Raw genomic sequence first — 280,567 nt, 5'->3', positions numbered from 1 at the left:
TGTTCAATAGGGTACTATTGTAATAATCAGGTTCAGGCTTTGGTCAAACAATGAGTGAGCCAGAATTGGGTATCCCCATATGCATGAAGGCCATGCTACTACTAGTGAAGATGATTTTAGGGAGGGGTGGTTAAACCAAGGAGAGAATGTTCAAGAATCAGTGGCTCACACAGACTGGTATTTTATGGGAGGAGCTATATCAAAAAGGTGTGTTTGGCCAAGGGTGAGGAGGGGATGCTGAACTCTGCTGAATCCTCCCCAGTAAGACCCAGTGGGAAAGTTCTGACATGGTGCTGTAGGCAGGTATTGCCTCCATGGCTGCTGCTCAGGCATGCTGCAGTGAGGTGAGGGAAGGAAGAATGCTTAAGGGGCCAGATTCTCAGCCCTGCTCCTTTCCTTTTCTATCACTCAGGCAATGCAAAGGCAGCAGCAATCTCCTGTGAGTGCCGTGCTGAGGATACCCCTAATGTGGAGGAGCCCCCAGCATGATTAGAGCTAGCAGAGCAGATTACTGCAGCTTCCTCCCTGAAGCCCCCATGCATGGGGTGTTCTGGGGGCATGTCAGAGATGGCAGAAGGAGTGAATAGTGTGTGACTTGCTCCAGCAATTGCCATCTGGTAAATGTTCCCTTGGAGGAATATTGCCAGCTGGCACAAGTTAAAGAAACCCCTACGCTGCGTCTAGGGAACAGGGCTGGGTAGAGAATCAGAATGTTGTGAGCATTGCCACCTGCCTTTGCTGCATTCAGCAAAAAAAATTGGCTTAAGTTAGTTAGCATCTTTTCCTGGGAACACAACAGAAGCAATTTGGAAGGCTCTTCCTGCCCAAACAAAAAAGGAGACCCTTCTCCCTCTTCTTGCCCTTTATCTCTGTCTTTTCCGTTTTTTATCTGTGCTCAGGTCCTCTCTGTCTATTTTATGGAAGCAACATTTGCTGCCAGTAACTGATCAGGATGTTCCGTTTCCAGCTCCTCTCCAGAAAGATGCTCTGCCACACTCTCAATAATCACTAGAAGCATCCACACACTGGGCAGCGATTTCAGGGATGCTGATATGATAGGGATATTTTGAATGGAAATAAGGGATTGAAGTAGCTTTCGTAAGCTGTTTCATACCAACAAGGAGCTTGTGAGTATGCTGAACCCACAGCACTGAACCAATGCCACTGCAGGCTTGCAACATATAACTTTTGCTGCTGTAACAATATTAGAATAAATAACTTTTCCCTTTATTGGACCCCCTGGCCTAAGATGGAGTTGATCTAAGATTCTTGCTCTCCACAGATGTCCTGGCAAAGGTACAATTATCTTGGCCTTTTTACAGCATATTTCATGGATCATTTGCCATTGAAGGGAAATTGTTTTAAATTAATACAGTAGGTAAATATTAACTCCACTTTTTATCATATACAGAGGAAATGCTTTTATGGTCCAGATTCACCCATGCCTTACTGGAGATTAGCTGGCATAAAACTGGAGTAATGAATAAATCACAGCCCATACCCTTTTCTAGACTCTTGTTAATGACACACACATGCTGATACTTACTGAAAAACTGAGGGAATTACTACCATCCATCTCCAATTGCTTTGGACCACAGTACTTAAGGTCAGCACTTGAACTCATATCATTCAATTGTGCTGAAGGGTGGTCCTATAAGTGCTGCAGCAAAGCAAGATTTAAGCAATAAAGTAGCTTGTAACTTGTGTCATTATGGAAATAGTTAGCATGCTGATAGGATTCTCACTGGAAACCTGCTGGCATCCCAGTTAATCTCGGATTAGAAAAAGTGTGGCTTTTTTAAATGAAAATATCACCATAAAACACTGAGTTTATCCAGTCCTCTATTGGATAATGAAGTTTACTTTAATAACAATGTAAAGTTAGCCAAGACAGAGTGAGATTTGCTTTTGGTCTCATTCCTATGAGTGTAAACCATAAACATAAATTTGGCCAAATTGAACTGGCAATGTCTTTAGGGTAAGTGGTTGTTACATTATTTTTTATATAGCTAGTCACATTCTAGTTTACCAGTAGGTCACAAGTACAAAATGGGTAAAATTAATTGCTGGTATAATTCCAATGAATTCAGGGAATTTACACCAAAGATTAATTTGGCCCATTCAATTTGAGTCTGATCATAGTCACTAGTCCGTGGTATAAAACCATTTCACTTAAAGGTGACCTGCAAAGTGGAAAAAAGTAAGGTTGTGTCCTTGTTTATTTCTTTGTGACGTATGAAGAAGGAAGATTTTATTTTATGTTTTTAAATTTAAAAAAAAAAAGGTTCGAGTTCTTGTTTTTTTGCCTTGGAACATCAGAAATCTAAAATTCTACCCACTCAGATTTTGCCATAGGGTTTGCTGAATCAGTGACAAGAATTGGGAAACTTTGTTAACCCTTAACTGGAAGGCTCCTGTCAATGGTCTCAGGTCCTCACTTCCATAAAGAACAAATTCACACAGTATTTTTTTAAAGAATTTTTTAAATAATGTCTGCATATAGTAAAAATTACATTGCTGGCTAGCGCTGGCATTTGCACGAAAACACTGACAGATCTCAATAGGCTGTAGGCAGAGCTGTGTGAATAATGGATTTTCAGTTCACTGGCAGTTCCGAAAAAAAATCATTACAAATTTTTCCTTTCAGGTCAACCCAAAACTAATTTTTTTTTTCAGAATTTTTGGTGAAGCACAAAAATAACCCAACATTTTGGATCAAACAAAACATTTTGTTTGCCCCAAAACAAAAATTTTTCATTTAGATTTTGAGTGTTTGATATTTTATAAAATTAAAGGAAATTTTGAAAGGAAAAGTTGAAACATTATACGTCAAAATGAAATGTTTGACTTTTTCAACATTTTTAGGGTTTTTTTGTTTGGTGTTTTTTTTTTTTACCAAAGTTGATATGAATTCGCAAAATGTGTTGGTCGACCCAAATCAGTATTTATTTTGCTGAAAGATGTTTCAGTTGAAAATTTCCCAACTCTAGTAGCATCTCCCTAAACTACTCACACAGGAACCAGTTTCATGAGGACGCTGGTGCCTGTTGAGCATATTTTAGCTAGAAGGTTCTATTTAAACCTTCTTTATAAGAAAGACAGAGTACGCAACAAGGCCGCGCTTCATTCAGCATGTGTAAGAGTCATGTGCTGAAATCAGACTCTCTTTTTATTTTGCACAAATGTTTCTAGCTCTTATGGATGCGAAGAATTTTAGTAGCATGGCCTGTCTGCAACTGACTCCTGAGTTGGCATACAGCCTGAAAAAACAGCTCCATCAATCGCGACCTATTCATCTTGACTGAAAACTGCTGCCGTGCTAATGCCTGGTTAACCATGCAAAGGCAGGCCCTGATCCTGATTGCCTGTATTTATGGTGCCATGTTATTGTTGTAGCCCTGTTGGTCCCAGGATATGAGAGAAACTAGATAGGTGAGGTAATATATTTTATTGGACCAACTTCTGTTGGTAAATGAGACAAGCTTTTGAGCTCCACAGAGCTTTTCTTCTTATATTTATGGTGCTCTGTGCCATATTGTGTGCTGAAGCTGAGCACAATGGGCTACATCATATAGTTCTAACACAGCCAACATTGTCATCGGTTTAAGTGGGAATTTTGTCTGGGGAAGACTGTAGGATTTGGCCTAGAGGATCCATCAATGCAAGGTACTAAACTCAGGAACAAAGGCTAAAGCAACCTTATAAATCAGATGTGTAGTTTTAAACACTGCAGATAGGTGAATAAATAACCACAAATAAGGAATTCACTTGATGATTATCTATTCTGTTCACTCTCTCTGGCATTGACCACTGTCAGAAGACAGTATATTGGGCTAGATGGACCATTGGTTTGATCCAGTATGACCATGTTCTTCTGTTCTTAAGCTCTTCCCTCCACAGAGGAACCCATCATTAACCAAGAGTCCTCCTTATTCCAAAGATAAGGAATCCATTAATCATTCCCATTTCCCCTAGAGAAGAATACCAGCAGCAGTGGAGAAGTAAAGGTGTCAATGGCATACCATACCAACCTTACTTCGCTGCTGCTGACAGTGGTGCTGCCTTCAGAGCTGGGTGCCCAGCCAGCCACCACTCCCTGATCTGCCTTTGGAGGTGGGCAGAGGTATATGTACTTGTATGGCAGAAGTGTGGGGGTGGGGTGGAGGGGGTAAATGACTACAGACACAAAGAAGGCTGGCATAATCAAAAACAAGTTTCAGAACCAGTGCGTGCACGTATCTTTAATAATGGTCTGACACACAGGTCTGCTGGTAGGAAACAGTTCTTCATTTCCTGGCTCCAGTCAGGGTTCCAGAAGGATCTGGTAAGCAAGAATGGAGGACTGCAAAGACCAACAAACTGTGTGGATCTGCATCTCCCATTACCCCATGTTTTGCAGAGCCTTCTGTGGGGTGCAGAGGTATATGGATGAATATCAGGACTCATTAGAGTCAAAACTTAAATTCCATATGAGCAAAGGATAAACTGCTTTGTATACAGTGAAGTCTATGTGAGCAGCTTGCTTTCCATCCCTTAAATAACATTGCATTCTTGGCACCAGAATTTCCTGTAATGATGACGCCAATACCTGCCTTGTTATCAAAAGCATTTTTACAGACTGCCATTAAAATGTGTGACACAACTTTGCTATTTAGAAATATTTGGGGGGGGGGATTAGGTGAGAGGAAGATTCAGTGCAAATATGAAAGGATGGCAATGAGAAAAGATGCTTAGATCTCGAATATAAACTTAGAATGTGTTAAATTCAAACATGGTGATGTGGTGTGTGTGTATATATATATTAAATGACAACTCATTTTTCCACCCTCTTAGAGGGAGGCAAGCACTTGATCCATGGACTCTGCTTCTCCAATGTAGACAAGCATTTAAGCCCACAGCTCAATGTACATATGAGTCCTGTAACTCATTTCCTTCCCTTTCTACATGCCATTCTGTAGGCTTCCACACAGCCATGGATGGATGAACAGGACTTACTTTGGGATCTATCACTATCTCTCACTAATGGGGCCAGAGGAGTCACTGTGGAATGCCAAAAGGCACTGAGCATATTGCCTCTGCATAACTCTGTCTCTGTGCTTGTCTTGGGACATCAAACCCAGATCTCCCAGATGGCCAACCAAGCTGTACACTGACCAGCCCTTACTAGGCATTTTCTGCACTTTCATGGAGTTCCTTTACTGCCAGTTGTATAAAAAGGAGAATCTGAAACCTTACAAACCTACTTACGATTACATGTAGAACACTGGCAGAATAATGACAATATCCTTCATTTTATACTCATCAATAAATTCAGTCAAATAAACTAATGTGTTACTGACTTGTGCAATGTCTCAATGCTTTAGACCATATTCTAGGGTCATTAATTTTGTATTTACTCACACTTTTAAGACTAAAATAATTTGCCAGAATAAAGGACTGATGAAGGATTTCAGAATTTTTCATCTGTCTTGAAAATGATCTCTTATAGTTTGTTGGTAATATTGAAGGTATTCAAGTGGGAATCTCTTGGATGTACTTAGTTGAGCATTAAGCCAAACCAGGTTGTGCATGATGAGTAGGTTAAGCAGATGTTACACAAACATAGCTGGGAGATGATAGCCAGTTCTGATGTTGCACAAACAGGCAATGCTGCCTTTTTCTAACTCCTCACCCCCGATTAAATCAATGCAAAGACTCCTGCTGACTTCAGTGGGAGTTGGATTGATCCTTACGGAGGCTTGTTGTATGCAGTGTTAGGCCTAGTCTACACTACGCTGTTAAACCAATTTTAACAGGGTTAAATCGATTTAACGCTGCACCCGTCCACACTACACTGCTCTTTATATCGATTTAAAGGGCTCTTTAAATCGATTTCTGTACTCCTACAAAACAAGAGGAGTAACGCTAAAATCGATATTACTATATCGGATTAGGGTTAGTGTGGATGCAAATCGACATTATTGGCCTCATTATTTTACAGTAGCTACCCACAGTGCACCAGAAATCGACGCTAGCCTTGGACCATGGACGCACACCACCAAATTAATGTGCCTAGTGTGGACGCGCACAATCGACTTTATAATATCTGTTTTATAAAATCAGTTTAAGCTAATTCGAATTTATCCTGTAGTGTAGATGTAGCCTTATTGTAGCTCTGTTGGTCCCAGGATATTAGACGGACAAGGTGGATGAGGTAATATCTTTTATTGGACCAACTTCTGTTTCTGAGAGACAAGCTTTCTGGCTACACAGAGTTCTTCCTCAGGTCTGGGGAAAGCACTCAGAATGTCACAGCTAGATGCAAACTGGGACAAATTGTTTAGAATAAGTAGTTAACAAATATTTCAAGGAACCATTCAAGGTGAAGTGGCCAGTTAACACTGTCGGCATGTTGACATTTCTATCATATCAGGGTTAATCTCTTGACTCCTGATACCCACTGCAGTGTTCTTTTGTAGCCCATCAATGTTCCATTTAAATGTCTGGTCCTAAATGTATAACAAAGTAAAGAAGGGGGGTTTACCCCCATATATTGGGTGCCTAAGTAGATATGAAGTGGATAATGATATCTTGGCCACATGACATCATATCTGGAATGCCACAAAGTTTAATATACTTATTGTCAGTCTAGATGCAAAACCTTTAATTGCATACATTATTTAAATCATTTTTATGCCTAAAACAGTGGAAAGAGATCACCAGCTCTATGTCTTGACATAACTTGAGGTGCCTCTTTTTATAATAGCTATCCCAGAAAATTTCTGATCTGGTGTAGAATGGTAAGAGAAAGCAGTGTGGGTAGGAATGGTGGACATGCATTTTTACTCCATATAATACTTTGAATGTCATGGTATGAGACCCAAGAGATGATTATTTTAACTCTCAATGGTTAACAGGTGCCAGTGGCCTGCCGTAGAGTAGAATCTGTCACTTAAACTCTTCTGATGATACAAAGCTTCTGTCTTGTGTCTCACTTATTATATTGTGTATCCTTGGGATGAATGCCTACTTAGATGGCATGCCTTTAGCAGGCCAAAAGATTGGTGGAATGGATGATACATAATAGGAAGTAAGCTAACTTTTAGCATACAGTACACCATAATTACAGAGGCTGACTTCTGTGTCATTAACTCTTCTGCCTTATTTGGCATGGATGCATGTATTTAAACTATACCGGTGGCTGGTATGCACATACAGATTTATTCCAAATTGCTAAGTTGGTAGACTACAACTTCCACTTACCAATGAGAGTGCAAATATTGCCACAGATTTCTGCTATATGAACTTTTCACACACAGTGTAACTACTGGACCTCAATTTTCAATTTCTGTGAGTAAGTGCAGCTATTTTTATTTGATGATGAGTGGTCTACTGGATCATCATTAACAGGAAGCAGCTCTTCAGGCATTTCTAATGCATAGAGAACAAAGTTGAAAACAGAGAGGCCCTGATAATGGGCTACAGAGAATATGTCTTAAAATAACCCCCAATCTTCTCAAAATGGCTGCTTTCTAGTAAATTAAACTGGATATTTCCCATGTTTTGTTTTAGCAGACATAGCATCATAATGCTGATATAAAAGAGTCTTGCCTGTTGGGACCCAGAATCTAGACCTCTGTAGATTCTAGCACTTAGAGAGCCAAAATAGTTATTCAACTGACATAGAAAATCTGGCACTTTACTACTTAGGCCTGGGACAGATCTCCCTTCCCTTTAAAGGTCTGAAGGCTCAAGAGCGCTGGTGAATAAACACAAAGAGTTTTCATGTCTGAAATGAAATTTTAATCATTTAAAGCAAAAGAAACTAACTTAAAACTAAACAAAAGAGACTCTCTCTTTTGTATACAAATAAATAGAGCACAATTACAAATAGTCAGAGAGGGTACAGAAGAGGAGGAAGTGAAAAAAGGCAAAGCATTGAATCACTCTTGGAAGATTAGACTGGTGCATAGACCCTCCTTGTACTTTTTTCTGTGCGCCATTACTTTTCTCCCCTTCATTTCAATATTTTCTGAATGGCCCGCTTGACACGTTCGATTGAACTCTGTTCTTCACTTTCCTTTGACTCTCCTGAGGAGCTGGGTTCTGTGCATTCAGTGTCAAGACATTCACAACGGTCCACGTGCAGGTACTTGTGCACCACAGATTTCCCGTTGGGGCATTGCAGTAGAACTTGCTTCTCGCTAGTCGCTGCCTCCCTGCAGCAGGAACACTTGTGCTCCATGGAGTTGGCCTCAGCAGAGTATCTGTTTGTTGGTGTGGGAAAAGATACCATTACACTTTGCCATAAATGCCAGAGAGAAAGAGAGAGAGTGAAATGAAATACGATGAGGAATTCTGGTGAATAAGCTGCTGTAAGGAATTGGGACTAATATGTGAAAGGGGCCCTCTGATGGTGTGAGTTAGGGGAACTGCTCCTTTACCTCAACTGGTGGAATGTTAGGCATCCAGGTTCAAGCATAATGTAGTCTGCTGTTTCAAAAACCAAGCCATCAAGGGCAGACTTTCAAAGGAGCTTAAGGGAATTAGGCACCCAACTCCTATTGAAAGTCACTGGGAGTTGGGTGCCCAATTTCCTTAGGTCCCTTTGAAATCCTTGCCCAAAACCATTGAAGTTAGATACTTTTTGTTTGCAGCAGATCAGATGTAGTGTAGCCTGCTGCAATATAAGCCTCCCTGCATCATCCTTCCTGTGAAACCAGCCCTAAGCATCCTGTAAGGATCAGCCTAACTTAGACTGCAAAGTCTTTGTGTCACGGGCCATCTTTTTTATGTTTATATTCAGTGGTTACCCCATCAGGATCCTAATTGGGGCCTGTCAGTACTGTAGCAGTACAAATAAATAATTCCCATGAGGAATTTGTAATTCATTTTCCACATTGACTAAAAACAGGTTTCCTCCAGATAAGGGCTGCCAATTGTATTCAGTGATAGGCTGCAAAGGATCATTCCAGTGGGAAATTAAGGTTATAGACTTAATTTGTCAAATGGTGTTCAGCAGCTGTATTCTAGGTTTCTTGCTAGATTTTAGCAGCTGTACCTCTGGTTTCTTCAAAGTTCTCTCATTCCAGAACAATGATACTGACTCCATTATCTCAGGAGTCACGTACAGCCCCTGAGCACACATTTTTTCAGTTCTTTACTCAACAAATGTCTCCTTCTGACTTCTTACAAAGTGTATTTAAATAAAGTGTCTCTCTCTTTTCCCTCCTCTCATTATATGTTCATCATTGGAAAGTAGCTTCTCTGCTGTTGAAGTTCAGACATGGCTACCATTAGGATATTTCCTGCAATGGGAATGAACTCAATGCCACATATCCAAGTTACCCTAACACAAATGGCAAGTGAGCTGGCTAGGGTCACCAGACAGCAAGTGTGAAAAATTGGGACGGGGTGGGGGGTAATAGGCATCCATAGAAGAAAATGCCCCAAATATCGGGACTGTCCCTATAAAATCGGGACAGCTGGTCACCCTAGCTGGCTCTCGCTTTGTAGGCAATAAGGAATCAACACAACTCTCTGGAAGCAAAGATGCAGCCCCATGTGTCCCTTGGCTTTGGACTTCATTACTATGGTGAATCAACCCTTCACCTAGTTTCACCAAACCAGTTACAAATTTCAGTACTCATGAGACTGGAAGTTGAGCCAGTTCTAGGTCTTCTACCATTCTTCAGCCTGGCTATGTATTGTCCATTTTATAGAAACAGTCTCCTTGTCTGATTCACTTTACTTACAATGAGAAGGTTCCGCATGATCCTTCACATTGAGTCAGGTAGACTTTATCCACAGAACGGCAGCCCTTATGGGTGATATGGTCCACGATTTGGGTGACAGAACATGGTGATGGGCTGTCGCGAGGGATGCCTGTGGGAGAAAAGAGTGATAATGCCCTTCAATCAAATGGCTCCAAAAACACCTTGGTGCTTCATCACAGGTTGTGAGTCACTGATGCTTTGAAATAACTGCATTTAAAACCCAAAGTAGCCAGAAAGGCCAAACACCTTAGCACCCAGCTTTACCCCTTAAACTGCAGCTCTCTATTGATTGCCTGGGGGACAAACTGTCTATTGAACACGTCCCTTATAGGAGCTGCTGAATGGCAAAGGAAATGATGAAACAAGCGAGGAAGAGAGAGAATGGCTCATTTATCATATATTACTTAGGTTTATACAAAATCAAATTTTGTGAGAGTATTTGGGTGCCTGTGGAGGGAAAAGTGAAGGCTGATTAAATCAAAACAATGATTTCAGAATGATTATTGTTTGGCGCTATCCATGTTACTAGTGTCCAAATCAATGCTGAAGTGCATGTTTTGCCAAGCCACATGCAGTAGCCAATTATAAGAGATGTGTCAAATAAACTGCTGGAGGGAATTGTAACATACCAGCTTACAGGGCAGAGTTTCAAACCCAAGGCCAAAAAGAAAACTCTTATAATTCTTATCTAGATACTACTATGGCCTACTTCACTGCATTAGGCAATGAACTCAGCAATTCAGAAGGGAAAGTGCAGAAACCCTCCCAAACATATAAATACAGTAGGTGAGCTACATTAGGAATGTCTTCTGATGCCATTGAGTTAGGTCCTTTCCTTCACCTCCTTTTCCTGTCTCAAAAGACACTTCTGCTGCAAAGCCCCCTCTATGGAAGCACCGATTTATTAATAACAACAAAATCTGCTATGTGAACCCATACTCAGCCAAGGTTTTTTCTGCCAGCCTACAGTAATAAAGTAATAATTTACTTTTCTCAGCTTAGACTGAAAGCTGCTTGAGGCAGAGTCAGTGTCTGACTCTGTTCTGAGCACACTTTATGTGCTCCACAAAATAACTAGCATGAATGTACTTGCATCTATTTAAATTAATATGTATTAGCAATAGCTTTTAGATAGGAAAAATCGGTCCCCATTTTGTTTTGCAATGACTATATGAATACTGGGTAATTATACTCACATGTTTTACAGCAACCATTAGGCAGCAGTGTAACTGTGCCCTGAAAACAAATCAGAAAAAAAATCCGTATTATCAAAATTATCTGCATTTTAAATTGTCTGCATGCACAGTGGGAAAAAATAATTTGGTCCATGGCAGGAATTACTGGTTAAAATTGTGTGGCCTGTACTATGCGAAGGTCAGATTAGATTATCAGGATGGTCTTTTCTGGCCTTAATATCTATGAATTCACAATGGAATCTTTTGCAATATATAATTCTCTGAAGGAAAGGCTTGTGACATATAATGGTCGCCACTTACAAATTACTGTTTACCATGAATTCCATGCTGTTTAATCTGACACACGACAGTATTTCCTAATATTGTCAATAGGAAATAAGTGTGGGATAACCCTTATTTCTTGCAACCACTGTGCCTACAGGGCACTCATGTAAATATGAAGTCTCATACAAAGAGGATCCTGCAAACTATAGTGTGATAGGACATTATAGCCCACTACTAGTCAATTTCTAAGCCATGAGACGCTAATTACCTATTATAAACCTCAGAACCCATCAATAAATATGTAGCATATACACCATATGTCCCTTTTTCAGATGGAAGCGTGCTTCAAGTAAATTAATGCAACAAAAAAATCATAACCCCTCTGGGCTTAAATTCTTATCTACTATTTCCTGGAGCCACTCCACGCCCCTCCCAATTTGGGGCTTGGGGCTTCAGCCCTGCAGGAGGTGCTGGGGCTTTGAGCTTTGGCCATGGGGCATGCCCCATAGGTTTGAAAATATTTACCTATGCTCCTCTCCAGACGGTGCCGGCTGAATTTGAGCCCTGATAATAACAATTATGGCAGCTCCTCAGCCCAATCGTGTCTTTTGATAGTAAGGTGGCTGGATCAAACTAAAATGCATTGTCATAAAGGATAAGGGTAAATGTCCCAAATTTACTTACAGCTTTACAATTCTCCTCATTGAACGATGGGCAGGTAATCTCTGAGGTGGAGGAGATGAGCTGACCTTTGATCGATACACAGCTATAAACGGTGCAGTTGTCTTTTGGATCATTTTCCATTTCACCAGGCTGTGTACAAAAAGGAAATTCTGCATGCACGAAGGGATTCATAATGGGCTTAAACAGAAATCTTCCTAGCCTCTGAAAAAGATTCTCCTCATTTCTCAGCATAAAAATACTAGATAAAAAACTGCCATGGTTAGCAGGGTAGTGACTGTATTGTGGAGTCCCATGGATGGAGGGAATTTTGAATTCCATAAGGAATTTTCCTTGGGAAAGAAAAAATCCCTGTGTGGGACCTAGGGTATTCTGGAGCTAAGGAAAAATAAGTGGGTGAGATTTTGATTAGGGATGATGGGTAAACTGGTAGCTATTAAATAGGAATAGCCCTTTACTCAAAAAAGGGCAACACAATTGAATCATGTTCAAGCTTTTCTGGCACCTTTCCACTTCTTGGTCCAAAAACTGCAAGAAAGGCTTTTCTCATAGTATTTCTGAGAAAGCCTCATCTGATAAGATCTCCAACCTATCTTCCAGATCAGAGAATTTCAGATGACTTTCTTTCAGATGAGCAGCTGAACTTTCAAATGCACATCTGAACTTAACCAGTGAACTTTTCCTTTCCCCCGTCAATAATTGCCATGTCTTTCCTCCCAGTTAACACTTTGAGGAATACAATAGGAATGCTACACGTTTGGTAGACTCCTAAGAAGAGCAGCACACTTACACTCAAGATGAGGACGGTGCTGTCACCCTTATTTACAACACACTTGGTCTGCACGCATTTTGGACAGCATTCCCCTTTCACATCTTTAAGTTCATATCCCTAGGAATTAAAAAAGCACTAGGTTAAAAGTGTCCTGGAGAAACAAACAAAAATGTAATAGTCTGAGCACCAGATTAAGGCTCTCTGTAAAACCCAGCTAAATAGCAGCACTGATTATGGTTTTAAAGATAATCTAGATCTGTTGTGGTTTGTAACAGACAGAGATCACCAGGTGAAGAGAAAAGGGATAATGAAAGTAGAAAATAAAAGGAAGCAACAAAGGCATTATAATAACTACACTGTGCTTAGATGTCACTTTATCTTCAAAGCATTTTTAAAAACACGGTTAGCTAATCATCACAACATGACTATGATGCTCATTAGTATTATTATTGCTATCTTTAAGATGCAGAAAACTGAGTGCCCAAGGTGAGCCAATGTCAGAGCTGGAATTAGGACCTAGAAATTCCTTTGCTTAGAATATACCTCTCTCAATCATGGTTATTTTTCAAGAAAATATACATGATTTTTTTTTTAAAGTTTGTTACTTACTGGCTGGCACCCTTCATTGCATGGAATGTGCTTGCATGAAATGACATTCAGACCACTACTGTTCGATTTCTCAGTGCAGACACAATCGTGGCACTTATCAGCAAAGACTGGGGAACCAGGCTAGATTTTTTTTTTAAAAAAAGCAAGAGTTCTGGTATCAGCAAGGCATGATGTATAGGAGAGACATATCTCTAATATCCAATACTTCCCCCCACAAACATCCACTAGGGAAACATATCATAGACACAGAGGACAAATATTCATCTCATGCATTATGGTACATACAAAGTGAGTAACTTAATACCTGTCTGTATTAATAAATAAAATAATTACTGGAGCCAACAGAATTATACGGGTGTAAGTCAGTACAGAATGTGACCCTTGCTCAACTCTTTTTATATGTGACAGCGAGTCTTTAGCATAGTGCAGCAAAGTGCTGGTGTTAAATGTACATTGATTTTTTAGGGATACGTACATTGTGTATTAAAAACAAATCTTTACATCCGTGCTGCTTAGAACCAGTGCTTCATTTTCTCTTACATGCAGCAACTTTCTCTGAAAAGTGTTAGGCTCTGTGTAACAGATAAGTCCCTGACTGCAGTTAGGGGGGAGGGGGGAATCTCTAAAAATGAATCGTACCAAATGCAAACTGCCTCAAAGCACTTCAATTAAAGGATGCTCTTGGGACTCAACTGTTTCATCCAAGAGTCCTTCTCATGAAGAAATGGAAACTTACCATGTACTCAGCATTCTGAAGCACACAGACCTTCTTGGGAACTGTGAAATAAAGCAGAAGTTATATGGTTATACATGCAAGGAAAGTGCCAAATTTTATTATCCCAGTCATACAAATTTCCTCCACAAATAATCACAACACAAATGTTCAAAGATTCCCTCTTTGCAGTGCAAATTGTGCAATACATGGACACAAATATTGTAAGATACAATTTGCACCTACAAAAGAGAAAGGCTGTCTAGTCTGAATATCTATATCCCAGGTTTTACATCCCAGGATGTCCATTGGATAGTTGCAAAACGTTTCCTGATATGTTTAGTTAGAACGATCCATGAATGATCATCTGCCTTTCCTATCGCTAAAGCTCATAGGGACAATTTCTTATGGGAGGACTGAAGTCCTAGTCAACAATCCCACAATTCTTACATAGGTGTATAACGAGAAATATTTGACCTGACCAGGGTGAGCTCTCTCTCATCCACCTTGCACCACCATTTTCTCACCTATTACTTGGGCTCGCCCATGGTGGCAACCTAGAATCTAAGCCTGGTTTTGTCACCTCCTCCAAAAGAGAAGCATACAGTGTTGGCTACCAACCTTAATGCTCAAGCATGTAAAGTGCAATACTGACTGTTCTCATATATTTAAAAGCAACTTACCGCACTTATACGTAGGACAGCACTTGCCAGTGGCAATATCGGAAACAGGTTCATAACCAATTTTACATTTAGGAGGTTTGGTTGTGCAAAAGCTCGCGTTGCATCCTGCAAAGGGAAAAAGCCAAGAGAAATGTAAAATAACAGCTGCAGAGAGAGAAATATGCCACTTGGCTGGACTCAGTCCAAGCATTTAGCTGGCCTGGGCTTCACAGACTAATCTCAATTAAATTAACACAAATGAATAATGCAACTGTTATTGCAAAAGAAAGTTTGAGGGGCAGTGGAGTGCTGTAAATGAAGCAAAAGAGGAACTTACTGCAGGAAGTTATGCTGCAGCAGATGTTGTCAGGATTGACTTCAATGACCTCGTAAAAGCCTTCATCACTGCAGCTTGGTTTATCCTTTTGCTCTGGACATTGGAGGGGCAGACAGCTAATGCCACTTCCACCCTCCAGGCAAATGCATCTCTTACAGTCAAACTCAAAAATTTCCCCAAACTGCCATTAAAGAAAGAGAAGAAAGCAACTAAATGAATAGTTAGTGAATAGAAAAAACATAAATCTGTTGTTTTCAATAGGCTGTGCTGGGTGTTTAAGTGTAAGCATGTGTACATGTACGTGTTAGGAGGGAGCAGAGAGGAATTATAAATTAACTATTTTGTAGTCTGGAAACTGATTATCAGAGCTGTCTAAAGGACAATATCTCCCACTAATGTATAACTCAAGCTGAGATAAATATAAATCAAGGATTTTCAAAATTCCACTCACCTACCAAATAAGTGCATGGATGAAAACCTGGAAGTCTATATAAAACAAGTCTGATATGGAGGAGACATAAAATACTTGCAACGAGGGTGACCAGATGTCCCAATTTTATAGGGACAGTCCTGATATTTGGGCCTTTTTCTTATATAGGCTCCTATTACCCCCCACCCTCTGTCCCAGTTTTTCACACTTGCTGTCTGGTCACCTTACTTGCAATAGAAAAGCAAATGTGTAACATACCTTTCTTGGTTTATTATCTGGTCCAACACACCCTGCAAATAGAGCAAAATAAATCTCCATTACCACTGATATGATGACAGGTAGCCAGATTCAGAACTATATTGTGTACATGACCTGGCAACAACAAAAAGGAAATGCACATCCATTTAAATATGGTAACACAACCTACCGCAGGTTTTTACACAGACATCCACACCATCACCATAAAGCATTGTTCCAGCAGGACAGAAGCAGCCTTCCACATGACTGATTTGGTTTTGTGCAACTTGGCTGCACAAGACAAAAAAGACCACCATTATCATCAATGACACACAGTGGCAGGTTGGCCAAACATAATTTATCCAGAAATGTATGGGCAAAAGAAACTGCATATGTGAAATTTACAGATTTTAAATCATCCTGATTCTAATCTTAGCTTATTCCACTACACAGTGTTTGATTCAGCTGTATGAGAGGATACCAGGGCAGATATAATGATAACCAGTTAAAGGATGTCTCAATGATTTCTATTTTAAATCAAGATTGTTAAACGGGATATTCCTCACTTCTCTGTGGATTATCTATCACTGGGTAGCTGCATGGGACCTGACTGGCAGGAAAGTAACTATTTACCTTGACTTGCAGGTCACCTCTTCAATAGGACCACATGCTTTGTATACTTTGTCTGATGGGCACTTAAGCGCTTGAATGGAAGAAATACAGAGAAAGAAATATTTCAGCAAGACCATCATAAGCAGGCTCAGCAAATGTATACCTTTTGCAATCTTCAAACAAACATTGGAAACAAATAGATTTAAAAATATATCAGACTCATTCAATAACATTGAAGGTCTGACTGAGAACCATAAAAACCAAGAAACTCAGACTTAAGAGGGAAAAATCCATCCACGACCCCTCCTGCAAGTAGACAGGTATTGCAGGGTCTCTGAGTGGTAGGTGATTTTACACTAAGTAACATATGCAAAGCAACATCTCATCCTGTTGTGCCAGGGCAAGGACAGGATTTGATCTTCTGAATACAAATACATTTGTTTGCTAGGGTTTCTTAGAGTAACATTTTTGAAGACGGGAATGCTCCCAGACTGCACCAGCAAAAAAAAGTTTGTCTCCCATTAAATATATAGATTCACCCATTGTGCCTGCAAAATCCACATACTGGGCACACAGGCATTTGCTCAAACAGAAGTAGAGCATTTCACACACACTGAGCAAACTAGCATTTTTACAGGCTCATTTATTTCCCCCACCTTTGAAATCTGGCCTGTAAAATTATTTCAGTAAAGCTTTGGGGGTTTATTACAGTCATTAGCGACTTGGAGAGCCATGTAACCCATTAACGGAAGGGGAATTGAAATAGACTCTACAACTAATAATTCAAGTTAAATGGCAGAAAAATGTCTCTACTTACGGCAGATATCACGAGTATGGCCTCTCCAATCAACACAGACCCCCTGATCAGCGCAGAGAGCAGCATAGTTTTGCAAACTTGCACACTCCAATTTAGAGTTGGGAAGAGCGCAGCTGTCGAAAACGCAGGCTGCATAGTAGTGGTCAGGGTTGACAAAGGGATGGCATGCTGTGAACGGGCTAGAAGCAGAAACATGTATCATTATTAGTTACTGAATGATCTGTGCTCACTTTAATATGCTGTATGCCATATTTTAGCATGATGCTATACAGGAAGATTTGAACAGGACTCATCAATGATAGATAAACATTTTGCTGGATTGCAGCCTTCCAACACACTTAGACCTTAACCTTTAGACTATACACCCACTACTCTCTCTCCAAAATACTGCTTCCCACCTAGTAGCTGGAGGAATATAATTGAACATAGCCATGAATTAGAGTTGTGGATAAGACTTGGTTGGACATTTCCTCTTTTTAAAGTCACTTCCTGAAACTCAAGCACAAGATCCCTTTGGGATCTTCAGGGGACCTACATCTACTGCTGAGATAGCATGGAGGAGGAGCAAAGTGGAAAGGTCTGGAGAAGGCCAAGAGAGCCCAGAAGAGTATGAGAGGGCTAAAGAATCATTAAAGAGGGCTGAAAGGCAGTGAGCAAGTTGCAAAGATTAAAACAGACTAGGAGGGAAGCTAAAGAGAATGGAAAAGAGGGAATGGAAGAGAGAGAAGGAGCAGAAGCAGCTGCAAGAGACGATGAAGCAACACCAAAACTTTGCATTTCAGATTGTCACTGAATTCCAAAATTAGAGGTCTGCACACACATCTAGTATATTTACCCTTCTTTAATGAGCTTGCAGAGATTGGATGGTATGCAGGTTGGTGGAATGACAGGAGGTGCCTCTGTAGAAGTTATTGATGGATAGCAGTGTGGCTTTTCAGGGTCTTCAATCACCCAATGATCTGCCATGGTTTCACAGTTACCTATGATCTCTCCACCAGGTAACATGCAGTCATCTGCTGTGTTGTTGGTACAAGTGCCTACAATTGACAAGAGGAGAAAGAATTCACACACAAATCTTCACTATCAAATAATCATTGTATTTCCATCCATCACAGAGAACCAGCATCACATCTCTCTTACTGCCAGAGTTTATATTTAACTTTTTGTATTTCATTCTAAAAGTAGAAAAATAGATCCTCACCGCACTGTCCTTGGGTGTTGTTGCCAAACCTCTGGTAGGGCAATCTAATTGAGAAAGCCAATCCATTGTAGGTTACATTTACCCCAAGTCTAGAAATTTCCACTACGTGATTTATGCCTGACTTAAAGACTCTCACACCGTATTTTTCATAAGGTGTAGCCACTTCCCGATTGTTTACCGTCACCTATTGTTTAAAGGAAAACAGAGAAGATATATATATATATCGTATGATGTTAATAAAAACAATCTATCCATCATTAACTTACAGTGGAGATACAATGTGAAGGAAAGTAATGTTGTGTTTATGTCTCAAAACTTCCTTTCTTTTTATTTCTAATGAGCTGTATGTTTTTGCGTATGTGACTGAAATGTTGAACTCTTTCTCTAAGACCCACTGAAGGGGTACATCAACCTGGGGATACATTTGCAGAATTTTGGAGAAATGAGGATAGAATTTAGAATGCAGCCCCTGTTAAATGTAATAGGAGATGCATGTTAAATTTTCAGTGCACCTGAGCTGAAATTTTCTTTCTCTCCTCAAAATGCTTCAAATAAAGTGAAGCCTTTGATCTACATTTGTATAAAAATGGGATTGAATGAAATGTGGGGAGAAAAAAAATTGTATTTACTAGTTCAGAACCAGGTGGTGGGCCTAGTGCATCAGTTCTCAAACTATGGGGTGGGCCTCCTAAGGGAGATGCAGGAATGTCAAGGGAGGTCTGTGGTTTGTTTTTTAAAAGCTTGGGCTGTCAAACCTGGGCGGCTATGGCTTGTGCAGAAGGGCCATGCACACCTGGGAGGTGGGGATAAAGGGGACAGCCAAAGCCCGACTGCCCAGGCTTAGGCTCCCCCTCTACCAATCCCTCATTGGGAAGGAGTCCATGCTCCGTCTTTCCCCCCCATCCCATCCCTTATATGGAAGCAGTGTCGCTCAGGTTCTCAGCCCAGGGCTGTGCCTGTCAGCCTCCTGGGTGGCAGCAGCAGCTCAGAAGTAAGGCTGGCAATGGGGCACTAAGTCTGCAGTGAAAAGTGATAACAAATATCACTTTTTGCATTGTCTCCCTTACTTCTGCACTGCTGCACCTTTACTTCTAAGTCTGCTGTGAAAAGTGATATTGACGAAAATCACTTTTCACATTGCCACCCTGATGTCTATGCCGGTGCAGCGTTGTCTTCCAAGCTGCGTACCTGGCCAGCAGCTGCTGCTGTCCCCGCTACCTTCAGAGCAGGGTGGCAGTACATGTACTTGCGGGGAGGATGCGTAAATGACCACAGACACAAAGAAGCTAAGCCCGGTCAAATAAGTGTGAGAACCACTGGCCTAGTGCATCCCCCTTAAATTCATCTAGGACTGATAAGTTTTGCTCAATCTCAGAAGGCAATGAGGAATTTAACCATATGTTGGAGCCTTGCAACACTGTAGTTGCACCTCAAAAATTCCCCACCTAATTAGTCCAAAAGTCAGCAGAGAGCTGCTAATGGAAAATAAGGAAGTGAAGAATCCTAAAAGTAAGTACTTCCAACATATTTTGAAGAAAACAGATTCTATTACATGCCACAGCCTAATCCTTGGAACATGGGGGCTAAAAAATGACATAAAACTGATGATAGCCCTTCACTTGAAAAATCAAAAATGGAAGCATCTTAACCCATCTCAAGGTCTGACTACTATCACTATGGCCTGTTGAGGGTGTCTTTTAGAAATATTTTGGTTAACTACTTTGATTCCCATCTCTAATTCAAATGTGCCCTCTTGTTCAAACCCCAAAATGATCCAATGCCCTCCCTCAATCCTTCTTTACAAGGACAATGGGATGATCCTTGGTCATTGGAAACCCTTTGATATACTATAACATTTATTCCTTTGGGCTGTTATCTACATTAGAATCCTTAAAAGTCATAATACAGTATTCCATGTTATGTTGTGAGCTAAAATGAATTCTTCCTATAATCCATGTTTTGAAGGATCAGAGGATTGTAAAGATCTGAGTTTAGAAATGGGATGAGGGGGATGATCTCTTTCTATATGCAGATCAAGTAGTGTCCCTATAAAATTCCTTCAAAGCAATCCACAGAACAATTATCCCATTTTCCTAACATTGTTGCCACCAAAGTTATCAGGTTTGAGTGCCCCTAGCAAATAAAGATGTGAATCTCATTAAGTGAGGGCAAGTGTAGCTGAGCATGTACATTTGGTTTATTAGTCACTTTCCAATACCTGTACTTTGAGAGGAATCATTGTGATAGTCTTTATGCGCACTTCCTGGGTCTCGTATCTCACGATGAGTGTGCGTGGACAGGACACTCTGTCCTGTGCAATGCAGTGATAGTTGTCAATGTAGACCCCAAAGTCGTCAATCTTTTTGTTAATCTCTTCCACCAAGACATACGTACAATTCCCTTGGTAGCTATAATAATGTCCATCAAACGTCACATAATGTGGGTCTCCCCAGCCAGTGCAATAGCCTACCAAGAGATTCAGCGTTAGTTTAGCTGTGTATGGTAACATATAGAAGCAGAGCTGGACTATGACTAAAGTCTTTAGTAAATGGAAGACCAATTTACCCTACTAGCACTGGAGTCAAATAGGAATGAGAGAACCTGAATGAAGTGAATTATAGATAAAGTAAAGAGAATTAATCTAAGACCTCAGTTGGACCCAAACTGGAAGTTTTTTCATATTTAAAGAAGCTGAACTCTTTCTTTCTTCCTTTCTTTCTTCCCTCCTTTCCATTCTCTATTTTCTGGATCTCCAGATTTCAGACAGGATGTCAAAACATTCTCTGAAAAAGACTGTTCTGCTATTTCCTATCTAGTTGAAATCAGTAATTGCCATTAATCTTACAGGTAGGCCTGTGCCTGTGAGAGCTCCAGCCCACTTCATGGTCAAAGAGTTCAAGATAATTTCAAGCAGCTGGCCCAGGATCCAAACTTAGCAACTTGTACTCATCTTTAATGTAATCATATAGGGCCACATTCCACCACTTTTCTCCTGCCATTAGTACCTGACACCAAATTATTTCGATGAGACTACTTGTATAGTGAGCTACCAGTCGACATGAGTAACCAAGTGACAGAATCAGGTCTGTGTAGATTATATCATAACGAAAAAATTGCCAGAGCCAAACAATTTGAAGAATAAAATATGAATAAGTTTTCATTGTTAACCTTAATTTATATCAAGGGTTCACACATATTAATTTGTAATTGAATAATTCAAATAATTTAATAGACTAAAAAGGTAAAATGAAAGATTAAGGAATATAGCATTTCATGAACCATTGTTAAAAGCAAGTGCTGTGGCAGAGCTGGGGGGAAACCCAGGACTAAGCTAGCAAGTGGTACTACAGGTAAGACTGAACTGCATTGCTAGGATCATGAGGGGCTAAACTTGCACAGCACTTGCCCCCGCTACAAATATTGTAGCTCTTAAAACTATTATTGGTCCAGCAGTGATAAAAAATCTCCCTCCAGCTATATACTCACAGTCACACTCCCAGTGCCAACAGCATTCACCCTGCACCAGCACAGGAGCGAGCCCATTGATACAAGTGGGCTTAGGAGGAAGGTCACATTCAATCGAAACCAGCGTCCATGTGTCGTTGTTAATGCATATTGCCTTGGTGCAGTTACATGGCCAGTAGCTTTCACCTGGCTGGATTTAAGACAGAAGTTGGGGGTAAAGGAGCAACAGTGAGATCTATAATGAAGCAATCAGACTAATGATGGAAAAATGGATTTGTGGATATTTTACACAGTTTTATATTGCCAACATGTTTATCCCAAACAAATACTGAAAGTGAGAATAAAGTGCCACATTCAGTACCATCATCAAGGTCTGTAAAATGAGATTGCTGCATTGTTAATTATTAACTGTAAAGGATTTATTATGAGCCCAATGCCAGTCATGAAGGTTTTATTCTGATTTCCGTTCCCTGGGTCGCAGTGTAAAACAGCAGCTGCACCCGAGTTATTAACTACTAGTAGTCTTTTTGGAAACAGTATCATCAGTCAGCCAACAGATGGATTCAAATGTATTTTGTATGTCGCATTTAACAAGCAAAAAGTAAAGCAGGTGAATATGCCGAGCCTGTAAAAACTTTGTACACTTGAATAAGTCATTAATGCAGTGATTCCAACCTTGTGCTGCTAGAGGCAAATACACCCCTTCAGAGCTCTTCACAAGGCACTACCTAGATTTGTTTGATTTGAGCTCCTCTTGCTATCCCTGGCTTCAGAGGCCCGCTGATCAGAGGAGAGGAAGCCATGCAACCTGATGTATGCAAGGCAGAGCACAGTGACAAAAAAGAAAATGGACTGGCATTGCCAAGACCCCTCTTTAGCCTTACAAGAAGTGCCTCAAGTTTCTTTCCAGATGGAATTAGAAATGGAAAAAGATTGGAGTAACATGCACCTTCCCAGAACAAAGAGCCAAAATGGAGGGGAGATCTGATCATGTAAAACGGAATTACAGTGAGACACAAAGTAATTCTGGTGCAATGTCCTGAGATGTTCACATCCATGCATCATGACAATACTGGTTGATGTTACATTGTCAGTATGTCAAAGCATGGTTATTTTTGTCTCCCTGCAACTGCATTTGGTGATGAAGAGGATCTTTGCCTCTACAAGGCTGAGTACCATTGTTTTATACTCAGACATTTTCAACTGATTAGGAGAGAGCAGCCACGTTCTACAGATTGAGAAGGTATTGGGCCAATCCAAAAAGGGGTTGGGCTATTGACCTCAGTGGGAGTTCCAGGTTTTCAGCACATTCTCTGTGCCATTCAGGATGTGGCCCATTAAATCTAATCCAGGATACAGTTCATAACTGATTTGGGTTGGTAAATGAGTTAATACTTTGGCATAATCATTCTGACAAACACTAGAAAGATAAAGAGGAAGGTATGGAAGGTGGAATGGTCAGAGACCTTGTTGTCACTCTTTCACCAAAGCTCCTTCACAGCTCTGCACTGCGATATAATCCTTTGAAGAAATGCCACTTGAGAGCTTAAATTAAAAGAATGCCGTGAGTGTCTAGGATACCATAATGAGGGAAAAGGTCACTGAGCGCCATAACAATAGCCAAGAAATTAATATGACATAGATGGAAAAATCTTTATATACCCAACATAACAGAGGATCAGTATGTTAATGAATGAAGTAAAATATCACACGACTGCATCCTCCAAATTGCAAATATAGTAGTACAACATGGTCTTCTTTCATAAACGTATAATAAAAATGTGAAAGATACTTACTTCAATGATAGTACCATTAGGTAACCAACATCCAGGTGGGGGGGTAGTTGTTACCGTGGTGGTGGTGGTAGGTGTCGTTGTCTCCGTGGTAGTTGTTTCCGTAGTGGTGGTGGTGGTAGGTGTCGTTGTCTCTGTGGTAGTTGTTTCCGTGGTGGTGGTGGTAGGAGTCGTTGGCTCTGGGGTAGTTGTTTCCGTGGTGGTGGTGGTGGTGGTAGGTGTCGTTGTCTCTGTGGTAGTTGTTTCTGTGGTGGTGGTGGTGGTAGGTGTCGTTGTCTCTGTGGTAGTTGTTTCCGTGGTGGTAGGTGTCGTTGTCTCTGTGGTAGTTGTTTCCGTGGTGGTGGTGGTGGTAGGTGTCGTTGTCTCTGTGGTAGTTGTTTCCGTGGTGGTGGTGGTGGTAGGTGTCGTTGTCTCTGTGGTAGTTGTTTCCGTGGTGGTGGTGGTGGTAGGTGTCGTTGTCTCTGTGGTAGTTGTTTCCGTGGTGGTGGTGGTGGTGGTGGTAGGTGTCGTTGTCTCTGTGGTAGTTGTTTCTGTGGTGGTGGTGGTGGTAGGTGTCGTTGGCTCTGGGGTACTTGTTTCCGTGGTGGTGGTGGTGGTAGGTGTCGTTGTCTCTGTGGTAGTTGTTTCCGTGGTGGTGGTGGTGGTGGTAGGTGTCGTTGTCTCTGTGGTAGTTGTTTCCGTGGTGGTAGGTGTCGTTGTCTCTGTGGTAGTTGTTTCCGTGGTGGTGGTGGTGGTAGGTGTCGTTGTCTCTGTGGTAGTTGTTTCCGTGGTGGTGGTGGTGGTGGTAGGTGTCGTTGTCTCTGTGGTAGTTGTTTCTGTGGTGGTGGTGGTAGGTGTCGTTGTCTCTGTGGTAGTTGTTTCCGTGGTGGTGGTGGTGGTAGGTGTCGTTGTCTCTGTGGTAGTTGTTTCCGTGGTGGTGGTGGTGGTGGTGGTAGGTGTCGTTGTCTCTGTGGTAGTTGTTTCTGTGGTGGTGGTGGTGGTAGGTGTCGTTGTCTCTGGGGTACTTGTTTCCGTGGTGGTGGTGGTGGTAGGTGTCGTTGTCTCTGTGGTAGTTGTTTCCGTGGTGGTGGTGGTGGTGGTAGGTGTCGTTGTCTCTGTGGTAGTTGTTTCCGTGGTGGTGGTGGTGGTAGGTGTCGTTGTCTCTGTGGTAGTTGTTTCCGTGGTGGTGGTGGTGGTAGGTGTCGTTGTCTCTGTGGTAGTTGTTTCCGTGGTGGTAGGTGTCGTTGTCTCTGTGGTAGTTGTTTCCGTGGTGGTGGTGGTGGTAGGTGTCGTTGGCTCTGGGGTAGTTGTTTCCGTGGTGGTGGTGGTAGGTGTCGTTGTCTCTGTGGTAGTTGTTTCTGTGGTGGTGGTGGAAGGTGTCGTTGTCTCTGTGGTAGTTGTTTCCGTGGTGGTGGTGGTGGTAGGTGTCGTTGGCTCTGGGGTAGTTGTTTCCGTGGTGGTGGTGGTAGGTGTCGTTGTCTCTGTGGTAGTTGTTACCGTGGTGGTGGTGGTGGTGGTGGTAGGTGTCGTTGTCTCTGTGGTAGTGGTGGTGGTAGTGGTAGGTGTAGGTGTAGGTGTAGATGTGGGGCAAAATGATGAGCAGCAGTAAACACTGATCTCATAATTGAGGCACTTAGGCTTCGGAATCATGCCTCCTGGGACTTGGTCTCTATTATTACAGATAAGCCCATAGGAAACATCACATGTCAGTTTTTGTCCTAAATCTTCAATGGGGATGCCAGGGTATTTCAGAGCTCTGCACGAAATATTTAGTGGATTCTCACATATCGCAGAGGAGTTCCACTCTCTAATTTTGTCATAGGTTTCATAATCACCATATTTTGGGCCATATTTTGGCTCAGTCACACTAATCCAGTCAGACCACCAACAATATTGAGATAGAGGTGTACATGGTGCTGCAAGACAACAACGGAACATATATCTCAGAAAGAAGAGAAACATGCATGACATAGTAGTGAAGTAAGCAGTGCTGAGGGTGACTCATTGGATGTGCATTGGTCCAAAACAAATAATTAGTGCAAACACGAAGATCTGACATGAGAGCAGGATTATGATCTCATCTACACCAGTTTTAGTCACAAGTGCTTCAGTTCAAGTCCATGGGGGTAAACTAGCCTAAAAATAGTGCAAGATCAGAATCAGGCTGTGAATGTGCTAAATTGGTGTTTCTTTTGCACAGAAAATCATGTAGCATGAACAGTTATATGTCAGAGTAGAATGGAAGAGGGAACAAGATCAAGTAGGCACTTCCTACTTTATCTCACATTCTCCTGTTAGTTGTTTTCCCAGCCACTTGCATCTGATAGAAATGATACAGGGGCAGGGCAGGAGAGCAGATATAAGCATTCAAATTATTTATAAAACAAATTTAACTGTATTAAATACATACGCCTTCCCTCTCACACACACAATTTTCTGAGATAATAAACTGTCTGAAAGAATCCAAAATTTGCTAAGTTGTATAAAATAGAGACTGTAGAGAACATCCTCATTATAACACAAGGGATTCTATCCTAATCACTGAAGCCAGAGCAATTGCAGCAGTGGAGTGAGGGTGCAAACTGGCTGGACTCCGCAGATGCACTCTGGCTGACTCAACTGGAAAGCCCTCTGGGCTTTTCAAGGAGAACATGGCAGACTGGAGGTCACAAAACCCTTAAAAAGGCTGCAGCATCAGTTCCTTATGTGCAGCCCTGCTCCAATTTACTGTGCGAGGGATGCAGAACAGCAAAGCCATGTTCTCCTCCACTTTGGGATATGTGCAGCGTCATTGCTAGTAATAGACACTCTGGTCTTTGTGACCTGGTTCTCTTTTTGCCCAGATGTATAAGGGGTGAGGGATCTCAGTCCCACCACCCCTCCTCCCACCTTTGTGCACTTTAGAAGAGGTAATCACAATCTAGGGTGAAAGGAAATTCTTTGACACACACCCCCCAAATCGTGAGCCAGAGACTGCAGCAGCATACAAAGTAAATAAGAGCACAAGAAGCCTTACCTGACCTTGCCCCCTTTAACTTCCTACAAAATTCCTGCACTGGTTAGTCACAATCATGGACGGCTCCAGGCCCTAGCACGCCAAGCGTGTGTCTGGGGCGGCAAGCCATGGGGGACGCTCTACCAGGTCGCCGCAAGGGTGGAAAGGCAGGTTGCCTTCGGCGGCATGCCTGTGGAAGGTCCACTGGTCCCACAGCTTAGGTGGACCTCCTGCAGGCGTGCCACCGAATCCGTGGGACTGGGGACCTCCCACAGGCAAGCTGCCGAAGACAGCCTGCCTGCCGTGCTTGGGGCGGCAAAATACCTAGAGCCGCCCTGGTCACAATAACAATCCCTGCCCTCCTCTCAGTGAGCAATATGAACTCATTCTCACTCTGCATGCACTATATTCTAGATTCTTAAAGTTCCACCTTTTCTATCTGGAAGATGTGTCTTTTTTATAGGAACATCAATAGTATTCAGTAGAATTGACACCATAGGACAAAAAATCCCCTCCAGGACTGGTGGAATCGAGGGCTGCATATATCGAGGAATATATGCAAATGTGATAAATATTATGCATATCCAGGGGTGCAGTAATCACTCATCCCACCCAAGTCTTACATGTGGGAGAGACATAGTAAAAATAGTCTGATCACCAGTCTTGGATAGGAACACGGAGTGCATACTTATATTAACTCCTTAGCCCATGAGTAGCTCAGCATTACCTGCCTACAAAGCAGCCCTAGGGAAACTTTGCACATTCTTTAATATCAGTTTCAGCCTCCTGAGGTTTGGTGGGACAGATGTGGAACCAGTTTACACAGGAGTAAGTGTCTTACTATGCCCATTACTCCCATGTAAAACAGTGGTGGGATTTGTTCCAATTGAAAATACAAGTCGCTATTATTTTATTCTGAAGTCTCAAAAAATATCTTGTTCAAAATCAATTGGTAATACATATTTTTAAATTATCAATTACATTTAAATTAGTAGGGGAAAGGGTATCTTGGCCAAAATGTATATTGTTGAAATAAAAGAAGGTGGGGGAGTTTTTTCCAGTTGATGCTATATTTCATATCATTTTTTGTTACAAATTCTGGAAGGCTAAACAGGTTAAATAAATATCTGCTGTTAGGACACTTTAGTTTATACCTTCCATGTCCATCTTACTGTATCCTAATTTTTACTGATGGTTACCTTTGGTTAATGAGAATCATGTGTACACGTAAATATTGTTATTGTTATCATTAACTATGGGAAGTTATTCTTCAATTCATACCTATTGAAGTACTGTTTGTGGTTCCTGTTGTAGCACTTGATGGTGGCCTGGTGGTAGTTGCAGTGGTTGAAGGCTTAGTGGTGTTAGTTGTAGTAGTTGTTGGTGTTGGGGTTGAAGTGAGTGTTGGATGTTTAGTGGTGCTGGTTGTCAGGGCGGTCACTGGAATGGGTGTTGGGGGCTCAGTGCTAGTAGTGGTTGTTGGTGTGATGGTAGGAGTGGTTGCTATGGGGAGTGGAGGCTTAGTATTAGTTGTAGGTGTGGGGGGTTGGGGTTCATTGGTAGTTGTGGTAGTGGGTGTGGAGCTTTGATGAAAGTGTGATTGTGGCTGTGGGGTTGGAGACTCAGTGGTAATTGTGTTGGTGAGTGTGTGGGTTGGTGGTTTGGTGGTAGCTGTGGATGTGGGGTTGGGGCTCTTTGGTTGCTGTACTTGGGACTGTGGGGTTGGAGGCTGAGTGGTAGTTTTGAGGGAAGGGTTGGGGGCCAGTGGTAGGTGTACTGGTTAGCGCTGGGGGCTTGCTGGTCATTGCAGTGATAGTTGTAATTGTGGTGCATTCTGGCCAGCATCACTATTTGCTGATCTCATAACTGAGGCAGACAGGTACTGGAATCAGGCCTCCTGTGACTTGGCCTTTATTATTACAGATAATCTCAGTGAAAACAACACATTGCAAGTTGTGTCCTAAATCTACACTGGAGATGAGAGGGAATTCCTGAGTTCTCCATGAAATATTCAGTGTATTCTCATATATCATTGAGCAGTTCCACACTGTGATTTTTTCATAGGTTTCTAATAATCATTTTCTGGGCCATGTAAACACTTCAAAGAGTCGCCATTCAAGGAGATCCCGACTCTCTTACACCAGCCTTTACATCATCACTGATTAAGGTCTAGAGACTTTTATGTGTGTCACAGCTGGTTACACCAGATCTAAAGTTGCCTGACTGTTTAAAAGCAAGCTTTTTGTTTTGCCACTTAATTCGAAAAATGCAAGGAGGAAATACACACACACACACACACACACACACACACACGCATGCACTCTTTTACATTCTAAAATGAAAATATATTTCTTTGCTGCCTTCCTATGTCTTTTTCTTCCTTGTCCTTTGTTGTCTACCTACCATGTTTCACAATGAAGAGCTTCCTAATAAATAAACTTACTTGTAGAGGTCGAAGGGGTCGTGGTGGAAACTGCAATGGAAAAATAATAAGTATTACTACAAGAGTCCAGAGGAAAGAAAACAGTAGCTAAAATCCCACCAACATTCAGTTCAGGATTTGTGTCAAAGACACTAGGAGCACCTTTCATCAGTGGACCAGGCCCAAAGATTTACAGCACTTGCTTCAGACTCCCAGCTGTGACCTTGTGATTCTGGAACATTTTCATCATGGTGAGAGCATCAGTCACACCAATATCTGAGGTTCTCCGCATTGCAAGATAGAATAACTTCTACTATTTCAAAGTTTTCTTAGTTCAACATGATAAAGCCATGCAAAAGCATAGTTAAAAACAGTTGTAAGAAGCCAAATTTCTATGCAATCTATCTGTAAAATCCTTACCTGGGGTAGTTGTTGTTGTGGTGGTGGTGGTAGGTGTCGTTGTTTCTGTGGTAGTTGTTTCTGTGGTGGTGGTAGTGGTAGGTGTAGGTGTAGATGTGGGGCAAAATGATGAGCAGCAGTAAACACTGATCTCATAATTGAGGCACTTAGGCTTCGGAATCATGCCTCCTGGGACTTGGTCTCTATTATTACAGATAAGCCCAGTGGAAACATCACATGTCAGTTTTTGTCCTAAATCTTCAATGGGGATGCCAGGGTATTTCAGAGCTCTGCACGAAATATTTAGTGGATTCTCACATATGGCTGAGGCATTCCATGCTCTAATTTTGTCATAGGTTTCATAATCACCATATTTTGGGCCATATTTTGGCTCAGTCACACTAATCCAGTCAGACCACCAACAATATTGATATAGAGGTGTACATGGTGCTGCAAGACAACAACGGAACATATATTTTAGAAAGAAGAGAAACATGCATGACATAGTAGTGAAGTAAGCAGTGCTGAGGGTGACTCATTGGATGTGCATTGGTCCAAAACAAATAATTAGTGCAAACACGAAGATCTGACATGAGAGCAGGATTATGATCTCATCTACACCAGTTTTAGTCACAAGTGCTTCAGTTCAAGTCCATGGGGGTAAACTAGCCTAAAAATAGTGCAAGATCAGAATCAGGCTGTGAATGTGCTAAATTGGTGTTTCTTTTGCACAGAAAATCATGTAGCATGAACAGTTATATGTCAGAGTAGAATGGAAGAGGGAACAAGATCAAGTAGGCACTTCCTACTTTATCTGACATTCTCCTGTTAGTTGTTTTCCCAGCCACTTGCATCTGATAGAAATGATACAGGGGCAGGGCAGGAGAGCAGATATAAGCATTCAAATTATTTATAAAACAAATTTAACTGTATTAAATACATACGCCTTCCCTCTCACACACACAATTTTCTGAGATAATAAACTGTCTGAAAGAAACCAAAATTTGCTAAGTTGTATAAAATATAGACTGTAGAGAACATCCTCATTATAACACAAGGGATTCTATCCTAATCACTGAAGCCAGAGCAATTGCAGCAGTGGAGTGAGGGTGCAAACTGGCTGGACTCCGCAGATGCACTCTGGCTGACTCAACTGGAAAGCCCTCTGGGCTTTCCAAGGAGAACATGGCAGACTGGCGGACACAAAACCCTTAAAAAGGATGCAGCATCTGTTCCTTATGTGCAGCCCTTCTCCAATTTACTGTGCGAGGGATGCAGAACAGCAAAGTCATGTTCTCCTCCACTTTGGGATATGTGCAGCGTCATTGCTAGTAATAGACACTCTAGTCTTTGTGACCTGGTTCTCTTTTTGCCCAGATGTATAAGGGGTGAGGGATCTCAGTCCCACCACCCCTCCTCCCACCTTTGTGCACTTTAGAAGAGGTAATCACAATCTAGGGTGAAAGGAAATTCTTTGACACACCCCCCAAATCGTGAGCCAGAGACTGCAGCAGCATACAAAGTAAATAAGAGCACAAGAAGCCTTACCTCACCTTGCCCCCTTTAACTTCCTACAAAATTCCTGCACTGGTTAGTCACAATCATGGACGGCTCCAGGCCCTAGCACGCCAAGCGTGTGTCTGGGGCGGCAAGCCATGGGGGACGCTCTGCCGGTCGCCGCAAGGGTGGAAAGCAGGTTGCCTTCGGCGGCATGCCTGTGGAAGGTCCACTGGTCCCACAGCTTAGGTGGACCTCCTGCAGGCGTGCCACCGAATCCGTGGGACTGGGGACCTCCCACAGGCAAGCTGCCGAAGACAGCCTGCCTGCCAGTGCTTGGGGCGGCAAAATACCTAGAGCCGCCCCTGGTCACAATAACAATCCCTGACACTCCTCTCAGTGAGCAATATGAACTCATTCTCACTCTGCATGCACTATATTCTAGATTCTTAAAGTTCCACCTTTTCTATCTGGAAGATTGTGTCTTTTTTATAGGAACATCAATAGTATTCAGTAGAATTGACACCATAGGACAAAAAATCCCCTCCAGGACTGGTGGATCGAGGGCTGCATATATCGAGGAATATATGCAAATGTGATAAATATTATGCATATCCAGGGATGCAGTAATCACTCATCCCACCCAAGTCCTTACATGTGGGAGAGACATAGTAAAAATAGTCTGATCACCAGTCTTGGATAGGAACACGGAGTGCATACTTATATTAACTCCTTAGCCCATGAGTAGCTCAGCATTACCTGCCTACAAAGCAGCCCTAGGGAAACTTTGCACACTTCTTTAATATCAGTTTCAGCCTCCTGAGGTTTGGTCGGACAGATGTGGAACCAGTTTACACAGGAGTAAGTGTCTTACTATGCCCCCTTACTCCCATGTAAAACAGTGGTGGGATTTGTTCCAATTGAAAATACAAGTCGCTATTATTTTATTCTGAAGTCTCAAAAAATATCCTTGTTCAAAATCAATTGGTAATACATATTTTTAAATTATCAATTACATTTAAATTAGTAGGGGAAAGGGTATCTTGGCCAAAATGTATATTGTTGAAATAAAAGAAGGTGGGGGAGTTTTTTCCAGTTGATGCTATATTTCATATCATTTTTTGTTACAAATTCTGGAAGGCTAAACAGGTTAAATAAATATCTGCTGTTAGGACACTTTGGTTTATACCTTCCATGTCTATCTTACTGTATCCTAATTTTACTGATGGTTACCTTTGGTTAATGAGAATCATGTGTACACGTAAATATTGTTATTGTTATCATTAACTATGGGAAGTTATTCTTCAATTCATACCCATTGAAGTACTGTTTGTGGTTCCTGTTGTAGCACTTGATGGTGGCCTGGTGGTAGTTGCAGTGGTTGAAGGCTTAGTGGTGTTAGTTGTAGTAGTTGTTGGTGTTGGGGTTGAAGTGAGTGTTGGATGTTTAGTGGTGCTGGTTGTCAGGGCGGTCACTGGAATGGGTGTTGGGGGCTCAGTGCTAGTAGTGGTTGTTGGTGTGATGGTAGGAGTGGTTGCTATGGGGAGTGGAGGCTTAGTATTAGTTGTAGGATGTGGGGGGGTTGGGGTTCATTGGTAGTTGTGGTAGTGGGTGTGGAGCTTTGATGAAAGTGTGATTGTGGCTGTGGGGTTGGAGACTCAAGTGGTAATTGTGTTGGTGAGTGTGTGGGTTGGTGGTTTGGTGGTAGCTGTGGATGTGGGGTTGGGGCTCTTTGGTTGCTGTACTTGGGACTGTGGGGTTGGAGGCTGAGTGGTAGTTTTGAGGGAAGGGTTGGGGGGCCAGTGGTAGGTGTACTGGTTAGCGCTGGGTGCTTGCTGGTCATTGCAGTGATAGTTGTAATTGTGGTGCATTCTGGCCAGCATCACTATTTGCTGATCTCATAACTGAGGCACACAGGTACTGGAATCAGGCCTCCTGTGACCTGGTCTTTATTATTACAGATAATCTCAGTGAAAACAACACATTGCAAGTTTTGTCCTAAATCTACACTGGAGATGAGAGGGAATTCCTGAGTTCTCCATGAAATATTCAGTGTATTCTCATATATCATTGAGCAGTTCCACACTGTGATTTTTTCATAGGTTTCTAATAATCATTTTCTGGGCCATGTAAACACTTCAAAGAGTCGCCATTCAAGGAGATCCCGACTCTCTTACACCAGCCTTTACATCATCACTGATTAAGGTCTAGAGACTTTTATGTGTGTCACAGCTGGTTACACCAGATCAAAAGTTGCCTGACTGTTTAAAAGCAAGCTTTTTGTTTTGCCACTTAATTCGAAAAATGCAAGGAGGAAATACACACACACACACACACACACACACACACACACACACACACACACACACACACACACACACACACGCATGCATGCACTCTTTTACATTCTAAAATGAAAATATATTTCTTTGCTGCCTTCCTATGTCTTTTTCTTCCTTGTCCTTTGTTGTCTACCTACCATGTTTCACAATGAAGAGCTTCCTAATAAATAAACTTACTTGTAGAGGTCGAAGGGGTCGTGGTGGAAACTGCAATGGAAAAATAATAAGTATTACTACAAGAGTCCAGAGGAAAGAAAACAGTAGCTAAAATCCCACCAACATTCAGTTCAGGATTTGTGTCCAAGACACTAGGGGCACCTTCCATCAGTGGACCAGGCCCAAAGATTTACAGCACTTGCTTCAGACTCCCAGCTGTGACTTTGTGATTCTGGAACATTTTCATCATGGTGAGAGCATCAGTCACACCAATATCTGAGGTTCTCCGCATTGCAAGATAGAATAACTTCTAGTATTTCAAGTTTTCTTAGTTCAACATGATAAAGCCATGCAAAAGCATAGTTAAAAACAGTTGTAAGAAGCCAAATTTCTATGCAATCCATCTGTAAAACCCTTACCTGGGGTAGTTGTTGCTGTGGTGGTGGTGGTAGGTGTAGGAGGAGATGTGGGGCAAAATGATGAGCAGCAGTAAACACTGATCTCATAATTGAGGCACATAGGCATCGGATTCATGCTCCCTGGGACTTGGTCTCTATTATTACAGATAAGCCCAGTGGAAACGTCACATGTCAGTTTTTGTCCTAAATCTTCAATGGGGATGCCAGGGAATTTCAGAGCTCTGCACGAAATATTTAGTGGATTCTCACATATGGCTGAGGCATTCCATGCTCTAATTTTGTCATAGGTTTCATAATCACCATATTTTGGGCCATATTTTGGCTCAGTCACACTAATCCAGTCAGACCACCAACAATATTGAGATAGAGGTGTACATGGTGCTGCAAGACAACAACGGAACATATATTTTAGAAAGAAGAGAAACAGGCATGACATAGTAGTGAAGTAAGCAGTGCTGAGGGTGACTCATTGGATGTACATTGGTCCAAAACAAATAATTAGTGCAAAAACAAAGATCTGACATGAGAGCAGGATGATGATCTCATCTACACCAGTTTAAGTCACAAGTGCTTCAATTCAAGTCCATGGAGGTAAACTGCCTAAAAATAGTGCAAGATCAGAATCACACTGTGAATGTGCTAAAATAGTGTTTTTTATGCACAGAAAACCACGTAGCATGAACAGTTACATGTCAGAGTGGAATGGAAGTGGGAAGAAGATCAAGTAGGCACTTCCTACTTTATCTCACACCCTCCTGTTAGTTGCTTTTCCAGCAACTCGCATCTAAATTCTGTATTGCTACAATGAATTAACTGGTATAGTATAAAGATCCAGAACAAAGTAGCCATAAAGCAGTGTTTCATCGCCTAAAGTAGACTTGCAGTGGCTCATCGGGCAATGAGACAGTATCCTGAGGTAGTATGTCACCAGGATAGAGAAGTACTCATGGGGCATAATCAGATATTGTAATACCAAGCCTCAGTCTGCAATCACTGTCCTGTGCATATACTGAAAATATAGTCAGTAAGTCCTTCTGCAGAGAGTTAAACAAATACACATACATGCTTTTGTGGAATCAATACTTCTTATAATGGAACCTGTGGTTATTACTGATGGATATGATACAAGTGGGGAAAAAGGAGAGCAGATGTAAATATCCAAATTATTTATAAAACAAATTTAACTGTATTAAATATATATACCTCCTCTCTCTCACACACAGTTTTCAGAGATAATAACTCTCTGAGAAAATCCAAAATATGCTAAGCTATATAAAATATAAACTGTAGAGAACATCCCTCATTACAACACAAAGTAATCTATCCTAAATCCAGAGCAATTGCAGCAGTGGCGTGAGGGTGTAAACCGGCTGGACTCCGCAGATGCATTCTGCCTGACTCAGCTGGAAAGCCTCTGGGCTTCTCAAGGAGAACATGGCACACTGGAGGACACAAAACCCTTAAAAAGGGTGCAGCATCTCCTCCTTATGTGCAGCCTTGCTCCAATTAACTGTGCTAGGGATGCAGAACAGCAGAGCCATGTTCTCCTCCACTTTGGGATATGTGCAGTGTCATTGCTAGTAACAGACACTCTGGTCTTTGTGACCTGGTGCTCTTTTTGCCCAGATGTATAAGTGGCGAGGGATCTCTGTCCCACCACCCCTCCTCCCACCTTTGTGCACTTTAGAAGGGCTAATCACAATCTAGGGGGAAAGGAAATTCTTTGACACCCCCCCCAAATCGTGAGCCAGAGACTGTAGCAGCATACAAAGTAAATAAGAGCACAAGAAGCCTTACCTCACCTTGCCCCCTTTAACTTCCTACAAAATTCCTGCACTGGTTAGTCACAATCAGGGACGGCTCCAGGCCCTAGCACGCCAAGCGTGTGTCTGGGGCAGCAAGCCATTGGGGGCGCTCTGCCAGTCGCTGCAAGGGCGGTAGGCAGGTTGCCTTCGGTGGCATGCCTGTGGAAGGTCCGCTGGTCCCACGGCTTAGGTGGACCTCCTGCAGGCAGGCCACGAAATCCGTGGGACTGGGGACCTCCCACAGGCAAGCTGCCGAAGACAGCCTGCCTGCCGTGCTTGGGGCGGCAAAATACCTAGAGCCGCCCCAGGTCACAATAACAATCCTTACACTCCTCTCAATGAGCAATATGAACTCATTCTCACTCTGCATGCACTATATTCTAGATTCTTAAAGTTCCACCTTTTCTATCTGGAAGTTGTGTCTTTTTTATAGGAACATCAATAGTATTCAGTAGAATTGACACCATAGGACAAAAAATCCCCTCCACGACTTTTGGGATCGAGGGCTGCATACATCGAGGAATATATGCAAATGTGATAAATATTATGCAAATCCAGGGATGCAGTAATCTCTCATCTCACCCAAGCCTTACATGTGGGAGAGACATAGTAAAAATAGTCTGATCACCAGTCTTGGATAGGAACATGGAATTCATACTAATATAAACTCCTTAGCCCATGAGTAGCTCAGCATCACCTGCCTACAAAGCAGCCCTAGGGAAACTTTGCACACTCTTTAATATCAGTTTCAGCCTCCTGAGGTTTGGTCGGGCAGACGTGGAACCAGTTTACACAGGAGTAAGGGTCTTAATATGCCCCCTACTCCCATTTAAAACAGTGGTGGGATTTGTTCCAATTGAAAATACAAGTCGCTGTTATTTTATTCTGAAGTCTCAAAAAATATCTTGTTCAAAATCAATTGGTAATACATATTTTTAAATTATCAATTACATTTAAATTAGTAGGGGAAAGGGTATCTTGGCCAAAATGTATATTGTTGAAATAAAAGAAGGTGGGGGAGTTTTTTCCAGTTGATGCTATATTTCATATCATTTTTTGTTACAAATTCTGGAAGGCTAAACAGGTTAAATAAATATCTGCTGTTAGGACACTTTGGTTTATACCTTCCATGTCTATCTTACTGTATCCTAATTTTTACTGATGGTTACCTTTGGTTAATGAGAATCATGTGTACACGTAAATATTGTTATTGTTATCATTAACTATGGGAAGTTATTCTTCAATTCATACCCATTGAAGTACTGTTTGTGGTTCCTGTTGTAGCACTTAATGGTGGCCTGGTGGTAGTTGCAGTGGTTGAAGGCTTAGTGGTGTTAGTTGTAGTAGTTGTTGGTGTTGGGGTTGAAGTGAGTGTTGGATGTTTAGTGGTGCTGGTTGTCAGGGCGGTCACTGGAATGGTGTTGGGGGCTCAGTGCTAGTAGTGGTTGTTGGTGTGATGGTAGGAGTGGGTTGCTATGGGGAGTGGAGGCTTAGTATTAGTTGTAGGTGTGGGGGGTTGGGGTTCATTGGTAGTTGTGGTAGTGGGTGTGGAGCTTTGATGAAAGTGTGATTGTGGCTGTGGGGTTGGAGACTCAGTGGTAATTGTGTTGGTGAGTGTGTGGGTTGGTGGTTTGGTGGTAGCTGTGGATGTGGGGTTGGGGCTCTTTGGTTGCTGTACTTGGGACTGTGGGGTTGGAGGCTGAGTGGTAGTTTTGAGGGAAGGGTTGGGGGGCCAGTGGTAGGTGTACTGGTTAGCGCTGGGGGCTTGCTGGTCATTGCAGTGATAGTTGTAATTGTGGTGCATTCTGGCCAGCATCACTATTTGCTGATCTCATAACTGAGGCACACAGGTACTGGAATCAGGCCTCCTGTGACCTGGTCTTTATTATTACAGATAATCTCAGTGAAAACAACACATTGCAAGTTTTGTCCTAAATCTACACTGGAGATGAGAGGGAATTCCTGAGTTCTCCATGAAATATTCAGTGTATTCTCATATATCATTGAGCAGTTCCACACTGTGATTTTTTCATAGGTTTCTAATAATCATTTCCTGGGCCATGTAAACACTTCAAAGAGTCGCCATTCAAGGAGATCCCGACTCTCTTACACCAGCCTTTACATCATCACTGATTAAGGTCTAGAGACTTTTATGTGTGTCACAGCTGGTTACACCAGATCTAAAGTTGCCTGACTGTTTAAAAGCAAGCTTTTTGTTTTGCCACTTAATTCGAAAAATGCAAGGAGGAAATACACACACACACACACACACACACACACACACACACACACGCATGCACTCTTTTACATTCTAAAATGAAAATATATTTCTTTGCTGCCTTCCTATGTCTTTTTCTTCCTTGTCCTTTGTTGTCTACCTACCATGTTTCACAATGAAGAGCTTCCTAATAAATAAACTTACTTGTAGAGGTCGAAGGGGTCGTGGTGGAAACTGCAATGGAAAAAATAATAAGTATTACTACAAGAGTCCAGAGGAAAGAAAACAGTAGCTAAAATCCCACCAACATTCAGTTCAGGATTTGTGTCCAAGACACTAGGGGCACCTTTCATCAGTGGACCAGGCCCAAAGATTTACAGCACTTGCTTCAGACTCCCAGCTGTGACCTTGTGATTCTGGAACATTTTCATCATGGTGAGAGCATCAGTCACACCAATATCTGAGGTTCTCCGCATTGCAAGATAGAATAACTTCTAGTATTTCAAAGTTTTCTTAGTTCAACATGATAAAGCCATGCAAAAGCATAGTTAAAAACAGTTGTAAGAAGCCAAATTTCTATGCAATCCATCTGTAAAACCCTTACCTGGGGTAGTTGTTGTTGTGGTGGTGGTGGTAGGTGTCGTTGTTTCTGTGGTAGTTGTTTCTGTGGTGGTGGTGGTGGTAGGTGTAGGTGTAGATGTGGGGCAAAATGATGAGCAGCAGTAAACACTGATCTCATAATTGAGGCACATAGGCATCGGATTCATGCTCCCTGGGACTTGGTCTCTATTATTACAGATAAGCCCAGTGGAAACGTCACATGTCAGTTTTTGTCCTAAATCTTCAATGGGGATGCCAGGGAATTTTAGAGCTCTGCACGAAATATTTAGTGGATTCTCACATATGGCTGAGGCATTCCATGCTCTAATTTTGTCATAGGTTTCATAATCACCATATTTTGGGCCATATTTTGGCTCAGTCACACTAATCCAGTCAGACCACCAACAATATTGAGATAGAGGTGTACATGGTGCTGCAAGACAACAACGGAACATATATTTTAGAAAGAAGAGAAACAGGCATGACATAGTAGTGAAGTAAGCAGTGCTGAGGGTGACTCATTGGATGTACATTGGTCCAAAACAAATAATTAGTGCAAAAACAAAGATCTGACATGAGAGCAGGATGATGATCTCATCTACACCAGTTTAAGTCACAAGTGCTTCAATTCAAGTCCATGGAGGTAAACTGCCTAAAAATAGTGCAAGATCAGAATCACACTGTGAATGTGCTAAAATAGTGTTTTTTATGCACAGAAAACCACGTAGCATGAACAGTTACATGTCAGAGTGGAATGGAAGTGGGAAGAAGATCAAGTAGGCACTTCCTACTTTATCTCACACCCTCCTGTTAGTTGCTTTTCCAGCAACTCGCATCTAAATTCTGTTATTGCTACAATGAATTAACTGGTATAGTATAAAGATCCAGAACAAAGTAGCCATAAAGCAGTGTTTCATCGCCTAAAGTAGACTTGCAGTGGCTCATCGGGCAATGAGACAGTATCCTGAGGTAGTATGTCATCAGGATAGAGAAGTACTCATGGGGCATAATCAGATATTGTAATACCAAGCCTCAGTCTGCAATCACTGTCCTGTGCATATACTGAAAATATAGTCAGTAAGTCCTTCTGCAGAGAGTTAAACAAATACACATACATGCTTTTGTGGAATCAATACTTCTTATAATGGAACCTGTGGTTATTACTGATGGATATGATACAAGTGGGGAAAAAGGAGAGCAGATGTAAATATCCAAATTATTTATAAAACAAATTTAACTGTATTAAATATATATACCTCCTCTCTCTCACACACAGTTTTCAGAGATAATAACTCTCTGAGAAAATCCAAAATATGCTAAGCTATATAAAATATAAACTGTAGAGAACATCCTCATTACAACACAAAGTAATCTATCCTAAATCCAGAGCAATTGCAGCAGTGGAGTGAGGGTGCAAACTGGCTGGACTCCGCAGATGCACTCTGGCTGACTCAACTGGAAAGCCTCTGGGCTTCTCAAGGAGAACATGGCACACTGGAGGTCACAAAACCCTTAAAAAGGCTGCAGCATCTTCTCCTTATGTGCAGCCTTGCTCCAATTAACTGTGCTAGGGATGCAGAACAGCAGAGCCATGTTCTCCTCCACTTTGGGATATGTGCAGCGTCATTGCTAGTAATAGACACTCTGGTCTTTGTGACCTGGTGCTCTTTTTGCCCAGATGTATAAGTGGCGAGGGATCTCTGTCCCACCACCCCTCCTCCCACCTTTGTGCACTTTAGAAGGGCTAATCACAATCTAGGGTGAAAGGAAATTCTTTGACACACCCCCCAAATCGTGAGCCAGAGACTGCAGCAGCATACAAAGTAAATAAGAGCACAAGAAGCCTTACCTCACCTTGCCCCCTTTAACTTCCTACAAAATTCCTGCACTGGTTAGTCACAATCATGGACGGCTCCAGGCCCTAGCACGCCAAGCGTGTGTCTGGGGCGGCAAGCCATGGGGGACGCTCTACCGGTCGCCGCAAGGGTGGAAAGCAGGTTGCCTTCGGCGGCATGCCTGTGGAAGGTCCACTGGTCCCACAGCTTAGGTGGACCTCCTGCAGGCGTGCCACCGAATCCGTGGGACTGGGGACCTCCCACAGGCAAGCTGCCGAAGACAGCCTGCCTGCCGTGCTTGGGGCGGCAAAATACCTAGAGCCGCCCTGGTCATAATAACAATCCCTGCACTCCTCTCAGTGAGCAATATGAACTCATTCTCACTCTGCATGCACTATATTCTAGATTCTTAAAGTTCCACCTTTTCTATCTGGAAGATGTGTCTTTTTTATAGGAACATCAATAGTATTCAGTAGAATTGACACCATAGGACAAAAAATCCCCTCCAGGACTGGTGGAATCGAGGGCTGCATATATCGAGGAATATATGCAAATGTGATAAATATTATGCATATCCAGGGATGCAGTAATCACTCATCCCACCCAAGTCTTACATGTGGGAGAGACATAGTAAAAATAGTCTGATCACCAGTCTTGGATAGGAACACGGAGTGCATACTTATATTAACTCCTTAGCCCATGAGTAGCTCAGCATTACCTGCCTACAAAGCAGCCCTAGGGAAACTTTGCACATTCTTTAATATCAGTTTCAGCCTCCTGAGGTTTGGTGGGACAGATGTGGAACCAGTTTACACAGGAGTAAGTGTCTTCCTATGCCCATTACTCCCATGTAAAACAGTGGTGGGATTTGTTCCAATTGAAAATACAAGTCGCTATTATTTTATTCTGAAGTCTCAAAAAATATCTTGTTCAAAATCAATTGGTAATACATATTTTTAAATTATCAATTACATTTAAATTAGTAGGGGAAAGGGTATCTTGGCCAAAATGTATATTGTTGAAATAAAAGAAGGTGGGGGAGTTTTTTCCAGTTGATGCTATATTTCATATCATTTTTTGTTACAAATTCTGGAAGGCTAAACAGGTTAAATAAATATCTGCTGTTAGGACACTTTGGTTTATACCTTCCATGTCTATCTTACTGTATCCTAATTTTTACTGATGGTTACCTTTGGTTAATGAGAATCATGTGTACACGTAAATATTGTTATTGTTATCATTAACTATGGGAAGTTATTCTTCAATTCATACCCATTGAAGTACTGTTTGTGGTTCTGTTGTAGCACTTGATGGTGGCCTGGTGGTAGTTGCAGTGGTTGAAGGCTTAGTGGTGTTAGTTGTAGTAGTTGTTGGTGTTGGGGTTGAAGTGAGTGTTGGATGTTTAGTGGTGCTGGTTGTCAGGGCGGTCACTGGAATGGGTGTTGGGGGCTCAGTGCTAGTAGTGGTTGTTGGTGTGATGGTAGGAGTGGTTGCTATGGGGAGTGGAGGCTTAGTATTAGTTGTAGGTGTGGGGGGTTGGGGTTCATTGGTAGTTGTGGTAGTGGGTGTGGAGCTTTGATGAAAGTGTGATTGTGGCTGTGGGGTTGGAGACTCAGTGGTAATTGTGTTGGTGAGTGTGTGGGTTGGTGGTTTGGTGGTAGCTGTGGATGTGGGGTTGGGGCTCTTTGGTTGCTGTACTTGGGACTGTGGGGTTGGAGGCTGAGTGGTAGTTTTGAGGGAAGGGTTGGGGGGCCAGTGGTAGGTGTACTGGTTAGCGCTGGGTGCTTGCTGATCATTGCAGTGATAGTTGTAATTGTGGTGCATTCTGGCCAGCATCACTATTTGCTGATCTCATAACTGAGGCACACAGGTACTGGAATCAGGCCTCCTGTGACCTGGTCTTTATTATTACAGATAATCTCAGTGAAAACAACACATTGCAAGTTTTGTCCTAAATCTACACTGGAGATGAGAGGGAATTCCTGAGTTCTCCATGAAATATTCAGTGTATTCTCATATATCATTGAGCAGTTCCACACTGTGATTTTTTCATAGGTTTCTAATAATCATTTTCTGGGCCATGTAAACACTTCAAAGAGTCGCCATTCAAGGAGATCCCGACTCTCTTACACCAGCCTTTACATCATCACTGATTAAGGTCTAGAGACTTTTATGTGTGTCACAGCTGGTTACACCAGATCTAAAGTTGCCTGACTGTTTAAAAGCAAGCTTTTTGTTTTGCCACTTAATTCGAAAAATGCAAGGAGGAAATACACACACACACACACACACACACACACACACACATGCATGCACTCTTTTACATTCTAAAATGAAAATATATTTCTTTGCTGCCTTCCTATGTCTTTTTCTTCCTTGTCCTTTGTTGTCTACCTACCATGTTTCACAATGAAGAGCTTCCTAATAAATAAACTTACTTGTAGAGGTCGAAGGGGTCGTGGTTGGAAACTGCAATGGAAAAATAATAAGTATTACTACAAGAGTCCAGAGGAAAGAAAACAGTAGCTAAAATCCCACCAACATTCAGTTCAGGATTTGTGTCCAAGACACTAGGGGCACCTTCCATCAGTGGACCAGGCCCAAAGATTTACAGCACTTGCTTCAGACTCCCAGCTGTGACTTTGTGATTCTGGAACATTTTCATCATGGTGAGAGCATCAGTCACACCAATATCTGAGGTTCTCCGCATTGCAAGATAGAATAACTTCTAGTATTTCAAAGTTTTCTTAGTTCAACATGATAAAGCCATGCAAAAGCATAGTTAAAAACAGTTGTAAGAAGCCAAATTTCTATGCAATCCATCTGTAAAACCCTTACCTGGGGTAGTTGTTGCTGTGGTGGTGGTGGTAGGTGTAGGAGGAGATGTGGGGCAAAATGATGAGCAGCAGTAAACACTGATCTCATAATTGAGGCACATAGGCATCGGATTCATGCTCCCTGGGACTTGGTCTCTATTATTACAGATAAGCCCAGTGGAAACGTCACATGTCAGTTTTTGTCCTAAATCTTCAATGGGGATGCCAGGGAATTTCAGAGCTCTGCACGAAATATTTAGTGGATTCTCACATATGGCTGAGGCATTCCATGCTCTAATTTTGTCATAGGTTTCATAATCACCATATTTTGGGCCATATTTTGGCTCAGTCACACTAATCCAGTCAGACCACCAACAATATTGAGGATAGAGGTGTACATGGTGCTGCAAGACAACAACGGAACATATATTTTAGAAAGAAGAGAAACAGGCATGACATAGTAGTGAAGTAAGCAGTGCTGAGGGTGACTCATTGGATGTACATTGGTCCAAAACAAATAATTAGTGCAAACACAAAGATCTGACATGAGAGCAGGATGATGATCTCATCTACACCAGTTTAAGTCACAAGTGCTTCAATTCAAGTCCATGGAGGTAAACTGCCTAAAAATAGTGCAAGATCAGAATCACACTGTGAATGTGCTAAAATAGTGTTTTTTATGCACAGAAAACCATGTAGCATGAACAGTTACATGTCAGAGTGGAATGGAAGTGGGAAAGAAGATCAAGTAGGCACTTCCTACTTTATCTCACACCCTCCTGTTAGTTGCTTTTCCAGCAACTCGCATCTAAATTCTGTTATTGCTACAATGAATTAACTGGTATAGTATAAAGATCCAGAACAAAGTAGCCATAAAGCAGTGTTTCATCGCCTAAAGTAGACTTGCAGTGGCTCATCGGGCAATGAGACAGTATCCTGAGGTAGTATGTCACCAGGATAGAGAAGTACTCATGGGGCATAATCAGATATTGTAATACCAAGCCTCAGTCTGCAATCACTGTCCTGTGCATATACTGAAAATATAGTCAGTAAGTCCTTCTGCAGAGAGTTAAACAAATACACATACATGCTTTTGTGGAATCAATACTTCTTATAATGGAACCTGTGGTTATTACTGATGGATATGATACAAGTGGGGGAAAAAGGAGAGCAGATGTAAATATCCAAATTATTTATAAAACAAATTTAACTGTATTAAATATATATACCTCCTCTCTCTCACACACAGTTTTTCAGAGATAATAACTCTCTGAGAAAATCCAAAATATGCTAAGCTATATAAAATATAAACTGTAGAGAACATCCCTCATTACAACACAAAGTAATCTATCCTAAATCCAGAGCAATTGCAGCAGTGGCGTGAGGGTGTAAAACCGGCTGGACTCCGCAGATGCATTCTGCCTGACTCAGCTGGAAAGCCTCTGGGCTTCTCAAGGAGAACATGGCACACTGGAGGACACAAAACCCTTAAAAAGGGTGCAGCATCTCCTCCTTATGTGCAGCCTTGCTCCAATTAACTGTGCTAGGGATGCAGAACAGCAGAGCCATGTTTCTCCTCCACTTTGGGATATGTGCAGTCGTCATTGCTAGTAATAGACACTCTAGGTCTTTGTGACCTGGTGCTCTTTTTGCCCAGATGTATAAGGGGTGAGGGATCTCAGTCCCACCACCCCTCCTCCCACCTTTGTGCACTTTAGAAGAGCTAATCACAATCTAGGGTGAAAGGAAATTCTTTGACACACCCCCCAAATCGTGAGCCAGAGACTGCAGCAGCATACAAAGTAAATAAGAGCACAAGAAGCCTTACCTCACCTTGCCCCCTTTAACTTCCTACAAAATTCCTGCACTGGTTAGTCACAATCAGGGACGGCTCCAGGCCCTAGCATGCCAAGCATGTGCCTGGGGCGGCAAGCCATGGGGGACGCTCTGCCGGTCGCCGCAAGGGTGGAAAGCAGGTTGCCTTCGGTGGCATGCCTGTGGAAGGTCCGCTGGTCCCACGGCTTAGGTGGATCTCCTGCAGGCGAGCCACCGAATCCATGGGACTGGGGACCTCCCACAGGCAAGCTGCTGAAGACAGCCTGCCTGCCATGCTTGGGGCGGCAAAATACCTAGAGCCGCCCCTGGTCACAATAACAATCCTTACACTCCTCTCAATGAGCAATATGAACTCATTCTCACTCTGCATGCACTATATTCTAGATTCTTAAAGTTCCACCTTTTCTATCTGGAAGTTGTGTCTTTTTTATAGGAACATCAATAGTATTCAGTAGAATTGACACCATAGGACAAAAAATCCCCTCCAGGACTTTTGGGATCGAGGGCTGCATACATCTAGGAATATATGCAAATGTGATAAATATTATGCATATCCAGGGATGCAGTAATCACTCATCCCATCCAAGCCTTACATGTGGGAGAGACATAGTAAAAATAGTCTGAGCACCAGTCTTGGATAGGAACACGGAGTGCATACTTATATTAACTCCTTAGCCCATGAGTAGCTCAGCATCACCTGCCTACAAAGCAGCCCTAGGGAAACTTTGCACACTCTTTAATATCAGTTTCAGCCTCCTGAGGTTTGGTCGGACAGATGTGGAACCAGTTTACACAGGAGTAAGGGTCTTAATATGCCCCCTACTCCCATTTAAAACAGTGGTGGGATTTGTTCCAACTGAAAATACAAGTCGCTATTATTTTATTCTGAAGTCTCAAAAAATACCTTGTTCAAAATCAATTGGTAATACATATTTTTAAATTATCAATTACATTTAAATTAGTAAGGGAAAGGGTATCTTGGCCTAAATGCATATTGTTGAAATAAAAGAAGGTGGGGGAGTTTTTTCCAGTTGATGCTATATTTCATATCATTTTTTGTTACAAATTCTGGAAGGCTAAACAGGTTAAATAAATATCTGCTGTTAGGACACTTTGGTTTATACCTTCCATGTCCATCTTACTGTATCCTAATTTTTACTGATGGTTACCTTTGGTTAATGAGAATCATGTGTACACGTAAATATTGTTATTGTTATCATTAACTATGGGAAGTTATTCTTCAATTCATACCCATTGAAGTACTGTTTGTGGTTCCTGTTGTAGCACTTAATGGTGGCCTGGTGGTAGCTGCAGTGGTTGAAGGCTTAGTGGTGTTAGTTGTAGTAGTTGTTGGTGTTGGGGTTGAAGTGAGTGTTGGATGTTTAGTGGTGCTGGTTGTCGGGGCGGTCACTGGAATGGGTGTTGGGGGCTCAGTGCTAGTAGTGGTTGTTGGTGTGATGGTGGGAGTGGTTGGTATGGGGAGTGGAGGCTTAGTATTAGTTGTGGATGTGGGGGGTTGGGGTTCATTGGTAGTTGTGGTAGTGGGTGTGGAGCTTTGATGAAAGTGTGATTGCGGCTGTGGGGTTGGAGACTCAATGGTAATTGTGTTGGTGAGTGTGTGGGTTGGTGGTTTGGTGGTAGCTGTGGATGTGGGGTTGGGGCTCTTTGGTTGCTGTACTTGGGACTGTGGGGTTGGAGGCTGAGTGGTAGTTTTGAGGGAAGGGTTGGCGGGCCAGTGGTAGGTGTACTGGTTAGCGCTGGGGGCTTGGTGGTCATTGCAGTGATAGTTGTAATTGTGGTGCATTCTGGCCAGCATCACTATTTGCTGATCTCATAACTGAGGCAGACAGGTACTGGAATCAGGCCTCCTGTGACTTGGTCTTTATTATTACAGATAATCTCAGTGAAAACAACACATTGCAAGTTTTGTCCTAAATCTACACTGGAGATGAGAGGGAATTCCTGAGTTCTCCATGAAATATTCAGTGTATTCTCATATATCATTGAGCAGTTCCACACTGTGATTTTTTCATAGGTTTCTAATAATCATTTCCTGGGCCATGTAAACACTTCAAAGAGTCGCCATTCAAGGAGATCCCGACTCTCTTACACCAGCCTTTACATCATTACTGATTAAGGTCTAGAGACTTTTATGTGTGTCACAGCTGGTTACACCAGATCTAAAGTTGCCTGACTGTTTAAAAGCAAGCTTTTTGTTTTGCCACTTAATTCGAAAAATGCAAGGAGGAAATACACACACACACACACACACGCACTCTTTTACATTCTAAAATGAAAATATATTTCTTTGCTGCCTTCCTATGTCTTTTTCTTCCTTGTCCTTTGTTGTCTACCTACCATGTTTCACAATGAAGAGCTTCCTAATAAATAAACTTACTTGTAGAGGTCGAAGGGGTCGTGGTGGAAACTGCAATGGAAAAATAATAAGTATTACTACAAGAGTCCAGAGGAAAGAAAACAGTAGCTAAAATCCCACCAACATTCAGTTCAGGATTTGTGTCCAAGACACTAGGGGCACCTTCCATCAGTGGACCAGGCCCAAAGATTTACAGCACTTGCTTCAGACTCCCAGCTGTGACCTTGTGATTCTGGAACATTTTCATCATGGTGAGAGCATCAGTCACACCAATATCTGAGGTTCTCCGCATTGCAAGATAGAATAACTTCTAGTATTTCAAAGTTTTCTTAGTTCAACATGATAAAGCCATGCAAAAGCATAGTTAAAAACAGTTGTAAGAAGCCAAATTTCTATGCAATCCATCTGTAAAACCCTTACCTGGGGTAGTTGTTGCTGTGGTGGTGGTGGTAGGTGTCGTTGTTTCTGTGGTAGTTGTTTCTGTGGTGGTGGTAGGTGTAGGTGTAGATGTGTGGCAAAATGATGAGCAGCAGTAAACACTGATCTCATAATTGAGGCACTTAGGTATCGGAATCATGCCTCCTGGGATTTGGTCTCTATTATTACAGATAAGCCCAGTGGAAACGTCACATGTCAGTTTTTGTCCTAAATCTTCAATGGGGATGCCAGGGAATTTCAGAGCTCTGCACGAAATATTTAGTGGATTCTCACATATGGCTGAGGCATTCCATGCTCTAATTTTGTCATAGGTTTCATAATCACCATATTTTGGGCCATATTTTGGCTCAGTCACACTAATCCAGTCAGACCACCAACAATATTGATATAGAGGTGTACATGGTGCTGCAAGACAACAACGGAACATATATTTTAGAAAGAAGAGAAACAGGCATGACATAGTAGTGAAGTAAGCAGTGCTGAGGGTGACTCATTGGATGTACATTGGTCCAAAACAAATAATTAGTGCAAACACAAAGATCTGACATGAGAGCAGGATGATGATCTCATCTACACCAGTTTAAGTCACAAGTGCTTCAATTCAAGTCCATGGAGGTAAACTGCCTAAAAATAGTGCAAGATCAGAATCACACTGTGAATGTGCTAAAATAGTGTTTTTTATGCACAGAAAACCATGTAGCATGAACAGTTACATGTCAGAGTGGAATGGAAGTGGGAAGAAGATCAAGTAGACACTTCCTACTTTATCTCACACCCTCCTGTTAGTTGCTTTTCCAGCAACTCGCATCTAAATTCTGTTATTGCTACAATGAATTAACTGGTATAGTATAAAGATCCAGAACAAAGTAGCCATAAAGCAGTGTTTCATCGCCTAAAGTAGACTTGCAGTGGCTCATCGGGCAAAGAGACAGTATCCTGAGGTAGTATGTCACCAGGATAGAGAAGTACTCATGGGGCATAATCAGATATTGTAATACCAAGCCTCAGTCTGCAATCACTGTCCTGTGCATATACTGAAAATATAGTCAGTAAGTCCTTCTGCAGAGAGTTAAACAAATACACATACATGCTTTTGTGGAATCAATACTTCTTATAATGGAACCTTTGGTTATTACTGATGGATATGATACAAGTGGGGAAAAAGGAGAGCAGATGTAAATATCCAAATTATTTATAAAACAAATTTAACTGTATTAAATATATATACCTCCTCTCTCTCACACACAGTTTTCAGAGATAATAACTCTCTGAGAAAATCCAAAATATGCTAAGTTATATAAAATATAGACTGTAGAGAACATCCCTCATTACAACACAAAGTAATCTATCCTAAATCCAGAGCAATTGCAGCAGTGGCGTGAGGGTGTAAACCAGCTGGACTCCGCAGATGCATTCTGCCTGACTCAGCTGGAAAGCCTCTGGGCTTCTCAAGGAGAACATGGCACACTGGAGGACACAAAACCCTTAAAAAGGGTGCAGCATCTCCTCCTTATGTGCAGCCTTGCTCCAATTAACTGTGCTAGGGATGCAGAACAGCAGAGCCATGTTCTCCTCCACTTTGGGATATGTGCAGTGTCATTGCTAGTAACAGACACCCTGGTCTTTGTGACCTGGTTCTCTTTTTGCCCAGATGTATGAGGGAATCTCATTCTCACCACCTCTCCTCCCATCTTTGTGCACTTTTGAAGGGTTAATCATAATCTAGGGAGAAAGGAAGCCCTTTAGTCTCCACAATTGTGAGCCAGAGACTGTAGCATCATACACAGTAAGTAAGAGCACAAAAAGCCTTACCCCACCTTGTCCCCTCTAACCTCCTCCAAAATCCCTACATTGCTTACGCACAAGAACAACCCTTTCACTCCTCTCAGTGAGCAATATCAACTCATCCTCACAATGATGTGGACTTTTTAAATTCCACCTTTTCTACCTGGAGATGGTGTCTTTTTTACAGGAACATCAGTACTATTCAGTGGAATTCACACCATAGGACAAAAAATCCCCTCCAGGACTGGTGGAATCAAGGGCTGCATACATCGAGGAATACATGCAAATGTGATAAATATTATGCATATCCAGAGATGCAGTAATCACTCATCTCACCCAAGCCTTACATGTGGGAGAGACATAGTAACAACAGTCAGATGACCAGGAACATGGACTGTATACTTATATTAACTTCTTAGCCCATGAGTAGCTCAGTATCACCTGCCTACAAAGCAGTCCCAGAGAAGCTCTGCACACTCTTTAATACCAGTTTCAGCCTCCTGAGGTTTGGTGGGACAGATGTGGATCCAGCTTATACAGGAATAAGGAACTTAATATGCCTCTTATCCCCACATAAACCAGGAGCAGGATTTGTTCCAAGTGAAAATATAAGTAGCTATTATTTTATTCTTAAGTCTCAAAAAATACCTTGTTAAAAATCTGTTCGCAATACATTTTTTTAAATATCAATTACATTAAATTAGCATGTGAGAGGGTATCTAGGCCAAAGCATACGATGTTCAAATAAATAAAAAAGATGCTATATTTCTTTTTTGTTGTGGTTGTTGTTGTTAGAAATTCTGGAAGGCTAAACAGAGATTAACAGATTAAATACATCTCTGCTGTTAGGACACTTCCGTCTGTAGCTGTCACCTTACTTTGTCTGAATTTTTACTGTTGGTTAACTAAGGTTAATGAGAATCACATCAACACTTACAGAATTTTATTCTTATCAGTAAGTGTGGGCAATTATCATTCAAAGCTTACCTGCTGAAATGCTTATTATGGTTCCGCTTTTAATATTTGATGATGGCATGGTGGTAGTTTTAGTGGCTGGAGGCTAGTTATAGTCAGGGGCGGCTCCAGGCCCCAGCACGTCAAGTGCGTGCTTGGGGCGGCAAGCCACTAGGGACGCTCTGCCGGTCACCGCAAGGGCAGCAGGCAGGCTGCCGTGCTTGGGGCAGCAAAATGCCTAGAGCCACCCCTGGTAATAATGTTTTTTGGTGTTGGCATTGGAGTGTGTGTTGGATGCTAAATGGTGCTAGTTGGCAGTGTGATGGTTGGAGTGGGTTTTGGGGGTGGCGCAGTGCTGATAGTGGTTGCTGGTGTGGTGGGGGGTGGTTAGTGTAGGGAGTTGGGGGCCTGGTAGTAGTTATGGTGGTGAGTATGGGGGTTTGGTGGAAGTTGTGCTTGTGGGTGTGGGGGCTGGAGGCTCAATGGTCATTGTATTGGTATGCAGAAGCATAGTTTTGAACAGTTATGAGAAGCCAAATGTCTATGCAATCTATCTGTAAAACATCTTCAAGGAGAAAAGTATTAGATGTGCATCCACGTTGGAACTTTACCGGTACAGAATACATACAAATATGATAATATTATGCATATTCAGTGAGGCAGCAATCACTCCTCCCACTGAAGTCTTACATGTGGGAGAGACCTAGGAACGATAGCTACGTGGGCAGGGATGCTGAGAGTATCATTACATTAACTCTTAATCCATGAGTGGCTTGGTATCACCTGCCTAAAAAGCAGCCATAGAGATGCTCTGTGCACTCTTTAATAACAGTTTCAGCCTTCTGAGGCTTGGTAGGGCAGGTGTGGAACCAGCTTACACAGGAATAAGGGACTTAATATGCCCCTTCCTCCCATGTAAATGACAGTCAGGATTTGTTCCTATTAATAATATATGTATCTATTATTTTATTGTTAAATCTAAAAGAAATCAAGTTCAGAATCTATTGGCATTCAGTATAGCCAGTACTTTTAAAATGTTAACTGAATTTAAATTAGAAGGCAGAAATGTATCTGGACAAAATGTATAATGTTTCAAAAAAGAGTGATTTTATTCACGTAGTACAATAGTTGATAGAATTTTGTCACAAATTCTGGAAGGCTAAAGAACGTTGAAACTAATAATTGAATCTCTGCTGTTAAGGCAATTCCAGCTATAGTTTATAATTATTGTTAAATTCTTACTTGTTGTGGTCTGTGTTGTAGTAGTTGACGGTGGCACAGTGGTAGTTGTAGTAGTTGTTGGCGTGGTGGTGGGGGTGGCTGTGGTAGTAGAGGGTGGAGTGGTTGTGGTACAGCCTGCAAGAAAGAGCTTCATTGTGAAGTTGTTCTTCTATGATATGATCAAGAGCAACAACATGCTGAGACATTTCTGAAAGAGCTTAAGGTAAATCTGATATTTTTGAGTGTGTGAGAGGTGCACTTCTAAGAGCTATATCTAAAGCTAAACAATGCAAACCTCATTAATTTATATTTGCATTTAAGAGGAAGCTAAGACATATCTAATAAAGCCCTATGTAAGTGAGGCACATAAACTAATTAGCAAGAATAGAAATTTCGTTTAGAAGCAGGGTTACTAAAATACTTCCTAATACGGTAATAGATCTAAATAATAATGAACCTGTTATAAAATACGACATGTTCTTGCGGGTTAAGTGGCTTGAGCTGAAAATTAATAGTTAGGATATTGTGGAAGAGGCATTGTTTTAACAACACCAAAAGAAAGGGGCAGTTGTTACACTTTGATCTTAAATCAGCCTAATTCATTTTCTTGTCATATCCTTGGATGTGTGAGTGATGACTATGAGGTTACAAAGTGCTACCCAATTTTTCTTTTTGTGCAATCCTGGCTAGAACTGCAAAGAATCATTCAAAATCATTACTAAATCTCCTGTGGAGACAGATGGAAGAGATACGTGGCATTCCTTTTCTTTCCCTTTCCAGTTTGCAGAAAGAATAAAATGCAATTTACCTGGTACTGGTAAGCACGTCACGATTCCTGGTGAGATGCAGGTACTAAAAGAAAAATAATTCAGTCAAAATGAACATTCTAGCAAACCAACAGCAGCCCCTGCAGTCATTTCTCATGAATCCTTGCAATTAATTTATAGCAAGGGTTAGGAGTCTAAAAACTTAAAAACAATTTTAGCACTTAAACTTCACCTCATGAGACTGGATATTTCTTTGGCAGTTGTTTACTCCAACATTGACAATTGCTATTTCCTCCCAACACAAGTACCAGCTTTCCTTCCTCCAAACACTTCTCCTTGAGATAATTAATTACCCTCTATCAGGAGCAGGGAAAATATAATATGACTAACAGCCACTGCTCTCTTAAACCATTTTGCTCCATCTCTACTGCACAGCATCCTCATATCTCAACAAATTACTGATCAGAGATATACTGAAGAGGGCTGAGGATGTGATGGAACATGGCCAGAGACATTTGTGCTCCAGTGGTCCCCTAGCTGATTCTATCTGGCAAAACTTAGAACAGCATAAGGGCTGCTCTAACTGTAATTTCCAGATACGACATATTTAAAGTAATATTTAATGCCATTATTAAAAGATTTATTAATGGGCCATCATCAATGTGAAATACAGTCAATTTCAAAAGATGAGTTAAAAATAGTTTCAGGTACTACATCTGCTCTTGAGTTTTCCTGTCAATTTTTGCAGTTTTACAGCTACATGTTCCTATTAAAAAAAAAAATCTCTCCTCTGCTGTTGCATGAAAGACATACATGAACAGGTGCAACTGACTTTAGTGAATAATTGAAAATGACTATACACCATGTCCTGTTAAATTCACAATGTGTATAAGTTGGAAAAAATATATAGACACTTTTATTTCTCTAGTCTCTCCCAGTTATAGCAATCTACGGAATTATTTCCAACAATTGCAGGTTAAAAAAAATGCACAGAGAAAAATGTGAGTAGAAATAGATGGCATTCCTTTGAAATCCAACTGTATTATAACTATGGTGTTCCCCGCACCCACTATTTTTGTAAGGCAAGATCTTCATCTGTGGTAAATCAGCATTTATATGGAGAAGGGCCAATTCATACCAAGGTTCTTGCAGATAATCTGTAATATTACAGCCTTCATTCAGGAAAATATGACAGCATGGTCTGTTCACAACAGCAGTTAAGTATGTGCTGAAGTCCCATTGAGGTCAATGAGATTTAAGCATGTACTTACGTGATTTCCTGAATCAAGGTCTAAATATGCATTGCTCCATCACTTTTGTATTTCCACCTACCAGTTCAGACAATCATCTTCTGTGGGTACTCTTGAGCCAGTTTCATAACGAATGCCATTTACATAACAGCCACATTCAACTTCAGTTACACATTCTTTGAGGTCTTCATCAAAAATGGGCTTTTCTTTAGGGCATCTGGGGTAGCAACCTGTTGACCACAAGTGGTCCATTTTGTTATACTAATAAAAACTGTTAACTTAGTGATTACATTTTCACTGGGGGCCTGATCTAAGGCCCACTGAAGTATGAAAAAACTCCTTCTGATTCTAGATGATGATTCTAGATGATGATGAGCACTTCCAAAAGTGGTGACTTATTCATTGTAAATCCTGAATATTTCCCATTGATCCATCCATTAAAAAGCCAATATTTATGAGCACTACAATGTCTGAGATATCAGTTATTTCTTTTTGCAAGGATACAGAAATGCTACAGCATCTCAGTTACAGCAATTTATACCTGACATAACAAAAATAAATAAAAAGTTTAAAAGAAATAAGCAATAAAATTCTAGTTTTTCTTTACCACAGTAAGAATCTTTTCTCCCACTTGAGGTACTCTTAAAATGGCATTGGTCAATGGAGATGGTGGATCAATCTTATACCACAAGTCAGGAAAATACTCAGGCATATGCTTAACATGTATCATCCCCATTGATGTCAATAAACAGTATGTTACAACACACCAAATATTTGTGCAAGATTATAGATTTAGGAATGGCCAGGCAATCAATAGGTCTCATTAGCTAATAGCTCCAATTCCATCAAGTAACATTTTAACTAAATCTTCATGATATGCAATACAAAAACAATCAGGAGTTTCTTACCTTCCAGATATGGCAATGAGAAGTTGGAGCTGACATTGTTAATGATCCTGCAGGTCACAACGTGACGGCCACAAGGCTCATAGTGCCATTCACACTCATTCCGAGGGTTGTAGTAATCACAAAATATTGCTGATAGAAAATAGAAGCTGATCAAACAAACAGATGACAGAACAGAATCCCATTCCCACCTCTGACCATGCCAGCCAAATGACCCTACACAGTGCACTGGCAGCAATATTTCCCTTGACACATGGGACCTGGGTTTTTTCTTCCTCCTGAACCTGAATACAGAATACATGAAACTCGGATTTCAGCACCTTCACATTTAACACCACTGTTGCAGAAAACAAATGTTTGATTAAAATCACACAACTACTCAGAACCAATTTTGAATTCAAGCTATCTGTCGGAGTGTTGTGGTTTTTATTTTTTTTAACTTCTCTGGACATCTGAGGTTAGTAACCTGTCCTTTAAATCGGCTTCGGTACCCAATGACTGGAAGTTAGCTAATGTAATGCCAATATATAAAAAGGGCTCTAGAGGTGATCCCAGCAATTACAGATCGGTAAGTTTAACGTTGGTACAGGGAAAATTAGTCGAAACAATAGTTAAGAATAAAATTATCAGACACATAGAAAAACATAAACTGTTGAGCAATAGTCAACATGGTTTCTGTAAAGGGATATCGTGTCTTACTAATCTATTAGAGTTCTTTGAAGGGGTCAACAAACATGTGGACAAGGGGGATCCAGTGGACATAGTGTACTTCGATTTCCAGAAAGCCTTTGACAAGGTTCTTCACCAAAGGCTCTTACGTAAATTAAGCTGTCATGGGATAAAAGGGAAGGTCCTTTCATGGATTGAGAACTGGCTAAAAGACAGGGAACAAAGGGTAGAAATTAATGGTAAATTCTCAGAATGGAGAGGGGTAACTAGTGGTGTTCTCGAAGGGTCAGTCCTAGGACCAATCCTATTCAATTTATTCATATATGATCTGGAGAAAGGGGTAAACAGTGAGGTGGCAAAGTTTGCAGATGATACTAAACTACTCAAGATAGTTAAGACTAAAGCAAATTGTGAAGAAATTCAAAACGATCTCACAAAACTAAGTGATTGGGCAACAAAATGGCAAATGAAATTTAATGTGGATAAATGTAAAGTAATGCACATTGGAAAAAATAACCCCAACTATACATACAAATGATGGGGGCTAATTTAGCTACAGCGAGTCAGGAAAAAGATCTTGGCGTCATCATGGATAGTTCTCTGGAGATGTCCACGCAGTGTGCAGAGGCAGTCAAAAAAGCAAACAAGATGATAGGAATCATTAAAAAGGGGATAGAAAACAAGACTGAGAATATATTATTGCCCTTATATAAATCCATGGTACGCCCACATCTCGAATACTGTGTACAGATGTGGTCTCCTCACCTCAAAGAAGATATTCTAGCACTAGAAAAGGTTCAGAAAAGGGCAACTGAAATGATTAGGGGTTTGGAGAGGGTCCCATACGAGGAAAGATTAAAGAGGCTAGGCCTTTTCAGCTTGGAAAAGAGGAGACTAAGGGGGGATATGATAGAGGTATATAAAATCATGAGTGATGTTGAGAAAGTGGATAAGGAAAAGTTGTTTACTAATTCCCATAATACAAGAACTAGGGGTCACCAAATGAAATTAATAGGCAGCAGGTTTAAAACAAATAAAAGGAAGTTCTTCACACAGCGCACAGTCAACTTGTGGAACTCCTTACCTGGGGAGGTTGTGAAGGCTGGGACTATAACAATGTTTAAAAGGGAACTGGATAAATTCATGGTGGCTAAGTCCATAAATGGCTATTAGCCAGGAAGGGTAAAGAATGGTGTCCCTAGCCTCTGTTCATCAGAGGATGGAGATGGATGGCAGGAGAGAGATCATTTGATCATTGCCTGTTAGCTTCACTCCCTCTGGGGCACCTGGCATTGGCCACTGTAGGTAGACAGATACTGGGCTAGATGGACCTTTGGTCTGACCCGATACGGCCGTTCTTATGTTCTTATGTTATGTTCTTATCTGCAAACTCTTAGGGCTAATGGTGCGTATAGGCTGAAATCAGTTTCACCCAGATATATCATATGGAATAGTCACATGGTGTTCCTCCCAGTAAAACCACATGGACACGCACAAACTCTTCAAACCTGAACCTTGTTCATGGGTGCATAACAAGATGTGAATGGGGGAAAGCTTAACACATTCAAAACCAAATTCCTCAAACCATATATGAGCTAGTGTGAATTGCCACATGGCTACAGAATAAAATTGGCAAGATTTCTGAGATGGGAAGTGATATACTGTGTGTAAGAACAAGTCCTCACTGTGAAAAGCTTAGTTACTGCTCCTACTGGTTGGAAGCGTTTACCGTAACTCATTTAGTACACCCATTGTTATGATCACCATCCCAGCTTGACTTTTGGTGTCAGTAGCTATATGCAAGAGGCACATACAATAGCCTAAAATGAAGTCAATGGGGTTTTATGAGTATAACCTAAACATAGTTTGACCTAGTAGGACTAATCACAGGCTACTGTGCTATACACAAAATGGGGAAAAAAAAAAAAAAGAGTAACAATTCTGGGTGGGAGATTTTGCTGACTAGATAAATATGCTGGGAATGTCAGTACACCAGTAGGCACACACAATGGGAAGGATCATTTGAAATGTCATTTAAGGGTCAACCCATAGTGACAATTTGAATACACTGAAGTCATTAATACAATAATGGGCATCTGCTTATACTGTGATGGTGAATCCTTTCCACTGTGTGCCATAGCATACAACCCTGTGTCAACAAACAGCTGCAGTGATTAAAGGCTTTGTGACATTATTCTGATAGGTCCTGTTGTACTCAGCAGGGAATATTTAAAGGTTACTCACGGCATATATCAGGAGTTCTCCAAAAGACGCAAGCTTCAGCCTTAATGCACTCTTGGGCATAAGCAGCAACTGCAGAACAGAAGCACTCACAGTCTCCACCACTGTCACAGGAGCAGGCATCATGAACACAATTTTCATAGAATGGAGTTGGGTCCACCTGTTGGGGAAACACATGGGGCAGCTGTTAACACCAGAGCTCTGTTTCCAATTTGGAATCTCAGATGGAAATCCTTTAGACCAGAAGTTGCTTACTGTCTGTCAGGTAGCAGATCTGAGCTAGGTTAATTTCCATTAATTTATCTTAATTTGTTCAAATGTGGTTATGGAAAAAAGGTAACTTGTGCACTGACCATATCTTCTGATGTGCATCATTTTAGCTTAATGACAAAAAATTATTACTCTCAGCACAGGACCACTGTACCAATGTCAAAGAAAAATTTTATTCTACTCTGCATCCTGCATTATCAACACAATTGCCAGCTGAGTTCTGAAGCCAGACTCTTTATCAATAAATATGATGCACAAAGTAGAAACAAACACTTTATTGAATTTACAAAGCTGGTGATTAGAAAAAATGTGGTTTGACCGGCAAATTGAATTATTTGGACATGGAAGTTGCTGATGAAGAATAAAAATAAGACAATTAGATGTCATTTTTACAACTGCTCTTCTAACCATAAACACAGTCTGAAAACAATTTTGTTAAGCCTCCCTTCTAAACATATCTGTTAGTAGGATAGCATACTTCAGCTTTCAAAAAAAAATCCCTTCACTTAAATTATCCTCCTTTTACAAGCAACTAGCTTGGACACTCTTCAGGGTGTCTTCTTCTTCTTTAAAGTGAATTAATCTGCTGACTCTATCACCTTCTCCAATCTACTGTACTTTATGGCTGCTAATACTACTGCTGATCTAAAAGAAAATTTGACTGAAATCAATGAAATTTTTTCTCTTCAGTTAGTTAATCAGCCAAGTGGTGTACATCTGCCAGACACACCATCTGGTAGCAGAGAAGAAGCAGAGACAGTTCTATATCTGCCTAGTGTTGGTGCATCTTGTCATACATTAGCAAATGCTATTTTTCCACTTTGGATGATCAGCAGGAGAACCCAGACTGGGTTTTATGCCCCCACTGAAAGAAGCATAAAAGCATATGCAAGAACAGAAGGAATCATGACTCTTTGTGATTCTTCCTATACCTATAATGTGTGTGAAGTGCTTTGAAAAACTCTAAGTGCAAACTGTTATTATTATTAAATTATTATTACACTTCAGTTGAGGGACAAGGCTTAGATAAATTACATAACACTATGCATACCTTGAGCCTAGAACACTGTTTTGTTATTATGATTTGGATTCATTTTAATATGAGATAGAGTGATGTAAGCATGCTTAAACTACGAGCTGATTGATACCAATTATCACTTAAAACAAGGAGAATGCAATGCAACAGATGGAAACATCTAAAGTCTGTCCACAATCAGAACCATTATCTGCGATTGGAGAGGGGGAGGATCCATAAATACCCAGTGACGTATTGGATAGGGATCCCAGTCTGCATGCTAGAAAGGAACCTCCATTCTGTATGTAAACAGAGTACTACTTCTGTGTGGCTCACAAACAATACCATGGCAGGGAATTTCTTCCAGACTAGAACAAATGGATGCTTCAGTCCAGTCTATGAAAACATATCAAATCCCTGGTTTGAGTATCCCAAGGAATAGCAGGTGCTTGAACATCTAACTTTCAAGTGTAGTACCTGTTCTTATCAGGGGGATGGACCTGATGATTTCAAAGGTCTTTTCCAGTTTCTAACTTCTGAGGCTACTACGATTAACTATTCCCTCACTCAGATGTGCAAATTCAGCCTTCCTCTGTGTCCTTGCACAGAGGTTCACCTGTAGGTAGTAGCCACTAGCCTCTCTACTAACCTTGTCGCGACAAACTTTAAAGACTTCACTCCAGATGATGCTGCACTCCCTCTCTGCCCAGGACTTGCGGTGAGGTTTTAGACTGCAGGGCAGGATCTCATCCACCACATCAGGGCAGGAGCCAGACTGTTTCCAAGAATTACCAAACTCCAGAGGATTGGTCACCAGCAGCCCGTTCCTTGTTGTGAAGTCATTGTTGGACTTGTCATCAAAGTTGCCACACAAACCACAGATTTTGCCCTGAAAAAGCAAAAGTTGCTTGATTTCAGAACATGTCATCAGATTTTCAGCTTGCCCAGTAAGTGAGCACCAGTAGAGTTAGAACCAATTTCTCTCTGTAACTTACTTATTTTCATCTTTACTTCAAAGTCATGTGTATAAGTTAAACTTATTTTATGTGTTTATCTCCCTGGTTAGCAAGCTACCGGTAGCCCAGGCAAGAAACCTGTGTCTTCCCTTCCTGCTACATACAGTATCTAGTAACTATATCTATATTTCTTTGCAGCCTCCAGTTCATCTTATAGGGATCCAAACAGTGGCTACACTTCTCTCACCTGACAACAAGCCATCTCTTTACAGTGCATTGTGGTATGCAGCAACTTAGCTGCATGAGTCCTATTAATATAAATAGGAGTCACATGACTAAATTTTCCAGTACACAATGCACTGAAATTTTAGCCCTAAGTCTATTAAATGTTAACTTTGAAGAGCTGGCTGATCATCTTTAAGGCAGATTTCCATTATTTGCGAAGAGTAAGATGGAATAAGGAAAAAATGAAGCATCCCTGAATAAAACTTAAAAGCCAGTACAGTAGCTTCAGTGGGTTTTGATTGGCTGGCATCCTTCTAGTTAAGGATGTGGCTGCAATAAAAACTAGGAATCTTTTGCCTCATTTTTTTCTCCTCCCTCCATTTTTTTTAAACTCTACTCAAGCTACTTTGAGGTTTCCAGCAAAGTGTCATGAAAACATTTACTGCTTAGGAAAACAAACTAAGCAGTGTCATAAATGGGCACAAGTATGGGGTCCTAAAATGTGTGCACAGCCCCCAACATTACAAAGGCCTGGTTGAGTCTCTTGCTAAACAAATCAAATGTTGTATAAGGGAAGATGTCCAAGTTGGAAGAGTTTCATCAATAGAGAACTTGAAGTTTCTTTTCAGACAGGTCCCTTACACAAAGGCTGTGAGATGTTGCCACACTTTGCACTACTTGAACCACAACTGCATTTACCCAAGGTAAAATATGTAAAATATGTTGCATTATTATTTGAGAGCTGGGGTTAGTCTGTGGCAATCTTGTGAATTTTTGTTCTGTCTTCTATTGGCGATTACAATGTTTTAGCCATTTCTTTGGTATTAAGGGTCATATATAATGAATAAATTGTGATTTAATAGTGAAATGCCTCTAAATACAAGTTGGCCTATACCACTGCTTGAGAGATCAAGCCTAGCAATATAGCTTACTGTATGGAAGATAGGGTCTGTTTTGTTTTTCATTTACTTTACAATACAGAGCAAAGTTTTGGTCTATAATGATGAGAAAATGATGTCTGGGGTCCCAAGAGTTTATTCTTTTGGGGTCTGATCCAAGTCAAAAAGAATATTTTAATGAACTTCAGTGGGATTTGTATTAGAGCATTAATGTTTACAACTACTGGAAAACCACATGGGACTGCTCATCCATATTGCACTATTACACAATACACCTACTGGTATTGTTGCACTGGATCATACCATAAGAAGCAACATACAATGGCACCCACCATCATTGGTAATGCAAGACACATATGAATCATCAACATACACAAGATTTAGGGACACTGTTAAGAGTAACAATAAAGCACCATCCATATTTACCTGCATTCAACTATTCATAATCATATCAGCAGATTCCATAATATTTTAGAAAAAAGGCCCGGAGTTGTTCACCTTATAATTAGGAGTCAGCTTTATGAAAATAGTAGTCTTCTTATCCCAGATGAGCATCATGCCATTGCTGGCCTCAATAACAAGATAGAGCCCCACTGTACGATTCCAATACTGTATATGGTCGCCAACATCTCGCTGAATTTCTACATATTGCTTGTCCTCAAACTTCAGTTCGGTTCTCTGAAGGACAGAAAGAGAAGAGATATAACAGCACTGGCTTCATAGTGAGGAAAGCTATTGGAGTGATGATGCTGATGGACTTCATTGTGAAGCTAAGACTGCCAAACCACTGCCTAAATCCTTAGCAAGTGGAAATCACATAGTTCCATTTACTTTAGTGGAGCTATGCCAACTTTCAATTTCAAGGAACATGACTACAAGCAAAGGGCAGGTTTGATCAGCTGCATTCTAGGGCTGAACCCATCCAGGGGCACCACTCACCCCTAGAAATATTTTAATAGCCTTTGAACAGGTGACTCCGGTGGTTCCACATGGCACATTCACTGTGACGATACTAAACGAACCATTGCGATCCTCGCCACAATAATCCTGTTGAGAGTGGGAATAAAGAAACATAAGTCAATGAAAGGAATCATATTATTCATTTTGATTTCAATCTAAAATAATTTAAATTCATTCTTCAAATTCCATTACACACACACACATACATGCACCATTTAACTGAGAAAGAAGTGGGACAACTTAATTAAACAATAGTTTATGTCCCAAAATATATGGATATTTGTTTTCCAATTTCAGAATCAGCCACTTGTTTTGGAGTAGCGTTAATGAGCTGACAACTTTCATTGTTGAGCTAGCCCAGTTGCGTACAATCTGCAACAACATCAGCAGAAGAAATGTTCACTCAAGTGCCATTAATTTCCTTACACAGCTGGGATTTGTTGAAAACATGGAATTTAACTTGGCAGAAGCTGCAGTTGCCACAGAAACAGTGATCTTAAAGAAAAAGGGTCTAAGAGAGATGGTCCAAGAACCAAACTGATAGCTACGTTGTTGTAGAACTTTTCATTCATTTTAGATCTGTCTGCTCACGGATCCCATTGGACATTACCTGGACAGCCACATATTCACAGTGTCCATCAAAGTCATAGTGTTTTCCATCAAAGCTGATATAATGGCCACTTCCATATACAGTACAAGTCCCATAGCACACATTATCGGTGCAGGCCCATCTTCCTTTTCGGCAGGTACTAGGGAAAGAATAAAAGAGTTGGATGAAATCTTGAAAAGTCAAGCCTAATGCTGATGTATGCTGCTTTGGAAGCTGCAGGATAAATCACATAGCTGGCTGACACAACATGGAATCCAACACATGCATAATAATATGGAACAGGGTATTATAAATCACCATCTCATCAACAGTTCCCACATGGAATTGTCCCACTGACGAATCTATAGCATGGTTGTTAGCTCTGCACAGCTCCCTTTTTTGTTCCTGCATCAACACTACCCAAAAATTACACTATTACCCAATCAGAGATGCCGCTGGCAGAGAGATGGATTCTGAACTCAGTTAAGTGATCACTCTAAACACTTGTCCATTTTGCCTGAGATAAACAGGGATAATTACCTTAATATTTGTAGAATTACCTAAATTTACATGAAGGGAGTCATCCAGGTCACAAAGAAGCCGGAGTGGAGCTGAGAATCCCTATACCCTGCTCATCACAGTGGTATTTAAACCTTTTCATTACCATTCATTTACTACGAGAAGCATACATCAAAAGGAAAGAGGAGAACTCTCAGCATCTTACCATTTGTTGCAGTCCACTTTTACGGACTGTCCAGGAGCATAAAACTGCTTGTTATGAATACATGGACAGTCCTTCTTCTTGACACAGCCCCCTCTGCCATCATCAATCAGTCCACGAGGACACACGCACCGTGAGACACACTCTGTCTGGAACTAAAGAAAATAAGATAAAAAATTATATTATTTTATAAGAAAACACGACTTCTCTGTTATCCCACTTCTTCTACAAACATTCATCCCATGTGCTTCATTCCCTGGTTTATACCTAGCCATTTTTATTTATTTAATTCTATCGGTCTCAACTCTCTAGTATCTGAGTGCCTGAGAATTTCCTTCCTATTTTACAGAGATTTTAAGTTCAGACTATCTTACTTTTGTTCTACACAGAAAGCTACAGCACTGTATTGTAAACAAAATATTTGTCTATCTGACCCATGGTTTTCCTACTGAAAAAAGAGAAGACAAATCAGTGAAAAGAGAAAGGATGGCAAAAAGTAGTGGAGAACTAGAATAAAAATGATGAAAGAAAAGAAAGGATGGAAATAAAAGGAAAGAAGAGAGAAAAGACTAAAAGATTGTGTTGGCACTGTTTCATTTAGGGACTAAGAGAAAGAAAGAGCCATGCCATAGTCAGAGGTAAAATGAAAACGTACATAGTCAGTATCCAGCGTATGGCAGCTTAGTTGCAGAGGGGTTTGTGAAGACCAAGACTTGACACTGCTGCAATCAAAGTGAATCTTGGGGGACAGACACTCTGTAAAAAAAGATACCATGTTAGATGGGTGAACTTTGAAGATCAAGGGAACAGAAAATAAATGGGGCGTTATTAGATACTGAGACAGAAACAGCAGTGTATACCCCTTAAAAATAATAAATGAAAATATCCTTTCTAATACATGGTAAAATCCTCAGCCAAAAGCAAAGTGAAAGGTGGTGACTATTTCACAGAAGGGAAAAAGAAACAAGTTGAGAATTCAAATGAGAAACTGAGATGTTTCTCTGTAAAGCATTTCACTTACTGTCATCTATTATCTTCACTGGAGTGCAATGGAGAATTCCATTTCGGCAAACACTAAAAAGGATGAGAAGATAGAAATTCATAGGATGTAAGCTTAATATTTTCAATTGATAAACATCTGAGAACAATTTGCAAAGGCATAAATGAACAAATGAGATTATTATTTCTGCCAGACAATTATTCTTTTGGACTGTCAAAAATTCCCTGTTGCTGTGATATGTTCTTAGGTGTTAAAGTAATAATGAACCCAACTGATCTATTAGTGGAATAATATTTAGTAGTGGCCTTTGTGAAATATGCACCTTGCAGAGGAAGTCCCACATGATTTCAACAGAGATTTCATAGTGAGTTTGAGGGAAAATCTCGCAGAACTTTTGAATGTTACATTATAAACAGATGGTAAATTCATGATTTTCAAAGAATGGCCACAAATTATGCTGCAAATCCTCAAAATTGTCCTTTTAACAATCAAGGGAATACATGGTCGTACCCTTTCAAAGCATCTCCTTAGCCTCCAATAAATACATATCACCATTTTATGCCAACTCCAGTCAAATGCAATAACCTCACTGGCTTGTACTCTTATCTTCTAGTTCTCTCCTCCTTGAAAGGCAAGGAAATATTTTACCATTCACAGCATGAGTCACCGGAGCTCATGCAAAAGACTATTGCTTCTGGGAGCCCGCATGTTGGTTTTGGAACTCCACAATCTTAATTAAATGGGTATCAATTAGTAACTGTTTTAACTGTTAGAATAATCTGTTTTCAGTGAGAAATCCGCTAATTGCTCATGTAGCTTCTTTTCCCCATTGCCTAGCAAAACCCCCATTGACTTTAGTGGCGCAGGATCAGGTCCATGGTTACCACAAGAGGCCACCCCACACCTCATAAATAACGAGATATGCCATACATATTAATAAGTTAACTCAATGCAGTATGACATTTTGTTCCGTTAGGGTGGTGGTGGGTAATATATACCTTTTATCTATATGGTATCACCATCAATATCTATATATGGTATATTTAATAAGCAAAGACAAGAAGTAGGGGCTTTCACCTTCACAATCCACAAGTGACAAGCCATAAAATAACCTACCAGCGTTCTTCTTGTTTCATGATGACATCCCCAGGTTCCAGGTACGACCCTCTATAGTAGCATGTACAATAGGAGATGGGCACACAGTTACCCTTCTCATTCATATAGGTGTTTTCAGGGCAGCCACAGCCATCAATGGGAATAAAGCCCTCCAAGCAGTGCTTTTCACCATCAGCAAGGGAGCGACAAGTATGTTGACATGTGGTCAGATTGTAACGGAAGACCTGGGATGCTGGGCAAGAGGACACTTCTTTGTCTGGAGAGGGGGGAAAAGACCAATGGTTGCTATACTGGCGAATAAAAAAACCCTGACCAGGCATTATAGAATTTAAATCTTTCTTTCTGATCACTCTGCCCAGGCAGTATGTAACAGTAAAAATAAAGGACTCCCTCTCATTGTATTATGGAATAAATTATTGTAATTAATAAATATTTTTGCCTTAACTTTGTCCTACCTTTTAAATTATCATCTAGGAAGTAATACTATTCCTATTCTAAAGGGTATACACTTCCTTTAATGAACATGCATAATTTCTTTTATTATAAATAGGAGTTGAGTATATAGAGGAAGTAATGAAAAGATTCATTAAATATATATGTAGCATTGTCTCTTTTTCTTTTCCCTTTAATTAACTGATCTTTTGCTATTGGAATTTGCTTTCTAATAATATCTTTTCTCTGTTGCTTCATATCCCTATAATTCTCCAACAGAAGCACAATTTAACAAAGCCCAGTTCCCAGTGTTGATGATACCATTGATAATGCTGGTACACAACCAAGAAAATAAATAAAATGGAAGAGCCATGATGGCTTATAGTCCACTGGACAAAGAGAAGACAAATCAGTGTCTGTGAAGTGGTAGAGGAGATGACGAAAGGGAAAATAATTACTCCCCAGTTTATGACGTTGTCCTATAAACGAAGGACATGTAAAGAATACAGCTTTAACTATTCAAAATTATTGACACTGTCTCCTTAAATTGTATTGGACACCTCCAAGGCACTTCTAAACTCTTAACACTGAGGTTAATGGAACTGTAGTCAGGTGCACTCTGTCCATTCCAGTGACTGATTTCAAGGGAATTACAGTGTCATCACTTACTGCAGACAGTTTGTCTCCAGCGCCCCAACATGATTCCTTTGAAGGCACAGGCTCTTGCGTAAGAGGACAGAGCCCCACACAAGCATTCTTCACTGTTCTTACAGTTGCAGGTGTCGTATTTACATCTCTAAGACAAATAAGAAGCAAATTGTTAACAAGCCTGCAGGAGGAGGATTAGAACTATAAAATGAAGACTGTGAAAACTGGGGCTCCAGTACAGTAACTGTAGAACACCCAGTACCTGCTTTCCCATGTGGCTTTCATTCACTCCCATAATCAGAGAGCACAGTAGATGAGCAGAGAGCTACCCATTAGTGAGGGCCAAACCCAAAAAGGCTCAGGGTGCATCTGATTAAGCATGAAAAATGTGGCTAGTTCGCCAAACCTTATCTGAACAGCCAAACCTTTTGAAAGTCCAAAGTTTAGCCAGCTTCCTAACAGCAGCCTTTTTTAAGAGAACTTTGATACTTTTAATTCCTGATCAGTCACAACCTGGAAATGTATAAGCCCACAGAAATGAAACATAATAAAAGCAAAAAAATAAGTTAGCTGAAGGGGTTAAGATCTTCACAAAGGTTCAGCTCAGACTGAATTATAGAAATGAGTAAAAGTTAAGGGGTTCTTTCTTTTCTCCCCAGATTGGTTTGTTTATCCCTCCTCAACAGAACTCAAAGCAGAGGGAAACAGACCAGGAATAAAATGACACATAAATGGGTTGTTGTTTATCTCTGGATCAAATAAACTCAATTTACTGTTTATTAAGCCACAGAATAGATCACATTAATGGTTACGGGCTGGCTTAACATGTGACTGCCAAGGCTTGGTATTCCTGCCTCTCTTGAATTCTCATATGAAAATGAGACTCTATAGTGCCCTTTTACCACTCACAAGCCCCACCTCCAAAAAAGCATAATGATTTCCATCTTCTAAATTAGCATTCTATGAGAAAGCCTGTTGTAGAAGATCAGGGATGCACACAATGCCATTGGATACTATAACATTTGAACCAATGTTTCTGGCCAAATTAAAATAATCACTTGAAAATATGTATATAGTAAAACAGGTATTAGACCAGTGCCAGAAGATGTCAGTATAGTATAAAATCCACACCTTATAATATTCCACAGGATCAATGGCTGAGTGACATCTGGCAAAAGGAGATTCTAAATTTTTCAGTAAGGAACACCAATATTCAGCATAATTTTCTGTAACAAAAGGAGAAAGAATGCATTATTTTCCTTGCATCATACTCTCTTGCACCATATTATCACATTACATTATGCAAAATATTCTGACCCAAGCAACAAAATGATAAAAATGAGAACGCTAAACTTTTCTGGGAGTGGAGAGATTGCACAGAATTGCTATACATTTGGCCCACAGTCTTTGATTCAAATACCTACTGGCAAACACATAGTGAAAATCATATCCTATTAATGCAGTCTGCCTGCACAGAATTGTCTTCCTCTAGCTTCCAACTGTCTGAGAACGCAAGATCAGAGGATCACAAATCCAAGCTAAACATAAAAAGAAGCAATAATGCTAAGGGAAGTGCACCACTACTCCAGACATATATTAATGACTTTTCTTCTGTGTCTTTCGACACATGGGTTGCCCCTGCAATTTCCCTCTGAACTTTCCATCTCTTTTATAGAGTCACAGATTCAAAAGCCAAAAGGGGCCATTATGATCATCTAATCTGACCTCCTATATAACACATACCATAAAACATCCCCAAAATAATTCCTAGAGCAGATCTTTTAGAAAAGCATCCAATATTGCTTTTAAAATCATCAGTGACAGAGAATCTACCAGCCCTGATAAACTGTTCCAATGGTTAATTACTCTCACTGTTAAAAAAATATCCTTATTTCCAGTATGAATTTGTCTAGCTTCAACTTCCAGCCATTGGATCAAAACCTACTGCCTGAACAGAAAGCTGAAAACTGGACCCTCAGATTATGAATCTGACACATTACCAAGTAAATTCTCCAGGGTCCCGTAGAAGACTAATGGCATTTTGAAATAATATCCTTATTGTGTATTTATTACCATCTGAACCAGGCAGATCAAGGACTTGAACTTGGGTCTTCCACAGCCCAGTTGCATGCCTTACCACAGGACAATGAATTACTCCCAAAGGGAAGCACCTGTTAGCTGATGTGTGCAAGCCCACAGTACATCAGACAAGCACACATATTATTAATTTATCAGCTTTCCAAATAAAGATGATTATTTTGAAACTGCTATTTGACTGACTGTGTATGAGATATAGAATTTGGAGGAAAGAGGCTCTATGAAAATGTAGTATTCTTACCGCTTTCAAAGCTGAGAGCACAAGGGTCTTCCAAATTATCCACTTGGTCTTTACAGGTGGCTTGTGCTTTCCAAGTGTTAGCAAAGGCAGATCCTGTAGCTTCTACCAGCCCACCAGCTGTTTTAAAATCATCATATTCTATGCCATTGAAATTCCCACAAAGACCTGTTGAGAAAAAAATGTGGTGTTTATAAATAATTGTTATTCATTCTTCTTCTAAAAGAGCAACAAAAGAGGAAAAGGATGATTTGCCACATGACTAGCAGTCAGATTGTCAAACGGAGGGCTCCTCCAACTCAGTATTAAAACTGCAATCACAAAAGTAGGTATTTGCGGGGGTCTCACTTTAAAAATCCAAGATCTGGGGCAGATGATCCTCAACTGGTATTTGGAGTTTGGGGGGATTCTCCCTATCATCCTTTTATGGATTAGTTTCCCAAGACTGGCCATTTAAGTAATTTGAAACTAAACTGAACAAAGCAGTGGGGAATATAGTCCAGCGATCAATCCTGCACTGACGTGGGGATGACGGATTTATTTAATGTGTAATATCAATAATTCATCTTGTAAAATGTGAGAGCTGTGGGGCCATTCTCTCATGAAATTTTGGATTCTGCTCTCATTCTTCCTATATTCAACTAGATAAGCGTTTCTGTCTCTTTTAAAAAATATATATCACTAAATATGAAAAAAGTGTTCATTTGTTAAGTCTATATTAGTATCTTACAGGCACACAGTTTCCTTAGTATCTTAATTAGTATGGAACAATTCATTAGCTAGAAATTTCATGCTATGCCAATCACAGACACATCTCATCATCAATGTTAAGAACACACAGCACTTCAGTTGCAAATATTTTTGCTGCATCGTTTCTCCTTTAGAAGTAGACATAATTGTGCACTTACCTTGCAGTTTTCCTTGGGCAGATTGATCCACAATCACAAACAGCTGCATGATTGGAACCAATTGGATTTGTAGCTTGAGACTAAAATAGGTATGCACAATGATATGGTATGAAGTTGGCTGGAAAATTGAGAAGCTTGCTGGAAAATAAAAGGAAAGAAAAGTCATGTTTCCCTGATTTTTTATTTGTTTTTATCACCCCTTTCTGTTATCATCCAGAAATGTCACAGACAGGAAAACACTAGCCTGCTGAAAGCAACACTTTACATGAGCAGCCCAAGTCACCATCTGCCCTGAAAACTGCAACAGGACCAAACATCAGATTCTGACAGATCCAATGCTATGAAAACATGGAATATTCAAAGACTATTGTATCAACTTTATAAACGTTACATGTATCATTATGCGCTAGTTAGTGATTGTATTCCTTGCTCTATGGGTGAGCTAAAGGATGTTTCCCCACAGGAACTAAAGACACTGGATAATAATTAATGCAAATCCCCAATACCAAAACCATGCAGGTAACAAATCTTGTAAATTTTTGCCCCCTCTTGGCAATAACATTTATTGGTTTGACCTAGTTCAAAAAGTCTTAACAGGCAGAGGACTTTAAACTGTACAAAATAACAGCCCTGACCTGGGAGATAGTCTCTCACACTTGATCCAAGAACTCACATGAGTCTGTGTCCAGAGACAGGCTTTGTGAGAGGGCCCAAAGTACTTTAAACCCTACCCGAGATTCCACATGGAAGACGGCTGATTGTTTGGTGAGCCAGACATGCAAGAAAACTGTTCAGAGTTTTAAAGATATGTTTTTTTCTGAAATGCCTTTGTTCTGAATAACTAGTACTTGGCTTTATAAGAGTTGGCTGGTCACTGTTAACCCTATCCTCACTGTCGCTGAGAGAACAGCCGGTGCTGGACTGAAGTCAGATCTGCTGAGGTGATCACAGTGCATTGGAGGAATCTGCAGCCTAAGCCTCCATCTGAAGGGAGATGATCGTGGGGGATCCTGCCCCAGGAAAGGTGAAGGCTAGATGCCTGAGACGTAAGTGGGGTGCCCTCCCAGAGAGGGAGAGGGCATGAGAGGCACAGTTAACTCAGGACCGGTGACACAAACCTCTCTTATTTTGCTCTGGAGAACACTGACCACTTAGCTATAGTGCCAGCCCCTGCTATATTAATAACCCAGCTACTTATGATGACTGTGTGGGATCAGGAATCAAAAAAATCTCCGCTCTCTGGCATGACAGCTCACAGTGCTGAGTTATATGCTTCTGTATTAAAAGCTTTTTTGAAAAATCACAATAAGTAACTTATAACAATAAGTAAGTGTCTCCCTCCCTATGCCCTCCACTTAACTACCATTTGTTCCTGTTTCTATTTGAAGATCATCTTGTTCTACCCACTTCCTCCATGGGCTGGTCTATTTACTTAAGGGTTTGGTACCTCAGGTGTCACAGTGAATGCAGGGTACAATGAAAGGGACAGCAGTGACAGTGACTCAGAGGGGCAATTCCCACTATCCTTCTGAGAGGAGAATGATGGTGACTCATAAATTCCTGCCACTGTAATGATGACATATTCCAGTCATATTCCTGTTTTAAAAACAGTTCAATCTAACATAAAATATTGGGAGCAACTAATGGTAAGACCCTGGACATCCCCCAAATAAGGAGAGGAATTGCCATTCCAGAATAGACCAATGGTCCATCTAGTTCAGTGTCCTCTCTCTGATATTAGCCAGTGCTGGATAGCTCAGGGGAAGATGTTAAATCTACACTGCAGGGAACATTTCTTCTGGACCTCACCCAGTGATCAATGTATGCCCTTAAGTATGGAGACTGAGATCTGCTTTCCCCCTTTTATGTTACATCCATAAATCATTGTAAGGATGGATGGTATGTCATATTATATCAAAGGGAAGCACTACTCAATTGTAAATATTAAAAAGTAGCTCTTCAATAAAAGAAGCATCCCAAAATTGAACTCCCTATTAAACATTCCTTGCTTCTAATCAGGGGTGGCTCTAGGTATTTTGCTGCCCCAAGCATGGCAAGCAGGCTGCCTTCGGCGGCTTGCCTGCGGGAGGTCCCCAGTCCCATGGATTCAGCGGTGCGCCTGCGGGAGGTCCAACGAAGCCATGGGACCAGCAGACCCTCCGCAGGCATGCCGCCAAAGGCAACCAGCCTGCTGCCCTTGCGGCGACCAGCAGAGGACCCCTAGTGGCTTGCCACCCCAGGCACGACCTTGGCGTGCTGGTGCCTGGAGCCGCCCCTGCTTCTAATATATAAGTGCTGAACTTAATTGATGCTTGACTTGAAGTCGTATCCAAAGAACAAAAAGCAGAGTTGTTTTTGAAGCTATCCATATATTTTTTGAAATAGGGTTTTCCAGTCACCTGTATTACCCAGAACTGGGATTCTCAACCTGAGTCACAAACAGGTGTCAGGGGTCGTAACTACCCTGCCCTTCCCATATTGCTAAATGGAAGAGGGGTCCCACTATGGAAAAGAGTGTCACCATATGGAAAGGTTTGAAAACCATAGCTGTTACTGATTGGGGCTGTGGATATTTATTCTCAGGAACTGAACTGGGTGAATGTTAAACCAGCTCTCAGTATGTGCCAGCTGCTCATAAAACACTCAAAAACAGCTGAGCTCTGACACACTTGGAGGTATTATATATAGGCAATACAGCATTATCAAGCCTGAGTAGAAAAATCAACAGAACAACCCTACAAAATAAATAAACTGGAAGAGCCATGCATACTAGTGTCTCTGTGATGTTGCCCAGAAGGAATCATATGCTAAGGTGAGGCTATTTAATATGTGGCCTGTATATTGCTCATTCTGTAGAGTACTTTGATCTGGATCCTTTCTACCAGGCAAATTACAAACTTCTCCTTCCATATGTGTCTGTCCCCACTCCTCTCTATCTATGCAACTGAAAAGTTTTTGGTAGAGGTGGCATTGACTGAGAAGTGGTGCTGATCATGGAGCTGGTGACTCTGCAGCATAAACATTCACAATAAGCAGCACTAAAAGGATTTACAAATTTTGGGGGAGGTTACTTCAGGATCCTCTGTTTACTGATCTCCCACAACAATCCTCATGGATTCTGCATCACTGCAAACTTCTTTTTAGCAGAAGAAGGCTAAATGTGACTCTTTTTAGGCACCATCAGCACTGCTCTGTGCTTCACCGCAGGGTATTGTTTGACACTAATATAAAGTAACTGCCCCATTAAAACTCCATACGCCAAATGTAAGCTGATACCTCCATTGAACTTTCTGCCCATGTCAGTTCAGCCACAGAGAGACCTAAGGTCAGTCCCCAACACCACCAGCCTTGAAAGGAGTACTTAAAGGGGAAAAGGCAACAAGAAGGAAAAGATCCTCTTGTTGGAATTTAAGTGATAGATATAAGTCAAAAAACTTTTTCTCTCTCCTCACCAGAGCATATGGGTTAAATATGACATTCCTCGTCCCAGACAGAATATATATGCTGGCAGTGAAGTTCATTTCTATCTATTAATGTGAGGCACACGCAGATTAAGCTATTTGCCCAACATCATACGGGAAGCCTGTGCAGTACTGCGGCACAGGCCAGTGCCTTAACCACAAAGCCATCCTTCCTGATTAGCCTCTGTACACAGAACCACCCTCTGGTGGTTAGGTCATAAATTCCACAATGTATTTTCTCAAATCCCCTTCCTCTCAAGCTCTTTACATTGCAATCCAGTTCATTCCATCACAAACATTCAAGAAATGCCTCTCTGCTTTTCTTTTATCAAAGGCTCTAACACATAAAGAGCTTGTTTTTCCCTTAACATCGGATGTGCATTGGAGAGGTGGCCACATTCCTTACCTGTCACATGAGGCAAGTGCACTTCCAGTTCATTCAGCAGCACAGTGCCATCTGATCTGAATACCAAGATCTGCGTGCAAGCAAAGAGAACATGTTTAAATTACTGCAACTTCATGTACACAGAGGGAAGCACAACACGAACATTAACCTTAAAACTTGGGAGATAAGAAGGGATCATGCTACTTTGTGCAGACGAACTCAACATTCTAGTCATAGTTTAAAAAAGGAGCAATCTAATTAGCTAATAAAGATTCTGTTTACCCTAGCATTCAGTACATGTACAAAGCCTTGGGCTTGTTAGACAATTTTTTTAATGTGCACTAAAACAATTTCTACTAGAGAAAAAATGCTTCAAAAAAGTCACTTATTCTGGATACCAACTTTGCCAGGTGGCTGAAAACATTTGGCACTTGACACCAGTCATGTGTGGGGATTAGCTATAGGTACACATCTTGTCATGTGTTGTTGGGTTTTTACATAATTGTACAGCACTGATAGAATGATAAGGAAGTGCTTCAGGAAAAACTTACGACAAATTTTAGTATGTACTTTTGGGAACATAACTAGTTTCACAAATGTTACTGTCAAGAGCCAAGAAGACTAGAACTATATGGAAGGAAAGGAGGAGAAAAAACTCACAGAGGTCTAGATACTATGGTGATGGGAGCATTAGAGATAAATTAGAAAGACAGAACAGAAAAAAATAGATTAGACAAGTGGGCAGATTGAATACGAGTGAGAATTTCTAATGTCTCCCCTCACTATTAATCTTGAGTGAAATTCAGACAGTTGAGAAGCTTGGCTTGATCAGTATTCAAGTGTTTGAATCCTAACCAGAACATCTTAGCTCTGCAAAACTGGACTTAAAGCTCAATAAAATAAAATATCAAGGACTTCTTATTCGCAGTCATACTGGACATCCCATGAGAGCAGACTCACAATGTTTCCAACACAAGGCAGAAGCAGAAAGAGGAAAAAGAAAGAAAGAAGGAAGAAAAAGTCAAGCAAAAACTTTTAACTCTGAACTTGTTCAGACTGTGCAGTGCCAATTTGATCTGGGATTTGTACAAACATTTTGACTATTTTTTAATTTTTTCTGTATTCAACCATCCTTACTCAGGATCTTCAGAGAAATATTATCAAAAGTAAGTAGGGAAAAAGAAATCGGGGAATACATTGAGAGAATCCACACATCCAGCAGACCCCCACACATCACTTACATTTTTTTTGTTGTCTATTAACAGCACAACAGTCTTCAAACAGGTCTGTTTGTCTGTAGAGCCACAGGGAGACAGCTCTGCCAGGAGAGCGTGAGTGTCATTTATACCTCCCTGCAATCCAAGTGGAAAAAAACATAAATTAGTATAGTATGGCAGGTTGTATAAACCCCACACTGGCTGAGAAGGGGTTAATTGGAGCCTGAACGCTCTATTACCCCCACATTATTAAACCTAGAGTCTGTGTCAGGCTCAGGGATGAACAGGGCTGGATTTAGGGGCAGGCTACCTGGGTGAGAGCCTGGGATTCCAGGCTTGGGGTGCTGGGTCATGAAATGGGCTACAAATGCAATAAAAATAAGGTATTCAATAGTTTAACAAATGGAAGGGGGGAACCAAAGATGCTCCTCACCTGGGGCGCCATTTGGTCTAGGCCAGGGTAAAAGGAAGGAGTTCAGTGTAGCTGAAAGGAGAGAGATGGTCTGGACTTCCATCTCGGTGGGAAGGGCCAGATGGGATCCAGGCAGAAAGAGAACCAGGCAAAGGCTACAAGCATACAATTAACTTCTTGGTTGAGCCTTGAAAAAGGAGCAGGACTCCAAGGAGACTGCCATGTGGATAACGGTTCCGCAGAAGAGCGGAGAACCCGGGGAAGCCTAAGATAGACTAAAGTCTGAGATGGGCAGAAGTTGCTTAGTTTGCGTTTTGTCTGTTTTTAGGGTTTTATTGGACGATTCCAGGGAGAAGCCCTGAGACCTTCTGCTCTGGAAATAAACTGAGACTGAAGAAGAGCCCAGGTGAGGTGAAAGGCATTATATTTGCTACTATTATTTTGTCAGACATTGTTTGGGACTTTCATACTTCAAAAGGGATGGAACTGTTGTGTGACCTGTCTGGAAGGACAAGTCACCACCAGACCAGACCACTAACATCCCAAGGAAGAGAGCTAGATGGAGTTCTGAAATGTTGTTTCATGCCACACAGGAGCACTCTGGAACAGTGAGTCTATGACACAGAGGCAGCCCTTTCATACCCTGAGCTCATTTCTATCACAGAGGACTGAAATGGTCTGTTAAACTAGCAAACACTGTAAAGCTTTGCTTTTGAGAAATTTCTTTCTAGCACTACCACCAGAACTAGGACTTCCTTTCAAAGCTCCAGTGGCAAGCATTCAAGTGTTGGTAAGTCAGATCCTTGTTCTCGGGAGCAATGGGGACCAGGTACTTCAGGGACAAAGGGATGACATAACTCGCTGTGCTCTCTCCCATCCCCCAATTGACTCGATATCACCCGAACACAAGCATAGGTGTATTACAGTTTAGGTAGGACACTTCCAACCCTCACTTCAGATATATTTGGCGGAGCTGAGTCCTTCAAGTTGCAGGTCCAGCCATCTGTTCACTAGCACCAGTGTACTCCTCTGGACTCTTACAAGTGAGACTGGGTTGCGTACCATAAACCTGTTCCATAATCGTCATGAAATTGGAAATGACTAAGGCAGTCATTGTGTACCAGGTGAGCACAAACCCTCGCTACCACATCCGTGGACACTGGGGATCATGACTCACTTTGAATTCTCTAGTATAGACTCTACAGTATCCTCCATCCTAGCCTCAAAAAGTATAATGAAACAGTGATCTACAGCCACGAAATCCGAAGGCAGTTGCATCTATTTTTGCTATCTGAGAGAAGAGACCTTTAATACATGATACCTTGGACAGCACATAGTAGCAGTCTCCGTGGAAGGTGTATTTCTTCCCATCAAAGGTGGTGATGTGAGCACCTCCTTCCACTAAGCATGAGCCTGGACAGGGTAAGTGCTTGCACACCCACCTGCCTGAATCACAGATGCTATAAACACAAATAAATAAGGAATCAAAAATGGGGTTGGGTGTCAGAGGGACTGAAAGCACTGAAAAAATCTGTATACAGAGCACTATTGGGTCAGGACAAAGTACCCCTAGGTGCTTTGAAAATTTGTCATTGGCTGCTTATTTAAAACTCTCCTCTTCCACATATCACAGACTCAAGATGCCATAAAATTGGCTCACTGTAGCGTCTTGATATTGCGACACATGGAAAGGCACCATGACTTTTGCAGCAGGACATATACAAATAGGTAGCAACTCTGCTGACAGATCCATGCACAGTGATTCTGAGAGTGGTTTCGAGTGAATTGTAACCCTTACCATTCTTCACATTCATTGGTGATATTTTGCCCAGGTGAATACAGGGATCCATGCTGTTTGCAGTGACATTGGTTAACAGAGACACAGCCTCTCCCACTGACATCATCATACACAGTTCCTACAAAACACAACCGTAGGCTCTCATAGTTCATGTCAAAATACCAGCACCAACCAACCTAGGAGAAACTCTTGCAGTAGGCACACTCTAAACCAGACCCAAAATTAATGATAACTGAGGATATCAAAAGGAGATTAGGCCACAGAGCTTCCATTGTTTTTAATGCTTAATTTAATATTTTTAATGGAAGTTGTGTGGCTAAATCCCCTGTGTCACTCTGAAAATCTCAACTTAAATCTGTACATTCTAAATGATTGGATTTAAAATTCACTTAAACTATTGTTGTTGTGCTATCACTGTGAAGATATTTTCCAAGGTTGGCAACAGGGTCTTGAATTTTACATTTGAGCTCCTTGTCACATAATATTAATAATATCTCCATGTAGATAATATATATGTAATTATGCCCCTTCTCAGGGTTACCGACAGGGTCTGAAACTCTACATCTAAAAACATGCATGTCTACTGCTTAATCCAAAGGACCAACTCTCAGTTCAGAGGTGGTAATAGTCTCATACACCACATGCCTAGCCACAGACAGAAATAAAGAGCCTAACTGAGTTAGTGTGAGTTAACTAAAGCCAAGCTCATGCATTACTTTTGTAAACATGCTAGAATTTTATTAATTTACAAGGACAAATTTACTCCACTGGTAAAATGTATTCATTTCTAAAATGTAACTTGCTTTATACTGAATATTTAAATCTTAACTCCTTGTGGGTTCTTTTTAGTGAAGGTAAAGTGTAGATAATACAGCCTTTTTCAGATATATTCTGCAGTATATGAAGAGACTTGAATCCAAACCTATTGCCTCATATAGAACTGAGATACCTACCTTCAGGGCAGAAGCAACCATCCATGAAGTGTTCCTCACAAAGGCTGCTGATCTCCAAATGGGAACAAGTGCTTATGCATGGTGAGCTGCTTTCCTGGTAGATCATGTTTCCAGGGCACGTCTTAGCTAAAATAATGAAAGAAAAAGATCAGTGACTTGTATATAAACTCTGCGTTCCACAGAAACCACAGAGCATATATTGGCTCCAACTAAATCAATGGAATTGACTCAATTGGCAGCAATTTTGCCAAATGTATTTAATGTGTTTAATTTCTAGACCACTTTTTTTCTTCTCTACATTCTTTTCTTGCTTCTTGAACAGAAGACAGTGATTCGAATCATGCTTCCACTGTAATTAATGGCAAAAAATCCCATTACTTTCACAGGAAGCAGGATCAAACCATATGGCTTTCAGTTGGAACATAATTTCTACTTCCAATAAATGTCCTTAATAACAAAGGCAAGGGAGGAGGAAAGAGCAAATACACAAGATGAGCAGTTTTAAATGTTTCACCCAGGATGAACTGATTGCTCTGCCAAGTCTGAGAAGATGCTTACGGCAAACCTCTTCTGTCCTCCAGTTTCCAGGTCGGCCACCAGCATGGGAGCATTGGCGAGAGTACTCAGAGATGGTGTTACAGAGGCAGAAGGAATCCTCAGCTCCCTGGCAGGCACACTTATCCTGCATACAGGCTTGAACATACATCTCCAGGTTCAGACGGGACTCACAGTCAGCGAATACTGAAGAAGTCAGCAGACTCACACACTCATCACGCTAAGGAGGAGAGGGGGAAAAAAAGAAATGTTTAAAAGGTATCCCTGGTACCTAAGTTTCTAGAGAGGTTCCTTTGTGCTTGGCTTCTGGACATCACTAATGGTTGCAAAAGAGGGATGAGTCCAAGTCTTAGGTTATCTCTAGATAATTCTGTGTCAGAAACAACACACGTGCAACTAAGATCTTTCATCGGTTCTACCCCTCCTGTTAATGCCATTGGAGTTAGTTAAGGACATGGTATGTGCCATGGAAAGTTCCAGACTCTTTACCATCTCCACACTCAGTGGTCTCCCCACGTTGCAGGAATGTCTCCACCTGCCAGCTAAGTAAAGTTGACCACTATGATTACTCACATGCTGATTACAGGTTGCGACAGTCTGTGTTTCATCAGGGTCCTCACATACTGTGTTGGGTTTGTTAATCTTTTGCATATTTCCAAATGTGATCGGATTGAAGGTCATGTCTGCGAGGAAGATGTAAAAAAGCCTTGATAAACACAGCAAACTTAACAATACACATCTGATTCCTGGCACTTTAGTGATAAAGCAAACTGTTTATTATATATCAGGCACTGTACTGACTATTTTAATACTTTTAAGTATATCCATTTCAGATGGACATACAAAGTTCACTAGTATTCCAAAAAGTGAGAAAGTCTACACCAGGAGTTCTCAAATGGAGGTTGGGACCCATCAGGGTGTCGTGAAGTTATTATATGAGGGGTTGCAAGCTGTCAGCCTCCACCCCAAACCCCGCTTTGCCTCCAGCATTTATAATGGTGTTAAATATATTAAAAAGTGTTTTTAATTTATAAGGGGGGATCGCACTCAGAGGCTTGCTATGTGAAAGGGGTTACCTGTATAAAAGTTTGAGAACCACTGGCCTACACCAACAAAGACTCCACAGAATCAGCTGATTCACTTGAAATATAGTACACCATTAATAATTTATCTCTATATCTCTTAGCAATTGCTGGAAAATCTCTGACGGAATTTAAATTCCTGTACTGTAAATCCTACCTTTGCCCTCTTTGATGCTTTCACATACAATATCTATATGCCTGCCTTACGTGGTATCTATATATACTGTCAGAGCCTTACCGTTAGAGATAAATTCATTGTAGAGCTGCTGCCCATTGTAATCCCCACAAAGACCACATGTGTTGTTGTTAAACTTGGAATCCAGTTCCAACTAAATAATGAAAACAAAATCAGAAAGAAAATCAGCTGTAGCACTAAAAAAAAAAAAATTCCCAACAAGAATAAATTCACTAGTAGGGGAAGTTAATAGAGGAGAGATAATGAATGCCTCTCCATTGTAAATTAGCTTTTAGTACATCTAACATAATAGTAACACAGTCCAATGCAAACAATCACCATGGGAAAATAAAAACATATAATGGAAGAATGTGAGAAGTTACTATACCAGAACGGTGCTTCTTGTCAACATTATGTCAAAGCTTAGGAAGAAGGGGTGCTTTATATAACAAACTTTTTCCCTTAAGGGGTGAATTTACTCCTTGTTGGGAAGCTGAATAACAGAGCACACCAATCCTCCAAGAGACAATCAAATGGATTGCAGATCAGAATTTGTTAGGATTTTTTAACCAAAATATTAGCTGTTTCTCATTCCCGTCTCATCTTCTCTTGAGAGCGAAGGAAAGTTCATTTCTATGCCCAACTCCAGTTACATGATGGATAAAGGAACCTTCTCATCTGGGAATAAACTATCTCCATTCCCAGTTGGAAGAGGCTGCTTAACACAATGACTCTGTTTGGCTTATGCTAATTTGTTAAAACCGAACAGTAGCAAAAGTAAAGTTCAGTGTCAGACGTACCATCAGTGAATCTTCACGGTTCCACATTAGAACCAGGCCTGCTCTTGCATAGACTTTAGTGTAGATTTCACTGTTCTCAATCAGCAAACCGGAACTATAATACGGTGTTGTTACACTGAGAAGAAGAAAGTCAGAGATTTTGTATTAGATGTAATGTAGAAAACAGAAAAGAGTAAACTGAATGTCTTAGGTGTTGCAAGAGAAACATCAGAGTGCATGGAAGAAACAGGCTCTGCAGATTACACTTTTCTGGCCTCCATCTCTGAGTCCCACGCAGCTGTTCTCTGTTGTACAGGACAGACTCTGTTTAGCAGGGAATTAAATCCCCTTCCTCTCAGATACTTGCTGAGCTAAGTCATATTTTGTCTGACCTGGTTTAAATTGCTCTAATCGGCATTCATTCCAGTTGGTCACAGAAATCCAGTTCAGATTCTTCCTATTTCAAAGCAGTTTTGCAGACTTCTCTGCCTGATGCTTACACAGACTTCATTAGATAACACTTATCTCCTGTGGCCATCACATGTAAAATTTAAGACTTGACATGTTGGTGCCATCTGGAATTTACCTTGACAAAGCAAGGCAATCTTAGAGCCACAGGCTCCTTAAAGGGATAGATTCTCTATCTCAGGTTAGGAAAGAAGGCAAAATGCCAGTGAAGAAACGTGATTCAGTCAGTAAAAGCAAAAAACAAAGGACCTGAACCTGGGAGAGTGAATATTCACTGCTTACCCATGATTGAGGTTCACATGGCAAATGGGCACAAGAAACTGAATAGTGTCTTTCATTTTCCAAAAATCATGTACTGTTTTAGGAGACTGGATATGCCCTTTAAATAACTTTTATTTTTTGAGAGAATGGCCTAATGATTTGGGATGGGGACAATGCAGACATGGAGCATGATGTTCAACAGAAGTGGAAGAAAAATGTGAGGAGAAAAGTGCTTGTTAAAAGCATCAAAATTCAATAATCTAATTATGAGATGAATCATTAATAGAATCAGCAGACGTCATTAATTTGACCCAAGTATTTCAAACAGGATTGAACAAAAATGCTGTTGACTGATAAGAAGCTGATCCACTTAATATCCACCCTTATGTTCACTGTGTACACAAGCCACAATGCAGAACTTGGTTGGGTGATAAAAGCATTCCCGCAAACAGCTTCTTACAATAAAACCTAAAGAGCTCAATACTTGACCAAACAGAATTAGTTACATTGGAATCCAGCCAAATCAATGAATAGCTATTTCCTTCTCTACACAGGTCTCAGAGCAAATGCTACTGCTAGTTTAATGGTGTGTGCCCAAGCATACATCCCCTCTCACAATTTCTTTCCTAGCCTTTCACAGGGGTATTTTAAGTCTTAATTTCTTGATGCCAGAGCTTTTCTAACTACTCATCTTGCACATTTCTAATGCATGCAATCACGTTAGCTAGAGTCTAGACACCAAATAGAAACTCACAAGCTAACATTCGTACCACAAGCTACAGGTCACATCATGAACATTGGAGCATGAACATTTTTTTAAAACATTAGGCAGCTACTCGAGAGCATGGAGTCTTCTGGGATGGAGCTTTTCTAATGCTGACTCTAAACTAGGGAATCAGAATAGAGGAGTTTTGTAGCATTTACAGAACCAACACTGTAGCACCAAGCCTTGACATAAATAATTGTTCTTTCTTCTATTCTGATTTCCACCTTTGTACATTTTCTTTCTTTCACTCTTTGATTTTATAATTGTTTCTTTTCTTATCTTATACAGGGCACCTGTAAAGTAGTAAAAATCCAATTCTGAAGATTGCCTGGGTGGAACATGCAACTATATGCTGATACTGGAGTTTGCAATGGGGACCCATACTTACTAGGATGGCTATGAGTATCTGCTGTGGGATGGTGTTTGGCTTGCCTGTGTGTATCAGCTATGCCATTGAGATGCATAGAAGTCGCATTTCAAAAATCTTTATCTGTTCTATGGAGCCCAAAATTCTGTGACAATCCACAGAAGAACTAGAAAGTCTTAGGGTATGTCGACACTAGAAATGTAATATAAACTAGTAATTACTGCAGTGATACATGTCCATACTACCCTCCTTGGGTCAGTAGTGCACATCCTCACCAGGAGTGCTCTAACAGCTCTGCTGGGAGCACCCTGCTGGGACCCTGGCTGCCCCACAAGCTCCCAGGCTCCTGGTGAACTGCCTCCTCTTAACTCCCCCTTCCTTGCTGGGAGCTGGGGGAAGATGCCTAGGGCTTCTTGCCCTCAGGGAGCGGGGACCAGTTGCCCCAGCTTCTTGGTAACCCCCACCACTCCCTGCTGGGAGCCGGGCAGCCTTGTCAATTTGAAATTTGAACGGGCGCTAGGGCGTCTTGCTGTAGGGTGACCAGATGTCCCAATTTTATAGGGACAGTCCCAATTTTTGGGTCTTTTTCTTATATAGGCACCTATTACCCCCTACTCCCTGTCCTAATTTTTCACACTTGCTGTCTGGTCACCCTATCTTGCTGTGGCTCCCAGCTAGGAACAGGGTCTGAAGCCGCCAGGGCTTCTCACTCTAGTGCAGAAACTAACATAATTAGGTTGACGTAATCTGCCTTATGTCGACCTAACAGTGTGGTGTAGACCAGCTCTTAGAGACTCACTCTTTCCAGCACTCTGCTGATTGATATCTCAGGACCCCTTCCAAGCTGCAGAACTACTATCAGCAGTGAAGGACTAAGTCCAAGTGTTGAACTCAGACCCAGGCCATCTCCTCTAGGCAGAGCATGGTCATCAAATCACTCAATATTATGATATAATTTGAAAAAAAGATGTCACCAAATCACCATCTGAAGAGCTATCTGATTACCATAATATCCTGTATTAATTTTGTGTTGGTAGTCAATGGATTGGGTCTTCCCCAGTCACTTTTTAAAATTATATAGCTTTCATTGCATTGGCATGTAGTGATATTTTATATGTCACTGGGACATGTGCCACAGGTATGGTTTAAAGAATATGAATGTCTATAGAACATTGAATCCTATACACAGTGAAAACCTGTTCCACAAGTCTTTTTTTATTAGGGTTATATTGTTTTATGAACAATACTTATGAGAAGAATAGGTTCAGTGCATGGGAAAGCAAACTTTAAGGACCCCTAAAAAGTTGCTTGTGAATTTCTTTTTAACACTTTGGTGCACAACTAAGCAATCTCTCATTTTTGGCAGTAATATATGTCAAAAGACTTCATGATATTTCTGGATATATTCTGGCTTGGTGCCTGGAAAATAGAATGTTATTTTCTATTCCATAGTAGGCATTCACTGGAGTGGGTATGACAGTTTTTCATAAAACTTGGGCTCTAATTAGAGGCAGCAATGACAACAGAAGGGTACATATTTATTTGATCATGTTAAAATCTGTTAAACCTGATCCAGGTTCTGGAACCCTTACTCCAGTACTTTACCTAGCAAGTGTCTCATTCGCCTCAGTGGGTCAATTCAGAATATTGTGTTCCTTCCCCAGAATTTCTTTTGCCTGGGCTCACAATAGGTATCTTAATGCTACATATTGTACAGTTCTATTTGTCTATGGAAGCATCTTGCTGGACATTTCTTTGAAGAATTATGATACTAGAAAAACTCACATTTGCTCATCCACGACAACCGCATTTTGGGTGAGGTAGATTACAACATCCTTTATGGTGATCAGGACATATTGGATGTTAGGGTGTCCATTTTCATTCATAGCACGCTGGATGTGGACTGAGAACTCCTGGTAAGACTCTCGGCAGTCAGAAGCAAAGTTGTAATCACAGAGGCCAGGGAACTGGTAGAAGTCTCCATCAAAAGATTTGAAATGATTGTTCCCCCAGGTACTGCAGACGTAGTGGCCATGGTTTTGGGTTCTGCCTGTTAAGTTATGGAGAAGGGAGGAAGAAAGTGAAATAAAGTAGCTAGCACCCATTGATAATAAGCAACATTACACAGCAAGACAGCTAAGGAATGATACTTAAATGATTCAGCTATGGCATACTACTAGGCTTACACAAGAAGACAATCTGCTATGTATACAGAACAAGCCATTTATAAATATATACACAACAATTTGCCAAAAAACCAAATCCCCAGTGTTTGCATAATAAACAGACGATATGTGCCTCTCTCTGGTTGAGAGTCATGCATTTTTCCATGCAGCTGGGGCCTGGATACCTCTTCGAGTTCTGACTGCATGTGTGATGGATGAGAGCACTTGCTGTTGAAACTGAGAAGTAGAAATGGGCACAATTGGTTGCACATAGTTTATTCATTGAAAAAAGCAGTTTCTGTAAGCCCGAAACTATTTCTGAATTTGAACAAAGTTGTCAAAAAGTTTGTCTCAAATAATTTAGGGGGGTTCTATTCACAAAGGGACTCGGGCTCCATTCACAGAAGAAGAAATGGTAGCTGCTTCTTTACACTTTAGAAGCCTTAGTGGTTAGGGCACTCCCCTGAGATGTAGGAAACCTGGGTTTAATCTCCTCCCTCTGCCTAATGTAGTGCAGGGACTTGAACTTGGTTATCCCACATTGCCAGAGTCTGCCATAACCAGACTATAGAGTCATTGTCATATACTCTCTCTCTGGTCCAATGATTAGTCAAGTATTTTATACAAAATGGAATAGCTTTAACAGGAGAAACTGAGAGACACACCTTCCAGAGTAGCTGATGGCCTAGCGGTTAGGGCACAGGCTAAGCAAGTGCCCTAACCACTGGGCTAAAGGAGGCTCCTCCTTGGCCTTTTTATGAATCTAACCCCTTAATTTCCCTGTTTCTTATTGTTAAAATGTCCAAAAATGAAACCGAATGCTCTCTTCAACTTAGCAGAAATTTTGGCTGACTTTTTTGATTCACTGAATTTTTTCAGAATTTGACATTTGGTTTGACCCAAAGCAATTTTGTTATTTATTTATTTTTCAGAACCGCGAGTGAACAAAATAAATGGGTTATTTTCTCAGCTCTACTGAGGAGCTTTAACACTCCTGTCATATGACACTCCCATACCATTAATGTAGGCTCAGGCCAGGATGGCAAGTGTATTAATTTATTCTAAATAATTCTGTTACTTTTCCAATTTTTTTGCAAGATACTTTACAGGAATTAATCCCTTATGTAATCCAAATTCCAAGTGTGAATTCATTATTTCCATTCAAAATAGTGACTTGGAGTACCATCGATATTCACAAGAACTGAAGATAAGACAACAACTAAACTATATCAGGAAGGTATGAAGAAAGCAATAGCAACCAAACGTTTGGAGGTCTCAAACTCATTCCACCACCATTGTCCACAACAGTAACTGACACAAATTTAGCACAATTTACATTCTTAAAACTGCAATTACAGGGTTTGTTGTAGATTAGGTTTGAGGTTCATTGTCAGAGCTATGTGTGATAAGGGAAGCAGCCAAGCAAGCATTAGCACGCCTCACACTCATAAATACTAGATTAACTCTCAATTTTTAAATTGATTGAACAAAACCATAGGTCCCCTTGAACAATTCATATTTGAAGGCATCAAGACATACTGTATGTAATACACACAGCAGAGCAGGCGTCGGCAACCTTTCAGAAGTGATGTGCCGAATCTTCATTCATTCACTCTAATTTAAGGTTTCACGTGCCAGTAATACATTTTAACATTTTTAGAAGGTCTCTTTCTACAAGTCTATAATATATAACTAAATTATTGTTGTATGTAAAGTAAATACGGCTTTTAAAATGTTTAAGAAGCTTCATTTAAAAGTAAGTTAAAATGCAGAGCCCCCAGACCAGTGGCCAGGACCCGGGCAGTGTGAGTGCCACTGAAAATCAGCTCACGTGCTACCTTTGGCATCTGTGCCATATGTTGCCTACCCCTGCAGCAGAGCATCATATTTATAGTTCATGGGTCTACTTTGCTCGCTACATGGCTCACTTTCTCCAGAGATCTATATGTAACACTGACAGACCCCGGTTGTCGGTGGGCGGGATTGAACCTGGGGCCTTTGGAGCTTAGTGCTGGAGCCTATACCACATGAGCTAAAAGCCAACTGGCTGTTAGCTAAGGTGGTAGTGCAGACTCAATCTCTCTCTCTTCAAGTGGTCTCGGTGCCACAAGATGGGACAGAACACCACATCCAGGGGTGTGTGGATTGCATATAGATATTGTTTGCTTTGGGAGAAGTTCAGGGATCCTGTAGATAGCCTAATTTCTCTACTTTCTACTCCATCCAAACAAATCCCTGTGTTGCAGCATTGCCCTCTTCATTTAAAGAAGGGTTCACATCCATCCTTCCAAAGCCCATCACTGCTGATTCTTGCATCCACTAGAGAGTGGGATTGGAAAGCAATCCAGTATGTTCCCTTCCTCCCAGTTACTAACATCAGGGGCTCTCCTAGCCATAGTATATTAAAGAAGGGACCAATCCCAGGATCCAACCTCCTGATCACCTGCACAGGAATGCATCACCCAGTTGTACCAAAATATTTGCTATTTTCAAAAATACATATTCATCCTAACACCTCAAGCTAATTAAATTGGAGACTCATTCTTTTAGAAAGGTAGATTTAGAAATTATGGACTAGGATTGCTGAAGTAATAGGTTAAAAAATGATCTAGTCCAAGTGTTAACAATATATACATCTTTTGGACAAGAAAGCATATACTGCTATTTCTGAATAGCCAAATGCAGAGGTTTCCTTATGACACTCATCCCCTTTCCCTGTTGCTATTGCTTGGTACCTGCAGAACTCCTGCAAACCTTCATGCTAGACAATTGTTACTTCATCACATACATCAAGCTAGAGATCAATATAATGGATTCAGGCAGCCACAAAGCTCAGAAAGAAAACTATAGAATCTTCCTCCAAAAGAATCCACATCTATTTCAGCTCATACATTTGGTCTTAGCATTTGAATGTCAAAAATAAAGGGAGGACATTTGATATCATAATATTCCCTTTAATTATTTCATCGCGTGTTTAGCTTTTTCTTAACTGCACTAGTTAAATCTTTCTACCCTTTTCCAGTGGGAAATTCCTCACCATCCCATTTCTAGATCTTACCTTTTTTAATTTCATTAGCACAGGAAAGAGCCAGCCAGAGTGCAAAAAGGCTGGCAAGTCTTAGCCCCATGGTGGCTAAGCTGGCTGCACAGCGAACCTCTTCAGAAAACCTCTCTTTATATAAGGCCCTTTGGTACAATTAATGCCATCACAGGGGAGGACATGTAAAGTGAGAAGGAGGAGTAGGGAGGAACACAAAATGGGTGCAACGTTTACTGAGATAAGAAAGTAAACAGACAGTTTTTTTTCATAGCAAAATTGGGAATCTGGCATACAGGATGCACGACAGTATTGATTCAGTTATCATGCAACCGGAATTTTATTGTCTTTTTATATGTTAGCTCATCTAAGCTTAACCCACAATAACCCTTGGGGACAGTCGAACAACAAGGGAATCCCTTAAATGAAGCTTAACCTGGGATATCCTCAAGTGTCTGCTTTGAAACCAAGAATTTTTAATTTTGCATTATTGCTCAGAGGTATTTATGTACAGATTAAATAATGTTTGTAAAGCACCTTGAAGATGATATTGGCACTTGTGGGTAGGCCCGACCAAATTCACAGTCCATTTTGGTCAATTTTACGTTCATAGGGTTTTAAAAATCGCACATTTCATGATTCCAGTTATTTAAATCTGAAATGTATGGTGTCATTGTAGGGGTCCTGACCCAAAAAGGAATTCTGGGGGGAGTTGCAAGGTGATCATACAGGGAGTTGCCGAACTGCTGCTACCCTTACTTCTACACTACTACTGGTGATGGCACTGCCTTCAGAGCTGGGCAGCTGCAGAGCAGCAGCTGCTGGCCGGGAGCCCAGCTCTGAAGGCAGAGCTACCACCAGCAGCAGCACAAAAGGAAGGATGGCATGGAATGGTATGGTATTGTCACCCTTTCTTCTGGGCTGCTGCCTGCAGAACTGAGTCCTCAGCCTGTAACTGCCACTCTCTGGCTGCCGAGCTCTGAAGACAGCAGCACAGAAGTAAGAATGGCATGGCATGGTATTGCCACCCTTACTTCTACGCTGCTGCTGGCGGGGCACTGCCTTCAGAGCTGGATGCCAGGCCAACAGCCGCCGCTCTCTGGACACCCGGCTCTGAAGGCAGTGCAGAAGTAAGGGTGGCAATACCAAGCCCCCTGCAGCTCCCTTTCTGGTCAGGCCCCCAGTTTGAGATATGTTGGTCTCTCCCATGAAATCTGTATAATATAGGGTAAAAGCACACAAGACCAGATTTCACAAGGGGAGACCAGATTTCACAGTCCGTGACGTGTTTTTCATGGCCTTGAATTTGGTAGGGCCCTACTTATGGGCTAAATGTTGTTATTATATGTTATCTGTTCCAAAATTACAGTGCAATTAACTTTTGGGATTTCTGTTCTGGGACTCATACAGCGCTAGATCCTCAGATGGTATAAATCACTGAAATACATCTACTGAAGATCTAGCCCATAAAGTATATTGTATTGAAAAGTATTTAAAATCTCTGAGGGTGATCTCATGCAACTTCAAGTACTCCATACCAAAGACAGCGTCCACGAAACATCTCTGCAGTGCTACAAAGTCCACCAAAAGTTTATGGGAGGGTCTCAAAGCAAACACCACTATTTCAGGCTTTAATTAAAGAAGGGGGAAGTTGTAATCCACACCCATCAGCATTATACCTAGGCAGTGCAGGTTTTCACATAGAATGCCCCCTGAACCATTTATTTTTGTCATAAATAAATTGCTTATGTGCTGCTTTACTGATAACCTGTCACTCTCTCTTATTCCCCAGGCCAGCTGTTTCAAAAGACTGCAGCCTGAAAAAGGAGAGGAAAAAAAAAGGGGATTCTTGGGCAAGTTACAAAACCTGAGGTTAGTTCATAGCATTGCTATGGAAATAACTGCCTTCAACATGCATTTTCCTATCTCTCTCTCTCTCTCTCCTGTTCCTCGTCACAAAAGTTTCCCTGTAACCTTCCTTAGTAGGGAAAAGACCTTCTCATTTCAGTACGTCTTTAACATTACTGCTTCTCAGCACTCACAGGCTCCTCCTAGTCCATTCCCTTTATAGTCCCAAGCAAGAGTTTCTCCTTGCAGTTTTTCTACATAAACCTGTAAGTCTTTCAGCAGATCATTCTTTGTCTCCTTCTAGTTGCTCTAACAGAACTTTTAAACTTTTCAAAACAGCTGGGGAAACCAGACTGTCTTTTAAAAAGTGTCTCAAAAGAGAAGGAATAAATACCCCACAAAAAAGTCTAGAGTGAGTTTTGGAATAGAATATTCAAGTAAAGAGATATAGATCCTTAGAATAAGTGTTCCATTTCTAGTCTTTCCCCTGACTGGCATCAGATATAATCAATCTTCAAAAATGGCAACAGTGTCCTGTGTTTGTCCTGTGTTCAAGAAACTTTCACTCAAGTGCACAGCAGATACAACATTAAATATGAACTCTTTAAGAAAAGAAACATTTGGGGCTCTTGGAGGACTTTAATGACCTTAACAGAGACATGTTGTTTGATTCCTCAGCAACCTAAGCATAACATACTTTATACTTAGGCTTGGGTTTTACCGGTATGTACACTACTCACCACCAAAAAATGCGTGCAGTATTGTCACACCCTAATAGAAGGGAACCAAAAGCAATGAGGGATCTGTCCCCTGATGTCAAAGAGAAGGATCACACTGAAGAGAAAAATCACATTTAGTCTCTTCGCACCTTCTCTTTCCCCTCCACAACTCAGCCCACAATAGATGATTGATACTGAAAATACTATTAGGTGGTGGCAAAAGGGTGATCTGAGCTGTTTTTTAAATAAATCATTACATGTTCCATAATAGATCTTTAGTTCTTTGAGAAACTTCAGTCTGGCTTTTGACTATATCATAGTAATGACATTACATAGTTCAGGTTTCAAATTTTAAATTATTTTAATTACTGTTAACAAGAGTGACAAGATTCCCACTTATGGACATAAACTGAATATACTGCCAGATCATCTTAAGAGCCTTGCCAGAGTTTGATCCGGGTGGTGCTCAGTCTGCATCCTTAGGGATTTGCCATCATGATGATGATGATGATGGGTAGATGGGTGGGTTTAGCAAATAATGAGTTCAATCAGAAATATGTCATGTAAATATACCAACTCTCAGGCCCCACCCAACCCATCCTCGGGGGATCTTACTACTATTTATTAAAAGTGAATTCAGTGCTATACTGGTGAAAAGCTCCAATAACTGCATCAACATCAATGTACTTGGGACAATACCTGTGGGTTTCCAGGAGGATGATGCTGTGGAAATCACTTCTCCTTTACCTCTGCCCATTCGTCAACCAGCCATTCCCATATCTAAATCACATAGAAGCCTGAGCATACAGAGACCACATAGAGTGAATCCTTCAGGATGGGTCACTACATTGCCTGAAGACACTCTTCTGCCTTCTCAATTTTGACCTAGTAGATCTGGTTTTGCCCCAATTCATATTTTGACCCATTAGATCTGGTTTTCCCGATCTTCTATCCTCTGTTTGTGAACTAATGGAAGGAAGTGTGTTTATCATGTGCGTTTGGGAGTGGAGAGGTGAGAAGGAGTTCGTACTACTTTGAAGAAGTTATTTTGGTGATATGGCTCTGTATGGAGTTGGGGAAAGTGCAAACAGAGTGTGCACATGTAAGCACTTATTTTCAGGTTGGGTTTTACCTTTGATGCTATTTTCAGTATCAAAGATGTTTGAGGTAGGGAAGTGAGGAAGTATCCAGCAGAACCAGAAGGTGTTCTGCTTGTCTGTAATTCTAAGTTCTGAGATACTAATGTTTTCTTTCATCTTTCCACTTCTAACCCCATTGATACCTTGTCACAAAAAAACTCAACGGTAGTGCTCCAGCTCAAGTGACAGATGGAAGTGTTACTCTCTATGCACATCCCTCAGTTTTGCAGTCACACACAGATGACTTTTGGATAACACTCCAGCAATCATGTCTACTCCCTGGCCATTAGAGTACACTTTGGTCCACACTGCTACTTCAGGAAATTCTCACTATAGCCATTCTTCTATTGAAAGATTATGATTCTTTCATATTTTTCTGGAGAGGCTTATTTTACAGCCTAACTTGTGAAATTGTGTCAGCTAAATAGGAGCCTAATCCCCACTGATTTCAATAGGAGTTGGTGCCTAAATGTCTTTGAGGACCTGGGCCCAAATGTATAAAAATGTATATCTGAGGTGTATTATATCCCACTGAAGTACCTACCCTCAGTTTCCTGGAATTACACAGTTCTCCAGACATCGGGGTAATACTACAAACCTTATCAGCTGCAAGACATAGGCAGTGTGGAAATGGCTAGGAAAATGGAAAGAAAAGATGAGACATGACACTGCTTGACACCAGCTGAGAATCTGGCCCTAAAGGATTAGAGACAGCATTGCTAACATTTAATATCCAGGAACTGGCTAGTTTAATTCATAACCTTTATTTTTAACATACATTTTTCATAACACAAAAATAAAAATAAAATAAAATAACATGCTTCCCTAATTTTTCTTTTTTCCTATTTTTTATTAAATGTCAATTTTTCAGATTAATTTATTTACCTTATTAGAGGCCCAAAATAGCATCAATGCCCAGTTGCATTCAGTGCTGTACAGGCACATAGTAAAAACATTGTAAGTTTTTCACAGAAAGGATTATCTACACTCACAGTATAAAAGGGTGGGAAAACAAAATTATTATGAACCTAAATGACAGAGAAGGAACTCAGGCAGACAGAAAATTAGTGCCTGTGTAATGTGCTTATGTGATCCTGTTATTGTAAAATCTGAGCAGTGCAAAACCTTGAATGTAGGTTTCTCTATAACATCTCTGTGAGGTAGGCTGATGAGCTCTCCATGGTCACCTGTGCTGATCAGCTTGCCACACTGACCAAACAGGAAATGAAATTCAAAAGTTTGTGAGGCTCTTCCTGTCTATCTGGCCAGTGCATCTGAGTTGAGAGTACTATCCAGAGTGATCACAATGGCGCACTCTGGGATAGCTCCCAGAGGCTGCTATGATTGAATTGCATCCAACCTACCCCAAATTTGACCCGGCAATGTCAATTTCAGCGCTAATCCCTTCATCGTGGAGTAGCATAGAAATCGATTTTAAGAGCCCTTTAAATTGACAAAAATGGCTTCGTTGTGTGGACGGGTGCAGGGTTAAATCGATCTAATGCTGCTAAATTCGACCTAAACTTGTAGTGTAGACCAGGGCTCAGACACATTCAATCTCTCTCACAGAAGGGCCATCATGGCATGAATAAATATCTTAATACTCCATACCAGAACTCTTCACCTGTAATTATTGAGCCCAAATGTCACTGTGACTAGTGTTTTAAGAGTAGACATGCAAATTAAGTACTGGTAAAACTGGACTGGGGCAGGGAGAATGGGCTGTCTCTTCAGGAAATACATCTGCAGCCAGCGTAGGTCATTGTAATTATGTTAATAGATTCTTGCTGGAGTGTAATGAAAGAACAATGTGACAGATTGGGAAATACGTCTATGTCGGTTTATGAATTCCTTTCTGTTTTGCACTGCAGAGCTACAATTCATTTGCAAACTTAACACCATTAATTTGTCTTGAATAGTGACTGGGAGTGGCTGGCTCACTACAAAAGCAATTTTCCCTTTCTTGGTATTGACATCTCCTCATCAATTACTGGGAGTGGACCATATCCACCCTGACTGAATTGGCCTTGTCAACACTGGTTCTCCACTTGTAAGGTAACATCCTTCTCTTCCTGTGCCAGTATATTTATGCCTCTGTTTGTAATTTTCACTCCATGCATCTGAAGAAGTGGGTTTTTTGCCCATGAAAGCTTATGCCCAAATAAATCTGTTAGTCTTTAAGGTGCTCCGGACTCCTCATTGTATTTATGATTGTAACTTTCAGTGTGGATTAGAACATCCATTTTGTTAGCAGAAACTGACTGTGTCTGAGAATCTGAAAAGGGGCTATCAAGGGGCAATCAACATTCAATAGTCCTATCCTTGTAGCCAATTAGTTCATTTTGTCATCTTTCAACAGATGATCATTGATAGAGAGATGGTTCCTCCTGGGATTTCCAATATTGTTGTCCCTTGAGGTCTTCCCACTTTTACCCTACCAGGGGACCTCTTTTATGTTGTTGTTCTGACAACACATAAGACTTTATGCATACACTTAAGGTGTTAGATATGGTCAGACCAACACCTGGTGGGAAGATGAGGTTGGTACTGGTAGAGCCATTGCCTTTTAATGGCAGAGGTTGGAGCACAGAAAATTACCAGCAGGAGAAAAGAAACAGAAAATGTGTCAGAGGCTGCTTTTAAAAGCACCATGCTCTCTAAACAAAAGAGGAGGCAGTCTATTACCAGAAACAGAAGTTACAGCTGGAGAAGTAGAGACAGGAGGAGCATTACCTTCATTTAATGACACTGACCAAACCCAAAGACTCTCTCAAGAGTGATGTCTCTCATGGGCAGATTGTGTTCAGGCATTTATTGTTTTGCTTAGATGTGTAACTCTCCTGGGATGTTCAGGAATAAAGTGTGTGTATTTAAGAAGTTTCTTTGTAAAGCCTGTGTTCCCTATTTACTTGTCATGTGTACCTGAAGAGTTGAACTATAAATCAAGTGCCCATGGAGATGGATCTATGGGGAGAATGCGCAAGCAGTTGGGGATTCTTGGAGGTGCAGCACTGGTTTCAGGAACTAGAGCCATTAGACAGCTGAGTACCACAAATCAAGAAAGGGAACAAGACAGGAAGTCTTCCCCAGCAGTATGTCTTCGAGGCTGGAGCTAGAAACAGTGTCTGGACTCTGCCTAGGTGAAGCTGGCTTGGATACACATGGGATCCAGAGTTGGGTCTGATTATCACAGTCTGGTGATCAACCATTAGGGGAGCTCAGCGAGGTCTGTGGCAAATGGGAAGAATGATTTTCTTAAAGGAGCAGAGACTCATACTAAGGTAGCTCTTTGGCAGGAGACAAAAGAGGAGGAAGCTGGCTTTTGAGTAGAGGGCAGAAGGCCAGATTGCTATGTGTACCATGGAAGGAATTACTTTTGACCATATTTCCGTAACTTAATCTAAAATCTAATTAGCAACTGGGATAAATGAATCTTGATATGATGAGACAATAATTTGTTTGTTTAAAGTATTTTTATCTCTTTTTTTAAAAAAATATAATTTTGCAAGGGAATTTGGTTATAGGTTTGGAATGTGTACATGCTTAAAAAATTTCTGTCAAAATTGTTTTTCACTATCATAGCTCTGCAAAGTGTCTGCTTTGACTTTCGATCAAAAAAATAAAAACCTGAATACAGAAAAGCTTGATTTTCAGGTTTTTGCATAAAAGTTCAAATTGTTTATGGAACATTTTTACAAACAATTTTATTTTGTTATCAGCAACACTTTCCACTGTGGACGGGGGATGGAGAAAGCCATTTTCCAAACACCTCCACTGCAGTTTTGCCGCTGAAGAAAAAACATCCAGATTACCTAAAAATGGGAGTTTAAGGGAAGAGTTCTGAAAGCTGGGGCACTCCACTCCTGTCTCAGTCCAAGACCAAGGAAGAAAGGGTCCTTTTCCAGTGAGGGCTGAGTTGCACAAGGTAAACTCACCAGAGGAGTGAGCAAAAGACCAAGCAAGAGAAAGAAATAGAGGGAGGGCACATAGTTAACAGTCATCCTGAAACTGACTTTCACCATGAACATGTCATTCCAATGACATAGAAAGGCTGCATTTTATTGGGAAGTGCTGCTTCACTTAGTTTTTGAAGAGCTCATGCTTTGAACAGACATGATACAAAGCCCACTGAAATCAATTAAAACACTCATGGTGACTTCAACGAGCTTTGAATAAGATCTTGCGTGCTTGGTTGCATTTAACAAGCCTGCACATACATATCTGTGTCCGCTGCTTTTCCTGCTAACTAATCATTTTTCACAGCTATTATTTACTTAGTCTTATTTATATTCTAGATGGTTTCAGATGTATATTCCATTTCATGAGATGAACTTGGTGAACAGATGGATTTGGGGGAACAGGAGTAGGTAGGCATTGTGTGTTATTTCTGCACCTGAGGAAAATATTTTTTTCAATTGCATCCCTGAAATGTTGGTCTTTGCTCTAATACAGTCTACTTGGTCAAAGATTTTATTAATTTTGTACTGGGTAGACAATTTGGAAGTTAGGTCTTCTGTCTTTATTTTCATTACTTTGTATTTTACTCGTCTCCATTTCTGTCCTTGTGTCTTGGTTGAATCTGAGAAAAATACCTGCTTTTAGGCAAATAATCTAGTCCTGTTTGAACTGCCCTGAAGAGATAATAGCTATTTACCATGCATAATATATACAGGATACACCTTAGTAAGTTAGATAAACCCCTCGAGCATGTTAAGTAAACTAGTACAAGAGACTAATCTTTTGTCAATATTAAATTCACTCCAGAACACTCTGTTTTATATTTTTTTGTAAATTTACTTTGTGCATTGGGTGTCACCTAGGTATACAGTATTGCATAAATGAAAGTATACAGTGTATGACTGAAGTATGCAGCATTGCTGAAACAAATTGATACTGGCCTTTGAAAAGTAATTCCAGTATATCCGTAATAAGTGAGAAGGCATGCTATTGTTGTGTACATCCCATCCCTGTACAAAGGCAAATAACCTTTTGCTATAGTTAAAAACCGGTTCTTTATCTCTTGTTTATATTTGCTATATTCCATATAGTTTTTCTCTGACAATTTTAAGTGGCTTGCGTGTAAAGGACCAGGAAATTCATGGGTTATTGTTACCTTGAAAATGATATTTGTCTGGAAAATTTTGACATAGGTTATCAGTAATGCCTAACATTACTAAAAGTGAAAGAAGTTAACAAAAAATGTTCCCCATTATATTTGCTAGCCAGGTAGGGCCTGATCCAACAGCCATTGAAGTGAATGGGGGTCTTTTGCACTAATTTCAATAGCTTTGAGTAAGTTGTCTTGACAGTTTGTCCCTTGCTGAAAAGATTCTTGTAAAAATTAAAAATATAAAAATAAAAATATCAGTATATATTATTGAAAAGTTGCTGTATCACATTCTGGAATTTGTTGAAACTAGACAATTAAAAAAACTATTCAAGTTAGTATCCTTTTATTGCCCATATTTAAGAGGAAGATTGGCTGAAAAGACACATGTCTATGAATTCACAAATCTGAATTTCCACAAATGTATTGAATGGTGAAATCTTTCCATAAAGATTTAGAAAATTTGTGGACAGTAACTTTAGTTGGCTTCCAGGGATTTTTCAGATTACTAATAAATATCATATAGCACTGCAAGAACATTAGATAATCTGTTGAGTTACTATTATTCTATGTATGGGGTTGTAGGAAGTAGAGCCCGTGGTTGAACATAAGACAGCGATTTAACATCTGAGGACTGTGTAAAAGCCTATTTGCTTGCTAGGAGCCACCCTGAAATTTTTGTTCAAATGCCAACATTTGAGTGAGGACTGGTGGAAGGAATAGTTGAGGATTGCTGGATAGAGGTGGATTTTACTGGCTGAAGGTGACTGGATAGACCCTAAAGACACCAAAGACTAGTCTCTTCATGGATTGTATCCAGGCTAGTGGGAATGTGGTTTTGAGACCATATTTGGAGTACATAGGACCCAACAGCTACTGAAAAAGAAATTTGAAATGGGATCAGATAAGACTTTCCTGTGCTTGAGATGGTAAAGAGAGCACATATATTTGAACAGTAATGGAGTTCATTCATGGGAAATCCTCACTGATCAGAAACATCCCTGGGTACAGGGTCTTTGGAATAAGGCAGCAGAGTGAGGGGTGACACAAGCGAAAATTTCCCAGGGAGTAGGAAACATGGAGTCATGATAAGCACCTCCTTCAAGAGCTGATTGTCTTTCTCATTCAATCTTTCCTTTTCCATGTTGTCCAACCTTCAATTACTTGTGGTAATCCTGTATCAGAGCCTGGCCATTTAGCCTCATTTTGTTTGACTGAATGGAATACTTTTTAATGGAGAAAGTGGATACAGTGTAGAAGAAGCCCCTACCTTGCCATCTCAACACAAAGTTGTTGGACAAGTGTGAATATTTGGAGTTTAAATGGCTAAGTGTGAAGTCTGGCTTGTAGAAAATTGTCTAAAGCCTTGATGCTGGAAGGGACTTGATGCAAGTGGAAACCCATTGAAATGATTGGGGTTCTGGGCAAGTCAAGAAGTCAGGACCCTGATTCAGGAACGATTTTAAATAATTTAGCTCATAAAGACTGTGCTTAAATGTAAGTATGAACATCTAGGAATAAAGAATGCGGGCTCTTCTCTGGGAAGCAGACACTCTGCTAAACTTGGAGTTCACAGTTGATAGTCAGCTGAACCTGAACTCCCAGTGTGACAATGTGTTCAAAATGGCTAGTATGAGCCTGTGATTTATAAACAAGGGGAATATTGACCAGAAGTAGGAAGGTTGTATCTGGCTATGTATTCAGCACTGCCCTGACCACTACTAGAATACTGTGTCCATTTCTAGTGTCCAAAGTTCAAATTCAAGAAGAATATTGAAAATTGAAGAGGGTTCAGAGAATGATTAAAGGATTGGAAACCATCCCTTTTAGTGGAAGGATTAAGATTAATCTATTTATTTTACCAAAGAAAAGAATAAGGGGTGACTTGTTCACAGTCTATAAATACCTATATGGGGAACAAAAATTTGATAACAGGGCTCTTCAGTCTAGCTGACAAAGGTATAACAACATCCAATGGCTGGAAGTGGAAGCTAGACAAATTCAGATTAGAAATAAGGCACAAATTTTTAACAGTGAGGGCAATTAATCACTGGAATAATTTTTCCCAGGGTTCTGGTATATTCTCTATCATTGGAAATTTGTAAATCAAAAATGGATGCTTTTCTAAAATTATATGCTTTAGTTCAAACAGTAATTAATTGAGGATAATCCTATGGTTTATGTATGTTATTCAAGAGATCAACCTAGATTATCACAATGGTCCCTTGTGACTTTATGATTTATGAATCTATAAAAAATTTGTGCTTAAATGCTTCCCTATTCAGGGCAACACTTAAGCATGTGCTTAAAATTAAGCGCATATTTAAGTGGTGTCCCAAAGAGGGATGTTTTCCAGAACTGGAGTGTCAATGGGTCTAAATCCAAGGAAAGCTAATTTGCTGCCAAAATATTGTAATCAACAAGCTTTTATACTACACGGCTATACTCAGCTATACAGGATGAAGTCTCAGTTACACAGACAGCCCTTACAAATTTATGAAAAAATACCATTCCCCTGCAATTTTTCTGCCAATATTAATCAGTGTATTGTCAGCAAGGATAACTAATGCTTGTGTTAAGCAGAGGATAATTATTATATGCACCTTACTTCTTTCTGCCCGTTCTTTCCACTCCTGTCCAGTTCTACCACTACTTAGTTTGCATATCTACTCTGAAACACAGGTCTGGGCTAAGCAAACACAGGTGAATAGTTCCAGCATTGCATATTAAGAGCTCTATTCACACCCTGAGGAACCACTCTGTGAGAGGTATTGATTCTGTCTGGGAAAGTTTTGTTTCCTCAAATAAATTGAAGATTCTTGTCCAAAATGAGCTTTTAGCACATACAACTGAGTTTGAGGCAGAAGTAATTACACTCCTACTTCAGTAAATTCTCGCTCTAGCTATTCTTCTGTGGAGAATTTATGACTCTTTCTTCTTGCATATGGATAACATTTCTATTTAACTGATGCAGAACAACAATATTTAGGGCATCAAGTTCTGCATATCTTAGCTATCAACAGAATTACACAAACTCCTTGCGAGAGACCATGAAACCTTGATTGTTATACATTCACATTTTGGAGAAGAGCATTCCATTTTTCTCTTCCTACCCCTGAACAGTACTATCTGGATTTACAGTATGTAGAGTAGGTTCTTTATCTTTTCAGCCATTGTGTACAGAACCGGATCTATAATTTACAGTACTCACAAAACAGGGTGGAGAGAAAGACGTCAAAGTCAGAATTATGTGTACCTTGTATCTGAGTCTTCCAGCTGCCACACACATTTTCCAGGACAGTATTGGCTTTATCATTAATCCTTCAATCATCAGAATAATCACAGATAAACACTGAACGAAAACATAGCTGTAGCTTTTCTTGTTTTAATAAGCTTTCTATGAAAATAATAGTATGCATATTTGATAAAACATTGGAGAACAAGCATGAGAAAATATACTATAGAAAAGCATCTGGTCCTGACAGGGGAAGGCAGGAATGGATTACATACCTAATAAGTCTTTTCCATCTGTCAGTTCTATAGTTTTAATTCCAACAGGTATAATGGTATGTCTATCAAAATGCAATATATCCTACTGAAGTACTTGCCCTCAGTTTCCTGGAATCACGGAATTCTCCAGATACTGGAATAGTATTACATACTCTATCAGCTGCAAGATGTAGACAACATGGAAATGGATAAGAGAGAGAGAGAAGATGAGGCGCTACATTAATATATAGCAGCTGAAAATCTGGCCCTAAAGGCTTAAGGATATCACCGCTAACAATTAATTTTCAGGCATTTGCTAGTTTAATTCATAACCTCAAATTGTAATGGTTTCAGGCTTGAATACAGTCTGGGAGTGGATGGGTTGTTACAAAAACTAATTTCCCCATATTAATTTCCCCCTACTGTTACTCATACCTTCTTGTGAACTGTTTGAAATGGGCCCCCCTCATTACCACTACAAAAGTGATTTTTCCTCCCTTGGTATTCTACTGTTGAGAATAGCCCATTTCCACTTTAACTGAATTGTCTTGTTAGCACTGACCCTCCACTTGGTAAGGCGACTCCCATCTTTTCATGTACTGTGTATATATATCTGCCTACTGTATTTTGCATTCCATGCATCTGCTGAAATGGGTTTTAGCCTGCAAAGGCTTATGCCCAAATACATTTGTTAGTCTCTTTATGTGCCACAAGTACTCCTCATTGTTTCTCTAATTTTAATGTAACTTTTGATACCATAAAGATAAAAATAATAAAATGGAAAATTAAAACACAACTTTCTAGTCTTCCCTAATTTTACCTTTTTCCTTCTTCTTCTTAAATATGTTTTGCACATTAATTTATTTACATTATCATAGGTCCATAATGATATAGAGAACCCATTGCTTTCAGTGCTGTAAAGACACATACTAAAAACATTGTTACCTCTTTAGGAAAAAGAATATCTAAATTCACAATGTAAAGAAGTGAGGAAAAGGATTTTTATAACCCTAAATTACAGATAGGGATCTGAGGCACAGAGACACAAAGTGATTTGTCCTAGATGACACAGGAAGTCTGTCCAGTGCCAGATTCCACCTAATAGGTATATTTGGATTTATATTAAGAAAAAGAAAAACATTTAAATAATAAAACTAGATTCAAATCTATCATATGTGACAGGGTCCGGCCAGATGGTTACAGGAGAGTGATAGAAGGCAGAAATATTAGCCCCAGGCTAAGCAGGTCCCTTTTCCCTGGCTAGGGTAACGGGGCAGTTCCAGAACAATCAGGAACATGCTGGAACATATTAAGGTAGATGGGCTAATTAGGACATCTAGAGCCAATTAAGAAGCTGCTACAATCAATTAAGACAGGCAGGCTAATCAGGGCACCTGGTTTAAAAAGAACCTCACTTCAGTAAGTGAGGGGCATGTGTGAGGAGCTGGGAGTAAGAGGTGCAAGAAGTTGAGAGTGAGTAGGCGTATTGCTGGAGGACTGCAAAGTACAAATATTACCAGACATCAGGAGGAAGGTCCTGGGGTAAGGATAAAGAAGATGTTGGGAGGAGGCCCTGGGGAAGAGGCCAGGGAATTGTAGCTGTCACTCAGCTGTTACAGGAGACACTATAGAGAGCTGCAGTCCACAGGGCCTGGGCTGGAACCCGGAATAGAGGGCGAGCACAGGTTCCCCCCATCACCTCAACTCCCTATTTGATATAAGAGGAGTTCATCTGGGCTGTGGGTCCCACCAAGGGAAAGGTCTCTGGCCTGTTCCCCGACCCATTAGATGGATCAGCAGAGACTGTGGGGATTGTTCTTCTCCTTTTCCCAATGCTGGCCAGTGATGAGGTTAGCCAACCAAACAGCAGGTTTGTGCCACTAACAAAAGGAGCCAAACTGAGGACTGTTGTGAATCTCTGAGGCGAGCAAATCCGCCAGAAAGCACAGAACCCACCAAGGCAGAGGAGGAAATTTATCACACACGATACCATTGTAGCTATCCTCAGTGCTTCAGCTGGACAGGTAGAGATAAGAAAATCATAAATTTGAAAGAAAATAGGCAGTTGCGTATAATAAATTTTCTCTGCCTAAGTCAAGCACTAGTTACCCTTTTCTGGAAATGTACTGATAATCAATTTCCTAGAAAAATTGCTGTGGAATGGTAAGGTTCAGGAACTCTGTAAGGGATGTTTCTATAACTAAAACTTCATTCAGAATAGCTGAGTTCTAACACATATGGTATAAAAGCTCAGGTGAAATCTGATTATATTATCTTGGCAGTAAATGAATTGTCTCTGGCTCTAGGACCACACTCGAGTCTCCAATTCCGGAAAGCATCCCTATTCAGGACATTTTAAATACATGATCCTTATGCAGGTGAACTCTTTGTCCTGCTCAGATTTCAATGGCTTGGAATCCCTTCCAAGATCAAGGCTTAGGCTTGGAAATAATTTTCTACAAACCACCTGCATGAAGTTTCTTCCAGCAACAGGGCTTTAGATGATTTTCAACAAGCCAGATTTCTCACTTAGTCATTCAGACCCCACATATTGAAGCCACATATTCACTAATCCCATAAGTTTCTGTTTAGATGGCAACAAGAGGGGCTTCTTCTAACACTGTATCCATCTTCTCTATTAAAAATTATTGAGTTGACAACACAAAATGAGGTCAAATGGCCAGATTCTGATACAGGATTATCAAAAGGAACTAAAGACTCCTAGGCTGGACAACCATGGAAAGGGAGAGATTGAATGAGAAAAACAAAAACTTTCTTGAAGATGCTATAACAAATGTATTTGTAATCTGAAAATTTTTCATGAGCCAACTAATGTTACTATCTACTAATTTTATAATTCTTTGTGAGGAAGTGTTCTTTTCCGTGCAGGATATTGTGGAAATTCAGATGTGTAAATCAATGGATGCATGTATCTTTTCGGCCACACAGGTAGTAAAAAGGATACTAAATTGAATAGATTTTTAATTGTCTGGTGTCAACAAATTCCAGAATCAGATACAGCATATTTTCAGTACTATATACTGATATTTTTATTTTTATATTTTTTAATTTTTACAAGCAAGGAACAAACTCTCACGACACCTTATCCAAAGCATGTTAAAATCTGTGTAGAAGACTCCCATTCATTTCAGTGGGTTTGGGATCAGGCCCTAATTCACTGATAGCTGTAAAGGGGAACAATGAAACCGAGAACTTACAACATTTTGTCAAATACACAAAAGGAACAGACTAACTATATACAGGGCTTGGTTTCTTTTTTGCTAATTTCTTTCAGTTTTAGTCATTTTAGAAGTTACTTGTAAATATTTTAGGCAGAAATTTTTCAGACAAATGTCATTTTCAAGTTGACAATGACCCTTTAATTTCTGGGTTCCTTATATGAAAGCCACTTGCAATCATCAACCATGTGGAATATAGTAATCATGAGCAAGAGGTAAATAAACTGGTTTTTAAACATACAAGAGGCTATTTACTGAGGTAAGGAAAGGGGTCTTATACAACAACGGTGTGTACTCTCATTTATTACAGATCTATTGAAGTTATTTTTAAAAGGCCAAGGTCTATTATTGCAGTACTGTATACTTAGGTGACACGCACTGCATACGTGCATTTGTGGAACATTGTTTACTTATGCAACAAGCAATGCACAAAGTAAATTATAAGAAACAATTAACCAGCATATCCTGGAATTAAATGTAATATTGACAAAAGATTAATCTAGATGATGAATTATGTATGTTCCTGGGAAATGGGTGTTATCTTCAGCATGGGGCAAAAATGGAGAAGAGTAAAATACAAACCACCCAAAATATAAACAAGTCTAAACAAAGAATAGTAGTGAAAAGCAGTAAGCAGTTAGCAGGAAAAGCAGCAGTTGTAAAAGTGTATGTTCAGGCTTGGTAAATGCAGCTAAGTACACAAGACCTTATTCAAAGCTCATTGAGTCTTTCTTTCCATTGACTTCAATGGCCTTTGCAGTATGCCATTCAAAGCATGCACATTTCATCAGTCTTGTGGCGCAGTACTGCCTAGTAAAATGCAGCCTGTCTATATATCCCTGGAGTAACACGTTCACGGTGAAAGTCAATTTCAGGATGGCTGTTAATTAGGGGCCCTTCCTCCCCCGTTTTCTCTTGCTTGGCCTCTTGATGGCTCCTTTTCTTCTCTAGCAAATGCCTGCTTTTGCCTTGTGGAACTCCGCATCTGTAAATTGGGAATAATAATACTTCCAGAAGTGACCATGGAGTCCCAGAATCACAAAAGATCTCCAGCATGGACCAAAAGGGAGATATTGGATCTGATCACTGTATGGAGAGATGAATCTGTGCTATCAGAACTCTGTTCCAAAAGACAAAATGCCAAAATATTTGAAAAAATCTCCAAGGGCATGAAGGACAGAGGCTATAACAGGGACCTGCAGCAGTGCCACGTGAAACTTAAGGAGTTCAGACAAGCCTACCAAAAAACCAAAGAGGCAAATGGCCATTCCGGGTCAGACCCCCAGACATGCCGCTTCTATGATGAGCTGCATGCAGTTCTAGGGGGTGCCCCCACCACTACCCCACCCCTATTTGTAGATTCCTGTAAGGGGGGGAGTCTCACGCAACAGGGATGAGGATTTAGGGGATGAGGAAGAGGAGGAGGAGGAGGGTAGTGTACAGCAGGCAAGCTGAGAAACCGTTCTCCCCGACAGCCAGGAACTGTTTATCACCCTGGAGACAATACCCTCCCAACCCACCCAACGCAGGCTCCCAGAACTTGAAGGCACAGAAGGCACCTCTGGTGAATGTACCTTTGTAAATATAATACATGGTTTAAAAGCAAGTGTCTTTAATGATTAATTTGCCCTGAAGACTTGGGATGCATTTGCGGCCAGTATAGCTACTGGAATGCACTCAAGCAACATCCGTTCTTTATCTCTCTGTATTATCCTCAGGTGAGTGATATCATTCGTGGTCACCTGGTTGAAATAGGGGAATTTTATTAAAGGGACATTCATTCCCACATGTTATGAAAGTTAAAGAAGCCAAAAGACTGTGGCTTACCATGGCTTCCTGCAAGCCGAATTCTGTTGCCCGGCCCTACATGTGTGATCTCTCACACCAAACTGGTAGGCCCTCAATATAAGAGGCAAAATGTGACCACATACCAAAAGCACATGTGCAATCTAATGTTAACAGCTTGGTTCACCGTGAAAGAGTCTACCCATTGTGCTCTAAAATGTGTCTTTTTAAATACTACTCTCCCTTTTTTTCCTCCCGCAGCTGCAAATGCTCCCCCTATCATCTCCGTCCCAGAGGCTAGCGCAGATAAGAAGGCAAAATAAATGCACTCATGATTAAATGTTCTCTGAGCTCATGCAGTCCTCCTGCACTGAAAGAGCTCAGCAAAATGTGAGAAGGCAGACAACATCAGAGTCCAGGAAAGCATAAAATGAACACGAGGACTGGAGGGACACACAAGAGGACAGGTGGCGGAAGCAAGATGATAGGTGGTGGCAGCTTGATGAGAGGAGGCAGGATGTGCTGCTAAGGCTACTGGAGGAACAAACTGATATGCTCCAGCATATGGCTGAGCTGCAGGAAAGGCAGCAGGAGCACAGATCGCCACTGCAGCCCCTGTGTAACTGATCGCCTTCCTCCCCAAGTTCCATAGCCTCCTCACACAGATGCCCAAGAATGTGGGGGAGGGAGGGGAGCTCCAGGCACCCAACCACTCCACCCCAGAGGACTGCCCAAGCATCAGAAGGCTCGCATTCAATAAGTTATGAAGTGTAGTGTGTCCTTGGCTTTCCCTCCTCCCCTCCTCCCGCACCCCACCTGGTGCTTCCCTCCTCCCCACCCCTCTCGAGCTATCTTGGCAGTTATCCTCCTATTTGTGTGATAAATTAATAAAAAATGCATGAATTTGAAACAACAATCACTTTATTGCCTCTGAAAATGGTGATCGAAGTGGGGAGGTCGGTTGGGTTACCGGGAAGTAGAGTGAACCAAGGGGGTGGGTTTTCATCAAGGAGAAACAAACAGAACTTTCACACCGTAGCCTAGACAGTTATGAAACTGGTTTTCAAAGCTTCTCTGATGTGCAGTGCGCCCTGCTGTGCTCTTCTAATAGCCCTGGTTTCTGGCTGCATGTAATCAGCAGCCAAGAGATTTGCCTCAACCTCCCACTCCACCAAAAATGTCTCCCCATTACTCTCACAGAGATTGTGGAGCGCACAGCAAGCAGTAATAACAATGGGAATATTGGTTTCACTGAGGTCTAAACAAGTCAGTAAACTGTGCCAGTGCACTTTTAAATGTACAAATGCACATTCTACCACCATTCTGCACTTGCTCAGCCTATAGTTGAACGGCTCCTGACTACTGTCCAGGGTGCCTGTGTATGGCTTCATGAGCCATGGCATTAAGGAGTAGGCTGGGTCCTCAAAGATAACTATAGGCATTTCAACATCCCCAACGGTTATTTTCTGGTCTGGAAAGTAAGTCCCTTACTGCAGCTATTCAGACAGACCAGAGTTCCTGAAGATGCAAGTGTCATGTATCTTTCCCGGCCATCCCACGTTGACATTGGTGAAACATCCCTTGTGATCCACCAGTGCTTGCAGCACCATTGAAAAGTACCCCTTTCGGTTTATGTACTGGCTGCCAAGGTGGTCCAGTCCCAAGACAGGGATATATGTTCTGTCTATTGCCCCTCCACAGTTAGGGAATCCCATTGCAGCAAAGCCATCCATTATGACCTGCACATTTCCCAGAGTCATTACCTTGATAGCAGCAGCTCAGTGATTGCATTGGCTACTTGGATCATAGCAGCCCCCACAGTAGATTTGCCCACTCCAAATTGATTACCAACTGACCAGTAGCTGTGTGGCGTTGAAAGCTTCCAGAGGGCTATTGCCTCTCACTTGTGAACTGTAAGGGCTGCTCTCATCTTGATATTCTTGCGCTTCTGGGCAGGGGAAAGCAAGTCACAAAGTTCCATGAAAGTGCCCTTACACATGCAAAAGTTTAGCAGCCACTGGGAATCATCTGAGACGTGCAACACTATGCGGTCGGTGCTTGTTTCCTGGGCCCAGAATCAGCATACCATGGCATAAGCCTGCCCCATTGCCACCAGGATGTCCAAATTGCCAGGGCCCGTGCTTTGAGAGAAGTCTATTTCCATGTCCTCATTATTCTCGTCACTGTGCTGCTGTTGCCTCCTTGCCTGCTTTTGCAGGTTCTGGTTCTGAACATACTGCAGGATAATGCACAAGGTGTTTACAAGGCTCATAATTGCCACGGTGATCTGAGCGGGCTCCATGCTTGTCGTGGTATGGGGTCTGCAGGAAAGCAGAGTTGCAGCGAAAGCTCTGTCTAATGACAGATGCCATGAGAAGGTTGGTCAAATATTTTCTGTCCAAAATTTTTTTTTTTTAAGGAAAACTGCAGTTTGATTAACTGAAAAAAATTCACAAAAAGTGTCTTCTTTCCATGGGAATTTTCAATTTTTCAGCAAAAGATTTAGCAAAAACATCAGTTTTTATGAAATTTTTTAAATCAGCTCTACTCGAAGGTCAGTGAGGGGAAAGCAGGCTGCAACCTGTGACAGGCCTGGTGGAGCGGTGGTCCTTCAGGCACATATACTCCTAACCCGCTGTTAATTTCAGAAACTTAGCTGGCTGATGGAACATTTTCAAGTGATGAGTCTTCAAGGGTTCATATAAAAATGGAGACAAAACACAAACTTTGGGGACAATCTGGGTGTTCCAGGACACATTGTCACAGTGTTCCTTGTTAAATTTCTCCCTCCCTCCTATTTCTTCCCATTTCTACACCATATTGTCTGTCTCACTCCTTTCCTCACACTCCCCTCCATGTTGGCTCTCTCTCTTGTCTGACCTCTTGCCTTCCCCACATGCTTGTCACCCCTTCCATCCCCAATTTCCTAACTCAGGACATGGCATCATCCCTAAAAAAAGGATCCAGGTCTGTGTCTAGATTTAATACAGTTCTTCTTCCTGCCCTGCAGAAAATGCCGACAGCTGGCAAAATCACCAATCCCACTTCTAGCAATTATATGAGAGAAGGGAAAGGCACCTCATGTTTAGCATCCACACTTGAGAGTTAATCCAGCCTTGTATAAGACCACTATCTAAGTAAATTAAAGTGAAAGCTTAACAACTGTGGCCATCTCTCTTCATATCAGTTTCATAGTGAGTGGACTTTACATAATTAGTAGGTACTCAGATGATTTCCCTTATGTAATTTATTTCCTGATGAGAAAGATTTGCCTTTTCACCTCTATTTCCTTGCTACTTTAAACATACCTTCCTATGAACTCATCTACCTATGTACACTGTATCTTTATAGAACTAACAATATGTTGTTCTCATGTTGTAAAAGTTATTTCAACACATTGGAAAAAGCAAATAAATGTAACCACTGGAATGCATCAAGAAACAACAATATGCTACTAGTTATGCAACTGTTCCCAGGGAGATCTGAGTACTTATTGTGATAAACATAAACAAATAAATGTGATTCAAAGAAATTGTTTGCAGTCAAACAAATCAGAGTTAGAAGACATTTATTTATTCCCTCTGCAATTGCAGGATTTCTTCCTACAGTGTATTTTCTACTTTTCCCAGTCTATTTCTAAGAGACTCAAGTGATGGAGCTTCCATTAGGAGACTCTTCCTCATAATATTCACATATACAGCCAGAATTTTCCTTTCTGCAATTTCATTCCATTACTCCTGGACCCCAGAAATAATTTGATTGTCAAATCCGCCTTAGTTGTCATCTATCTAAGCTACATAGAAGTACCTCTTTAAAATTTTTAATTAATCCCTCCAGCACCTTAATTATTTTTCTCTTTTCTTAATTTCCTCCATTTCATGGATCTCTTTCTTGTTTTGAGGTGCCCAAAATTATAGGTGACATTCATAGTGTGGTCTCTATTATGAAGAGAGTTAAATAACACATTCAGTAAATATACTGTGATTGCCACTAAGAAAAACAACAGGTATAATTAGTTAATATGTTGTGTTGTCCAGGACAACACAGTACTGCCCAGTAAACTGTAGAACTGTGGTGAATGAGATATCATAGTGTGATAAAAAGAACAAGGAGTAGTTGTGGCACCTTAGAGACTAACAAATTTATCTGAGCATAAGCTTTCGTGGGCTAAAGCCCACTTCATCAGATGCATGCAGTGGAAAATACAGTGGATAGGAGTGGATGAGTCATTACACAAAGTAAAAACTGTTTCCCCATGCTAATTTTTCCCCCTACTATTACTCACACCTACTTGTCAACTGTTGGAAATGGGCCACCTGATTATCACTACAAAAGTTTTTTTTCTCCTGCTGATAATGGGTCACCTAATAGCTCACCTTAATTAATTACTCTCATTACAGTTGGTATGGCAATACCCATTTTTTATGTTCATTTTTTTCATGTTACTGTATTTTCCACTGCATGCATCTGATGAAGTGGGTTTTAGCCCACGAAAGCTTATGCCCAAATAAATTTGTTAGTCTCTAAGGTGTCACAAGTACTCCTTGTTCTTTTTGCTGATTACAGATAACACAGCTACCACTCTGAAACCTGGCATAGTGTGGTAATTATTGGTACATTTTTATTTTTAAAACTGATAACCACTGTACCTGCTTTTATGTACGTATGCACTACAGACTGTACATTATGTTCAAATTTCATATACTCTGGATTGTATAACCTAGAGCTTGTCTACACTACCTGCCGAATTGGCGGGCAAAAATCAATCCAGCGGGGTTTAATTTTCACGTCTTGTATAGACACGATGAATCAATCACTGAGTGCTCTCCTGTCAACTCCAGAACTCCACCAGAACGAGGAGCACAAGTGGAGTCAACAGGAGAGCATCAGCTGTCCACTTACCGCAGTGAAGACACCACGGTAAGTAGATATAAGTATGTCAACTTCAGCTACGCTATCCACGTGATAGTGTAGACAAGCCCCTAGCGTTCATTGTATTCTATAGGGCATACAAAATTAGAATACAGCAACTAGGGTAGGAGTAGAGGGTGCAGTGGAGAAAAAAAAGGAGCTAAACCTCCTGCTGTTATGCCATCTAAAAGACAGGGAAACAAGTATTAACCCACATACACCTAGCAAAGAAAGAAGCTCAGTAAGTCTGTCAGTCTTTCTAATGATTGTACATAAAAGTAAGGCACAAGAGGAAAGGTTAAAAGGAGAGATGGCTGAGAAGGTTGCACATAAGGACTATGTGGATCAAACAGCTTACAATGTATTTATACTGGAAGAGCTAGATTTCTAAAGGACTGTTAATGTGATCTGGAGACTTTTTATATCTAGGTTACCCGTTCAGATCAAACCCAGATCATGGCAGTGACCAAAATTCATTATTGTATATTGACATTTTAATGGTCTATGTGACATCTACATGGAGTTTTCAGTACAATTCTTAGTAGACAAATGTCCATCTCAGTAAAATCATAATCACAGCTAGCATTAATAGATGCCTTTGTGTTTGTTTCAGTAGAGATATCTAGGATTAAATGGGTGTGGAAACTGAGGTTACCCTTTCAATCCTAGACTTGGTTCCACTATCTCAGGACTGAGATACAATGGTGAGGTGAGGAGGAGAAGCTTGAACTGCCGCTACTTGTACTCTACCTGTTCTGTGGATATATGACGCTTCAAACATACAGCTTCTATCATATCTTGTGTTTCAGAACACAGTCCTCCAAATATATGTAGATGTGTGCACCTACATAACACGACAATTATTTTCAGAACAGTGTTAAAAAATAGTGGAGACTCACATCCTCACATACTGTACAGTATTAGGGGGTAGCCATGTTAGTCTGTATCCACAAAAACAAGGAGAAGTCTGGTGGCACCTTAAAGATTAATAGATTTATTTGGGCATAAGCTTTTGTGGGTAAAAAACCCACTTCTTCAGATGCATGGAGTGAAAATTACAGATGAATGCATTATTATACTGACATATGAAGAAAAGGGAGTTACCTTACAAGCGGAGAACCAGTGATGACAGGGCCAACTCAATCAGGGTGGATATAGCCCACTCCCAATAATTGATGAGGAGGTGTCAATACCAGGAGAGGGAAAGTTGCTTTTGTAGGGAGCCAGCCACTTCCAGTCCCTATTCAAGGTATGGAGAGGTTTTAGCTGGGGGGGCTATACATGATGGCCAGTGGTTTTCTGTTATTTTCCTTGGAGGCCCTTGAAGAATTCCGCCTGGATTTCAACAATTTCTACCCCACCATCAACCTCAGCCTGGATCAGTCCACACTAAGAGATCCACTTCCTGGATACTACAGAGCAAATAAGTGATGGTCACATAAACATCACCCGCTACTGGAAACCTACTGACCGCTATACTTATCAATATGCCTCCAGTTTCCATCCAGGACACATCACATGATCCATTGTCTATAGCCAAGACATAAACTACAACTGAATTTGCTCCAATCCCTCAGACAGAGACAAACACCTACAACATCTTTATCAAGCATTCTTAAAACTACAATGCCCACCTGGGGAAGTGAGGATACAGACTGACAGAGCAAGACAGGTACCCAGAAGTCACCTACTACAGGAAAATCACAACAAGGAAAATAACAGAACACCACTGGCCATCACATACAGCCCTCAGCTAAAACCTCTCCAGCACATCATCAACGATCTACAACCTATCCTGGAAAACAATCCCTCACTCTCACAGACCTTAGGAGGCAGGTCAGTCCTTGCTTTCAGACAGCCTCCCAACCTGAAGCAAATACTCACCACACCGCAGAACCACTAACCCAGGAACTAATGCCTGTAACAAACCCCATTGCCTACTCTATCCTCATAACTACTCTAGAGACATGAGAGGACCCAAACACAGGAGCCACACCATCAGGGGCTCATTCAACTGCACATCTACTAATGTGATATATGCCATCATGTGACAGCAATGCCTTTCTGCCATGTACACTGGCCAAACCGAACAGTCTTTAGGTAAAAGAATAAATGGACACAAATCAGACATCAGGAATGGTAATATACAAAAGCCAGTAGGAGAACAGTTCAGTCTCCCTGCTCATTCAATAACAGATTTAAAAGTAGCCATACTTGAACAAAAAACTTTCAAAAACAGACTTCAAAGAGAAACTGCAAAACTAAAATTCATTTGCAAACTTAACACCTTCAATTTGGGCTTGAATAGGGACTGGAAGTGGCTGGCTCACTACAAAAGCAACTTTCCCTCTCCTGGTATTGACACCTCCTCATCAATTATTGGGAGTGGACTACATCCACCCTGATTGAATTGGCCCTGTCAACACTGGTTCTCCACTTGTAAGGTAACTCCCTTCTCTTCGTGTGTCAGTATAATAATGCCTGCATCTGTAACTTACACTTCATTCATCTAAAGAAGTGGGTCTTTTTTTACCAATAAAAGCTTATGCCCAAATAAATCTGTTAGTCTTTAAGGTGCCACCAGACTCCTTGTTGTTTTTATACTGTACATACAGAGCTCATGATTTCCATTCCTGACTTTAACTTCATTATTTCTGAACAAAATTTCTATATTAATCACAAAATTTTTGTTGTGAAACAATTAACGGTAATATACACACAACATACCTAATACAAATCCACAAAAGCAAAGAAATAAAAAGTTGCACCATCTAGCAGTATATACCTTCAGTTCCTCCATTCATAGGCACACAACTTACCACTACTACAACTATCCTACTACACAGCCCTCACACCACAGCCTTAACTCTGCCTTCCCCTGGGGATGCCAGCTTATAAGTATCCCCCTTTTATTAAAATACTCTCAAACATAATCAAAAAGGACATTTCCCAAATTTACTTAAAATTTTCACCTTTAAGCTAATAATAATAAAACATGACAAAATTTAAACCTAACCAGAATTTTTTAGAAAGCTAGAAGCAATAGCAAATATTAAATAATTAGATCACAGATTCAAAATTTCCATACACTGAGCCCTCACTCAAAAGATCTTGACAAAATGGCAGGACAGTGGTGGGGACACTCTTCTTGAACTTGAAATCAACTTTGAAATCTGGTGTCCTAAGACAACAGAAGTATGGCTTGTTTTGGGATTGGACACAGAAAGGAACAAATGTTCTTTGATAAGGAATATTGTCAGAGAAACTGTAATTTCATGAAACCTCAAATGGTTCATGTAAATATTCACATTTTTGATGCATCACTCAGATGTGATATTAGTTTACTCTTGGATCTGAATAGCTTCAATATTTTAAAATGTCTCCAAGACCACTCAGATCTGGAAAATGGTATGTCTTTCTATGATAGAGTTAAGTATAGAAGTCTTATTAAAAAGATTTTATAACCCGAAGTAAACAGGCGGGGTAAGGAAATCTATCATGCCCTAGTCACCACCTAGTTTCTTAAAGGAACAAATAATAAATGTTTCAGTCTGCGTTGAAGGAGTTGACAGCTGCTTGCCACGAACAGATAAATGTTTATGAGGTGGCCAAGGTGTGATCTGCACCTAGTTTCCCTTAAGCTTTGTTGATTTATAGTGAGTTCCTGTTGTAGACTAACTAAGCTCCGGTTTGCAAGCCATTTCCTTATTGCAGCTCTATGAATATAAGGAAGCATCATGCAAGGTAACTCTTTTCTAACTTCAATTTGAAATAGACCCTTTTTCATGCATGTTTACATGGCAACTACATGTCCATCATATATCCATCAGGACCAGTCACAGAGGTCTGACAATGGTGCTTTTGTTCTGAGCTGCTCCACATCCCATTGTACAATATGTTTTATTGTGATTAGAGTGTTAAAATGAAATGACAATGAAAATGCTACAGTGAGATAATAATAAATCATAGAAGCATGTAAATTAGAAATGGAAAAACAAATTAGGTCCTTTATCTTCCTACAAATGCAGGTCTGATCCCTACAACATATTTCTTAGTGTTATATTAAATACTTCTGTAATCTCTAAATTTCTAATTTACATGTATTATAACATTTATTTATTATTATTATTAATTATTAAAATTTAGTGTGCAATATTTCAAAAGTGTTTAGCATTGGTCTAATTTGATCCCCACTGAAGCCCATGGGAGTTTTTCCATTAACTTCAATGGGAGCAGAGCTCCAAGATTATAAAGCCAGAAGGGACCGCTGTGATCATCCAGTCTGACCACCTGTACAACACAGGCTATAGAACTTCCCTGAATTAATTCTTGTTTAAATCAGAGCATATCTTTCGGAAAAATATCCAGTCTTGATTTAAAAATGGTAAGTAATGGAGAGTCCACCAAAAGACTGCATACATTTTTGCTATGGTTATTATCCTCATTGTTAAACATTTGCACCTTATTTCAGTTTGAGTTTGTCTAGCTTCCATGTCCAACAATCAGATTTTGTTATACCTTCATCTGCTTGATTGAAGAGCTCATTATCAAAATCTTAGTCCCTGTGTAGGCACTTATAAACTGTGATCAAGTCAACACTTAACCTTCCCTTTAATAAGCTAAATAGAATGAGTTCCTTGAGTCTCTTACTATAAGACATGGTTTCCAATCCTTTAATCATTCTTGGGACTCTTTTCTGAACCCTCTCCAAGTTTATCAGAATCTTTCTCAAATTGTGGACACCAGAACTGGACATATGACTGCAGTATCATACGGGTTGCACCAGTGCCAAATACAGAGTTAATGTAACCCCCATACCCTATTTGACATTCCTGTTCATATATCCAAGGTTCGCATAGCACCTAGAGCTCATGTTCAGCTGACGATCTACTGTGACATGCAGTGTCATGCTTTTCAGGATCTAGACTCCTATACTCTACATTTTCCCTACATGTAATTACTTTACATTTGGCCATATTAAAACATTTCTTGTACCTACCTTACTAAGCAATCCAGGTCACTCTGTATAAGTGACCTGTCCTCCTCATTATTGACCATTCCCCCAACAAACTTTATTAGTAATGATTTCATGTTTTCTTTCAGATCATTGATAAAAATGTTAAATAGCATAGGACATACAACTGATCCCTGCAGGACGCCATTTGAAACACTCCCACTCAGTGATGATTCCAATTTACAATTATATTTTGTGACCTATCAATTAGCTAGTTTAATGTGTCCCATGCTAATTCAGTATTGCTATAGTTTTTAAATAAGAATATTATGAGATACCAAGACAAAAATCTAAATATATTACATCATCACTATTATCTTTATTAACTAAACTTGGAATCTCATCAAAAAATATCGTTAGTTTGACAGGATCTATTTTCCATAAACCCATGTTCATTGGCATTATTGATATCATCCTTCTTTGATTCTTTACTGATCAAGTCCATGTCAGCTGTTCCATCATTTTGCCTAGGATTGATATCAGGATGACAGTCCAGTAATTACCCAGCTCACCACATTTACCCTTTTGTTAAATTTGGCACAGCACTAGCTTTCTTACAGTCTTTGGCCTGCAAACTCCTTAGCCGGCTCACTTCAAACTCTTGGATGCAAGTTAGCTGGACCTGCTTGGTCAACACCAAGAACTTTTGAAAATCCTACCTTTCCTAGATGTCCACAAAGTTTGGGCCCCATTGTGCTAAACACTGTATAAACATGTAGTAAATGACAGTTCCTGATTTGAAGAATTTATAATCCAATGTTGCAGAAGAGACACTATGCTTAAAGTTAAGATAATATTTTCATTCTATAGCTCTGATTTTTAATCACACTTGTAGTGGCTGATGCCACTGAAGAGTATGGAGACATTTTTACAGATTATCGATATAATCTGTGAATTCTTGATCTGTTACAAGAAATTGTCTTGTTCTAGCAAGAATGAGTTTTGCACTTTTCAAAGATAACCATTATATCTCAGGCATGGATGTCCCAATTACCAGCACTTCAGTGACCTGCTCCACAATATGTTAGATGCTTCATTTACCAATCACCCCAAAGCACACGCTCTTATCCCCAGTCGTCCAGTTTCAGTGCTGTGGTCAAAGGCACAGAAGAGGATTTACAGCTGAGAAAGATCATAATAAAACACCTAGGTCAAATATAATAAGAAAGAAAAATTAAGAGTTTGAGTGGGTCTGAGGAGCTCTTGCAAATAACTCCTTATCAGAAATATAGGGCACCAGGAATCTATGAGGGAAGATATTTTTCTTTACACCTTTACAAATATGGAAGAAACATAAAGCAATAAATAATGTCTACAGAAAAACCTTCAGTAAGAACCATAAGCATCTAATTTCAAATAGCTCCAAAGTTTCCAAAATAATTTAATTCAGCTTTTATCTACAGACAAACAATCAGGCAAACAATTGATCTTTCAGGCAAACCACTTTTGTTAATACCGTAAGCAGATACTTAAACAGGTTTCACTGTAATGCAGTTAAATAGAAAAGGGGCACAAAAGGGTGAACCCTGTATTGTCCTAGAGTTGTAACCTCATGTGTATACAATTGCATGAGGTTGAATATCAATTGTTTCCACCAATCCAAGAAGTGAAAATGCAAACACTTGAAAGCATTTTATTGTGATTATAAAACAGTGTGGGGTTGCAATAGAAATTGACCAAGTCTATTTTTTGTATGCAAATGTTGTTGTAGCCATGTTCATCCCTGGGTATTAGTTTATTTTTTATTATTTCTGAAGGTTACTGTAGGACAATATAATTCACCCTCTTGTGCCCCTTTTATATTTAATTGCATTACAGTGAAACATGTTTAAGCATCTGCTTAAGGTATCAACAAAAATGGTTTGCTTGCGCAGCGAGGCAGTGTGGTCCCCTGCCACCTCAGAGAGGGACAAGCCCCTCTCAACACCAAAGTGGGCGCAGCCAGTGAGTCCTGCACCTGCCCCCCAGAGTTCAAGGTGCAGGACAGGAAGAATAAAAGTCAAACCCCAGAGCTCACTGGAGGAGCAGCCGCTGGAGAGGCCAAACACCTTCAGCCTACTCCCAGTTGGGAGACCCTGGCAACTGGTGGCGGACCCAAAGACAGGCCCGCCCAACCAACGTGTGACGTTGACCAGAGCCCAGAGGACTGCCAAGCCTGCCCCTCACCAGTTACCCTGAGGATCCCATGGCGCTTGACTCCCCAGAGGACACTATCCGGATCCAGGTACCTCTAGAGGGGGAGTTAGGAAGTAGCCCGGGGGCAGCCAACTCTAGTCTGGCTGTAGCCTATGTCAGAGCCTATGTCAGTGTGTTGCGACCAGGATCCCCACTCACTCAGCAGAAGGCCTTCTGCCTCTGCTAGGGCCCCGAGCTGGGATGCAGTGGAGTGGGTGGGTCTGCAGCCCCCTTGCCACTCAACTCGTGGGTGGCAGTCTCCCCCTCTCATAGGCCCCTCTGAGCTGAAAGCCTGGGCTGGTTGTTTACCTGCATTTGCTCAGCCCCTGTCCGAGGGCCTGAGCCATTGACTCTGTATTGCCCCACCCCAACCCAGGGCCTGGGCCTACTAATTATATAACTGTTTTCTCAGCCCCTATCTGAGGACCTTCGCTCTGGATTCACTATTGCTCATCGACCACGGGCTGGGCGTGAATAACTGTCGGTGTTTGTCCCTACTGCTGCCGTGGCAAGCGTCTCCCCTGGCTAGGCTAATTCCCTGTCAACAACTGGAAGGAAGTACCCAGGTGGTGTGGTCCCTTGCTGCCCCAGAGAGGGACAAGCCTCGGCCAAATCCCTCTACGCTTGGTGGAGAATGAGGGAAATGGTCCCCCAATCCCTGTAAGAAGGGTTCTGAGGAGGAACATGTCCAGGACAACCATGGATAAGGACAAGCTCATTAAGTTCCTGGCTGAGAGCCAGCAGCAGTAGCAGGTAACCCAGTTGTAACAGCAGCAGCAGCAGCTGGTCAAGCAGTTAGGGGCACAGCAGTCACAGTTGATTTTGGAGCTGGGACTCCAAAACAGGGACCACCAGCAACAATGCCTGCAGCAGCTGGCGACTCTGCTCCCCCATCCTGCGGAACCCCAGCCAGGAGACGCTGCTGGGCCATCTAGCATAGCCCCACTGGTCCGACTGCCAAGATGGGCTCCGATTGATGACCCCGAGGCCTTCCTCATGACCTTTGAGAGGGTGACATTAGTCATAGGGTGGGTCTGAGACCAATGGGCCACCCTCCTGGCCCCATATCTGACCAGGGCCATCCAAACCGTGTACCATGGCCTATCCACAGAGGAGGCATGGGACTACACCTGCGTAAAGGTGGCAATCCTAGATGCCTTGGACATCAGCCCTGAAACCTTCTGGCAGCTGTTCTGGATTCTGATCTACCCTATGGGCACCCAACCTCAGTTGGTGGCCCAGGACCTAAGGGAGGTGTGCAAGCGGTGGCTACAGCGTGAGAGGTGAACCCCAGATGAACTCACTGAGCAAGTTATTATGGAAAAATTCATCCACAACCTCCCACTGCAAGGATGGGCCTGGGTCTTCCACCATCAGCCTGCGATGCTAGCCGCCACCGTCACTCTAATAGAGGATTTCTTCACGGCTGAAGTGCTGTGGGGACCAGCAAGTCGAGCCCACCCACCAGGGCCCAAGCACCCTAACCTAAAAAAGAAGGAGAGCACCTGGACCAAACTGCAAGACCCTTCCAAACATCCAGAGGTGTCAGTTCAACAAGCTTCAGGGACTCCTGAGCCAGGGGCCAGGGGGACCAACCAAAGCCCCCCTCCAAGAACGTCTGCCCAGGCTGGGCTTCCAGAGCTCGGACCCTATTTCTCCTGCAGGAAATATGGACATCTGTAACGTGACTACACTGAGATGGACTGCAGCTTCAGTCATGTTTGCGCGGGAGAAACCTGTGCCCGACAGCCTCACCCCATCAAGATTACAGTGCCAGTAGTTGACAGGGATTGCCCGACCCTGGCCCTGGTTGATTCAGGCTGTGGCTAGATGCTAATCTGCCAAAGTTTAGGCCTCCCAGCTGACCCAAACCTGGGAATGATTCGGCTGCAATGCATCCACAATGATGTACGGCCCTACCCCAGTGCCTGAGTCCAGCTAACCGTGGATGGGGTCATGCAGCTGATGGTGGTCAGCCGCACTCCTCGACTAGCCTAGCCAGTGATCCTGGGATGCAATTGGCCTGAGTTCCCAGAGATCCTTCACTCAAATGCTGAGAAAGGCCCTGGGATCACCCCAGCATTGGAAGGGGACTGCCCAAGACCTGCTCCGAGGAGAGGGAGGAACCAGACCCCAACGGACAGAGAGAAGAGCCCGAGGACCCCCACCCACTGTGGCCTGACGTCAAACCCATGCTTAGCACTGACTTTTGCCAGGACCAAAGGGAGGACTCCACCCACAATCGAGCATATGAGCAACTAGCGGCTGTTGATGGGACCCTGATCAATCAGTCCCAGGCAAAGTGGTGGCCCCATTTAGAGTTGCACTGTGACTGTCTCTATCTGATGGAATGAGACCCCCACACTGGAGAGCGCCAGACCCAACTTCTCATGCTTCGATGTAACTGACAAGCTGTAATGAAACTCACCCACCTCATCCCAGCTGCAAGGCACTTGGTCCATGAAAAGACCTTCGCCCGAATTCTGACACGGTTCTTCTGGTCCGGTGTGCACCAGGAGGTGAGGAATTATTGTAGTTCCTGCCTAGAATGTTAGCTAGCTGTTCCCTCATGGATGCCCAAAGCCCTGTGGATTCCCATGCCCATTGTAGAAATGCTGTTCAAGCAAGTGACCATGGACTTCGTGGGCCTCCTTCCGAAAAGCATTGCCGGATTTCAGTATGTGCTGGTCAGCATGGACTATGCCATCTGTTTCCCCGAAACAGTACTGCTACGGAGCATCACTGCCCAAACATTTGTTGATGAACTTGTGAAGGTTTTCACCTGTGTGGGCCTGCCCTGGGAAATCCTCACTGACCAGGGCACCAACTTCATCTCCTGGCTGCTGCAGCAGGTGTGCAGCCTCCTGGGCATTAATAAGCAACTGTGCACCTCCATCTACCATCTGCAAACCGATGGCTTGGTTGAACAGTTTAATCGTACCCTGAAGGACAAGCTGCGCAAGTTTCCCCTAGACAACCTCTACACCAGTGGGATCAGCTATTGCCGTCCTTGCTTCTGGGCATCCGTGAGGTGCCCCAATCCTCCACAAAATTTCCCCTCTTTGAGCTATTGCAGGGGTGGCCAACATGAGTCTGAGAAGGAGCCAGAATTTACCAATATACATTGCCAAAGAGCCACACTAATACATCAGCAGCCTCCCCCACTAGCTCCCCACCCACTGGCAGCCCTGCTGATCAGCACCTCCCTCTCCCTCCCCACACCTCCCGATAAGCTGTTTCGTGGCATGCAGGAGGCTCGGGGGGGGGGGGGAGAAGCAAGGGCATGGCAGGCTCAGGGGAGGGGGCGGGCAGGGGTGGAGTGGTGGCAGGGTCTGTGGCAGAGCCAGGGGTTGAGCAGTGTGCACCCCCTGGCACATTGGAAAGTTGACACCTGTAGCTTCAGCCCTGGAGTCGATGTCTATACAAGGAGCAGCATATTAACTTCTGAAGAGCCGCATGTGGCTCCAGAGCAACAGGTTGGCTACCCCTGAGGTATTGTATGGACATAGCCTGTGGGGACTGCTGGACCTCATGCATAAGGCATGGGAGCAAGCCCCATCACTAACTCAAGGGCCACGTCTACACTACAGCATAAAATCGAAATTATCAAAACTGGTTTTATAAAACTGTTTTTATAAAATCGATTTTACGCGTCCACACTAGGGCACATTAATTCGGTGGTGTGCGTCCATGGTCCTAGGCTACCATCGATTTCCGGAGCGGTGCACTCTGGGTAGCTCAGTAAAAGAATGAGACCAATAACTTCGATTTCCGTCCACACTAACCCTAAATCAATATAGTAATATCGATTTTAGGATTACTCCTCTCGTTGGGGAGGAGTACAGAAATCGATTTTAAGAGCCCTTAAAAATCGATTTAAAGTGCCTTGTAGTGTGGACGGGTACAGCGTTAAATCGATTTAACGCTGTTTAAATCAATTTAATGCTGTAGTGTGGACCAGGCCAAGACCTCCTGAAGTATGTCCTCCAACTTCAGGAACGCCTCACTCAGGCCTGGTCCACACTACAGCATTAAATCGATTTAAACAGCGTTAAATCGCTTTAACGCTGTACCCGTCCACACTACAAGGCACTTTAAATTGATTTTAAGGGTTCTTAAAATCAATTTCTGTACTCCTCCCCAACGAGAGGAGTAACCCTAAAATCGATATTACTATATCGATTTAGGGAGCTACCCAGAGTGCACCGCTTCGGAAATCGATGGTAGCCTAGGACCATGGATGCACACCACCGAATTAATGTGCCCTAGTGTGGACGCATAAAATCGATTTTATAAAACCAGTTTTATAAAACCAGTTTTGATAATTTCGATTTTATGCTGTAGTGTAGACGTGGCCTCAGGCAGGAGCCCTAGCTCGGGAAAACTTGAAGGAAGTTCAGGCCCAAGCCTATAACTGGGGCATGCGGATCTGCAACTTCAAACCCAGTGATCAGGTCCTGCTCCTCCTGCTCTCAAGTGACTCACAGCTACCGGCCCATTGGCAAGGGCCCTGTGAAGTGGTCCAAAAAGTCGGGCCCATCACCTATGAAATCAACCAGCTCAACTAGCGCAAGAAAACTCAACGATACCATATCAACCTCCTGAAGCCCTGGCAGGAGCAAGAGGGCCTAGTAATTAACCCTGCCTGCTGGAGCCAGAGGTGGGCTCCTGTGCACCCCTGACACAAGACCCCGCTGGACCCCAGCTCAGGGGGACACTTACCAAGGAGCAACTTACGCAGACTCAGTGCCTCCTGCAGGCATTCCCATGAACCTTCACAGTCCAGCCAGACGACATGACCCTAGTTCATCATGCCATTCATACAGAGCATGGGGGTGGTGAACTGACCAGGCCCTTGCCGCACCACATGCAGCAAGTCATCAAGGAGGACGTACAGGCTATGCCAGACCTGGGAGTCATTGAACCATCACAGAGGGAATGGTGCAGCCTGGTAGTGATAGTACCCAATCCCAATGGAACACAGTGCTTCTGTATTGACTTCAGACATGGCAACGCCATTTCAAAATTTGGTGCATACCCAATTGCCTGTGTAGATGAACTACTGGGCCGTTTACGGAAGGCCTGCTTCCTCACACTCTTGATCTGAGCAAAGGGTACTGGCAAATTGCCCTCGACCCTGCCTCCAGGGAAAAGACCGCATTTGCCACCCCCACGGGCCTGTATCAATTTACTTGGATGCCCTTCAGCTTCCATGGGGCACCGGCAATGTCTCAATGGCTGAAGGACCGCATCCTCCAACTCCACCAAGACTACACTGCAGGATACCTGGATGATGTGGTTATTTAAAGCCACCATTGGGAGAACCACCTAGAGCAGGCAGCTGCAGTCCTGAGGTCCCTGCAGGCAGCCAGGTTGAAAGCCAATCCAAAAAAATGCCACCTGGGATGGCAAGAGACCACATATCTTGGGTACACCATCAGGAGAAGACAAGTGAAGCCCCTCATGGGAAAGGTTCAGGACCTGGCAGCCTGCCCACCACCCACCATGAAGCACCAAGTGCTCCAGTTCCTGGGATTTGCTGGCTACTATCAGCATTTTATTCCCTGATTCACATCCATCGCAGCCCCCTTAACCAGGCTTTTGACCAAAGACAGCCCCTGGTGTGTGGTTTGGACTCCGGAGTGTGAAGACACCTTTCAGACAATCAAAGAGAGTCTCTGATGAGAACCTGTCCTATATAGCCCAGACTTTCACTGGGAGTTCATCCTCCAGATGGATGCCTTGGAGGTAGGCCATCCTATCCCAGGAGTTTGATGGAGAAGAACACCTGGTCTTGCATATTAGCCGGAAATTGTTTCTGCAGGAGAAGAACTATGCCATGGTAGAGAAGGAGGCCCTTGCGGTGAAATGGGCTTGTGATGCCCTGCATTACTACCTCCTCAGGGGCCCGTTCACACTGGTTACCAACCATGCCTCGCTCCAGTGGCTGGCCACAATGAAAAATAATAATGCGAGAATAATGAGCTGTTACCTGGCACTACAGCCATATGCTTTTACTGTTCGCCATAGGACGGGTAAGGACCACGCAAATGCAGACTTTCTGTCCCACCTGGGAGGTATGGAAGAGTCTGACCCTGATGAGTGAGAGCCAGACTTGAGGGGGATGTGTGTAGAGTGGCGGTGTGGTCCCCTGCCACCCTGAAGAGGGACGAGCCCCTTCGGACACCAAAGTGGGTGGAGCCAGCGAATCCTGCACCTGTCACCCAGAGGTAAAGACACAGGACAGGAAGTATAAAATCCTAACCCCAAAGCTCACTGGAGGAGCAGCCGCCAGAGAGGCCAGATGCCTGCAGCCTACCTTCTGGTTGGGAGACCCCAGCAACTGGTGGCAGATCCGAAGACTGGCCCGCCCAACCAATGCCTGATGCTGACCACAGCCCAGAGGAGCTGTCAAACCTACCCCTCACCAGTTAACCAGAGGAGCCCCTGATGTTTGACCCCCTCCCCTATAGGACACCATTCAGACCCAGGTACCTCTAGAGGGGCAGTTAGGAAGTAGCCTGGGGGCAGTCGACTCTAGTCTGGCTGTAGCACTGCCAGAGCCTGTGTTAGTGTGTTGCGGACAGGATCCCCACTGACTCAGCAGCAGGCCTTCTGCCACTGCTAGGGCCCCAGGCCAGGATGCAGTGGAGTGAGTGGGTCTGCGGCCTCCCTGCCACTCAACTTGTGAGTGGCAGTTACCCCCTCTCCCAGGCCCTTCTGAGACAAAAGCTGGGCTGGTTGTTTACCTGCATTTGCTCTGCCCCTGTCTGAGGGTCTGAGCCATTGCCCCGCCCCTCCCAAACCCAGGGCTGGGGCCTGCTAATTAAATAGCTGTTTGCTCAGCCCCTGCCTGAGGACCTGAGCTCTGGACCCACTACTGCCCGTTGACCACAGGCCAGGGGTGAATAACTGTCTGTGTTTGCCTCTACTGCTGCCACGGCGAGAGACCCCCTTGGCTATGCTAATTCCCCATCAACAACTGGAAGTAAGTACGGAGGCAGTGTGGTCCCCTGCTGCCCCAGAGAGGGATGAGCCTCAACCAAACCCCTCTACAGTCTGATAGAAGAAGTCTGTAGCTAAACTTCTAAATAAATATTCTGCTCAGTTCCATGGGGTTGTTCACCTATACAATTGCAGTACCATAAACTCACAGCTATGAGTCACACCATTCATCAGTCAGGTCATAATGGACTCCAGGACAGGATGTCCATGAGGGAGTGTCTACACTCTGAGCTGGGGGTATAATTCTCAGCTCAAGGACACACAACTGCACTAGCTCTCATCAAGTCAGCTTGCTAAAGATAGAGCATAAAGTGCTAGCCATCCCAAGCGTGTACTCATCCAAGATGCTAGGCACATACTTGGGGGAGCTAGCCCTCCTGCTGCCAAGGCTACGCTCTATTTTTAGCACGCTAACTCAGTCAGAGCTTGCGTATGTCTCCTCAAGCTGTGAATTACACCCCAAGCTCTAACTGTAGATGTACCCTGAGAGTTGTGGTACACCAGTTACTTGTAGGTATTTGGTGGCGTGCTCTGCATACTACAAGCTCACAGGCAAGAACTCTAAATGTTCCAAGCTCTAGGTGCTACATTCCAGCCACTCACAAACTTGTATTGAATAGATGAAGTGTCTTTACTGGCGCTTGCAGGAAATAAATGTTGCAAATACCCTAGGCACAAAGAAGTCTCAATAGCACTTTGTACCACCAGGTAGCTTAGCTTTTATCACAACAAATTAGTTAAGGCCCCATTTTCCCATTTGCTCAAGACAATATTCAGTGATTGAGAGATGAGAATATTAATAATACAGTTATTATAGCCTATACTTATTCTGACACACTCCAGTGAGATGGAAGAGCTTATTCCATTATCAGAAAGTGTGTCCAGATTGGATAGCGAGACCCAGATAGAAACTGGAGAATGATCTGCAAATTTCCATGGGATTCACAGGGGTCAAGTAGGAAGTGGCCGTGGGGAAAAACAAAGTAACAGGAGCTCCAGGGGATCCCTCATGCCTCCAGCCTCTTCACCCTTTTCCCCCAGTCTACTCAGTTTGACCCTTTCAGCTCCCTGCCAGCAAGGTCTTGAGGCATCCAGCTGCCTTCTCCTCCTTCCTCAGCAGTACCATGCTGGCTGATTACCTACAGGAGTGGAAAGCAGAGGAGGAAAAAGAAACAGTCTTCCTGCTCTCAATGCTGGTACCACAGCACCCTCCAGTAGCAAGGTAGAATCACTGAAGGAGAAACTCTGTTGGGTACCAGCAGTCCTGCTGGCTGTGAGAGAAAATGAAGCTGGCGCTGGAACAATGGAATCTGACAGAAAATTAGAGCTGGTTGGAAAATGAAATTTCCATTCTGCAGGAAGTTCCAACATTTTGAAATTTGTTTTCATTCTGAATTGGAATGAAAAGCTGACATTTCTAAGTTTGCCATGGAATAGAAATTCTGAAAAATTTCCATTCAGAACCACTGAAACATTTTCTTTCCACAATGTCAAAATGTTTCATTTCAATAAGGTAAAAACATTTTGTTTCAATAATGTCAAAATACATTTAATATAAAATATTAAATCAATATAAATATAACATAATATTAACATATTATAATATAAAGTCTAAATTAAACATCTTGATATTATCAACATGAAAGAAGTTGAAAAACTGACTTGACATTATTGAAACACAATGATAAATTTGAAATGCACCATTTTAATTATCTTGCATCAAAAATTGTCGAAAGCAACATGTTTCTGCAATTTTTTTCACTTTTGACAACTCTGCATTTTCCAACAGAAAATTGTTGTACTTTTTTTAACCTTCTCTACATAAAATCCAGGCCTGCCATTCTTATTTTCAAGAGTTTAAATAAGGAAGTAAGACAACAGTTTAGGCCCTGAAGCTTGAGAAAACCTGCAAGAGCAAAGCAATATAGTACTTCCTAAATCATTCCCCAGAGCCAGTTCAGTAAGGTGACACAATGGTAACCCACCATGTTCCTCTAGTTTCTGGTGTGCCACACGCCCACCCTTGTTTCAAGTGTCCCATCAGCCAGAGTTCAATCCTGTGGTCTTCAGTCCCATAAGGAGCCCCTCCATGGTACTTCCATCTTCCGGCCCTAGTAGTTGCCTCCTGCTTGCAGGCTACTCCTGGGTTTCCAGGTGCAGCCATCTTCCAGGTTGCTTTCCACAACCTGCTGCTCACATGCGCTCTGCCTGTGATTGATCCTAGTGCCCTTTCGATGTTATTTTCCTCTTACTGTTCACTCAAAATCACAGAGTCCTCTACCACAGTGGTTCTCAAACGGTGGATTGGGACCTCAAAGTGGGTCATGACCCTGTTTTAATGGGGTCACCAGAGCTGGCATTAGACTTGCTGGAGCCTGGGGTTGAAGCAGAAGCCCGAGCTCTGCTGCCCAGGTCTCAAGCCCTTAGACTTCAGCTTTGGCCCCTGCAAACAGGGCAGTTGGGTCATGCTTCAGCTTTGTTCACTCTACCCTGGCAGTGGGATTTGGGCAGGCTCAGGCTTCAGTCTCTCCTCCTGTGTCATGTGGTAATTTCTGTTGGCTTGGAGGTCAGAAGGGGGTCGCAGTGCAATGAAGTTTGAGAACTGCTGCTTTTTACAAGCCAGATATTGGACTGGGTCCCCCTATCCCTCACAATGGCCTGTGACACAATCCTTTTCTTTAGGAGGAGAGAGTATCACCAGCAGGTTCACTATGAGAGGAAACCCTAGATTCAAGATTGCAGCATCCCCTTGCACAAGTGCACAGTATTGCCATCCACAAAAGTTAAAAAGTCAAAAGTCAGACTACAAAAAATCATGAGATTGACCCTAAAATCATTAGCGTTTTGTTTGGGGTTTTTTTTACATTGTATGTTGTTTGTAGTCTGTCTTTGGATTTTTGAAGTCCCCCTGTTTCCCCCCTCCCTCCGCCATGTGTGTGCAACAATTACAATATTGCCAGCTCTCCCAAATACAGAGAGTAAGGTGATTTTATCCCTCACTGCAGGAGCTCTCACAGCAAGATCAAGTTGACAACATTGGCTGCATGTGATGAGGACAGCTTTTTGCCTCCTTTCCCCCCATTCCCTGCTCCCTTGTGGCCATATTCTAGCCTTTAATTATCAAAACTACAACAAGTTGGCATCTCTCATCTTCAAAGCCTATGACATTTTCAGGTACCATTGCCCCTTTGAAATAAATGTGTGACACAAAAGTGCTGGTATGAGAACACTCTATTTCCTGGCACACAACAAAGACCTTTATCTATTGACTCCAGTGGCTAGTGTAGTTATACCATTCACTGACCTGTAAAGCAACAAAAACAAAGATCCTGCCATATAGATTTGTCTGTTTCCTGCTTACTATGAAAGGAAACTATATTCACTTACAGGTACTTTGCATCTGACGTCAGGCACAAATAACTTTTTAATACTCTTAGAACAAAATTAACTATTTGCTTAGCTAGGAGGAAAGGCTTATAACATTTCATTAACAAGCTAAGCACTCCACTAAATTTGGAGAGGATGAAAATTAATGATGACACCAGAAATGTTGCTAGTTTTGAGGAGAAAGATGTAACATTCAGCACACTTTAGTGGTCCTGTTTTGCCATTTATGGAAAAATATTTCCATAGCTTCCAAAGGACCACTGTTTTCAGCCTGCAGCCCTGTGCGACCTACATAAAATATGTAAAATCAACAAAATGTGAACAGGAAATATATTCTCAATCTGACTCCTCAGGATCATCCGTTTTCTGAAAAGACAAAATACAGAATCATTTATCGTACGCTTAGAAATTAACAAAGCCCAGGACCCAAGTGGGATTTTACAGGGAAAATGTATTTTGACAAATCCAATACTAAAAGGGACTAGATAGTTTACTAAGTCAAATTAAATATTAGATGCTGCTGAACATTTTTAATTTAGTTCTTATAAATATTTCCTTTTGGCATTATCCCTTAAATTTCAGCTTGGAATCTCTGAGTGCAATACTATATATCAGGGGCTGGCAACCTTTCAGAAGTGCTGTGCCAAGTCTTCATTTATTCACTCTGATTTAAGGTTTCGCGTGCCAGTCATACATTTTAACGTTTTTAGAAGGTCTCTTTCTATAAGTCTATAATACATAACAAAACTATTGTTGTATGTAAAGTAAATAAGGTTTTTAAAATGTTTAAGAAGCTTCATTTAAAATTCAATTAAAATGCAGAGCCCCCGGACTGGTGGCCAGGACCTGGGCAGTGTGAGTGCCACTGAAAATCAGCTCACGTGCAGCCTTCGGCATACGTGCCATAGGTTGCCTACCCTTGCTATATATTAACAACAACTTAAGCATTACAATTGTTTTGGAGGTTGCCTGTCTTCCTGTAGTTTTAGGATTGCTGTTGTGATGTTGGTCAGTATTTGAGGAGAAGGAGGATTGATACCATTATAAAATGAAACATCAAGCCCAGAATGAAGAGGCAAGCAGGACCGGCGCTAGTATTTTTAGTGCCCTAGGCGCACAGCCATTTCGCCGCCCCCTGCGCTGGTCCCATGGTTCCGGTGGAGCTGCCGCAGGCATTTCTGCAGACGGTCCGCTGCTCCCACGGCTCCGGTGGACCTGCCGCAGTCCTGCCTGCAGCAGCTCCACCAGAGCCACAGACCTGGGGGACCCTCCACAGGAACGGCTGCGGCAGCTCCACCGGAGCCGCCTGCCACCCCCCGGCAAAATGCCGCCCCCTCCATAATCCTGGCACCCTAGGCGACTGCCTAAGTCACCTAAATGCAAGCGCCGGCCCTGGAGGCAAGTCAAAGACTTTCTGATCAATTAAAGAGATGTTCCTATCACTAGATTGCAGAAGTGAGCTCTCACATGGGACCTAGGAAAAGTATGAAACTGCAACATCGGAGTAGCACTGAGATTTCTCAAAATTAATTTCCACTTTTTTAAAATTCAAAAATGTTGCTTCAAAATTCACATTGTGCGAGGAACTGTTGTCCACATACCTATTCCATATCCATTCAAAGGTGCTGCAAAAATCCATTCCTGGAAGGAACATACATTTAGGAATCTGCATGACTCTCATACATAAGTTAGAGAAGTCTACATCAAGAGGAGTTTCCCTGAGACTAATAATAACGGTCATCACTTGGCACAAGGAATGAAACGTGAACTTCATTTCTCTGTCAGTCTGAATTGAACTCTGTATTACCCCTGCAGCCACAGTGGGTGCAAACTATTAAAGAGTGAAACACACAATGACTTATTAACTAGTCCCTTCAAGTGTATTGTGGTTGGTCAAACTGAATCAAAACAACAAGTATTTCTAAAACCAGCCAAAAAAACTATATCACCGATCACAGATTTGATGTCCTGTTCTAGTCTCCCATTCTCCAGTGACTGGAGGTTGAATTTTGTTTACACCTTATGGTGGAATATGTTGCATCACTCAACAGAAACCCACCAGTCAATTAAGAAGAGACAGGCACTGAGGTGAGTGTTAGTCTCGGCTAAAATGATGGTGGTTCCAAAACTGAACCTTCAGAGTGGAGATTAAAACTTGTAGGAAATTCAGGCCTCCAAATGGGATGAAAGAGACACCCTGTGCCAGAGACAGGAATAGCAATAGATTAAATGTATTCAGCTATTTCCATAAGACATATTGTACAAACATTAGTCTCATTGATTAACAAGATGTTAATAATTAATATGACCCTCATTACAATTTAATTAAACGTCTTTATTAAAGCATGACCACTAGGTATTTGGCAGGACATGTATCCTTCTGTGCGCCTTATTAACTTAATTCTTCATGATCCATGGATTGCACACAAAATTAAACACCTTAGTGTGACATTCATGCCCCACATCAGTGTAGTAAATTTCACTAAAAGCATTTGTAACTCAACTGTAGATCATACATTAATTATAAGTCTTATTATGAGGCCACTTACTTCCAGCAAAGGTTACCTCCTCTGACAGCAGATGGCACCATGGCTTCTGTTTAGGGAAAGGTAATAAACAAAAGACTAGAAGGAAAATCTATGTAAGTAGCAACAGTTATGTCCTCTCCTTATGAATTCTGAAACCTTCTTTTATAAAAGGCTGGAAACCAAACCCTCTGTCTCAGATGTTATTTGTTGGATTCAAATAGACAGCTATAGTTAAAAAACAAAAAAGACAATACATAGTCTTACTAGTCCTGGGAATCTGAGGCACAAGATAGAAATACTAAGGATTCTCCATCACAGTCAATTTTAAAATCAAGATTAGATGTTTTTTCTAAAAAACATGCTCTAGGAATTTTTTGGGGGGAGGCAAGCACTCGAGGCGGAGGCAGCAAGCTGAACTTCCCTGGTCCCCCCTGGGCCAAGGAGTCAGACATGCCAGCAGCCACTTCCAGGAGCACATGGAGGCAGGGCAGGCAGGGAGCCTACTTTAGCCCTACTGTGCTGCCGACCCAACTTTTAACGGCCCGGTCAGCAGTGCTGACTGAAGTCACCAAGGTCCCTTGAAAACCGGATGCCTGGCAACCCCAGCTCATCCAGCCCCAAATGCAGGGCCGGGGGGAGAGAGACCAGGGCCCACCCTGCTACACCGGGTCCCAGCCCAAGGCCCTAGAAACAATGGGTGATCCCGTCACAGGATCCCCCATGGGGTCACTGGTTTTTCTCCCGGCAACACAGCCAAGTCAATGTTTCAATTCCCTGGGCTACTTCCTATGGGAGGCTGGTGGGGCTGCTCCGTGACTGCTGGAGGCCTGGCTCCTTGTCTCCATGTTGAGAGACTCACTCTCTGCTTCCTCTCTGGATCTCTCCATCTGCCAGGGCAATGGCTGGCCTTCTCCATAGGCTGGCTCAGGGGAGTCATCATCTGCCCCAGACAGTCAAGGGCTCTGCTGGTGCTTCAGATCCCTGGGAAGGACTCCTTCCCTGTTCTGTCCCCAGCTGAGTTACAGGCCTTGCTCTTACACTTCCTGCCCCACACCCGTACTTCCTGCAATGGGGGCAGAGTGGGGTTAGCTGAGTCCAGCAAGGTGGGTTAATTCCCTCTGTCCCGGAGTGAGGCTACTCTGCCTCACTATACACATGCATCCCCTCATGTCCATCTCTGACTGGAGGTGGCAGATTCATCTTCCCACACATGGGGAAAAAAATATGTCTTGAGTATGTGTTTCCAGTTTCATGTCCAACTGAGAAGGCGTATGGCTGGAGGGTCAAATACCACCTCATTAACTGTGGGTTGATCTCTTTTGCAATATGCAGCTACATCAATGGGGAGCAGTTGATCACTGGCATAAAGGGAGCTCCCAGAAGATAATACCACTAGGCTTCTATGGCACACTTGACAGTGAGGGCCTCCTTTTTGATTACAGAGTAATTCCACTTGTGGGGAAACAGCTTTCAACTTATGTAAATCACGAGGAGCTCCTCTCCCTCAACTTTTTGGGAGAGGACCACTCCCAGCCCCACTTCCGAGGTGTCGGTTTGAAGGATGAACTCACAAGAGAAGTCGCAGTTGAACAGTCCAAGTTCTTGCACCAGCAGTCTTTAAGGGCCTGGAAGACTCAGTCGCAGTCTTCTTTCCAGCAAATTTGTCTGGGGACTGTCCTTCTTCAGCAGTACGGTAAAGAGGGCTGCAATCGATTAGGAGTTGGAGACAGCAGCAGTAACAGCCCACTAACCCACCAACCCTTCTTGGTTGATGGCAATGGATAGGTCTGAGGGGCCTGGACTTTACCAACAAGGAGATGGACTTGGCTGCACTCCAGGGTGTATTTTAGATAGGTGGTCTCTTCCCAGCCTAGTTTGCATTTGGCGGGATTCACCGTGGGCTCGGTGGCGCATAGAGCTTGGAGGATAGCCGCCACTTGGTTGAGATGGTCTCCCTCATTACTGCTATACATGACCACACCATCCAAGTAGGTGGCAGCATAAGGGCCGTGAGGCTATAGGATGTGGTCCATCAAAGTGCTGAAAGGTGACTGGAGCCCCATAGAGCCTGAATGGTATCCTGTAAATTGGTATAGTCCCACTGGAGTGGCAAAGGCCATCTTCTCCTTGGAGGCTGCATCCAGCAGAATCTGCCAGTACCCTTTTGTGAGGTCTAGGGTGGTAATGTAGTGAGCATCACCAAGCCAACTGAACAATTTGTCAACACAGGGTATCAAGTACGCATCCAACTTTGATATGGTGCCCATCCTCCTAAAGTTTATACAGATCCTGAGGGTCTCATCAGGTTTCAGAACCAAAATGATGGGGCTGTGCCACTCCCTCTGGGACTCCTCAGTTACCCCAAGCTCTGTCATGGCTTGGACCTCCTTCTCCACTGGACCTCCTCTTCTCTTGCATTCGCTGCAGTAGAGGCCAAGTGTTCTCATGGACTATGTTTCCAAACACTGTCAGGCTTGTGTGCTGCATGAGGGTGGTTTGTCCTGACTGGGCCCTGAGGACTTGGGGAAGGCTTTCAACAGACTACTGACTTGCTTCTTTTGTTCAGGAATCAGAGTGTCTCTGATTTGGGATTCCTCAGTGTCTGTCAGGACTGGGACCTGTGGACCAAATTCCAGTTCGGGGCTATGCGGAATAATCATCAGACCCCATCCAGATCCTGAAAGGATTTTAAGAGGTTTATGTGATAAATTTGTCACTTCTTTCTCTTGTCCAGCTACCAGATCTCATAGTTAATGGGCCCCACTCAGCAGATCACTTCATAGGACCCCTGCCTTCGAGCAAACAGTTTTGATTCCTCAGAGGGGAGCAACAGGAGAACTCTAACCCTGGGCTCTAAGACCCTTTCCCAGGCCCTATGGTTATAAACAGGCTCCTGTGACTTCTGAACATTGTAGAGGTTGTCACACATTAAGGCACCCACCTTCTCCAGACGGTCCCACAGTTGGAGGATGTACTGCAGGAGACCTTGCAAGAGGGAAGGTGCCTGCTCTCGACTCTCACACACTATGTCCAGGAGTCCCCATGGCAGCCTCCCATAAAGCAGTTTAAATGGAGCACTTGGTTGATGATTGGAGAACTTCCTGAATTGCATATAGCAAAAGGAGGATGAGCTGGTCCTAATAGCAGAACTCCCTTGGGGAAAACCTCCGGAGCATGACCTTCAGGGTTCTGTTGAAATGTTCGACTAAGCTGTCAATATGAGAGTGATACATGGACTTCTGCATCATCTTAATGCCCAGCAGATCACAGACTTGTTTGAGCAGCCTCAAATTAAAGTTTGCCCCCAGGTCTGTCACGATTTCTCAGGGGAGGCCTACCTGAGCAAAGACCTTGAATATCTTGGCTGCAATAGTCCAGGCTGTGATGTTCCAGAGAGGGATTTCTCCAGGGAAGCTGATAGCATACTCCATGATCACCAAAATGTACCTGAAAATGGTGATGGTCTCCTCAAGGGGTCCCATGTGGTCCATAGCAATCCTCTAGAAGGGTACCCCCACAATGGGTAGTGGGACTTGATGCCTTTGGTGCTCCCCATGGAATGATGAGCTGCCATTCTGGGCAGGAGCTGCAAAAGTCTGTTACTTCCCAATGGATTCCTGGCCAGAAAAAGTGCGCCAAAATTCAGGCCATCTTCACATGATCCAAATGTCCAGCAGTGGGGATGTCATGGGCAAGCCTCATGACAGCTCACCTGTGGCACTGGGGGACTACGAACTGAGTGGGCCTCTTGTGTCTACAGGTTGCAGTCAACTTGGTATAGGTGGTCCCCCTTTAGTTTAACCTGGGAGTACTGCATCACCAGTCAGGGATCCGTGGCCCTCCCATTTGCATAGGGTCTTCTCACTGGTCTCAGCCAAAATCAGCTCTCAAGTTTGGCAGATCCTCCCTGTGTTGGTGAACAGGGTCTGCCTCCTTGTCCAGGTGGTTGAGCTCGCTGTCCCAGGTTTCCTTGACATCAGTGCTGGTATTACCAGACGTCTCTCCCATTTCCTTGAGGAGTTCCCCCTCAAATGCAGGTTCCAGGTTGTCTGGCTCAGGAATTATGGTGCGTAGAACCTTCACAAATCCTGTCCAATCACAGTCAAGGATGACCAGGTAGATGAACTTCGAGACCAAGCCTACCATCATAATTCGAGTCTCATCATTCACAGTCACAACGACGTGCACACTGGGATATGGCGTCACATCCCCATGGATTCACTGTGCACAGATGACTTCTTTCTGCAGATTTGAGTTGGGGATGCAGCCTCAGCATGAGTGTCTGTCCACTCGCCAAGTCCATGACAGCAGCAATCTTACCCCATCGATTTCCACAGGGATCATCAGCTTACCAGAGGGTTGTTTCCAAGCCTGAGCCTTCCTTGTCCAGACTTGTCTGAAGTCACAGTTCATCGTGAGGCACTTTCAGCAGAGGTGGCCATAATGGCCACAGGTGAAACACAGGTTGATTTCGGACAGCTTGGGCCAGTCTCTAGGACTTGTCAAGAAGGTCAGGTTTACAGGGTCCCGGGTTTCCATCATTAGATCAGCGGGCTCTGGGGCCCCCTTGATGCTCTGGGCAACTGCTCCCAATACACGGGATCACTCTCCACTTCTTCTCTGGGTCTCTCACTTGGTCCTGGCCATGGCCCTGCCCGTTGTTCCTCTTTTAGTTGCAGTCTGCCGACTGGGCTTTTGGCAGCCATAAAGTTCTCCATCAAGGTGATTGCCTCTCTTAGGGGCCCCAGCTGATGGTGGAGGACCCATGCCCTTCGTTGTGTCAGTAGGATGTGAATACATTGTTCCAGAATTACCCGTTCAACGACTTCAATCCCAGTGTGCCACTTGGGTTGGAGCCACCATCAATAGGCATACTTCAGCTGCTGTGCAACCATCCACAGTCTGTCCCCAAGGGGGTACATCAGTCCCTGGAACCACTGCCACTGTGTAATGTCCAGAGTGTCAAGCATTGCCCTTTTCACTTGAGTGTAGTCTTGAGCTGTAGCTTGCACTGAGCCTGTCAAATATGGTGCTAGGAGGATGGTGCTGCCAAGGAGACCTGTTTGAATGTGACCAGAAAAGCCTCCAGGTCATCATCGAGCCCTATCTTGGGGATATCAGGGCATGCAGGGCATGAGCATATCAGGGACCCTCTGCCCTGGGGCCTGGTGTCGCAGCGGCTGCAGCACGGCAGTGATCTGTTACAGGCAGTGCTGCTGCTGCCCCTCATGCTGGTTCCCCAGTTCTCGAATCAGCTGCAGTTGTTTGTGGCCCAGTTGTTTGTTGGAGGAGCTTCTGTTTCCGGGCAGCCTGTTGCTGTTGATGGCTCTCAACAATCCACTTGATCGACTTCTCTTTCTCCATCAGGGTGGGAGGGAAAAACTCTCTGTCTCTCTCCAGCAAGTGACTTGGGTTCACATTTCATCCATCCCCTTACCTCAGGGGTGGGTTGTTTCCCACATTCTTCACCATTTTGTAAGCTTCCTGGGGTCTCAGGGTCAGGGCAACCCCTTTGGTGGCAGTGGGGAATAAGTGCTCATGCCAGGTGGGTCGATCAGGTGTCCTGGTTTTCAGGAGATCAATGGATAAGTGGTAGCTCAGGCCTCCTGGACAGGGCTAAGCCTGTAAGCAGTCTGTGGCTCTGGCCTCCTTGCCTAGGGGTTAGGGCTCATCCAGCCACAAGTGCAGGGGTGGGGGCAGGGGAACCTGCACCGACCCTGATCCACCGGGTCCCAGCCCAGGACCCTAGAAGCAATAGGTGATCCTGCCACAAGGTAAGAGGGGGGTCACTGCCTTGTGTCCCAGCAACACAGCCGAGTCAATGTCTCGCTTCCGTGGGCTACTTCCTATCAGTGTCTGGTGGGCCTGCTGCACAGATGCTGGGGCCTGGTACCTTGTCTCTGCATTGAGCAGCTCATTCTCTCCATCTCCCAGGACAGCAGATGGCCTTCTCTCCAAGCTGGCTCAGAGGAGTCATCAGCTGCCCCAGCCAGTCGAGGGCTCTGCTGGTGTTTTGGTTCCCAGGGAAGGACGTCTGGTTCCTTCCCTGGTCTGGCCCCAACTGAGCTGCAGGACTCTGCTCTTACACTTCCTGCTCAACTCCCATACTTCCTGGGAGGGGGCCAGGGCTGGGTTAACTGAGCCCAGTGAAATGGATTAACCCACTGTGTTCTGGAGTGAAACCACTCTGCCTCACTACACACATTTCTATATATTCCTTTTTCATATAACGTAAACCTTGTGCCTCCCCAACTTTTTTTTAAAAGCTTGGTTTTCTAGCTAAATGGGAAATTAGTATTAGAAGAATCCCCCAAGGAAGGCTGTTTCAAGCATGTACATATATAGTACGGATATACGTACATATATAGTACGGATATACCTACACATGATAAGTATATACATTTTTTTAATTGGAAATTTTCCATCTCCACCTCTCTGCTCCTTTTTCCATAGTCTTTCTGTGTTTGTTTTTCACTTCAAAGGCTCTCCGCTCTGTTTTACTCTACTTTTTCTAATGGATTTTTCATTGACCACTCTCTTGCTTAAGCAGAGTGCTAAATCAAAAACATTCAAGTTCATGTAAAAATTAGGAAGGGGTAGTGTTTTTTTAACATCATGCTGATATTTTAAACAAAATACATACACAACCTGTGTTTCAAGTAAACTGACCTAAAATTAGATAGCAAATCTATATGAAAAAGAGAATGTGACTGTTGTTAGTCCCGTGCAAACAATCCATTCATTTACCTTCTAAACTTTTTCTCTCTCTACTTTTAAACTGCATGTATAAGAGACACTACCTTTCCAATGGTGGTGGAAAGATCTGCCCAGGATAGCGCACAACTGCACCCAAACACAGACAGCATGGTCAGCAGTCCATTGCAAAGGGACAGAAATTCACTACCATCAGCTCTGAAAACAAGAGATCTCCGTCCAGTGAGTATAATAAGCAACTACATTACCCTAACTTGAAAAAGAATGAAACAGCCTCATCTTCCCAAAGGCAGACACTATTTGCTGAATATTAGCCACAGTAGATTTTTACTAACAAATCAGATTTATATTTCTATAAATCTCTAAAAATAGAGGCCTGTAGTAGCTTACAGAACAAAGAACTAAATTACACAAAAGAACAGCAATAATACTGAACCAGCTGTAAAAATCTGTTTTGCCGGCAAGTCTCCAAGTCTCTGAGCGCATGCCTGAGGCAGCAAGCCGCAGGGGGTGCCCTGCCGGTTCCTGCAAGGGCAACAGTCAGGCAGCCTTTGGCAGCTTGCCTGTGGGAGGTCCACTGGTCCCGCAGATTCGGCGGCAATTCGGCTGCGGGTAGCTAAAACTGCAGGACCGGCAGACCTCCCGCAGGCAAGCCGCCGAAGGCAGCCTGCCTGTCATGCATGGGGTGGCAAAAAAGCTAGACTCGCCCCTGTCCATAAGATTACATTAGAGATTCATGCTACTCTTACTTAACCAAGAGATGGTGCTGAAGAGACCATATCAACAACTTCCCTCTGATAGACTACTATAATTCTGCCCACATCAGGTGTTCATGTCACTGCCCCTGGTGACAGATGAGTGGATCTCATATATACTTGAACCCAGTTTCACTCTTCTTTGTCCTTCCATAACCAAATATGGAAAACTACTTCACTGAAAAGGGCACCTTTTTCTACTAATTAATAACATTAAACATTTTGTATAGGAAAACCAGATCACAATGAATAGATCCATTAAACAGAGTGAGCAAATAAATGGGGAAACAACAGTCCCTGTTGTATATGGGAAAAGCCTGAATTCAGCTCTCCAATAGAGCAAATTTTGGAAAGATAGGTGTAGTAGTAATGTATCTTTGGACTCACACTTATAGCAGAAATGACTGCGTAATAAAATGAGTTATACACAGCGAGACCCTGAGCACCCAGATATTCAGACCCTACACACTAGTTTAATAATCTTTGTACAAAATATACGTTCTGAGGCATCATTTAAAAACTAATTAGTTGCTGATCATTTCTATCCTAGTGTGACATATGTATGCCATGCGTATGAAGAGTTATAGAAACATGCGGAAATTATGACTAAAATAAGTTTTAACCAGGCACATCGAGGGGATTTGGTAAATAGGTCTGTCCTAAGCAAAGGAATGTGGGTTTATCTCAATTTAAATATAAATTCTAATCAGGACCATCAAGACAGTAGGGGGAAGAGAGAACAGGAAAGAGAAGAATTTACATTTAAGCTAACAAGTGGGGGAAGAAAGATCATGGACCTTCCTTCTCCATCAGACTCCATGTTGCCTCCCTCGCAGCTTGAACAAACTTTACTTTGAAGGGTAACCTTCAGAAGAATCCATCATTTCAAAGGTGAAGTGGACTATAAAAGAAAGGGTCAGAAAACCCCAAGTAATCTCTTTCACCTAAGAAGAAAAAGGAACCTGCACTTTGGGGCTTCTGAAGAAGCTCCTAATGGGGAGAGGGGGGTGTTGGTCATCCACCATTGTACTGGAAGACTGTGCATGAGAAAAGGCATCTTGAACAGAGGCTTGCTAGATTAAGTTTTAGACTTTTAGATATGCATGTTCACTTTTATATGTTTCTAACTATTTATAACTTTCTCTCTTATACCTGAATTCCCTTAAAATCTTATCTACTTTTGTTAATAAACTTGTCTTGCTATTAAGCTAAACCAACAATCTTGTATTTGAACTAAAGTGTTAAACTCCAGTTAACGTGGCAAGTTAGTGGGTTTTGTCTCTTTAAAGGGACAAATGGGTTTTATTATTCCTCTGAATGTTCCAGGAAAGGGATGGACCTTGCAGAGCACACATGTTTGGGAAAGTTCAGGATCGAGGTTGTGTTGAGGTCACCTGCTAACATTAACCAAGTCTGATAAGACAAGAGTGTGTCAGTGATAACTGCTGGGGGAAGACTGTTGATTTCAAAATGGTTGAGTCAGAGCTGTACAGCTTACAGAACATGAAGTGCATGCTATCTACTGTTGCTGTGTGTCCCTGGCACAAAGTCACAAATAGCAGAAGCATTTTTGGGCACTCAGGATTATAACATAAGTGAAGACAAAACTTCTCACTGATCTGAATTGCAGCCTGGAATGTAGGACACAGGTACTAAGGAAACAGGATATAGCCTTAGCACAAGTAGATCAGCAGTCCAAACCTACTAAATAAACTAAGTTATTTCAGGCCTTCCAATATGCATTACAATATGACGATACTAAGTCATTATGTTGGCATATAGTGTGAGGACACATTTTTGCAGTGTTGCAAAATCATTGGTATGACATTTCCTGTTTCTGTCATTGTAAAGAACAAAGGAAACTTTAGAAATGTCTTGTGCAATGGGAATAACTACTACATGAATCTCATAATGGATAATGAGGGAAGAGGAAGAGAATTACTTTATTTTGAAAGATAATTACATTTTTATTTACGTTATGCCTATAACAAAACAAATTGATACTTTAAACAGTGACAAGTCACCAGGACCAGCTGATATTCATTCAAGATTTCTGAAGGAACTCGGAAATGAAATTGCAGAAAAGACGGTTACTCACCTTTGTAACTGTTGTTCTTCGAGATGTGTTGCTCACATCCATTCCAGTTAGGTGTGCGTGCCGCGCGTGCACGCTTGTCGGAAACTTTTTACCCTAGCAACTCCAGTGGGCCGGCAGGTCGCCCCCTAGAGTGGCGCCGCCATGGCGCTCGATATATACCCCTGCCGGCCCACCCGCTCCTCAGTTCCTTCTTGCCGGCTACTCCGACAGTGGGGAAGGAGGGCGGGTGTGGAATGGATGTGAACAACACATCTCGAAGAACAACAGTTACAAAGGTGAGTAACCGTCTTTTCTTCTTCGAGTGATTGCTCACATCCATTCCAGTTAGGTGAATCCCAAGCCACACCTAGGCGGTGGGGTCGGAGTGAGAAGTCGCGGCATAGAGCACTGCAGATCCGAAGGCCGCGTCCTCTCTTGACTGCTGGACCAGGGCGTAGTGGGAAGCAAAGGTGTGGACCGATGACCAGGTCGCTGCCCGACAGATTTCCTGGATGGGCACACGGGCGAGGAAAGCCAGCGACGACGCCTGCGCCCTGGTAGAATGCGCAGTCACACGGCCCGTAGGAACATGGGCCAGCTCATAGCAGGTCCTGATACAGGAAGTTACCCATGAGGATAACCTCTGCGAAGAAATGGGAAGCCCCTTCATGCGGTCCGCTACTGCCACGAAAAGCTGGGGGGATTTGCGGAACGGTTTGGTCCTCTCCACATAGAACGCGAGAGCCCTACGGACATCAAGCGAGTGGAGCTGTTGCTCCCTGCCTGAAGAGTGAGGTTTTGGGAAAAAAACCGGGAGGAATATCTCTTGGTTGACGTGGAAGGCTGAGACCACCTTGGGGAGAAAGGCAGGGTGTGGCCTCAGCTGCACCTTATCTTTATGGAAGACTGTATATGGGGGGTCTACCGTGAGAGCCCGGAGTTCCGACACCCGTCTAGCTGAGGTGATAGCTACTAGAAAGGCAGTCTTCCAAGAGAGATAGAGTAGGGAGCAAGTAGCTAACGGCTCGAAGGGGGGCCCCATGAGCCGAGACAACACCAGGTTAAGATCCCAGGTCGGGGTAGGGAGTCGGACGTTAGGGTACAAACGTTCCAGCCCCTTCAGGAATCTAGTCACTGTCGGGTGAGAAAAAACGGAGCGGCCATCCCCACCCGGGTGAAAGGTGGAGATAGCCGCCAGGTGGACCCGCAGGGACGATATCGCCAGGCCCTGTTGTTTGAGGGACCAAATATAGTCTAAAATATTGGCCACCGAAACTTCCATCGGGCGGAGACCTTTCTCCACGCACCAACAGGAGAAACGCTTCCACTTGGCCGAGTATGTAGCTCTAGTGGAAGGCTTCCTGCTGCCCAAGAGTACCTCCTGTACCGGGGTCGAGCAGCGCAACTCAGAACTGGTCAGCCACGCAGGAGCCACGCCGCTAGGTGCAGCGACTGGAGGTCCGGGTGACAGAGAGTTCCGTGTTCCTGGGTGATCAGGTCCGGGTGAAGGGGCAGGGGAACTGGGTCGGCTATGGCCAGGTCCAGCAACATGGGGTACCAATGCTGTCTGGGCCACGCCGGGGCTACCATGATCACGCGGGCCCTGTCCCTGCGCACCTTCAGAAGGACCCTGTGGACCAGCGGGAACGGGGGAAACGCGTAGAACAAGTGGGTCGTCCACGGAATAAGGAAGGCATCCGCTATAGACCCGGGTTCCCTGCCCTGAAAAGAGCAGAACGCCTGGCATTTCCTGTTCCCCCCGGACGCGAAGAGGTCCATACGGGGACAACCCCACCTCTGGAAGATCGAGAGGGCGACGTCCGGGTGAAGGGACCACTCGTGTGAGAGGAAGGATCTGCTCAGGCGGTCCGCCAGCGTGTTCCGTACTCCGGGGAGGAAGGAAGCCGTGAGGTGAATGGAGTGGGCTACACAAAAGTCCCAGAGTTGCATCGCCTCGTGACATAGGGGAGAGGATCTGGTGCCGCCCTGCTTGTTGATATAGTACATGGTCGTCGTGTTGTCAGTAAACACCGCGACACAACGACCCCGAAGCTGGTGACAGAACGTTTGACGAGCAAGGCGGACCGCTCTCAACTCCCGTATGTTGATGTGCATCTTCACCTCCTGCGGGGACCACAGGCCCTGTGTTCTCAGGGATCCCAGGTGGGCCCCCCAGCCGAGATCTGAGGCATCCATCGTTAGGGACACCGAGGGCTGGGGTGGGTGGAATGGGAGCCCCGCACACTCTACGGACTGGTCTAGCCACCAGCTGAGAGAATCCAACACCCCCTGGGGGATTGTGATCAGCATGTCTAGTGGTTGCCTTGCCGGTCGGTAATGTGCGATGAGCCACGACTGGAGGGGCCTCATGCGGAGCCAAGCGTAACCGGTCACAAATGTGCATGCTGCCATGTGGCCTAACAGGGTTAGACATGTCCGTATTGATGTTAAGGGGGCTGCCCGCAATCGCTGAACGATCGCCGACAACGCCTGGAACCTTGGCAACGGCAGAAGGGCCCTGGCCACGGTGGAGTCCAGGATGGCCCCAATGAACTCCACCCTCTGTGTGGGGAGCAGGGTGGACTTGTCCACGTTGATCATGAGGCCCAAGGTAGCAAACAGGCCGGTGATCCTGCGGACGTGGCTGCAAACCTGTAGCTCCGACGTGCCCCGAATTAACCAATCGTCTAGGTAAGGGAACACGTGGATACGACTGCGCCGAAGATGTGCCACAACGACGGCCACGCATTTTGTGAATACCCTCGGAGCCGTAGAAAGGCCAAATGGGAGGACTGCAAATTGGTAGTGAAGGCGGCCCACCACGAATCGAAGGAAACGTCTGTGGTGTGGCCAAATGGCAATGTGAAAATAAGCGTCCTGCATGTCGAGGGCGGCATACCAGTCTCCCGGATCCAGGGATGGGATAATGGTCCCCAGGGATACCATGCGGAACTTCAACTTCACTAGGTACTTGTTGAGCTCTCGCAGGTCGAGGATAGGCCTGAGGCCTCCCTTGGCCTTGGGGATCAGAAAGTAGCGGGAATAAAACCCCTTGCCTTTCTCGTTTTCCGGAACCGCCTCTATAGCTCCTTTGTTGAGGAGCGTCTGTACCTCCTGCCAAAGGAATTGCTCGTGAGAGGGGTCCCTGAAGAGGGACGAGGAAGGGGGGCGGGAGGGAAGAAATGATACAAACTGCAGGCGGTATCCCGTCTGCACCGTGCGTAAGACCCAGCGGTCCGATGTCATTTGGGTCCACGCCGGGAGGAAAAACGAAAGGCGGTTGGAAAACGGGGGGGAAGGATCCGTGGGGGAAACTGTTATTGCGCCCTCAGGCGCACCTTCAAAACGAAGGCTTGGGCCCAGGCGGGGGCTTGGAGGAGCTTTGATTCTGCCCCCCTTGGTTCCCCGACTGTCTACGCCTTCCATTCCTGCCGCGGCGCCTATTAAGGTCCTGCCGCTGGCGGAACTGGGGGTATGGCCTACGCTGCTGTTGCTGCTGCGGCCGGAAGGGCCTGCGCTGCGTTCCTGGAGTGTGCATCCCGAGGGAGCGCATAATGACCCGATTGTCTTTAAGACTTTTCAGTCTGGGGTCTGTCTTTTCTGAAAACAGGCCCTGGCCTTCGAACGGGAGGTCCTGGATGGTGTATTGGAGCTCCGGTGGAAGGCCAGAAACCTGAAGCCAGGAGATGCGGCGCATCGTTACCCCCGAGGCGAGGGTATGGGCAGCCGAGTCTGCAGCGTCCAAAGAGGCCTGTAACGAGGTTCGTGCAACCTTCTTGCCCTCGTCAAGAATCGCCGCAAATTCTTGACGAGCCTCTTGTGGCAGCAGCTCTTTAAACTTGTCCGCTGCCACCCATGAGTTAAAAGCATAGCGGCTAAGAAGGGCTTGCTGATTTGAAACCCTGAGCTGAAGGGCCCCAGCCGAATAGACCTTGCGGCCGAGGAGGTCCATACGCCTGGCCTCCTTGGATTTGGGGGTTGGGGCTTCCTGTCCGTGGCGCTCCCTCTCGTTCACCGACTGCACCACCAGGGAACACGGTGTCGGGTGAACGTGGAGGTACTCGTAGCCCTTGGAGGGGGCCATGTACTTCCTCTCAACGCCCCTCGCCGTAGGGGGGATGGAGGCCGGTGACTGCCAGATTGTATTGGCGTTGGCCTGGATCGTCCTAATGAAGGGTAGGGCGACCCTGGTGGGAGCATCGGATGAGAGGATGCTGACGACGGGGTCCTCGATCTCAGAGACCTCCTCGGCTTGCAGGCTCAGATTCTGTGCTACTCGCCTAGGGAGGTCTTGGTGTGCCCTGAGATCTAGCGGAGGAGGGCTATTGGAGGAAGTGCCAGCCACCGCTTCGTCGGGAGAGGAGGATGAGGAGACCCCTGGCAAGAAAGTGTCCAGTGGGGGGTCCCCCTCAGCCCTCGCCTCTGTCTCAGGAGCAAGACCAGGGTCTTGCTGCTTCGATCCTTCCTCTCCATCAGGGGAGGGAGGGGGGCGAGACAACGAAGCCTCTGGCACCCTGTGCTCCGCCGTTGCAGGCCTAGCAGGAAGCTGTTGGGGGCCCTGGGCTTGATGGTACGCCCAGGGTGTCCAAAACCCCCACTGCTGTGGACCCTGGTCCTGTTGCGGAGGGTCCTGGAATAATGCCACTTGTCTGTCGGTGCCCAGCGCATATACGCTGTCCGCTTGTGATGACACCGACGGTTGTCTGGAAGGCCATGGCGGGGCCGACCGCGGCTGATAAGAGTCTGCGCGGTCCGGCACCGAAGATCTTCTCGGTGCCGGGGATCGGTACCGGGAGTCATACCGGCACCGGGATCGGGACCGGGTTCTGTCTCGGTGCCGGGATCTGGACCGGTACCGGCCGCTGCTTCAGTGCCGGGATCGGGACCGGGACCTGCCACCGACGCGGTGCCGGGAGGTCGACCGGGACCGGGACCTGCCACCAGCTCGGTGCCGGGAGGTCAACCAGCGCGCTGAATGACGGCGAGACTGGCTCCTAGAGTCACGGTGCCGGTATCGATGGCTGGAGTCAGACCGTGACCGTCTGGAGGTCGATCGGCGCCGCGAGTGCGACCGGTACCGCCGAGGGGAGCGGTGCCGGGACTGCGAGCGGCGGCGGGATCTCGAGCGACCGTGGCGTCGGGACCTCGATCGTGAGCGTGAGTCCCGAGACGGTGCCGTCATCATGGGCTTGCCCCTAGATGCTACCCGCACCAGAGGTACCGGGGGTGGCGGCTGAGTTGACTCAGTCAGGGCAATAAGGTCCCGTGCCGAGGCCAAGGTCTCCGGAGTGGATGGGACCAATAGCTCAACCCCAGATCTTATGGGGGAGCTCGGCGGTACCGGACTCGACGGACCCACCGGGCCCGGAGTCGACGGTGCCGGTAGCGCCGCGGCAGATGCCGATGCCGGGCGCTCCATTCGAGTCTGCCTGGCTGGAGTTGCAGATGTTGATGGTCTCGTTTCTGCACCCGGTGCCGGGGAAGGTCGGTGCTGGGGAGTCTTTCCGGTGCCGGTGCGATCCGGTGCCGGCGTAGAGATCACGGCCTGCGAAGCTGCTGGGTCAAGTGCCGCTTCCATTAGGAGAATCCTGAGTCTCTGGTCTCTCTCCTTCTTTGTTCTGGGCTTAAAAGCCTTGCAAATGCGGCACTTGTCCGACCTGTGCGATTCCCCCAGGCACTTTAGACACGCGTCGTGAGGGTCGCTGGTTGGCATAGGCTTTTTACAGGCCGCACATTGCTTAAAGCCCGGCGAACCAGGCATGAGCCCAGTGCCAGGTGCCGGGAAGGGCTACAGCCCAGACCGGCGAACAACTATGTACAAAACTATTTACACTACAAACTAATTAACTAACTATACTTAACCACTAACTAACAATGGTAGTAACAACGGTAGTAACAAGGAGAGCTAGGGACGTGGAGGACAGCAATGCCGCGCTCCACAGTTCCAACGACCGACACGGCGGTAAGAAGGAACTGAGGAGCGGGTGGGCCGGCAGAGGTATATATCGAGCGCCATGGCGGCGCCACTCTAGGGGGCGACCTGCCGGCCCACTGGAGTTGCTAGGGTAAAAAGTTTCCGACGAGCGTGCACGTGCGGCGTGCACACCTAACTGGAATGGATGTGAGCAATAACTCAAAGAAGAACTACTAAATGTGGTATGTAACCTATCACTTAAATCAACCTCTGTACCAGATAACTGGAGGGTAGCCAATGTAATGCCAAATTTTAAAAAAGGCTCCAGAGGTGATTCTGGCAATTACAGGCCAATCATCCTAAATTCAGTACCAGGCAAGCTGGATGAAACTACAGTATGGAACAGAATTATCAGATAAATAGATCAACATGATATGTTAAGGAAGAGTCAACAAGGCTTTTGTGAAGGGAAATCATGCCTCACCAATCTCTTGGAATTCTTTGAGGGTGTCAACCAACGTGTTGACATGAGTGATCCAGTGGATATAGTATACCTGGACTTTCAGAAAGCCTTTGACAAGGTCCTTCACCAGAGGCTCCTAAGCAAACTACAAAGTCATGGGATAAGAAGAAAGATCCTCTCATGGATCAGTAGCTGGTTAAAAGATAGGGAACAAAGCACAGGAATAAATGGACAGCTTTCATAATGGATTGGGGTAAATTGCTGAGCCCCCCAGAGATCTGTACTGAGACCCAAGCTGTTCCAAAAATTCATAAATGATCTGAAAAGGGGAGTGAATAGTGTGGTTGCAAAGTTTGCAGATGATACAAAATTACTCAAGATAGTTATGTCCAAAGCTGAGTGCAAACAATTACAAACGGATCTCACAAAACAGTGTGTCCAGGTGACAAAATGGCAGATGAAATTCAATGATGATAAGTGCAAAGTAATGCACATTGGAAACAATAACCTCAACTATACATACAAAATGATCTAAATTAGCTGATATCACTCAAGAAAAAGATCTTGGATTCATCATGGATAGTTCTCTGAAAACATCCACTCAACATGCAGGGGCAATCAACAAAGCTAAAGGAATGTTAGGAACCATTAGGAAAGCAATAGATAATAATAAAGAAAAGATCATGATGCCACAATATAAATCCATGGTATGCCCACACTTTGAATACTGCATGCAGTTCTGGTCACCCATCTCAGAAAACTCATTAGAATTGGAAAAAGTACAGGGAAGGGCAACAGAATGATTAGGGGTATGGAACAGATTACATACAAGGAAAGATAAAAAGAGGTGGGCTGTTCAGCTTAGAAAAGAGACAAATAAGGGGGGATATGATAGAGGTCTGTAAAATCATGAATGAGGTGGAGAAAGTGAATAGGGAAGTATTATTTACCCCTTCACATCACACAAGAACTAGGTGCCAGCCAATGAAATTAAGAGGCAGCAGGTTTAAAACAACAAATGGAAGTCTTCTTTGCACAACACACAGTCAACCTGTGGAACTCATTGACAGGGGATGTTGTAAAAGCCAAAAGTATAACTGGGTTCCAAAAAGAATTAGATTCGTTCACGGAGGTCCCTCAATGGCTATTAACCAACATGGTCAGGGGTGCAACCCAATGCTCTGGGTATCCCTAAATCTCCAATTACCAGAAGCTGGGACTGGATGACTGGGGATGGATCACTCGAAATTGCCCTGTTCTATTCATTCCCTTTGAAGCATCTGGCACTGGCCACTGTCAGAAGAAAAGCTGTTGGGATGGATGTACCATTATGTTCCTATGCTCTTATGACCAGTTTATAAGACACATATAAACCATTTGTTAGTTCACAGCTGTTTGAACTGGAAGCAGCCTCATTTCCAGCTCAGCTATTAGTACTTAATATTTTGTCTTTGCCCTCTAGACCAGTGTCTGTACTGCCTCATTTAACTTCCAGCAAAGATCACCTCCACTGTGCTTAAATATTGACATTCTTTACTGAGGCTTTAGAATGGCTATGTATTATCTTATATTGTAATAACGAGGACACAGAATGGACAAGTCAAATATTCACTTATATTGTATTACTTTTGCCAAGGGACTAGCACGTTAGTGTTTGAATTGTTCATGAAGAGTTCCTCAGCACTTTTTAAATACAAGCCCTGTGCTATAAATTGTAGCTAACATACCACACATTCATGTGTAGTAGTTCTAACAAAGCCAGTACATTTTTAGCTGTCTCATTCGTAATGAAATTACACCTCCTTATTCCAACACATGAATCAAAAAATTATTGGAACTGTGCCCATTAAATTAGGCAGAATGAACATAAAATGACTACTTAGCACATGTCTAGTACTAAAGCTGTTCAAACCCACTCAGTTAAGAGGTACAAACCCTTTGGATTGCCAAATTGTCTGAAAGGTGGCAGAAAAATAACACCAACACAGAATCCTAGGCAGAAGAGAAGGGTCAAATCACCCCCGTAATCCTCCACACACAAACACACATATGTGCATTTGTACTACATTTTACATGCAGTGTTGATGTTTAACAATACAGCATGTGCTTCTCTGTTTTCCTAGCTATACAACATAGAAACAATGTTAGCTCCAGTGCTGCCACTGGAAAAGCAGCCTGTATTAACACAGCTAAGGTAAAGCACTTTCAAAACTGTTTGCACCCAACTCAAATGGTTTTCTTTGCCACTAATGGCCCAGATATCACACCACTGGATGGGGCCACTGAACTGAGATAAGCCATGCAAGAGAAGCCACAAGTTAGTTTTACACTAGCTCTTAGAACCTTCTTCTACTAACACAAACATTCTCTCTTTTGCATAGACTTTAATAAATACATTTACATAGCATCTTTCATTTAAACATCCTGAAGTCCTCTATTAACTTTATAGGCATCCATTATTTATAATTAAAAACACTAGGAAAAGTAATAGGACCTTTAAAATAAGCGTTCTTAACATATCAAAAATCCCACAAAATACACTTGCCTGCTGAGAATAACTCTTATATATAATAAGAACATCACCCACAACTGAAATGCAGCTACCTCACTGGGATGAAGTGTAGCTGCTATTTAAATATGCACAGCAACCATACACAAATATTCAGGAGAGAAATCTTATTCAATTTAAAGTACGTGATTAATTTTTACAGAAGAAGGAGGACTGGCCAGGAGACAGGGGCTAACAGCCTTACTCTGTACCATGTTGCATCACCACTTCAATATCAAGTCAGAGAAATAGTGTCACCTACTGAACCACAGAAACACCATTTCCTGCAGCATCTTGAGTTTTTCTTGGAGGCGTATTGAACCCATTGAGCAACTGCAAACAAGGGTTACCATTTCTGCTAAAATCAGAGGCAGCATTTCCCCATGTCCTTGGGCTGGCTCAGGCTCAGACCCAGTCCACACACACAATAATGCACTGCCCGGAGAGGCTGTTTCTGCAGTTACTCACAGATTCCTGCTGCTGTGGTGCTTGCTTCAAAGGTCACTTGTCTACCTACACTCTTGCTGTTCCCCCCATTGGCTCACAGCCACCATGGACCAGGAGCCAGTGCAGATAACCATGAAGAAAGCACCTTCCTCCCATCCCAGGTACCCAACTCACCAGAACCCTTGTCAGCCAACCCCAGTACATACCCTAGGCATCCCCCTTCCCTGTGATGCTGGTGTCACAGCTCCATTGAGATGAAGCAAATGAACGTAATGGGAAAAGGGGAGATGGGGAGGATGGGTTCTAGAGACAGAGAGACATCAAACAAGAAAACTGCTGAGGGGAGCACCAGGCTCAGTGAGCAACATGAGTGAATCATTCACAAGTGCCTCAATAGAAGCTGCAGCACTATATGTGCGGGAGGGGATCAGGGCATGCTGGAAATGCTAACGGGAACCCTGGCAGGAGTGACAGACTCAGGTGGGCAGGGAACAGGTAAACCTTGGTTCCCACCCCAATGATAAAAGTAGCAGTAAAGGGGTCAGGGAAGAGGAGAGCTACTCTGGGAAGTGCATAGTGGGAAGAGTGGCCACGATGGAGAGAGGGTTGAACTGCTCAGGAGAGCCTCGGTTCAGATAGCAGCTATGGTTGTGGGTGAGGAACTCTATTCCCACATTTGACCTGCTTTAACCAATGGCTTGGGTGGGACTCAGCCAGTGCAAGCATGGGTCCCACCAGAGCCTCACTGCCAGCAGGAGGGATACCATAAGAGCTGAGACCACTGAAAGGATGCACTCCATGAATGCCAGCTCTCTCCTACACGGCCCTGGGGAACCCCACGGATCCAGGACATCTATGGAATTGGGACACCTAACTCCATACCCAGTTCAGGGCCCCACAAGCTCTTCCCACTAGAAGGATAATGTCTTGAGAATTGCTGGGTGAACCTAAGAGTTTTCATTCCACTCTGCCTCTTGCCTTGAAATTTTCTATGTGGAAAGACAATATGAGTAATACAATAAACCTTGTATTTAGTTTAAGTCTCTTGGAGTTATAGTATACTTTTCATTCCTCTCTGTCTCCTACTGCCCTGGGGTGTAGTGAAAAGGACACTATCCATCTTAGTAAGTGCTAGCTGGCCTCCAAATCTACAGGGGTAGTGAAGACAAGTAACAGCAAAGACAAGGTTGGCTGGCTTTGCAAATAGGTCATTCTGAAAGGAGACACACTACTTCAAATTTAGTCCCTAAGTCAGCTGATCTGAAGCCATTTCTGCACTGCACCCTGTATGCTAGGAAAAGGAGACTACCTGCCGGCCTGTAGGCTCAAAAATTATGGAAACCAGCCTAACAGTCTTTGAGGTCTGTGCTGAAAGCATTATATCCAGAGCGTCTATAAACCCTTCCACCACCAAATTCTATCACCCTCGCTATCAGAACCATCTGTTTTAGTTTGGTACACAAAATCTTACAATAAGAAGAATTTATATTTGCAGAATCAAGCACTCAAAAATTAGGAAATGCCAGAATCACAATTGTCTGTGCAACCTTAATTTGCCCCCATCACTTGTGTGTATGCTTTATGATATAGTCGTTAGTTACATCATTATGCACTTTTTTCTTTTTTTTTTTTTTGCAGGATCCTATCTCATTCAGTGCTAAGGATAAATGGTGTTCAGGGAAAGAATCAGGCTTATGTAGTGAATGAGACAGTTTTGTGCAGGACTCCCACCTCATTTATTGAAGAATTTAGGTGTGTTGTGAAAGAGGCAGAGAATTGCAGAAGAGAAAGGATGGCCACATGATTACGAAAATTGGATGCTGCCCTGAAGAAGTGGATTCTATTCCTGTTTCTGCTACAGAATTTCTGCGTGATCTTGGGCAAGTCACTCAAAAAAAATCAGTTAGCCACTCAGTGTGTGTTCCTCATTTTCTGGAAGCCCAACTAGACATATGGGCTCAGATTTTCAGAAGTGCCGAGCAAATAAAATGCTATAGGAATGCTATATATTCTAAAAATATCACACCCTAGGCATCTCAAGTTGGGCACTCAAAATTAGTGGACATTCTTGACAAGTTTGGTTTTAATATCTCTATGCCTGAGATCCCTGTAAAATGAGGATGGAACCACCTGATCTCAAAAGGGTATTGTAAAGATTCATTCATTAATATTTGTGAAGTAGGCAGATATTAGAGAAAGAAGACCATAAAATGCCCATGAGGAAACTAATAACTTTGTATTTAATGCAGGGTTTGGGTGGTGTGCATTAAACAAAGTTTGGGGCCACACACTGACTGAGGAAGATAAAAATAAATATTGAAAAACTAGCCTTCACTGAATGAGGCAGGAGTCCTGTGATCATGTAATTTAAAGACTGCATCATAATACAGAGAGAGAGAGAGAGAGAGAGAGAGAGAGATTGAACAATAGCCAATAAATCTTGTCCAGAAAAAACAGGCAACTTTACTTTACCTTCACTCACCATCAATAAATCACTGGAAAAATTAAAAGCTTCACTAGATAAATATGTCTTTACATGTGTCTTAAAGTGGCCAGATTTGGGCTGTAATGGAAAAAAAGCCATAAAGAATTTCAGAGAAAAAAGCCCTCAACAGAGAATGCTCTTCCACTCCCTTCCTGGAGTGCAACTCTAAGGACACGCAATACGAGCATCTTCACTGAACGTATCTATAATAATGGAGAAAGGCTAACTGGAATCTGGTACACTTTGGTCTTTACAGAAATCATAGACATGTTGGACTGAAAAGGTCCATGACAGCTCATCCAGTCCAGTCCCATGCACTGAGGCAGAACTAAGTATTAGCTAGACCTTCCCTACCAGATGTTTGTCTAATATGTTCTTTAAAATCTCCAATGATGGAGATTCCAACTAACCTAAATCTCCCTTGCTGCAACTTAAGCCAATTACTTCTTGTCCTGTCCTCACTGGATAAAGAGAACAATTTATCACCCTTCTTTTTATAACAACCTTTTACATACTTGAACGCTGCTCTCAGTCTTCTCTTCTCCACACTAAAAAAATCCATTTTTTTCAATCTTTCCTTATAGGTCATGTGTTCTACCTTTAATCATGTCTATTTCTCTCCTCTGGACTTCCACCAATTTGTGCACATCTTTCCAGAAGTGTAGTGCCAAGGACACAATACTCCAGCTGAGGTTTTATCAGTGCTGAGTAGAGTGGAAGAATTACTTCCTGTGCCTTACTTATAACACTCCTGCTAGTATATCACAAAATAATGTTGCTTTTTTTTTTTGCAGCAGTAGTACATTGTTGACTCATATTTAGTTTGTGATCCAGCTACAGCCCCCAAACCCTTTTCTGCAGTACTCTTTCCTAGGCAGTAATTTCCCATTTGATATTTGTGCAATTGACTATTCCTTCTAAGTGTACTTGCATTTTTCCTTATTGAATTTCATGCCATTTATTTCAGACCATTTCTAATCCTGTCCGCCAAAGTGCTTGTAACCCTTCACAGCTTGGTATCATCTGCAAGTTTTATAAGTGTACTCTCTGTGCCAGCGGTTCTCAAACTGGGGGTCGGGACCCCAAAGTGGGCTGCGATCCCCTTTGAATGGGGTTACCAGGGCTAGCTTAGACTTGCTGAAGCCCAAGCCCCACTACCCAGGGCCAAAGCCAAAGCCCGAGGGCTTCAGCCCTGGATGGCAGGACTCGCATTGCAGGCCCCCTGCCTGGGGCTGAAGCCCTTGAGCTTCAACTTTGGCCCCCTTGCCTGGAGTGGTGGGGCTCAGGCTTTGGTCCCCCAACTCAGGGCTTGGGCAGGCTCAGGCTTCAGTCCCCCCTCCTGGAATCATGAAGTAATTTTAGTTGCCAGAAGGCGGTCGCGATGCAATGTCGTTTGAGAACCCCTGATCTATGTCATGACTCTTTTTTGAGTTACAGGTTGTTGAAGAACTGATTAAGCCAGGATGGTTTCTTACCATACTTACTATCTTTCCTGTGCATTAGGATAGTTTTCTCTTGTGCTCTTAATAACATCTCTTTAAAAAACTGCCAACTCTTCTGAAATCTTTTTTCCCTTAGACTTGTTTCCCATGGTATCTTGGGACTTGTCTTCACTACAGGAGTAAGTCGACTTAAGTTACCGTACTCCAGCTACATGAATAATATAGCTGGAATCAACACAGCTTAGTTCAACTTACCATGGTGTCTTCACTGCACTGCGTCTATGGGAGATGCTCTCCCACTGATTTACTTTAATCTTCTCAGGGACCTGGAGTACTAGGGTCGACCTGAAAGCATTCTGACGTTCATTTAGCGGGTCTTCACTAGACCTGCTAAATTAATCTCTGCTTCATCGATTGCAGCAGCATCAGTCTCTCCATAGTGAAGACCAACTCTTACATACCAATTCTCTGAGTTTGCTAAAGTCTGCCTTCTTGAAGTCCATTGTCTTTATTCTGCTGTTTTCCCTCCTACTATTCCTAAAACTCATGAACTCTTATAATTTCATAATCACTTTCACCTAATCTGCCTTCCACCTTCAAATTCTCAACCAGTTTCTCTCTGTTGGTCAGAATCAAATCTAGAGCAGCCTCTCCCCTAGTTGCTTTCTCCACCTTCTGCAATAAGAAGTTGTCTCCACTGCATTACAAGAACTTGTCGGATAATCTGTTCCCTGATGTATTATTTTCCCAACAGAGGTCTGGGTAGTTGAAGTTTATGATTTTGTTAATTGTTTATTGATAATTATCAAAAACTGGCCCATAGATTTGTAACTTTTAAATTCCTCTGAACAGCCATCAGTAAATGGCAGGAGAGCTCTTCCTTTAAAGTCACATACAAAGACTAGTCACTTAATTTATGGATTTTCAGAGCAGAAAGAAAAGCTTTTAAAATGTTTTAAACAACTGTACCTTGAACTTATAAAGCAGCTTTCATCCAAGGATCTCAAAGCACTGTGCAAAAGATAAAGATTTGAAGATGTCAAACTGAAGTTCTAGGAAGTTAAATAATTTGCCTAAAATCACCTGGGAATCTACTTTGATATTTACATTTTAAATTTTTAAGATATCTTGGTTATTCTTTGGATTAATCTGCACAGAGTCACAAGAAGATAATGCACATCTCAAAAGACAGAAGAGATTTTATTTCACACTTACATAAAGAGGAAGAGTAGAAATACATGTCAGGTTGAAAATAAATGTCAAGTGTTTTAGATTAATCTGCTGATTTAGAGGAACTGTATTCTGATATTTTAACGCATGGGGGTAACGGTATTGCTGGCCGGACAACAAAAGACTACACAATTTATTTTGGTAATTGTCATCTCATATCTTTAGATCATGTCACAACATGATGTCACATCAGTATAACATTCTGCATGAAGATGCAAACATCTTGGGGCAATAGTTGACTGATTTGGGGGATTATACTGCCCAGTTCTAACACTAAATGGGGATTTTCAGGTGATGCTGACTATAAGGTAGCAGTTTCCCATTAAAAAGATGAAGTAATACAACTACCATTTATGTGAGGCAATAGGATTTTGTGGACTGAGTTCTAATTCTAGCTGTAATACTGACCCTGTCTGTGACCTTGGGGAAGTCACTTAACTGCTCACAGTTTCCCCATCTACAAAATAGGAATAGTGACGCTTGCTTACCTAGCTCACTGGGAAGTTGTGAGCATCCGACAACTTCTGTGCAGTACTTTGATGACATAAAGATTGGAATAAATGGTAAGTAGCCATATTCTCCCAATGTTCACATGTCTGTTCAAGAAATTTTGGTGCTCTGCAAATACAGACAGTGGATAGAAAAGAAAAAGCAATAAAAACAAACTCTCCCAGTTTAATGAAATCATGTGCTATGGGAAAGGGACTCTTGTAGAGAACCATTGCAGAAGGAAGGGGGAAAGGAAAGGCTCTGCCTCCTTCTGTAGACAAGTTATATCACTCTCTCCAAATGACAGCATTCACTGCCTGAACCTGGACAAGGCCACAATATCAATCAAAGCCTGTTCCCATTAGGAGTGTGATAAGTGTCAATACCATGCTCTGGGGAGGCTATAATCAGCGCTACTGTCAGCCAGGTGTGCTGCACAAATTCCGGAATTCAGTAAAAAAGAAATCAAATCTGTGACCTTTAAGACTTTGACATTCACTTCTCTATGGTATTGTACATGAACTGCTGGTTTCCTCTTGGCTTATTTGTCTCTCTATATATTCCAAAGTACTTCAAAGAGAGTACTCAGAATAAGACATTGCGAACTACTGCATTGTAAAGCAATGCACCACGATCCAGGTCACTCACAATAAACTAGCTTGAAGGCTTTGTAACTTATTAATCAACCTTCTCTCCAGGCATTGTTCACAGTTTTATGGCCACAACCAATGAGCCTGTTGCAAGCACCAGCAGACAGTATGCTGTTGAAAGTTACTCTGTTGTGCCGTCCCTAGGCAAGGCTGGTTTATGGGAAGCAGAGTTTCTCAGAGTGAGAGTTGTAGTATTCCTTCCACCAACAGACATTGGTGCAATAAAAGATATATCCCACCCACTTTGTCCCTTCCAAATATGGCTCCTTAAGTGTCCAGCACTAAGCTTTGCTAGCCCCACTGTGTGACCACTTCTCTGTGCAGTGGTAGAATGAAGCGGTGTTCTCTGAGAACTAATGGTAGAAGTAAGTGCTGTTTTTGATGGGCGATGATATTCCATTAGAATGTTGGTACTTTAGTGGTGACCTAGTAGCTCTATGAGACAAAAACTGACATTGCAGTGTAATTTGCATCATCTACCTGGTACGTTAGGCAGAACTTAAGCAGTTAAATATAGAGCAGCTATGTTCCAGCCAAAGAGAATAAGTATCTCAAAAAAACGGGAGCCACTTGAGTATAAAAGAAAAAGCTGGTTCTGAAAATGCAAGTTGATGCAGCTGTGCTTATAAAAACATGAAATCTCAATGCCCCAATTCATAAAAGAACTGTTATCCCACGCAGCACTTAAGCACTAGCTTAAGTACTTTCCTTAACTGAGGCTTATGCCTTCAACAGACTGCAGTAGTGATACAGAAAGGACAGGAGCTCTAGTGCCACCTAATGAAATCATGATTTTAAAACAAGAGATGTGTAGAAGCAATTTGGACAGCGAATCAGATTAAAGGAACAAGCACATAGTGAATAGTAGATAGGCATTAGCACCGCGGCTAATTCATAGTGAAATAGGGAGAAAGATGGAGGTGGTATAAAAGAGAGTGTTTTTCCCACACTTACTTTGTTAAAAGGTCTGACTCTCCAGAGGCAGAAGTCACAGGCTGGAAACCGGGACTATTTAATTAAAATATTAAGGTCATAGTATCACAGACAACCTCCTCAATTAGATTCCTGCCCTCACTCCACTCAAGAAAATGTGCCTATGACAGAAGGGCCACAAAGATCTGTGCTGTGGGTTCAATTACATAGGTCAGTCCTCAAATACAGACCTTTTAAGAGATCAGAAATATCAACACAGGATGTTACACTGAGATCAGTGCAGATGAGAAACAGACATATTAAGACATATGAACAAATTGGATCTTGTTTCTAGTCAGGCTCCAAGTCAGCAGAATGTTTCCAAGTGAACAAGATAGCCTATAGAGCAATGATACAGGACCTTTTCTCTTGTGTTGCTAGACATCTAGCAGCTACATTAACCGGCATACTAAACTTATGTTGGTCCTCCAAAGTATTCAAACTAAATACGTTGAAGGGTTATAGTGCAGTGGGCAACCCCCACAACCAATCAGGGGATGACTTTCTCAGAGTTGGTAAAACTGACACTCAAATTGAATGTGATCCACTACTGTTGTTTTTGATGCCTAATGATTTAAATCCATGAGTGTTTGAGATTTCTTTTTTGGGATATATTTTCAAAGAACTGCAAGGAAGACAGGATTGAAAATGTCTTTTTGTGTGTGCACCTGGACCTAATTGGCAGGTGCGGGTGAAAACAATTAGAGCATGTTGCTTAAGCAGGATTGCATTGTCTACAGTAGAAGGGTGAAGCGGTAATAATGTTAAAAGTTAATGGGACTAGTTTAGTAAGACGTTTATGCTGAGATTGTCACACTTATTGAGGAGACAGTAAATTGAAATATTGCAATTTCTCCATTATCTTGGCTTGGGATGGTTCACATAAGATTCTAAGAAGCAAACTCTCCATGCCTTTACAGATATACCGAGGTGTGGGGCATATTCTGTAACTGCATTGTCAGCTTCCGCCACTGACAGGTAAAGATGTGATGAAGCTCCTCAGTTTCACTATTATCATTCAGTGGGCAGAGAATATTTATGAAATGTTTTGAGAGGTTACATGATGCCAATGCATATAATCTGGCAATTGCAAATGCAAGGTCCAAGGTCCTATTTCTTATTAATGAACATAATGGGGCACAGGAGTGGCTCTATATTTTTTGCCGCCCCAAGCTCGGCAGTCAGGGAGCCTTTGGCGACGGTTCTATGGGTGATCTGCCGGTTCTGCACCTTCACTGTACCCACCGCTGAATTGCCGCCGAAGCCGTGGGACCGGTGGAACTCCCAGAGAAACGCCACCGAAGGCTCCCTGACTCCCACCCTCACTACAACGGGCAGGCCACCCCCCGCCCTCGTGCAGCTTGCCGCCCCAGGCATGCGCTTGCTGCACTGGTGCCTGGAACCGCCCCTGAAGGGGCATTATTCCCTGCCCAAGAAAAACAGATCACTTGGCATCATGAACTGTTAATTCTGTTCATTTTATGGGAATAATGATAGGAATCAGCAAATAAGGTCATCCTTCCCTGATCTCCCTTGTCTTCTTTTACTTATTCCCCAGATTGCGCTACATGGAAACTTTAGACTCCTAGAGTTTAAGGCCAAAAAGGAACACTAGATCATCTACTCTGACTTCCTGCATGTCACAGGCCTTTAAACCACACCCAGTTGCCCCTGGAATGAGCCAGTTTGAATTCATCTCTCTTTAAAATAAGCGACCAGAATTGTACACAGTGAGATCTTACCAGTGCCTTGCACAATGATATTAATATTTTCCTACTGGCATAGCTCACCTGATACATCCTGGGATCACATTTGCCTTTTTCACAGCCACATCATATTGGTGGCTCATAGTTATCCTGTGACCAACTAATACACCCAGATCTATCTCTTCCTTGGTCATTTTCAACTGTTGAGCCCTCAGTTTATAGTAGAAATTCGTATTAGTCCCTAAGTGCATAACCTTGCACTTTATCCTATTAAATTTCATCCCGTTTCTGTTATTCCAGTTCTCTAGGTCATCCAATTCTTCTTGTATAATATTCCAGTCCTCCACTGTGTTGACGATGCTTCTCAGCTTGATGTCATCAACACATTTCATTAGCACATTCTTACTTTTTATGCCAGGTCATTAATGAAAATATTAAATTAGGCTGTTCCCAACACTGAGCCCTGAGGAACTCCACTAATAACCTCCCTCCAGCCTGAAAATTTTCCTTTCAGCACAAACTTCTTGTCTTCTCCCCTTACCAACTTTAGAAATCTTATACTAATTCCCATATTCTCCAGATTAACTACTAATTTCTTATGTGGGACTATATCAAATGCCTTACTGAAGTCCTGATACATTAGATCGCATTTCCCTGACCTAAGAAATCAGTTACTTTTGAAAGAAGATATTTAGACCAGCACAATTTGCCTTTGGTAACTTATGTTTCATCCCATTTTTCATTTATCTCCAAGTATTTAATTATTCTTTCCTTTAAAATTGGTTCTAAAAACTTGCATACTACTGAGATCTGACTAATGAGTCTGTAGTTGCCCAGATCATTTTTGCCCTTTCTTAAATATAAGTACAATGTTAACTATTCTCCAGTCATACAGTACTATCCCCCAAATTGATAGATTTATTAAAAACTTGCTACTGGACTTGAAATTTCATGTGCCAATTCTTTCAGTATTCTGGGATGGAAATTATCTGCACCTCCCCATTTGAACACATTAATCTCCTTAGAGTGTTGCTTCCTCTTTGGATGTGGTAATTTCCATTTCTATATACTCATTTCAATCAGCCATTTTACCTTCATGCTCATGTTCTTTATTATCCTTCCATTTAATTTAAACTGAATCAACTCATGATCACTCAATCCAAATTACTTCTTATGACAACCTCTTCTATAATAGCAGCAAAGAATCCTGTGGCACCTTATAGACTAACAGACGTTTTGGAGCATGAGCTTTCGTGGGTGAATACTCACTTCCTCAGATGCATGTAATGGAAATTTCCAGGAGCAGGTATATATATGCTAGCAAGCAAGCTAGAGATAACGAGGTCAGTTCAATCAGAGAGGATGAGGCCCTGTTCTAGCAGTTGAGGTGTGAAAACCAAGAGAGGAGAAACTGGTCCTGTAATTGGCAAGCCATTCACAGTCTTTGTTCAATCCTGAGCTGATGGTGTCAAATTGCAGCACTAATATAGACAACTGAACCTAATGGACAGCAAAACTTTAAGAATGCTAAAAAAATTAATCACATTTTTTATTATTTAAAGGTGCAATTCAAAATCAAAGTCACATGAAGTACAATATCTGAAGCTCATGTAGAGATAAATAGACAGATTCTTAACTAGTGTAAACTGGTGTAGTTCTCAACATCTGGCCCAAATTCAACATTTTAAACGGCATTATAGACTATATTTCAAGGTTCCTAAATAAGGATGAGGAGAACTCTGCACGCTTAAGGTAATATTTCCTTCCATTTACATTTTGCAGGCACAAGCAGGCTTATAACAAAAGTATTAATTCAGTCAGCAATCTGTCTTTTCATGGTGCAGGGCTGTGAAATCACCCACATATGATGGCCCTTTTAAACCCTTACATCACACAAATCTTTTCACCCACATCTACAACTTTGAGAAATGAATTGCATATTTTTTTCATCTGCTTCATCACTTGGTAGGGAGAATTCCATCCCCTGTTCCCCAGAAACCCCCTACACAAAGCTTGTTCACTCAGACTTTGCACACAGATGAGAATTTGGTCCATAAAACTTGTGAGAAACAACTTATTTCCTATGTTATTCTTTGTTTCTTTTTTCTTTACATATAATAATATTTACAATCTGAAAGACTAGCAGGGTCAAGGAAAGGAAAGCAATCCTATCAAGGTGGACCCAAGTTAAAAAAGGAAGGGAGGCATTTTTATCAGTTTAACCAGTGAAAATAAACAACCCATGGAAAAAAAGGCTAAACCACTATTTGAAATCAGAGATAAACACGTTTTTGTTCTTAAGGAGATCCTGAAATGATTAAAAGGAATGTCACACGCAAGAAACTATCAGGATATCCTTAATATAAAACCCAAACAATGTCACTGTTGACATTCTTAATGCAGCTTACATTCCCTTAGCAAAAACCTCAGTTTTCCAAACAATTACAAACCCACAAAAGACCAGCCACTAATGACTTAAGAAGTGGATTTGGGACCTAGCCAGATGGCATGAAAAAGTTTGCTCAGATATTGTGAAAATCAGAGCACAGAAACTATATATTGCCTAGAGTGCCACTTGTATACAGAAATTATACTGTGTAACACAGCGTTTCCGTATAACTTAGAGACAACTTTTGGGACCTAGCCAGATGGCATGAAAAAGTTTGCTCAGATATTGTGAAAATCAGAGCACAGAAACTATATATTGCCTAGAGTGCCACTATACAGAAATTATACTGTGTAACATAGAGTTTCCGTATAACTTAGAGACAACTTCTGTATAGAAACTAAGTAACCTACAGGATTCCAACATACAAATGCTATCTGATTTATAAATTGCACTATATGGTCTATAACATTACATAAGCTGGTTTGTAATACATACACACAATCACCTGTTATGCTAGTGGATCAACTATGTATTGCACCCTTGGATTGCCAAACACAGTCTGATGTAGTGTTCGTTTGATCTAAAATAGTTTTACACTAATTTCCTCCTAGTCAAGTAGTGGCCAAGAAGCTAACAAATTCACCGTTACAGCTTGGCTACCGGTCCAAGTATGGGAAACAGATATGTTTTGAATTAGAAACTCTTTATTTAAGTGTACAACTGACTTTGATAAATAATATGGCGGTTTTCAAACTTGATTTCTGTGAAGCGCCAATGTTCTGTAGTATCCTTTCTGGTTGTCTGCAGAATGAAACATTTTAGACATCGAAGACATTTTAGACTCTAGTTAAGGTCTCTTAACATTATTATAAATTCTCTATAACATCATTTTAACTGCAACGTGAATGGTACTTTTTGCTCTGTTTGATGCACCCTATGTAATGAGTAGGCCCACTCTACTGGCCCCACAGCAGCTAAAATCACATTTAGGATTGGGTGGCTTATAACCTCCCCAGCATACAGCAGCCACCCCACCACTGGTCACATTCCCTCCAGAACTGAATTAAGGGAGCAGGGGGTTTAAAGCCATTCTCAGAGCACAGCAGCTGCTGGACCAAGAAGGTTCTGCCTTCCCAACCACAGGAAGTGACACTGGGGAGTAAGTGGAATGTATAGCCTCCTCTTCTCATCACTGGACCAACTACTACCATGAGAAGCTCTGTACCATTGGCCCTTCCCCTACAGGTGACATCAGAGAGTGGGCAGCTTGATTGAATAGCTACTAATGTCAAGAGAGCTCAGAGTACCAAGACACAACTTTATAAGCAGTCTGAGATATAAGAACACCTCTCTACTATTTGTTTTATTTTTTCCCCAAGGAATGTGAAGGTAACGATTTTATCCATTCTGTGACCAATTATTTAAAATGTTATTGATGACTACAGCCTTCCCCTGTAAATATCTAAACTGTTCACTCCAAGCAACTTATCACTAAAGAAAATAGTAAGTCAGACATTGAAGGTGAGCTATTCAGATCATTGGCAACTCATTTTGACTGATCTGAATAGATCAATAATGCTAAAAAAAATCAGCAATACGAATTTTTGTGAAATTCAGTTTGATATTTATCATGAGTAAAACTTTCTACTACTGTCTTTAATACTGCTAGATATTAAACAATAGAATTATTACATCATAGTTTAGATTCCTTTTTGATTTTCTATTGTTTAATTCTTGTCCAAGGGTTTGTTTACTTGGGGCATGGGGCAGAGGGGCTTGACTACCTTGGTTTCTTAAGTCTTACATTCTTTTAAATTTATCTTTTAAATATTAGTTTTTAAAAAGAATATTTCTTTACTATTTTTGGGAATACCCTTCTTCAGTGGAAAATAGCCCATAGTGGAGGTAGAGGAGAAAATGGTTGGGAGAAAGGGTAAGTTTTCCTACCATTTACTTAAAAAATATCTATTCCTTTAAAGCTGGGTTTTTTTCCCTCAATTTGCATCCTTTATCATCAACCCTCCATTCCCCCAACATGCCGTATAACACAGCTTCTACTGTAAATTGATTTTCCAACCAACTATTTCCTTTTGTACATCTGATTTATAATAGGCGTACGAATATTCCCTATGTAAATGCAGTGATCTGGTAATGTGATAGCATATCCCACATCATAGGAGATTTAATTATAATATTACTAAACACCCAAGCACCTAATGAAAAGTTAGTTCTAGGAAACTTGTATCCAAAACATTATTACATAATTCAGCAATTAAACAACTATCTCTGCTGCTGAAGGCAATTTTTGCTTGCATATCCAAATTGATGAAGATTTACTCACAGCTGGACAAATTTTGCTGTGATATACCAGTGTAAATCCAGAAAGCGAACAATGGAATTTCTACTAACATACACCAGTAATATAACTGAGATCAAGTTTTCGCCTATTATTTGCTAAATCAGAGGTAGGGACATATAAATCTTATTTACTAAATAAGTGATTGGTAAATGGCTCAATGAAGAATGTTGTGCCTTTCAAACTCAACATATCCAAACCACTTTGTACAACTACAAATAAGATATGGGTATTGCAGTGACTGTGTAGTCAAATGCGTCAGTCATTATGTACTCAGTAATAGCTCAAACACAGTCCAAATAAAACCATACAAATGTCACCCCTGCCTACGAAGCTTTATAAATGAAGCAATTAAGGGGACAGCAGAGTGCAAGCAGAAGCAGCCAAATTTGCTCAAGGATTACAATGGGGAGTTCTATTTGGGCAATCAAGTTTAAACAGCAAATCTGCCAAGGCACACGGATTCTCTGTGGGATAAAACGGATTTCCGGTCCCACACTGAGGAGGAGCTAAATGGGAAAATTTTGCCTATAGCAAAGCAAGAGAACATTTGCAATTTCAATTACTGCAAGGTGGGGTTTTTTTTGTTTTTGTTTTTTTTTATCAATGGCTGTATTAGTATTATTGACCTCAGATTCTGGGAATATGTGACTAGTGAAAATGTGCTGTTAACTGCCTACAATTATGTGGTCAGTCCATCTCTATTACTATTTCCAGTCTGGAGTGCTGAAGATAGCATTTTCAGAAATGCCACTAGGAAACAGCATATGATAGGTTGGTGAGGAAAAGACATAGAAGAACCTTTCCAGCAGACATGAAGCTCCCAAGTGTAAACTTAGTGGTGGCCAAATACTACAGTGATTATATATTTATGGCACATTAGATAGGCAAAATGGTAGATGTGGTAAAATGGGTCACTGCTCTGTTAAATTCTATGGACTGACTGTGCTGAGAAAATGGCAAAAAAATATGTTCAAACTACCTCCTTGGTTGGCAATATCAGATCTCCCTGTCATTTTTGTGCTGGTTTGACACAGAGCAAGTAGCTGAGTAACATTATAATGGTTCAGAGGAGATAATATTGGACCAAAATTATTATAGCAGCACCAGTTTGGTTACTTTCCCCTGAGCTGAGTTACTTGTTTGAGGGGAGATGTTTCTTCTGACCACAAGCCAGAACTGGATCTATTTTTCTGCAAAGCTTATGTAAAGTACCATGCATCTGACCTTTTTTAATTTTCTCTTTGACCCCCTACATGGGTTAGGAAACCAGAAGATTGTGCATCTATCCAAGCAGAGAGCATGGGGGGCAGATAAAGAACTCAGTCTCTCCCACAGCACATTGGTGTCAAGGCAGCTACGACCACAGAACGATTAGCAGAAGAAGTTCTGTCAGATAAGGCGGGTGTGTACACCTGGTACAGAGCCTTTGTCAGAGTGGGGCACTATGAAAACTGTGATGTATAGGAACTGGGTAGTATTAAGTGTATTATCCATTCCCATCAGTTTCATAAATAATGTCTGCTATCTAGGAACTGCATAATACAGTAAAAGCTGTGTCATCCGGCACTTTACCAACCGGAAAGCTCTATAACCTGGCATTTTTTGAGGGGAGATGGGGGGGGTGCAGGGGGCAGACTCAGAGAGGGAGTTAGGGTGCAAGAGGGGGCTCAAGAAAGGGAGTTGGGGCATGGGAGGGCTTTGGGGGTGCCAGATCCAGGTGGTGTTCACCTCAGGTGGCTCCCTGCAAATTGCAACATGTCCCTGCTGCTCCTAGGTGATGGAACAGCCATGGGGACTCCATACGCTGTCCCTGCCCCGCCCCACCCTGAGCGCTGGCTCCACAGTTTCCATTGGCTGGGGACTGTTGCAGTGCCTGTGGGCAGAGGCAGCATGCAGAGCTGCCTGGCCATGCCTCCACCTAGGAGAAGCAGGGACAGATTGTTGCTTGCGGGGAGCCACCCAAGGTGAGCCACCCACCGGACCCGGCACCCTGAAGCCGCTCGCACTCCCCAACCCCCTGACACAAGTCTCCTCCCACATCCAAACTCCCACTCTCTTAGTTAGCCAGACTTTTGGACTTACTAGCACCCTCCATTCCCCCAACATGCCGTATAACACAGCTTCTACTGTAAATTGATTTTTGAAACAGGGAGACATGCCATGAGCTTGCTCCATTTACTCCCTTTAAAAGTTAGTGAACCTTCTAGTGGCCCTCACTGTCTTCTGTGTCTGAGAAGCCATCAAAGCCCTGCAAAGCGGAAGTGCATCCATGTAGCTAGTCCTGGCATGTTGTATATTGTTAGTGTAAATGGTTATTTGGACCCCCACTGTGCCCATGTGGTTCCTTCATATAACTATGTTGTATAAAAATAAAAAAACACAACAGAAAACTATAGGTAGCTTAATCTTAAGCCCACCATTGTTGCTAGCAACATTATGGAGAAGAATTTAATAAATCAACTCCAAGCTTAATCATTTCCACCTTTCCTTACATGAGGAATAGTGAAAGTTGCTTGAATCAAATATATAGTTAATGGATCCCATTGCATCAAAAATTAGCCAACCCAATCCAATGGCATTCCAGGCATTGCATCACAAGCTGCAAAGCAGAGAGACATATTGTCATGGTACAATTCCCCACTCTGAACCTTAGCGTCCAAGAGGTGGGGTACCAGCATGAATTCCTCTAAGCTCAATTACCAGCTTAGAACCTGTAGCGCTGCCACCAACCAGGAATTCCAGTGCCTGGTACACTCTGGTCCCCATAAAACCTTGCCCGGGGACCCCCAAGACCCAGACCCTCTGGATCTTAACACAAGGAAAGTAAACCCTTTCCCTCACCGTTGCCTCTCCCAGGCTTCCCCTCCCTGGGTTACCCTGGAAGATCACTGTGTGATTCAAACTCCTTGAATCACAAAACAGAAAGGACAATTCACTTTCCTCCCTCCTTCTCTTTTCCCCTCCCAGACTCTTCCTGAGAGAAAGTAATCCTGGCACAGAGAGAAATCAGCCTCTCTCTCCCTCTTCCCTCCTTTCTCCCCACCAATTCCCTGCTGAATCCAGACCCAGTCCCCTGGGGTCTCACCAGAATAAAAAAAACAATCAGGTTCTTAAACAAGAAACTTTTAATTAAAGAGAGAAAAACAGTAAAAATGATCTTGTAAATTTAAAATGGAATAGGTACAGGGTTTTTTAGCTATAGACACTGGGAATACTCTCCCAGCCTAAGTATACAAGTACAAATTAAAATCTTTTCAGCAAAATACCAATTTGAACTCCTTTCAGCCAAATACACGTTTGAACTTCTTCCAACCAAATACACATTTGCAAATAAAGAAAACAAACATAAGCCTAACTCGCTTTATCTACCTAGTACTTACTAGTCTGAACTTATCAGAGCCTGTGTTGGAGAGATTGGAGAGAAACCTGATTGCACATCTGCTCCCTCTGAGCTCCCAGAGTGAACAAAAACCAAACACTAACAGCACACACAAAAAACTTCCCTCCTTCAAGATTTGAAAGTATCCTGTCCTCTGATTGGTCCTCTGGTCAGGTGACAGCCAGGCTCACTGTTCTTGTTAACCCTTTCCAGGCAAAGAGATATGAAGCACTTCTGTTCTATTAACTCTTCTTATCTGTTTATGACAGACACCCCAAATCGCTGATAGTGTGGAAGTACACTGGCAGTGATTTCTCCCTAGAACTTTAAAATAAACAGATCAATAAACACATGCATCCTTACATATGCCACTAATTAAGTAAAACTACAAGATTTTTCACATTGTAAGGACAATTTTTAATCAGTTGATTTTAGGGAACTTTCACAGGAGAGTGCATCAACTTCTTGATCTGTTGCCACTGCAGACGTTCCAGGGTTGTGGAGAGATTCACCTCTTCCACGCCACCGTCACTTTTCCCTTCATTGTAGACACCGTCAGGCCACTCAGCATCATCTCCTCACTGGGTTGTAAACTGACAAACCTGTAAGTCTCTGGCATAAAAGGGCTTGAGAGAATTAACGTGGTACACTCGGGGCTTTAGGGAGGAATTGGGAAATGCTATGAGGTAGTTAACAGCTCCTAGGCGCTCTTGGACCGTGAATGGCCCTTCCCATGATGCTTCCATTTTATGGGCCTATTGCGCCTTCAAGACCATAACCTGGTCTCCTACCTTGAAGGAACGCTCTCTGGTATGTCTATCATACCAGGCCTTTTGCTCTTCCTGAGCATCCTTTAGGTTCTCTTTAGCAAGGGCTAAAGAGTGTCGGAGGGTGCTTTGTAGGTTGCTTACAAAGTCCAGAATATTAGTCCCTGGAGAAGGCATAAACCCCTCCCATTGCTGCTTTACCAACTGTAATGGACCCTTAATCTCGTGGCCATACACAAGCTCAAATGGTGAGAACCCTAAACTGGGATGTGGTACAGCCCTGTAAGCAAAGAGCAACTGCTGCAACACTAGATCCCAGTCATTGGAATGTTCATTCACGAATTTACGTATCATGGCCCCCAAAGTTCCTTAAACCTTTCGACCAGGCCATTGGTTTGATGGTGGTATGGGGTGGCAACTAAGTGATTCACCTCATGAGTTTCCCACAGTTCTTTCACGGTCCCGGCCAGGAAATTAGTCCCTGAATCCGTAAGGATGTCGGAGGGCCAAACCTATCCTGACAAAAATGTCTGTTAGGGCCTGGCACACAGTTTTAGCCCTGGTGTTGCCTACAGCTACTGCTTCTGGCCATAGGGTAGCAAAGTCCACGAAAGTCAGTATGTACTGCTTTCCTCTGGGGGTCTTTTTTGGGAAAGGACCCAGAATATCCACAGCTACTCGCTGAAATGGGACCTCTATTATGGGGAGTGGCTGGAGAGGGGCCTTGACCTGGTCTTGGGGCTTTCCCACTCGTTGGCACACCTCACAAGACCGGACATACTTGGCAACATCCTTGCCCATCCCCTCCCAGTGGAAGGACTTCCCCAACCTGTCTTTGGTTCTGTTCACCCCAGCATGGCCACTGGGATGATCATGGGCTAAGCTTAAGAGCTTCCCCCGGTACCTAGTTGGAACCACCAACTGTTTTTGTGGATGCCAGTCTTCCCGGTGTCCACCAGAAAGAGTCTCCTTATATAAAAGCCCTTGTTCTATAACAAACCAGGATCGGTTAGAAGAGCTGAGAGGCAGTGGGGTGCTCCGTGCCGCCGCCCAAGCTTTCTGAAGGCTGTCATCTGCTTCCTGCTCAGTCTGGAACTGTTTCCTGGAGGCTGGAGACACCAGTTCTTCCTTAGACTGTGGACTTGGGCTTGGTCCTTCAGGAAGCGATGTAGGTGATGGGGTTGTTGTTGTGGCTGGTGAACCGCTCTCCGCTGGTGCACCATGTGGTATTTCAGGCTCTGGCTGAGCCTCTTGCGTATGGTGGTCTGCTGCTTCTGCCAGTTCATGATCGCAGGTGCCCTCTGGCGTTGGGGTTGAAGATGGGTTTGCAAGTGCTGGCGTCAGTGCTGGCAATGGTTCTGGTGCTGGTTGCGTTTCCAGGTCCGGGTCTGAGACTGGAAGGACTGTGGCTGTTGCAGTCGTTGGCAGGGGATCCGGGTCCACCACCTCTGTCTGGGTCTCTGCTAACACAGACGGGGCCCCTGTGGACGGCTCAGGAACAGGGATGGGTCTGGAAGCTTGCCTGGCTTGGCTGCGTGTAACCATTCCCACCCTCTTGGCCTGCTTTACCTGGTTGGCCAAGTCTTCCCTCAATAGCATGGGGATGTGATAATTGTCGTAGACTGCAAAAGTCCACATTCCTGACCAGCCTTTGTACTGGAGAGGCAGTTTAGCTGTAGGCAAGTTTACCACTTGTGACATGAAGGGGTAAATTGTCACTTGGGCCTTTGGGGTGATGAATTTGGGGTCCACTAAGGATTGGTGTATAGCTGACACTTGTGCCCCCGTGTCTCTCCATGCGATAACCTTCTTTCCGCCCACTCTCAAAATTTCCCTTCGCTCCAAGGGTATTTGAGAGGCATCTGGGCCTGGGGATCTGTGGAGTGATGGAGATATAATGAACCGCACTCGGTTGGGGTTCTTGAGGCAGTGGCCTTTATATGTCCCAGTTCATTACACTTGAAGCATCGCCCAGCTGACTGGTCACTGGGTCGAGGTGGGTTACTGAAGATTGGTGAGGTGAGAGAACAGGGAGTCGGCGGTTTTCCTTGGGTTGTAGATGGGGTCTTGGGTTGCCCTCGGATATAGGGTTTATTGTCGGTGTGACCCCTGTGATATTCGCTCCCCTTGATAGTAGCTCTTTTCTTTTCTGCCACTTCCATCCATTTGGCTCCAATCTCCCCCGCCTCGGTGACAGTTTTGGGCTTCCCATCTAGGATGTACCTTTCTATTTCCTCAGGAACACCATCTAAGAACTGCTCCATTTGTATCAGGAGGTGCAGCTCGTCCAGATTGTTAACCTTTGTTCCTGATATCCAGGCTTCATAATTCTTTGCAATGTGGTAGGCGTGTTGGGGGAATGACACATCTGGTTTCCATTTTAGGGCTCTGAACCGCCGACGGGCATGTTCAGGTGTTATCCCCATTCGGTATCTGGCCTTGGTTTGAAAAAGTTTATAATCATTCATTTTCTCCTTAGGCATTTCAGCCGCCACCTCTGCTAAGGGTCCACTGAGCTGTGGCCTCAATTCTACCATGTACTGGTCTTCAGAGATGCTGTACCCAAGGCAGGCTCTTTCAAAATTTTCTAAGAAGGCCTCAGTGTCATCACCTGCCTTGTAGGTGGGAAATTTCTTATGCTGCGGAACAATTATTGGCGAAGGGTTGTTAGGATTGGCTGGGTTCTGTTGCTTAGCCTTTTCTAATTCCAGGGCCCGCCGGTGGGTTCCCCTCAGGAATTCCAACTCTCTTCTGTGGGCAGCCTCCTTTTCTCTTAGCTCCATCTCTTTTTGTTTTATTTCTAGTTCTTGTATTTTTTTTCCATTTCTCGTTGGTGGGCTTCCTGTTTGGTCTGTTCTTCTGTACCCAATTTTGCCTTGGAAGTCATGGTTCCTGTTTTCTTGTGTTGGGGTGCCCTCTGCTGGTTTACTGTCTGAATTACTGTTCCTCTGTTGCTAAGCCACGGAGTCTTTCTAACAAGCTTTCCCGAATAAAACTAGAACAAAAGGAAACCTTTCATTTGCAAATGTGTTTTGCTGGTGTATGGTGACTCACAACTGGAGTCCCTTTGTTTAACAAAGATCCTTGTTAAACTCTAATGCCTCTGCCTTCAGGCAGTCTCTCTGCACAACCAGAAAGGAGAAAAGGAAAAAATTTTCTGGCTGTTTATTTATTTTTAAAAACCCTCTCTCCTGCTTACAAACAGCTAGCAGAGAGAAAAGAGAGAGAAAAAATCCTACTGGCTTTTGCTTCTAAACCCAAACCTCTCAGTCTGCCTGCAGATAGCTAGCAGGGAGAGAAATAAAAACCTCACTGGCTTTTGGATTCTATCTTATCTATCTATCTATCTATCTATCCCACACGCTGCACACCATGTTATGGTACAATTCCCCACTCTGAACCTTAGCGTCCAAGAGGTGGGGTACCAGCATGAATTCCTCTAAGCTCGATTACCAGCTTAGAACTTGTAGCGCTGCCACCAACCAGGAATTCCAGTGCCTGGTACACTCTGGTCCCCATAAAACCTTGCCTGGGGACCCCCAAGACCCAGACCCTCTGGATCTTAACACAAGGAAAGTAAACCCTTTCCCTCACCGTTGCCTCTCCCAGGCTTCCCCTCCCTGGGTTACCCTGGAAGATCACTGTGTGATTCAAACTCCTTGAATCACAAAACAGAAAGGACAATTCACCTTCCTCCCTCCTTCTCTTTTCCCCTCCCAGACTCTTCCTGAGAGAAAGTAATCCTGGCACAGAGAGAAATCAGCCTCTCTCTCCCTCTTCCCTCCTTTCTCCCCACCAATTCCCTGCTGAATCCAGACCCAGTCCCCTGGGGTCTCACCAGAATAAAAAAAACAATCAGGTTCTTAAACAAGAAACTTTTAATTAAAGAGAGAAAAACAGTAAAAATGATCTTGTAAATTTAAAATGGAATAGGTACAGGGTTTTTTAGCTATAGACACTGGGAATACTCTCCCAGCCTAAGTATACAAGTACAAATTAAAATCTTTTCAGCAAAATACCAATTTGAACTCCTTTCAGCCAAATACACGTTTGAACTTCTTCCAACCAAATACACATTTGCAAATAAAGAAAACAAACATAAGCCTAACTCGCTTTATCTACCTAGTACTTACTAGTCTGAACTTATAAGAGCCTGTGTTGGAGAGATTGGAGAGAAACCTGGTTGCACATCTGCTCCCTCTGAGCTCCCAGAGTGAACAACAACCAAACACTAACAGCACACACAAAAAACTTCCCTCCTTCAAGATTTGAAAGTATCCTGTCCTCTGATTGGTCCTCTGGTCAGGTGACAGCCAGGCTCACTGTTCTTGTTAACCCTTTCCAGGCAAAGAGATATGAAGCACTTCTGTTCTATTAACTCTTCTTATCTGTTTATGACACATATACTAATTGTGGTCCAGAAAGATACCCCTTCCCCCACCCCCAGATTGTAAGGAATGAAGTTGATTTAGGATTTGGATTAAAAACGTAAAGGATGAAGACTGCTGGGAAGTTGGGTCACTTCAGAATAACCTCACCAAATAGATGTGAGAAAAAACAGTTATCCACCTTTTAGTAACTGTTGTTCTTCGAGATGTGTTTTTCATGTCCATTCAAAGTAGGTGTGCGCACGCTGCGTGCACACCAGCCAGAAGATTTTTCCCTAGCAGTATCCGTAGGGTCGGCCTGGGCGCCTCCTGGAGTGGCGCCACCACGGCGCCCTATAAAGGGGCCTGCTGACCCTCCACCCCCTCAGTTCCTTCTTGCCGGCTCTCCGACAGAGGGGCAGGAGGTTGGGTGTTGGAATGGTAATGAACAACACATCTCGAAGAACAACAGTTACTAAAAGGTGGGTAACCATTTTTTCTTCTTCGAGTGATTGTTCATGTCCATTCAAAAGTAGGTGACTCACAAGCCTAACCTTAGGAGGTGGTGTCGGAGATCACTGCTGACTGGAGTACTGCACGATCACAGGCTGCATCATCCCTAGCCTGGTGCGTGATGGCATAGTGAGACGAGAACATGTAGATGGAGGACCACATGGCCGCTCTACAAATCTCCTGAGTCGGAACCTGAGCCAGGAACGCCGCAGACGAGGCCTGTGCCCTAGTGGAGTGGGCGTGACGGGAGGGACAGGGGTCTTGGCTATACGGTAGCATTCCTGGATGCAAGTCACGATCCACGAAGATATTCGCTGAGAGGAGACCGGGAGCCCCTTCATCCTTTCTGCCACTGCAACGAAGAGCTGGGTTGAGCGTCTGAACAGCTTGTTACACTCTATGTAAAAGGCCAAGGCCCTGTGGACATCCAGGGAGTGTAGCCTCCGCTCTTCGCTGGAGGTGTGTGGTTTCAAATAAAACACTGGGAGAAAGATATCTTGGCCCATGTGGAACTGTGAAATGACCTTGCATAGGAAAGTCAGATGAGGTCTCAGTTGGACCTTGTCCTTGTAGAAGACTGTGTACAGGGGCTCAGATGCTAACGCTCGAAGCTCCGACACCCGTCGGGCTGAGGTTATCGCCACCAGGAAGGTGGTCTTGTACGACAGGTACAGCAGGGAGCACAAAGCCAGAGGCTCAAAAGGAGGCCCGGAGAGGAGCGAGAGGACCAGATTCAGGTCCCAAGCAAGGGTCGGCTGACGCACATGCAGGAAGAGCCTGTCCATACCCTTGAAGAAACACCCAACCAGTGGGTTCGCAAACACTGAGGTACCCCTCTCTCCCAGATGAAAGGCGGATATGGCCACCAAGTGAACACGAATGGAGGAAAGGGAGAGGCCCAGTTGTTGTAGGTGAAGCAAATAGTCAAGGACAATGGGAATTGGAACCCCCAGCGGATCGTGACCCCGCTGACCCAACCAGATGGAAAAGCGCTTCCATTTAGCCAGATAGCTGGCCCTAGTTGACGGTTTCCTGCTACCCAGCAGCACCTGCCTGACCTGCTGAGAACACTGCAATTCCACTGGGTTCAGCTATGGAGCATCCAGGCTGTGAGGTGAAGGGACTCGAGGTTCGGATGGCGGCGGGAGCCCTGGTCCTGCGTGATCAAGTCCGGGAACAGGGACAGTGTCAGGGGCGCCTGAACGGACATGTGCAGGAGTGACATGTACCAATGCTGGCACGGCCACGCCGGAGCTATCAGGATTACCCTGGCGCGATCCCTGCAAATCTTTAAAAGCACCCTGTGTATCAGGGGGATCAGAGGAAAGGCATAGAGCAGGCTGTCCTCCCATGGCTGAAGGAAGGCGTCCGACAGAGACCCCCGACTGCAGCTCAGAAGGGAGCAAAACCGTCGGCACTTTCTGTTTTCCCTGGAGGCAAACAGGTCTAGCCGGGGAAAGCCTCAACGCTGGAAAATTGAGCGCACAACATCCCATCGGAAGGACCACTCGTGACCCTGGAACAAGCAGCTGAGTGTGTCCGCCAACCCGTTCTGCTCCCCCGGAAGATAGAATGCCATCAGGTGGGTGGCATTGTGGACGCAGAAATCCCACAGCACGAGGGCTTCCCTGCAGAGGAGCGTGCACCCCCGTTTCTTGATATAAAAGATTGCTGCCATGTTGTCCAAAAGGACTGAAACACATCTGCCAGTCAGGTGAGACCGGAAGGTCAAACACGCCAGGCGGACTGCTCTCAACTCCCTGACATTGATATGCAACTTGAGGTCCTCTGGCGACCACAAGCCCTGCGTCCTGAGATGTCCCAGGTGTGCTCCCCAACCTCGATCCGAGCCATCTGTCACCAAGGAGAGGGAGGGCTGTGGGACAGCAAAGGGAATGCCCATGCAGACTTCCCGTGGGTTAAGCCACCACTGAAGTGAGCGCAGCACCAAGCGGGGAACGGACATCACTGAGTCCAGGGGGTCCCTGACCAGTCGATAAACTGTCGCCAACCAGGACTGCAGCAGGCAAAGCCGGAGTCTGGCGGAGACCTCCACATAGGTGCATGCTGCCATGTGGCCCAACAGTCAGAGGCAAACTCGCGCCGTGGTGACCGGGGCGCGGTGCAGTCCGAGGATGAGCTCGGAAATTGCACGGAACCTGAACTCCGACAGATATGCTTTGGCGTGTGTGGAGTCCAGAACCGCTCCTATGAACTCTATGCGTTGCGTCGGAGACAGAGTGGATTTGGCATTCTTCAAGAGTGGAGGTCTCTGAGTATGAAGACCTGGGAGGAGCAGCGCCCGGCGCCGATGGTGAGCGGTGCCGAGGTGGCGGGGAGCCTCTCCTCTGGTCCGGTGCCACCTTTGCAGCTCGGTGCGGGGAGGCAGGCGACAGCATGGCCAGCTTGCCTCTAGATTGTACTGGTGGGTGGACCATAGTAAGCAACTCTCTACGATGCAGGGAGGTCGGTGCCAGGAGACCCATCAGGTCTGATGCCGCCTCAAATGCCTCCGGCATCAATGGGGGGCATATGTCTCCGCTGAGGCCCAGAAAATTGGGCTGATCCGGACTCGACCGCCCTCTCTGCAGTGCAGGAGTCGACGGAACCTCGGGGGGCTATAGCCCAGCCTATTCACTTAGCCCCACTGGCGGAGTAGGCCTCGGGTCCTGGTGAGGAGACCGATCCCTCACCGGCTTCTCTCTCTTGGCAGGCACCAGCGAAGGTGAGCGGTGCCGCACTGAGGCCGACTTCCTATGACCCGACTCCGCCTAGTGCCGGGTCTTGGACGACTTGGGCTGGGCCCTAAGTCCTGATGCCAGTGCCGGGGCACTCCGCACCGAGGACAAAGTGCTGGGGCCCACCTCAGCCGGCTCTGGGTCTGAGGGTGGTCTCAGGGCCGCCTCCATCAGGAGGACTCTAAGTCTTTGAGCCCTGTCCTTAAGAGTTTGCGGGCAGAAGCCGCTACAGATAGAGCACCGGTCCTTTTGGTGGCTCTCTCCGAGGCACCTCAAGCACGCAGAGTGCAGGTCACTCTTAGGCAGGAATTTCTCGCAGTCTTCGCAGAGTTTGAACCCGGGGGACCCGGGCATGCCCCAGCGGGCGACAAAGACTGTGGAGTGGGACCCCCCAACTAAGAAAACTATATACAAAGTTCTGTCTAACTAACTATCTATATAACTGGATACACAAACTAAATGGTACGGATAGGACACTGCTAGATTGCTATGCAAGAGAAGTTCCAGCTAGCTGTCACCGGCGGCAAGAAGGAACTGAGGGGGTGGAGGGCTGGCGGGCCCTTTTATAGGGCGCTGTGCGCCCGGGCCGACCCTACGGACGCTGCTAGGGAAAAATCTTCCGGCTGGTGTGCACGCGGCGCTCACACCTACTTTGAATGGGCATGAACAACCACTCAAAGAAGAACTACTGTTATGCGTAGGGGAAAAAATGGAGAACACTAATTTTTAATTGTTTTTTCAGTTATAGTTAACACTTTAAGAGTGATCAGTAAGATCTCTCCTGGGTATCACTGTTAGAAAAACATTATTGGAAAAAGATACTCCTATACAAAGTGTGACAGCATCAAGCCAGATGGCTACAGAAAAGTGATAGAAGATAGATATGTTAGCCCCAGATTAAGCAGGTCCCTTTTCCCTGAGTAAGACTGTGGGCTGTTCCAGAACAACCAGGAAGTTGCTGAAAACATTTAAGGCAGGTTAATTAGGACACCTGGAGCCAATTAAGAAGCTACCAGAATCAATTAGGACAGGCAGGCTAATCAAGGCACCTGGTTTTAAAAAGGACCTCACTTCAGTTACTGAGGTGTCTGTGAGGAGCTGGGAACAAGAGGTGCACAAGGAGCTGAGAGTGAGTAGGCCTACTGCTGGAGGACTGCGAAGTACAAGTGTTACCAGACATCAGGAGGAAGGTCCTGTGGTGAGGATAAAGGAGATGTTGGGAGGAGGCCATGGGGAAGTAGCCCAGGGAGTTGTAGCTGTTACACAGCTGTTTCAAGAGACACTGTAGACCACTGCAATCCACAGAGTTCTGGGCTGGAACCTGGAGTAGAAGGTGGGTGCGGGTTTCCCCCATCCCCCTCAATTCCCTATTTGAGACAAGAGGGGGTGACCTGGACTGTGGATCCCATCAGAGGGGAAGGTCCCTGGCCTATCCCCCAACCCACTAGGTGGGTCAGCAGAGACTGCAGGGATTGTTCTCCCCTCTTTCCCAGTGATGAGGTTAGCTGAGTGAACGGCAGGTTTGAGCCACTAGCAAAAGTGGCTAAACTCAGGGCTCCTATGAATCTCTGAAGCGAGCAAATCTGCCAATAAGCGCAGGACCCATCAAGGCAGAGGAGGAACTTTGTCACAATTGGTATCAGGAGTGGGATACAGTATGCACAGCATGGCAGAAGGAGGGTGAAACAAAAAAGAAAAAGGAGAGGGTTTATTTTTTTTTCACCACAACAGATGACATAGTGCGGGCACTGATACAAGCCACGGCTGCCCAGCAGGAGGCTACCCATGTCCAGGCAGCCACCCAACAGGAGGCAGTGTGGTTGCAGCGAGAGACTAATCGCCTGCTGATGGACCAGGCTGCTCAAGACTATGCTATGTTGTGGGAACTGGTAAAGCAGGTAAAGACCTTACAGAGCTGAACTGCTGCCATGATGGGATGCAGATCATATGGGCCAGTAATTGGCTGCAGAAAATGACATGGGAGAATGATGTAGAGGCAAACCTCCTGGCCTTTGAGAGGACAGCCCTATGGGAGGCTTGGCCTCGAGATCAGTGGTCTGGCATCCTCGCCCCATTGCTGTGTTGGGAGGCCCAGAAGACCTACCACGATCTCTCTGAAGAGGCTGCAGCAGACTACCCCCAGCTGAAAGCAGAGATCCTGGCCAGATCTGGGGTAACGACCGCAGTTCAGGCCCAGCAGTATCATGAATGGAGGTACTAGGAAAACAAAACCCCTCGGTCCCAATTATATGACCTTATCCGTCTCTCACAAAAGTGGTTATGGACTGAGTCCCGGAGTGTGCAGGAGATACTAGAGGTTCTGGTCATCAACTGATACATGAAGGGACTACCGCCAGACCTTCGTGCCTGGGTAAGCCAGAAAGAACCCTCCACCTACAAAAAGATTGTCACACTGGTAGAGAGGCAAAGGATGGCAAGGGAGCTGACCCAACCAGTTAAGGAAGAGACACCTCGGGTTAAACTAGCAGCACCAAGCCCCAGAGCTCAGGCAGCTGGGCTGTCAGGAGGGCCCAGGTGGAAAAAGCGAGGCTGAATGATCGCCTATCAGAGGCCCTAAAGAGTTGGAGCACTGAGGGGAAAGAGGATAGTGTCATTAGACTGCCCAAACCAAGAGACCGGGGAATGCTTAGGGCCCCATACAGATGTTACGCCTGCCGGGAGCGGGGACACATAGCTGTACAGTGTCCCAATGCCAAGGAGCCTATGCAGGGTAACCTGGGGAACTGGGCAGAGCCATGCTCCCTGATCCACCTGGTGGTGGTTGCACTAAACCCACATATGTACACCAGACTAGTAAAACTAAATGGGGCAGAAACCACAGCACTGGTTGATACAAGCTACACCTCTATTTCGATACAATGCTGTCCTTGGGAGCCAAAAAATCTTACCACGTTATAGGTGAAACTGCATTATATTTAACTTGCTTTGATCCACCTGAGTGCACAGTCCCACCCCCCACCGGAGCGCTGCTTTAACGCGTTATATCTGAATTTGTGTTATATCAGGTCGCGTTATATTGAGGTAGCGGTGTACTTTCAACCACAGAAATTGTTTACTAGTTAATTTACTGACCTTAAACAATTAATGCAAATATTTTTTTAGCCCAGCAAATATCAGGTACTGTATTTACTGAAGATAAGACATACTTTTTTTTCACCTGTACTAAACAGGAGATAACATTAAAAGGAAAAAGGGAGTGCTAGGCTTGTCTGGATCCAAAATCAATGCAATGTAGCTGAGCTCCTTTAACACCAATTAAACATGCTAAAATACAACTTACAATAGAACTATTTCACTAGGAGGGTGGTGAAGCACTGGAATGGGTTACCTAGGGAGGTGGTGGAATCTCCTTCCTTAGAGGTTTTTAAGGTCAGGCTTAACAAAGCCCTGGCTGGGATTATTTAATTGGGGATTGGTCCTGCTTTGAGCAGGGGGTTGGACTAGATGACCTCCTGAGGTCCCTTCCAACCCTGATATTCTATGAACTTCCTCTTGCAACTTTTTAGCTCAATTTACTTTGAGAAGCTCCCTGTACTTAAGAAAACACCCAAAATAAAGCTACAATGGAGAAATTGAACTCTGCTCTGAAACCAAGAGATGCCAGCCAGCTGTTTTCCCCATCTGCCCGCCATGCTTCGAAGGGTTCAGTATGCTCCCTCTGAATTAAGAAAAGCTACGTAGACATGGGCTGAAAGTATCTCGAGAGAAAATGATACAAAATATGATACAAGTCATTATTTTAAAGTAACATGTGGAGATTCTGACCTCAGAATCTGATATTAATCTCAAAGCTCTTGAAAATAAATGTGAAAATCTGACTCACAGAGTGTTAACAATGTGTAAAGGTACTGTATCTGCTGATTGATTACCAAATTTAGGTCCTGGAAACTCAAGCAAGAGTAAACAATTTATGACGTGCCTGGTAACAGTGACGCTGGAGACTTAACATTCTTAGAATTCCAGATTCTACACCCATTACAAATGAATATTGAAAATGATCCCTTCTGTGTCATAACAACCATTTTTTGAGGTCAGTAAAAATTCAAGTACATTGATTCCTGCAAAAAGCAACCAATATATTCATTATTGCTATCTTGAATCTCAGAGAGAGACACAAAAATTTGTGAGTAGCCCATAAAACGAAAAATATTATATAAAGAAAATGTTTTTCTTTCCATTACTTGATGCCAGTGCAAAAACTCAAGTGAAGAGAAAGGAACTCTTTCCCATTAAACAAGACTTTACTGATACCCCAACCAAGTTTTGTTAATATTGTACCACCACAGGATTATATGAATGAACCCTAGCGTGTTTATAGAATCTTTCTTTTTTCCTAATTTTGACTATTGCTGGACAGATTGAAACGAAAAATCAACTAAAAAACAATTAATGATTTATACTTAATGACTCCTCTTTTTGAGGTTTATTTAGAAGCGGAATTCACAAATTTTCAAAATGAGAAAGTCTTTGAGGTTTATTTAGAAGCAGAATTCACAAATTTTCAAAATGAGAAAGTCTTTAATAATTGCTGTATTTTTTTTTTAAATAAGGGGAGCTGCATAACATCTTCCATTATCAAAGATCCTTGCGACTCTTTTTTTACATGCTCCAGCACCTCCATTGTTCACAGCTGATCTTGGAAATTCATCAGGGAGAACACCCTTTAGTCAAAGAGGTGCCTTTTCTTCATGCCATGAAGTTCTGTTCAGGTCCAGCTGAGTTATAAACTGTTAAAAATATTATGTCCCTTCTCTTTCTTGAGTTCCTCATTTTTTTGGCATCATAACTGAATAACAACTCCAAAACAACAGTGGTAGAAGCAAATATTGCACTAGGAATACCTGGGAGTTGCCAGAGCAGCTGTAAAAGGTGCAGCCAGGTCCTTCCTCAACCCATCCCATCCTAATACATAGCCCCAGTTTCCTATCCATCCTCCTCTCCATGGAGGCACCTCAGAAATCCCCCAACCCTCAGAGAGCAGATAGAGTGCACAAGGGCCAAGTGCATGACGCCAGCTTCCCATTCACCCTGTGAGACAACTGCTTTCCCTTGCTGCTTGCTAATGAAGTTAGTCTAGAAGCTAAAGTAGTAGAAGTCAATGGTGAAGGTTCAGGGTTCAAACTTTGTTATGATGCATACCTCCCATCATGTGGCATGATCATTTTGCTTTTACCACTTTTCTTTAAAAAAACAACTAGGAAATTACATACAACACTTCTATGTTGTAAGAACATTATTTAAATTGCAAAATCAAGCACCTGAAAGTTAGGAAATGCCAATTTAAACTTGCAGGTGTAACTTTGATTCAGCCTCCTTATACATATGCATTTTATACAGTCTTTAATTACATGATCACATACTAATTTTTCCACAGTACTCCTGCATCATTCAGTGCACACATTGGATGCACAAGTAGTCAGAATTAAGATTTCACAGGCTACTGTAAATCTGGCAAATTTTAACTTTCCAGTGCTTGGTTTTGCAACCTAATTAACCTTTTAGCATAGATTTTTAATGAAATATAGAGATTTACAGTGGCCAGGATTTTACCAGCATAAATAGGCTTGGAAATACAAATAGGCTTTGTTTTTGTTGTTTTTTTTAATAATTTCAACAGAAAATATCCATATTTAAGTACTTTACTTTTGTCAATTTACATTTTCACAGATGTGGGACATTATGGGAGGTTCAGACAATTATTTAGAGTACATATTGAGATTCAACACATCAAAGTTTTGTAATGAAAACACAAATTGCCAACATCACATGTCAAAATATATCAAGTAAATTTCCTTAAATCAACAGTGTGTCTGTTTTAACCATTCATTCACTATACTATTTGTAACAAGCCTAATTCAAAGGTGTAAATCATGAATTTTGACTCTAAAGTTCTCAAGCAACACTTTTCCTACTTTGCCTATCTGTAAATTTTGATTATTATTGATGGAGATATTTTTGTCTTTTTGTGTGTGTGCAGTGAAATCAACATTTATTGACATTTACTGATAAAAATCTAATCTTTCCAAGCCTATGTATGAGTGCCATGCCCTATAAGTAAGACTGAAAATACCGGAAGAACAGCCAAAACCAGTAGAAACATTTTAAATGTTTCCAGTATACTTCAAATAATTCATGTTTTTGTGTGTTATCTGGGACTGAATTAGCCCTGATCCTGCAAATAACTGTGCAAGTGAACCTCTATGACCAACTTGAGCCCCACTGAAGTAAATGGACATCCATCCTTTGCAGGATCGGTGCCTAAGACAGGACGACTAAATAAAATATAAATACCTAAGAGCAGAAATAATTGCTTCTCATCTCACACTATGGATAAACAGTTTGCAACAAGTGAAAATTGTGTTTCCAGTATTTTAAATCAGTTGGCCCTCCAGACCTCTGGTTCAGGCCTTAATGTGACCATATTGTCAGTATATGCTACTTAGAAGTACAATGTGAGCCAAAGCCCATTGAAGTAAATGGAAATTCCCGTAAAGGCCAGATCATCTGACCTTAGAGTTGCTGCACCACTCTCTTTATGTCCTGCAAGGACCAGACATAATAGTCCCTGTATTTGGGGAGAGTGCAGGGCCTGCTACCCTCCTAGTAACTTGGGGCATAAATTTCCCCATAGGGAGCAGGAATAGGAAGGAAGAGGCGGGGCATTTATTTGCCACTGCAGACACATACATCAGCTCATAGAGAATCCTGAGCAGACTTCAACATCTCTTGCTGATCAGTCTAGGCTTAAAGGTGTGTTAACTGCAGGGCAAGGTAGACTTGCTTTGTCAGGAAGTTGGCAGAAGATGGATAATGACGCTATCAAGAAACATAAGGCTGAAGTTCACTTTAATGTCAGTAGACCTTTCAGTTACATTTTTAAAATTTGTAATTGCACTTACTCGGTCTTTCATACATATATCTCCAAGTGCTTTAGAGACTTTGGATCCAGTCCTGCTCCCATTGAAGTCAATGGGAGTTTTACCATGGACTTCAAAAGGAGTGTGACTAGGCCTATTAATTTTGTTGCAGTCTCAGGAGCAGCTCACACTACCAAAACTACGAAAATTTCAGGCTACCACATACATCAGCATCCCAGAAGCAACACTCATCTCATGAAACCATAAGAGAAACTAGAATAGGCTACCTGGCCAAACTCTGCTGTCAGTTACACTAGAGTAACTGTGGAGTAACTCCAGTGATGTTATTGGCTTTACTCCAGAATTGCACTGGTATAAGTGAGAGCAGAATCTGGCCCATGATTTTCTTTTAAAATGGACTTGAACTGCAATAACCTCCTTGAGCAGGTTTGTTAATCAGCTAACTAAACCAAAGTTGCAGCTGCAATAATATAGGTTTCTATGATCTTCAGAGAAATACAACCTAAGAATATGTCTACACTGGAGCACAAGGTATAATTTCCAGCTCAGGTAGACACACTAGCTCTGGTCAAGATAGCATGCTAAAAATAGCAGCATAGTTGTAGCTGCACAGGCAGCATAATGGGCTAGTCATCTAAATATATACCTAGGTTTTAGGACAGGATTGTACATGGGAAGGCTAGTCCATCCCACTCTCTGTGCAACCACAGCTATGCTGATATTTTTAGAGCACTAACTAGATCGCAGAGAGCACAAATATGTCTACTCAACCTGAAAATTACACCTCCAGCTCCACTATAAACATATCTTAAATGAAATACAAGCAAAAAGGGAGTAGACTGTTCTATAAGAAAAATATTAACAGAAAAATCTGAAAAATATAATGTGCAGAGATATCAGCACATCAGGGTTACTCCAATATGGTTCTCTGAATTCAAAAAACTCAAAAAACAGACAGGTGATCCTATTATATTTAAGCAATGTAAAATTATAAAAAGTCTTAATATTCTAGCCTGTGTGTTTGTTTAAATAGCCTCGCTAATTTGAAAATAAATATCTTTACAAGTAAATAAGATATAAGATTCATTTAGAAATGTGTGGTGTGAGTTCTTAGAAATGTGTCAGTGTTTCATTATAGCTTAGACAGTTAATTCATTTGGCAAGTATTTTGTTTGTACTAGATTGTAGACAAGAAGCATAATGGCATAATTATGTTATCCCTCTCTCTTCACTTGTTCTCACTCTGAAAACAACAATAATAACCTATAAATCTGAAAAATGAATTCAGGCAGGGAAATATGTAGGAAAAAATGAAGTTTGGTAATGACAGATGGTGGAAAATCACTACTTATTGAGACAGGTTTCAGAGTAGCAGCCGTGTTAGTCTGTATCCGCAAAAAGAACAGGAGTACTTGTGCAATTTGTTAGTCTCTAGGTGCCACAAGTACTCCTGTTCTTATTGAGACACTGATCCAATGCCTATTGAAGTAAGTGGAAATCATCCCATTCAGATTTCCATGGATTTTGGATTGGATTTCAAGGAAATAACTAAGATTTAATTCTTCTATCAGAAAAAAAAAACAGCGGAAAATGCTTCCTTTGTGTTCTAAATATAGATTTGTTGAGAAGAAAGGGATATAGGTTATCCAGTTATTCATGGATCTCAAGACCAGAAAGCACCATCTGATCAGCTAGCCTGACCTCCTGTATAACACAGGCCATAGAATTCCAACCATGATATAGCCCCCATTACATCCCAATAAATCGTTATGGCCTCTGCAGTCGGCATACAGCATTCATGATGTAATAAATTAGATAGTTGCAGAACTGTCGTTGAAGGGAGTGGAGAACTGTATGCAAGCCTACTGACATGTGCCCACCCTTCTTTATGCCCAGCAACATATTTGGTCTTTCATTAATGCAAATAGTCATATAGCAAATCAGCAATGGAATCAGTAGCAGGACCCAAGAACCCTAAATGCCTATCCCTTGCTCTACTCAAAAGAGTAATAATGTTACTCTATTGCCTTTACGGTCAAGGACAATTGGCAGTTTAGGTTACCCATAAAATGTAAGTTACAAAAAAGCTGCAGATAGAAGCATATGCTATGTCTGAGTCACTCTCCATAAGTATCTCCTGCACTTTCCTAACACCTGCCTGCACAAAATACTCTGAACTGGTAGGTTTAGGGGATAAAGGGAAAGGAAACAAAAAGAATGCTTATGTAAGTTTAATGAGGTTTTGCTCAAATGTTTTTTACAAGATTGCTATAATATAACTGTAGTCATTCAATATGCTAAACATTCTGCTTGGGAGTTACAGAGTGTGCCATGAAAATAATGGAATATGAAAGGATTATTTGCATCCATTGGTTCTCATTGGATCCAAAGGAGTTTCATAGCTGAAAATTTCCTTTCTCCTTGTAATGAGTTTGCCTCTACTTGAAATGGATGGTCTTATAGAAAGGAATGTGCTTTGTATTTCACAGTCCGGGTTCCCAAATTGTAGTATGTGGGCTTGCTGGAAGTAGTATGCCAAGAACACTTTCAAAAAGTTAATCACCTTTCAGTTTTAAATGAACAGTTTTAGTATACATTGCTGCACACCAGAAAATGCCCAAGAACCAAAATGCACTCTCCTGGCCACTTTCAGCTATAACGGGAAATAACACTACTCCACCATGCTAGCATAGCAGTTTTATTTAGTAGTGTTTTATATGCTGTTGCTGTTAAGTTGGGCACTGTACTCTCATCTTGTGCACAACTGGCTGACTTTCTTCTAATCTTAACCTTCAGGAAGTGCCGTGCTGCACAGTTAAAACTAACTTGTAAAGTATATCAGGCTGTCAGAACTCTTATCATTCAAAAAGACACAGAATCAGTTCTGGATCAGAGTGGCTGCAAAACCTGCAGGCACAGGGAGCCCTGAAATCATAAGACTACCATAGGGGGAATCTGCTGCAGACCAGAAGCTGCCTCTGCAATCCCTGCCATCCAGAGGCTGCAACATGGTTCCTACAGAGCTGGGAGGCAGGGTTACATAGGAAAATCCTTCTTATCTCTGCAGGGACATTGGGAAGTGGAGGATGATAGTATTGCTGACCTCAAACATTCAAAAATCATGAGTCAGGCTTCAAAATTAAAAAAAAAATTAAACTTTTTTTAAAAATCAGTTTTTTTAAATTTCCCTTCTACTTTATGAACTTCTAAGGTGCACTCACTTCACATTTTCAAGCTTTTCTCACCAACCAGAATGGCTAGAAACATCTATTGGTTTTTTAAATGAAAGCTGAGATCCTTTGCTGATGTGAACTTTAGGGTACATAACAGGTATATTTCACAACTGGAGTTTGTTGACATTTTGGTGGCAGGAAATTTTATTGAAACAATTTTTATGGGAAAATGTCAATTCCAACAAAAAATCATTTTTCTTACAGGAAAATCAACATTTTGGCATAAAGCAAGCACTTTTGGTCCATTTTGCCTTAAAATGTCATTTTGGTTCTTTTTTGAAAAAAAGGTCAAAATGACATTTTAAGTTTCATTTCTAAATCTCAGTTCAAAATGTAAATGTTTGTATCAAAATGGTTTGAAAATTCTTGAAAATGAAAAAAATTTCAACTGAAAAATTGTGAACAAAGGTTTTTTTTGTTTGAAACTTCTCAGAGTAAAAAAATTGGCTTTCTGACCATCTCTAATCCTTACTGACATTTGCAAGTTCAAATCAGTGCTTCCAACAGGTAATTAACAAACCCAAACAGGTTAAATTCTGATTTAACCATCCAAATGGAAGATGTGGATGTCTTTTACAAGGTCTCAACATCACCACCACATTCGAAAACTAGACTGCATATTGCATACTTAATTCCTTCTTAAATATCTTTCTTCCTTTTCAGAATATCTTTGCCTCCTATTATTCTGCTTCTCTCCTTTGCCATTTTTTATCTTCATTTCCTTTCCTGGCCATCTCCTTCTTTCCTGTTACTCCTGTACAACTCTACACAGTTTGTTTTTTGGTATAACAGTCATCTTTCTTCAGGCTACAGCAATGCTTCTAATTTGTGGTTTTAATAATAAATGATGGTTTCATTTATTTATTTTTAATTGTATTTGTTGCACAACATAAAAATAACTGCACTAAGTGTTGTACAGGATTTTATTTCTTTTATTTCAGAGCACACATAAACTCTGAACTCTATAGAACTTTCTTTCATTGTTACAGTTATTGTCCTTTTGTGCTGCGGTGGCTCTAGATCCAATTCTGTTTCTCATACCTGTTAAAAGCGAGAAATTAATTTTAAAAAATAAGCCTCTCTGAAGTGGCAAAGACATCATCATTTTGTGCCTGGGTTTTAATCATAATTACGTGAGGACAATGGCCTCAGACCTCCCTGTGTTGGCTTTGTGCCTGTGACACTCACCATGACCAAAATCTCAGATACCACAGGTGTGGGGACCTCTGTTGGTGTCAGTCACTCTTGGCATTCTGCTAATGGCAGCCTTAGAGAAACTGAGAGAACTTGTCACTCCCATAGTGCTGTGGAGCATGTCTGCTGGCCTGAAAACAGGAACCCAGCCAAAACCTTTTAAGACTTTTGGAACAAGCAATGTGAAGTAAAAAAAAAAAAAAGGCAGCCATTGGGTAGACAGCTGTCAAGAGACATGCTAAGCTCTTGTTATCCTCTGCTTGACTGGGAGTATGGGAAAGGTCTAAAACTCCTTTCTCTTAGTTCCTGCATTGGGTTCCTCTGCCACCTAGTTTTTTCAGAACAACTCCCTCCAGGCACTGACTTTGAATGAAAATACTGGTGTACTCTAAATCAGTTAAAGACTGGTGACAATGTTACCAAGTGGAAGTTGAGGATCAGCCCCAAATATGAATGTGGAGAGCATAGGCAAGCACTTGAACATTGCCTGATGCGGTGCCATCTGTCAGCAACTTGTATTCTTAAGGAATTGTTTGAGACAAGTGACAACACCCAGTCTTGGCTGCAGCTTTGGCACAACAAGCTATGATGATGATCACTGCATTCAATATATACTTGCAGGAAGCTCTGACTGGCTTGAATACTGATCTCTGAAGTGATCTGGATTGCACTGAAAAGGTGCTTCAGTGAAAGGGATTCAGGTCAATTTAATTCTGCTGCTGCTGCAACCCATACATAGGGTAGAAATGGCGGAAAAGCACTACGCAGGAAATAGAAGTGGTGGAGAGAGTAAACATAGGAACAAGAGAGGGAAAAACTGCACATCTCTACAAGAATTCCCATTTACGGATAACCTTCCTCCATCCTCTGCTTTCTTTGTCTCTCTCTCTCACCACCACACAAACACAGCAATCACAACACAACAGCTCTGGATGTCCAATTTATTTTCTAGTGACTGCCTTGACCCATACAGCAATACTCCTCATTCTATCATTTGCTTTTGATCTGCTTTAAGTAGGGAGGAAAAGGGAACTTTTTTGTCTGCTATACCCTTGGCATCAATTATGACCTCAAAACGAAGTGCTGAGTTACACTAGACTTAATCCTGAACCAGTCCCAAGTAGGATGTGTCCCTTTTTGCTTGAGATACGAACTAAAGTGAAAACTAGCACCAAAATATCCCCAACACCTCACTTTGGGTTTCTCTGTGTTGTGTTAGCATGGAATAGATAGACTACAGGTCCAAGATTTCACAGAAACAAGTTTCTTCACTAATTTAACTACACTCTCCACTTCCGTCCTGATGGTAGGGATGGGGAAACCCAGCTATCACCCTGGACTGTGTGCAAGGAAAACAGTTGGGCACACATTTCTACTGCATACAGCAAGTGGGAAAAAGGGAAAAGAAACTGTAGACCCCCAGTAAGTTGTTTTCATGAGCATATCTGAAAAGAGGGCTTAATCAAAACCACTTCATTGGGTCACAGAAGAAGAACCACCTGAAGTTTCTGCTAACATGCACTGCCAGCTCGCATAATACTTGCCAGCCCACTGTGCAAAGCTCCGGTTTGTAATTAATGGCCATGTTGGAGTCAGGTAAACCTAACAATTTTTTATCACTTACTGGGTCATAGACACAACCGGTCTGTTAACTTCATAATCATACTGGGTTTGATTATTACCGGATGTGGAATGAAAAGCAAACAGGTAATGTGAATAGGGAATCCATTAAGTATAAGCTAAGACCTATATTGCTATGAAAGGAAACTAAAAAGGTTATTTACACAAATATTAAGAGCTGGCAACAAGAAGTCAGTGGTAATCAAATGTTTACATTGCCCTTTTATGTGTGTGTATTTTACCATAGATAGGATGTCTCCTCTGAATGCTAGAAAAATACCTGCTAAGAATCACTGAAACCACTTTCAAGTTCCCCATTTGCACACTTCTGTTCCCCCTTTAATTGCTACATTTATTTTTTCCTTCATTCTCATATTTATCAGTTGACTTGGGTAAGGCTAAGAAGCAGCAGTTCCTCTTCAAAGCTGCTTGACTTGTGGGGAGGGTAGAATAGAGACTTGAAAATGAGATTCATCCCCTGTCATTCCTCCTCCAGGAAAGTTAGGATTATAAAAAGGATCATATGGATATAATAAAAGTGTGACAGAGTTGAAGAAGGTGGGTGGGGGAACACATTAGTGACGGCACTTTCACAAATGCAGCTTAAAGAACAGAGGCTTCTGGCTGGCATGGTGGTTGGGTGACAGCACAGTCCTCCTCACTGCCTAGGCTAACAGCACCCAGGAGAACTATAGTGGTAGCAAATTCAGCACTGGTAGCCAGGGCCGGCCTTAGGGAAAATGGCGCCCTGAGTGAACTTTCTTTGGCACCCTTTAAGTACTGCTCACCCAGCAGTTGGTGGCCACCCAGCAGGCAAAGTGACAGCAGGTGGAGCGGCAGCAGAGCTGCAGGTGTTATGCTGCCTGGCTCCTGCCCCACAGCCCCTTTATCCCCTCCTCCCACCCCCCAGGTGGGCACAGGCCTTCTGCATCCTCTTGACTATGGTGCCCTTCCCCTGACCACAGCACCTTGGCCAGTTGCTCATGTCACCTGCCCATAAGGCCAGCTCTGCTTGAATACCTTGCATTGCTACTAAGGGTATGTCTACACTACCCACCAGATCGGCTGGCAGCAATTGATCCAGTAGGGATTGATTTATCATGTCTAGTCTAGACGCGATAAATTGACCCCCGAGCCCTCTCCCGTTGACTCCTGTACTCCAGCACTGTGAAAGGCACAAGCAGAGATGATGGGGAAGCGGCAGCAGTCGACTCACCACGGTGAAGACACCACGGTAAGTCGATTTCCCCCCAGTGTAGACCAGGGCTAAGTATCCCTTACCTCAGGAATTGCAGGATAGATATAACTTGCATCCTTTTACTTACAATTGTTTGTCCTTGTGTATATAGCTATGCAACTGTTATGATTTTTTCTGTGTACTGAAATTTAAATATCTGAGAACTTTTCTGTTTACTTTGGTCCTCTCTTGTTTTTCCTTAACATAAACTAAAAATTTAGACCAGCACTGTCTCTCTGCTCTTTGAGTTTGGTGGAACTGAATCAGCCTGTATATTATTTACCAACCAGTTACTGTGACAACTACTATTTCTTCTGGTGAAACAAAGGATAGAGTTTAAAAGTCCTGTACAGACCAGTGTGCATATATGATTGTTAATATGACTTTGAAAAACTCAGATGACTAAGAGAAGTTAAGCTTAACGAAATTCTAGTTCAGCTGGCTAGAATTTGTCAGGCATAACTGCAAATTGCCTTGATTTTACCATTTTTAAATTTCATTTTTAATATTTCTAAAACATATTATTCAATCAGTAAAGCATATCTATACTTTTGTATACTAACAATGTTATGGAATTAATATGCCTGATAAACAGTAAGGAAGATATGGATACATTACTGGATACCATTCTGATAATGTTTTAAATATATTATTAACACTTGATAGGTTATTTGTAGTAACACTGAAAGCAAACTATTACCTAATAGTCTCTCTTTATATGACTGGTGAAATAGCATTTAGAAAAAAAGAATACATTCTGCCCCCTTCTCCCTCCCATACTATAAATGCTGTCAAGGAATCAGAGGGTATAGAGAAAGGATAAACGTCATCATCAAAATGTTGGAGAGACTGCAATTTGAGGACAGCTTAACAGTACTAAATACCGAGCTACATAACTTGACCAACTGAGGACTAAAGTTGACCGGGGGGCAGGGGGGCAGGGGAGATAGTAAAAATAAGATAGGTAGTGCTCTGGGGATTACATAAACTGGTACTGTTTGTGGTAACTGCCTAGAGCAAAGGTGGGCAAACTATGGCCCAGGGGCCGCATCCAGCCCTCCAGACATTTTAATCTGGCCCTCGAGCTCCCACCTGGGAGCAGGGTCAGGGGCTTGCCCCACTCTGCGCAGCTCCCAGAAGCAGTGGCATGTCCACCATCTAACGCATGAGGCAGCTAAGGGGCCCCTGAATACTACCCCTGCCCCTGCAGCTCCTATTGGCCAGGAACCACAGCCAATAGGAGCTGCAGGGGTGGTGCCTGCAGACAGGGCAGTGCACAGAGCCACCTGGCTCTGCCTCTGCATAGGAGCTATAGAAGGGACATGCCACTGTTTCTAGGAGCTACTTGAGGTAAGCACCACCCGGAGCCTGCATCCCTGACCCCCACTTGCAGCCCAAACCCCCACCCCAACCCTGATCCTCTCCCGCCCTCCAAACCCCTTGGTCCCAGCCCAGAATACTCTCCTGCACCTCCAATCCCTCATCCCAAGCCTCACCCCAGAGCCCGCACCCCTAGCTGGAGCCCTCACCACCTCCGTACCCCAACCTCCTGCCCCAGCCTGGAGCCCCCTCCTGCATCCTGAACTCCTCATTTCTGGCCCACTCCAGAGCCCGCACCCCCAGTCAGAGCCCTCGCCCCCTCCTGCACCCCAGCCCCCAATTTTGTGAGCATTCATGGCCTGCCATACAATTTTCATACCCAGATTCTGTGGCCTGCATTGTGCAGGAGGTCAGACTAGATGATCATAATGGTCCTTTCTGACCTTAAAGTCTATGACTCTATGAGTCTATGTAAATGAAATCGGGCCATTATTAGACTCTTAGAGCCTGAAGCTTTGATTTACTCACTTTAGGTCAGGTTATGCATGGCCCTTATGTAGGTGTACAGGGTGTTCATAGATTGTGTGCAAAGAGTCATATCCAGTGAAATTCACATAAAGTACAGGCACAACTGCAGTCCTTGCTCTTGGGAGCACACTAAGATTACTCTTTTCCTGTGCCTTCAGGGTACACAGATCTCCAAAGCTGATTTAAGACATGACCTTTCAGAAACAAGCACAGTTTTTCCAGTGGAGCAACAGGATGTGCAATGTATATTTACAAAGCCTTGGCAAAACTCATTCATAGCGTACAAACAAAATAGCATAGAAGTTAAACTTGATAACATTAACCCTCTACTACATTTTCCTTTACTTACTTGAAAGATAAGAAACACTCTTATCTATATTTCCCAAACGATATCACGTGCCACTTTCTTAAAAAATTGATATTTGAATTACCATATGTAAATTTCTCCCTTTTGCGCACATTTATTTTAGGTCTTGATTTAAGTATTTCCAGTCTCTACCATAAAATAAATGTCTAAGGAAGCCCAAAACGTCCAACTATAACATCCTCTTTAAACACTGCAGGATTTTAGATAGTTATTGAAAAGAAACACAGTTAAGCCACCATGATTATTACTTATATCCTTCACTTCACTCAAATGATAGGAAACAATTCTTTGAGTCATAAATAATGTCTGTTTTTATCTATTTTGGTGAGCATGTCTGAGTTGTGCCAATGGCAGTTGTTTTCACTTGTTTTATAAGTTTGAAGTGCCTGTTAATTCTTATCTGGATTATGGTTGAACATGAGCCAAAGGCTTAGCTGAAAGTGTGGGGGTGGGGTTAATTGGCTTCAACTCCACAAAGATCCAGCCTCTTTCGAAGCAGGGCTCCTGGATGCCTGCAGTGCTGGGCCTGGTGCATCCTGAATGTCCTTATTCCAGTAGCCAGGCTTTTATCCACTTGACCCAACCAACCACCCACCAACCATCCAGGTGTTGCCAAGTCTCATTATTTTATTCTGAGTCTCATGATTTTTGGTGTATTGCTTAGGCCCCCAGCTCCTAACTCGGTAGAATCAAGAGATTCGAGAATCATCCACTCTTATGTAATAGATTTTCTTATATAAATTCAAGTCAGTCAGTGTACATTTCTGAGGTGCGCAGGTATGAGAGCAACCAAGCACAGCATAATTGAAGGAATAATGGAGAAATGTAAGGCTTCTGAAATGAAGACACATATGTTTGACTTGTCAGGATAAATTTTACATAACCATAGAAAAACTCAAATTGAGTTGATCAGAAAAGTTTTTGTTTCCCTGCATTAAACGTTGACTGTTAAGTGAAGAGGCAAAAAAAAAAAAAACCTGAAAATTTCCAACCCACAAGTTTTGGTTTAAAACCCAAAATTTTGATTTATAAATGCCTTCATAGTGCCTTCATGGGCACTACAGTTCAAGTGCCTCATACCCCCATACCCCTCTGTGCACCAGGCTCCCTGGCTAGAACTTTTTTCCTTTGAAAAATGCTGATTCATCAAAATTGATACATTCCATGGAAATGTTTTTGTTGATACTAGGCAAGTTGATCAACTGGCCAGCTTACCTACCTGCCTGCATTCTTGCCAGCCAACCAACAGGAGCCCCTGGGGTGTGCAATGAACTCGGCCTTACTTAAGCAATGAAGCATGCAACTACCTAGCTAAGTTACACAGACAATGCTGGCGAGAAGCAAGGCGGCAAAGTTAGAATTGTTCTTTCTACATTTGTTGAATAATGCTAGACTTACTGATGTTTTAGTTTATTTTGAAATAGTGTTCTTCTTAGGTTGTTTTTATATAAGGTAGATAGAGGACATAGTTACAAGTTTAACTCGATTTTAACCTAGTCTTTTGTCTAAGTTTCACTCCTTTTTTCAATCCCCACCAAGCACTGGTGTTGCTGAGGTTGTTGGCTCTTCTCCAGAGCATTCATCCAAATCACTGGACTCTGACTGAACACTTTATTTCTTTCTATTCCTCACTTAAGGTGTTAGTGTGAGAACAGAAGTCAGGGACAGAGCCTAATTCCAGAAACTGGCTATGAAATGTACAATGTGTATGCAGACTAAGACTGTCTCTTGAGAACTTTCTCTGGACCTTGGCATTATACAAAATATCCTAATGCAAAATGTTTGCAAAAAAAGAAGTTATTCCTGAGTTTGAAGTTTGTGCTGAGGCCAAAATTCTCATATACAATTTGAAAGTCTTATCCACACAGGGGTCAAATTCTGTTCTTATTAACACTGGAGAATTTTGTGTTGGAGAATCGTTCAGCATCATTTTAGTTGTCACAATAAGAATTTAGTAAAATTCAAAGATGGATCAGATGTTAACATAAATAACAAGACTATCCAACGTTATAGCACTTAATGGAAACAAGGAGCTTTTGAAAGGATAAAAATACCCATGGTTCAGCATTTAAAGTAATCTCCAATTTTTAGGGATGAGATTGAGACTTGGGGAGGGGAGGCAGATTATATCACATCTGTCTACTGTGGGGTTCTTGCACCTTCCTCTGAGGAATCTGGTTTTGGCCACTGCTGGAGACAGTATATTGAATGAGATGGACCTTTGGTCCACTCCAATATGGACCATGAAACAGGAACATAGGAACTGCCAAAAAAAATAATTTTCTTTAAAAAATTGTATCTAAACCACTTTTTCTCAAGCGTGTATTCAGTTCAAGTACATGAAGAGAAAATTAAAAATATTTCTTTGAAACAGTCTGTACTAAAGAAATCAAGATGTTATCATAACAACCCACATTCCTCTAATCTACCAGCCACAAAGTAGAATGGTTTGTCATACTAGCTACAAAATGCTGTAGATATTAAACCTCTGCCTGAAATGGCAAACGTCACAATGAAGATTCATTGTCTACTTGACAGCAGGTAGAACCTGGAATGACTTTGGCAAATGTAATAAGCATCTCAGTCATGAAAAATAAAGATAACTCCAAATGACTAGAAATTGCAACTAGTATAGACTCTGGCATTAAAATCCTTACATCACCATCCATACTGGTTCTCAAAAGCCTCATTCAGGTTTAATATGCTTGAGATATGGAAGGTTTTAATTATCTAGCATAAATGATTAAGCATGGGCATCAATTCGTTGAAAGATTTGTCTGAAGGCCAGCCACTTAAGATCATCTAGAACAGAGGGTCTCAACATTTTTCTTTCTGAGGCCCCCCCTAACATGCTGTAAAAACTTCATGGCTCACCTGTGCCACAACAGCTACTTTTCCGCATAAGAAAGCATAGGTGCCAGAACTAGGGGTGCAGTCGCATCCCCTGTCTTGAAGTGGTTTCCATCATATACAGGGTTTACAGATTGATTCAATGGCTCTCAGCACCTCCACTAAACAAATTTTTCCAGCACCCCTGTATAAAAGCCATGGCTGGCAATAGGGGGTAGCAAGCAGGGCAACTGCCTGGGGCCCCACGCCACAGCAGGCCCTGCAAAGCTAAGTTGCCAAGGTTTCTGCTTCAGCCCCGGGTAGCAGAGCTTAGGGCAGCAGGACTTCGGCTTTCTGCTCTGGGCTCCAGTGAGTCTAATGTCGGCCCTGCTTGGCAGACCCCCTGAAACCTGCTCACAGCCCCCTAGGAGGCCTCAGACCCCTAGTTGAGAACTGCTGATCTAGAAAACACAAGTTTCTGCTTGCCAATCAAATGAGGAAGCATAGTAAAACCTATGCCTTAAACTGAGTTATACATAAAAGTGTTTTGCCTCTTCAAAATATCAACCCAACTGCTGGTTCTTGTCATGTTGCAGTTGACATCAATAAATTCAGGAATGAACAAAGTAACCCTAACAGCAGTGATACTCAGACTCAAGCTCGCCAGCTGCAAGTGGCTCTTTAATGAATCTTCTGAAGCTCTTTGCAGCATCTGATATTAAAATATTGTTATTTAGATATTAACCAATCTAAGTTCTTAACCAATCAGGATGTTTTACTATGTTATTAACCAATTAAATTATCAACTTGCACTAAGTTATTAATTTATTTGCTGCAAGAATCAGATAGATAGATAGATAGATTCACACTACTGTGGCTCTTTTGGGTAATGTTGATCTCTAATTTGGCTCCTGAACCACTGCAGTCTGAGTATCACTGGCCTGGAGAGTCTTCAAAACTAGAATTGGTCCAAAGCTATAAAATGTGGATCTTAATGTGAATTTTTCCAAAGAAAGGAATGAACAGATGCTGGGTTTGGGTTTGGCCCACTCTGGAGGTAGGCCCTCAGCCACAAAATCTATATCTGTATCCAAATTTCCCCAGGCCCACTAGCCAGAACATGATAGGAGAAATACATATAACACAGAAATGGAACAGCTTCTTAGAGAATGCTTAGAAAGCAAGTGTTCCCTAAGACTAGACATACATTAGTGAAAATCCTACCTAAAACATATTGTACAATAATAGACTGTCACCAAATTAAACTGTTTTAACTGTTTCCATATAGACAGCCTCAGAGGTTTCCCTAAGTTTCTCTGCCATTGCAAAACACTCAAACAATGTGTTTTCTGGAAACTGAAATACAACTCAATATTGAGAGATTTTGACTGGAAAATGTATTAGCATTGAATTATCTTGGCTCATATGACCCATTCTGATTCCTAAAAGCTATGGTGACAGCCAAAAAATCATAATGATGCCATGCAAAAACAGAAAAATCCAAATACTAATCAATGGAGTTGGACAAAAACTGGACAGATTATTACAGTGAGAATGGCAATTTCCACATATACAACCAGATATGTTAACTTTTCACAGAGCTCTGTAACCAAAACCAGCTATTCGTTCAATGAAACCCTGTGAACTTCCTCTAACCACCAATAAATGTTTCATTGTTGATGTTCAATCTTGATCTATCCCCATAAATTAAATATGCTCCTGGGTACTCCTTTTAGTTAATTTTTATCTAGAGCAATTTTTATCTAGACGTCTTCATACAACATGAAGCAGATTTTTGAGTCATAAGTACTAAGACTGATATAATGGCAATCTTTTCTAAGATAGCTGAACTTACTGCATTTTCTCTAATAGAATGATTGGCAGCTAAGAACATTGCAATAAATCTGAGAAACTAAAAATAGCAATCTTTTGATGGAAATGTTTTTATTAGTATTTACCAGCATGTGTACTTTACAATCATTTTCTCACAATGTGTGTATGAAGGCAATATAAAAAAATTGTAAAAACTTAACTACAAAGGAAGACAGCAGGTTTAGGGGAATGGTAATGGGATATGAAACTTTTTATCTCTAGATCACTGGTTTGAATCCAGCCAGGTCCACAGAGACAGAGCTGTTAATGTCTGATGGCTATTTGGTGCCCTGTATGAAATGAAATAGTAGTCTTAGTCCAGTTTCAAGTGAACGGGTTTGATGCCTTCACTTACATCTGCAGGGACTGAAATAATCTTGCCTAAGGTGGCCCTGGCAAGTCAGAGTTAAGACACATTGGTTGACCAGTGTATGGCCAGTAACAACATGGATCACCATGTTACACCTCTCCTGTGGATAAATGAAGGACTCTGTTTCCAAGAGTTGTCAGTCTGATACTTTTACATCAGCACTAAATTTACTGTTGAATGTCCAGCCCTGCAAACCGGATTTTTTCAACTCTGGGTGGAGGGAAGATTGTGTCTGAGTCTTTTGTCTGTCTGCCTGCTTTCTCTGAGCTTTGGAGAAGTAGTTTCTGCTTTCTAATCTTCTGTTTCCAAGTTGTGAGTACCAAAGTGTTTGTTTCTTTTGTATTTACATGAATATAGTGGCTGGAGTGCTTTGATTTGTATTCTTTTTGAATAAGGCTGTTTATTCATATTTCTTTTAAGCAATTGACCCTGTATTTGTCACCTTAATACAGAGAGACCATTTGTATGTATTTTTCTTTCTTTCTTATATAAAGCTTTCTTTTAAGACCTGTTGAAGTTTTCTTTACTGGGAAACTTCAGGGAAATTGAGTCTGTACTCACCAGGGAATTGGTGGGAGGAAGAAGTCAGAGGGAGGTCTGTGTGTGTTGGATTTGTTCGCCTGACTTTGCATACCCTCTGGGTTGGGGGAAGGGAGATTGACTCGGTGATTCTGGTTTCCAGGACTGGGAACGGAGAGGGGGAGTCACTCTGTTTGGATTCGCAGAGCTTGTGTCTGTGTATCTCTAAAGGAGCACCTGGAGGGGGGAAGGGGAAAAGGATTATTTCCCTTTGTTGTGAGACTCAAGGGATTTGGGTCTTGGGGTCCCCAGGGAAGGTTTTTCAGGGGGACCAGAGTGCCCCAAAACACTCTAATTTTTTGGGTGGTGGCAGCAGTACCAACTCCAAGCTGGTAACTAAGCTTGGAGGTTTTCATGCTAACCCCCATATTTTGGATGCTAAGGTCCAAATCTGGGACTAAAGTTATGACAAACAAAAAACTTCTTCGTTGGAATTTAGCTCTCCAAGATTTTGATTTTAAAATTCACCACATCACAGGAGCTTCTAACAAAGTAGCTGATGCACTCTCCCGTGAGAGTTTCCCAGACTCTAGTACTTAAAAAGTGTTCTTAAAATGTAGAAGTCTGTTAGTTATATATTTAGTGGTATATGTAAAGGTGCATGTGTTGTAGTAATCTGTTTATTTTAAAGTTCTAGAAGGAAATCGCCGCCAGTGAGCTTCCCCACTGTCTGCAATTTGGGGGGCGTGTCATAAACAGATAGCTAAGGGTTAATGTCTCTTTCACCTGAAGCACCTGACCAGAGGACCAATCAGGAAACCGGATTTTTTCAACTCTGGGTGGAGGGAAGGTTGTGTCTGAGTTCTTTGTTTTCTGTCTGCCTGCTTTTCTCTCAGCTTTGAGAAGTGATTTCTGTTTTCTAATCTTCCGTTTCCAAGTGTGAGTACCAAACATGGTTTTGTTGTTTTTGTATTTACATGTCTATAGTGGCTGGAGTGCTTTGATTTGTATTCTTTTTGAATAAGGCTGTTTATTCAATATTCTTTTAAGCAATTGACCCTGTATTTGTCACCTTAATACAGAGAGACCATTTCTATGTATTTTTCTTTCTTTTTTATATAAAGCTTTCTTTTAAGACCTGTTGAAGTTTTTCTTTAGTGGGGAACTTCAGGGAAATTGAGTCTGTACTCACCAGGGAATTGGTGGGAGGAAGAAATCAGGGGGAGATCTGTGTGTGTTGGATTTGCTAGCCTGATTTTGCATTCCCTCTGGGTGAAGAGGAAAGTGCTTTTGTTTCCAGGACTGGAATTACAGAGGGTGAACTCCCTCTGTTTAGATTCACAGAGCTTGCGTCTGTGTATCTCTCCAGGAGCACCTGGAGGGGGAAAGGGAAAAAGGATTATTTCCCTTTGTTGTGAGACTCAAGGGATTTGGGTCTTGGGGTCCCCAGGGAAGGTTTTTCAGGGGGACCAGAGTGCCCCAAAACACTCTAATTTTTTGGGTGGTGGCAGCCGTACCAGGTCCAAGCTGGTAACTAAGCTTGGAGGTTTTCATGCTAACCCCCATATTTTGGACGCTAAGGTCCAAATCTGGGACTAAGTTATAACAGGAGCTCTCATTGAAATCAACCTGGCTTCATCATCCTTTCTTGATAATGAAGGTTTTATGATAAATGGTAAGAAAGGGTTACTAACCCGTTCCTTAACTGTTGTTCTGAGATGTGTTGCACATGTTCATTCCATTTCAAGTGTGTGCACCCTAGTGCGCAACTGTAAAAGATTTTTCCCTCAGCAGTACCTGTCAGGGTGGCACATGCACCTCTGCTGCTTTGAGCTACTGCAGATGGTATAAAGGGCGTAGCCATCCAGACTCCTCCCCTTCAGTTCCTTCTTACCAGACTCTGATAGATGGGGGAAAGAGGGTGGGTTGTGGAATGAACATGTGTAACACATCTTGAAGAAGTTACTGTACAGGTTAATAACCATTCTTGTTCTTTGAGTGATTGCACATGTCCATTCCACTTAAGGTGATTCATAAGCAGTTCAGTCTGGAGGTAGGATCGCAGTCTACCTAAATAGATATTGAAGGACCACATGTCCAAACCTGGCACCATGTCTAGATTGTTGAGAAATGGCACAATGCGAGGCAAAAGTATGCACTGATGACCAGCTTGCCGCTTTGCAAATGTCCATTATACTCAATTGGGCCCGAAAGGTTGCAAAGGCTGCATATGATCTAGTTGAATGCACCAATACTTTTCCTGGGGTTCTCACATTAACCAGCTTGTAGCACAAATGAATATGAGAGGAGATCCACAAGGAAATCCTTTGAGAGAATTCTGTTTGCAATTGCCACAAATAGCTATGACAATGACCTAAACAACTTAGGCCTCGTCCAGACTAGGGGGGGGAAATCGATCTTAGATACGCAACTTGAGCTACGTGAATAACGTAGCTGAAGTCGAATATCTAAGATCGAATTACTCACCCGTCCAGACGGTGCGGGACCGATGTCCGCGGCTCTCCGTGTCGATTCTGGAACTCCGTTCGGGTTGATGGAGTTCCGGAATCGATATAAGCGTGCTCGGGGATCGATATATCGCGTCTAGATTAGACGCGATATATCGATCCCCGAGCAATCGATTTTAACCCGCCGATACGGCGGGGTAGTCTGGACAAGGGCTCAGTGTGGTCTAGGTAAAATGCTAAAGCTCTGCTAATGTCCAAGGTGTGAGCTTTTTCTTCATCTTTATGACTATGAAGCTTCGGGTAGAAAATTGGTAAATAAATGAAGTGGAAGTTGGACACCACTTTAGTGAGGAACTTTGGATGAGGGCAGAGGTAAATCTTGTCCTTATAAAAGATAACATAAGGAGGTTCTGAAACCAGAGCTCATAACTCACCCACTCTCCTGGTTGAGGTGATTGCAGACAAAAAGGCTACCTTCATGGAAAGATGAAGTAAGGAGGAAATAGCCATTGGTTCATAGGTGGAACCCATTAACTTTGTTAACACTAGAATTAAGTCCCAAAGGAGAATAGGAGCTCTACTTGGGAAAATAACCTATCTAAACCCTTTTGAAATCTGATTGCCACACGCTTGGAAAAAAGGAAGCAGTTATCAGTTGGTGAGTGGAAAGCCGAGATAGGTGCCAGATGGATTTTGATGGAACTAATAGCAAGATCTTGTTGTTTCAAGTATACGAGCTAGTCCAATACCTGATGGATGGAAGCTGGGAGTGGAGAAACACCTTTCTGCTGGGACCAGATGGAGAATTTCTTCCATTTTGCCAGGTAAGTATACCTAATAGAAGGCTTTTTAACATTTAAAAGCACATCTTGAACCTCCTTTGAGCAAATTTTCTCCAGGTGAGCCAGCCACGGAGCATCCAAGGTGTCATGTATAGGGTCTGTATGGTGGGGTTAAGGAAATGCCCATTGTCCTGAGGGATCAGGTCTGAATCTGGTGGAAGTATCAGAGGATCTTTGTCCAAAACAGTCAGCAAAGTCAAAAATTAATGTTGTTGAGGTCACACTGTGGGACTACAAGTATGACTTGAGCCTGGTGCTGTTTGATTTTGAACAACATCCAGGTAGGAGTGGAATTGGAGGAAATGTGTACAGGAGTTTGTCTGTCCAGGGCAATGGGAAATTGTCTATGAAAGACCTTGAGCCATGACCTGCTCAAGAACAAAACCAATGACATTTCCTGTTTACTTTTGTTGCAAACATATCTATGTGGGGCTGCCACGGCAGTGGTGACAGTCTTCATGAGAAAGATAGGAGTTCATGTGTTTCCTTACCTGATGACTAGTTGGTGAGGTGCGAGTTCAAGGCTCAGGTACTGTCCAGTGTGATGGTCATCCAATCTACTGTCAATGCACTAGGGTTGCTCATCAACAGAGAGAAGTCAATCTTGTCACCTGTACAAAGGATAAAGTGTAGGTGGTCTTGAACTCTATGGACAGTAGGTCCCTGAATCTACATCTAAGATTCCAGACAATACTAACACTGCTTTGGACCTGAAGGCTCATCCTACCAGGACAGTTCAAAATTGCCTCTGCTTCTAGGACATATGGCCTCATGCACTTACATAGTTCAGCATGCCAGGCTCCATCTCAGGAAACTACAATGGTGGTTAGCATTGGGGTACTCACTGATTCATAATCCCTTAAATAAGTTTGGATGTCCACACAAGTCTTGACCTCTCTAGACTGGCAGAAAGACTCTTCAAATGCTTGTGGGAGAGTTCCGTTTGCTCCTCCTCAACCAGCTTTTCCCTTAGTTACAGATGTTTCTATCCTCGTTGGGGAGCTTACCTTGGATCCCTGCAGACTCAAGGTTTGTGGTCTGCCCATGATTTGACTCTACATATAAATGCCAGAAAAATGGGGGACATCCATCTAGCTTGTCTGGCCATCCTTCCCCTTATCAAGGAGTAAGATCTGCTAGTACTAACAGATAATACAGGAGCTTTGTCCTATGTGAACAGGCAAGGAGGGACCTGGTTGACTCTTCTATGCCAAGAGGTGATGAGGCTGTGGGATTTCTGTATTGCTATTTCTATCCACCTCAAAGCCTCTCATCTTCCCAGAGTTCACAGTACTCTGGCAGACTAGTGAAGCAGGTCATTCATGAGGAGCTGAGTACTCTCTTTGCCCAGAAGTAGCCAGATCTGGAATATACGAGGGGCTGCAGACAGTCAAAATGGTAATAATATAAACTGCAGTGGGATTTGTTGAACACGAACCTGAAGAATTTCATGTGGCTCTGATGTATTGCCACATGGAAATGCACATCTTCTAAGTTGAGGGGAGCATACCAAACCTCAAGGTCCATGGACGGGATAACAGAAGCCAGAGTGACCATCTGGAAGTTTATTTCCTTCAGGAATTTGTTGACCTTTCTTAGGTCTCAAATAGGCCTGAGACCCCACTCTTGCTTTCAAGATTAGGAAGTAGTGAAAGTAAAATCCCTTCCCTCTGAGAAACAGAAACTTCCTCTATGGCTTCCACTTGGAGGACAGACTTACCTCCTACAGAACATTCCTGGGTAGTGATGTACAACCAAGCACTCGGCTAAAGAGATAGTCCAGGGGTTGGCAACCTCTGGCACATGGCTCGCCAGAGTAAGCACGACGGCGGGAAGCGGTGCGGGCGAGAGATGTGATGGCCGCAGCTTCCCACCATCCCTATTGGCCTGGGACGGTGAACCAAAGCCAGTGGGAGTCATGGTCTGCCGAACCTGCCGACGCAGCAGCTAAACAAACTGGTCCGGCCCGCCAGAGTGCTTACCATGGCGAGCCGTATGCCAGTGGTTACCAACCCCTGAGACAGTCAGTTGGCAACAAGCAGAGTAAGAGTGGCTGGCACTCTGGAAACTGGTAGGTTGTCGTCAATCAACACAGCAGAATGCTTGCTTGGAACTCCCAGGCTGCCTGGATAAACTAGTAGCTATGGTAGAAGAAGGAGGGAGTGGTCTTCTCCTGTAACTTCTGCCTTTTTTCTGATTAGATCGTGGATGCAAGGCATGAAAGTAGGATACTGGTGAGGCTGCTGAGGACAAAACTGCTTCCTCTTCAGAAAAAGATGCCCAACATTTGAGCATTACTCTCAAGTGCTTAAGATTTGCTGCTTCTTATCGGTGTGCACAGAAAAAAGTGATGGACTCTCAAAAGGCAGATCTTGTATGGTCTGTTGGACTTCTTGATGGAGACCGGATGACTGAAGCCAGGAACATCTACACATCGTAGTGACCAATGCTTTGGCCCAAGCTGCCGAGCCTACAGTTTCCAAACAGGCCATATGGTTGGGTCGAAAGGTGCCGAGCAAGGGATATGGCTGTATGTGATGTGGCCATGACATGTAAGAGCAAACCTCTGAGTCCAACAAGGAATTCACTTCACCTCACTGGGGTGAGGGTGGTGGGGTGGGAGATCACGGCCTACTTTCCTCTAGATGTCACCAGTTGGAGAGGTACTTGAGAGGCTGGAGGTGCCCCGAGAACCAGACTATGGGTTGGCACAAGCAAAATAGGTGCTGGTACAGGGTGCGAAGACTCCTGGACCACCAAGGAAACTGGCACCAAGAGATTTAGCAGTTCCCATGCCACTGTAAAAGCCTTCATAGACAGTCCCAGAATAATCCTTGCTGTTGAGACATCAAGGGCTGTACTGTTGAAGTAGACACCACTTCAGGGGCCAGTCTCAATGGGACCATGGCTGGTGCTGGAGTCAATGGACCCCGTTGGACTGATGACTGCCTCAAAGAGGTCCTCTGCTTCAAGTGCACCCCACTGCCCTTGTCCTTACTGGGCTTCAGTGCTGAGGATCTTGATCTCTCAGATGCTGAGTCTTTAGATACCTTCCGGTGCCTCTTCCTCAGTATCAGCGAGGGTGATTGGCCTGAAGGCTCAGTCAAAGCAGGAGGAACACTTGTAATGGACATAGATTGATATGCTTCCCACTCCAAGCGGAGAGGCTCCAAAGTTGGGTGCAGTGCTGCCACTATCAGCAGAAACCTATGCCTCACTCAGTGACTCGTGAATGATCTGCTTCACCAGTCTGCCAGAGTATTGTGAACTCCAGGAAGGTGAGAGGCTTTGAGGTGGATAAAAATAGCGATGCAGAAATCCAACAGCCTTATCACCTCCTAGCATAGCAGAGTCAACCAGACCCCTCCTTGCCTGTCTTTCTTGGTTCTAGACTTAAAAGTTTCTGCAAATTTGATACTGATCCCTGACATAAGTCTCCCCAAGACACTTCAGGCAGTGCAGGTCACTCACTGGCACTGGCTTCCTGCAGAAGTGGTACAGTTTAAACTCTGGTGACTGAGGCATTCCCCAGCACCAATGTCAGTACCCAGGAATGAGAATTAAAGTGTCTGAAAACTCTTAAAAAGAAAATTTATAACTAACCAACTCTAAAAACTACTAAAATAGGTGCAAACTATATACAAATAGAAGGCAAATCTTGCACTAGCAAGAACATATGCTCCAACAACTGCCATGGGTGGCAAGAAGGAACTTACCATTATGGGCGACTCCATCCTTCATACCATGGTGCAGCAGCATGAGGCAACAAAGGGCACATGTGCCATACCTCGGAACACTGATGGAAAAGTCTCTGACAATTGTGCACTGGGTGGAATGGACATGTGCAACCACTCAAAGAAGAAATACCTATTTGACAACAATGATGCTAGGTTGTAGTCATTAACTCAGTCAAGGAGAAGGAAGACTCATATTTTGAAAATATCAGTAATTCAGTAGATAAGTTAATAGAGAATGCAATTGAGTGATTGAGTGATTAAATTCTAAAAGAAGAGAAAATGAACTTTCTAGATTTTGGTGTATTAATAAGAATGTAGGAACTAATTCGTCATAATATTTTGTGTATTATATGCTAGCATGAAGCACTGTAATAGAAAAGTAGTATTGGCTTAATTAACCTTTTTGTTTGTTTGTTTTTTGTAGTTCAAATTGTTTTGAGGACTTAATATTTTACCACTACGGTCAATATTTCAAGAGTGACTTGTGATTTTGGGTGTTCAATTTGACACCCCTTAAAAAGACCCAACTTTTTCAGAGAGTACTGAGCACTCACTTTTTGAAATCAGGTCCCTTTAATGTATCTCAAGTTTAGGACCCAAAAATAGAAACACTCAACACTATGAATTACTTTTTGAAAATCATGGCCTAAATTTATATTCTCTCATTTAAACTTTAAAAAAAAAGGGGCGGGGAGGAACTGATTAAATTACAAGCTTTTAGGACTACAGGAAGGATTAAAAGATAAACATACTGGAATAAAAGTTCCAAAAAATCTGGAATATTTAAAGGAAGATTTATGAAACAGCTAGATAGCTCAGAAAAGAGAGATCTTATATGCAGTTTAATATTCATTATGTTGGCATACAATGTCTAACATTAAGAACAGTCAATGATAGTCAAAATTTAAAGACACTCACACAGGAAAAACATCATTCAAATCTTGTCACTAAAGAATCACAGGTCAGATTTTTAAATGTGCTGAGTTCTCACAACTTTAACTGAAGCCATGTGAGTTGCTAGTCGTCAGTATTAGCTACTGATCAACAACTTTCTATCCAAAAAAATTCTATGGAAAATTAGATTTTTGACTTAAAGGAAATTTCCGCAGAAAGTTTTTGATTTTTTTGTTGGAAACCCATACCCAGAAAATTTTCAGCTGAAAATTTTAGATTTTTGGTCAGAAATGTTTTGGTTTTCAGTTGCTGAAATAAACAAATCAGTTTTTAAATTAAAAGGTAAAAAATTTTGCTAAAACAATTTCCAACCACTTCCAGCAGTATCTCTATAAGATCAGGCTTCAGGACTTTCACCCCTCACTTAAATATTTATTTTCGTACTGAGGTATTTTAAAATTTTCTTCCTATTGACTTTTACTTTAGTGTATATCTTTCTATTCATGAAAAAATAAATGTAAAAAACCAAACAACCAGAAAACACTTGGTTTTGCATCAATACTATAAATCTGCCCAGATTTGCTTGGGTCCAGACACACTGAAAATGAGTACTCAAAGGTACCTGCTAGTGAAGGATAGGGAACAGTGTCTCCAAGGTTTAGGAAGGCACGACTTTGTCACAGAGTTTAAGGTCAGAAGGTCCTATCAGATCAGCTAGTCTGATCTCCTATATATCCAGCCACCTCAACACCAAGCCCAAGAACCAGAATTAGATCAAGATATTATTACCCTCAGGAGACTAAACTATTGTATGCCACAGGCAGAGAATAGGAGGGACTGAGGTACACCAATGCCCAAGGACCCTATAATTGCAGATACTTAATTTAGAGAGCTATACCCTGATTATCCTGGCACCTATGTCCCATGCTTCAGAGGAAAGCGAAACAGAACTTCTGATATTATGCTTAAAGCACAAAATGTAGGTTATCTGTGCTCCTGAACTACCCATAGTAAGTATATCAGTGTGGATGCATCTCAAGCGGACCTACACATACTCCACACTTTATCAGGGAGTCTAACCCTGTGCTCAGCCAAAAGACAAGAGCCTTCACTGAAGATGACAGCAGTTGTGTGTATTTGTGAATGAACAGCAACATGAAAAACAGCTTAAACAGATTTCAAGGCCAGGACACCTACTCTCTCTTTTTTAAATGCTAACAAAATATCACTGAACGTGAGTGGTGCACAAATGTAAGGAATGGAGGGGAGATGTGGAGACAATCTGAGCAACAATATTCCACTAAAAATAATGCCTGCACTGCTTGTACCCACCAGTCTGCTCGGCAACAGAGATGGAGTTGGAACAATATGAGGAGCCACTGAAGGTGTACTCATTTAGCTAGGAGGAAAAGCTAGGAAGGGCAGAGTGACAGAAACCTAGGCATGTGATAGGCTGTACAAAGAGGGTGGTCCATATGTAAAAAATAGAATCCAAGGAGAATACATACGGAGAAGTGACCCATAAACATGGTATTTTCACAGGAAAAGGCATCTTCTGAATATATCTTATTGTTATAATATTGGAAGAACATCTGTAGCTTAATTCCACGCCTTTTTGTCTCAGATAAAGATGCCACATCAATCACCATGAGGACTGACATCCTTTCTACACAGCATTGGTACAAAGGTAGCAGCAATGCTACAAGCTACCACCTTGATCCACTTAACATGCCTCAACTCTGGCTGAAGGGATTACTTCTAGAGGGGCACTAAACAGTGTTATAATGGGATAGCCCAGTATGGAAACTAACATGTCAGTGCAAATGAAAGTAGGATGTCCAGAGCTGAGATGTAATTTCCCCGATCCTTCAAGAGGAAACAAATACTATCATTTCTACGGAAGAAAAGTTTCTCACCATTTTGCTTGAAAGGTCAATCAAGGAAAAGATGAATGAGACAGTTATGAGAGAAAAAGAAGAGTTAATCAGAAGGTTTGAGATCTGTACTGTTCACTCATACTTTAGCATCTCTCTCCCTACTTCCCCCTCCCCACTCCAGTTCATCTCACTTCTTATTCCCACTTTGGGTATTGGTCCCAAAGTTACTCTTCTCCTTATCAGATCCTATCACAATTTACGCACTACAGATCTGCATTTCTTTTGGACGTGATACCAAATTTGTACAGTAAATAGTGTTAAATGTGTTTGAACTGTTGCAAACATCCATTAAACTGCCCTTGGAAAAATGATAATGAACTGGAGGAGTTTTGTGTTTTCTTTTTTTTTTCTTTTCTTCTTTTATAAGTCTGCATTTAGGTGTGTTGAGCCTGATAAGGTGAAAGATCCTGTTTGGCGATTACTCCACTTTGCCAGCTGTTGCAATTTCTGAAGTCCATGGGAATGAGGGAGGGCTTTGCCATTCTATATATAAAGCATCCAAGCTTGAAAAGGCAAGCTTTGAAGGTGGCAGCAGCAGCACTGCCCCTTTTGAGCAGGTAGGGGCGGAGAGCCCTGAAAAAAGAAACTCTTCACTCAAGGCAAACACCATGCTTTTGGCACTACTACTACTAATTTCCTGCAGTTTTCTACACTGCACAGGTAAGTCTAAGATCTCTAGCTAGACATGAGATTTCTTTGGATGGATGTTTGACTAAGCGTTATTCAAAGGGAAATAGGTATATAATGAAACAAAGGGAGATTGCAGTGTGTGATGTTAGAAGATTCCATTATACTAATAGTACATGGGATGCAGACTTTTTCCCCATCCTCAGTGGAATTACAATCATTTCCATTTATGTATTTTCCATCAGAAGTTTAAAATATGCAACTGCATATTTTACAAACACATGACTGAAAATACGACCCAACAGAGCAATTTTAAATTATTTTTTTCCCTCCCTATTCTCTCTATTTGGAATTTCTGGAGAGTGAGGCTCTTGGTGGATCATTCACTGCACGGTACATAGTAAGTGAATTATGTCATATCCCTCAAAAACATAGACCCTTCACTGGCCAATGGTAAATTGTATATTGTGTTTGTAAACACAAAGGGTCTCCATACTGCAGTAGCTCTACATGCAGCGCTCACATTGATGCTAGTGGGAGACCTGCCTATGTACCCTCTGTAGAATTGTGCCTGTTAAGAACAGTGCCACAGGTCTTCAATATGTGTCCGAGAAAGGGCATATTTTTTCTTGATTAAACCCATTCTTTAAAAGAGGACTTCCATGCTTGAAATGTGGGAAATTGTTCAAATCTATAAAATGCTCAAATGAAATCTCTCAATGTGTTTTTCTAGCTCTTTATATAAAACTAATCGATTTATGTTTTATTAAGGGATCTACTCTCCCACCCCTTTCTGGTCCAATCTTTTTGGATGTCATCGATTATTTATTTATTTATTTATAGGTTGAAAAGCAAATATGTTGAATCTGTAATGTGCCTCTTTTTCCTGCAAGCACTTGCACTAGATTATTTGAGGGCCTTCTTTACTTTGTGATTAATTTGTGTGTTGTTTTAGACTGTGGTTTCCTTTTCTTCTATTTGTTCTATGTCTGCTCCATAATTATCAGCTATTACAATTGCTCTGAAGGCTGCCAAAAATGTTTCAAGCACATGGTCCAAGCTGTTAAAATGCATAATTTATTTAGCTTAGTTTGAACAAAGCTATATTTATTTCTTCTGTATTGTGTTTACCACACTTAATGGCCCATATAATACTAATCCAGTAACAGTACATATTATTCTTAAATCAGAGATTTGTACTGTAACTGACGAAAGAAAAATATGAACAATTAAAGCCTTATGTAAACTCCACGGGCCAATTTTTGATCTCAGTTATACAGATATAAATCCCACAATATCTCTATTGACTTCATTAACACCACTGTAACCAAGATCAGAATATGGCCCCTGAATCCTAAATCTAATTCAAGTGCCATATTCCAAGTTACTTATCAACACGGTATCAAGTATTAGATTTGAGTTCTGAAATAAGCCATCATTAAGGAGGCTTAAAGTGCAGTTTTAATAAAAGTAAAGGTATCTATAAAATTATATAGTGGGGTTCCATATTTGCTCAGTGTCACTCACATCCAGATCAAATGCATGCCATTTTGAAGTAAAAAAATTATTTATCTAATTGACATCCCTGCATAATCAACCTAGAATGTGAAAAATCAAACTGTTCTTTTTTTCTCACCTAACCACCGGTAATAAAGATTCTGTAATCAGAACCTAAGTGACAGCTTAGGGATAGTACAGTATCACTGATAGTATCACTGTCATTGTTTATGACGAGCCCAGATGGATAGTAGCCAAAAGCTACTACCTTTGCTATTTGGTTAGCTTGGGTGGTAGTTTCAATGTAGTTCCTAGTGGTCAAGTCCTACAGTTAATATCCTTGTAGATAGTCACTGGAGAAGGACTAAGGAATGAATAAATATGGAGGCTGAACTTTCTTACCTCTAAAGATAAACCCTCCTGGTCAAAGTTTGAGGCACACCGATGGGACAGTGCAGTTGTATGTCTAATATAGAAAACTATAGGACTTAAGTCACTTGCTAGGATCATCTGGGTATATCTTATTTAATCAATTCCCTGCCACTGTAAGGGCCTCAGGCTTTGATGCACCTCAGTCCTTCCTGTTCTCTGTCCATAGCACACAATTGTTTAGTTTTCTGTGGGCTGTAATACTTTGGTCTAATTGTGGCTGTTGGGCTTGGCATTGGGGAGGTTTGATGGTCTATGATATACAGGAGTTCTGACTAGATGAGCTGGTGGCCCATTCTGGCCTGCCACTCTATGATTGTATATCTATGACCCCAGGCCTATCAAATGTAGCACCTTTCATGAATACTAAATGCACATTTTTTAAAAGACACATTAAGGAGTAAGTACACTAAGGAAGCATGAAGCAAACTAGAGCCTAGGTTGTTCTTCCATAGCTCCATTGGCTCTGCAGTGCTAAGAGGAGTAAATCTTGTTTTGCCTGTGAAGCACACAGCTAGACTCAGGCACACGGGAAACAGAAATGTTGAGTAAGATGTTGAGTGTCATTTTTGCCTATTTTGCCTGTAATCACGTTATGTTTAAATGTTAACCCACACATTCACAGTAAATTGAGAATTTACTGTTGAACCCTGCTCCTCCACAGATTTCCTGTGTGACCTTGGGCAAGTCACTTAGCCTCCCTGGGTATGTCTACTCTGCATTTGGGAGTGCCATTGTAGCATATATAGGCATACCAGAGTTAGCTCTGATCAAGCTATCTTGCTAAAAATAGCAGCAATGCCATGGCAACACAGACAATGGCATGAGCTAGCCATCCAGGAACAGGCCCACCCCAGAGCATGGGTACATACTTAGGCAGCTAGCCCACACCACTGTCCATGCTGCCATGGGTTCACTGCCATTCTGAGTGAGCTAGTTTGGGTGCTGCAAGCACACACCCCCATTGTAGTACAGACATATATTTGGACCTCAGGACTTGTCTACACAAACATTTAGTTCGCAGCAAGCTGGGTGTGAACATACCCCACACTAGCCCACTACGCCCAGGGACAGTAGGTCTGTGGCAAGCTAATGTGGGGTAGATTCACACCCCAGCATACCACAAACTAAATGTTTGTATAGACATATCCTCAGCACTCTGTCTGTAAAATGGGGATAGTAACACTGTTCTACCTCAGAGGTGTGTTGTAATGGTCTCAAGTTGCAGTGGGGAGGTTTAGGTTGGATATTAGGAAAAACTTTGTCACTAGGAGAGTGGTGAAGCACTGGCCTGTGTAACCTAGGGAGGTGGTGGAATCTCCTTCCTTAGAGGCTTTTCAGGTCAGGCTTGACAAAGCCCTGGCTGGGATGATTTAGTTGGGGATTAGGTCCTGCTCTGAGCAGGGGAGTGGACTAGGTGACCTCCTGAGGTCCCTTCCAACCCTGATATTCTATAATTCTATGATTCCATGATAAATACATTAAAGTTTGTGAGGCACTCAGCTATTACCATGATATGACCCATACAGGGCCGGCTTTAGAAAGTGCGGGGCCCAATTCGAACATTTTCAGCGGGGCCCTGGCAGGGATGACTTTAAAAAAAAAAGTGGAAAAAAAAGCCTTTCATTTCTTTCATGTATTATTTACTTTCCATAACTATATAAATACTAAAATTATAAATTATGTACATTGCATCATATATGCTGTTGATTGGTTATTAATGACTGCTGTTTCACATGTGTGGGTCCCAGCTGCTCCCTGCCCACCTCATTGAAGCAGGTGTGCAGGGTTACTGTCCTGGAACTGCAGGGCAGCAGTGGACATCAGGCTGGCTGGAGGCAGGGCAAGGGGTGCAGGGCTGGTTGGAGATAGGGGGTGTGTGGGGCGGGCTGGCTTCAGGCAGGGCCGCGGGGGGATGCAGCAGGGGTTGGCAGGGCTGGAGACAGAGGCAGAGACTGGCTGGCTTCAGGCAGGGGGGTGCAGCAGGGATTGGCTGGAGACAGAGCAGGGTGTGCAGGGCTGGTGCGGGCAGCAGTGTGTGTGGGGCTGGCTGGCTGGCTTTGGGCAGGGCCACGGGTGTGTGGCAGGGGTTGACTGGAGACATGGCAGGGGGTTTGACAGGGACTGGCTGTGGGCACGGGGTGCAGAGCTGGCTGCAGGCGGGGGAGCGGGGCTGGTGTGGGCAAGGCAGAGGGTGCAGCAGAGGCAGCTGGAGCCCCATACCTTTAAATAGCCCCCAAGTTCCCTGCTATCCCAGGGCTTTGGGGGCTATTTAAAGGGCCCGGGGCTCCCCAGCTTCTACCCTGCCCTGGACCTTTTAAATAGCCGCGGGAGCCCTGAGGAATGCATGGGGGTGGCGGGGCTCTGGCGGCTATTTAAAGGACCGGAGTGGCAAAGGCAGGCAGCTGGAGCCCTGACCCTTTAAATAGCCCCCAGAGCCCCTCACTACCCCAGGGCTCTGGAGGCTATTTAAAGGCCCGGAGCTTCAGCCGGGAGAGCAGGGCCTCGGGGCTTGCCACGCTCCAGCCAGAGCTCCAGCCGGGAGAGCGGGTCTTGCCGCGCTCTGGCCGGGGTGCCAGCCGAGAGAGTGGGGCTTGCCGCGCTCCAGCCGGGAGAGCAGGGCTTGCCGCGCTCCCGCCTGCACTTCGCTCAAGTGAGTGGGACCACGGAAGACCCCTGAGCAGATCGCAGCCAGGGACCCGGGGTAAGTTTAAAAAAAAAATGTCTAAGGTGCGGGGCCCGATTCCTGGGAATCGGGCGAATCGGCCTAAAGCTGGCCCTGGACCCATATAAGTACCCAATAAACCGATAGAATGTGTGCTGCACTACCAATACATATATTAGCTGTTCCCAGAATCATTCCCTGACAAGCAGCCATGTTTTAGATGAAGGGTTTAACATTACAATTATACATTTTAGACATAATATTCACATTGTTCAGTTGGGATTATAAAAGAAAATGCTGAATTAGTTATTTCAAACAAGTCTTTAAAACATAATAATTTTAAGTGGATATGAATCTGCACCTAAACTTGTGAGCTGAACGCCCCGATCTTTGGTTTGGAGTTTTCAGAGTTTTATAATCTGGATCCAAACTGCATGACTAACCCTTATCTGTATAATGGACTAAACCGAACTCCCTAGATCCAATCTCCCTCCCCTGAACTCTGGGAGTTTCAAATCTATATCCAAATTTTGCAGCTTACGCCCATCTCTAATTTTAAATTTAAATATTCATTGTTATAGTGTGTATATGGTAAAAAAGCTCTCGGAAATCTTGAGTCTTGGTTACTTGTTCTGGAGCCAACTCAAATAAGTGTACATTAGCTTTATACAGCAAACATGACTGATAATGCAAACTGGATTAAGATGGTTAGTTTTAACTATATCCTGATATAAGGGCTCCTATTTTACTGATATTTAATTGTGGCTTACTTAGTTTGACTGTCACAGTAGACTTAGCCAGCCTTGGATCCTAAAGAGATATTGTAGACTTATACAGTACTTACTATAATGATGTGCATAGCTAGGTACTCCCATAGAGGTAATCATGCTATGCTGGCACCTAGTTGAGAAAGAGATAAAAGTAATTTAATAACTTCAGACTGACTAGAAATAATGGTGAACATATTGTAGTTAGATTAGATTATTATCATTGCAGTTACAAGTTGAGTGTTGGCATTATCTTTAATTATCATCATGCAAATTCATCTTATATTTTTTGGTTATTTATTTTAACCCTCCTATCTGCTTCTCCAGAGTTACAAAGTATCAATACAGAGCATACCCCAACCCACCACACAGCTAGCTACAACATACAAATTTCTACAACTTCTGCTTGTCTACCTACCCATAAGTAATTTCACAATATACATTCACATTTGTAAATGTGTATGTTATTTTATATATACTTCTCCAAAACATATTTTATTCAGTATTAACAATGCTGTACCAAAAGAAATACTGTTTCATTTATAAATCTGTGTGTATATCTACCATCTTAAAAGTGTCAGTAAAAACAAATTTAAAAAAACAAGTTCTGAGCTTGATTACAAATTTAAGAGTATTTTTACTCTTAATGTGAGGATAAGCTCCTATTAATGCAAATGTTACAGGAGGTGTGTAGATGATATATTACCTGGTATATTAACCCCTTCTCTGCTGTTTTGCTGAAGTTCCATGCTGCAGTGGAACATGGCAAAATTCCTTTGAAGCAATACTATTTTGTAGGAATGTATGTGGTTTTAAAATGACACAACTAATGCTGAGCAAAATTGGAAATGTCCATCTCATGGGAAATTCCAACAAAGGTTTTCACCCCAAATTGTGACGAAAAGTTGAAATTGCAAAAATTTTCACACTCCAGAAATTCTGAAAAATTTTGACATGGAAATATCAAACAATTTCATTTCAACATTTTAATTAAAATGAAACATTCTGACATTCCCAAAACAGAAATGTTGTGTTTCAAGTCAGTTCAATATTAAACTGCATTTTCGCATAGTGGTGCATGGCCTCATGGGAACTGTAGTTTGGGAATCCAATGACCCCATGATCCCCAATGAGCCAGGCTCCCTGGCTAGACTACATCTCCCATAGTACACCCAGAGTCATGTGACTCTCACGATGCACTAAGCAGCTTAGTCAGAGGAAAATCCACATTGCATTATGGGAAGACTTAGTCCTCCAGGAAACGTAGGGCACAGGAGAAAATAAAGGACCAAAGTACAACTCCCATAAAACAATTAAACTGCATTGATAGGGAAATGCAGTTTAATATCATTTTGAAGAAGTTCAAAAAGTCAACAGAAAGTTCTGAGTCAGCTCAAAACCCCAAAATTTTCATTTCAATTTTCCCAACAGAAAATAGCAAATTTCTGGCAACATTCAATTTTTCACATGGAAAATTTCCATTTTTCAGAAAGTGCATTTTCTGTCAGAAAACCATTTTGATGGAAAATTCCCACTGAGCTCTTATATAGGACTAGACACGAGGTGCATTTTAGTTAATAAAATTACCAGGATGTTCTCACTAAATCTTTTTAGAGCTAGACAAGGAAGGGTAAATATGCCTGGTAAGCAAAATTACTGTATTATAATCATTTGCGTAGTTCAAGTCTGACAGGATCAAGTCTGGACTAGAGGCTTTCAGTATATGAATCCATATTTTGAAGAGCAGACGTTTTTGGAGCAAAAAAGTTAGTGCAAATTTAATGTACTTAATTATCTCTGTTATAGTTGCATGTCCCTTTACTCAATACTATTTATTCCATTTAGTTATTCTGCTCCCTGAAACAAAGTAAGAGTAGCATAGACTTAGCATTTTGAAGCTGTTTGGCATGCTTGAACTGTGACAGCATTAAAAATCAGCACAGTATCTATTCTGAGCTATAAGAATAGCACTTTTGGGGCTCAGAAGCATAGCCCTCATGTTTTACATCAGGCTCACAAGATGAGTCTGCCTTTCAAGTGATGCTTTAAGGCTCTCTCTCAAGTCCCGCTTAGCAAATATCTACAAAAGGCATCAACTTCTGTGAATAGGGGTGGGAGTTACTCAGGTTTCACAGCCTGTGATTTAGTTGTAGCAACTGTGGAACTTTTCACCTACCTTCAGTGGATTAATGAACGAACAGATGACTCCATACAAAAGACTTGGAAAGTTCAGCCACCACATTGGATCTGAACAATGAAACCTCACTTGCCATACAGCCTTCTTACCTAATTATGTGTTCCTCTCTTTTTGCTCCTCATTGTAACGGACGCACTGGGAACATACCAGGGGCAGAAGAGGGCATAACTGGAGCACATTGTCCTCTGTAAATACCTGACATGCATAACAACTCATAGGGATTATTTCAAGATGGCAAAATTAAGAGCAACCAGTGGCCTATTCTGTTTTAAATTATGCCAGAAGCTGAGATCAGCCTTGGCCAAGCCCAGGATCTGAGGGTATACAGGTATAGTCTGTCATGCTATGATATTAGCTATCTCAGACCATTGTGGAACTAAAAGTGCTGATTGTCTGGTGAGGTGACTGGCAGCTGGTGGTCGAGTGACTAGTGAAGTAGTTCCACAAAGTTTTTCTCTCATCACTTGAAGACAACAAAAAATTGTTACATTATTACCATTACTGACTCTAAGGGTTTGACTATATGAATTCTTAGTTAGCAGCAAGCTAGTGTAAATCTACCCCACGCTAACCTTCTCATGCACTAAGCATCCATGTGAACCCTGCTGCTGTGCACTAGAAGTTCCTTTGTGTACTTTGATCTACCTCACTGTTGCGTGCCTGGATGCTCTGCAAGGACGAGGGCCACACACACAGGTGAATTAATTGGGTTTAATGAAGGTTAAGTGACACACCCGCAACGGGAACTCCACGCGTTGCTGCCACTGGCTTGGGGAGTCCAACGTCCGAACAGCTCGGTCAGGTGCGAAGTTCAGCGCGCAAGCTCTAACCCTTAGCAATTATAGCATCATGCTAATAGCATGCAAAGCAGCCTTTACATATGCAATGGGGGACTTTCCATCAGCAATGGCTGCCTCCCCTTGGCTCGGGCCAGGGACTTTCTGCAGTTCCCCAAAACACCGGGGCTTCCCACACAAGGCAGTTCTAACCGGTTAGAAGCAGCAGCTGCTAGCAACTTCTGTCCGCTAATAACCTCTCCTTGAGAAAGCGCAGGCCCTAACTACACCGTAACAATGTCTTCCAGGGTCCCCTACACTCACTTAGAACAAATTGTAGATTAAAGTGCACTAAGGAACATTTAGTGCATGACAGCAAAGTCCTCACAGACACTTAGTGCACAGCAGGCTATTGTAGGGTAGATTTACACTGCAGGTTGCTGCAAACTATGTGTTCATACACACAAGCCCTAAGGTTATGAAATTTCATTTATTTTGAACTCTGTAGTTACTTGTTCCCTCTGTAAGACAGCACACCTCTGATGTTGTCATAGGTTGTGAAGATAGATTGGTAGATAGATTTCCATCACTTCAGTAATTTCCAATCTGTTTAGGGCACTTCCCTTAGATAGCTATCATCACTGCAGTATCAGCTGTCACAAACATAACTGAATTTATCCTCACAACAGCATGTGTGATAAGTACTATCCCAGTGGGAAACTGAGACAGGGAGATTAGGTAATTTGCCACAGCCACAGGAATTGAACCATGATCTCCTTAGTTGCAGCTTATTTCCTTAACCAGAAGATTATCTTGCCTCATATCTCTTCAAATGAGGAGTTTGTGCATTTAAAATACATTTACTTGTAATCCAGTTTGGCTGCCCTGGTTCTCTCCGGATTTTCTACGGCTTTACAAAATGTAAGAAGAGAATCATCTTGTTAGCTTTCTTTCTTTCTTCTCCTGTCTCAGCATCACACACCAACCCCTGGGGAACTACCAAACCTGGCTGCTGCTGATGCTGCAGTAACTCCTCTATGTGCAACGAGTCTCTTCAAAAATAAGTTTCAACTGGGCTTAACTTGATTGAAGTATCAGGATCCCTTCCACACGCCTCACTTCTGTAAAAATGCCAGAAAACACTATATCATATGTGGCCATTAGACCATGCAGAAAGTTGTCATTCAATATTTAAATTGTTCCTGTTCATAAAAGATGCCATAGCAGAGAATTGTTCACAGTCATCTGTCCCTACTACCATCTTTGCTCTTCCAAGAAACACTTGAGTATTCAAGCTCTTCTCTCCAATAAGCACTAGTGGGAATACCTCTTTTCATTAGCTGGCTATCTATTTAAATCAAATTCTGCTTAAGAGAGACAAAGGCTGAAGCCTGAGAATCAAAGCTATTTTAAACACAGATAGGCCTCAACGTCAGCCCACATACAAACAGGAGAGAGCACCTCAGCCATCCTCTCTACTCACTATTCACAGGGCCAACTGTTTCATCACACTCAATCAAGCACTGAGGGTGCACTGTATAGGAACGGGGTAATATCTGTTTAAACAGTTAATGAGCTCTCTAGTGGCCATTAGTGTCTTTTGTGTTTCAGAAGCCACCAGAACTCTGCAGAACAGCCATGTATACATATAGCTAGGCCTTGTACATTATATATGATTAGCAAACTTTTGGGTTGTTTCTTCATACTAAGTATGTTGTGCAATATGTAAAAGGCACAACAGAGTGATGTGTGGCTTCTGTGGGATGCTCTTTGCTCTTGCCACTTAAAGTACCTTCCTACCAGTTGAAGAGAAGCAGTTCATTACAAGCTGCGCATGCATTGACACAAGCACAGTAACTGTTATCCATACAACAGTGATGAGCACAGTAAATCAAAGGACAGGAAGGAGCTTTTAAAAACTGATGCTGCATTTCTGTTTTGTCTTGTGATGATGACCTATCTATACCTTTTGCTTTCACAGGGCTTGAAGGGAGTTATATATCCCATCAATTTCTCTACAGGCAGAAGGAGCTTCTGAAAAGAGGTAAATACTTTGCCTGTTATTACACATTTAAGATGAAGTTGTGCCCACTCAGCTCCAATTTGGATCAGGGACCGCTTGTACAAAGCACTGAACAAAATACATAGTACGAAAGTCTCTGCATCAAGGAGCTCATGTAAAACACTACCTTTATGAATTCGGACTGCAGGTTTACCTACAAAGAAATAGTAACTCGCAGGGTCCCAGAGTTCAGCCTCCAACCTGAGCCCAAATGTCTACAGACGATTTTTCAGCCCCAGAGCCTGGGTCCCATGAACCAAAGTCAAATGACTCGGGCCTGCCATGGGCTTTTTTGTCCTTATGTACACATACCCATAGAGTGAGGCAGCAGTGCACATGCTAAGTGCTTAGGGAGCTTTTACAGTAAAAATGTAGGCACAGAGTGAGTTTACAGTATTAGGTGGCAACTAAATAGGGTTCTTGTGGTTAGCAGCGATGCCTCAAACTGGACTTGGTTGCAGTGGCAGCCAGTGACTTTTGTGGCAGGTGAAGTACATATACCACAAAATCTCACAAATACCAATATTTGTCCTCCTCCTTGCAGTCCTGGCCAGGGGTCTCGGTTCTGCCCCACCAGGACCAATTTGTGCCTGCAGGGATCCAGTGTCATGGCCCCACTCCCGCACTCACCAGCCAGTACGGTTGCCAATTTTAATTGGATGTATTCCTGGAAGTTTCATCATGACATAATCTTTAATTAAAGATTAATCTTTAATTCCTGGAGATCTGGCAACCCTACCAGCTAGGAGTGTGGGAACCATCCCCAGAAATGAACCATTCAGTAGCACGGTGGCCTTCCCCACAGCCAAGTACTCATTCTCCTCTTTGCAGTCCAGGATGGGGTCTCTCCTCTGCGAGGCCAGGACAACTCCAGCATCCCCCACATCTTCTGCCACAGTGTCTTGGGCCCTTGGGCCATGCAGGGAGTTCCCTCCTGCCGTACTGGTATCAATGCAGGGAGGGAGACTCCCGCAGCCCTGCTGTCGGAACCAGCCTTAACTGCTGCAGTCCTGCTGCCACTTCACTACACCATGGTTACCACAGCAACACACTCCTGAAGTGACTGTTGAGCTTGGTAAATTGCCATGGCCATAAGGCAGCTTCCTGAGGCATTATTAGGGATACCACAGTTTGGGTGTCACCCATAATACTACATTTTCTGGCGTTGTGTTTTACTACAGAGTGGGAAAGAGTGAATAATGTGATGGATTTAAATCAAATCACAAGCACTTCTTGTGGACTTATGGTTCTTATTTAATATGTAACTGTTTAACTTGCCTTAAAACTCAGTATATATACAAAAAGTGTCAATTTTCTGAATTGTTTGGTTTGGCTGTTCCTCACTTGATTAGGCTGATGAGTTGCCTAAATCCCTTTGGGATCTAGGCCTTAGCACTTTATATGTTCTAAGTGCTTTACTAATATTAGCTAATTAATACATTTGTAGTAATATTAATACAGTGGATATCATTAAAAATTCAGCATTTGCTCCCAGGCAGTGATTGTGGTACCCTTTAGTCCAAGTGAAGATACCACATTTCTGAAAGTATCTGAGACAGTGAATATTTTATTTTTAACGAGCTTCCCTGACCACTTTGATTTTATACATCAAAATCACTCTGTACATTGAAGCAATGGCAACATTGGAGGCACTATACTGCTGGAGGTGCTGTCAGTCTCCTGAGACAGAATATAGAAGGATCCAGGCTCCTGCGCAGAGCTGCACAAATAATCGATTCTTCAGTTTGCTGACAATTAAAAAAAAAGTTTCAGGTCAAACTCAACATGAAATTTTAAAAAATATGTGGTGAATCAAAATGTTTTAAAAAGTAATTTTGGGTTGAAATGTTTTGTTTTGATTTCAAGCATTTTTAAATGTTTTGAATGTTTTTTTAAATAAAATTGTATGAAATTTTGTACAAAGTCATTTTGAACTGAAAAATCAAAAAGTTTTTTTCAAAAATGTCAAAATAAAATGTTTAGACTTTTCTGCAACTTTTTTAGAATTTTTTTGACTGAAATAATTAACTAACACTGATATGAATTCACAAAAGATTTTGATGCTGCTGACTATATTTTTCTGAAAAAAGTTGTGTGTGAAAATTTCATCTATCCGTACTCCTAAGCACTTACAGTTAAAAAAAAACCCAACAACCTTTGATACCTTTACAAAAAATTAAATAAATATGGCTTAGCATATCAGTTCTAGTATTCTGAATAAATTATCTCACATATTCTGCCTATTTAAAATTCTTCATGGAAAAAATACAGTATTTTATTTTCTTCACTTTCTATCTTAAACTATGTGCAGTTAACAAGCTGTTGCATTTACCCCATAATTGTTTGCATTTCACTGATGGATGATGAAATTCCTCAATCTAGTCTGTAAAGAGTTTTAGGGTGAAAGGCACTATATAAATGTTAGCTTTGTTATACTAAGATGATTCTTAACTATAACTATTTATTTTCCTTCAGGCAGCAGGGGCAATGACTGGCTCAAATTAAGTGAGTATTTTATCAGTCATAAGTGAGTAAAAACTATAGGAAGAGAACCCTGAAGGGAGCAAAATTCCCTGTGCAGCAGAGATCAAGGAGAAAAATTCTCCTCTGCATCCCCATCTCTGCTCATGATTTGCTTATAATAATTATCAAAGCCTTGCTCTTGCTTATACACAAAATGAAACAAAGTCAGTAAAGTCATTTGGCAAAAATTGCACTCAGTACACTGAGTATATAAAAAAGAACAAGAGTACTTGTGGCACCTTAGAGACTAACAAATATATTTCAGCATGAGCTTTCGTGAGCTACACCTCACTTCTTCAGATGCACCTGAAGAAGTGAGCTGTAGCTCATGAAAGCTCATGCTGAAATAAATTTGTTAATCTGTAAGGTGCCACAAGTACTCTTGTTCTTTTTGTGGATACAGACTAACATGGCTGCTACTCAGAAACTGAATATATACTTTGGCATTCCTGTTTATTATTAATCTACATTGGAATTTCAACTGAAACACTTTACTCCTAGTTATCACAGCATTCCTGTGTTTATAGAAAATACCATTTATGTCACTATCTTCATATGTCCCACTAATACCTATTTGGTGAATGGAAAATAGGCAAGATCCAAACAAGTTAGGCTCGCTAGCAAGTGCAAAGAGTAGTATTATATTAATGTTAAAATATGCAAGGTTTGGCTGGAAGAATCAGTGGTAATATTTAACCAATTCCTATTTTCCAGATGATGACAGTGAAGAGTCCAGAAGCGCAGAAGATGATGCTATGCTGCGTTCAGGTAACAGTTTCTTTTACACTTGCTGGATAAAAGTGGTGAAGTATTTTGTAAGGACCTTCCTTGAGAAGCATTTTGGGTGACCATTGTATCCTTTAGAGCAGATTGAAAAATAAAGTGAAAAATGTCATGGAAAATGCTAATGTTTTGAAGTTTCCATTTGACACTTTTGAATTTGGGTGTGGTGATTTAAATAATAATATTTTCAAAATTATGAATTTAAATGAGGTTTAGGCTTTGTAAAACTACTTTTAAAATTTGTGTTACTGCAACTTTAGATTAAAATTTATAATAAATGCTTTTTAAAAAAAATACCACTAATGATAATGTCTCTTACTTGAATTTTACAAAACAGCTACAAGCAAAAAAACCCAAACTACTGAAAATTAAGGTCCTGATCCTGTTAAGACTTTAGCAGGTTAACTCACATGAATCATTGACTTCAGTGGGACTACTCATATACTTAAGTATGTACCTCTAAATGTTAGCAGCATCAGGAGCTAAAAGTATATTTTTATTTAAAATTCTCTTAGTGGCATAAAATCGTTGCCACTTCAAAATGAAATTTTATGACAGTAACCATGAAAAATTATTTAGACTTTCAGTACTTTGTTATTGTAAACTTTTTTATTCACACAAGCCAACATTTTAAAAATACAGAACTTAAGTTAGACTCATAAACCTGTATTTAGGCAACTAAGAATGTGAAGTAAGAAGGCATCTAAGTGATTTAGGAGCACATGTCCCATTTACTTCAAACCACAAACCCTGATAGCCTGCTCTCAATGTCAGGATATTTATGAGGCCCTGATATTGTCTTTACATCATACATGAAAATTTAAAATGTGAACATTCTTGGTAAAATATGAAATGTTAACAATTAGGAAACAAAAGAACCAAGTACTAAACATCCTCTTGAGCAATTTAAATCACTAGAATGGGACAAAAGTAAAACAGTAGAAACATGTAAATCCTTTAAAAACCAATTTAAATAGAACTTTTCTGTATATTTTGTTAAATCATAATTTTTATACACCCTGTTTCAAAATGAACCCATTATTCTGTGCAATTTTTCTCCATTTTTTTAACTGAAATGGTTACTCAAAAGTTTATCAAGACCATTATCAAAATGGTTATTGGAATATTGAATTTAATGAATCAATAACTATTTTGATTAAAACATCAGGGTTTCAGGAAAACCACAGCACAGTTCAGTTCACTATATTATTTACCCACGTACCCCCCACTCACACATGGCATGTCTGGCTGAAGGCTAACCACGTCTCTGCCAGCTCATTGTTTTTATCTGATTTGCCAATTGCATGTACACCTCCAATTTTTACCCAAAAAGATCTCATGTCTTTAAGATTCGGGCTGGTTCTATCAAGCACAAGTGATTACATTACACACAACTAAAGCTGTGCAAATAACAGATTTTTCAGTTCATTGGCAATTCCAAAAATATCAGAAAAAGTTTTGTTGCAGGTCAAACCAAAAATAATTTTTTTAAAAATTTTCAGCAAATCAAAAAGTTGAGAAAAAAGTCATTTGATACCAAACAAGATCTTAATGTTTCATTTAATATGTTCCATGAAATATTTAGATTTTGATCATTTTTCAATGTTCAGTTTTTAAAATAAAACTGAAGGAACTTTTGAAACAAAAATCAATTTAAAAGATTTAAATGTTTTGTTTTGAAAATGTAATGAAATAGTTTGATGTTTTCACGTTTTTTCCCAGCCAAAACAATTTTTCCAAAACAACATGAATTTGTGAAATGGTTCTGTGTTGCCAAATCTGCATTTTTCACCCCCAAAAAAATTTGTACCAAAAAATGTCACCTAGCTCTACGCCTCACTGTCACTAATCAGGTCCTCTGATTGCCATCTCAGCAAATTCCAGAGACTGAATGGGCATGTGGACATGAACCCTCAGCTGCCCTCTCAAGTGCTTAGATATAGTCCCTCAAAATTAGAGTTAAGCAGTAACTAAAGTAGGAGATGCCAGCCAAGGAGGAGAGGGGGCTGTGAGGAAGCAATGCTTTCCCAAGCTATGGAGAGATGGAAAACTCCCCTCTATTTATAGCAAAGGAAAGAGAAAGAGAACTGCACTGCCCCCCAACCTTCCTTCCTTTAACCCTTGGGATTAGGACACATTTTCTGGGGCAGTGAGAAGGAAGATTGCAGTGGTGTTGTCCATGCTGCATTTGCCCTGTGTATAAATAGACAGCCCAAATGTTTTTCAGAGCATCTTTCACCAGCACTGTATTGACTTAAAATTTAAGGAGAAAACAAAAATCAGATGCTCAAATGCAAATGTCATTCATGGACAAAAGATAAAGGAGAGGAATTAAAGGCATATAGATCCTCTGGAAAAAGAATCCTAAACTGAATATGAATATGAACTCAGTTTCTCTGAGAGTTAATTTAAATTCTAAGCTCATCAGCTTTTCCTGCTATTAGAACACAACTGGTCATGTTTGGAATGCATATCTGTCTCATTAAACATGGTACAAGATAACCTAAATATATTTTCTCTTTCATTTCTTAGACAAGGGCTCATGTTCTACCTGGGGTGCAGGGCATTTCTCCACCTTTGATAATTATTTGTATGACTTCTCTGGGTCCTGCAACTACATCTTCACCACCGTGTGCAATGATGTTAGTCCGGACTTCAACATCCAGTTCCGCCGCGGGGTGAACAAAAAAATTACAAGAATCATCATAGAGTTGGGACCTGTCGTCATCACAGTTGAAAAGAACATCATTGTGCTCAAGGATGTTGGGTAAGCTTCATGGATATATTGAATAGCAGTGGGTAAAGAAAAGCAAAGAGTTATGTAAGATACACTAGATAAGTCTGTGATTGTATTGCAGGGAAAGGTCAGTATGTCCATTTCACTTATCCATTCGTGCCCAAAATGGATTGATAAATTAGAAATTAGATACAAATGACCTAGCTAGAGACTCTAACTAGAGACTGACTTTATCTCCTCCTACCAAAACAGATTGTAACTGCCAAATAAATGTGAATCAAACATAGACTACATCTGTACAGCGTGAAGCCAAAAAAGCAGGTGAAATTTCTCATCTTGCAATAATTTCCAAATTAAAACTACATTGACTTAAAGCTTAGCAATCCTAAGTGAGCCTAGTTCTAGTTTCAAATTCACCTGGGCCAGCTCATGAAACTAGGTGAAATTTAGAGGTTTAAGTGTGTTTTGCTTTGAGGTCATTTGAATTTGAATTTCAGTGACTGTGAACCCAAACATATGAGTTTTGCACTTTGGTAGGGGAATAGAAAATAGGGGAACATCTGGAGACTTGCTGGGAATTCCCTACTTGTCATGGGTGCTTTTTGGTCTCATTATTGCTGGAACTACAATGTCCAGAAGGCAGCAAATTCATGGGAAACGATTTGCTGGGGAGATTTGGGAAATGTGTTCATTGCCTTCCAGAAGCTGAAATTCCCAAAATGAAATTTCAGCAATGGTCATGAGTTGGGCAACTCTGAGTTTTTGCCTATGGATGAATGCAGAGGAAGGATACGGATGGCTGTAAAAAGTTTGTATATTATATTCACCATTGTATTTAAAACTATCATCAGCAGAAAAACAAGACTTGTACCTACAGCTGGACACAAGTTTTTCAACAAACAGTAAATTCACTTTGTATAAATAAATAGCCATTGATTCAGGGACTTGAGTCTCCCACCTCTCAGGCAGGCATCCTAACCACCTCACTATCGAGTATCTCTCTGTCTCTCTGGCCCAATAATAAATTATTTATTGACAGTGGATCAGCTTCAACCAGAGAGACCCAGAATATCCCATAGCCCAATGGCTGGAGCACTCTTATGCAACAGGGGAGACCAAAGTTCAGATCCCTTCTCACCACCAGGCAAAGGGGAGAATTGAACCTTTACCTCCCACATGAGTGCCTCTAACCATGGGGCTAAAGCTTATAAGAGAAGTGGTACCAGTACCATCATATGTTATGTGAATCAAGCCCCTTTAAAAACACCCAGGAACAAAACATTTCAGGTCACACAAAATGTTGCATAAGACCTGAAGTGGACTTCTTTGCTTTGCCAAATTCTTTTTGAAGTTTTCAAATTCAGTTAGACTCAACCCAATTTCTCTTCCAATTCTTTGGAACTGCCAGTGAACCAAAAAAATTAATTCACCCAGCTGCTCTTGTAACTGTACCTCAATTTGGCAAACTGCACTGAAAAATACTTGGCTTACCAATTGATTTGCAAGGACAACTGTGTAAATGAATGGAACTAGGCCCAGAGCCAGCATTTTAAACATGGTGTCCCCAGACTAGCAATGATGAAATATATTCAATACATATTTATATTGGTTCTTTTTTCCCACTGGTCTCTAGCCTTAGAATTCAGCCACTACTCCCAAATCCCATTCTTGCTATACAGCTCCCATTATGCGACGATTCCTCACAGTGCCAAGCCCTAGCACTGGCAGAATTCCTATATTAACATAGACTGTGAGTCTTATGACCTCTTGAGGGTAATGACTGACAGCTACTAGGACTCAGACAATGTGTGTCTGGAGGTACCTATGAAGAGATTAGCAATTGCCTTAGGAAAAACAAACCAAGCTGAGCTCTACTGTTAATATATAGCATTATTCCCCCCATCCCAATGTTCATATCCCATACTGATTTTTAATATTATAATCTAGTTTTAGCTGTATATCGTTGGTCCTTTCTTTAAGCAGCTGATTGTCTTGCATTCAGTAGCAGTTTTCAAATATCCTGAAACGTCCCAGCTATGAGGGAACAAATTTCTTTCTTAATCTGCCACCAAATACCATGTGGTACACAGACAGCTATGCAGCATCTCCAGTACAAACAATGGTTGCCCAGTTGTAGGTGATACTAGCGCACACTCTGTTACATAATAGAATCAATTTTTTTCTCTTCCTCATAACAGTGTCATCAAGTTGCCATATACCAGCAATGGAATCCAGATTGCTCCTTTTGGACGCACTGTCCGCCTGGTGACCAAGCTGATGGAGATGGAGCTGGAAGTAATCTGGAACAATGACGACTATCTCATGGTGAGTAAAATCTTGTCACAAAGCAAAGGAGAAAATTTTACTGGAATACTAAAAACTCGCTATCCCTAAGAGGGTGTCTTGACATGCATTCATTGTTTTTATTTGTACTAAGATTGTGAATGTGCCCTCCAAGGTGAGGGCAGTATAGGCATTTACTCACCTTATTAATGGATGTATAAATAGGGGGACAGTTAGTGCACATGAAAATACATAAAACCCATTTTTCTTCTCTCTGGCTATAATTCAGGTTAGTAACAGATATTGTCATTACTTTTATGTGCATCACTGATATTCCAGAGAGGTAGAGGGAGTCATGTTGGGTATCTAAATATAGAAATAAATTACTGGGACTAGGTTAAAGACCACATAACTTCTGAGAGTATGATCCAGATACTCATCTTTAAAGAAATTTAGTACAGTACTGGATGAGCATGGGTCTAACCTAGAGCACCATCTCATACACTTCTTTGCAGGAAATTCAGGCCCAATTCTCTTCTCATGTACACTGGTGTAAATCAGCAGCAACTTCATTGAAGTCAGGGGAGTAAACAGAGTGACGCAGGAGGAAAACTGAAATAAATAAAAGAAGAATTAAATGCTCCATTTTTAAGAACAATTGTTCCTCCAGTATCTAGGGCTGTGAATATCATGGAGGTGGAGTTTAGAGAAAGCAGGGAGAAATGTAAAACAAATCTAATGGACAAGGACAAAAACTTACAAAGACCCCTGTCTGAGCAGATCTGTTGAGCTGATGCCCATTTCCTCTTACTCTCTCTACACTGGCAATGGAAGAAAGAAGAGCAATTGATGCTCTGAAGCCCTAAGGCATTGTTGCAGCAGAAATATAATCCACCTAACCCACGTCCACCTCCACACAATTTGCAATGCTTGTTCAGGAGAAATTCAACAGTGGAACAGCAGTCAGTGCTTGCAGGTCAGGATTGAGATGTATTGATAGTGCTGTATGGTGGAAACTAGTACATGGCCTTCATACATCTTGCCTTCTTACAGCTACAATACTAGGCCCTCACTTTAAAGAGTACCAAATCTACCATCTCATTGAAAGATACCAAACAGATATATAAAATATATTGATAAACCCAAGAAATCTGGTCAACCTGTTCTTTTAAAAAAATATTCAATACCTGGGTTTGCTCTGGCATAGATGTGAATGCCAGATACACATTTCTTACCACCACTTACTGAGTAGAGGAAAAGAATACCTGACTTGGAAAAGGAGCATATCACTTTCTATTCTCTTCCCTCAAATCGCAGAAATTAACTGTAAGGGGTGACTTTACCTGGGTATCCCAACAAAGGTTAGTTGAGAAGATATCTTGGCCCAAAGACATTTCTTAATTATATTTCCTTTTTTTTTTTTTTAATTTTAGGTTATGGTTGAGAGAAAATATATGAGGAAAACTTGTGGAATGTGTGGGAATTTTGATGGACAGGAACTAAATGAGTTTCTGAGTGAAGGTAAGAGCTAAGGCCAAACCAAACACAAGGGGCTAACCACACCAGAGCAATGAGCAAATTTAACAGCTAGAAGATTCCTGTGCTCAGATTATCCATACTGTTTCTGAAGTCAATAAGACCCCCACATAATTCACCCACAGGCCTCTCAGCCATCACACCCTGGTTCTCCAGAACAGGGCCAATTTCTATTTGTATTACAGTAACCTCTAAGGGCCCTCAAATCAGTTATCAAACCACATTGTGCTAGGCACTGTACAAATGTGGTAAAGAGCAATCACCCTGCCTCAGGGAATTTACACAGTCTAGGTTTATGACAAGACATGACATGTGGATGAAACAGCCAAAGTGGGGAGAATGAAGTAACAATAAAACAAACACGCTTTTTGCACAACATTCTGTAGTCTTAGCTCAATACTTGGCTAGCCTTTGTCAATTGCAGTTTACTGTACACATCACAGAGGTGAGTTTTAAGGAGAGAACAGAAGGGCAATACGATAGCTTTAAAGAGTTTGATTAATTTTACCCCACTTGTAGAGGCCCTCACAAGAGAAAGTTTATTTTTCCCCACAAACACCTTCATCCTAACAGGCAGTAAAAAGAGGTATTGTTGGCAGAGCAAAGGCAGCAGTAGGCATTTAGTAAGATAATAGATCTGATAGGTAAGATAGGGCTAACATGTGAAGGGCCTTAAAAGGTTTTTAAAAAATCTTGTGTTTAATGTGGTGGAAAAATGGAGCCCGTGGAGGGAGTCAAAAAGAGAGACGACATTCTCAGAATAATGAACCACATGGAGGATTCTAGTAGCAGCCTTTTTAATGGACTTCCAGCGGGGCAGAGAGGCATAGTTGTAGTGATCAATGCCGGGGAAAAAGTAGGTTGCAAGTAGTCAAGATGGGAGTTTTGGTGCTGTGGAGAAAGAGAGGAAAGGCCAGATCTTAAATATATAAGGTAGGAAGAATCTTCAAGATTTAGGCACATTTTGGGTCTAGAGAGTGGCCTGAGTCAAAGATAATACCTGGATTTCAGACAGGAGTGATGGGAGAATGGTGTTATTATCCAGGTTGACAGAGAAAGGGAGGCGAGAGGAGCACTTAGAGGGACATTGAGTTTTCAGTTTGGGGTTGAATTTAAACTTGATAGCTGGACATGCATAGGGAGTCATCCAAAAGATACACTGAGATTTGGATTTGAACAGAGGAAGACAGGTAGAGAAGTAGATTTGTGAGTCATATAGCTACTTATTAGCAGGTAACATAGGAACTTTACTAAAGCCATTTGATAAGTGAGAGTTTATATCATCCAACGCCTTTCAGGCAGCATAAGTGCAGGAGCTGGTGCATACATTGCTATTCTCATCTGGATGCTCCAGGCTGATGTTTGTTTTTAGGGAGTGCAAGCAACAGCCTCAAACACAACTAATCGTGGAAATCGAATTTTTCCCCAAACCCAGTACATACCAGCAATCATGTCTTCCATTAAGTGCCCACACACTTCCCTTCAATGTAGATATGCTGGTAAGGTCTTATTATAAATTATGTTCCATTAATTTTAGCAGCATATTTAACTATGCAGTTGCTCACTAACACATTGTAGGATGAGAGAATCAAACGTGATTTTTTCTGCATGGCAGTGCAGGACACTACCATCAGCTCAAACTAGTCTAGATAGACCTTTTTCTGATCTACTCTGTACCTCAACTTGCAGGTAAATTGCTGGATGCATACCAATTTGCCACTTTACAAAAAATGGATGACCCATCAGAGATCTGCCCCTCTGAGGAGATGGCAATTCCCAGTATTCCTCGCAAAAAATATGTAAGTATCACATTTCTGGCATTGCCTATAACATAAACTTGTACAGAGAAGTAGATTAATTGGGAATGATTAACTCAGAGATGGTAGTTGATGGGGTAGTGGTTAACATCACCAACAGATTTAGTGTATGAAGATGAAGAAAAGAGGCTCTTTGCACCAGATTGCATGTGTGACCCACCCACCTCATGGGTGTGGTGTTCTGTCCCATTTAGTGGAACCGAGACCACTTAGAGAGAGATTAATGGAGTTTCCTGTACAGCCTTAACTAATGGTCAGTTGGCTTTTAACTCATGCTGTAGAGGCTCATGCACAAAGGTCCCAGGTTTGATCATGCTCGCCGATGACCAGGGTCTATTAGTGTTACAGGTAGGGGCTCATCCAGGATTTCAACTGAGAAGTCTCTGAAGCGCAGGATGTGCTTCCTCAGCGAGGGGAAGTATGTAACCCACACACTTCCTGGGTGTGGTGTGCTGTCCTCTCTAGTGGCACTGAGACCACTTAGAGAGATTAATGAGTTTGCTCTACTGCCTTAGCTAATGGACATATGGCTTGAGGCTCATGCATTTAGCTCCAGAGGTCCTAGGTTCAATCCTGCCCACTGTAAAACTGGGGTCTGTCGGTGTTACACATGTTTTAAACAGTCCAGAAATACTACCAGGTGTGGATTTATACAGCTTACAAATGGAAACAGAAAAGCTTAGCACCCAGCTTTCTCAGTCTACAGGTCCTTATACAAATCCCGCTGAGGTCAGTGTGGTTTCACTGATCTTTGTATTAGGCCAGTATGACTCCCCACTAAGTACTGTGTAAACTCAAAGACATTCAGTGTGCAATGATCATTTTACCAGGCAGCAGCGTCTCACATGGTGTCTGTCACCATCAAGTGAAATTATATCAGAGGTGTGATGGATGAGCACCTGCAAGCATGGAAGCACAGAATCCATTGTCCTGAGGATGATGGGAGTGGAGGTGGGAGAGGCAGGAGACAGGTGAGAGGTATAAGACCAGCTGGATGTCAAGGGATCTGCAGAACCTCTAGCAGTTTCATGTGGAATAAACCCATTCTTCTCACTACTGGAGTTTCTGCTATCTCATTGCAACACAGATTTTTCCTATCTAGAAGATTTTCTGGAGCCTAGTTAATACTACATACCTAAAAAGCAAATACTTATTTCTATCTTTGAAATGGCAGTACAGATTACAGATATGCTTGTTCATTTTGGACAAATTGTAACTGGGAGTCAGAATATGCACTTATATTGCAGCTGTTACAAAGTGGTTTTTTTTTTCCTGTATGTAGGCACTATGTAAAGAGAGTGTGCTGAAAGGACAGTGATTTTTCTCTCGAAATGGGCAGCATTACACTTTCCCCGCCATCCCTCCTATTTTAAGGATATTTTTCTACCATTTATTTGACAATCCAAGAATTCCATTAGATTTGCCTGTAAAAAACAGCCCCTCTCCTGGAACGGCTAGCTCTAGTACTCCATAGAACAAGCAGGCAATTAGAATACCATTCTAGGGGGAGGCAACAAATGGCAGGATATAAGGAAGGGAACTGACTATTCATTTGAACAAGAGCCACTGTATATCACTGAGTGGAAAATAATCATCTGGATGTGAGGAGCTACAGTGGTGCAGGGTTCTAGCCCAGCTTGTTACAATAATCTTGCTTTGAACTGGTGGAGTATTTCTTTTGGCTCAATCAGTCACGGGTCTGCTATGTTAACATTGTTTTCCTTTGAGATGTTGTACTTCAGCAGATAACGTGCAATACCAACAAAATAAAAATAATATTTTTTTAAAAATTCAACATTGACTACATTCCTAAAAGGTTCATTGTCTGTACAATAAGGAGTAATGTCATCCGGACACACTACAGAAAACATTGTGTTACCTCTTGTAATCAGACATAGATTCACTAAATGTCCAACGTGCTCTTGGGCTGCCAGGCACGTCTGCACTTTGAGGGGTTTTTAGGAGGTGTCCATAGCATTGCTGTTCCAAAATACATTCTTCCTTCTGCTAATTTCTTCATGAGAGAACATAATCCCTGCATGTAACACTGTAATCCATGGTCATGGAAGTGTGATGGCAGTAAAAGAATGATTAGCTTTTAGTATGATGAGAGGGAAAATTGATTAAATATTTACAGAGCCTTTCTCTTTTAAAATGTATCATTTGTATTCTCTTCCATTTCCAGAATTACCTATGCACTTTGATCCAAATCAATACAATAGTATAATTGAGAGCTGCAAATAATTCCTCTAGTAATTAAAAGCTCAAGATCTGCTTGTTTCATTAACATTTCAACATAGCAAGGACATGACTAGCATCCAATTTCCAATTATTTTTTATTATTTATTTAGGCCAGGATCTGCTCCCAGCTGCTCAACCTTGTGTCTCCGGCTTGCAACGTGTCCAAGAAAGCGTTTGTTATCCGTTGTCAGCTTGATATGCAGGACTGTAGTGATCCAGGGCAAAGAAACTGTACTTGTGCTACACTGTCAGAGTACTCTAGGCAATGTGCCATGTCCAATCAAGCAGTGTCTGATTGGAGGAGTGCAGACTTCTGCTGTAAGTTATCGTGTTTTACGCCACAACTTTATGTATGTGTCATATAGAGAAAGAATGATTAATGAAATTTTAAAAAGCCACTAGGAAAGCTTCCACCCATATAAATCAATAAAGGGTTGGGTTGGGTTGTAGACGCTGGGATGATCTTTGAGCAAATGGTAACCTGCAAGAGTCAGAGTTTGGTATCCCACAAAAAAAATAAAGATGAATTTATAACTCAAATTGTGTCCCCGTAGCTCAACAGCTAAGTCAGCTGACCAGGTCACACATTCCTGAAGCTGTTTCTTTATCAAACACCTTAAAATAATTTTTTTTTTAAGAAACAAACCATATTCTGAAATGCTTGCTTTTGATTCTTCTGTCAGCTAAACTGCAGTGTTGACAAGCCATTACAGGCAAAATAATATTTCATCTATTAAGAAATATGCAGAAACTAACCATTCAAATTAATTTCAGTGATTGTCCTATTGTTTTTAAATTACTGGTCATCTTAGCAAAGGTGCTGTGCTACTTTCAGCTACACCTGTGCTAATTGTTTGCAATTAAACTCAAAACTATTCAATTCTCCAGGTTAGAGGTTTCATTACAAATACAAATCAGATCAGGCTCAGCAAAAGTCACAAATTGCTAGTTTATGTTTGCATTATATTTTAGTTTGCATAAAAATCATGCTAGTTATGAAGTGAAATCAGGTGAAGCTAGGCAGCACCAAATGAATTTTGTTTTGATGTGTGTATTTCCTTGTAACTTTAAATGGAGCTCAAGAGTCTGAAAGTACAACCCTTTATGGATCAAAATTGTTTGATTTCATCATGCCTGTTCTGAAGTTTAACAAAGCAGGAGGCAAGATGTGGCAACCCTTTGGCAAAGAACTCTTAAAAACCATATTCATTAATTTTAATTACAACACAATGCAGCCCAGTTGAAAGCTTTATGGGTAAGACAGAAGACAGAATTCTAGGCAGAATTTTGGGAAGAGATCAAGATACCAAATGACACTGAGTGACATTCAGAGTCTAAGGCAGTGAAGCATATCCCTCTGAAACTCCAAGCACCTAGTTAATGGGAATGTTGAGCTGCCTCACACTCTATAACTGATGTTCAGTACCCAAACATAACTTATTTTTTTAAATAAATTGCTTTAACAGGAACATCTTTCTCATTCCTCCTTATTCTGTTACATGTGACTTCAACATCTGCTACTATTTATTTGGAGTTTAGCATGAGAAGGGAGATGAATATAATCCAGACAGGATTATATTCCTGAATCCAATAATTGACTTCTGATGTTTTATCACATGTTCCTTATCCTCATCTTCTAGGCCTTGTATCTTCTTGCCCTGCCTACATCTCTGATCTCATATCCGTCTCTTCGCTTAATCCCTGTACTCCTCCCAGTCTTCATGTATGACTGCTCTCCAGCTCTTTGTACACTTTTGGCTTTCTGCCTTCTGTCATGCTTCTCCCTGTGCTAAGGGAAATCTCCTGCTTCCTGCATGCCAAGTGCCCCCTCCCCCTCCTCCAAATCCCACTTCTTCCTGGAATTGTTCTTTTCTTCATCCCTCCAGTATTCTCCCCCAAATCTCCTTTCCCTAAATGGGTGTCCCAGTTTTGTTTAGCATTCAATTTGTCTTGCCTCTCTTAGATTGTAAAGTCCTTGGGGCCACAAGCCTGTCCCAATCAATATTTGTAAGGCACTGTACATGTTTACAATGCTATATAATAATGCTCATTAATCATACTAAAAATAATATCCCCAGTCTAGCCTTTGTTATGACAATGTTAATGTTGCAAGCAGGCCATTCACTTAAAAAGAAACATTACTAGAACTTGTAGTTATAAAAAAATCGAAAGTGAGGCTATTCAGAGTGAAGGTTAAAAAACAAATATTTGCAAGTTAGGAAATAAAAATATTATACTCCAAAAAACAAGTGTCCAAAACTCTGAAAACATCAAGGGTCTGATTATCCTCTGCTCTGCACCATTCATAGTCATTGATATTATTGCAAAATGGGTGCCAAATATTACTTAATGAGCCTGGCAATGATTTTGGCAGTAAAAGTCACTACAGAAGGTGCAAGGCAGTGGAGGATCTGGTGCTTGAAATTCCAGTGCTAATTTTAACTCTCCCTTCTCCCACTTATCTTTCCCTTCCTAATAGGAGAATCCTACTAGTTGTCACATGAAAAACTTACGTGTCCCTTGTTCTGTATATTAATAATGCTATCGGGTGGGATTTTCAAAAGCACCTAAGTGACTAAGGAGCACAAATCCCACTGAAAGTCAATAAGATTGTGCCTGAAGTCACATAGACACTTTTAAAAAACACACCTATGGCTTTTATTGTAACTGATATAATCTGCTGTCACTGTCCCAGCCTGTCACAGATACAGCGGGACCTCAGGCTCATATTTCAGAAGTGTGCATGGTTTCAGGGGTCTGATGCCTATAAGTGTAGGGTGCATGTAGAAAAGGTGATCTGATCTCTAGCCTTTGTCTGGAATATGTGGTCTCCAGTACGTCTGGGATAAAGAATGAAAAATGAATAGAGTGGGTGTCTGGGCTATGGTGAGGTGATAGACTGGGAATGGGGAGTGAAGGTTCTTGTGCTACAGGAAGTACCAGATACCAGGAGGGTGGGGAAAGCCTCATCTCCAGTCTGTAGGGCAGGTGAGAAGTTTTCCTTTGCTCATATTTAGAAAGATGCCTTAATACTTTTCATCGTTGTTGTATTGCAGCTGTAGGAAAATGTTCAGCTGACCAAATCTACAAGGAGTGCGGTTCTCCATGTGTTAAAACCTGTTCCAACCCAGAGTACAGCTGTTCCAGTTACTGCACATATGGTTGCTTTTGCCCAGAAGGTAAAGTACTACCATAAAAGTAGTATTGATTTCATCATAAATCGTTCATGCAAATAGTTTTGGCACATATCCAGCAGACAAAAATTGTCCATTTAATTAATACACCACATTGTAGTATTGGACACTGTACTGCTGGAAGTGCCATTTCTTAGATGAGATGTAAAACTGAGGTCCTGACCCCTTGGGGTCATTAAAGATCCCTTGACACTTTTTGCAAGAATAGAGAAGTAATACCCCCCATTCTGGCCAACATGGGATAATTATACCCTGACTACTTAAGGTTCCGCCTATAATTTAAATTGGATTGGATATAATTAACTTGGTGTGCTAATCTCTTATGTGGTGTTGCCATGCACTGTTAGACAGTTGCCATCCAGAAGTGGCTGCATTTCATTGGCGAATAGAGAGATTGTGCTTTGTTATGCAGAGTTTGTAAAAGCCTGAAGCATACTTCAGGTTGAACTGTTCTACAAAAATTCAGTTTATTCCTATTATTCTTGGGCATTTCCTGACATTTTAGTAGTAAAAAGTAAAGCTAATTCATTCCCATTACCTGGCCAAAATCTGTTATTCTTTATAGAGACTTAATCTTATTCTAAACAAGGGAGCTAATATTTAGCAGATATGGAAAAACACACTATACACAACACCTCTGAGTCTGCACAAAAAGCTGTGCTGAAATGCCACTCTCTGAAATGTTGCCTCTGCAAGACACAGGGTACATAATATAACAGTTCTGAGTGCTAAGGAGCTAAGCGGTAGCTAAGCCTCTGAAAATGACGATCTACCTAATGTATTTGCTTCTCTTGATAGGCACTGTTCTTGATGACATCTCAAAAAATCGAACATGTGTTCCCATTGACCAGTGCCCATGTACACTGAATGGTGAGAGATATGATCCTGGCGTTACCATGAAAGCAACATGCAGGACCTGGTGAGTGGTGGCAGATTTCTTTGAAAAGTGTGGAAAGCATCCTGGCCAAGTGGCTGGAAAATTTGGCATAACTCTGTCCCAGACTTTCAGAAGACAGACACAAATATGTTTACATCATCTAGACACAAATCTGTTTTGAACGCTCAGGACCCTACATCTGCAATTATTGATAGAGTAATGTATGCTGTGACAAAGTACCTGCTTCTCCTCAGCTGGCTCAGTCACTTTTTGACTCAGAGACACAGGCTTGGGCAAAGCAAAGTCCTTCCAGGTCATGCAGGGTCTGGCTGATCCTTCCCTCAGTCAGTCCTTTGTGCTGGTTTTCTCCCTTCTGGGAACAGAGTGCAGTCTTCCTTGCTGGAAGAGTTCAGAGTCCTGCTGCACCTACTTGCTGGCAGCTTCTCTGCTGCTCTCATTCTCCCCCCCTGCTTCCATGCCAGGGAGGGTTTTAAAAGGTCTCCAGCAGTTGGGGCCAGCTGAACCTAATTAGTTCCCTGGTAACCTCTGTTCCAGCTGAACCTTCTTTCTCCATGGCTCTCTGTCCTCAGTGGATAGGGAGAGGCCTTTTAACCCCTCTGGGACTAATTACTACCGCTCCCTTTATAGCCATTTGTCCTGGGTTTGCCACAATGCCTAATTTCCTGATCTATGTGTACAAAAACAAATGTAGCCTTTTTCTGTGCAAATGTACAATAACTATCACCAAAGTTATTACTAATGGTCAGCTTTGCTGGCAATCTGAGCAGGAGGCTTTAAAGCATTGAGTGGGCCATGGAGACTAAACTTCCCTTTTACCACTAGAAATGGTTCCCCTGGGTTAGTGTTTTAATAATTTGGTGTTGCAATGTGGAGAATGTTGCTCTACTGTTTTCCATGCTGTATCTATTCTGCGAATAAAGAAAGGATTTTGATTTCCAATGCAACACTGTTCATCATTGATTTATTTATGATTTACATGGCTGATGGAGACCCAAGCCATACAAGGTGTCAGAAGGTTCACTGACCACAGTGGTGCCTCCTGCTGGCTGTAATGGAGATTAGCTCTGCCAGCTCAGGCTTTCCCTCTGGTAGTGTCTTCTCCCATTGTCTTACTTTGCAGCCCCACTCTCAACTGCAGCTCCCTCTTTGTGGCTTGGCACTCCAGCTAGGTTACTAAAGTCCTCCCCTTTTGGGGAACAGTGCATCAGCAGTCCTAGGGAGTCATCCCCTATGGCTGCCCAGTTCTATGCCACACCCTTGATGGCTGGTAGCAGAACCCAGGCCCACCCTCTTCTCCAGGTTCGAGTGCAGGGACCCTCAGCTCAGCAGTTCTCAGCTTCCTCTCTCTGCCCTCACTGCTTCTTCCCTGGCCTTCTTCTTATCCTCTGGCTCTCACTCTCCCTGGGTATACCAGCTCCACCAACCCTCCTCCCTCTTCCCAGGGAGTAACTGCTGACTGCTTTTCCCAACAGCCCTATCTGTAGCCCCATTACCTGACTTTATAGGCCCCGCCTGTTCCTTTCACTCAACTACCTGCTCCCTGGCTCCTCTTCTAGGTGCAACCTATGGAGCTAATTGGCCTACTCAGCCAGCTTAATCCCTTCCAGTCTTGTGTGAGGTGGACACCCCATCACACAAGGGTCTCATCAGCTACAGATTGAGATAAATAGTGTCTACTAATATAGTTAGCAAATGATAATGCAAAACACAAAAAATTCACAAAGGAAAAGAAATATATACATATTAATATATAAATTTCCTTACTAAGAAGTTATTGAAATTTAGTGCAAAAAAAAAAGAATTTAGGAGATAATGGAAATGAAAATTTAGAACATGTAAGGTACTAGATCATGTTGGCTACTCGTTGTGGCATACATCGACCAATATCCAAGATGATCAGTTCAGTCATCTTCAGATTTCCACAATGGAAGAGCCTGAGGCTGTCAACTTCAAAATATTGCTACACAGAGATATGACCATAGACATGCTGTTGTAAGGCAATCAAAAAACAACAGAACCCCCAGATAGTGGGACCAAATCCCACTAGACTGGTAATAGTCATTTAACGCATGTTCTTGTTTTCCCCAGTAAATGTACAATGGGCCAGTGGAATTGCAATGAACTACCCTGCCCAGGAAGGTGTTCCCTGGAGGGAGGCTCCTTTGTCACCACGTTTGATTCCAGGTCATATAGGTTTCATGGAGTCTGCACATACATCCTCATGAAGGTAAGCTGCAGAGATCGTGAACTATACAAGATCAACAGAAGTGTCATACTTACAATCTACTTTTTTTCCCGCTCTGCCCTAGCCCCCGTATAAACTAAAATCTTCCAGTGACCTCCATTTATCCCACATTATCATATGTGATGCCAAGTAGCAATTTGCTGTTGAAAAAGCTAGCAAGTGTTTTGCATTGTTGCATAATGTAATATCAGGAAACCCCCAAACTCCAAGCATTAGGAAATGATACTATGCACAATCGGCTATGGGATAATTAGTTAACTTTATAACACACTATAATCATTATAAGGATGGTTGAAGCTGTCAGGAATAGTTGTCCCAGATAGATCACACAGAAGTTCTTTGTTGAATTTATTTCCAACGTCACTTCCAGGTCCAAAGGGTAAGATTATATAGATATAAAATGAAATCTTTATTGTAGTTATTTGATAACGTCTCAGCAATTTATACTCAATGGCTCCAATTTGCAAATAAACATAATTACAAAGCTTTGTAATTCAGAATCCAACATAAGATTGACCAGCAGTTGCCACAGGTAAAAAATATTTACTTACAGGGCTGCCCTAGCTTCAGACAGGAAGAAGATGCCATCAGCTTGTTCATCACATTGGAACAAACAGAAACCTGAAATGAAATTTCCCCTGGAACAGACATTGAGTATATGCCCTAGAAAGGGCTGCCACTTGTTAGAGGAAAAAAATACTATTCATAGTTTTGTTGAAGTCTGCTGAGAAAGGGAGATTGGTTGGTCCTCACTGTTTTTGTTAAAGAAACAGAGATAAGCAGCAATTGGTCACCAGGGATTCAAACAGCTTAAGTTGTCTCTGACATTTGTATCACCAGTAAAGTCTCTTAGTAACTAATAAAGGGCACAAACTGCAAAATTAAAAAACCTAAAATCCAAGGATCGCCAAAATAGGTTTCCTTGATGCAAATGCTGATAAGAAGGTATTGGCTGTGAATGGGTACACAGGAATCCCAATTTTTTGCATTTCACCCCATACATTACTATGGCCATCATTAAAAAGCCAACATTTGCTAACAGTGAAATCCTGTATCTGAGACACCACAATATTTCCATATACATAGAATGGGATAAAACTGCATAATCTAAGATATCACTGACTGGTAACAGTTGAAAAATGTTGAGTTTTTAATGCAGCTATTTTAAATATTCATTCCTAAGTGTCAATTTTTTAGCATTTAAGTAGCATGTTGAAATCCTGCATTAAAGGAACCCACACTTGAAAATGGAGCCTACTATATTCTCTTTTAAAGACAGGTTGGAGAGACCAGGCTGTCCCCAGTGTTAGTTTATTTAAGAAATGTGCTGTGAGACAAGAAGGGTCACTCTGTAGAAATAAAATGTTAAAGATGTATTGGAAATGCACCGCAGAATACCTTCTTCCTCCATTGCTTCAAGTTCACTTACATTTTGTGAGAATGAAAAGGGTTACAAGGAATCTTATGCGAACGCCACCAAAAAGTTCAATTTCAGGGTAAAATAGCAAGAACAATACAAGATTCTGTGATGATAAATGGACCTGGGGTATAGTTTATTTTTTCCCCAATATAGCCGTGTTGTTTTGTTTTCCTTCAGAGTTCCAGCCTTCCATACAATGGAACCCTGATGGCTGTGTATGATAAATCTGGTTACTCTCATTCTGAAACATCCTTAACTGCTATAATTTACCTTTCTGCAAAGGTAAGAGTGCAATACACAAGTTCTATGCAACATTCCAGTAGCCAGTCTATCAAAGTTAATGTTCAGAGGCATTGCAGGTGTCGTCATATGAAAATCTGGGGAAAAGGGGAAAATAGTTGCTTCAAATGGCAGTGTATTACACAATGGAAAGATAACTTCAAAGAGATGTGTAATATCACATTAGTTCAGCAAGTTACAGGTGCTGAACATAGAGTGACCAGTTTTACAAAGTGAAAAATCAGAACAAGGTTGCAGGATGTCTGCTAGGGAAAAAATTAATGAATCTTTTCTCACTAAATATCATGATGACAGTCATAGTTGATTATAAAGATAATAGAAATACTAACTCTCTCCCACTCTGTGGGTACACTGGTTTGCCTGCAAGTCTCAGGAAGTAAAAGGCACTTGGCCTTCAGCCCAGCTATGCAGTAATGACTCAATTAATGTCCAGATTGAGACATTTTTAATTATGAAGATTAATTGAGAAAAGAAGCCTGATAGCAGTCATAAAATAAGTTAAGGGCTGTTACAAAGAGGACTCTGATCTATTGTTCTCCATGTCCACAGAGTATAGGACAAACAGTAATCATCTTAATCTGCAGTAAAGGAGATTAAGATTAGATATTAGGAGAAACTTTAACTACAAGAATAGTTAAGTACTGGAATAGGTTACCAAGGGAGGTTGTGAAATCCCTGTTACTGGAGATTTTTAAGAATGAGTTGGACAAAAACCCATCAGGGATATCTACGTATCCTTAATCTTGCCTCTGTGTGAAGGGATGGACTAAATGACCTCTCAAGATCCCTTTCATCCCTACATTTCTATGATTTGATGACTCTGTGCCCTCTTCTTCACAGGACAAAATTGTGATTTCTAAAAATGAACTTCTCACAGATGATGAACTCAAGTGGCTGCCTTATAGATCAGGTACAGAACAAGGGAGAACACAGAATGTGCAAGACTGGATTAGACATTTCATTCATCTGATTTTAAAATAAACACATAGATCAAAGTAATTATTTTAAATAATCTAATTTATTTTAGGTGACATCACCATTTTCAGACAGTCCTCCACCCACATTCAAATGTATACCACCTTTGGGCTGGAGCTAATAGTTCAAACTTGGCCAGTGTTTCACGTCTATATAAAAGTTGGACTTCTCTTCAAAGGCAGAACTCTAGGTAAGAAATCCAGCCTTCTCCACATTTCATTATGAAGGAGGGAGGCTGTGAAATTGTGTCTTTTAATGGCCATTGTATAATGGATAGACTCTTCCTATGATTCTAGAAAGCTACAATGGAAAGCTATTGTATGTTGATAAGAGCTTTTTTCCAGAAACCTTAACAAAAGCAATTGATAGAATTTGAAGTGGCACAGACTAGGCGCGATAGCCACACTCTTTTGTAATAACATTGATTTCCCAACCTCTCTTCTACAAGGTGTGCTTTGTAAAAGGCAAGAGTGCCTGTGAAACCCTGCCTTGTCCAACATGTAATTTACTACACATCAGATGAGTCAGGGCATCTATATAGCCCAACCTAATTCATAGTGCATCTTAGAAGATTACACTGATTATTCAAGAATCCAATGGCTCTTTTGATCAATGGGCACGTTAGGGGATACACGTATTTACTGTGCAGCGCATTTAGCCAAGATACATATTCTGCACAACTTTTTGTTTAGAATGCTGTAAGCAGCACCAGATCACTGCATGTGCAGAAAGAGCAATTTCTTCAAGATCTCAAAACTCAGCCAAATCAAAGCAAACTTTTACTGGAACACTCAATTCCAGTGCTCAGTGAGGGCTATATTCCATGCCACATTCTAACTTTCTATACCTAATTGTTCTCATGTTAGAGCCATTCAAAAAAAGTGACAATAATTTTTTTCAGTTGGAATTGGGAGAGCATTTTCTCCCTTTCTTTTTATTTTTTAAAAGAACTGAATTATTTTTCTCCAAAAAACTTTCCATACAAATTTACCTGAAGGAAGTGAACAGACTTGGTGAATTTTAACTTACTAAGTTAAACAGACAAAGTTATGAGTTATTGAAAAACAGTTTAATCTATAGTATATAACCCATTTAATCTATAGTAGTCATTACCACTCCAGTTATAATTACTGATATATTTTATTATTACTATACAGCAAAGACATATTATTATTAGTGAATAAACGTTCCTTGTTTTTCATTTGTCCCTTGTGTTCCCCATGTGATCAGGGTTGTGTGGCAATTACAATGGAGACACTACAGACGATTTCATGACCAGCATGGATATTATTGAAGGCACAGCAGCCCTGTTTGTGGACTCCTGGAGATCAGGGAACTGCCACTCTGCTGCAGAGAGGGACACAGACCCTTGCTCTATGAGTCAATTGAACAGTAAGTCAAATGCCCTGACCTATCAGATCACCCCAACTGACTTGCTCTTTCTGAATGATTACCATAAGCTCATCCACAAGGGAACAGGGGGTCTAAACGAGAAGAAGAGGACTGTACATCACTGATTCCTTCATCTATAGGAAGATGTAGATTTCTAGAATATACTTATATAAGCCAATCTATGACAAGATCTCTGTCTATTCTCTCCATGGGAATCAAGACTGAGGGGAAAAACAACTGAGGAGAGTTGGCAGTTTTTCAAAGGGACGCTATTAAGGGCCCAAAAGCAAGCTATTCCAATGGTTAGGAAAGATAGAAAATCTGGCAAAAGACCACCTTGGCTTAACCACGAGATCTTGCGTGACCTACAAAATAAAAAGGCGTCATATAAAAAATGGAAACTAGGTCAGATTACAAAGGACGAATATAGGCAAATAACACAGGAATGCAGAGGCAAGATTAGAAAGGCAAAGGCACAAAATGAGCTCAAACTAGCTATGGGAATAAAGGGAAACAAGAAGACTTTTTATCAACACATTAGAAGCAAGAGGAAGACCAAGGACAGGGTAGGCCCACTGCTCAGTGAGGAGGGGGAAACAGTAACGGGAGACTTGGAAATGGCAGAGATGCTTAATGACTTCTTTGTTTCGGTCTTCACTGAGAAGTCTGAAGGAATGTCTAATATGGTGAATGCTTACGGGAAGAGGGTAGGTTTAGAAGATAAAATAAAAAAAGAGCAAGTAAAAAATCACTTAGAAAAGTTAGATGCCTGCAAGTCTCCAGGGCCTGATGAAATGCATCCTAGAATACTCAAGGAGTTAATAGAGGAGGTATCTGAGCCTCTAGCTATTATCTTTGGGAAATCATGGGAGACGGGAGAGATTCCAGAAGACTGGAAGGGAGCAAATATAGTGCCCATCTATAAAAAGGGAAATAAAAACAACCCAGGAAACTACAGACCAGTTAGTTTAACTTCTGTGCCAGGGAAGATAATGGAGCAGGTAATTAAAGAAATCATCTGCAAACACTTGGAAGGTGGTAAGGTGATAGGGAATACCCAGCATGGATTTGTAAAGAACAAATCGTGTCAAACTAATCTGATAGCATTCTCTGATAGGATAACGAGCCTTGTGGATAAGGGAGAAGCGGTGGATGTGATATACCTAGACTTTAGTAAGGCATTTGATACGGTCTCGCATGATATTCTTATAGATAAACTAGGAAAGTACAATTTAGATTGGGCTACTATAAGGTGGGTGCATAACTGGCTGGATAACCGTACTCAGAAAGTAGTTATTAATGGCTCCCAATCCTGCTGGAAAGGTATAACAAGTGGGGTTCCGCAGGGGTCTGTTTTGGGACCAGCTCTGTTCAATATCTTCATCAACGATTTAGATGTTGGCATAGAAAGTACGCTTATTAAGTTTGCGGACGATACCAAACTGGGAGGGTGTGCAACTGCTTTGGAGGACAGGGTCAAAATTCAAAACGATCTGGACAAATTGGAGAAATGGTCTGAGGTAAACAGGATGAAGTTCAATAAAGATAAATGCAAAGTGCTCCACTTAGGAAGGAACAATCAGTTTCACACATACAGAATGGGAGGAGACTGCCTAGGAAGGAGTATGGCAGAAAGAGATCTAGGGGTCATAGTGGACCACAAGCTTAATATGAGTCAACAGTGTGATACTGTTGCAAAAAAAGCAAACGTGATTCTGGGATGCATTAACAGGTGTGTTGTAAACAAGACACGAGAAGTAATTCTTCCGCTTTACTCTGCACTGGTTAGGCCTCAACTGGAGTATTGTGTCCACTTCTGGGCACCGCATTTCAAGAAAGATGTGGAAAAACTGGAGAGGGTCCAGAGAAGAGCAACGAGAATGATTAAAGGTCTTGAGAACATGACCTATGAAGGAAGGCTGAAGGAATTGGGTTTGTTTAGTTTAGAAAAGAGAAGACTGAGAGGGGACATGATAGCAGTTTTCAGGTATCTAAAATGGTGTCATCAGGAGGAGGGAGAAAACTTGTTCACCTTAGCCTCCAATGATAGAACAAGAAGCAATGGGCTTCAACTGCAGCAAGGGAGATTTAGGTTGGACATTAGGAAAAAGTTCCTAACTGTCAGGGTAGTTAAACACTGGAATAGATTGCCTAGGGAAGTTGTGGAATCTCCATCTCTGGAGATATTTAAGAGTAGGTTAGATAAATGTCTATTAGGGATGGTCTAGACAGTATTTGGTCCTGCCATGAGGGCAGGGGACTGGACTCGATGACCTCTCGAGGTCCCTTCCAGTCCTAGAGTCTATGAGTCTATGAGTCTATAAAGATCTAACTATGGGTTTGAAGTGCCCTTGATAAGTTGGAGGAGTTCCTATTGATACTCTCACTGATATCCTGAAGTCCTTTGAGATCTTAGTCTCTGGCTTTCCAATTCTGTGACTGAAAACTAGTATTACCTTCTCAATGAATTAAATAAGACAGACACAGCCACCTCTTTATCTCTTATTCTTGACCTCTCTATTGCTTAACATCCATTACTGTTTCTCTCGTTTAGAAATGTCTGCAGAGACCCATTGCTCCATTCTTACTAAGAAGGGCACAGTGTTTGAGAAATGCCATTCTGTGGTGAATCCTGCTCCTTTTTACAAGGTAGGAGCTTCTGCTAAGGTCTTGAGGTGAGGCAGTGAGAAGCACTACATGGTGTGGGAGCACAAGAGGGGCTTAGGACCAAGAATCATTCAAAAACACCTCTCTCCTAGCCAGGCGAGGTCTGGTGTGATCACAGACTGCTATCCTCTAGTCACTAGGAAGGAGAGGATAGGTTTTTTTCTCACACAGCTAATTGATTTAGTATTTCCCAAGAAACTTCCCCAAATGAACAACATCAACGTATTTAACCTTTTTGAGCATAGTTTTCCTATCTGTAAAATAGAAATAATGATACTTACACTCAGCTTTGTGGAGCATTTTGAAATCTAAGGATGAAAAGCACTGTATAAGTGCTAAGTATATTTTACTTACATCAGCCACTCAGACAGATATGTTCATTTTCAATTGTTCCATGTAATCTATTAAATGCATTATTTATTTCTGAGCATGCTGATGACTTCCAAACATTTGACCTAACAGAATACTCTGTGTTTGTTTTCAGAGATGCATCTACCAAGCCTGTAACTATGAGGAGACCTTTCCTTATATTTGTTCTGCCCTGGGATCTTATGCAAGAGTGTGTGCTTCAATGGGGCTGATCCTTGTAAACTGGAGGGACACTGTAGACAACTGCAGTAAGTGACCCCAACTAGCTCTTAAAAGTTTATAATCAGATGCATATCTGTATCATCGCTGCTACCTAGAAAACTCAGAAAAACGTACCTCCATTTGGAAAATTCCAGTGTTTGATATGGAACAAAACTGAGCTGTTTGTCCTCTCCTGGGTTAAGACCAGTTCTACTTCTAAAATTCTCTCTAAGCTGCTGAAATATCATTACGTATCATGGAGTAGTTTCGAGGCAAAAAAACCATCACATTTGTAGGTAATTCTACAGAATTCGCATTTGAGGAGTGGTTTGATTTCATAAGAAATGTAAATGCAAAGTACCCCCAAAAGTAGGATGGTCTCTGAGCTTTATCACTGACTCCCATGGAAGAAACACAAAGATGACTAAAGTTACTCATGAAACTATGAGTGCTTCAGCACACACAGCTCTATAATCATCATCCTTTGGTATCAACCAGAGGGTCAGTTGATTTTCCATTTAGGGAAAATCCTGCAGACCCTGAGGATTCTACAAGGAGGTCCTGCAGGGCCTACTCTACTCCCAGAGACCCTCCTGCTCCTCACAGCCAAGCTCGCTAAGGAGCCATGCTCTGATTGGCTGTACGCTCTGAGAGAGGGAAGCAAAGACAGCCGTTAACACTGAAACTGTTGGCATTATATAATTCAGCACCTTCCCCTGGCGCCAGCAACCCTTTGAGGAAAAATCAGGGAAATGAAGTGTAACTCACATTCTTTTCTTCATTTTACAGCCATTTCCTGTACAGGCAATCAGACATTCAGTTACCACACTGAAGCCTGTGATAGGACGTGCCTGTCACTTTCCGACCAAACCCTGGAATGTTATCCTACTGACATCCCTATTGATGGCTGCAACTGTCCTAAAGGTACCTACTTGAACCACAGAAGTGAATGTGTGCGTAAATCCATGTGTCCCTGCTACCTGGAAGATAAGGGGTTCATCCTACCTGACCAGTCGACTATAATTGGTGGCATTACCTGGTAAGTTTGTGAGTTAAAAGAAATGAACATACTGCAAAGGGAGGGCTTGTTCATGTGTTTGGTTTTGTCAAACTGCAGAGATTATTTTTTTTTACAATAGGCCTGTAACCCTCCCCCCCTCCTTTTTTTTTAAATTTGTTTCTCTTTTACCTTGGAAATATTAGGCACATAAAATCTAGTCTTCCCTGAAAATGTTGGAGAAGCACTAGGAGGTATAAGAATTATGCTACCAGGTGCTGTGCCAACACATAAACAGGATCCCTGCCTCACATTGCAAACACTGGTTATATTGTTGCAGTCCAAAGAGTAAGCAGAGGCATGTTGGCTTGTATTCCATTTTGAAGGAACTAGGAGGCACAAGAGGCATAGCTGGAATGTTTGCTTCTTGGAAAAGGATGAAGTCATTTGACAAAAAGCCTGAACATTGTTTTCTTAGGAGGGTATCACATTCAAAGAGGAAAAATTAAAACCATAAAACAACTTGAGCTTTAATTGTCCCCTTTAGTAAGGGATGAACACTGAAATATCCTTTTCTTTTCTAGCTATTGTATTAATGGAAAGATGAGTTGCACTGGTAAACCTCAAGACCCTGCAGGTATGCATTTGGCTACAGTTACCTTTGCCTTCAAAAGCATTATTTTCCCATGTAATGGAATTATCCCTTCAAAACTTTCTGTTTCTCTTTTTTTTTCTGCTAGAAAACTGCAAGCCTCCCAAAAAATATGTGTCATGTTCACAGAACTCAGAGAACAAATATGGAGCCTCCTGTTCCCCTACCTGTCAGATGCTGGCCACTGGAATTGAATGTGTGAGTTCCACATCTTTATGATCGCATCTCGGTGATGGAAATACACTCTGAGAGGAAGGATGGAGCAGTGGTTGCCTGAGGCTTGGGAAGACCCACATTCAATTCCTTGCTCAGTCACAGACTTCCTATGCAGCCTTGAGCAAATCTCCTAGTGCCAGATTTTTAAAGATATTTAGATGCCTAGTGGAATTTTCAAAAGCATCTAGCACCTATTAAAGTCAACTAGTTTTAAAAAAAATTGCACAAGGCACCTAAATACCTTAAATAATCTGGCCCTTAATCTCTCAGTTCCTCATCTGTAAAATGGGACAATAGTGCTTACCTAATTCAGAAGTGTTGTGAGAATAAATACATTTCAGATAAGTATTCTGATACCACTGAAATGGAGGCCATATAAGAACTATCAATAAATAATAGTGAGACAGTGAATCCTCATGAAAATTGCAATACTTACTCAATAAACTGCCCTGTAGATTTCCATGCCAAACAATAAAAGATGATATATCAAGAAATAGATCTTTTAAAAAAAATTTATAGTGCAACAAATGTTGACTGATTACAGGAAAAGAGTTACACATCACAGTATATACTGATATATATACCTAACAATATATATATTTCATAATGTAATAAAGGTTTCTTATTAAATAAAGAAACAGCAATTAGCAGAATTATAATGTAACAGACTTCTGGACTGGAAAGAAACATACATTATTCTTCAATTGTCTGAGCAGCTGGTACCCATGAAATACAACTTTTTTCAAAGAGTCCCCAGAAAGCTTATTGCCTCAGACACTAGCTATATTTTAAAATGGCAGTAAAACTTGTATAACAGGGCATTGACTTGCACAAGTAAAAGTGATTCAAGTTATAGCATAGGCTGACTCTTGACACCAAATAAATAGCGCAAAGCAAAACTGAAGAGAGGCTATAGGTCAATAAAAACAAAATGTTTCAATTCTTTCTCTTTACATTCCTTTCCTTCATGCATCATTTTTATGACTGATGTTGCAATTTCCTGATCTTTCCTAGGTACCCACTAGGTGTGAATCAGGCTGTGTCTGCAGTGATGGGCTGTATGAGAATCTAGATGGAATGTGTGTACCACCTGATGAATGTCCCTGTGAATATGGTGGTATCTCTTATAAAAAAGGGGAAGAAATCCACACCGAATGCAAAACCTGGTAAGAATCTACAAGTTTTCTCCTTGCGAGTTATTTATTTGTCTAGACTGTCCAAGCATACAGTGCAACAATATGGTTGCAAGGAGAAGAAGAATAGGTAGCAGTTGAGGGTCGGAGCTAAACAAATTCTGCCATAGTGATAAAGTGTGAAAGTGACAAAACCACGGATAACTGTGACAATGTCTATATCTAAGAGGAAAGGCCGTGGTCTCCTGGTCAGCCACAAATAGGCTATAATGACAATTGCTGCTATCTGCACATCCAGAAGCAGTGGCGGATCCAATAGCACCCTCAAACTATAAGCCGTACTAGAAAAATATATCAATTCCACCACAATTGAAAGTGCATCTTCTTCCTTATCTCTAGATAGATCAAATGACCCATCGATATTACTTCCATCTTTTCTAGCTACATTCTCAATCAGCAGTTGCTACCATTTCCAGTTCCACACCCATAGGTACGGGACTAGGGATGCAGGGAGATGCAACAGCACCCCCTGACTTGAAATGGTTTCCATTATAGACTGGGTGTACAGTTTGGTTCAGTGGCTGTCAGCACCCCCACCCTAAAAATTGTTCCAGCACCCGTGTCCACAGCACCATGTTCTTATTAAAATAACCAAAGGGACAGCAAAATTTGCTTTAATGACAAGATAAGCTGTTTACTCAAGGCAATGTAACCTGTCATGCCTCATGTTTTCTCTCTTTTAAAGTAAATTAAATAGAAAAATAGACTTAAAATTTCATCTTTAGTATGCATTAATTTTCACAAAAGTCAGGAAATTTGAAGTTACAGTTCCCATATTAATCATAATTTGACCACATTGCATACATAAACTAATCAATTAAGTTAATACAGCATATACAAAATGTGTGTATGTAGCGATGAGTTAAAGCTGCATGCCCTTGAAAACTTCCTAACAAGAATTTTCTTCTCACCACTAGCACCTGTACAAGAGGCAAATGGAAATGTGTTCAGAAATCTAAATGCTCCTCAACATGTACCCTGTATGGAGAAGGACATGTCACCACTTTTGATGGACAGCGCTTTGTGTTTGATGGCAACTGCGAATACATACTAGCTACGGTAACATCAGTGCTAGTGCTTCTTATGGCAATGTACTCATTGCCAAGAAATGGCTTGACTTATGAACTCTGACATAGTTAGGGCTCATTTGAAGACCTCATCTGAAAACCCTTTACACACACACACACATACACACAAACCCTCGCACCCCTCAAACAAAAAACAAAAAACACCAACCAAACATACTCCCAACATTTTATATGAAATCACAAAAGACACTAATAAAATTTCCTAACATACTTGAGTGCATGTGGCTGACCTACCCACATAGACATGTTGCACCAGCTAGACAGTGTTGTCTAGTGAAGTGTTGTAATTCTTAAAACCAGATCAGCAGGTTGATCATTGGTACTTCTAAGAGTACCACCATGCAAGCGTGCAGTACCCTACTGACTCCCTCCTTTCCCCCTGCAAAAATGTGGTTTCTGAGATGGGTAAAATGCCCGAGCTGCCACAAGCCATAGAATACCCCAGAAGTTGAGGGATGCACGTATACAAATTCCACTGAAATGATTTCCTTGATATCTCATAACTGGATTTGAAGCTATTCAGAGATGAAATTATAGCATGTTCCACAGTGACTGAGGATATTGTGTGTGAGGCTGGCCTGTCTTGCTGAGAGGCAAACTCCCTGAAGTGATAGTTCAGCACATTGAATCATCTTGTTCAGTCTGTTACTTTGAACTCTCAAATGGTTAAGCAATTCAGTTTCTCTCCTTTAGGATGGTTGCGGTATGAACAGCTCTCACTCCACCTTTAAAATTGTGACTGAGAATGTCATCTGTGGGAAATCAGGAGTCACCTGTTCCAGGTCCATCAAGATCCACCTTGAGGTAAGAACATCATGCTGCTGTTATCCATCTGGGTTGGCCCTCATATCAGTGTAGGAGTCTACAGTCAAGTCTTATAGGGCAGTCTACTTGGTGACCTAGAGCTGTGGAGTAGGGTTTGAAATCCCTAGCTCAGTCTTTCACTCCCCGAAGTTGTGGTCTGTCTAAAAGCCATGAGAGTAAAACCTGGGATTTTATCCTCACACTGGAGAATCCTGCAACGGAAGAGTATCAGTCATGTTGCCTGAGCCTCAGACTGAAGCCAAGAAGGCAGTTATGTGAAATTAAGGAAGACTCATCGTGGTCAGCATATGAATCCTAAAAAAATCTCTGTAATCCAGCTAGTGGGCTTTGGCTCCAATTGCCTCTAGTTCCTCTACTATCTCACTGCTGGTGCATACATAAACCAGAAAAATTGATTATTCTTATTTTCTCTATTACCAAAGAACTTCCATCCTCCCTTGTAGGTTTGTGGTTCTTAGTTCTGAGGGAACCAAAAGTACATCAATATCAGATTATCTCAGAGTCATGCTTCAATAGCAAACCAAATGAGGACCACAGACTGTTGAGGTTTTGACCAGGGAACTCTCACTACATACAGTACACACTTGCCACCTGGTTAATTAGCAACAGCAAAGGCAAAATGCCAGTGCTTTACTGAAGAAGCTAGTAGCTTCTTTTGCACTTAACTCCTAAATACTTACTCCAGAGGAACACTATTATTGGTCCAAAGGCAACTGTTGTTGTGCACCACTGCTCTCAGGAAAGATGTAAAAGTACAAGAATGCATGAAAGGCAGAACTGATCAACTCAATATTAGCTACCATCTCTCTATGTAACTTCGCATCTACTCATTTTAAATCATGGAAATAAAACTCTGTGCTTCAGCCTGTTGCACACAGATAAAATAAGTGTGATGGCAGTGTTATATACAACAAAACAATCCATTACAAAGTGCTGTTGCACCCTACACTGACCACGAAACATGGTGAGTTTGTTTCATGTTCATCAAAACTTGCTCATTCATAGAACAGATCCAGGCAGCTGGGGGCAGGCTAGATTTTACCTTTGCATGGGATAGGTGAAGATGGAAGAAGAGAATAATGTTTTGGCATCATGCACTGCTTTGCTTTCTTACATAAGCATAACATAGGCTACATCTACACCTCAGAAATTATGTTGAGAAATAGACACTCTGGGCACATCTACCCTTAAAACACTGCATTGGCCCAACTGCACTAATGCAGCCACACTGCTGTGGTGCTTTAATGAAGATGCTCTACATCAAGGAGAGAATTCTCCTATCAGTGTAGTTAATCCACCTCCCTGACAGGCAGTAACTCTGTCTAGGGGAGAAGCTCTCTCACTGACTTAGCGCTGTCTACATGAGGGGTTAGGTCAGTACAACTACATCACTCATGTTTATACTGATATAGGTCTGTAGAGTAGACCAGACCTCAGGCAGAGATGCTCATCATCTAGGGACTGTGACTCAACTGACAATAAATAATTCTCCAAGAGCTAACCACAATCAATCAGTTCAGAAAAACAGAGAAATGACAAGCTGTAGCAGCAGCCTTTAGTGATTCCTGGTAGTGTTACAAAGACAGAAAGGGACATACTGAGAGGTATATTATAACTTACAGGCCAATTTGCTTTCAGAATATGACACTTATACTGGCAGAGGAAACCTACTTTGTATATGGGGACAATCCTCTGACACAATTCCACGTGAAAAAGAATGCCCTTCACCTGATGTTCGATATCATTATCCCAGGAAAATACAACATGACTCTTATCTGGAACAAGCACATGAATATTTTCATCAAGATCTTCAGAGAAGCACAGGTAATTCAGAGTAACTTCCTAATATACTTTCCTTAACTTTCTTTGTTAAATACATTTACCCCTCACATTCAAATCAAACTGCACATGAGATCGCAATTGTAACAACTTTCTACACCAGCAGAGGTCTCCTAGAAAGGCCTCTCATAACTACCATCCCTCCTGGAGCAGCTCTTCCCTGGAGGCTGCTTATTAGCTGCTTACCCAACTTCACAACAACATGAATATTGGCCTGATAGCTAATGTGTTGTCCAAATGACAACACAACCTTTCATCCCCCAGAAGGGCAGGGAAATTTGTACAGGGCATTTGAGTTTATTTTGACCTCATAAAGGTTCAGATTATATCTCTGTGTGTAAACACTATTGAGGAAGAACTCCACTGTTTCCTTCCATTGTTCATTTAACGAGAAAGTCTATACATACAAAAAACTAACGGTATCTGGCACAGTATTTGTAAATACTGTGCCAGATACCGTTAGTTTTTGGTTTGCAGTCGTGGGTCAGAAACAGGAAGTAGTGCAGATAACAGAAAGATAATTCAGACAATTGGTTGCAATTAGCAAATAGGGGACAACCTAATATTAACGCTTTCATTTCTTCATGTAGGATCACCTCTGCGGTTTGTGTGGGAATTACAATGGGAACATGAGAGATGACTTTGAAACTCGAAGCAAATACGTGGCAGCAAATGAACTGGAGTTTGTAAATTCTTGGAAGGAAAATCCTATGTGCGGGGATGTGTTCTTTGTAGTTGATCCCTGTAGCAAGAACCCTTATCGTAAAGCTTGGGCAGAGAGGAAGTGTTCCATCATCAACAGTCAGGTCTTTGCTCCATGTCACAGTAAGGTAAGCAAGTTTTTGGCCTTCTTTACAAATAGTCTACAGTCTTGCAAAGGATGATCCCCTCATACTTCAGTGTGTACCTTCCTCCTCCCCAGGATGCATTAATGCCACATTCTTGCACCTGCTTCACTTTAATCTTTTGTACCTCCTGTTTGTAACATGTCTTCAAGAAGTGAGTTTAAGTGAGAAATGTGAACAGTGTTCATGTGTGTTCTTGCAGGGTATGAAACTGCTGAACTTAGGTGCCTCTATTTGAGTGGATGTGTTTTGCTGCCTAATCACATGGAAACTATATATAGCTGTTCAAGTACACATACGGATCTAGAGATAGCCTTCAAAATGTCATAATTTTCTATTGATATTTTGCAGTGCCTAAGTTTTTACTAAAGATTACGGTTTGAACTGGAATTGTATTATTGCTGTGCTTATTTTACTATGCAACAACTAGAGGAAGAATTCATACTCTTACTTAGCAAAACAGATTATGTTCTAAATGTTCTCCCTTTACCCTGAGCTAACATCTGTAGTTTAGCCCAGCTAGAAACAGGAAAGAAACTTTATTGACCAATGCATCAGTACAAGATAATTCTGGTTAACCAATTTATTCCTTCTCTCTCAATCAAAGGTATACCGCATGCCTTATTATGATGCCTGTGTCCGAGACTCCTGTGGGTGTGACTCGGGAGGAGACTGTGAATGCATGTGTGATGCCATTGCAGTGTATGCCAAGGCATGCTTAGATGTAGGTGTCTGCATTGACTGGAGAGCCCCAGAGTTCTGTCGTAAGTTTCTTGAACACCTTTAAAAAATGACGTGATTTTTATTACTAGCTTGTGTTTTCAGTTCATTTTACACTTTGTCCAATTATAAAGGGGCTTAAGGGACACATTATTATTACAAGATTAAGGTACATTGATAGGTCAGCATGGGGGATTGCTTGTGTAGCCACCACCCATGTTGTATCTGTTCTCTAGATAAATGGATGACTTCATCCTGTAGTGCTCTTAACCTTGCACATTTCATCAGCATTAACCTCACCAGAAACACATTACCATGTCATGGAGAAATGAGGGAGAAAAATCTAGCAGTCACAAATAGTAATCTTCCAATATATTTTCCCTGTCGCTACTGCAGAACTGACAGCCAACTAGACTGTAGAGGGAACACAATATTGTAAAAAAAAAACCAAAAAACCTGTTCCCATAGTTGTGATGATATCATCTTTGTGCAGATTGCAAGGAAATAAACAGAGAAAGCTGTGTTGGCTGGGGCTCCATAAAGCAAGAAAAATTATCACTGGTTGTTATATAGAAGAAATTTTATGCGTAGGCTTCACAGAGTATTATAATCAAACCTTTAAAGCTGTAGTTTTTGATAGCTTCCATTTAACACATCAATATATTATACATTACAAATATCTAAATGCCTACATCTGCCCCTTTTCTTCTGAAAGGAGGAAATTAACTTACACTTCACTAGAACACAGATTCAAATCAGTTCACCCACAGTCGAGGTTGGAGGGCTTACCTTGTCATCAAGTACCACTGAGTCGCTTTTTTCCTCCTATTCTGAATCCTTTGAGGAATTACATTCCATAAATTGAAAAATTCAACCTTTCATTCTGTTTTTGCTTTTTTCAGCCGTCTATTGTGACTACTTCAACACACACCAAAAGTCAGATAGTGAGGGCACCTACAGCTACAATTATTGGGATGAACAAAATTGCACCTGGCATTACCGACCTTGTAATTGCCCACAGCAAAACTACAAATATGTCAACATTGAAGGTAATGATTTCACAGTTTCAGGGTTAGCTGCACTTTTGACCACCCTTTCACCCCAGGTCTTCCTCGAGGACACCCACTTATGGTTTCAAGCTCCTAGCCATCATGCGTCTCAGGCAGAGCTCCGTGCCTCTCTCCCTCCAGACTCGAGGTTTAGGCTTGCAATCCCTCTCCACTTCACTGTAATTTCCCAGCACGCTGGACCCAGGTCCAGTACCTGTGGTTAACCTTTCTCCAGGGGCTACAGCAGTGTATACCAGTCCGTTGGTTGTCTGGTCGTCTCTGGACAACCCAGTTTGAATCAGTATATGAAAGCTCACTTTGGTGTGACACCTCTCCAGAGGTGTTTAGAACCTGAGTGATTCACTTTAATCACACATCACTTTTTTGGTTCCTGGAGGAGCTGTGGTAAACTCCCCACCTGGAGTTGCATACAGTCCTTGGCCTACAGTGTTATATAAACCATTCATTAATTTAATACAATACGGTCCCCAAAGATATTGCATGTGGTTGCAATATCTGTCACAATGACTTTATAAAGCTGAAAATAATAATGCAACAGTTATCTTTATTGTATTAACCAATAGTTAAGACAATGATGTTTCCACTGGCATAATTTTTGGAGCAGTGGTTACATAGTCTTGCTGTAGTATGTTCATCTTCACCTTCTCTTACTAATATCACAATGATAAGTAATTGACATAGACTCCATAGTACACTGAGGGCTTTAATGATCTCAGCCTGTCTTGAATGTGAAGCTTCTAATTCTTAGCATATCAAGAGAAACGTCCTTAAGGAGTTTGTAGATGCCACTGGTTAAATGGCAGACACAACTTTCGGGCAAGACATGTTCATTTTCTGGTAACTTCATATTATTATATTGGTACCTACATGTTTAGGAAGAGATGTTATAGAAAACTGCTGTTATCTGAGGACTGAGTAATGAACTTCTCTCCACAATCTCCAGGCTGTTACAACTGCTCACACAATGAATACTTTGATCACGAGGAGGGACAGTGCAAGCCCTGCAGTAAGTAGAGATTTATACCATCACTCTCTTTCTCTGCAAAAGCTAGAAGCATTGAAAATTGAATAAACTGAATACTTTGAAGGACGAGTTTGTTCTTAATAGCGATTGATTAATAATGACTGCTCATCCAAGCCCAAATCTCTTCTGTAATAATTGCATTGCTCTACTGCTAACTCGTCATCAGATGGTTAAATGAAAACAGGCAACTAAAAAACATCAGGCTGTGAAGTATTGTAAATTCAATAGTAGTTGGAATGCTCACATTGATTTTAATAGCTGTGATGAAAGGTTACCCTCATTCTCAGCTTGAGCATTTATAAACGCCTCAGTGCTCCTGAATATAACTGGCTCCCTGACACCTTTCCCACAGTGAGTGGAGTTCTGGCACTGGACAGAATCCGGCTCCTAGACTTTATCCAACAAGTTCCTTTTTCTAACATGCCTGCTTTATATTACTTTTGAAAGTGGTTCCCCTATATCACAGTGATGGGGAATCTTCTAAAAATATAGATAGGTAGATAATATTACAGATAGGCCCAAAGCTGCAAAATTTGGATCTGCATCCAGATGTTGGATCCAGGGCCATTTCCATGTTATATAGTAACAACCTTCATTCCAGGCTCCTAGTTATAGGGTCTATATAATCTGCAGAAAATCCATATGTACATTTTCCTGAGAAATAAAGCTATCCTTAAATATGAACATAATGACAAAGATAGAAAAAGCTTGGCCATTAAAACAAAGTACTGATTTCCTCAATATTGTTTGTTTCTACTGAAATAAAGATTTGCAATGAAATATATAAGAATTGAGCATTTTTAGGGATGTCTTGCTGATTGTTGCAATTCTTCTATTTTTCACTCATTCTGCAAACTCTCCTCTTTGAAATAGCTTCTTAATTTGTTCTCTTTCACGTTAAAACTTTTCTTGTATCTGTACACAGCAGGACATGAGCCCATTAGGACAACCCCTGAAACCTCTACACCTTCAACAGGTTAGTTCTGTAGCCAGTGAAAATAATATGTGATATAATGGTCACATATTATCTTCCAGATATATATTATTGACTTCTCATTTTCAATAGTAAGCACTTTTTTGTCCTTGTAAGATTATTTCACCTTCCTCTGAAATGCTTAAGATGCAATAATGAAATATATTCTGGCATTATACAAAACTCTCTTGAACGTTTTATCTTAAATTCAGAAGGAAGTTATACCAGGAGTGTGATTACTGAATGCTTCAAGATGTTAGCAATGAGATATCTTTACTGATTAAAATTCAAGACAAGCTGAGGTCGACAAAAGACAATAATCACCGGACTTGGCCTACTTGTATATGAAATTAATCAGTAGTCTCAGCCCAGTTCTTAGTGGAGAGGTGTATGCATCACAACTGTGACTAGTTGGTAGTCTTTAGAGACTAATGACTGATCATGTCTGGAGATCAAACAGTCTCTCAATCTTAGGGCTGGTCTACACTGGGGGGGAAATCGATCTAAGATACGCAACTTCAGCTACGTGAATGGCGTAGCTGAAGTCGAAGTATCTTATATCGAGTTACCTACCGTCCTCACTGCACGGGATCGACGTCCATGACTCCCCCTGTCGACTCCGCTACCGCCGTTCATGTTGGTGGAGTTCTGGAGTCAACAGGAGCTCATTCGGGGATCGATATATTGCGTCTAGATGAGACGCGATATAGCGATCCCCAAGAAATCAATTGCTACCCGCCGATACGGCCGATAGTGAAGACGTAGCCTTAGAAGTGCTCATTCTATATAACAGTCAAGACGCACTTGCCCAATATGTTAAAGAGATCTAAAGTTGCTGACTCTTACACTTGCGTGGAATTCCTGTGGTGTCACTGGAACTCAAAGCAGGTGTATGTCTTTGTAAAATCAAGGCCAATGGAAGGGCAGTGTTGAAAAGATTACAGTGCCAACTGTCCACACTGTAAAATTCAGAGGATACTAGACTAATTTCCATAGCTCTTAGTCAGCATTATTTATGAATGCTGAAATAACTTAAAAGTATATTGAAGAAAGAAAAAATGAATAAAGTTTTTGTGACATCTTCCTACTCTGGATCATTTATCAGTACATTATTAAGAGGGACAGAAAAAGGGAGAGTAGTTAAGTTGTGCCAAATTACAAAGATATTTGTAATATTACTTCTTCCTAAAATAATTTTTCTATTCATATGACATACATTTATAGATATTCATTACTAAAAATTATTTCTTGTACTCAGTATCCACATTTCTACTATTTTTTCTTGTAGTAACAGCAACAGTACAAACTAAAACACCAAGAAGCACTACTACAGTTGAAACATCAGCTACTACCGTACCACCAGCAGCCACTACATCTAGAGAGTCCACCATGCACACTATTTTAAGCACTGCACCAACCACCCTATCTACTACAAAAGTAACCATAAAAACACCTATCACAATCAAATCCACTACTCACTCCATACCAGTAACCACCGTTACGAAAAAGACAACACTGTCAACTACCCCAGTCATAACAGTAACTGAGATTACTTCACCAATAACCACCAGCAAAACAACCATATCACCAACCTTAGAAACACCAGTCACCCCTACAGTCACAGTCATCTCAACAACTGGTACGTTGTTTTGGTTTTTTTCTCATTACTGCCATTATTTCTAATAAATTACATGTATCCAATTGTCTGCATGTTTAAAAAAAGTACACTGTTAAGAAAAACATGTGTAGGCTGCAGAATGGAAGCATTTAAAAGTGTGAAGAATATGGGGTTTTGTGTCACTATGAAATTCAATCCATATTCAAGAAAGACTGAGTTTATGAGAGACACAGGCAGCACCACTAATTTTACCTAGACTTAATTGCCATACAGTTGTACAATTGTACACTCAATACTGTACTCTTTTAAAAATAAAAAAGTTATTCCCTATCCTTAGATTTTTGCAATATACATCATTTATGCCTAGAGAACTGAAAATCTTACCTATTCAAATAGCACTGACGATATTAACAATTAATGTTTTGTTTGTTATATAAATGCCATGAAAGTGAAACTTTATTGTGAACAGCAGAAGACTCTAATTTCAGTTTGTTGTGCACTAAAATAAATACTAAAAGTAGGAGCATCCTCAACTTTCAAGAACTGCAATTGCAGAGAAAGTCATGCTCCGCACCAGACTTGGACATGAGCAATGCAAACAGCATCTTAAGGGAATTTAGCTTCTAAAAAATGGTTAGTTACCTGTGTTGTAACTATTGTTCTTCAAGATGTGATGCAGATGTGTATTCCATGTGGGTGTGCATACACCCAGAACATAGAAGCAAGAGAACTTTGCCTAGCAGTATCTATATTGGCAGCACTTGCAGCCTGTGGCCCTAGTCTGTTCCCTGGCTATATAAGGGCAGCACCTCCCTCGCCCTCCTAACTTCCTTTGCACCGAATATCCGGAGCACAGACTGCAGTGCAGAGGGAAACACAGAGTGGGTTGTGGAATGCACATCTGCATTGCATCTTGAAGAACAACTGTTATAATATAGTTAAGTAACCTTTTTTCTTCTTTGAGTGGATGCAGCCATGTATTCCATGTAGGTGATTCACAAGAAGTACTCACAGAAGGTGGGGCTTGGAGTCTATTTAAACAAGGACTGCAGGATTGCCTTCCCAAAGTTTTTATCTTAGGTGGATGCAGTAGCAACAGCATAATGGTTTGTAAACATATGTACAAAGGACCAAGTGGCAGCCCTTCTTAAAAGACTGCAGGGTGCTATCAGTCTTTTCCAAAAACAAAACCCAATCATCAAAAGTTAAGTCCATTGGGTGAATTCTGCAACCATGAGGCCCTCCTCATGATCACATCTGATGCCATAATATTGTCCGAGGCATTTGCCACCTCCATGGATGACTGTAATAAAGTCTTGGCTACAATAAAGCGCAGTGAAATGAATGCCTTAAACTCTTCCCAGGAGAATTCTGGCAACTTGCCCTCAAACTTAGACATAGCCGCCCAATTAACAAAGTTCTATTTAGAGAACAATGCATTCTGGTTCATGATGCACATCTGGAGGAAATAGTAGAAATAAATCTTCCTCCCCATCAAGTCCATCCTTTTGGACTTCTTTCCCTTACCCATAGGTTTATACCTTCCCTGTCGTGTCCTGTCATTTTCTGCAATTACCACAAAAGTTAGGGGCCAAGTGGGAGTAGAAACCATCAAAATCCCACATGGAGGATGAGGTACTGCTTCTCTGCATGTTTTGCTGTGGGAGGCAATGATGTGGGAGTGTTCCAGAGTGCCTTTGTTGGCTCCAAGAGAGCCTCATTTATCAGGAGGTGGATCATGTGATGAGTGAAGAATATCCAGTAGCTTATGCAAATCCTCCTGCAGAAATTCAGCCTGGATGCCTAAGATAGTGGCCATATACCTCAGGAAGTCCTGATATGTCTGTAAGTCCCCAGGCATCAAGGAAGAGGAGAAGCCTGGCACAGTAGAGTCATCTGGAGAGGACGAAGAAGTGGTTTGCTGTGCCAACAATGGATCCTGTTCTTGAACAACAGGAACCAGTCAGATAATCCTGAAGGCAAAGAGAGGACAGGTTCAGTGGTCACTTCTAGCTACAATGGTTCAGAAACAGGAGCCATCAATGGAACTGGCGATCTCACTGTGGAGCAGGTCAACAAATGAGACCTCAAAGACTAACGAGCATCCCAAGGAGGCCACTGGTCAAATGAATATGGCATTGATGACCAGTGGGCACTGGGCAAGAGCCCTGTCTTGACTGCAGGAACAATGCCAATCTTATTACCCAGGGTGATCCAAAGATGGTCTCTGGTGCCTATTGGGTGAGGAAGAAGGGCAGGATGACACCTGGATTTCAAGGAGTCCCGGAGAGTCCCTGTTGACAACAGGAGAGCCATCCCTGATGAGGCAAAGAAACAATCGGACTCATCCAAAGTCCAAAATGGGGACAGCATCAGTGCTGAAGAGGAACAGGGACATGGCACCAGTGGTACTGAGCAAGACACACTTCCACCCAGTACTCGAGGAGGTGCTAGCACTGAGGTCAACAATGGTACCAAACTCGATAACAAGATCTGCTGCCAGAGCAGTGACTGTGTCAAGGGACGCACCAGCGTTGAGGGGGACTTTCGTGCCGAGCTTGGTGTCAGCCTCAATTCCATTGTACATGGTATGAGCTGCAGTGCCAATGAACCCGGCAGCAATGTAATATAGCTTAAAGGTGCCAAGGGCACAACCTAGAGCAAAGTGGTAGAAACTATGGTTCTGGAAAACTGCTGAACTAGTAGAGAGTCGGAGATTGAGGGGCAAAGCATGTCTGAAGCCACCTGATATGCCACCAGTGTGGAGACAGTCAGTGCTGGTACTGACGTCATCAGTACTGGACTCAATGGACACTCCTCTGGCCAGAACAAGAGTCGATGGTACAAGCTTTCACTGATCTCAGAGCAATACTGGGGAGCAGGTAAATGGGCCTTTTCTATCCCACGTGCCAGAAGGAGTACAGTGCTGGTCAGTACTCCTTTTGTAAAATGAGAAAGAGTCTCCCTGAGCTCTGGAGTGCTCTCAATTAGTTTTATGGAACCTCTTGCTCCCGGCACCAGAGGAGGGAGAATGAATCATCTTCCCTTTGTGGGAAACAGCAGGGTTTGAATGTGGAGCAGCAGCATCTGCTAGTGCCCAAGGCAGCCACCAATTACACCAGGGCATCAATGCCAAACCAGGCCTCATAAGCTGCTCCAAGAAAGTGCTACTTCACTTATAAGTCTCTTGCCACCTGAGTCCTCTTTTAATAATAATAATAATAATAGAAGATATACCTATCTCCTAGAACTGGAAGGGACCTTGAACGGTCATTGAGTCCAGCCCGCTGCCTTCACCAGGAAGACCAAGTACTGATTTTTGCCTGAAATCCCTAAGTGGCCCTCTCAAGGATTGAGCTCACAACCTGGGTTTAGCACGCCAATGCTCAAACCACCGAGCTATCCCTTCCAATCTGTAAGTGACTTACAGATGGAACACGATTCCTTACTGTGTCCTTTGCCGAGCTATAACAAGTATCTCATGTGGGAATCACTATTGAGAATGCCCCCCCAACATGATGGACAATGCTTGAACTCTGTTGGGGGCGTAACACACAGCAGCCAACTACTCTAACTACCACTACACTAACACTGAGCTACACCTGAGATACTACTAACTGTTATCTAGAGGAAAAAAGAAAAATCTCTCAGAAAGCTGAGATTGAAAATGTGAAGTCTAGCTGAGGCGGGTGAGAATGAACTGGGGCTTGGGGTGGTGCAGCCATTATATAACTAAGGGAGAGGCTAGGGCCACAGGATATCAGCATTGCCCTATAGGTACTAGTAGGCAGAATTTTCTAGCTTCAGTGCACTGGGCACGCTAACTTACATGTGATACACAGTTCCATCTACTTAATGAAGAATCAAAGAAGTCTTCACTGAGAATGTGTGAAATGCAATTTTTCAAAACCAAATGACATGAACAAATTGGGGCAGATTTTCCAGAAAAATTAAGGTGGATGAAGGCACAGGGAATAGAAAATTTCAGCCAGATAATTAAAGTTGGCAAAGTTATAGCCAACTGTAAATAGGTCTTTACAAAAGGAAGCATTGGGCAACCTTAAAAATAAGTGGCATTAACAGCTGCACCTATCATTAGTTCATAGTTTGCAATATTGTAAATGTATTCTTCTATATATCATATTATTACTAATATAATACATTTTCTTTAAAAAGCAAAGAAACTTACAACTCCACGTATGACAACAACCATTACAACACCAACTATTACAAAGACATCACCAACTACTTCATCACTGCCTACTGCTTACACTAGGTCAACGAAAACCAGAAAAACTGCAATGCCAACTATACACACGACTGAACCTCTTACAATGACATATCCACCCACAAGCTCAACGGAGAGCACCACATCAGAGTCCACCACCCCAACCACCGTAAAAACAACTACACTGACAACAGTTTCTCCAACTACTACGACAACTAAGTCCACAACGCGAACAACACCAGCAGGTAAACACACTTCCACCATAGGAGATTAAAGCCCGTTCGTATGGGAAGTGTATGGTATAAACAGAGCATATTTTCTCTTCTAGGTAACTTGCTTTCTCTCACAACACAAAGCTCAATTTTCCAACATATCACACCTCCTTTTCAGATTCTTAAGCATTAGGGTTGCATAGATCCTTGTAGATATTTCACTCGAACTAATACCTGGGTACGGACACAGAGGCCAGTCCACCCACTTCATTCCAGTGCAATCCAGGCTCTATACCTTCCTGAGAAAGCCATATACTGAAAACCATTTCCTCTCAATGTAGCTGAGAGGAAAGAGCCCAGAAACTTTAAAATGGGTTACAGAAACAAATCAAACATTATGGCTGCTTTCTCTCTCATCGATGCACTCCGGTCCATTGATATTGTTTCCCAGTTAGCTCAGTTTCTCAGCCACTATTGATGATTTGGTAAGGTCTACTTCATTTAGTCACACTGACAGGATTCAAGCTTTTTTCTTTTCTTTACACTCTTGCTTTCCATGAAAAGAGTCACCTAGATATACTACCCTTGTCTCAAGGGGAGAGTTCCACAACTGGTGGGTAGAAACAGAGTTCTAGATCACCCTTGTTCATCGGTTTTCACTTCAGACGCTCAGAATGATTGAAAGTATCCCCACACAAACTACTTTCCCAACAAGTAAACACTCTTGGAAAGGGGTGGATTTTTAAAACGATTGGTAGTTAAGTCATTTATTGAAATGACTGGCCCATTCTCTATTATTAAAGAATGAGAGAGAGCCACTTCGCAATTGTTTGCAAAAAACAAATTCCATTCATCTAGCACAAAGCTGCCCCCATTCTAAAACCCCTGTTCATTATGATACAATTATTTACTCCTAGTAAACTCTTCTTCTACAATCCGCGATATTCTTGTCAACGTCACCATATCGATTCACATTTCTCCCTCACAGTAACTAAGACCGCAGAAACCCCAACAACGAGAAGTACCAGGAAAACAACACCAACCACATCTGTCTCTACAACATCCAAAACCACTGCGTCAACAGTATCCAGCCCAACCTCCTCAGCCAAAACAAGTCAAAGAAGCACAACTCTGACAAGGACTACATCTTCCACCAAGTCTACTGAAACCAGTACAACCGCCATACCAACTACACCCACAACCCTCACTCTCACCACGACTCCCTCCTCCACTAGCTCACCAGTGAGCACAACATCAAAGTCAACCCCTACCACTTCCACTACATTTACCACTCCCACCACAACCACCACACCAACTACACTCACAACCGTCACTCTGACGACGACGGCCCCAACCAGTACTTCTCCGGAGACCACCGCGTCTGAGTCCACTACCGCAAGCACCGTAAAAATAACTACGCTGACGACAGTTTCTCCAACTACTACGTCAACTAAGTCCACAACTGGGGCAACACCAACAGGTACATTTTAATCATTGCTATCATTCTGTACCTGGGCAATTACTAGTATAACAACTCGTTTTTACGCTACATAGGCTTCTTCAGCCAAACATAACTGAAGCGTTACACTTTGGCACCTAGATGGCGAAAGGCATGGGAAATATTTTTCTTCATTGGCCTTGCTCTCTGCTCCCCACCCCCTCCTGACCCCTGCCCAGCTCCTTCTGACATTTCTCTGTTCAGACTAATTGGCAAATGTCCCCTTCCACATTGCCCTGCAGTCACTCCCGACTAGAAGAGCATGGAGGCCCAATCATCTCGCTAGGAGGCGTAGCCCCATCTCCTTGCTGTGGTACTCACTGCCAACCTGCATTTACCAGTTAGTCCAATATAATTGCATTGATGGATAGTTTAGGAAGACCTGCTTCATTTAGTCACCTTCCCGGGATTCAACACTTTTTCTTTTCTTTTCACTCTTCCTTTGCAGGAAAAGAGCCAACGATACCTACTACTCCATCCTCACCTGGTGAGTTGACAGTCATTTCTAAAATAAGAGTTTCAGATTAGCCTTGCTCGTCTCAATTTTAGACCTTCGTATTGAGCCCTTTTAGATAAAGTTGCAAAGACAATTGGGGCAAAATCCCCTCTGGACGCTAAAAGAGCTCCCTGCACCTTAGATCTTTTCTGGGTCTAAAAAGCAGACACAGGGCTCCACAGAATTAGCTGTGCCCTGATCAGAAGAGCTAAACAGGTCTAGGGAGTTAACAAAGCATGAAGAACCCTACCCTGAGAGGTGAAGAAATGCCAGCTCCCACGCCTAACTTCAACAGAGGGAGTAGAACACATTCAGCATCATCCAACAATAGGGACCTAAACTTGCAAGAATAAATAATCCAGTATTCATTGTCAGTGGATTAGTAAATGTCTGCAAGCATAATCTCTTTTAGACACTTTTGGTGGCATAGAGATGAGAGTATCTCTCTCTGGAGGTATGGTGTAACCCAGAAAGCTTTAGATCAACGTACCTCAAAGAGGCAACAAACATAACACAAAACCTTCCAGAAAGACACACACTATCTTACAAAAGTCAGACATGGGTTGTTAATGCCCTATATTTCTTCCATCAGAAGGATATAAACCACCACAACAGATCACAAGATACTCCTACCCAGAAATGTCTGGGTTACTTTATAAAACAGGAAATGCACTTGTTTCTATGCGATTTTGTTATTTTCACAACATTAGCAGTTAAGATACTGATTGTAAGCTTTCCCAAATACAATACTAAAGATGTGAGGACACCGCTTCCAAATTATTAACCCAATTTTGCGCTTTTAATCTAGCACAGGGTTTGTCAAACAGGGGTCGCTGCTTCTGTAGGGAAAGCCCCTCGCGGACCGAGGCGGTGTCTTTACCTGCCCCTTCAGCAGGTCCAGCCGATCACGGCACCCACTGGCTGCGGAACGCTGCTCCGGGCCAATGGAAGCAGCGGCCAGTACGTCCCTCAGCCCACGCTGCTTCCAGCAGCTTCCATTGACCCGGAGGAGCGATCCGCAGCCAGTGGGAGCCGCGATCAGCCGGACCTGTGGATGAGTAAGAGAAACACACCTACCCGGCCCGCCAGGGCCTCTCTCTACAGAAACGAAGACCAAAGATTCAGAAACCCTGCTCCAGGACAACAGTACACTCACTGTAAAACTCCTGTTCATTATGATACAATTATTTACTCCTAGTAAACTCTTCCTCTGCAATCTGCCATATTCTTGTCAACGTCACCATATCGATTCACATTTCTCCCTCACAGTAACTAAGACCACAGAAACCCCAACAACGAGAAGTACCAGGAAAACAACACCAACCACATCTGTCTCTACAACCTCCAAAACCACTGCGTCAACAGAATCCAGCCCAACCTCCTCAGCCAAAACAAGTCGAAGAAGCACAACTCTGACAAGGACCACATCTTCCACCAAGTCTCCTGAAACCAGTACAACCGCCATACCAACTACACCCACAACCCTCACTCTCACCACGACTCCCTTCTCCGCTAGCTCACCAGAGAGCACAACATCAAAGTCAACCCCTACCACTTCCACTACCTTTACCACTCCCACCACAACCACCACACCAACTACACTCACAACCGTCACTCTGACGACGACGGCTCCGACCAGTACTTCTCCGGAGACCACCGCATCTGAGTCCACCACTGCAAGCACCGTAAAAATAACTACGCTGACGACAGTTTCTCCAACTACTACGTCAACTAAGTCCACAACGCGACCAGAACCAACAGGTAAACAAACCTCCACCATAGGAGATTGAAGCCCATTCATGTGGGAAGTGTATGGTATAAGCACAGCATATTTCCTCTTCTAGCTAACTTGCTTTCTCTCACAACACAAAGCTCACTCTTCCAACATATCGCACCTCCTTTTCAGATTCTTAAGCATTGGGTTGTATAGATCTTTGTAGATATTTCCCTCGAACTAATACCTGGGTATGGACACAGAGGCCAGTCCACCCAGTTCATTCCAGTGCAATCCAGGCTCTATACCTTCCTGAGAAAGCCATCTACTTAGAACCATTTCCTCTCAATGTGGCTGAAAGGAAGGGGACCTAGATACTTTAAAATGGATTGCAGATACAAATCAAACAATGTGGTTGATTTCTCTCTCGTCGGTGCACTCCAGTCCATTGATTCTGTTTCCCAGTTTGGTCATTTTCTCAGCCACTACTAATGATTTGGTAAGGTCTACTTCATTTAGTCACACTGACAGGATTCAGGCTTTTTTCTTTTCTTTATACTCCTGCTTTCCATGAAAAGAGTCAGCTAGATACACTACCCTTGTCTCAAGGGGAGAGTTCCACAATTGGTGTGTAGAAATAGAGTTCTAGATCAGCCTTGTTCATCTGTTTTGACTTCAGACCCTCAGAGTGATTGAAAGTATCCCCACACACACTACTTTCCTAACCAGTTAACAGTCTTGCATATGGGTGGATTTTTAAAACGGTTGGTATTTAAGTCATTTATTTCAACTGCTGGCCCATTCTCTGTTATTAAAGAATGAGAGAGATCCACTTCGCAATTGTTTACAAAAACAAATTCCATTGATCTAGCACAAAGCTGCCCCCATTCTAAAACCCCTGTCCATGATGATACAATTATTTACTCCTAGTAAACTCTTCCTCTGCAATCTGCCATATTCTTGTCAACGTCACCATATCGATTCACATTTCTCCCTCACAGTAACTAAGACCACAGAAACCCCAACAACGAGAAGTACCAGGAAAACAACACCAACCACATCTGTCTCTACAACCTCCAAAACCACTGCTTCAACAGAATCGAGCCCAACTTCCTCAGCCAAAACAAGTCGAAGAAGCACAACTCTGACAAGGACCACATCTTCCACCAAGTCTCCTGAAACCAGTACAACCGCCATACCAATTACACCCACAACCCTCACTCTCACCACGACTCCCTTCTCCACTACCTCACCAGAGACCACAACATCAAAGTCAACCCCTACCACTTCCACTACCTTTACCACTCCCACCACAACCACCACACCAACTACACTCACAACCGTCACTCTGACGACGACCGCCCCGACCAGTACTTCTCCGGAGACCACCGCCTCTAAGTCCACAACCGCAAGCACCGTAAAAATAACTACGCTGACGACAGTTTCTCCAACTACTACGTCAACTAAGTCCACAACGCGATCAACACCAACAGGTAAACAAACCTCCACCATAGGAGATTGAAGCCCATTCATGTGGGAAGTGTATGGTATAAAAACAGCATATTTCCTCTTCTAGCTAACTTGCTTTCTCTCACAACACAAAGCTCACTCTTCCAAAATATCGCACCTCCTTTTCAGATTCTTAAGCATTAGGGTTGTATAGATCCTGGTAGATATTTCACTCGAACTAATACCTGGGTATGGACACAGAGTCCAGTCCACTCCCTTCATTCCAGTGCAATCCAGGCTATATACCTTCCTGAGAAAGCCATGTACTGAAAATCATTTCCTCTCAATGTGGCTGAAAGGAAGGGGACCTAGATACTTTAAAATGGATTGCAGATACAAATCAAACAATCTGGTTGCTTTCTCTCTCGTCGATGCACTCCAGTCCATTGATTCTGTTTCCCAGTTTGGTCATTTTCTCAGCCACTACTGATGATTTGGTAAGGTCTACTTCATTTAGTCACACTGACAGGATTCAGGCTTTTTTCTTTTCTTTATACTCTTGCTTTCCATGAAAAGAGTCAGCTAGATATACTACCCTTGTCTCAAGGGGAGAGTTCCACAATTGGTGTGTAGAAATAGAGTTCTAGATCAGCCTTGTTCATCTGTTTTGACTTCAGACCCTCAGAGTGATTGAAAGTATCCCCACACACACTACTTTCCCAACCAGTTAACAGTCTTGCATATGGGTGGATTTTTAAAACGATTGGTAATTAAGTCATTTGTTTCAACTGCAGGCCCATTCTCTGTTATTAAAGAATGAGAGAGATCCACTTCGCAATTGTTTGCAAAAACAAATTCCATTGATCTAGCACAAAGCTGCCCCCATTCTAAAACCCCTGTCCATGATGATACAATTATTTACTCCTAGTAAACTCTTCCTCTGCAATCTGCCATATTCTTGTCAACGTCACCATATCGATTCACATTTCTCCCTCACAGTAACTAAGACCACAGAAACCCCAACAACGAGAAGTACCAGGAAAACAACACCAACCACATCTGTCTCTACAACCTCCAAAACCTCTGCGTCAACAGAATCCAGCCCAACCTCCTCAGCCAAAACAAGTCGAAGAAGCACAACTCTGACAAGGACCACATCTTCCACCAAGTCTCCTGAAACCAGTACAACCGCCATACCAATTACACCCACAACCCTCACTCTCACCACGACTCCCTTCTCCACTACCTCACCAGAGACCACAACATCAAAGTCAACCCCTACCACTTCCACTACCTTTACCACTCCCACCACAACCACCACACCAACTACACTCACAACCGTCACTCTGACGACGACGGCCCCGACCAGTACTTCTCCGGAGACCACCGCATCTGAGTCCACCACCGCAAGCACCGTAAAAATAACTACACTGACGACAGTTTCTCCAACTACTACGTCAACTAAGTCCACAACGCGATCAACACCAACAGGTAAACAAACCTCCACCATTGGAGATTGAAGCCCATTCATGTGGGAAGTGTATGGTATAAACATAGCATATTTCCTCTTCTAGCTAACTTGCTTTCTCTCACAACACAAAGCTCACTCTTCCAACATATCGCACCTCCTTTTCAGATTCTTAAGCATTAGGGTTGTATAGATCCTGGTAGATATTTCACTCGAACTAATACCTGGGTATGGACACAGAGGCCAGTCCACTCCCTTCATTCCAGTGCAATCCAGGCTCTATACCTTCCTGAGAAAGCCATATACTGAAAATCATTTCCTCTCAATGTGGCTGAAAGGAAGGGGACCTAGATACTTTAAAATGGATTGCAGATACAAATCAAACAATCTGGTTGCTTTCTCTCTCGTCGATGCACTCCAGTCCATTGATTCTGTTTCCCAGTTTGGTCATTTTCTCAGCCACTACTGATGATTTGGTCAGGTCTACTTCATTTAGTCACACTGACAGGATTCAGGCTTTTTTCTTTTCTTTATACTCTTGCTTTCCATGAAAAGAGTCAGCTAGATATACTACCCTTGTCTCAAGGGGAGAGTTCCACAATTGGTGTGTAGAAATAGAGTTCTAGATCAGCCTTGTTCATCTGTTTTGACTTCAGACCCTCAGAGTGATTGAAAGGATCCCCACACACACTACTTTCCCAACCAGTTAACAGTCTTGCATATGGGTGGATTTTTAAAATGGTTGGTAATTAAGTCATTTATTTCAACTGCTGGCCCATTCTCTGTTATTAAAGAATGAGAGAGATCCACTTCGCAATTGTTTGCAAAAACAAATTCCATTGATCTAGCACAAAGCTGCCCCCGTTCTAAAACCCCTGTCCATGATGATACAATTATTTACTCCTAGTAAACTCTTCCTCTGCAATCTGCCATATTTTTGTCAACATCACCATATCGATTCACATTTCTCCCTCACAGTAACTAAGACCACAGAAACCCCAACAACGAGAAGTACCAGGAAAACAACACCAACCACATCTGTCTCTACAACCTCCAAAACCACTGCGTCAACAGAATCCAGCCCAACCTCCTCAGCCAAAACAAGTCGAAGAAGCACAACTCTGACAAGGACCACATCTTCCACCAAGTCTCCTGAAACCAGTACAACCGCCATACCAATTACACCCACAACCCTCACTCTCACCACGACTCCCTTCTCCACTACCTCACCAGAGACCACAACATCAAAGTCAACCCCTACCACTTCCACTACCTTTACCACTCCCACCACAACCACCACACCAACTACACTCACAACCGTCACTCTGACGACGACGGCCCCGACCAGTACTTCTCCGGAGACCACCGCATCTGAGTCCACCACCGCAAGCACCGTAAAAATAACAACGCTGACGACAGTTTCTCCAACTACTACGTCAACTAAGTCCACAACGCGATCAACACCAACAGGTAAACAAACCTCCACCATAGGAGACTGAAGCCCATTCATATGGGAAGTGTATGGTATAAACACAGCATATTTCCTCTTCTAGCTAACTTGCTTTCTCTCACAACACAAAGCTCACTCTTCCAACATATCGCACCTCCTTTTCAGATTCTTAAGCATTAGGGTTTTATAGATCCTGGTAGATATTTCACTCGAACTAATACCTGGGTATGGACACAGAGTCCAGTCCACTCCCTTCATTCCAGTGCAATCCAGGCTCTATACCTTCCTGAGAAAGCCATATACTGAAAATCATTTCCTCTCAATGTGGCTGAAAGGAAGGGGACCTAGATACTTTAAAATGGATTGCAGATACAAATCAAACAATCTGGTTGCTTTCTCTCTCGTCGATGCACTCCAGTCCATTGATTCTGTTTCCCAGTTTGGTCATTTTCTCAGCCACTACTGATGATTTGGTCAGGTCTACTTCATTTAGTCACACTGACAGGATTCAGGCTTTTTTCTTTTCTTTATACTCTTGCTTTCCATGAAAAGAGTCAGCTAGATATACTACCCTTGTCTCAAGGGGAGAGTTCCACAATTGGTGTGTAGAAATAGAGTTCTAGATCAGCCTTGTTCATCTGTTTTGACTTCAGACCCTCAGAGTGATTGAAAGGATCCCCACACACACTACTTTCCCAACCAGTTAACAGTCTTGCATATGGGTGGATTTTTAAAACGGTTGGTATTGAAGTCATTTATTTCAACTGCTGGCCCATTCTCTGTTATTAAAGAAGGAGAGAGATACACTTCGCAATTGTTTACAAAAACAAATTCCATTGATCTAGCACAAAGCTGCCCCCATTCTAAAACCCCTGTCCATGATGATACAATTATTTACTCCTAGTAAACTCTTCCTCTGCAATCTGCCATATTCTTGTCAACGTCACCATATCGATTCACATTTCTCCCTCACAGTAACTAAGACCACAGAAACCCCAACAACGAGAAGTACCAGGAAAACAACACCAACCACATCTGTCTCTACAACCTCCAAAACCACTGCTTCAACAGAATCCAGCCCAACCTCCTCAGCCAAAACAAGTCGAAGAAGCACAACTCTGACAAGGACCACATCTTCCACCAAGTCTCCTGAAACCAGTACAACCGCCATACCAATTACACCCACAACCCTCACTCTCACCACGACTCCCTTCTCCACTACCTCACCAGAGACCACAACATCAAAGTCAACCCCTACCACTTCCACTACCTTTACCACTCCCACCACAACCACCACACCAACTACACTCACAACCGTCACTCTGACGACGACGGCCCCGACCAGTACTTCTCCGGAGACCACCGCATCTGAGTCCACCACCGCAAGCACCGTAAAAATAACTACGACAGTTTCTCCAACTACTACGTCAACTAAGTCCACAACGCGATCAACACCAACAGGTAAACAAACCTCCACCATAGGAGATTGAAGCCCATTCATGTGGGAAGTGTATGGTATAAACACAGCATATTTCCTCTTCTTGCTAACTTGCTTTCTCTCACAACACAAAGCTCACTCTTCCAACATATCGCACCTCCTTTTCAGATTCTTAAGCATTAGGGTTGTATAGATCCTGGTAGATATTTCACTCGAACTAATACCTGGGTATGGAAACAGAGGCCAGTCCACTCCCTTCATTCCAGTGCAATCCAGGCTCTATACCTTCCTGAGAAAGCCATATACTGAAAATCATTTCCTCTCAATGTGGCTGAAAGGAAGGGGACCTAGATACTTTAAAATGGATTGCAGATACAAATCAAACAATCTGGTTGCTTTCTCTCTCGTCGATGCACTCCAGTCCATTGATTCTGTTTCCCAGTTTGGTCATTTTCTCAGCCACTACTGATGATTTGGTCAGGTCTACTTCATTTAGTCACACTGACAGGATTCAGGCTTTTTTCTTTTCTTTATACTCTTGCTTTCCATGAAAAGAGTCAGCTAGATATACTACCCTTGTCTCAAGGGGAGAGTTCCACAATTGGTGTGTAGAAATAGAGTTCTAGATCAGCCTTGTTCACCTGTTTTGACTTCAGACCCTCAGAGTGATTGAAAGGATCCCCACACACACTACTTTCCCAACCAGTTAACAGTCTTGCATATGGGTGGATTTTTAAAACGGTTGGTAATTAAGTCATTTATTTCAACTGCTGGCCCATTCTCTGTTATTAAAGAATGAGAGAGATCCACTTCGCAATTGTTTGCAAAAACAAATTCCATTGATCTAGCACAAAGCTGCCCCCATTCTAAAACCCCTGTCCATGATGATACAATTATTTACTCCTAGTAAACTCTTCCTCTGCAATCTGCCATATTCTTGTCAACGTCACCATATCGATTCACATTTCTCCCTCACAGTAACTAAGACCACAGAAACCCCAACAACGAGAAGTACCAGGAAAACAACACCAACCACATCTGTCTCTACAACCTCCAAAACCACTGCGTCAACAGAATCCAGCCCAACCTCCTCAGCCAAAACAAGTCAAAGAAGCACAACCCTGACAAGGACCACATCTTCCACCAAGTCTCCTGAAACCAGTACAACCGCCATACCAATTACACCCACAACCCTCACTCTCACCACGACTCCCTTCTCCACTACCTCACCAGAGACCACAACATCAAAGTCAACCCCTACCACTTCCACTACCTTTACCACTCCCACCACAACCACCACACCAACTACACTCACAACCGTCACTCTGACGACGACGGCCCCGACCAGTACTTCTCCGGAGACCACCGCATCTGAGTCCACCACCGCAAGCACCGTAAAAATAACTACGCTGACGACAGTTTCTCCAACTACTACGTCAACTAAGTCCACAACGCGATCAACACCAACAGGTAAACAAACCTCCACCATAGGAGATTGAAGCCCATTCATGTGGGAAGTGTATGGTATAAACACAGCATATTTCCTCTTCTTGCTAACTTGCTTTCTCTCACAACACAAAGCTCACTCTTCCAACATATCGCACCTCCTTTTCAGATTCTTAAGCATTAGGGTTGTATAGATCCTGGTAGATATTTCACTCGAACTAATACCTGGGTATGGAAACAGAGGCCAGTCCACTCCCTTCATTCCAGTGCAATCCAGGCTCTATACCTTCCTGAGAAAGCCATATACTGAAAATCATTTCCTCTCAATGTGGCTGAAAGGAAGGGGACCTAGATACTTTAAAATGGATTGCAGATACAAATCAAACAATCTGGTTGCTTTCTCTCTCGTCGATGCACTCCAGTCCATTGATTCTGTTTCCCAGTTTGGTCATTTTCTCAGCCACTACTGATGATTTGGTCAGGTCTACTTCATTTAGTCACACTGACAGGATTCAGGCTTTTTTCTTTTCTTTATACTCTTGCTTTCCATGAAAAGAGTCAGCTAGATATACTACCCTTGTCTCAAGGGGAGAGTTCCACAATTGGTGTGTAGAAATAGAGTTCTAGATCAGCCTTGTTCACCTGTTTTGACTTCAGACCCTCAGAGTGATTGAAAGGATCCCCACACACACTACTTTCCCAACCAGTTAACAGTCTTGCATATGGGTGGATTTTTAAAACGGTTGGTAATTAAGTCATTTATTTCAACTGCTGGCCCATTCTCTGTTATTAAAGAATGAGAGAGATCCACTTCGCAATTGTTTGCAAAAACAAATTCCATTGATCTAGCACAAAGCTGCCCCCGTTCTAAAACCCCTGTCCATGATGATACAATTATTTACTCCTAGTAAACTCTTCCTCTGCAATCTGCCATATTCTTGTCAACGTCACCATATCGATTCACATTTCTCCCTCACAGTAACTAAGACCACAGAAACCCCAACAACGAGAAGTACCAGGAAAACAACACCAACCACATCTGTCTCTACAACCTCCAAAACCACTGCGTCAACAGAATCCAGCCCAACCTCCTCAGCCAAAACAAGTCGAAGAAGCACAACTCTGACAAGGACCACATCTTCCACCAAGTCTCCTGAAACCAGTACAACCGCCATACCAATTACACCCACAACCCTCACTCTCACCACGACTCCCTTCTCCACTACCTCACCAGAGACCACAACATCAAAGTCAACCCCTACCACTTCCACTACCTTTACCACTCCCACCACAACCACCACACCAACTACACTCACAACCGTCACTCTGACGACGACGGCCCCGACCAGTACTTCTCCGGAGACCACCGCATCTGAGTCCACCACCGCAAGCACCGTAAAAATAACTACGCTGACGACAGTTTCTCCAACTACTACGTCAACTAAGTCCACAACGCGATCAACACCAACAGGTAAACAAACCTCCACCATAGGAGATTGAAGCCCATTCATGTGGGAAGTGTATGGTATAAACACAGCATATTTCCTCTTCTTGCTAACTTGCTTTCTCTCACAACACAAAGCTCACTCTTCCAACATATCGCACCTCCTTTTCAGATTCTTAAGCATTAGGGTTGTATAGATCCTGGTAGATATTTCACTCGAACTAATACCTGGGTATGGAAACAGAGGCCAGTCCACTCCCTTCATTCCAGTGCAATCCAGGCTCTATACCTTCCTGAGAAAGCCATATACTGAAAATCATTTCCTCTCAATGTGGCTGAAAGGAAGGGGACCTAGATACTTTAAAATGGATTGCAGATACAAATCAAACAATCTGGTTGCTTTCTCTCTCGTCGATGCACTCCAGTCCATTGATTCTGTTTCCCAGTTTGGTCATTTTCTCAGCCACTACTGATGATTTGGTCAGGTCTACTTCATTTAGTCACACTGACAGGATTCAGGCTTTTTTCTTTTCTTTATACTCTTGCTTTCCATGAAAAGAGTCAGCTAGATATACTACCCTTGTCTCAAGGGGAGAGTTCCACAATTGGTGTGTAGAAATAGAGTTCTAGATCAGCCTTGTTCAACTGTTTTGACTTCAGACCCTCAGAGTGATTGAAAGGATCCCCACACACACTACTTTCCCAACCAGTTAACAGTCTTGCATATGGGTGGATTTTTAAAACGGTTGGTAATTAAGTCATTTATTTCAACTGCTGGCCCATTCTCTGTTATTAAAGAATGAGAGAGATCCACTTCGCAATTGTTTGCAAAAACAAATTCCATTGATCTAGCACAAAGCTGCCCCCGTTCTAAAACCCCTGTCCATGATGATACAATTATTTACTCCTAGTAAACTCTTCCTCTGCAATCTGCCATATTCTTGTCAACGTCACCATATCGATTCACATTTCTCCCTCACAGTAACTAAGACCACAGAAACCCCAACAACGAGAAGTACCAGGAAAACAACACCAACCACATCTGTCTCTACAACCTCCAAAACCACTGCGTCAACAGAATCCAGCCCAACCTCCTCAGCCAAAACAAGTCGAAGAAGCACAACTCTGACAAGGACCACATCTTCCACCAAGTCTCCTGAAACCAGTACAACCGCCATACCAATTACACCCACAACCCTCACTCTCACCACGACTCCCTTCTCCACTACCTCACCAGAGACCACAACATCAAAGTCAACCCCTACCACTTCCACTACCTTTACCACTCCCACCACAACCACCACACCAACTACACTCACAACCGTCACTCTGACGACGACGGCCCCGACCAGTACTTCTCCGGAGACCACCGCATCTGAGTCCACCACCGCAAGCACCGTAAAAATAACTACGCTGACGACAGTTTCTCCAACTACTACGTCAACTAAGTCCACAACGCGATCAACACCAACAGGTAAACAAACCTCCACCATAGGAGATTGAAGCCCATTCATGTGGGAAGTGTATGGTATAAACACAGCATATTTCCTCTTCTTGCTAACTTGCTTTCTCTCACAACACAAAGCTCACTCTTCCAACATATCGCACCTCCTTTTCAGATTCTTAAGCATTAGGGTTGTATAGATCCTGGTAGATATTTCACTCGAACTAATACCTGGGTATGGAAACAGAGGCCAGTCCACTCCCTTCATTCCAGTGCAATCCAGGCTCTATACCTTCCTGAGAAAGCCATATACTGAAAATCATTTCCTCTCAATGTGGCTGAAAGGAAGGGGACCTAGATACTTTAAAATGGATTGCAGATACAAATCAAACAATCTGGTTGCTTTCTCTCTCGTCGATGCACTCCAGTCCATTGATTCTGTTTCCCAGTTTGGTCATTTTCTCAGCCACTACTGATGATTTGGTCAGGTCTACTTCATTTAGTCACACTGACAGGATTCAGGCTTTTTTCTTTTCTTTATACTCTTGCTTTCCATGAAAAGAGTCAGCTAGATATACTACCCTTGTCTCAAGGGGAGAGTTCCACAATTGGTGTGTAGAAATAGAGTTCTAGATCAGCCTTGTTCATCTGTTTTGACTTCAGACCCTCAGAGTGATTGAAAGGATCCCCACACACACTACTTTCCCAACCAGTTAACAGTCTTGCATATGGGTGGATTTTTAAAACGGTTGGTAATTAAGTCATTTATTTCAACTGCTGGCCCATTCTCTGTTATTAAAGAATGAGAGAGATCCACTTCGCAATTGTTTGCAAAAACAAATTCCATTGATCTAGCACAAAGCTGCCCCCATTCTAAAACCCCTGTCCATGATGATACAATTATTTACTCCTAGTAAACTCTTCCTCTGCAATCTGCCATATTCTTGTCAACGTCACCATATCGATTCACATTTCTCCCTCACAGTAACTAAGACCACAGAAACCCCAACAACGAGAAGTACCAGGAAAACAACACCAACCACATCTGTCTCTACAACCTCCAAAACCACTGCGTCAACAGAATCCAGCCCAACCTCCTCAGCCAAAACAAGTCGAAGAAGCACAACTCTGACAAGGACCACATCTTCCACCAAGTCTCCTGAAACCAGTACAACCGCCATACCAATTACACCCACAACCCTCACTCTCACCACGACTCCCTTCTCCACTACCTCACCAGAGACCACAACATCAAAGTCAACCCCTACCACTTCCACTACCTTTACCACTCCCACCACAACCACCACACCAACTACACTCACAACCGTCACTCTGACGACGACGGCCCCGACCAGTACTTCTCCGGAGACCACCGCATCTGAGTCCACCACCGCAAGCACCGTAAAAATAACTACGCTGACGACAGTTTCTCCAACTACTACGTCAACTAAGTCCACAACGCGATCAACACCAACAGGTAAACAAACCTCCACCATAGGAGATTGAAGCCCATTCATGTGGGAAGTGTATGGTATAAACACAGCATATTTCCTCTTCTTGCTAACTTGCTTTCTCTCACAACACAAAGCTCACTCTTCCAACATATCGCACCTCCTTTTCAGATTCTTAAGCATTAGGGTTGTATAGATCCTGGTAGATATTTCACTCGAACTAATACCTGGGTATGGAAACAGAGGCCAGTCCACTCCCTTCATTCCAGTGCAATCCAGGCTCTATACCTTCCTGAGAAAGCCATATACTGAAAATCATTTCCTCTCAATGTGGCTGAAAGGAAGGGGACCTAGATACTTTAAAATGGATTGCAGATACAAATCAAACAATCTGGTTGCTTTCTCTCTCGTCGATGCACTCCAGTCCATTGATTCTGTTTCCCAGTTTGGTCATTTTCTCAGCCACTACTGATGATTTGGTCAGGTCTACTTCATTTAGTCACACTGACAGGATTCAGGCTTTTTTCTTTTCTTTATACTCTTGCTTTCCATGAAAAGAGTCAGCTAGATATACTACCCTTGTCTCAAGGGGAGAGTTCCACAATTGGTGTGTAGAAATAGAGTTCTAGATCAGCCTTGTTCATCTGTTTTGACTTCAGACCCTCAGAGTGATTGAAAGGATCCCCACACACACTACTTTCCCAACCAGTTAACAGTCTTGCATATGGGTGGATTTTTAAAACGGTTGGTAATTAAGTCATTTATTTCAACTGCTGGCCCATTCTCTGTTATTAAAGAATGAGAGAGATCCACTTCGCAATTGTTTGCAAAAACAAATTCCATTGATCTAGCACAAAGCTGCCCCCATTCTAAAACCCCTGTCCATGATGATACAATTATTTACTCCTAGTAAACTCTTCCTCTGCAATCTGCCATATTCTTGTCAACGTCACCATATCGATTCACATTTCTCCCTCACAGTAACTAAGACCACAGAAACCCCAACAACGAGAAGTACCAGGAAAACAACACCAACCACATCTGTCTCTACAACCTCCAAAACCACTGCGTCAACAGAATCCAGCCCAACCTCCTCAGCCAAAACAAGTCGAAGAAGCACAACTCTGACAAGGACCACATCTTCCACCAAGTCTCCTGAAACCAGTACAACCGCCATACCAATTACACCCACAACCCTCACTCTCACCACGACTCCCTTCTCCACTACCTCACCAGAGACCACAACATCAAAGTCAACCCCTACCACTTCCACTACCTTTACCACTCCCACCACAACCACCACACCAACTACACTCACAACCGTCACTCTGACGACGACGGCCCCGACCAGTACTTCTCCGGAGACCACCGCATCTGAGTCCACCACCGCAAGCACCGTAAAAATAACTACGCTGACGACAGTTTCTCCAACTACTACGTCAACTAAGTCCACAACGCGATCAACACCAACAGGTAAACAAACCTCCACCATAGGAGATTGAAGCCCATTCATGTGGGAAGTGTATGGTATAAACACAGCATATTTCCTCTTCTTGCTAACTTGCTTTCTCTCACAACACAAAGCTCACTCTTCCAACATATCGCACCTCCTTTTCAGATTCTTAAGCATTAGGGTTGTATAGATCCTGGTAGATATTTCACTCGAACTAATACCTGGGTATGTTCACAGAGGCCAGTCCACTCCCTTCATTCCAGTGCAATCCAGGCTCTATACCTTCCTGAGAAAGCCATATACTGAAAATCATTTCCTCTCAATGTGGCTGAAAGGAAGGGGACCTAGATACTTTAAAATGGATTGCAGATACAAATCAAACAATCTGGTTGCTTTCTCTCTCGTCGATGCACTCCAGTCCATTGATTCTGTTTCCCAGTTTGGTCATTTTCTCAGCCACTACTGATGATTTGGTCAGGTCTACTTCATTTAGTCACACTGACAGGATTCAGGCTTTTTTCTTTTCTTTATACTCTTGCTTTCCATGAAAAGAGTCAGCTAGATATACTACCCTTGTCTCAAGGGGAGAGTTCCACAATTGGTGTGTAGAAATAGAGTTCTAGATCAGCCTTGTTCACCTGTTTTGACTTCAGACCCTCAGAGTGATTGAAAGGATCCCCACACACACTACTTTCCCAACCAGTTAACAGTCTTGCATATGGGTGGATTTTTAAAACGGTTGGTAATTAAGTCATTTATTTCAACTGCTGGCCCATTCTCTGTTATTAAAGAATGAGAGAGATCCACTTCGCAATTGTTTGCAAAAACAAATTCCATTGATCTAGCACAAAGCTGCCCCCGTTCTAAAACCCCTGTCCATGATGATACAATTATTTACTCCTAGTAAACTCTTCCTCTGCAATCTGCCATATTCTTGTCAACGTCACCATATCGATTCACATTTCTCCCTCACAGTAACTAAGACCACAGAAACCCCAACAACGAGAAGTACCAGGAAAACAACACCAACCACATCTGTCTCTACAACCTCCAAAACCACTGCGTCAACAGAATCCAGCCCAACCTCCTCAGCCAAAACAAGTCGAAAGAAGCACAACTCTGACAAGGACCACATCTTCCACCAAGTCTCCTGAAACCAGTACAACCGCCATACCAATTACACCCACAACCCTCACTCTCACCACGACTCCCTTCTCCACTACCTCACCAGAGACCACAACATCAAAGTCAACCCCTACCACTTCCACTACCTTTACCACTCCCACCACAACCACCACACCAACTACACTCACAACCGTCACTCTGACGACGACGGCCCCCGACCAGTACTTCTCCGGAGACCACCGCATCTGAGTCCACCACCGCAAGCACCGTAAAAATAACTACGCTGACGACAGTTTCTCCAACTACTACGTCAACTAAGTCCACAACGCGATCAACACCAACAGGTAAACAAACCTCCACCATAGGAGATTGAAGCCCATTCATGTGGGAAGTGTATGGTATAAACACAGCATATTTCCTCTTCTTAGCTAACTTGCTTTCTCTCACAACACAAAGCTCACTCTTCCAACATATCGCACCTCCTTTTCAGATTCTTAAGCATTAGGGTTGTATAGATCCTGGTAGATATTTCACTCGAACTAATACCTGG

At 42.2% G+C, this 280,567-nt stretch overlaps 2 protein-coding genes across 2 annotated transcripts; one reads left to right on the top strand and one right to left on the bottom strand.

Moving 5' to 3' along the window:
• Positions 1 to 7,996: 7,996 nt before the first annotated feature.
• Positions 7,997 to 87,515, bottom strand: MUC2 (mucin 2, oligomeric mucus/gel-forming). Its single transcript, XM_050955974.1, has 54 exons — positions 87,446 to 87,515; positions 86,599 to 86,601; positions 84,008 to 84,272; positions 80,382 to 80,496; positions 79,645 to 79,735; positions 78,898 to 79,007; positions 78,328 to 78,544; positions 77,770 to 77,895; positions 76,817 to 76,934; positions 76,340 to 76,478; positions 74,631 to 74,741; positions 73,411 to 73,480; positions 69,544 to 69,681; positions 68,642 to 68,803; positions 67,432 to 67,526; positions 66,322 to 66,448; positions 65,221 to 65,476; positions 64,126 to 64,178; positions 63,760 to 63,860; positions 63,108 to 63,259; positions 62,405 to 62,543; positions 61,774 to 61,881; positions 61,333 to 61,512; positions 59,404 to 59,643; positions 57,473 to 57,629; positions 54,563 to 54,691; positions 53,737 to 53,884; positions 52,446 to 52,489; positions 51,659 to 51,772; positions 47,660 to 48,082; positions 38,380 to 38,808; positions 37,980 to 38,009; positions 33,753 to 34,133; positions 32,151 to 32,372; positions 29,360 to 29,788; positions 27,799 to 28,020; positions 23,547 to 25,438; positions 21,772 to 21,940; positions 20,504 to 20,751; positions 18,286 to 18,469; positions 17,920 to 18,121; positions 17,085 to 17,263; positions 16,289 to 16,358; positions 15,846 to 15,946; positions 15,677 to 15,708; positions 14,989 to 15,169; positions 14,673 to 14,777; positions 14,014 to 14,054; positions 13,278 to 13,397; positions 12,687 to 12,785; positions 11,900 to 12,028; positions 10,952 to 10,991; positions 9,735 to 9,864; positions 7,997 to 8,246 (listed from the first exon to the last, which is right to left on the bottom strand). The coding sequence occupies exons 1-54, from the start codon at positions 87,513 to 87,515 to the stop codon at positions 7,997 to 7,999; spliced, it is 10,086 nt and encodes a 3,361-aa protein (XP_050811931.1).
• A 31,908-nt stretch (positions 87,516 to 119,423) lies between these two features.
• Positions 119,424 to 280,266, top strand: MUC6 (mucin 6, oligomeric mucus/gel-forming). Its single transcript, XM_050955973.1, has 46 exons — positions 119,424 to 119,876; positions 122,675 to 122,885; positions 220,298 to 220,351; positions 222,899 to 223,133; positions 225,302 to 225,428; positions 226,820 to 226,907; positions 228,612 to 228,721; positions 231,091 to 231,298; positions 234,037 to 234,159; positions 234,973 to 235,093; positions 237,161 to 237,299; positions 238,915 to 239,019; positions 239,878 to 239,947; positions 240,065 to 240,202; positions 241,243 to 241,404; positions 243,959 to 244,053; positions 244,556 to 244,688; positions 245,431 to 245,680; positions 246,223 to 246,275; positions 246,379 to 246,488; positions 247,521 to 247,672; positions 248,617 to 248,758; positions 249,481 to 249,591; positions 251,251 to 251,436; positions 252,042 to 252,281; positions 252,904 to 253,060; positions 253,919 to 254,065; positions 255,030 to 255,092; positions 256,036 to 256,086; positions 257,372 to 257,722; positions 258,666 to 258,687; positions 260,009 to 260,289; positions 261,878 to 262,174; positions 263,130 to 263,621; positions 264,088 to 264,126; positions 265,405 to 265,896; positions 266,851 to 267,342; positions 268,298 to 268,789; positions 269,745 to 270,236; positions 271,192 to 271,677; positions 272,633 to 273,124; positions 274,080 to 274,571; positions 275,527 to 276,018; positions 276,974 to 277,465; positions 278,421 to 278,912; positions 279,902 to 280,266. Exons 1-46 carry the CDS (start codon positions 119,424 to 119,426, stop codon positions 280,264 to 280,266), a joined length of 10,995 nt encoding a protein of 3,664 aa, XP_050811930.1.
• Positions 280,267 to 280,567: the final 301 nt, after the last annotated feature.

This window comes from Gopherus flavomarginatus, chromosome 5 (assembly GCF_025201925.1).
Source record: "Gopherus flavomarginatus isolate rGopFla2 chromosome 5, rGopFla2.mat.asm, whole genome shotgun sequence".
NCBI lineage: Eukaryota > Metazoa > Chordata > Testudines > Testudinidae > Gopherus > Gopherus flavomarginatus.
The sequence above is the reverse complement of the archived record's forward strand: the minus strand, read 5'-3'. Positions and strand labels throughout refer to the sequence as shown.

Bases quoted from the DNA above. Each gene is read 5' to 3' on its own strand.
- MUC2 (XM_050955974.1), bottom strand. From the start codon at position 87,515: ATGGGGCTAAGACTTGCCAGCCTTTTTGCACTCTGGCTGGCTCTTTCC. The intron at 77,896-78,327 runs GTAAGCATCTTC...TCATTATTTTAG, and splicing joins GAGGACAGAAGAGGTTTGCC to CTAAGACGTGCCCTGGAAAC. The intron at 32,373-33,752 runs GTAAGGGTTTTA...CACTCCCCATAG, and splicing joins CACAGCAACAACTACCCCAG to CAACCACTCCTACCATCACA.
- MUC6 (XM_050955973.1), top strand. From the start codon at position 119,424: ATGCCCAAAGCCCTGTGGATTCCCATGCCCATTGTAGAAATGCTGTTC. The intron at 262,175-263,129 runs GTAAACACACTT...TCTCCCTCACAG, and splicing joins AACGCGAACAACACCAGCAG to TAACTAAGACCGCAGAAACC. The intron at 264,127-265,404 runs GTGAGTTGACAG...TCTCCCTCACAG, and splicing joins TACTACTCCATCCTCACCTG to TAACTAAGACCACAGAAACC.